The following is a 288358-nucleotide window of genomic DNA, read 5'->3' on the forward strand; positions in this document are numbered from 1 at the left end:
ACTCCACTCAAAATACGGAGTTAGAAAGGTTCCTAAGAAAAGAACTAAGGGAGTTTGAGAACATAACAGGACCCACCAACTTAATAAGACACGAAATAAAATTGAAGAAAAAGTGCGATCCAGTCAAGCAGCCTTACAGGCGGCACAATCCCGCAATGCTACAGATCATCAACCAAGAAGTGGACAAGATGTTAAAAGAAGGAACCATCGAACCCTCCACAAGTGGTTGGAGTTCACCGATTGTACTAGTTAGGAAAAAAGATAACTCGTACAGATTTTGCATTGACTTTAGAAAAGTCAACGAACTATCAGATAAGGACGCATATCCGTTACCCAGAATATCGGAAATTCTGGATAGACTTAAGGAAGCAAATTTTATATCGACCCTCGATTTGAAACAGGGATATTTTCAAATACCCCTAGAAGAAACAAGCCGCCCAGTGACAGCATTCAGCGTACCCGGAAAAGGCCATTTTCAGTTCAAAACCACCCCATTCGGACTGCATTCCGCAGGAGCCACTTTCCAACGCCTACTGGATAAGGTAATACCTCCCGATATGGAATTCGCGTTTGCCTACTTGGATGATATCGTAGTAATATCTAAAACGCTCCAAGAGCATTTAAATCACCTACATGAAGTTTTCCGAAGACTGAAAGAAGCCAGATTACAGCTGAACTTCGAGAAATGCACGTTTTGCCAGTCAGAACTCAGATACTTAGGACATGTGGTTGGAGCAGAAGGAATAAAAACTGACCCGGAGAAAACCAACGCTATAACCGGACTTACAGCACCGAGAAATGTGCGTCAACTCCGCCGGTTCCTAGGAATAACATCATGGTACCGCCGATTCATAGAGAACTATTCGACAATAGCAGGACCGCTAAACATGCTTCTGAAGAAGAAGATAAGATGGAAATGGACCGATAAGCAGGAAAACGCGTTTGAAGAGCTAAAATCAAAACTTACATCGGCCCCAGTATTAGCATGCCCCGATTTTTCGAAAACATTTTACCTGCAAACAGATGCGTCGAACTGTGGACTTGGAGTTGCACTAACACAGAAATACGACGGCCAGGATAAAGTAATTGCATATGCTAGTCGAACCCTCACACCAGCCGAGACAAAATATTCCACAACGGAAAAAGAATGTCTATCCATCGTGTACGGGATAAAGCAAATGAGGCCGTATATAGAAGGATACAATTTTAAGGTCATATCAGACCATCAGTCCCTCAAATGGCTGAAGAACCTTAAAAACCCGTCAGGTCGGTTAGCCAGGTGGAGTTTAGAACTGCAACAGTACGATTTCGAGGTAATATATAGAAAGGGAGTCCTCAACAAGGTAGCAGATGCTTTGTCACGAAAACCACAAGAAAACCAGAGCGAAGAACCAGAGTCGGAATTATTAGCATCAGAAATGGAATCATGCAGTTGGTACGATAATTTATATAGGAATGTACTCCAGAACCCAGACGATTTCCCGGATTTACAAATATCAAACGGGAAATTATATAAACACGTTTGGAGCAGCCGTAATTTAGCCGACCCAGAGTTTAATAACCCATGGAAATTATGCGTACCAAGATATAAAAGGAAAGATATTTTGGAGGAAAATCATGACTCGACCACAGCTGGCCACTTAGGAATTGCAAAAACAATTTGCCGAATAGCGCAAAAGTACTATTGGCCTAAGATGTTTAAACAAATTGCAGACTACGTTAGAGCCTGTACGAAGTGCCTCCAATATAACCCGTCTCAAATGCAACCAGCCGGGAAAATGCAACCGTCCACTGTAGAAAAGCCTTGGCATACTGTCTCAGTTGATTTAATGGGACCATTCCCAAGATCTGCAAAAGGAAACATTTTCTTAATAGTCGTGCAAGACCGATTTACCAAATGGGTCGTCGCTCAGCCAATAAGAGCAGCATCTACGAACTCAATCATCGACACTCTACGATCAAAGGTAGTCATGCAATTCGGTATCCCGAAGAAAATCATCTCGGACAACGGCGCGCAGTTCACAAGCGGAAGTTTTAAGGCGTTCCTAAAATCCTATAACATAAATCACATTCTAACACCGCCGTACTCACCTCAATGCAATCCAGTAGAACGAATGAACAAAGTACTGAAAACGATGATAGCTACTTACGTGGAGGATAACCATAAAGACTGGGACAAATTCATACCAGAATTCTGCTACGCCATAAATTCGTCAAGACACGATTCAACAGGATTTTCACCAGCGCTTCTTAATTTCGGAAGGGAATTAGACATAACAGAGGCGACAAATGGACAAGATATACAGGGGTATGCAGAAAACTTAAACAAGTTAGAAGCGTTAAGAGAACTAGCGAAAGTGCACATGGAACACGCTTTCGAGGACCAAAAGAAACATTACGATCTAAGACGAAGAGACTGGCAGCCGCATCCAGGAGATCGAGTCATGAAAAAGGAACACCATCTATCATCAGCTAGTGCAGCTTTCACCAGCAAACTAGCGCCGAAGTACTCAGGACCATACATAGTAACGTCAGTAATATCACCAGTAATAGTAAAACTGAAATTGGCCGATAGTAGTAGCCGCAAGCAGATGACGGCGCATGTAAAAGATTTAAAACCATGGGAGGGGGGAAATGTTACTACAGAAATCCAATCCCCACCACAACCAAACGGTATTTAAGTGGCAATGCTAGCAAGCAGAATTCAGTTGATCAACATCAAACATGGAAGACATATTAGAGATACCGGAAGAGATGACCCCTCTGGGAACGCCAGAGAGACCCGAACTACCCGTGACACCAGGAAAAGTGGAGAGGATCATGAAGAGGTTCCACGAACTTTTTGGGACACCACCAACCCCACCGAGGAAGAAGAGCGTACCTGATACTAAAACGGGACAAGAAGCCCAATCCGCGTCCACTCCAGGAGAACCGGAACTCGGGAAACACGCCGATCTTATAGAGATCGTCCCAAAACACCTGATCGAGAGGGGGACCAAAAGATACAGGATATGCTGTAACAATGGGAGGAAGATTGTAATAAAGATACCGAGAGGGATAGATGGCATCACGAGGCTGTAGACAACATATACACAAAAAAAAGGTATGTTACTTTTTTTTTTCAAAGAGAAGGGGGTGTAACGATGCTCTGATCGTTTAACAGTTCGAACCGTGGGAGTGTCAATATTTGCGCATCCACTTCTACAACGTGACGGCGTAGTGGGATTCAAACGGCTATTTAAGGCGTGTGAATAGCGGAATTAGACAGTCTTGTAGCTAGCGCTCTAGGCTCCCTGACTCGCCGGTGTAGTGAACCTGCGAGCCATTCTGGACAGAGAGAGTTCCGTATTGAGGATCGTACTCTGTCCTTAACCAAGCGGAACCCATCGGTGTTGCGTATTGAGCATTACCGCGGATCTGCACAGAACCAACCGGGACAGAGAGATTTCCGTATTGAGGATCATATTCTGTCCTTAGCCAAGCGGAACCCGTCGGCATTGTGTATTGAACATTGCCATGGGTCTGCACAGCTAAATATTTTGTTTTGCGAGCATATTCGGAGCTTTCGCTGAATTGAAGCGAAAGCGAGTATAAATCTGCGCGCGATCGATTTCCCCCATTTCGTTTCTTATTAGTAGTACTAATTAATTTCTTTTCTTTTATAGACGTTCGCCGAGGACTTCGTTCATCACGGGATCCAGTAGAATTCGTTTTAGTTTTATTTATTGTATAAGTATACAACGTAGAATTCCTTTTTATTTTTATTTATTGTATATACTAAATTAATAGATTTATTTTTATTTCAAACCTGTGTTTTACTGAGTCTGTCGCCCCGTAAGAAGCTACCCATCACAATATATAGGTCATGTAGAAAAATGTAATGGGGTCACAAGCATATGTTTGATAAAAATTAGAATATGTATTTTGGTAGTATAACAGTACTAAATAAAGCTGATTAATAGAAGGATAAGTGTTTAATTTACAACTACACAATCTACACAAAGTAAATGACTAAATCACAAGATTTATCTATGATTACAACATTCTTTTGCATTAGTTCTTTAAGTATTGAGATGAATGTGGATAGTATTGTGATGGACAGGAACATTTTACTGTGTCAACTAAGAGTAAAGTATGAGTTTAACATGCTTGTACCACGCCAAAGTAAGTAAAGTCCAGAAGATGATAATGCACAGATCACGTGAATAGAATATATCCAAATAGAACTGTAAAATGAGTTTTAAACCAGAGGCCATACCAGAAATAGTAGAACTACTGGTTACTACGCTACGACGTGGTACTTCAGATAAACCAAAGACGAATAACAAAAACAAGACAATCTGTCCTAATTGAAATAGAAAAAAAAATGTATTACTTTTTAGAAGCTATAATGCACATAATATGATCACCCTTTGAATTGCAAAGTACCGTACATGATAGCTACGTAAGTACCTGTTGTCAAAACAAGAAGGATTTAGTAATTTTGTATTACGAAACTTATTATGATATTTTGAGTTTTGTTATTCAATTTTGAAACAAAAGATTTTACAATTATTATTTCGACATACGGTTTGAATTTGCCGAAATAATTTGTGTATTTGTTTTTAAAACTTTCGTCACCAAGCGTCATACAACGATAACAGATGCTTTATCAGATCACCAATCTCTTGTAGCAAATATTAAATTTGACTAAAAATATGAGCTGGAAAAGTCATAATCATCGCATTAACTTTAACAATGTATAATTAAAACCCAAGTTTACTTAATAGAATTTTAATTATAAAACTAAATCAACCATTTATTTGTATTTAACGAAAATAACTATTTAGTGATATTAAAAGAACCAATAAGGTCCAAAGTAAAGATCGAAAACAAAATGGTAGAGTAGTTAATGAAATTTAAATATCTCGAAATTAATTTATCACGTGACAACAATGTCGAGAAAAAGTCAGGGAAAAAGTGGCAAAAGCAAGTGATACAGCTTTACAATTGGGATAAAATAAACTTAGTAGCGAAAACGTATATAATAAATCTATAGTTAGGCTTATTATGATATACACCTCTAAAACGAAACCAGAAGCTATCACAATAAGAAGAAAACTGGAGACACGTAAATTGACAGTTCTAAGAATAAGAACATTAGAGACCCTGATGAATAGAGCAAGATATAATGACATAACGAGCAGAAACATTTAAACGATTGAGAACGTAAATAAATGGGTGCAATTTCGAAATAAATAATAAAATATTTCATTAATATCATTAACCAGCGCTTCTTATTCAGCTGAACATAGACCTCCTCCAATTTCTTCCACATATTCCAATCTTGCTATGTTTATTAATTTGCTTGTTATTCTCTTTATATCGTCGATACATCTGGTTGATAGCCTAACTCTACTTCTTTTATCCTCTCTGGATCTTCATATTATTAGTCTTCTAGTCCAACGGTTGTCGGTCATTCGAACTATGTGACCTCATCTCAATTTAGACTGTGTGATACGTTGTTATAAAATATTAATTATTTACGTCCTCTGTCTTATATCGGTGTTCGGTATTTTCTCCTTTTCAAACAAATAGGAATGTTCGACTTAAATATGTCTCTCAGTTTCCCAAAAGCCGTCCAACCCAGACCTAGACGGTGATATATCTCGCAAATTTGATTATACCTGATTAAACAATTTTTATGAGTATTTATATTCATGGACTTGTTCTATTTCTTCTCCATCTATCCCTAAAATATTAGTCGCTTTTAGATTGGTCAAAGATTTTGTTTTTAAAAATTAATATGCAGGACAACGTTAGTCATTGCTTCTCTCAACTCTGCTAACATTTGTTAAACATCACCTAGGTTGTCAGTGATCATGACAATATCATCAGCAAAGCGGAGATAATTCAAGTATTCACCCTCAATATTTACACCAACACTAGTCCACTTTGAATTTTTAAAAGCCTATTCTAACACTAATAGTTCAGGAAGATATAGTATCTTCTTGTCTTGAGTTTTATGTTTGCGGTCCCATTTTATATATTTGTTCGATCAACCAGGCTTATCTGCAATCCACTCTGCTTTGGTGTATTGATGCTAGTATTGCAGGAAGCTCAAGAGTATTGAAAGCTTTTTGGAAATCGACAAATGTTATTACGAGTGGTCTAGTATATTGCGCTGATCTCTCTAATGGTCTAACAATGTCTTAATTGTTTATAAATGATCATTTGTCCCTAAATCATTTCTAAAACCAGCCTTCTCGCTAACTTGATAGAAGTCTAATTTACTGTCTTGGCGTTTGGATATGATTTTAGTGAATACTTTGTAAGGATGGGAAAGAAGAGAAGTTGGCCTATTATAAGATAATTGTTTTATTATTTATAGTAATCGATTTCTGTTAGTTGTATAAGATACTTGATCGGGTCAAATCAGAGGACGTTATCCACTTATTGTACGCAAGAGAGATACCTTTAGAAATAATGAATACGATCAAAAATATCTGCCAAAACAACACAATAAAAGTAAAAGTAGAAGAAGAACTAAGTGACCCTATTGACCCTGTCTTATCCCCTGGCAATGGGATAAGACAGGGATATTCACTGAATCCTCTATTGTTAAACCTGATTATGGATGAAATAATAAAAAAAGAACTAAAAAACGATACCAAATGGGAGAAAAACAGCTTAAAAACAATCGCCTCTGCATGACCATCTCGTTCGATGGTTGTTAAACTAGCTGGATGAGTAGGAAACAATGACTTACTCAACACTTAGATATATTTGGGATCTACGCTAATTCTAAAACCCAAGCTTTCAGGAGACTGGAAGGGTGCACAATCTTGTAGAAATTCGAAAACCCGAAAGGATAGTAACTACACAGGTGTGCGGAATCAAGGATCCTACAGGGACCAGCCAGAGCTTGAGTATGGCGCATACTTCCAATCGGGTGCACCCTGTACAATTAGCAATCACTATTCGTCAAATCAGAGTACGTGCTCTGAAAAATGCTCGTATTTCTAATCCAACGAATATGGATTCCCAGCTCTACCAACGTGGAGGTCTGTACTAGGACGATTTTTGTGGTAAATGTGAAACACGACGTTCACCCAAACGCAAATATAACTGAAGGTCGCCCACGAAAGATTTGGAAGACTCAAGTTTCGCAAAGCACTTTAGCCAATTACGTCTGCGTCTGGAGAACGACGGACCAAGCAATACCACTTTTCAGACTACGCAATACTACTCTCTCGTGTGAGTATGAGTCGGAGTGAAGATGATTTACAACGTATGCTACACCAATTTAATATGACCGTCAGAAAATTTAACATGTTAATTTCCCCAAAAAAGACAAAATTCATGGTTATAACAGCAAATTTACTAAGATGTAAATTGGAGCTGGAAGGTCATATAATAAAACAAGTGATGGAGTTTAAATATTTAGGCATCACATTATCTAGCTACGGAAAGCTCAGAACAGAAGTGGAAGATCAAGTGAATAGAGCAAACAGAGTCGCAGTTTGCCTGAATGAAACAATATGGAGAAATAAAAATATCGGGAAAGAAATTAAAGGCCGAATTTACAAAACAGTTCTCAGACCAATAATGACATACGCGGCAGAAACACGAACTGACACAGAGATGACAAAAAGGATGTTAGAAACAGCAGAGATGAAAACACTTAGAAAGATTGATAGTAAAACACTACACTACACTAAATTCAAGGTGAAGAACATCAAGGACTGGGTAAGACATAGGAGAGTAGAATGGAACGATCATATAAACCGAATAATAACAAATAGAGTATTAAAGACGACAAGAGACGGTTCCCCAATAAGAAGACGATCAGTAGGAAGACCTCGTAAACGATGGAACGACAACTTATTGGAGGCACATTAAAAAACAGACAGAGTTATGTCTATACAAAAAGAAGAAGAACTTCTATACTTTTAATTTTCTCAATAGTTTGATCTGTTTTCTCTTTTTTGTATGTAGGTCTCTTAGTTCTATTGAATCTCCGTTTTTCTCACATTTTTATTTATTCTCTTTTCAATTAATTTTTTGGCGTTTAAACTTAATTTATTGGCGTTTGTTCCTAGTTTGTTACAGTAGTAATAAACTTCTCATACGAGGCAGCGTTTTTTGGTCAGATAATGGTTAATATTGATAATTGGTTTCTCCCATTTTTTTGGTATTTATTTTAACTGTTCCTCCTACTATTCTATGATCGCTTCTTACTGAAAATTTATTCAGAACTTTGACATTCGTTACATTTCATCTGCATCCGGTATAAAGAAATCTAGTTAAATTTTAGTTCTTTCATCTGGGCTTATCCACGTTCATCTTCTATGACATTTATTTTTGAAAAAGCGGTAATATATCATTGGTCCTATGTCGGTTCTGTCTTGTAGGCCATATTTCCGTGTTGCTATTTCAGTATCGTCAATCTGTGTACCTACTTCTGCATTAAAATTGTCTATAATAAAGCTGTAATGATAACAAGTTTCTGTTAGAGCCAATTCGATGTCTTCATAGAAATTACCTATTTCTTCGTCTTCATGATCCGTTGTAGGGGCATGCACAATTTTTATCTTATAATAAAATGCCACACTATCAGATATGCTTTTTATGTTTACTATGATGTTTTTGTGTTTTTTATTAATGAGAAAACCATATATGCACATTTTACGAGTATACTTTGTTGTTAGATATCCATTTTACTAATTTTAAGAATGGGTATAATACAATCAATAGATCTAATCTGACAGAAGTATTATAGCATTTAAGTTTCCGAAAAAAATCATGCCGCTGACTAAATGCTTAGTTTTGGTATCAGGAAGATCCAGAGTTTATAACTGTATTCAATCTCATCTTGTAAAACGAAAAATATTAGGGAAAATCTACTACTAAAAATCCCAATGTATTGTATATGCGAATTACTTAGTTCTAATAACACGAAGACCGACTGGACTGCAAAACGTATTTTAAGAGATAGACAAAAAAGAATATTGAAGTGTAAGTATTGCCAGCAAGAACAACCATTGCTAAAAGACACAAACTAAGATGGCAGGGTTACAGTCTAAACCTGTTGATAGCCGGGAAAGACGGATACCATGTATTAAATGGCTTTATTCGATGAATGAGAAATGTAAAATTAAACAAAATGAAGAATCACTATTGATGCCTTGTGCTTTTTAAAATCCGTTGTGATAAACAGCAAGAAACAAACAAGATCATTTAAACGAAGAGACTCCGGTGGTTGAGACACATAAAGGCGCGTACACATTTGGCGAACGCATGTGACCGAAGCCTTCCGACCAAACTTCTTCGATAAATGTGTACGCCCCAACAAACGATAGCAAACGTATGTGTTTGCTTTCGCCAGAGTTCGAAAAAAGTGTCGAAAGTTGTCGCAATTTTGTTTTGATTTTCTAATTTGCAATAATGGAGTGGACTAATTCTTCTTGTTTAAAACTTATTTATTTGTATTATATGAGTCACCAGTAGCTAAATATCGTAGGGTTAATATTAACCTTTCTGTTGGCGGTATCGCTTCTCTAAACTTTGTATCTTCTTTCACGATTTTTGGACCAATTTTATTTAATAACCATTCAAAATCAGTAGACTTCATTCTACAACAATTTTGAAAAAGCCCGTATTCCATCTCAGCTTTTAGATCATTAAATAAGTCTATCCCTCGATACCGGCTTCTGCTTTGGGACAATGATGTTCACCTGCGCCGTTTTCGTCGTTTTTTGGGGAGGTCTTGTCTAGACCATATAATATACAACGCACTTGCAATAATTATATCCTCATCCGATGTCATTTTTAACAATTTACATCAAATAAATAACTGCCGCGTCACGAATCGCCAAAATTACCCGCGAAACTGATCGAATGACTGCAAACGAATTCGTTCGCTATAATGTGGACGAAAGACCAAATTTTCCATCGAACGCCAAAAACATCGAACGAATTCGGTCGAAGGGCTTCGGTCACATGCGTATGGCAGATGTGTACGCGTCTTTACAAGAATATTAGAGGTAAAAAATATTTTGCTCTAGGTAGAAAAATAAGACAAAAAGGGTGACCACGAAACAATAATTTATGATGAGTCATGTAAATATGATCTACAAATAACGTGTGTTGAGGAATTAGAACTTAGTTAGAAAATTACGTAGTACTGTCTTGGTCATATAAAATGGAGAAAAGTAGATGAGAAATTCCACGCCATATACACATGAAGCCCGAACTGCTAGTGAATATTAAAAAATATTTGTTTCGTATAATATTTAAGTATAATTTACAAATTAAAACTAAAAATGCCAAGCAATAGAGGAAAGTTGGTACCTAAATTCGAACCCCTTTCCTAAAGGAGACCCTCAGCCTTCCTGATTCTTCAATGTGCTGCACTCTGTTATCAATTCCACTAATTTATGCTTTCGCCGCTATGTATTGAAGCGCTTGCGTTACTCAGTCAAACTGTCGCACAATGAGATGACAACAAAACAATTAAGACCGTTCTACTTTTTGACTGTGCAGGATATTCGAAGGTAAGTGATAATCTCTTCTGTACCTGAGAGCCAGACTAACCCAACTCCATTTTTGTCTAATATAGGATATATACAGTAATGAACTGCTTGTTTCTTATTCTATAAGAGCCATATAAACCTTTCTCCATATACATAAAATTGGGGAAAATGGTTGTTTAAAGAACCCCAAGTTTAACTTATTTTTAGAGCTAAATAGACCTAATTGGTAGATGGGTTACTTTGGTTCAAAAAAGTTTATTTAAATAAACCTATCTTGGAGTTGAGTTTCTATGGTTCTAACTAGTTTTGCTTAGGTACAGCGCTGTTTATGTTGTGTCAAGTTAAATCCTAACCTAACTAAACTATTTAACTCTTTGTGGCCGGAGTTAATTTTTTCTTTTTAATACTGATTTTTTTGGTTGATTTATGAACCGGTACACATAATAAGAGATATTTTTATAGAAAAAAAATTTATTTATATTTGGTTTTTTCAAAAACATGTGGTTCCATAAAGTGACCACTAGGAAACTAGACCAAAATCAGAATCAATTCTTTTGGTGAAATTTATACAAACAATTGTTTTTTTCACTTAAACAGAGTCCAACACGACATGTAGAACAATGCCACCTAGAACGATGTGGTTGCGCACGCGTACTGCAATGGGCACAACGTACCTTATTTCCGTGGATTGGAAGATGGGCATATTTATTATATTTTATTTCAGGGGGAACTATAGTCTTAAATTTATTTGGTACACCTTGAGAACTCCTTCTGCCCTCTTTATCTGGATCTGGTTGTGCTCCAATTAATCCCAACGCTACAGCCAATCTAAAGTCTTTCAGAGAAAAACTTGTTACGTTTTCTGCCCGGTCTCTATATAAAATATAACTATTTACTACAGATAGATCCAGAAAATACCAAAACAACCTATGCCACCATTTCTTAGACTTGCGATTTATTTTGTATAAAGAAATATACATATCTGACTGGCCGACATACCCCATATGCTTGTTATAGTCTTTGACTATTTGAAGACAAGCAATGTCTTGAGAGGTACCATCTTTGTTTTTTCTGGAAACAGTTTCGATAACATTTGGGTTGTGGAAGTTACTGAGAAATAGAACTGGCTTGCTGTCCATCCACTTTAGATATACTTCTTTTTAGATAGACCTTCTTTAGTGATCCTCCATTCTGAAGTTACTCTTGCCATTTTTGTTTTATCGTTGACTAAATTTGTTGGCTGATTCTTACGTTTCTTTCTCATAGTTCCACATGAGTAAATGCCATCTTTCAAAAGGTCACTGGCTAACTGGATAGGATTAAAAAAATTATCAAAATATATTTTATGATGCTTGCCTACGAGTAGACGGGTTAAATCTTTTACTACTCTGGAACCTAAACCTTCTTCGCCAGAGCCAACTTTTCCAGTATAAATCTGGAACTGCGATACAAACCCAGAACTATCTGCTCGTTTCCAAATTTTATACCCCCTTTTTATAGGCTTAAGAGGCATATATTGACGAAAACCTATATTCTCCCTTTATATTTGACCATCAATTCATCGATACTTTGATTTTCACCAGATTTATAGCAGTTTGCAAAAGTAGGTGTTAGCCTGTCAATCATTGGTCGTAGCCCTCGTCACCTTTCTGGGGTTGTACTGTATTATCGTTCAAATGCAAATTTCCCAACATCCATGAAAATCGATCTCTGGACATGACCGATGATATAAAGTGATCCTATACTTGAAATTTAGATGACCAATAGTCTTTATAACTAGGCTTCTTCGTAAGTCCTATCATCAAATTTATTCCAAGGAAACACTTCATTTCGGCAACATTCGTGGGAATAATACGTTCACCAAATTGCTGCGTTGCATACAGATTTGTTTGAAAAACCATGGTTTCAATTAATTCATTCAGAAGTAGACATAAAAACGTATCTATAGGAGTTTCAATTTGCTCAGGTATGCTGGGTCCAAAACTTTCGGTAAAGGGTGCAGTTGTAGTAAAAAAAATTTGCATTACTCGTCCATTTGAATTTTTGATTTGGAGCTGCCTCAATGTCAGCATCCTCCTCATTCTCACTGTCGCTATTATTTGATATGACTTGAAACTCGTCATCCTCAAACTCATCTAATTCATCCTCAGATGGAGCCCCTGATGTAACAGACTCTAAATCTGATGGTGTTTCGTCAATCAAAGCATATGCCTCGTCTGAGGCCAACTTCCTAATGTCCATGACCAACTCCTGAACTAAAACAAAAACAGAGATGTAGGCATATCCCACTGACCTGGTGGTTACATAGGAGAACCACACATTTTATTTTCAAATAGTAAATTTATGCTAAGTTTTACAAACACCAAATTATGAAATATCACAAAAGAACCGCATAACAAACAGAAATAACAAAAAACTTACCGAATAAATTGCCGATTTCAAATAAAATATATTGTTTGTCGTTCATCACTTCACAACACTCGTGACTTATACAAAACAACTGTCGATTAGTATGTGTCTGAACAATAAAATATTACGGCGGCAAGATTTGTATGAAGTGGGGATATACACAGAAATGCACTCCGACAGTGTGGTTCCAAGCAATCACTTCTAGGCCGTTAACAAAAATTATTTTATTTGTGGTATCTTCATGGAACCACTAGGCCCCAAAGGGTTAAATTAAAAAATAGTAGAACCGTTGAACTCTCATAAGCAAACGAGTTTATGTGATTTTATTTGTTTGTACAAGATTCTTTTTATCGTTTGATTGTAATATGGACAAATCAAAAATTATTATGTTTAACAGTAGAACAAGAAGAATGATGGAATGCTTAGTGGAAAATAAAACACATGCAAGGAATAGTGAACTAAATGCACTGCCCAATGAAGGTACAACTTCACTGGTGGAAGAAAACATATTCTCTTGTAATACAGGTAATACTGATGGTTTATCTGAATTACTGGTTGGTAAAGAAGAAAATTACATTGACATGGTTCCTATAGGACGCAGTGAAACAAATGAAGATGATAATTCAGATGCAGATCCGGACTTTATTCCTAGTGATTCTGACTCATAAATTCATGCGGAACCCATTCAACAGCCTACCAAGAATACTCTACCATCATTAGCTCCATACTCGGATACAGATTCTGATGATCAAACTACAGTAGAAAATACTGGTGTACAAAAAGGTAAAAAGCGAGTACGGTGTGAAAAGCAGTGGAAAAAAACCTTAGGGAATCCAAAAATTGTGCTGGAAAAAAATACGTTTCATCATTAAGAAAATCCGTTCAAGCAAAACAAATGAAGCCTGCTTGTCGAAACTGTCGAAACCGATGCTCCACAAAATTGGATGAAACTCAGAAGCGACATATTTTTAATGCCTTTTGGAATGAAGAAACAACTTAGGATTGCAAAAGACAATATTTTGCTTCGCATGTAAAATCCCAGGACATTGCTCGTAGACCGAGCTACCACCGAGAACCAAATCAATGACGGAAAAGAAAAACAAAATACTTTTACATATACACTAACATCTTATAATCAGGATATAAAAGTGTGTAAAACTTTTTTTTAAATACTCTTTCAGTTTCGAATACTTTCATTAAAACAGCTTTAAAAAAGCTCTTAATTCTGGTATTATAACACCAAACTTACGAGGACGACATACCCCATCCAATAAAACATCGGAGGCTACTGTGGAGAGTATAAGAGAACACATTAAAAGGTATCCAACGTACCAGTCACATTATAGTCGAGAACGAACAAAAAAATTTTATTTAGGTGGCCACTTAAACATTTTCAAAATGTACTCTCTATACGTAGAAGAATGTCAATCCTTTCGGCAGATTCCAGCAAAAGATTGGCAGTTTAAGCAAGTATTCAATGAAGAATTTAATTACTCCTTTCATCCACCCAGTAATGATACATGTGACACTTGCGATTCATTTACTGCTAAACTTAGAGAAAAGTACATTGAGCAATGCCAAAAAAGAAAAAGTTCAAACTGATCAAGAAAATCATTCTACCTGGTGTATTTTGTGGGATGAGGTAAGAGGAGGACTTGAAGGTAATGAAATGGCATCATACTTGTTGAAATGGGCTACTAATTTTTTGCATAACTCAGGTGCCAAGGAAATAACAATATGGTCATATAATTGTTCAGGCCAGAATAGGAACATGATGATGGTGATCTTGTACTTCTGGCTGGTGTTTAACATTCCAGGGATTGAAATAAGAAGTCATAAATTTCTACTTCGCGGCCACACACACATGGAGGTTGATGGCGAACACAGCATTATAGAGAGAGGAAAAAACATTTATCATCGTCGGAAATATTTGCTTGTAATGACTGGGCTAATTTTATAAAAACTTGTAGGCCTAAAAACCCATTTAGAGTAAGTGTCATGCAGTTACAGGAATTTAAGTCATTTTCATCTTTGATGAATTCTTCTATGAGTCCATTTACGGTACGAAAAAGAACTGTAGAAAACCAACATTTTCAAATTTCGAATGTCGTTTGGTTGCAAATTCGAAAGCACGACTTTGGTGAAAATTATATTTCAAAAATTCCTTTTCGGATGAACACTTTCAAATTGTTGACTGTAATAGAAATGTTCATTGCTCGGTATGCCAAATTCCTGCGGAATTACCGTTGCTTCGAAACGAGAAGAAAAAATTAAATAATAGTAAGTACAATGATGTGATAAAGATGTTAGACTGGATCCCTGAAGAATACAAGGAATATTATAGAAATCTTCCACATGGGGAAGGTGAAGCTAAAGACTTAAATAAGTAAAATTTAGTATTTTGTAAATTATTATAAATAAAAGTTTATAATTTACGATAGCAATGTTAATACCTTTCTTATTCTTATTGTATGTTGTTGATTTTATTACACCCATGTACTATTCATACTGATCCTATGTTAGAGCTAAACTGACCCAACTCCATTAATTATTAAACTATTTAATTTAAAGCAGTGTCGTTACACAAGATAATACATAAGTTGTATTTATATATATTTTTCAAAACTGCAAATGTATTGGATTAAAATAAATATATTTACTTACAATATAAGCTCGATATTTGTGATTTCGCGCCCTCCTGAAAAATTGCAATAAAGGAGTTGGGTTAGTCTGGCTCTCAGATACAGGTATATACATTCTTTAATGGGAAGTATTGGAGATCATGTCTGTATCCACGTTATTTTATTTCGACGTTTATCGAAAAAGTTATTTTAAATACAAATCTGATAATATGGTTGCTCAAATCGGACCCCACGCTTGTACCTAAATGGGACCCCGCATTTTTAATGTAGAAATATCAGTTTCTATCGCATATAACGAATTTATTAGGTTTTCTGTTTCAGAATGCCTAAGACAAAGTCAAAGCAGAAGGGGTGGAGTCCGTCAAAAATTAAAGAAGCTATAGATGCTATTAGAAGTAAAAAGATTGGATGGAAAAAAGCAAGTAAGCGGCATAATGTACCGAAAACTATAGTAATGAGGTTATCCAACATGAATTAAATGCTATATTTATATGAGAATAAACCACAATTGATTGTAATGACAATTACATTTTACCTAAAAATTTGACGTTTCGATTTCCGGAGTGGAAATCGAAACGTCAAATTTTTAGCATGGACAACTAAATGAAGTATACATGGAATTCTCATAAAGCGAGAATTTCAGAATCTGCCGATTTAAAAAAAAATAAAAACAAAATGGGGGTCCACTTTTGGGTAATTTCCTCTAGTAAAAATTAAAAATAATGCCTGACTTTTATCTAAGAATTTATTAGTTAATAAATTCAGCTACTACAAAGAACAAAAAATGTACAGGCCAAACCTTCAAAATGCTCACGGCCAATAAATTTTTGCTGAATCATAAGGTTGTATATACCTTTTTTATAAATTGTGTCAAATGAAATCTAAAAATAAAACGAAGTACTTAAATATCTATTAGTAACAAATCTGTTCCGCCTTCTTTAATTCTGTTCTAACGAATTAAATTATCAGTGGTACTGCTGGTAGGATTATACTATGTATTAATACCGCTCTAATTTTGATTTCTTGTATTACTACTGAGTTAGCAATACAGAACAAATATGAATTAATGATTTTATAATATACAACAAAACAAAACTACAACGATATAATATACAACCATATACGTGAATCAATACATTGGATTATAGGGCAGTCCTTACAGTAAGGATTCTGGCGTATACCGAAAAGTGTAAGCGGGTTGGATCATAATAATGAAAAGACCTTTTCATCATCGCAAAGGAGCCCTAAAAACTATATGTTGGAACGAGCAGTTATTTTGCGAATAAAATACCAACTTACCAAAATTCTTTTTTTTTTATTTTTTTTTATTGTAAATATGAAATTAACATTTTTTATGATGAATGGAATTATTTTTACAGTTTAATTACATATTTTATATTGATTACCATTTAATTAATTGTTTGATAATAAAAAAATCTGACAACTAAATCTTGTAACAAGGAGTTTTTAACAAATTAATAAAAATTAATAAGGCGTAATGTCGACCTTAGCTTGAATAACAGCATGAACTCTATGAGGCATTGTATCAACTAGTCCGTCACAGAATTCAGGGGTGAAACTATCTCATATTTCTTGCAATTTCGCACATAATTGTGGCAAAGTACGGTGAGGGTTATTTCTTAGGCGTTGTTTCATTTTGGGCCAAAGTGTCTCTATTGGATTAAGATCTGGGCTGCTAGAAGGATGTGAAAAAACTTTAATGTCATGTTCTTCCATCCATTTTTGGTAGATTTAGCCGTATGGCATGAGGCTCCATCCTGCTGAAAGATAAGGATTCGTTTATGGCATAAACGCATCCTTATCTTTGGCTGCGTTTACTATGTCTTTAATAAAATGTAAAGTTTCCAACCCTTTGAATATGCCCTATGGAAAATTTACAGTCCTTTTGAGACAATCCTTAAGAAATGCTTCTGTTTTTCCCGAATCACATGCTTTCGATAATCTCCCACACAGACATCAAATTTGCTTTCGTCGCTATAGATAACTTTTTCCAGTTATGTTTGGTCCACGAAAGTTTTGATTTAGCCCAAATGTAAGGATTTTTTTTTTGAGTTTCCGTCAACAATGGTTTTTCTTTGGCCTACTCGAAAAAAATCAAAAAATGTAAAATTTATATCGTAAAGAAAAACCTATCAAACATACCTTATAAAAACTAAAACAGCTTTTATATTTTGTATTTCTTCTTCCCGACTTACATATTCTAATTAAATGCCTTACACTCCTTTGAGAAACAGATTTTGGTCGACCTGAGCTTTTGCCGCGAACATCAATACTGGCAGTTTCACCATATTTCTTAATTATATTAAACACAGTAGTTGTTGCTACAGTCAATTCACTTAATATTTCACACATTGTTTTCCCTTTATGGTACTGATGAGTAATAATTTCTCGAACTTTTGAATCAGTAGGTTTTCCACGTGCCATTATTATATTTTCCTCGTAATAAAATTGACGGCTGTTAATTATACATACTCAAATGACGCGTTACAATTATTGTTGACAATGCACTACCTAGTCGTATGTTTGATTTCAAAGCCTTCTTTGCGTCAGGCTGATACAATTTAAGGAGGAAAAGCAAAAAATCTTCCAATATTTAGTTGTCAGCAGTTTTCGATTATCAAACAATTAATTAAATAGTAATCAATATAAAATATATAATTAAGCCGCAAAAATAATTTCATATATCATAAAAAATATTTATAATTTCACATTACCAATTAAAAAAAATTAAACAAAAGAATTTGGGTAAATTGGCATTATAAATACGAAAAATAACTGCTTGTTCCAACATATAGTTGTTGGTGCTCGTATTGATATGTAATAAAAAGAAAGAGGAACAACAAATGAATGTGGGGGAAATGAGAATACTTGGATGGATGAGTGGACAGAAAAAAAAATAATGAAATTAAGAATTAGTATATTAGATGAAGTCTTTACGTGTGGCAACGATTGATGCCAAGATGAGAGAAGCATAGGTTAAGTTGGTTCAGGCATGTTCAATGTCAAGACGTTAATCACCCAATATCTCCGTAATTTGGAGGCAATCCGAGACACTTGTGCAGGACATAGGGATAAAGACAAAGGGATTGATGATGATTAGACTTCGGCAAATATGCATATTGCATATTTTGCATATTGTGCATATTTTATGCAAATATTTCATATTTTGGCATATTTGTATAAAAGTTTGCATAAAGTGCATAAAAGTTCAGATTTTTATACTGTATTTGAAAATTTTTAAACATACCAATTTATTTCAATTCTTGTATAAAATTTTGTAGTCATTTTAATCAAGAAATGACCTAAGTACGTAATCTCTACAGGTACAAAACATTTACAATTTCAAAGAAGATCAATTTAAGTAGCCCTCAACATTCTTAGAAAGTCTCGGTCACTGAGGCATTCAGTTATTGGATAATCGCTAAGGGTTCGCTCATTTGCATTTTATGATCTAATCCCCAAATATATCTACAATTTATTGTATCTTAACAGCAGGTAAACGGCTAATAGTTTTGTTCCTAATTTAGGGATTTTCCAAAATCTCCCAGTTTATTGAATTAGGTACCTAAACATTTCTAATTTGATGCTCAGATTTGTAAATCATTTTTGTTTTGATATTCAAAGCGTAAACACTCGTTGTGCGTAACAAAAAGGAAGATTGTGATTTTATAATGCCTAAAACAACCAGTGCTTCAACTTGGATTAAACCTTATAAAGAGCTGTCTATGGATATGGGAAAAATCTACTGTTCAGTCTGTGGCAAAATTGTAAGTATCTAATATTTTCTATTAAATATCTAATATTTCATACATACAGGGTGTTTCCAAATGACACTTACAACGTTTGACTGTAGATACTTCTCGAAAAATTGAACAAAACGATATAGTTAATGAGGGGTCAAACTTATTTACTTTTCGAGATACAGGGTGTTAAAATTAAAAAAAATTAAATTCTTTTAGTTAATAACAACAATAACTTTAAAACCAATAAACGTATTTACTTGAAATTTAGTACTCGTAGGTTGTTTTTAAATGAAAAATAGCTTCCTTTAGTGAGAAAAAATTGTCCATGGTACAATACAATGGTGTGTATTTAGAAAAATTTTTCACCTTTACTTTTTTTTATGAAGTCAGCTATTCTAAAACACAATTATTTTTATTGTAATTGAATTAACAAAAAAAAACTTTTGTTGAATTTTAAAATAAGTTATATGATGTACTAATGGTTAGTAACAAAAACTAATTTGTGGATTAATACTGCATTTAAAACACTTAGCGAGTGTTTTTTTTTCCAAACCAGTTATTTGATTAACCAAAAACACCTTGTATATTTTTATATTTTAAAGGTTGGGTTAAAATAAAGGTTTTTATTTTTATTTATAGATAGCATGTGAGAAGAAATTTCAGATAGACCAACATGTGAGAACTGCTTCACACATTGCAAAAAAAGGAAAAATAGGAGGAAAACATCAAACTTCAATGGCTAAATGTTTCCAATCTACTTCAAAAAAATTAGATGAGCAAGAAACTTTTAATGAAGACTTGTGTCGCGCATTAGTGTCTGCAAACATACCGCTTTCAAAATTAGCAAATGTAAATTTTAGTTCGTTTCTAAAAAAATATTGCAAACTTAATGTTCCAAGTGATCGGTCTCTAAGAAGAAATAATGTGAACGGGCTATACTCGTCGGTGTTAATTAATATTAAGGAAGAAATTGCAGATAATTATTTTTACATATCTGTAGACGAAACCACTGATTCCTCAGGAAAGTATATTGCTCATTTATTGATTGGTGTTCTTAAAGAAGATACCTTACCAAAATCTCATCTTATTTCACGCCAGCAACTTGAGAAAACAAATGCTTTAACAATTTCGCGTTTTATACAAGAAACATTAGCAACTTTTTTTCTTCCGACAACTATTCCTTCTAATAAATTACTGCTTATTTTATCGGATGCTGCTCCTTATATGGTGAAAGCAGGACAAAATTTAAAAATATTTTTCCCAGATTTAATACATGTTACTTGTGTAGCGCATGGATTAAACAGAGTTGCAGAGGAAATACGAAAAAAGTTTCCTCTTGTAAATACCATGATATCCAGTGTCAAAAAAGTATTTCTTAAATCTCCTATAAGAATTCAACTTTATAAAGAAATGCTACCTAACATTCCTCTTCCACCACAACCTATTTTAACGCGATGGGGAACATGGTTAGAAGCAGCTAATTTTTATGCAGATCATTTTGTTAAAATAAAGAACATAATTGATACGTTAACAGATGAAAGTTCCCAATCTCTTTTGGATTCTAAACAAACTTTTCAGAGTAACTTGCTTCAACAAGAACTTTCATTTATAAAATCAAATTTTAGTTTTGTTCAAAAAACAATTACTCAGTTAGAATCCCCAAAACTGTCATTGTTCGAAAGTACAGCATTAATAAAAGAATTTGCGTCATGTTGTCGGAACGTTAGAGGTAATATTGGAAAAGATATTTTAAAAAAATTTGAAGCTACTATGGAAAAAAATAAAGGTTACCATATTCTTTCTGAAGTAGTCAGTGTTCTAGCTGGAAATATTTCGGAAACAATTAATTTAGAACCAAATGTTTTGGTTAGTTTGAAAAATGCTCCCGTTACATCAGTTGATGTTGAACGAAGTTTTTCCATATATAAATATATGTACTCAGACAGAAGCCACAAGTTTTTGCTAGAAAATTTTGAACACCACTTGGTCACTTATTGTTACCATAATTCTAAATAAGTTTATTCATACTTAAAAATGATGTAGTTACTTAAAATAAATGTAAATCTTAATGAATAGTAGGAAATATTTAGTTATGTACACTTTTTTTTTAAATAAAATTGTTACTATTTTACGATTTTTTTATTTATTTGTATGCATATTTTGTAAAATATTTGCATATTTTCGGGTAAACACGTGCATATTTATGCGCATATTTTCTACATTTTTATTTGCATATTTGCCGAAGTCTAATGATGATTAATGAGGAAAACTACTGACATACTGTCATTGCCGATACTGTATAGTAAGTGACCTGACATTAGAGTCAAAAGTTTTTATCTTCGTCGTATCCATTGGCAGGGTCCGATTATGTCCAATTTTTTTCTAATTCTTCCTCTAATTCTAACAATTTGTTATTAGAGGATAACGTTCTTACATTGTATATTAGGATTTTGAATACCTTGGTGTGATTTCTATGTCTGTGGAAGTCTCTGTTTGTCAATGTCCTGTCACCTCCAGAATCCGTGGGCTGCATCCGTGCAAATAGAATAATTACATAAGCAGAATGGCGGAAAATAAAATAATTAGAATCTTCTTCTTCTTCTTTTGGCATCATAACCCTGGATGGGTCTTTGCCTGTCTGGCTATGTCCGTCCATTCAGATCTCTCTTGTGCCCTTCTTCTCCATTGTCTTATGTTTATTGTTTTCAGGTCGTCTTCCACGTCATCCAACCATCTCGTTCTGGGCCTCCCTTTTTTTCGCCTTCCTATGGGCTTCCATTGTAACATTTTCTTTGTTGTTTTTGCATCGTTTTGTCTCTGCACATGTCCCAGCCATGACAGTCTTTGACTTTTCACAAATCTTACAATGTCATAACCTTCATTTAACTCATTAACCTCGTCGTTTCTCCTGATTCTCCATGTGCCATCTTCCTCTTGTACCGGGCCATATACTTTCCTCAGTATTTTTCTCTCGAATGTCATGAGTTGGGCTTCATCTTTTTTCGTCATTACCCAAGTTTCACATCCATAGGTTACTACGGGTCTAATCAGTGTTCTGTAGATAGTCCTTTTGGTTCTTTTGTCTAATAATTTCGATGTCATCAATCTTTTATTAGCATAGTATGTACGATTCCCGCTGGAAATACGTGCATTAATTTCGCTATTAAAATAATTAGAATAGCCCGATATAAATCACCAATCAAAAGAAGAAGTATACGTCGACCTAGAAAGAGATGAAATGACAATATTTCAATAGAATTAAAGGAAATGTTGAAGAAAAACACGTAATATTCCTAGATATAGGTAGAAGATGGGAAATAAGAACAATTGCTTTTTCCTTTCATTAGATCTATCTACACCTTCTTTGGATCTTAGGTTATGCTACCATATTAAAGTTTCTAGTGGCTAGACCATAAACTTTACTAATAGAGACTGTTAGATGTCTATTAGTAGAAAATAACTACATAATAAAAATAGTAAGAGCAAAATAAAGCAGATAAGGTCAATGAAACAACGTAGGAATCAATTTCACAAGTTAATAAAATATTTGTAAATTATTATTAAAACTATTTTTTAATTACTAATTTCTCGGGAGGTGACGAAAAAAAAAATGAAATTAAAAATTTTGATTGCTACATAACAGTGATAAGTACTATTAATATTTATATTATATTAAGTACAGCATTCTCGATAACTCAATAATCTAGCGTAGATACAGTTTTTCAAAATAACAGCTCTTCTTTTGCAAGAAATAAAATAAATTATTCATGGTCAAGGTTATTTGTAGTCGCCTATATCGTATTTATATGTTCGTGTTTGCCAATATATTATATATGAAGCAATCAATATGCTTGTAGTTAATCTCTAATTTCTATTTAAAAAGGGAACGTATTTTTTACAGGACGATACTGTCGCTTTTTCCCATCCTTATAAATATAGGGTGTCAAGGGTTGGTACTGTGTTCCTGTGTATGACAAGTGTGTCAACGAGTCAACAAATTGTTTACATGTTTACATGTAACCAAGCATTATTGTTATAATAAAAACGTTTATTGTAATACTCCATCTAAATAGATTTTTCCCGCCACGCTTCCCTATAGGTTCTGAGCTCAGAGTTGTGTGGAATTAAACATCTAAGCTTAGATAGTGGTAATAAGGAAACAATTTTTTTACAGAAAACGTAGTACGGAACACAAAGACAAAATAGCGGAACCAAATCAAGTTGTAAACATTAAACCCTTTGATGGAAATAAGTTCTCCAACTAGTTATTTAGAATAAAATTGTTACTAGAACAAGCTGGTGTCTTAGTTGTACTATCCCAAGATAAACCTGCAGATGATGCCGCTCGAGTAATTTATAAGAAAAACGATGTGAAAGCCCGGATCTAATTATGCAATGTTTGATGACAGTATACTGGAAATAATTAAATCAAATACCTCAGCAAAATTGATTATAGGTACATTTGAAATACATTGGATAAAATATCATAAAAAGATATGAAATAAATTCAACATTTCAACAACGTTCAAAACAACAAATACACTGAGATCTATTTTATCTAAAACTAAGCCTAACAATGAATAAGAAAGAATAAAGAGTTGTATTTATAAAATACCTTGTGAATGCGATCATTTTTATTTAGGTAAAACATCAAGACCATTAAACGTTGTAATAAGTGAACATCAATCTTATATTAAAAATAGAGAATTTGATAGATCTCAAATATGTGAATACGCATGGGAAAATGAACATAAAATTCAGTGAAAAGATTCAGAGTGAAAGAAACAGATGGTAAAAAGAGAAGAATTAAAGAAGCGGCTTCAATTATGTTAAATGAAACCAATAGCGTCTCAAATTCCAAAAAAAATTAAAAATTTTCGCTGCTCCTGGTACCAATATTTTTATACGGCATTAGGTCGCAGGTCATTATTTTTGTTTTACCTACCTAAGTGATAAATGCCGTACAAATATGTTTGGCCAAAAGGTCCCTCCCCCCTTAAGTGGTTTATCTTAACTGTGGCTCACCTGCACCGATAAAACTTGACGGCAGTTTATAAGTTGTTATTACATATTGTACTATTTTTTATAGGTTATTCATGCTGGGTCAAATGACTCATGAAAAATCCTCATAGACTTGTAGATTAAAAGAGCAAAATTTGATTGAAATATCAGTTGGTAGTTCCGATTTATTTCCAAGGTGGCGCTAGGAGTTATCGTACCGGACAAACAGTGTAAGTTGTCGTCCTAGCCTTTTATTTAGCTTGTTGGATTTTTTTGATTCAGTATGCTATGAGCATGCTACATACTCTCTTATAACCTATAAATCATATTTTAATGCAGAAAGTGGAAAAATTCCTCATGTTTTGTAGTCACATTCTTTGAAACGCGCTGCTTAATAGTGTTTAAAGGTAATAAAAGACGGAAAATCAAGTAAAATCCCCAAAAACACTTGAAAACCGAGTTTTTCGCATATTTTAAGAAATCTCTAGCTTCTGTCTCTAAAAGTCTTTTATTTATTTATAGTTATTTATATTTTGTTGTGAATTCTTTAATTTATAAGGTCTTGTTCTTATCTTAATTTATTAAAAAGCACTATAATTTATATCAATTTATTTAACGAATATACGTATACGTATATACCCACTACCGTTAGACTAGAAACGTCGACGGCCTTCTCGACTAGACAGAGCGGCGAATTGTTCTCAAAACTGGTATGTTTAAATCGGCTTGTCTCCAGAAGGTTCAAATTGTTGTTTTTATAACAAAGGGGGACCCATCGTGTGTCAGGTAGGCATTACCTAGAAAATACGTGAATGAATGAAAATATTAGTAATAAATATATTTACGGTTTTGGGTCAGAATTTATCGTAACATTGCCACCCTCTTAAAAGATTGTTCCTCCTGGAACCTTGTCGGGACTGGAACCGGAACGGTATGCTGGTATCGGCAACTGGACCCTCTTTTACAACTTCCAGTTGTATAAAAATGACAAGGGACGGTTTTCTCTCCGCCCCAGTAACTATGCGGATTGCAACAGACTAACACCTGGACTTCGGTGTCTTTAAAAATCTCTTCCACCATATTTCGAATAACCCTCCAATCTAATTGGCGGCACTCCAACTTTGGCATGGCTAACTTTTGCACGTCGGACTCTAGTACGTGCTCTCTCAATTGAAGTAAGGCTTCCCATACATCTCGGTAGGTAGGTTGGTCACGGGCAGTGTCTTTTGTTACCAGGTAGAAAAGGTAACGTGATACATCTTGGAGTTTCAAGGTTTTACCGGGAGCTGGCACCTGACATTGAAGTTCTGCAACTCGACCAAACTTCTTTCGAAAGACGGATGCCAACCCTGGTGCGTCTTTGATACTGGCCGGGATGGTAAGGGCCAGCGAGTAGTCATCGGGGAGCGCGAGTAGATCTTGCTTTTCTTCAGTGGTAACACCATGTCTTGCTTTACCGGTACCTCCATAGGCACCCATGAATTCCTCAAACGTGAGGTCAGACACGTCTTGGACTTGGTTTACTTCCACTTCTTCATCTACGTCGTGGTCACCTTCGAAAGACGCCAGCCGGTTATGGTGTACTATCATCGGCTTTCCCCTCGGAATCTTGCTTATTCGGTAGATGACATCGTTGATCTTCTCCATAATTGAGTATGGGCCTTCCCAAAACTGCTGCAATTTGGGAGAACAACCTTTTCGCTTCTTGGGATTATACAGCCAGACTTTGTCGTTCTTTTTAAAGCAACCCTTTTCGGCTTGTGTATCGTACCGTTTCTTCATTCGGTCGCTAGCGATCTGAAGGTGGGAACGGACCAACTCATGTACATTGTCCATTCTTCTTCGTAATTCGATTACATAATCTTCACCTGATACATCTTCTCCAGGTCGACACCCAAACTCTAGATCACAAGGTAGTCGCATTTCGCGTCCGAATAGGACTTTGGCTGGTGTCTGGCCTGTTGATTCGTTAACAGCAGATCTGTAGGCCATTGTGAAGAACGGAAGGTATTGGTCCCAGTCTCGCTGATGATCGGACACCATCTTTGTCAAATACTTGCCAACTGTCCTATTCATCCGTTCTACCATACCATCCGATTGCGGATGATACGCGGTAGTTCTTGTTTTCTTCATGCCTAGTCTATCACATATTCCTTGGAATAGATCGCTTTCGAAGTTCCTGCCTTGGTCACTATGGATCTCCAAAGGCACTCCAAATCGGCTGATATATTCTTGGATCAACTTATCTGCAACGGTGGCGGCCTTCTGGTCTGGAAGTGCGTAAATCTCGACCCACTTAGTAAAGTAATCCATTACTACCAACATGTACTTGCCTCCATTTTCACTTTCTGGAAATGGCCCAGCGATATCCAAAGCTATTCTTTCAAACGGGCTTCCAACATTATATTGTCTCATAGGAGCTCTCCTTTTTCGGTAAGGCCCGTTACTCGTAGCACAAATAGTACATTTCTTACACCAGTCTTTTACGTCGTCGGAACTGTTCATCCAATAAAACCGTTCCCGAATTCGCTGAAGGGTTTTCTTTACACCAAAATGCCCTCCTGATGGACTGTCGTGTAACTGACGAAGTACTTCGGCTATTCAGCTCTTTGGAATCACCAACTGTCTTCTCTTCTCTGAACCGTCATCATTTGCCAGGACTCGTTTGAGCAAGCCATCTTCCATGATAAATGAGTCCCACTGGGCCCAATACGTCTTAACTACTGAGCATAGGTTTGATATTTCTTGCCAAGGTGGTCGACGGTTTTCCTCTTTCCATTTTCGGATTTTCTGTATAACTGGATCTCTCTCTTGTTCTTCCCTTATCTTAGTAGGCGTCCAGTCGTCGTTGACCATCGTTGTTCTTAGCACTGCTGCTTCCTTGGATTCCGTTTTGTAGCAGTGGGAACACTCTGCTGGACATGGCCTTCTGGAAAGAGAATCAGCGTTTCTGTGGCTAACTCCGGCCCGATGCTCAATCTTGAAATCGTATTCTTGGAGTCGTTCGATCCACCTGGCTATCTGACCCTCTGGATTCTTAAACTGCATCAACCACTTAAGGGCGGCATGGTCGGTTCGGATTAGAAACTTTCTGCCATAGAGGTATTGATAGAAGTGCTCTACTGATTTCACTACTGCTAGAAGTTCTCTTCTCGTGACACAATAATTCCGCTCAGGTTTTGAAAGAACTTTACTAAAATATCCGAGGACTCGTTCCTGTCCTCCTTGAATCTGAGACAGCACTCCTCCAATTCCCATATTACTTGCATCCGTATCTAAGATGAACTCTCCTTCTGGCAGTGGATACCCTAAAATTGGTGCTGTTATTAAATGCTTTTTCAACGTCTCAAAGGCATTTTGGCAGTCTGTATCCCAGCGGTAATCTCTTGCTTCCTCCGTAAGTCGCGTTAATGGCTTAGCGATATCTGCAAACTTCTTAATAAACCTCCGGTAGTAAGTACATAGTCCAAGAAAACTTCTCACTTGATGTTTGTCAGTTGGTTTTGGCCATTCCTTAAGCCACTCCTTCTTTGCTGACTATATGACCCAGATAATTGACTCTACCTTGAAATAGCTGGCACTTCTTGGGGTTTAGCATCAATTGGGCAGCTTCAAGTCGATAAAAAACGTTTTCTAAATTCCTCAAATGATCTTCGAATGTCTCCCCCAAGATAACCCTCTCAACACATTTTCCATAAGCCTCTCAAATGTCGCAGGAGCATTACAGAGTCCAAATGGCATAACGTTGAATTGCCACAATCCAGATCCTGTGGTGAAGGCTGTCTTTTCTCTATCTACTGGGTCCATTTCTACCTGCCAGTATCCAGACTTTAAATCCAAAGTAGAAAACAATTTACTTCCAGCCAATGTGTCATCGATCCGAGGCAGAGGATAACTATCTTTCTTGGTAACGTTGTTCAGCAAACGGTAATCCACACAGAACCTCGTCGTTCCGTCTTTCTTCTTAACCAGGACCACCGGAGAGACCCATGGGCTCGTAGAAGGTTCTATCACCCCGTCTTTCTTCATTTCCTGAACAATCGTTTCAGCTTCCTCTCTTTTCGCCTGTGGTAATCGTCGAGCTGTTTGACGAATTGGCTTAGCATTACCAGGATCAATTTTATGCTTAACAACGGTAGTTCTTCCCGTCTTTTCTCCTTTCCTTTCCTAATTTCCTTTTCTCCATCTGATTTAGAGACTAGAGTTGGAATTATCAGATGTTGTCGCCTGACGGATTATGGATGTCACAGGTACACAAGTTCCTACTTTTGTCTCTTTCTTGATGGTCACTGGGTAGTCGTTGACATTGATAAGTCTCACAGGAATTTCTTTAGCCGAAGTCACCAATTCCTTTCCAATTATTATTCCACGGCCAACCTCATCGTCGTGGTTCCAAGGCTCCATCATAACAGGTGTCCCTTCGTCTACAATTCCCTGTAGTCGCGCTACTATGATCGTTTCTCTTCTCGCAGGCACGACTGTATCTTCTGTAATGGCTGCTTGCACAGTGTTGTCATTATGTGGATGAAGAAATACCTCCTCGTTGCCAACTTTGATTACCTTATTCTTAAAATCCAATTGAAATCCATGCATATTCATTACGTCCATTCCTAATATAACATCCTCTTCGATGTCAGCAACTATAACAGTATGGACGAACTTTTCTGCTCCAATTCCCAATTGTATCTGGATTTCTCCATGAATGTTGGCATTTTCACCTGTAGCGGTCCGAAGTCGCAACCTCGTTGGTAACAGTTTCTTACGGCTGTTTATAACTGTCGGGCGTATAATGGTTCTGGTCGCTCCGGTATCCACCAACAACGTATGCTTTTTACCATTTATTTCTCCATCTACATATACGCTATCCTCACGACATTTCAAAGAAGCTATTAGTATAAGAGGATCTTTGGAAAAGTTCCGGGTCGAAGCTGCTCCCCTAAAGCCGACTCGTTCTGGTTTTCCTGATGGTGAGTTTCTTGATTTTATAGTCTTCGTTTTCTTGCATGTAATAATTTTCATCATATTAACGAGCTGGTCAAGTTTATCTTCATCTCCTTCCTCTTTTACAGTCCTAACTTTACTGTAACCGCCAGAGGCCTGTGTAGCTGACTCATATTCGAGGGCGACGGATAAGACATCAACCAGCGTCTTGTGACGAGCTAATCGCAGTGTTCTCTGCATTTCATGATCACGAAGACCATCAATAAACGTTTGAACGGCCAACTTTTCCATCATGTCTTCGGGAGCTGTTGGATAAGCATATCGTACTAATCTGGCAATATCTACCTCATATTCTTGAAGAGTCTCATCTTTCTTCTGTCTACGATTTTTAAGCTGCGACTGATATACATGCTCCAAATGTTCGTGGCCATATCGCATATTTAACCTCTTCTTCAGTTGTTCGAAATCATCGGTCTCCTCTACGGCTATGGTCTGAAGCACATCTAAGGCATCTCCTCGAAGAGCGATAGTCAGGTTTACAGCCTTTTCTTTTTCAGACCATCCATTCGCTCTTGCGGCTGATTCGAACTGTTTCATGTAGTTGTTCCATGATGATTTTCCGTCGAAAGTTGGGACTTTAACATGAATAGAACCTCCACTTCCTTCAAATTTCGGCCGTGTCTCCAACTTACATTTCGTCTCGTCTTCTTTTATCTCCACTGTAATCGGATTGTTACCTCTCTCTGCTGTCCCTGTTTCCTCCATCTTCCTTTCCATCTCTTTCATCTTTTCTTCGAAGGCCAACATATCGGCAGCAACTTGATTTTTTAACGAAGATATTCTATCGTCGAGGGCAGACATCTCAGAAGTTACTTTAGAGATGTTAGCAGAAACTTTACTTTCCAGAGACGAAATCTCGTTAGAAACTTTGTTTTCTAATGACGCGATGTCACCAGAAACTTTGGCTACATCACCAGAAACTTTGGCTACATCAGAAGAAACTTTCGAAATATCGTCAGAAACTTTGTTCTCTAATTTCGAAATCGACGAGATGACAGCATCATGTTTATCTTCAAATATATACGTTTCTGGATTAAACCCATCTTCCTCCAGAGCGTTCTTTAGTCGTTGGACTAACTCAGCCTTTGTTCCGGTAGAAGCTAATTCTCTATCCTCGAGATGTCTCCTTAAATTCGTCACTGTGAGCTCATAAATCGTAGCCATTTCCACAATTTCCACTTTTCTTCTGACACCACTGTAAAGTCTTTTATTTATTTATAGTTATTTATATTTTGTTGTGAATTCTTTAATTTATAATGTCTTGTTCTTATCTTCATTTATTATATAATTAATTTATATAGGCGAACGTAACATTTAAATCGCGAGCGCGTCTTCAAAATCAACTAACTGTTTTCTCCAAAAAGTCCTGTTATATACCCACTACCGTTAGACTAGAAACGTCGACGGCCTTCTCGACTAGACAGATCGGCGAATTGTTCTCAAAACTGGTATGTTTAAATCGGCTTGTCCCCAGAAGGTTCGAATTGTTGTTTTTATAACAAAGGGGGACCCATCGTGTGTCAGGTAGGCATTACCTAGAAAATACGTGAATGAATGAAAATATTAGTAATAAATATATTTACGGTTTTGGGTCAGAATTTATCGTAACACTTCTCTGAATATGGGAAATACGTGGTCTCATGTTATTTTATAGAATTTTTGAAAAAATTTTGATGGCCTGCTAAAATTGCCAGATTGACTCACTTAGTCACGAAAGATGCTGAAAGGTTTTTAGATAATATCGAGGATAATAATTAGATAATATAAGAAATAACTTGTATATTGTTAAATTAAGATGTAAACTGTGTCATTCTGCAAAATCAATCATGATTACCATTTCACAGCATTGATCATGAAAGAAAAACAAAAAGAATTTTAGAAGTTGTATCAAAGGATGTCTGTGGTCCTATAGATCCAGTAATTCATGATAATAAAAAGTATTTTGTTACGTTTAGAGACCATTATTCACATTTTTGCATATATTATTTGATTGAAATGAAATCTAAAGTAATAAATAAACTTAAAGAATGCATTGATATGGCCACTGTTTTTTGAGCATATTCTTTTTATTTTAAGTATAAGATAAGCCATCGCTATCTGATATATTCTTCAAAATCTGTACATGTTGTTTAGTCAAAACATAAAGCTAAGCAAATAGGTGTAAAATAAATTCAAGGAGAGTACTTTCTAAATCTGAACCTACGTTATATCAATTTATATTACTACATGATTAAGTTTCAGAATTGATAATTATTAGATATGGAGGATGAAATATTACACCAATTATATAGAGCGTTTCTACGTTTGGCAGTATATTACAAGGTAAGAAAAAGAATTATTCATGTATAATGTACATTTTATTCTTGAAAATACTGAAAATCGACAATTTTGATGTGTATAAACAAAACAAAAAATACGATTGATGTTTATTAATTTTTTTCTGTCTCGCCCTCTCTCTCTCTCTCTCTCTCTCTCTCTCTCTCTCTCTATCTCTCTCTCTTTTGTTCCACATCTGCGTCAATTCTTTCCAAGTTAATACGCTAAATATTTGTCGTGCCGTATATGTACGAGCCCCTTCCCATATCAGTTGGCCCACCTATGGAATTTGAAGTTTAAGTCGATTACCATAAACAAATTATACTCTGCTTGTTTTTATAAGTTCCCATATTAATCAATATGGCATTTTTTTAAATTTTTATTAAAAACATTACCCTTATGATTTTTTATTTATTTTCAACAATAAAAAAAATTCACTAAACCCTGGCTATGCATTCACATGTACACATACGTTGATTTTTTCATAATTACTTTAAATCCAGAGGTAGCTATGGAAAAATGACATCAAAACAATAATATTGTCAGTTAACGTCAAATGTATTTTGTAGTATTGTAAAGCTTTTTGCCGTTTGTGGATTGTACAATTAGTCGAGGTAAAGTTATAGATGAGAAAATTTGGTCAATCATTATTAGATTTTTTAATTCTGGAAAATCCAGTTCAGAAATCGCGAATATGTAGCAACACTATCATCATCATCATCATCATCAATCAGCCCTGAGTTGTCCATTGTTGAACATAGGCCTCCTCTAGACTTTTCCATCTGCTTCTGTTCTGCGCCTCTGCTATCCAATTGGTCACGATTCTTTTGAGGTCGTCGGTCCATCGCGTTGGGGGTCTTCCTCGGCTTCGCTTGTCAGCCCGTGGTCTCCACTCAAGCAATTTTTTTGTCCAACTGTCGTCTTTCATTCTTGCAACATGTCCTGCCCATCTCCATTTTTGCCTTGTAATATGTTCGATAATGTCTTCCACTCCGGTTCGTCTACGAACTTCCTCGTTTCTTATTCTATTTCTTAAGCTTATTCCAAGCATTGATCTCTCCATCTTTCGTTGTGTCCTTCTCAATTTTTCGGCTGATGTTTTTGTGAGAGGTAAGGTTTCTGCTCCGTATGTGAGGACTGGTAGAACGCACTGGTTAAAAGCTTTTCTTTTTAAATGGATCGGTATATTTGTTTTAAATACGTCCCTCATTTTTCCGAATGCAGCCCAACCTAGACTTATTCTTCTGAGTAGCTCGCATGTTTGGTTATCTCGCGTTAACCTTATTTCGTGACCCAAATACACATATTTTTCCACACGTTCTATGGGCGACTTTTCGATTTCTATTAGCTCATTGGGGACGAGATTGGTCATCATTTTTGTTTTTCCATAGTTTATTTTTAAACCGACTTTCTGGGTTACTTGCTGTAGTTGTTGTAGCATAACTCTGGCTTCTCCTAAGTTGTCTGTTATGAGAACAATATTATCGGCATATCTGAGATGATTGAATATCTTTCCATCGATGCTAATACCCTTTGATTCCCACTCTAGCCGTTTAAATGCCTACTCCATAACTGTTATAAATAGTTTTGGCGACAAGGTATCTCCCTGCCGCACCCCTCTGCCAATTTTTATCTTCTCGGTCATGCAATGGAGGTTAACGGTTGTTGTCGCATTTTCGTATATATTTCGAATAATATTTGCAAACCTGTGATCTATTCTGCATTCTGATAGTGCTTTTAAGATAGCAACTGTTTCGACTGTGTCAAATGCTTTGTAGAAGTCGACAAAGATAAGAGCAAGGGGTCTGTTATATTCGATAGACTTTTCAACTAGAGTTTTAAGGCATTGCAAATGGTCGTTTTTGAATACAAATACCCGAATACAAATGGCAAGACAAGCTTTTGTGAAATTCAGACCGCTCCTATGTAATCAAAACCTAAATTTCGAAATACGCTACAGAATGGTCAAGTGCTACATATGGTCCATCTTGCTTTATGGCATGGAAACGTGGACTTTGAAAAAAACATCTATCAACAAACTTGAAGCATTTGAAATGTGGTCATTGAGAAGAATGATGCGCATACCTTGGGTGGATAGAGTTCGAAACGATGACGTCCTTAAGAGAGCCGGCGTGGAAAGAGAACTCTTTGAATTAATTAAAAAACGCAAGATTGGTTACCTTGGGCACATATTGAGAGGAGCAAAATATGAAATACCACAGTTAATCCTACAAGGGAAGATCGAAGGTAGGAGAGGATCCGGCCGCAAACAATTATCCTGGTTAAGGAATATTAAAGAATGCACAGGAATACACAATACAGGCGAGCTGTGTCACGCCGCCAAGAACAGAATTCTAGTAATGAGATAGTCGCCTACGCACTTTGGTGTATGGCATGTTAAGAAGAAGAAATGGTCGTTTGTTTCGTGTCCCGCTCGAAATCCTGCCTGTTCTTCTGATTGATAGAAATCGAGTTTTGCTTCTAATCTGTTTGTCAGTATTCGAGTAAAGAGCTTGTATAGGTGGTTAAGCAAACTAATTGGCCTATAGTTTTCGAGATCTGATTTATCCCCTTTTTTGTGGAGGAGGATTGTAACCGAATTCTTCCATTTACTTGGAATGTTTTCACTATGCAGACATAGATTAAAAAGTGTTTGGATTCGGGACATCAAAAGTGGACCTCCTAGTTTAATTGTCTCAATGACTACACCATTTTCCCCCGGAGCTCTATTATTTTTCATATTTTTGAGGGCATGTTGAATTTCCTCTCGTGATATATCTGGTATATCCTCCGATCCTACATTATGTACCTTTTGTATTGGTTGTTCGATGAGCTCTGGAATAACTTGACTTTTATATAATGTTTCATAGAAACTTTCCACTATATGTAATATCCTTGGTCTATCTGAGATAATATTTCCATTTTTGTCTTTAAGTTGGAAGATTTCTTTTTTGCCATTTTCCATTTTTCTCCTCAATGCTTTCATGCTTTTGTTGTCTTCTATAGTTTTTATAATTTTCTCGTTGTTGTATTTTCTAATATCCCGTCTGATGGCTTTAGAGATTTCTTTATTGATGATGTTTATATCTTGTGGGTCAACATTTCCTTGACTTTTCAGCATTCTACGATCTTCCATTTTTTGTTTCGTTTCTTTACTAATTTTTTGTTCTTTTCCATGTTTAGGGCCAAATTTTTCCTGAGCTTGTGTTAATGTATCTACTATTTCTTCGTTTAGGTTATTTACGTCTTCTCTTGTTGTATTTCTGAGTAAGTTACTGGTGATATATTTTTCAAAGTCAAGTTCATTCGTTGGGCGCATTCAATTGTAACACTATAGTGTAAGAAATATAGTCAGAAGATACAAAACTACAGGTTCGGTCGTCACAAAACCTAGAATTGTCCGAAAAAGTAAAATAACCGAAGCAGATCGAAGGGCATTAAGACGCATTATAGTGAAAAATCGACGAGCAAATGTTACGGAGTTAAGCGTTTTATGGAGTGACGTTATTGGAAGACACGTTTCTAGATCAACATATCACCGAGAGGCTCACAAATTAGGATTTGGTACTTACAAAGTATGTGGTGGAGTGATGAGTCCAGATTTGAAGTGTCTGTTTTCCATCTCGACTGTCTGAAGAGAAAAGTCAAATTTCCTGCATCTGTCATGATCTGGGGCAGCATCTCGTCTAAAGGTGTGGAAAAGTTACATTTTATCGATGAGATTGTAAACACGGACAAATATTTGAATATTTTAGAAGAATCTCTTTTACCGATTATGGAACACCGTTTAACATCAGCCGAAGATTTTGTCTTCCAACAGAACGGTACAGGTTGTCATACCTCAAAAAAGAGTTTAAAATGGATTGAAGATCATCGTATACCATTTCTGGAATGGGTTTCTAACAGTCCCGGCATGTCCCCGATAGAGACTTTGTGGCGCGAAATGAAAAAAACTTTGAGAAAACAGGTCCGTCAACGAATTGAAGGAAAAATTGCAAGAAATATGGGATTCGTTTACATTAGAATTTTGTCAGAACTTGGTAAAAACTATGCTTTGAAGAATTGTGGTTGATATTAAAAATAAAGGGGATGTAACTCAGTGGTAAACGTTCACATTTTTTTTTTGTTAATATTACATATTCTATCTATGCGTTTTTTTAAATTTATTATTATTCTGTTTAATCAATAGATTTCATTGCGCTATAAAATATTTTCTATAATAATTAGGAAATTCAAAAATGTTGTTCGATGCATTAAAGCTTTATTTTTGTTCTCTAAAATTTAATTTTCTTATCCATCTAACGTTGAGGCAACTGATATGGAAAGGGGCTCGTAAACCTTGTAATTTTAGTTTTTAAAAGTACACAGACTCGCGATTATCCGAGTCCTGATTAACCGAGCCTCTGGATTAACCGAGGTAGTAATTGTAAAGAACAAATTATGTAAAAAATTAGCTTGGAGAGTGAGATCAAGTGAAAGCGTGTGCGCTGGCTGTTGGTACGCTGAAGAGATGAGTCACTAGCGAGTGTTATTGTTCGTTGATAGATGCAATTTCGTTGGCTAGCGGTGACATTAAAGCAGTTTTCTTGTCACGTTGTCACCAAACGTTACATCTCTCATTTAACCTCTGGACGAAGGAGTTTTAGACGCTATAAAACGGAACTATCATCGAAGGCTTTTCCGAGTGTTGTTGGCCTGGTTGGATGAGGGAATGGCTGTGACAGAAGCCCTTAAAAAGATCACCGTGAAGGATGTGTCTTAATGAATAGCTTCAGCGTGGGATAATGTGAGAGTAACAACTTGATAGCAAAAGTGATGGTGAAATATTTTTCAAATTAAAGCGTAAAGTGATGGAAAAGATGGCAATAACTGTCTTGCTGAAATAGTAGACCTTGTTAATCAGTTACCAACGGAACTGCCGATAAAGGATGAAAAAGTCAACGAGTGGATTATGCAAGATCAGCAAATGGAACTGACTGATGATGCAGTCGTCGACATGGTTATCAACCCATACAATGTCACTGAGGATGACACAGATGAGATAATCGAGAAAATATCTCACTCCGAAGGATTAACGGCGATTGAAGCTGCCCTCGCCTACATTGAGCAACAGGAAGAGTCAACCCCTACCGATGTCATTTATCTTCAGCGTTGGCGCAACATCGCAGGGTCAAAACGAGGCCAGAAGTTGACGCAGAAATCTATCAAAGACTTTTTAAAACATGATGATGATCCAGTACGTAAATGTTTTCCTATCCATATATTTTAACTATGTACTCTGTATACCGGTTTATATACTTCAATTATACATCATAAACTAATTACATACATCATAACTTTTGAATTTTTCGTTTATTTTAAGCAAATATCCGATCTCCGCGTTATCCGAGTTTTTCGGTATCCGAAGTATGTGCGGTCCCAATTAGCTTGGATAATCGCGAATCTACTGTATTCCTTTTCAATAATTCCATACAAAAAATCTAAATATGAAATCGAGGTAAAGCGATCTCGAAGGCTATCGGAAGGGTCCGTTAGTTTTTCTTTCTTTCAGGATTTTGATGTCTCTCATAACCTGGTCCTCCCATCTCTCTCTTGGTCTTTCCTTGGTCTTCCAGTTTCTGGCTTCCATCTGATGACCTTCCTAACCAGTAGGTAGTTTTTCCTTCTCTCTATGTGTCCCAGCCATCTCAGACTGTGCGCTTTAATAAATCTAGCTATATCTTCTCCCTACATAAAATCTCGTATATTATGGTTTATTCTTCTTCTCATTTCTCCGTTTTCCATTCTTATCGGGCTTATAATTCTTCTAAGGTTTTTCCTTTCGAATATTCTTAATATTTCTTAATCTTTATCTTTGAGGCACATTGTCTCAGCCGCGTATGTAACTACTGATCTGATTGCAACTCTCTATATTTTCAGTTTTGTATTTCTGGATAAGTTCTTGTCCTTCATTAGCCTATGATATCTTCAGTATGTTTTGTTGCCTGCTGGTAATCGCTCCGTTGCCAAAACTCACTCCAAAAAAATCCATTTCGGTTGCATCTAAGGTTTTAATAGTTCTTTCTTTTAGCGGTCACACCTTTCTGCTATATTTTTTATGTTATACTTTTTTTTAAATTGCTGTTAAATAGTCTGTGTTTATTTTTATTTGTTACATACTGATGCTGTTTTCTAAACACAAAACGAAACGTTTCCGCAATATATGGAATAGTTTACACTCTTAGCTTTTTCTTTTTCTCCTCTTATCTAACTGATATCTTACAAGAGTTACAGTGTGAAAGAGATTTCATATTTCCATTGTTCTTCACTGTATTTTCATCTTGATTTCATCGCATCCACTATTTCTTCTTCCTTTCTCATTTCCTTCACCCTAAGTGTGTCGAATCATAAATTTTCTTTGGTCTTCTTTTCCTGTTAGTTAAAACATTAAAACGTTAATTTTGTAAAATAAAAATTTGTATTATCCGTACAAGAATTTGTACAGCAAGCCCAACAATCACTAGAAACTAAAAGTTTTGTTGTTTATTAAAAATTGTAATCGGCAAAAAAATATATTATATTGAATAAGAATTTTCACTGTACGTTTATGTAACAGATGTTATCCAGCTTCGGCTTGGTATATTTATTTTACACAAGTTTACAATCCAAGCCTGGAGATGTATAAGATTCAGCGTAATAAAACATACGTTGGCTAGTTGAATTCAGTAATGGAGACCACTGACAGCAAAAACATGATAAAGACAGGAAGAAGAATTTGAGGTGACAGAAAATAAGAAAATAAATAAATCACTTTGTTATTGCAATTTGAATTTAAATTTAGCAGAAGTTAAAAATAAATCGTTTGAATAGATTCTCAGGAAAAAATGTTGCGAATACCTATACCTAACACGTAATTTGAAGAAATGGACAACGTAGAAAACACAGGCATGGCTACTGAAGACAGAAGATTATGGATTGGAAATTTAGACTCTAGGGTTACTGAGTAAGTTTTCTTATTGTTTTAACTCCAGTCTTAACTTCTGACATAATTTTAGCACATTTATTAATCGATCTGTTTTAAAAGTTAGGTAAAAAATAAAAGGGATGCCTTCTGAACTTGTTGGTTTCGTATTTGATTCATTGGGAACAATAGGAACACTATCTAACCTAAATGTGTTTATATTTTTAATTTCTCATTTTTCTATATCAAACAACTTACATTTTTTAAACCATCTGTTGAACCTTGAACTTCTCCTTTGTTGTCTTTAATTAATTCTCACATTGTATGATTGATTACTAATTCTTCTTTGAAGTGCCTTTTCATACTCTGCTTTCTGTTCTTCCCATTTTTAGTGTCCCATTTTCGTTTTAAATATCTCTTGGATCCTGAATTTTGTCTACTAATACATTCTTGCTACACACAATGCATCAATGGTCTTAATGTTCTAGTTTTTAGTATTTTATTTCTTTATTCTTTAAAATTTCTTAATAGACTTATTATTTCTCTTATTATCACAGTTTATGTTACAAATAATATGAATATTACTGTAGGGTCCAGCACCCATGACACTCTTTTAAAATAACAGTTGCAAACTAGTTTGATCTGCTAGTCGTTTACAAACACTTTAAAACCTAAATAAAACACGAAACAACTGGTTTTGGATCAGCTGAGTTATAATAAAATGTTATCAGCTTATAATATAATGTTAAATGGAGCAAACTGCTGGGTATAAGAAAGGCCAATTTTAAAAATTAGCTTTAAAGTTATTCAGTTTTTCTGAAACAAAAAAAAAACAATGCTTCTGTTCACAAATGTATTTCTCATCTTCCATGGACATTTAAACAAATGACATCATGTTCAGATTTCTCGTTAAATTTCCAATGTGAAAAAGTTATTAGTTATTCTGAAAAATCAATAGATTTATGTTTTATGTAATAGCCTGTTCATTTTTACTTATCTCCAACTGTCAATTTTAATGTGTATATACAAAATTAAAATAAAATCTTAAAATAAAAATATCCCTCATTTTTTTCAATTATTTAGTTAATATAAATTTTTTATCCTATTCAAAGTAGTCTAAATAAGATTTTTTGACCAGTCTTTAATTTCCATATAATATGACTAACCTTAAAGTTTTTATATACCAAAATGTTTATATGTTTATCCAAATACACTGTGCTCCAAAATTAACGCATAATTTTAAAAAGCCTGGTAAATCAAATAATTTTAATGTTTCGATATTTGTGCTAATATATTATTGCCACCCCTGGTATATTGTAAAATTTATCGAAAGAACGGTAAAAAACGCTGATGTTTTTACCATTTTTTGCAAAAAAATTAAAAACATGCTAATTGTGCATCATTTTATTTCGAATTTAGTTGGGTTGGATTACATTGTGCTGAACGTTTAAAGAGGTTTTTCAAGTTTATTAAGTGTTTTCTCTTTGAAATGAACCACCAGCAGCAAGAAAATTGAAATTAGTCAGAAAGTGATTGTTTTAGAATCATTACTCTTCACGAAGAAGGATACACTCAAGTAGAACTCGCTGAACGTTTTAACGTCACCCAGTCAACCATTTCAAGAGTGTTAACACGTTTTTCTGTTACTGAAAGTAACTAGAGAAGACCCAGTCAAGGCCATAGAAGGGTTACAACTCCTAATCAAGACTGGTTTTTGACACTTCGTACACTGAGACAAAGGTTTGTTACCAGTACTTCTCTACAAAATGAATTTTTGGATCGTTATAACTTTAGAATCAGCCAAAATACGATTAGAAGAAGACTTGCCGAAAATGACCTACACCCTGGAAGGGCACCAATTGGCCCATTATTGACCAGAGACCATAGAAGGCAAAGATTGCATTTTGCTAGTGAACATGTTGATTGGAATAATGACGATTGGGGAAGAATATTGTTCACCACTGATGAATCCAGGTACTGTCTTTTTTTTGATGACAGGAGAAATCGAGTGTATAGAAGGCCTGGAGAATGCTACGCACAGTGTAACACCGTAGGGACTGTACAGTATGGCGGCGGCTCGGTAATGGTGTAGGGTGGGATTAATTTAGAGGCTCGTATGGAATTAGTTAGAATAGATCGCGGTCGGCTTACATCGCAGAGGTATATAACAGACATTTTAGAAGAGCATGTCGTGCCATTTGCACCATTTATTGAGGATAATTTCATGCTTATGCAAGATAATGTCAGCATGAAAGAACTAATGAATGATATCATAAAAAGAGCAGAAATACCACAGGACTGGAAGAAAGACATTATACTACCAATACACAAAAAGGGCGACAAGAGAAGCTGTAATAATTACCGAGGTATTACTATATCAAGTATTCCTGGGAAGGTATTCGCAAGAATAATAGAAACAAGAATAAAAACCCAAATAGAGCCAACTATGGAAGATACACAATGTGGATTCAGGCAGGACAGAAGCACGCAAGACCACATATTCACAATAAGACAAATAAGTGAGAAAGTAATCAATAAAAATAGAGAAATACATATATGCTTTATTGATCTGGAAAAGGCGTTTGACAGAATACAAAGAAAGGACGTATGGAGGACATTAAAGGAAAGGAGTTGACAGGATAACAATTGATGTAATAAAGGATATGTACAATAATAATACAAATATGGTGAGAACCAACAACGAGGAATCCGAAGAATTTACTACAAGTCAAGGCGTCAAACAGGGATGCGTGTTGAGCCCACTGCTGTTCTCAGTGGTACTGGATGAAGCAATAAAGAAAGCCAAGAGAAGAATGAGAAAACTAACATTAGGATACTGGCAAATGAAACAGACTCAACTATCAGAGCTTTTATTTGCAGACGACATGGTTTTGATAGCAGAAAACAGAGAAGACCTACAGAACAACCTTGAAATCCTAGAAGAAGAACTGTCAAACATAAATATGAAAATAAATACAGAGAAAACAAAAACAATGATAATTTCAAATAAGAGAAAGACACACGCAATACAATTAAACGGAAAACAACTAAAACAAGTGGAACATTTTAAATACCTAGGAGCAATAATTGAATCAAACGGTAAACAAGACATGGAAATAAATGAGAGAATGGGACGAACAGGAAGCTTATTTAACACTATGAAAACAACATTTTTGGGGGAAAAAGAAATACCGGAGGAGGTAAAAAAGGCAGTCGTTAAATCAGTAGTTAGACCTACAATCATCTATAATAGCGAGTCATGGACATTGACTGAGAGACAAAAATCTCGAGTCAATGCTATGGAAATGAGGTTCCTGAGGAAAATAGCAAACAGAAAGAGGACAGACAAAATACGAAATGAAACAATCAGACAAAACCTAAAACTAGAACCAATAAACGAAAAAATAGTAAGATGGTTCGGGCACGTGTGTAGAATGTCGAATGAAAGATTAACAAAACGAGTGTTTGAAACGAGAATGCAAGGGAAAAACAAACGAGGAAGACCAAGAGTTAGGTGGGTAGACGAAATCAGAAAAGAAGTTGAGAAGAAAGGATTGACATGGGAAAGTGCACGAAATCTAACACAAGACCGGATAGCATGGAGACAACAGTGCAAATCTTAACCCCACCAGCCTTACACCTAACGGTAGAAAGGCTTAGGACTAAGTAAGTATGTCAGGCCACATACAGCAAAAATTGTGCAGCAGTATTGTCAGGGGGTTGGAATTCCTGCCATGGGTTGGCCTGCGAGAAGTCCTGACCTCAACCCAATAGAACATGTTTGAGACATCATAGACAGACAACTACGACAACTACCTAATTCACCAAACACATTAGATGAACTGTTTTTGTGGTTGGTTGAAATTTGGTATCAAATTGAGCAAGAAGAAATTGGAACGATTATTCTTAGTATGAGAGATCGTTGTCAAGCAGTAATAAATACCAGAGAAGGCAATACTCGATACTAGTCTAGTATTTTCTTCAACTTTAAAAATTTCAATTGCGTCATTAATTTATAATGTTAGTTTGTTTAGATCAGTTGTTTGTTTGGATGTTTAGATTTATGATGTTATATTGTTAATTTCAATATATTTTTTGTAAAAAAAGAAAAAATTTTTATTTAAGATGTTCTAAAACAACCATAAAGCAGAAAAGAACAAACAAAATTTTTTTCAGTACAATTCAAAATAAGAATTTTAAAATTATGCGTTAATTTTGGAGCACAGTGTATTTATATAATAATGAGCTACAAAAACTTGCAACACAACTGCAACCAGGGGAGGAAGATCAAACAAAATCAGTTTTAGACTTATTGGAAACCAGTTACATTCAGATCGCCTCCTGCTCTAATCCCTGTGCTTTTATGCTGCTGAGATCACAAAATAGTTAAAACGCAATCAGTTTCAGACCGTAGTTTTAAAATAGTTGCGCCATGGGTGCTGGACCTTATGAAGTAATATTATTAAGATATTGATATTAATTTTTGGCTTCCTACAAAAAGCTAAGAATTGATTTACTATTTAAAGTATTTAAATATTATTTCAACTTATGCATTGTTTTTTGTTTATTGGTATCAACTTTTAAAACTGGTGCAAAAATATGGTGCCATTGAAAAATTTGACCTAATTCTACATCGAAATGGCCCTCTCGCAGGACAGCCAAGAGGATACTCTTTTGTCACCTACAAGAATCAAGCAGATGCTGTATTAGCAAAAGAGGTCCTTCATAATCTACTTGTTGGGCAGAAGAATATCACTGTTACCTGGGCTCATAGTGTTAATAATGTAAGTAAATACTTATGAATTAGTAAATAGTATGAATTTTTACTGCACTCTGGCTTCTCAATATATTTTTTATGTTTCAAATACAACAGTATTGTTGAGATTTCAAAATTATTTTTAAGAAGCTTTATCAAATCATTTATTTTGTTATAACCAAGCATTCTTTAATAGATATAATAATTTTAAGGAGGAACCAGATAAACCTAAAGATGACCTTGTGATACCAGCATTGGCAATGTCTAAAGCAGAGCAAAAAACTGACAGAACCTCACAAATTCAAGCAATTGAAGCTAAATTGAAGATGATGGAAAAAAAGAGGGAAGATGAGTTGAAAATTAATGAAACTGTGGCAAGCAAGCCTCCTGTTATTTCCCAGTACCAGCAAAAAACACAAAATGGTGCCACTAGTGTAAACACTAGTGCCACCAATCATAGATATGTAAGACAACGAGATAGGTATCAAAAACCTTACGCTAAGAGTAAATACAGAAGGTGAATTAAAGGAAGTTGAAGTTTAAATACATCGAAGTAAGATCTGTTATTATGTATCGAAGATATTATTTTTATAAATCATAATGGTTAAGAACAAAAGATTGTTTAGGTAAAATAGTTGTAGCCTAAGATTTTTCAATGACGTTTATTGCATGTCAGTTTTTTTCGAAATAGTAAAAAGTGTAGAAAAATGGAAAAAATATGAAAATGTTAAGTTGTTTTATTATAGTTTTGTGTTCGTAAATTGTGAAATATAAAACTAATGACCATTTGTATTTAAAGTCTTGTAGACTTCAGGTTATTTTACTAATTTTTTAAATGTTCAGCTAAGAATGTTGAATATTGGGATTATTAATTGATCAAAATTTTATTATAAATAAATCCAATGGCATGAAAATGACAATAAAAATATAAATACTTTTATTATTTCTAACGGTGCAATCATATTGAGATTACTGTATTAAGTGATGCCAGAGCTATTCAATAAGCTTAGAAGTCAAACAACTGAACTGTTCTTAAATTTTGTGAAATTGTATAACCTCTCTTACTTCCATGTAACAAGATATTTTGATGCATAATCAAGCACAATATATAAAAACTACTGCTGATCAATATCCTTGAGTGTTAGTCAGAAAGTTGATAATCCCTGGCATAACCAACTTATGTAATAGATATTAAAATCTCTCCCATTTACCTAACCCAGGCTTCTTAAATCATATCTTTTGGGTAGACAGTTTAGAGCAAAATTAAATTATCAGTCTTAGCCAAATTGTATGATCAACTTCCATAGAAGATTGTACTGGATTTGATCTTATATTTATCTCAATTTATTTAGGAACCAAGAGTAGCTCTATTATTGGCCATTGGATCAATGACATCTGTAAAATAATTTTTCAAACCAATGTGAAATCATATTGGTTTTCATCAATTCAACAACAATACTCTTATATGTTTTGCAAATATGATTTAGAATGTTTTTGATTTCATAATGACAGGTAGATTACCTGCACTATAAAAAAGTAATCCTGCCTTTGTTATAAGTAGTTGATAAAAAATTTGTCAGGATAAAACTGTTAAAATATTCTTTGCAAATTTTCATAATTTTTCTTCAACTTTTGGATGAACATATATGTTTGCTCCTGTCACCCTTTTTTGTTGAAGGACTGTAAAAAGCCAACGGGCATTTGAGCACTTTCTGTGATGTCCTATCTTTTTTGACGATTGGATCGGCTGTAGGAAATTCACATTAAAAATGACGATTTGAAATTTCTTTATTTAGTTGCGAAAACAACTTGTATCAGCACCCAATAGCACTAAGCGAACGTAAAATTCGTAAAATGTATTTTTTATCGGCTGGAGTGGCTGGCTCAATCTCTTTTAGCTAACTGGGGTCGCGCCGCGCCTTATTTTCGTTCCAAAACTACTCTTTACCGCGTGAAAATAAAAAACATGTTTTTAAACGAAGGGGAGCCCACTCAAGGTTAAACAAAAGGTTTTATGACATAATAAATAGTATCTTCCAACGAGGGAAGAGAATATTGAGTGCAGGGAAATTAATATTGATAACGAAGAATGTTTTCTACAAATTAGGATCGAACAATATACTCTTTAGTTGTTATCAACTAATAAAAAATGATCACATATATGTTTTTTGTAAGTTCTTTTTTAGTTTGTCCATTATTCACAGCTCCATAGGTAACAGTTCCGTCACATTTAATGGTAGATAGGCTATTCTCAATATACTGTTTATTCATGTTAAAAATACAAAATCTTACACACTCAAATATTTACAAAACCTCAATTAAAATTAAAATTATGTTTTGATTGGTATGCCTCTTCATGAATCTAAGGTTTTCTAGAATGTACTGTGCTGGTACAGTAAGAATTCCCAATCTTTTATAAGCCTGACGGTAGGCTTCCCTAAATCCCAAACCATTAAGGAGCCTCCCTGCCTTTCTCGCAGACCAAATACTCTGAGTCTCAGCTGCATGACACCAGACAAGGCTAGAGTATGAAATATGTGAGTGGAATATGGAGCGGTACATAGTACATATAGTCTCCAGTGAGACACATTTTAAAGATTTCTCAAAATAAAGAGACTTGTTTTTTGCATAAGTTATTAATATGTGGGCTTCTCTGTAATTTTGGGTCCAAGAACTGCTAAAAATCCAATCTCGCCCTCATTGTGAAAATCACTTGTTTAGTTTTTTTGTTGTTCAAAACAAACCTATTTACAGCAAACCATTGCTCAGTCATTTGCCTTGCCACCATAGAACCCTCCAGTTATCACCTCCAAAGGCCACTGTAGGGTCATCTACAAAGAGTGTATATTTAGCCTTATGTTCCATGTTTGGAAGATCATTTATATAAATCAAAAATAAAATAGGGCCCAGTATTGAACCCTTGGGTACTCCAATATTTCACACACTCTCTGATGATAACACCCCACCAACCCTCACAACCTGTACCGTATCTTTCAGATATGATTTTATGAGCTCAATAGTCTTGGAACAAAAGTTATATTTTTCTAATTTCTGCAAGAGGATTTCATGGTTGACCAAGTCAAAAGCCTTGCTCAAGTCACACAAAAAGACTGAGTTAAATTGAAGCTTATGAAATGACTATAATATACAATATGAGGTTTATAATGCCTAAGACTGTATTTTTATTTTTGGGAAAACTAAATTGAGAATTTCAGAAAACATACCTCAAAGAAATCTACTATTTGTAATGTCATGCACTTTTCCACAATTTTCTAAATAATTAACAGTAGTGAGACTGGCCGATAATTATCTCGCAGTCCTCTTTTTTGAATATTGGATAAATGATTGTTTTTTTTAAGGACATATGGAAAAACATGTTGTTTGATGCAGATATTAATTAGATTAGGAAGTGGAATTATTATATTTTTTATTGTTTTGGTGAACTTTAAATTCAGTCCAAGATTGTCACAGCTGTTTTTATTTTTTAAATTATTGATAATATCCCGTACTGTATTGAAAGTGACTTTTGAGAAAAAAATTGATTTTATATATTTATTTGAGTTATATCTATTTGATTCAGATTTAAAACTGGGATATCTTTGATCAAGTAATCTGTGAAAAGTAGTCATTAAAGATATTTGGACTGATATTAGGAGGTTGGCTAGTATTTTTCTTAACACTACGATGTTCATTTATGATTTTTCACATAAACTTTATTGGATTACTGAAATTCCTGATGATTTTGTTATTTGCCATGATTCCATATTGCAAGTTTGAATTGCATTTTAAGGTCTTTATATTATGTCCTCTCAATGTCTAGTGACCGATACTGTTCTTAAGCTGTTCTAAAAAGTACAGTTGATCACACATAGTTTTTAAATCATTGTTAAACCAATTAATTTTATTAGTTTGATTGACACTTACCATATACCTCTTCTCTGGGAAAGGTTAAAAGGCTACTGTTTTTACATCTGGATGTCAGGGAGCATTTTTTTACAAAAAGTGCTTTTTCTATTATATTTCTTTTTTTACTTGTTTACCTTTGGAGATTTAGAAAACCAGCCTATAAAAATGGCAAAAATAATCCACCGACTTTTTTGAGATCTGTAGGTAAGTAGACATTTCACATCTTTAAAATGCCAGCTTCTTTTCTCTTCCTGTCATTACGTTCATGTTAAAGAGTTAATGCATGAATGCCAGTAGCATTGGTAAAAACCATAATTGTTTCTGTCTTAAAATATAAAATCCTAACAATAAAACACTGAAAACTTTTGTTTTCAACACTTCCACAAAATTTATTTTAAATTATCACTACAGCTGTTTCGGCCAGAGTGCTTTTCTCAAGTGATCTATTTTTGGTATGTGTTTACACTTTATAGTCTTTAACTGAATAAGGTGAGGAGGGGAGAACTGTTTGTCTCAAGTTGGTCATTCAGAATTATGTCTGTGTTTTTTAATTTGTTAATTTCCATAGATTCTAATAAAGATAGCTTAGGCCTTTATTTAAGGCCATTCAAAATAAATACCTTAAACTATCTTTATTAGAATCTATGGAAATCAACAAATTAAAAAATACAGACATTATTCTGAATGATCAACTTGAGACAAACAGTTCTCTTCTCCTCAACTTATTCAGTTAAAGACTATAAAGTGTAAACACATACCAAAAATAGATCACTTTAGAAAGGCACATTTGCCGAAACAGCTGTACTAAATTTTGTGCACGTGTTTTCAGTGTTCTATTGTTACATAAAATGAATTTCCATCAAGTAACGGTCGAATCCATCACTTATATAAAATTCTTATGCTGCTCATTTTAATGCTATCGATTTGATTTGTTGCCCAAAACAAATTCAGAGAACAACTTTTATCTTTTGCATAACATTATTGATAAAGTATGTTTTGCATAACACATATTTTATCAATTACTGAACACACACACCTCTGTGTGTTGATCATGCACAGTGTGGGGTTCATAGTATCTAATTCTTTTAAGGAACTGGTAAAGGAAATAAAAACAATGAAAAATAGGAAAAAAAACTTATGTAATTAATTTTTTTAATATAAAAGTTCATTGATTATTAAAATTCCTTAGCGATAATATAGGGTGATTTTTTGGGAGTTCCAATTAGACGTTTTAGAGAGACTTGACATAATTAATGTCTGAAAATTTAGGATGAGGGGTTTTTAGATACGCCCAATTGATCGAAATACTGATAAAAAAATATAGCAAACAAAATGTTTTCAATTTTATTATCTCTTTATAGGTTTCAAATAATCGGAGATTGTTCCAAAATAAAATTGATCATATTCCATGAAACACTCTGTGTAAGGTACCATAACCTTATATTGAGAGAATTCTCAGGAGCTGTCCTATCGAAATATGTAATAATATACGGGGTATTAGATTTAAAATATGGTAGTTTCAGTCAACTTCCGGTGTAGTCGGATGTGGTAGGAGAATATTGTAGATTAATTGGACATATCTAAAACTCTCCATCCTAAATTTTCAGATATTACTTACGTTAAGTTTCTCTATAATGTCTAATTGCAACTCTCTGTATAAATAAATCTAAAATACTGTCAATGAGTAATTAGTTATATATTTCATAAAAAAATTCTAAAACAACTCAGAACAGACATGCAATAGAAGTTTTAGAAGAAATAATAAGGTAATTATCTGGTATGAGGGTACGCCTTAAAAAAGCGAAATTTTTACACTATAAAAAATATCAAATTTTAATGGTTTAAAAGTAGTAAAAACGATAAAAAATGACATTAAATAAAAGATTAAAACAAAGTATTAGAGTATCTAAAATTTTTACCTGAAAAGCCAACAAAAATACCCAATTATTTTAATCATGAAAATTGTATGCAAAGATACACAATGTTTAAAATTTCCAAAATTTATACATCTTCTATAGTTGAGAATCAAATTTGTAGGCAGTAGATTCTCAGAAATGTGAATGTGGTAAAGCGATGACATCGTTGCCAGTTTATGATGATAGATATTCTAGCAATGTATATTTTAATCATTCACATGCAGCAAAATTATCATAGATTAATGATAGTTCTGTATTCGTTAAGGTATCTAATAAAACGTATTTATTAACATCAATATTATGTATAATATTATATTTATATACAATATTTATATATAGAAAACATCTAAAAGTACCATAATATTCTGTATAAAAGTCATACTTGACAACGTCGTGTTCTTAGGACCAGTAGAAAGGAATATTAGATAAACGTTGCCATAAGATAGATAGAGATAAATTTCTCATTGATTTCGTAGTTTAGCATTCAGTACCGTATCGTTCACACTGTTGCAGTGAATTTTAAAAGTTAATCTTAATATATTATATATGATATGAGACCTATGTAACTTTTAAACAAGAGCAAAGTATATTGGAGTTAGAGAAAACGTATTTTAGTTTGAAAAATAATGTTAACAAAATAAACGTACTTATATACGAAAGTAACCTTGATAAAGTAGTTCGACCTTCACAGGAAGTCAAAATATTAATCATCGTATGAAGACAACTCGTCGGATGATGAATAGCTATGTCGATCACTACTATTTACATTCATAATTATTGGTTCAACCAAAATATCCATTCTTGTGTCTAAATCCAACATTCTATCTTCTTTTATAATGTACCTTATACAATTTTTTAAAACTTAAGTGTGACTTTTTTATGGCAGAAGCTAACAAGCTTTTTACCTCCATTTTAAAAGTTTTGTCTTGCCACTTGTTTTTTATTTAAGCCCATTTAAGCTCGATAGGGTTCAGCTCACAATGATATGGAGGGAGGCGATGAACAATTATGTTGTTTCCACGAGCCATTTCATCGACAACATATTTCTTGAATTCGAGTATATGTATCCTCGCAAGATTTAATAATTTTACCTTCAACCTGTTGTCATCGAATGGTATATTTTTTGAGAGAGCCAGTTGATGATGTCACCTTTTCGCAGGCAGTTGTTGGTGTTGGCTCCAACCGTCGACGTCGACTGTGGTATGACGCATTGTCCATAACAACGACAGAATTTGCTTCTAGGTTTCGTAGAATCTTTGAAAACCAAGCTTCGAATCTTAGAGCGTCCATTTCCTCATGGTAATCCTTGGTTTTCTTGGATTCGAATAGTAACAAGCCGTTGTCTAAAAAACCCGAATTTCTGCTTATATCTATTATTATGAGCCTCTGTCACTTACCCACTGGTGTTTGTTTTTAAACCTGTTGAAAGCCCTTCAATGAAGACTTGTTGACGACTTTTAATTTCAAAATCTTGCCACACCTTTGACACAGTATGACCTTCTTCTTCACGACGATAATCTCGGATTTTTTGTAAGTAATGTCTCCGCCACAAGATAATTTCATATTTTTTTATAAGAGCACTGTTCCTGCCTCTTTTCATATATTTGATGTTCATTTGCTCTAATGTTCGCAATAAAACACGTCGTGATATTTTAAGTATTGAATCATCGAAATTTATTTCGACTTCAACTTTCTTTAAGGTTGGAATTTCGTTCCGAAAAATGAAAGCGTGGAATTTCCTCCGAATAGCATATTTGGTGTCATCTTCAAGCTGGATGCGTTTTCTACCTCTGATTTCAATGTTTTTAAGAGATGCATTACCCGATTTGCCTTCATTATGTTTAAAATTTTTTAGAATTATGTATACAGTTCTTGTCGACACTTTAGTCAAAACACCACACAGAGTAACTACATCGTTGATCAACATACTTTTTTTGCTTTTACGGAGTCCAAATTTCACGTTGTATATTTTTTTCCCATCGAAATATTTGGGCATCGTTTACTTTGACTGCTCTCGCCATCCATATTCCTCACAACACTAAAGTTCACTGCTTCGATAATCTAATGAAATAATTAGACCAATTTCAGAATTTTATCTCACACCGAACGATTTAATAAAATTTTACGACTTCCTGTCTTCGCTGTCGAAAAAAACTACTGTGTAAAAAATGTAAAATATTTACAATGTGTTTATGTGAATTATGTCCTGTTTACTTTAATAGGAGAACAACTGTCAATAATAATCATATTCCTACATTAACGTGATATATTTTAAATAGGTATTTCTTTAATACGAGTAGCTTTGTCGTAATTTCTTATGAAATTTTTCGTACACTACAATAGCGTTGAAACGTCACTATTACTTCTAAGAATTTACTGATTACAATTTTGATTCTCGAATATATAACAATATGGCGGATATGCGCATAAAGTTAAATTTTATGTACGTTCCACAGATAGTAGAAATTGGTCTGGAAATACAATATTTATTATCTTAATTTCAGATTTCCGTTTATATTTTATTAATGAAAATGTAAAACTAGGTTTTATAATAAATTTTATAAGAGCTACTAAGTCAATTTATTCAAATACTTGTGTATAACGTACAGATTTTCTACCAATAGTTGAAATGTTATGGTAACCCAGCAGTCATTTTCAAAAGACAACGTATTTTCTATAACTATGGCAACACTGATGAAAATTAGCTTCCTTGGCATATAACAAGGTTTTTATCTTAGACAAGGAAAGAGAGGGGACGCGTAATCGTATGGAATTGACTGAAGCCTAAACCGGCACCAGAAAGGTTGCCAAGTCATATTTTATTTCTTCACTAGATTGGGAATAATGATGGCGGTCACATCGAAACTGGCTTCACTTTTCGAAGGTTTATTAAATGAGTGTTACCTGTCCTCTTTCTTTCCTTGTCTAATGTTTTTATCTTCATCCACTGTTATTGCTTGTCGTTTTATAGTAGTCGCTATGAAAAATAAAACCTATTTTGAATGAAAAATACATAAAAATTAACGTTATGCACCCAATAAAATTCATTGTATCTTAATCACTAACTTAAACAGAATCGATTGATATAAACTACAGATAGCTCGTACCCTTATATTAGAGTTGTAGGTACCAATTGAAAGTTGTACATATTTAAGTAAACACCGACTAAGAAAATCAATGTATCGGGAATACTGCCATTTTCATATTGACATAATATTATCACTAATTATTTATTCCTAGAATAGTAATCTTTTTTTTTACATATTAATAATCATTCTCGTCATCCAGACTTCATAATTTACTAAACACAGATACTAAACAAAAAGTCATTCTTAAATAAAGCATTATTTTTTGTGTGGGAACAGTACTTTGGGTGTCTCTTTTACTCCTAATCACCACATTCTTCTTTGCCACTTTCGTATTATTTTGACAATACGAAAATTATTCTACGAATTGGTGGCTGGTCATAGAGCTCAAGGAAACTGAATTTGTTCCAGACTTATCCGATCTTCCTTTGGACTATGCTTACGCTCACGCTAAAAATACGTGCCAGTAATTTTTGGGCCGTCTGGGCTTCCCAAGCGTTTTCATAAACTTATCGACACAACACTGACTGAAGCTTCTACTGGATGAACTTGAGGATATCTGAAAAGACATTTTCTCGTTGTATATACTTGTTATTCTGTTAAATATTTAAAATATTTCCAATCCGGAAATCTTTTGTAAAAAAATCTTTATAATAGAAATTACATATACCAAAAATTTAACCTGTTAATGTTTACAAATTGGCGTAGTGTGGTAACATCAATTTGACATCTGACTTATTTGGCCTTGATCTTGTAGGCCTTAGACATATTTTTAGTGAATTTTGAGAGGTATTAATATTGGTATTTTTGAAATGCTGATTTTTTTCTTTTAGTATTGGTAACCATATCTTGCTACATTCCACTTAGGTGTTTGCTACAAATTTTTCTTCATTTAGTAAGATGAGGGCTGCTTCTTTGAATTTAGCTGTTTTTACTGTCCGTTATTTTCATTGCTAATGATGCATCTTTTTCTTAAATGAAGTTTCTCCCAGATAAAAGTTTGCGCTTTTACACTTTTCGATTTGGTTTTAAGCCTTTATCCAACCAATTTTCTTGGAAGCGTATTCTTAAATCGTTATCTTTAATTCTGTGAAGATTGTGTTCCTTCCTTCTTTTCTTTTTAATAACTTTTTTTTAACAATATAGTGTCATACGCCTTTTGAAAATCGATCAAGATCACCACTGGAGGCCTATCATTGTACTTAATGGTTTAGTCGTTTAGTATTTGAATCATACAGTAATATAGATTAAAAGTATGTATCTTAAATTTAATGTATTTAATAAGGAAGAACTTAAAAAATATTTTTGATTGAATTTAAAAAATAACAGATAATAATATCAAACATTTTTGAACACATGTTACATTTAACTGTTATAAATGTTAAAACAAACATTTTATTATTATTAAAACTTGATACTGAATAGTTTTTATTCATATTTAAAATTGTCAAAATAAAAATTTACAAACAATATTTTGTGGTTTTTTATGGAAAATGTCTCATTACTAGGGAAGCCTGGGTAATAATGAGCACTTTTTTCTATCAACCAGAAGTCTTGCAAAAGAAATAATCAAATTTGAAAACATATCTGTACAACAAGTACTTATATTTGACATATAATGTCAAGCTGTCATTTGTCTCAGTGTTACTCATGCCTGGGTAACAGTGAGACAGTATAGATTTTTACGTTAAAAAAAACTAAAAAACCAAGTTTATATGAGTATGTGCAAAAATATGCAAAATACTTATCTTTTAGTCCAGTCGTCAGAGAGTTGACCCCTAAAAATCATACGAACAAACTGAATTTTGCCGAGAATATTAATTTTGGGACACCGAAAAAATGCAAAAAAGTTTAATACTTTAAACTCCGGACTTCCCCCTAAAACCCCCCTCGCAGGGGGGTAAAAACGCAAAAAAATCGATTTACTCAAAATCTGTACGCCGCGCCGCAGAAAAAAAGTTTCAAATAAAAAATATAGCTGAGATAATTTTAAACAACAATGTTTATCAGCACTTTTTGTGTAGAATGAACGTTTCTCTCAGAAACAACGCTTAAAGCGATCGTCGATTTTAAATGTCAGTTCCTCGCGCAAAATCAATGTTCAATAAAATTTGTATCAGCTCGACGATAAAAATTCGATATCTTTTGATCCAAGTGTCCTATCGCCAAAATCAAGATGCGTTTTAAAGGCAAATAGAGCACCCTTCGTATGCAGTTTCCGTATTTTGTCGAGAGTAAACTCAGTTTTTATAAAGGTGTTAAATAAATAAACGTGACGCGACTTTTGTCATTTTTTGTGATTCTCGTGAGATCAATAAAACTGATCACTTTCATTGACATAATAATCATCATAAAAATTTCCATTTTTAGGAATCAATCTTTAAAACCTATGACATGAAATTTCAATTTTGATTTATGGCAACAAATATGAGGCATTTGAAAAATGAATAAAAAACGCAGAATTTATTGTTTTACATTCCAAACGATCGCACGTCACGGGAAATGCATCCAAGAAGACGGTTTTGGGTGTAGTTTATAGCAGAAGTTTGATTCTCTTGAAAAACGTACTAGTGTAATTAAAAAAGAAGTTTTAAACATTTTAGATAGTTTGTTATGTGAAAGTTTAAATCCAGCGTTTTTAAATTTTAAATGTCTCACATTGCCAAAACTAAAAACTAAAATTCCATGCTATAAGTTTTAAAGGTTAGGCTCTAGTAATCAAAACTTTATAGTGGCCAGTCAATGATTAGGGATAATAAGGGATAGATTATATTGATCTCATGAGAATCATAAAAAATGGCAAAAATCGCGACACGTTTATTTATTTAACACCTTTATAGAATCTGAGTTTATTTGCGGCAAAATACAAAAATTGCATACGAAAGCTGAACTCTTTACCTTTAAAACGCATCTTAGACTTTTGTTGATAGGACACTTGAATCAAAAGATATCAAATTTTTACCGTCGAGCTGATACACATTTTATTGAACATTGATTTCGCGCGATAACTGACGTTCAAAATAGATTTTCGCTTCAAGAGTTGTTTGTGAGAGAACGGTTAATTCTAAACAAAAAGTGCTAATAAACATTTTTGTTTAAAATTATCTCAGCTACCTCTCAAAGAACGGAGCGGTGTTAACGCATATTCATCAAATTGAGATTTAACTCGAAAAAGAAAAACGAATTTTGTCGTTTGGTATAGCCGTAGTTAATTGGCTTTGGTAATAACCTCTCAAAGACCTTCATTGAAATTGTAGCAATATCTGGAATTGCGGGAAAATAAAATTCGACTTAATTTTCAGACTTTTCCTCATAAAAGTTACCTCTGCCTCATTGGTCTGTGTTGCACAAGAAAGTAGCTTTCCGATGTAGTAAACAGACTATGCTTTTGTATTCTCTGGCTTGAATTCTACCAGAACTTGATCAACGATCTCAAGAGTTCTCGACAAATTCAGGTTTAAATCGGTCAGTTTATGCATCAGAATATCATTCTTCTTCTTGATCATCTTCATCACTATCTTTCGCTTAACACTCTTAGGTTTCTGTTGTTCTATTGTACTTTTATTTTTTTGTTTCTGTCTTACTTCCAGCTTAAGTTTCTCAGGAGTATTAGTAGGTATCATCGTTTTTTCCTTCCTTTGACCTTTGGATATTTCTTTTCGTGGTTCATTAGGATATCTCCTAATTTCTTCAGGACTTACAAACTTGTTAGCTACTTCTTCAGCTTTCTAATTCATTGGATTGCGGGGAAGGGTTTGGTTAGTTAACGGCAACTGGGGTATGTCAGTGACAAAACAAGACAAAAAGTCAATATCTGTGAGTATTTCCCTATTGAAAGGATATATTCCACATTTTTTAAAGACTGAGGAAATATTTGCGGGAGTCATTGCTCGTTAATATGCTTCTGCACAATCTGCATCTTCATAAATCCTAACTGGCTTTCCAGAATGATTCATTAACCAGTTATCTACGGCAGCATTATAAGCTAAGTTGAAAGGCTTAAAAATACCTACATCTAAAGACCGCAGCTTATTTTTTGCGGTGAAAAGGTAACGATAGTAACGCCATTTTCTTTGGCCACATTGATCACTTGGATAGACACGTGGCTTTCATGATTGTCATAGAATAAAACACTTGGGTTTTCTTTTGATCTGGATGTGTTTATAATAAAGTGTTCCATTACTTTTAAAAATAACTCAGCATTCATCCACCCAGACGGGGACGTAAGTCCTAAAGTACCGAATGGAGCACCAACAATCATATGCTCCTTAAAATGAACATGTGGGAAAACCATTACAGGTGGGAGATGATTTCCTGCAGCATTAATTCATCAATCAAAGCATCAATTGAAATTGAAAATTATAATTTTCCGTCGTTAACTCTTTCAGTGCGTTTTATCACGTTGCATACATTATCAAAGAATTTATTTACGTTGTAATTATTAAAGGATGCTAGCCCTTGATAAACTGCATTCTTTAGGAGTTTTCAAGGAAAGGTTTACATTTTTCCTTATAACATTTCTCATCCATTCCTCTCCTGTCGTTTTATTATGGGACCATGTCGGTAGAATTTTCAAATGGTTTATGGATGCCAATTCTTAGACCAGTTTTCTGCAATCTGTAAGAGGTAATCCATAAAAGATCCGGGAGCATTTTATAGGGTAATCTCCTAAGACTTTTTCCTGCTCGGTACTAAATACCTTATTTACAGAATAGTGAGCTGTACACCGAATAGATTCCTCTGCAATTTTTTCTTCACATATCTGAAAAAAATTAATATCGTATGACTATCTGTGAAATATTAATGAGAGCAATTATTACTTCTGGGTAACAGTGAGACATGTCTCATTGTTACCCATTTACCATAAAACTGAAAAAATGTGATACTCTTAAAAATATTAAGAATTGCATCAAGTTACTAATCCACACACACAACATAAAAAATTCTCAAATTTTAAGTCACACAGGCCGGAAGATATTTCAAATGTCTCACTGTTACCCATATCTCATTGTTCCCAGGCTCCCCTATATACCTAACAGAGTTCATACAGACCAGAGCAGGTTTAAAAATCGCCTGCTGGCGAGAACTACAATACCAGTTTTTTTAATATAAGAAAGAATCTAGGGGTTATTGCAGAATAGTCTGCCATTTTTGGGCCTACGGTTATGCAAAACAGGGGTACAGTAGATGGTGCTGTAGACTAGCGCGGAGATTCATACTGTGTTTTCTGTACTTTTACATTTTTTTATAAATTTTACATTTTAAATAAATATTTTTAATTTTTAAAATTTAGTAGTGTAATTTTATTATTTATTTTTGTTTTATTTTACGATTTTTTTACAATCATCGATTTACTTATTTTTCCGTCGACCGTCCATTTATGATCAATTTTAAAACTCTCAAAATCATTGATTAATGACCCCTATTAATGAATGATTTTCTATTAATGAACGATTTTATTATAGGCAACACAACATACATTGCTTGCATAAATTAATTTAACCATATTTAACGCTCTGTGATTGGCAGTTACCTGTGGTGTAGGCAACCAAACATACCTATTTATATTCCCACTAAAAAATTATTTAAAATGAAGTAGCCGCTGTAAGTACTGTCTGTCACTGTATGTCATTATTTATCGTTAAGTAAATAAAAATTTAAACTAAGATATTTTCATTTCTGAAAAGTACGGTCCACGGAAAAGTTTTGTAACGAACTCGTGAATTAAAATGGCGATTAACAATCTCGAACATTAACGCTATATTACGTTACTATTACGTTATTATTACGTTACGAACATTAACGTTAATATATCTCAATTGTTAATTGCCCTTATTAATACACTTGTTGGTTAAATAACTATAAGTTTTTTATTAAGTTAATTATTTATTTTAATAGTTTTCTCTCTTCTCAATTGACTCTCATCGTCGAGTAAATGTACTTTTCCAACTATTTCGTGTCGCTAATTTCTTGACGATAGCATTTTATTGTAGGGAAAAAATGAGTACAACGCCATTATTGAAGCTTCGCTTCAAAAAGATAACAGGATCATTGTTAAGAACTACATATTAGTGCCCAGAGTTTTACTGAAAGTATTTATTTTAGACTTAAACTGAATCAATCCAAAATTTTAGATATATTTTGTAAAAATAATTTTATATTATTGTAAAATGGCTTCCTGATCTCCTAAATTATAATCAAACAGTTTGATCATTTCGTCTACTTGGCCTATATTTCTATGTATGCATATACTTGAATTTACGGTTCACCTAATTCGCTATCGAAGAGAGGTCTCCCGACTTCATGTTGCTTCGTATAGATGTCACTGCTAGCGTACGAGGCTGTTATTTTAATTATAACGGCCAAATACTAGACTGCATTTCATTTCAGCTTCCTCATCTCATTTGAACTTCCACAAGTGTTTCTGATGAGAGTTGATATAACTCGAAACACGTGTAGAGCAATGGTGGAATTCGAATTAAAATGAAATTCACGAAACAGATATGCCTCATTACAAATATAGCGTCGGTGCATGGTCTTTCCGACCTAAAACCTTGTTGTTCTGCTAGTGTTATAATTTCATTCAGTTTATTTGTTATCACTTTGGTTGTTAATTTTAGTGTTGTGTTTAATAAATTAATTCCCCTGTAATTTTTCTGATCCGATTTATCTCCCTTTTTGAAGAGAGGTATTAGAATTTAGAATGCTTGATTATCATTCTTAAGGAATTCTGTTTTGATCTATTATTTTTTGGATTAGTTTTCATAGTTGTTTGGTCAGATCTGGTCCTCGGTACTTTAGGACTTCATTCGGTATTCTGTCCTCTTCTGGTGATTTTCTATTTATTAATTTAGTTAATGCTTTCTTTACCTCTGTTCTGTTCTATATTGTAAAAAGGCATTCTTTTTTTCTTCACATTTTGTCTTCACTTCCTCTCTAAACAATGGTGTTTTCTTTTTTGATATGTTAGTATTCGTTACTTTCCTCTCTCCAAGTGATTCTGTTGCTGCGTTAATTATGTTATTTTTGAGTTTTCTCCAGCTTTCCCCGATGTTATCGCTTTCGAATATTTCATTCCCAGCGATCTTCTCTGATATTATTTTTCTGTATTCGTGGATTCCGTATTGTAATGTATCAGCCACATACCCAAGGGAAACAACCCCACCCCCAAGCGCAATCGTTAATCAGTTAGTCCGGTATGTACCAAGTCAACATAGCAAGAAAATAAAAGAAACAAAATAAGGGGTAGTTAGCCTAGAAAAGAATAATAAGAATTAATAAAATAATTATTATATACTCCAAATTAAATAAAGAATAAAAAAATTCGACATAGTTTAACGTATACATTTCAAATTAAACAAAGAATGACAATTCGACCTAGTTTAACGTGTATTACACAAGTTTCGATATCAGGTCAGCTCCGAATGTTTAAAAATTACGACACCTTAGACCTTCGTTGGAAAATAATACAACAAAGCGACACACCAGCGATAAGAATTGAGCTGAGTTATCAGGGCACACCATCGCATGATCCATTTTAACACGTGGAGCAGATGGCACGATCAGCAAAAACTCTAGGGGAAAACGGTAAGACGCGACGATTTACTTCGGTACTGTGATGGAGTAATTGAGGGTACGCGTTCGCGGGACATAAAACGAAAAAAATTGGTCAACGAGGCAGTAGTGTTCGGGCGACCGAGCCAGTGAGTGCTCGACGATCTAGGGGAGTGCTAGTCGTTCAGCCGTCCCGGTGTGTTCCGCTCAGTTAGCGCGGCATTGTATCCGACGGGAATGGTAGAGAGTATAAGTACCGAATTTTCTTCTCTCTTAAAATCGTGATAGCGTACAGTACTCCCAGAGTTCATTCAGACTGTTCCTGAGTTCCAGTTCGAACTACAAGGCGTATTCTTTAGCTAGGGCCTAAATACGCTAAGGTAACTAAACATAAATACTAACCAATGGGTGAATACAAATAATAGTAGATTGTCCACCTTTTATACTCATTAGTAAAGTCTCTTCTCGTCTCCTTTCGCAAAATTTGATAAAACAATAATTAGCTATCTCGTATATCTTGTTGTCTTAGTTGTAGATTTACGATTTATTAATATATAGTAAGTTTGAAATTTGGCTTTTGTTCTTTCCCGGCCCGTTTCAGATAGAGACTAGAAGAGAACACACTTTTCGCTTTGTACATCTCTCCGGCTTCTAACGTAAGCCAATAACCTCTAACTCTTTACAGGGCCTGCATCTGAACGTCCTTCATCCCCTTATCCAAATTTTTCCTACCCTCTAGTAAAGCCGCGAGGGCGGAATCACGTCCGTTCGGACTAGTTGGACCAGTAAGCCTTGCCTCCGCTCGCAGAGTTAAGTATCCCTTAACATTATAGACGTGGATGTTACATTGGTGACAGCGTTTATTACAGTATTTAGTTCTTCGACTTTGATTTTTATTTGTGTTGGCACCGCTCTCTTGGGTGTTAAGTATTTCAGGATGATTATTATTTTACATAATACTAGGCCTTTTATTTGATTCCTTATAATTAATTGGGAGATATACTATTTTTCGTGTCAGAACAAATGTTTCAGATAACTTGTTTTTAACACTTACAAAAGTTCCCTAGCTTTATTTATTCGTTGTAGTAATCCTAAATTCAACATTCATGCTGCCTAGAGTATTTCAGGATTCGACGAGAAACCACATCGCGAAGGATTCAGGTTTATCACATAGATTCTGAGCTCATAATATTTAGCGTCTATGCTTCCACGCCATAAAGTAATATTGACCATGTGCAATATCTAATAAGTTTTAGTCTTAGACTGAGATTGAGGTGTGAATCGGAAAGAAGCCCCTGTCCTTACTACAGTAATAAAACTATCCCTGGCTTGAGAAACGTTATTATGTCTAACAATGTTATATTGTTGTTAGACATAATAACGCTAAATTCAACATTTGCATCATTGAATAAGATATGTCACATGGCAGCGTACTGGGACTACTAATCATCTTAATATTTTACTTTTTTGCAGAATACCACAATTGCGTCCGTCGCAGATGTAGCTGTATTATTATTATCTAGTAAAACCCAGTAGTTATACCATCTGCAAATCAATCCAATTTTACTTGAAGCACATGGTATAACCAATGGTGAACTAAAGTCTACGTAATGAATTCAGTGCTGATCAATTTTAGAACCCGTCGAAAAATTTACTCTTCGCTGACACTAAACAAAAAAAAATATCCAAACCAAACTCAAGAAGTTGGATCTCAAGTTCAGAAAAAATGTACTGGCTCTTCGGTGGAAAGTCTAAATTGCCACTAAAGAACTGTGCAAGGCCATACTGAAACCAATTTGGTTGTGAGGTGTTCACCTGGGTGATGTGCCAAAATAGTACATTTAACAAAACTATAGGTCCTGCGATTTCAATCGAAAGTTCTTAGAGCAATTATTAACGTACTATAGTATATGAGCAATTTAACGATCCATAATGGCATGAACGGTCCTTTCGTAAGAGGTGAAATAACACTTGAGGCAACCAAACATGAAGACCGAATAAAAACCATGATAACGAAATAATTGAAAATCTACCATAATTAACCAGCAACTGTAGCGAACATGTCCATAAAAATTACTATATACTAAAGTCTTCCAGTGGCGGCTGGTGTGTTAAAATTTTGGGTAGGCCAAGCCAGCAAATTACAAATAGCTATGTGTAATCAGTGGCGGATCCAGAGGGAGGGTACACGGGGTCATAACCCCCCCTAAAAATATTTGAAAACCCACTTATCCTATTGGTGGTAAGACTAAAACTGACCTTGCATCACAGAAAAGTAATTACTCTAGATCCAGGACCTCCCCAAAAAAAATTCTCTAGCCGCCAGTGTGTGTAATACATATATTTTTTTTGTGAGAGTGGAAATCTTTTTTTTTCGAATTTTACGATTTTTTTTAAATTTATTTGGGCAACCGTGCACTTGTTTGAAGTTGTGTTGTTTGTTTAAAAATATGTTACAATTATAGATTATGTTGCATATTTTTTTATCATAATTTAAAAGAAAATTTATATTACAATTCGATAATTACGTTACAAGTGACAAGGATGATCGGCGTAGACCCGATCGTCGGGTGCCTAAACAGCAAGCATAAACACGACAATATAAATCGTTGTCCGGCAAGCTGCTTAACTTCAAACGCTTTTTGTACGGGGATCTTATGTGAGCTGGGTCCGCCAGTTCCGATCGGGCCTATTAATGATATTTAAACTGCCTAAATACGATTCGATGCTGTCTGTGGTAATATAATAACATAGTTGTTTTAACGGACGCTAATGTTTTAAGTGATTTAGTACATTTAAAAGTTATTTACATGCATTACCATAATTTTTGAATATATGTTTTTCAATTTTAAAGCTCTTAAAACTATTGGGTAGGCCCGGCCTATCCTGCCTACCCCCAAAAGCCGCCACTGCAGTCTTCATAGACGAAAATAGTCAATACGAAAAAAACTACACAACTTCAGCTACAAATCCCATCCAATACCGTCTTTGTGGAGGCATTTCCCGTGACGTGCGATCGTTTGTAATCTAAAAATTCTGCAATTTTTAGTCATACTTCAAATATGTTATAGATTTTGAAGATTAGGCTCTAGCAATACAAATTCCACTACGACCGGTCAATTAATGTGATAAATTTTATTGATCTCATGAGAATCGTAAAAGATGGCAGAAATCGCGCAACGTTTATTTATTGAACAGATTTATAGAAACTGGCTTCATTTGCGACAAAATACAAAGATTGTATTCGATAGCTACACTCTTCGCCTTTATAACGCATTTTAATTTTTGTCGATTGGACACCCTCATCAGCAGATATCGAATTTTTACCATCGAGTTTATTTATTTATTTATTTTCAACGGGCTGCTGCCCAATAAGATTAACAATGTTTACAATGTATACAATAAAACAAAATAAAATATAAATATTACAAACTTAATCACGTAATTTATTTTTACATATCAAAATAATGATTACCTATTCCACAGCCACTCAAATAAACACATGCCTGAGACCAGAAAGGAATTCGGCCTTAGGTGCAAAAAAATCTAGATCTGGGTGAATATTTGCTCATTTTAGTGCTAGAGAAAAAAAATTATTATGTGTATAGTAGGTTCTGTGAAGAGGAACATAAAAAGTTTGGTTTAATCGTGTTCTACGGAGAGGTACCTACATGCAGACCAACCTGCTCAAATAGCTGAGGACACAAGACTGTAGAATTAGTTATGTCATAAAGCATCTTCGCATCTTTAATGAATCGTCGGTCATACAATGAGACAATACCAAGTTGGGTTTCAATTTGATCATAATTTACTTGATTTAATTCAAAAAGTATACCCTGTTTATATGCTACATATTTCCAGAACTTGTGTTTAACTGTCTCAATTTTTGATATGTAAATATAAGATGGAGACCATACACAAGAACAATGCTCCAGATGGGGTCTAACTAAAGAACAATATACTAATTTAATCGTTTCAATATTCTGAAAGTCTCTAGTGAATGTTTTTATAAAGCCAAGCATTTCTAAAGACTTGGAAATTATTACGAACATATTATAATGCGATTTAAATAAAATTTTAGAGTCTAAATTAATTCCCAGATCACGAGTTTCGTTAACCCAGTCAACAAGAATGTTTTGTATATTATAATTATATTCCATTGGGTCTCTCGATCGTCTAAAAGAAACAGCATGACACTTGGATGCGTTCAGGGTCATGGCATTCAACACACACTACTCACTCAACCGATCAAGATCGTGTTGAAGATTAACACAATCTTCTGTATTATTGATAATTGTGTAGAACTTTAGATCGTCCGCAAAAAGAAGAGGTCGACTGTGCTATAAGCAGTGGTGTATATCATTGATGAATATGTTAAATAATAGGGGTCCCAAATAAGAACCCTGGGGTACTCCTGAATGATCCTTAATCTCTAAGAAGTAGCCCATCAACACCCATTTTTTTAAGTTTAAGCATTAAAATATTATGGTTTACCCGATCAAATGTCCTGGAGAAATCATTGTATAGTGCATGTACCTTATAGCCCCACTCCATGGCCTTCCTCACGAAGTCCACAAACACTAGTATATTACATTCAGTTGAAAAATTCTTGAGAAAGCTGGGAGGAAATCCATCAGGACTAGGATCCTTATTCACATCCAGTTCTGATCATTTTAAATAAATATCACATATAGCTATGTTGAAACCAGTCGTTGATATAAATTTTATTTAAAATTGATTTCGCGCGGGTAACTGACGCAAAGTGTATACAAAAAGTACTACTAAACATTTTTGTGCAAAATTGTCTCAGCTACATTTTTTATTTGAAACATTTTTTTTTCTACGGCTACAGATTCTTGGTGAATCGAATTTTTCCATTTTCTCCCCATAAGTGGGTGCATTTTAAAGGAAAGCCGGCAGATAGGAGTGGTAAACCTTTTTGCATCCTTTTTGGAGTCCCAAAATTGACATTCTCAGCAAAATTTAGTTTTTTCGTATGATTTTTAGAAGTCAAATCTCTAACGACTGGACTATATACCAATAAAATAAACGTGAAGGCGAAACATCACTGGATGTTTCCCCTTCCAAGTTTAACCACATAATTAATTTAAGTAGGTAAACAAATAAGCAGAAAAAATAATATAGATGCCAATAAATAAGTGAATATTTTGACAGATTTTAGTTTGAAGCCCATTTACGTCTTTTTCAAATCAAGAATATTGGATTGGTCATTAGAATTATTTTTCACTTAATATTCCATTTAAATCAAATCCAAATCTCACAAGAACTTGTCGTCCAATCAAATCATGCCGTTAACTTGAAAGCTTATTGTTATTGGTTGACAGGGCAATGAGTTAAACATATACATGTGGAGAATGAAAGGGAAAGTAAATATTATTATAAATTATAGTCGTTGGTAATGACCTCATTCTTATTTTTTATTTAGAATTAAAATTAACATAATATATAGAAATGGGAGGAAAAGCACAAGGCAAGGCAGTCATCGGGTCTGGTTGGTCAGGCAAGTATCGTAAACTCAGATTTTTATCAATGGATATGATTTAGCATGCTGTGAGACTGTGAACTGTGAGAGAATAGACAAATGTCAAAATATGACAACATCTAGTACTAGTGTTTACGTTTACGCAAAATAACTTCTACTATTATCTATTTACAGAAAATTTACGTCTTTTATTAGTTTTTTAAAATGTGTACCGTAAATAGATCGCATCAAAGACATTTGGTCTCGGATGGTTGTCCAATACCAATTGGAAATAGTGTTTGTGGTGAAACAAAAACGTTAGATATTATTAATGAGTTTAAAAGACTTTATGAAGAGAAAATGAATGAGATTGATAATACTAGTTGTGGAGACTGTTTGCAGGTTCGTATTTTATTTCATTGAAGGTTTCTTTGAATCAGTCACTTATTTCTATATATAGACATAACCTTCAGCCTTCAGGAGTAAAAGATTACTTATTGGTGTCAATAGAAGTTATCTTTGTAATATTGTTGATGTGTCACATTTATTTATTAATTTTATATAATTTTAAGTATAGTTTTATACATATGTTGTCTACTTTTACCAAGTTCAAACACAACAGTTTAGCAATACTTCTTAGTCTTCTTACTCAATAGTAGAATCAAAGAATATAGAGGCTTTGGTAGAATCACTAAAATTATTCAGTTGTCAGTCAGTGAGACAATCAATCTTCCATTAATTATTAGTAATAATTTTCTTTACTTTTTCTCTGATTTACTGCTCTTTACTGCTAGGAATTTGTTTGGTGAATACCTAGTACTTTGGTGATTATTTGTATATGCTTTTGAGCTCTTTTGGATAAAGCAAAAAGATATATTTTGTAGTTGTATCTGTTTTTAATGGAAAATGTTTGACAAAGACAGGTATAAGATGTAGTTGCAGCTGTAGCTTTCCTCTAAGTATCATTGAGTCAGATTTTAACATTGGTAAAGGTTTCCTATCATTGAAATGATATCAGGTATCATTTTAAAATGGTTTCAGGTATCATTTTGAAATGGTTTGAAGGAAATTTAGAAAATTGTTTCCTCCCTATCTTTTGTAATTATCCAGGGGATGTAGATGTTTGATTTTGAGATTTCTGAAGAACATGTTGCCTAAAGATGAATCAATAATTCTCAGACTGAGCAAAGCTTATTATTTTTAGCTAGAAAGTAACCTTTGAAAGGAACTTCTATTCAGATAATTTTTCTCTAATTAATATTTGATATATTTAAAAATCCATAGAACTGTGTCAAAGTACAAGTGTATATTTTATTTGGCAGATCCTCATTTCAACAAGTAAATGAAAAGAAAATATCAAACAGCTAGTTGTTTTATCCATCTACTAGATATAATAGGTTATAGCTATTAGACACTAGAATACATAAGTCCACCATTCAGAAGTTATGAAATTAATTGTTCTAGGATAACACTCAATCATAAAACAAAACAATACTATAGACATATGGTGTGGGATAAAATTAACTATGATTTATTATTAATAATTTCATAATTTATGATTATTACAATTTCAGAATAAAACTTTAATAATTATTTATTTAAAAAATAAAATTGTTTTCATTATTTGTATATTATGCAACCAATAATATGTGGCAACCACCAATTCACTGCTTCATTAATCATTTCAGTTTTTATATACCTTATGATTGTTTCTTGTTAGTTATTAAGAGAGGTTGCTGGCCCTAATCTTCAACACTGGCCAGGTAGGTTGAAAGATTGTTAGAAATTACATTTCCTTAGCCACTTAATGCATTATCCTATGTCTGACACAGCATCTTGCTGTTAAATTTGGGACTTGCAGTGTCTGGCAGTAGTACAGCGCTATTCAAATGTTTTATGGCAGTTTCTGACCCATTCATGACAAAGTTATTATTTAGTTCTAGATTTAGCCATACGACTCCCTTTAAGGGGAAAATTCACTAATCCATACCTATGGTATCAAAAGGTTTGAGCTCTGGTGGGACTCTTTCCATGTTATCGAGCCCTAGGTGACTTGATATGCTGGAGTATCTCCCAAAAATTACATAAACATAAATTATCATTCACCATTTTCATGGGTGTGAATTTATACCTACTGTCAGGAGTTACTTTTTGTTCCACAGCAGGTATTCCTGCTACCCTCTAGGTATTGGTGCTACAAATACTCAGAGAGCATCCCCCACTTAGAGGGGGTCACGCCTGATAGAAGAACTGACAAAAAACTCCCACAGGTTATTTATTTTATTATTTATTTTGTGTACAGCCAGAGGCCTTATTTAAGCCAATAAATCAAAATTTGTCTTATAGTAAATCTATTTGTATTCGCAGTACCCTATGATATCTCGAATGTTTCTATATGTTCATTATTAATGAAGATACTGTGTAGTACCTTTTTTGTAGTCGCCTTGTTTGTTTTTTCTTACCTAATATATTCGTTATTTCCTCCCCTTTTATTTGCTATGTCGCATGTTAAGATTCGTTTAGTTGTTAATTTTGAACTCATCCAGAGGCCGTCTTTAAGTCAATAAATCAAAATTTGTCTTTTAGTTAAACTGTTTTTATCCATAGTGCCCTATGGCATCTCGTATTTGACTATACATTCATTAATAATGAAGACACTGTGTAGTGCCCTTTTGGTAGTCGCCTTGTTTGTTTTTCTCTCTTAATATATTTGTGATATCCTTCTATTTTATTTAACGTATCACACGCTCCAATCGGACCAATAACAAAGGAGATATGATGTAATGCCCTATTAGCAATGCCAGAATGATGCCACAATGGTGTTTTTTCGGTCTCAATATATTTGCTACCCCCTTACCTTTCCAATGATGTATCATACGTCGCGATCCGATGAACTATTATAACCCAGCCGCAAAACTCAAAAAATGAGCAGAATGAACCTTAACATTTCCCTATGGAATTTTACATGGGAAATTAAGCAGAAACGGTATAGAAGCGTCTTTACAGGTATAGCTTTTACTTAATTTTATATAATTGTTATTTAATTTTACGTAATTCTGTTTAACTTGATTTAATTTTATTTAATTCTATTTACCTTTACCTCTCTAAAAAATAGAAAATCACCAGAAGAGGACAGAATACCGAATGAACACCCAAAGTATGGAGGATCAGATCTGACCAAACAACTATTAAAACTAATCCAAAAAATAATAGAACAAAACAGAATTTCCAAGATTGCAGATCAAGCATCCTAATACCTCTCTTCAAAAAGGGAGATAAATCGGACCCGGAAAATTACAGAGGAATTAATTTATTAAACACAACACTAAAATTAACAACCAAAGTGATAACAAATAAACTGAATGAAATTTTAACACCAACAGAAGAACAACAAGGTTTTAGGTGGGGAAGATCGTGCACTGACGCTATATTTATAATCAGGCAAGTGCAAGAAAAATGACTGAGAAGTGCAAGACTGCTATGCAGATGACGCAATACTACTCTCTTAAAGTGAAGATGATTTACAACATATGTTGCACCAATTTCACATGTTAATGTCCCCAAAAGAGACAAAATGCATGGTTATAACAGCAAATTTACTAAGATGTAAATTGGAGCTGGAAGGTCAGATAATAGAACAAGTAATGGATTATAAATATCTAGACATCACATTATCTAGTTACAGAAAGCTCGAAACAGAATTGGAAGATCAAGTGAATAGAGCAAACAGAGACGCAGGTTGCCTGAATGAAATAATATGGAGACATGAAAATATCAGGAAAGAAATGAAAGGCAGAATTTACAAAACAGTTATCAGTCCAATAATGACATACGTGGCAGAAACACGACCTGACAGGAAAGGTCAAAAAGGATTTTAGAAACAGCAGAGATAATAACACTTGGAAAAATTGATGGGAAAACACTATGGGGCAGAGCTAGAAGTACAGATTACCGACATAGATGCCAGGTGGAGAACATCAAACACTGGGTAAGAAATAGAACACTAGTATGGAACAATCATATAAACCGAATGACAACAAATAGACCAGTAAAGACGGCAAGAGACGGTTTCCCAATAGAAAGAGGATCCATAGGAAAACCACGAAAACGATGGAACAACAACTTGCTACAGGCACATTGAAAAACAGACAGAGTCATGTCCACATAAAAAGAAGAAGATATATAACAATAAAACACTGAAAGCTTTGTTTTCAAAACTTCCACAAAATTTATTATAATATTTTATCACTACAGCTGTTTCGGCAGAGTGTCTTTCTCAAGTTTTGGATGTGTTTACAATTTATAGTCTTGAACGAAATAAGTTGAGGAGGGGAGAGCTGTTTATCTCAAGTGGGTCAATCAGAATTATGTCTGTTTTTTAATTTGTTATTTCCATAGATTCTAATAAAGATAGCTTAAGGCCTTTATTTTGGATGTAAAGAATTTGAAATTCGTCATTAAAAGATGATTATGATCTATAAGTTTGAAAACAAAGTTTTCAGTGTTTTATTCTTATATAAAATGAATTTCCATCAAGTAACGGTCGAATCCATCACTTAGAAGAAGATATGTTTCAAGCCTTTTTAGTATAGGCCCCCCAATTCAATATCTTGTTTTTTATGCATTAAAATATAATCCGAGCAGTCCTATGTTTTTGAAAAATTTAGATATACACCTTATAATATACACCTTATAGAATAATTTACCTTCTTAAGATATTCATATATATATTTTATGGGAGTTTTATAGATGGTAGATTTCACCTGCTGATAACTATGTTAAAAAGAATTCAAAAGATTAAAATTTGCTAAGAATTCTGCCAATCTCTTACAAGTAGTAAATCCATTTATTCATAACTTAGAAAAAGATAATTACAAGCTATGGGAATTACATTCAACAAAAGCTGAATTTCAAACCGGGGTGATCGAAAGGTAGCGGTGTTTTTTATGTGCTATAAAGCGGCTTTTTTTAAGATCATTATTTAGAATTTGTCAAAATAAATATATAGGGCTAACGGAATTGTTATTACTGTAAAATTTTGTAGTGGTCACCAAAAATATTTTGAGAAAGGGTCGAAGAGGATTAACTGAATTACGGCATGCCTTACGAATTTAAAAAAATAAATAAATTAGAACATGGAAGCTTTTTATTGCATTAAAATAATAGAAGAAGAAGACATTTTCTTTTTTCTTACATCTTTTAATCAATCAATTTTGTTATTATTTAATCTATTTAATATTTCTTCAGGAGAAATTGCAACTACAGCAAAATTGGATTGGCGATTTGACTGAACAAAATGAGATGCTCGTACGAGCCGTTGAAGATTTAGAACTGGAAGCTACCGAACGTGTTAAAATGTTAGAAGAAAAATTACAAAGAAGTGCTGAATGCATTTGCGAGGTAAATATTGAAGATTTTGTATTTATGTCACATTTCCCCCTTTAAATTTCATATTATTCTTAATTCAGTTCAGAAAATAATGAATGTTTAGTAAAAGATACATAATTTATAAAATTTACTAGAAGAAACAAAGCTGTCAAGATTTGAGCAATGTAAGTTTTCTTAATAATCCCAACTTTTATTTTAATACATACTTTTTTTACCTAGGTAATGAAGAAGTACCGAGAACACGATATAGCTGGAAGTCTTCTGGATGAACCACGGAAAAGGATATTTAATCTAAAAAATGATATGACCAATGTATTAGAATTTTTGCGTAGGATAAGGGAAGAAAAGCGATGGAATACGGAAGGACTTAATTTTATTGAACTAACAGAAGCAGATCTTCTTGGAAGCGGAATTCATGAAGACATAAGTCAGTATGTAGAATTTTTATCCAAGCACACTTTTAGTTAATGCGAGTTTAAAACCTTCAAACTTTTTCATTTTTTAGGTACTTAAATAAAGAAAACGTAAAGGTATGCAAATATTTTACTTTGCTTTGCCTTAAATTTGCTTTATTAACAAAAATGCAGCTTGTTTTCAATTTGTTGTACTGGCTATATTCGGCATATTGTTAAAATATTTACATAAGTGTTCTCAAAGTTATATCAAGTTCAGGCACATATAATTGATATAGATGCTAGTACTAGTGTAAAACTTTCTGTAACCATTATTACTAAGAATTTCCATTGATTTACTCGAGGAGAAGTGCTGATATCCATCAGGTTTCTGGCGTCCGCTGCCACTCCACTATCCCATATTTTCAGTTGCCTCCCGTTTGGTCAACTGTCGCAACATTTTCCTCGTCACAACTTTTTAATAATTCCTTTTTTGTTAATTGATCTACTTCAACAGGTTCAGGGATTTTCAGAGATAACTAGTGTCTTTGTGATCACCACATAATTGTAAGTCGTTGTTTGAGAATGATTCTGATGATCTTGGCAGGGCTACCGCTCTATTTAAGGAACAACGCGACGCGTCTTTTGGCCACCCCTACGCAAGGGGTAAAGGTTATAAGTCAATAAATCGCGTGGGAAATAGTCGAACTCTCAGTTCTCAACCTTATCGAAGTAATAAAAATCAAAATTATTTGCAAGTTTATTGATAAGTTCAAAATACACAATTCGAGGATACAATTAATGATTTTTCCCACACATGTGGTTATCAGATTGCAGCTTTTATAAAACTAGATGTTGCCAAATTTAACGCGAAAAAGTAGTCCTGCAAATGATGTGAAGTTTCAATTATGATCGCTTTATTCGATCCAAAAATGAGTTCCCCTAGCCAATCTTAAGTTTAAAAACAGGACACGGTCACACGGGACTCTTATTGCACGCCAGTTATTGCTGCACTCTTTTTAAAGTAATCAGTGTAAATAATATCCCATCTCCAAAAACAATCCCTATCACACTTCCAGCTGATCAGATGGGCAGTGTTTCATCAATATTCACGTATCGGCTAGAAAATCATCTGAATTCCATTTTATCATTGTCAAAATATTTTCGTAAACCTATACACTTGTCCGTTTTTGTTCGATAGTGCGCAAACGCGGCAACCATCATACGGAAAGCTTTTTCATATCCAAATGTTCTTGTTTGATGTCATATACACTCTCACGTGACATGCCAAGATTCTGTGCTATATCACAAATTATGATTCTACGAAAACGCCTCGATTTTCATGGACTTTATTTCTGGGCAACCTTTTTTTGTCTATCCAGTCTTTTACGTCTGGTATAAGTGTTCTTGTTCATTCAGACCTTTCCCATTTTTCTTGCCATTTTGCTTTGGTGACGCCTGCTTTGTCGTTTTCACTGATGCCATATGTGATTGAGCTTTCCTTTATTGAGCTATCACTTATAAGGCAACTGTCGAAGTCGTCTTATTTGCACAGACGACTCTCAACAGGCCCTTTCTTTTAAGTTTTCTCTAGAATTCTTCTGTATTTTTGTTCACGCATTACCTGCTGTGTATAGTATGGTGGAGTGGACCACTTCCATAAGACTTTTTCTTCTACTTGTCCCTGAACTACCTACGTTTGGCATGATCTTTGTTAGCGATGCTATTCTTTAATCGGCTTTTTTCGCGACATATATTACGTGTTCACCGAAGCTCTATTTGGTGTCCAGTATTACGTCCAGATATTTGACTTTCTTGACAGGTAGGATACTTTGTCCTTGCAAAGTGAAGTAAATGTGCTTTCTCGCTCTTGGACCCATGAAGATTATGGCCTCCGTCTTCTGTGTGACTAACGTCAGTTCTCTGTGTTTGCTCTATCCATTATGAGCCCATTCTCGAAGTGTTCCACTAGTATAACTAGGTCATCTGCGTACGTAATTGCGTGCATTACCGACGCTCCTAGGACCGAGCCCTGTTTTCATTGTGTCGACTTTTAGTTATATTAACGATTCTGTCTGAAATAATCTCTCACCAAGTTTTTCAAGTATGGGGATATTTTCATTTCTTCTAATAAACTGATGATTTTTCCCCAGCTCGCGTTGTTAAATGCATTTTTGATGTCCAAGTAGAGTGCCACCATCCACCTACTTCTTCTACATGCTTCTTTTTCCCTTACTATCCCGTTTATTGCGTCTATGGCAGATCTGCCTTTTCTGAACCCATACATTTGGTCCGCAGACCTTCCTTTTCTTCTATTTCTTTTTCGAGTCTTGACTTTATGAGAATTTCAAATAGCTTGCCTAGTGTATTTAGCAAATATATTGACCTGAAAGACCTGGTTCTTCCATTTCGTTCACAGGTTTAGGGATGAGGATTTTGCCGCTTTCCATACCGTGGGAATTATGTTTTTACGTTCATTATGTTTTTCACCCATTCAGCGTTTTCCTTGATTATGATCTTTATTATTTCCAGCGCAATTCTATCGGATCCGGATGCCCTTCCTGTCTATAGTGCCTTTCCTGCTTCTATTATCTCTTGCATTGTGAAGTCATTTGTGAGTGTATCTGTAATTATTATATGGAAGACTTTCTCCACTCTTTTCGGGATAAGTGCTTCCGCTAGTTCTCTCCTTTAAGGCTTTTAGTCTTTCGTCTTCTTTTACTAGACGGTTTTTTTCCTGTCTCTGGTGAGTTTTCTTCTTAACTCGTTATGAGCAGGTGCTCATTCTTCTTCCCCTTGGGCAATATCTCTGAAGTATAGATCAAAACTACTCCTTTCACAACCTAACCTCAAATGTCTTCAAGCTGAAAACGTGGCCATGCGCATTTAAATCAATCTAGGCTAGACAATAATTTGGCAGATACTGTCACAGTACTGCTACTCATAGTAGTGAAGCAGTAAAAGTTTAGAGAATGCGTTAAAGATTTTGGTGTTGTGTGTCACTTTGTTTTTAGCCCAGAAATGTCTATAATAAAAAATTTTGGATAGGTAATTTATAAAGTCCATTTTGAAATAATTAAGAAAACACTTTATTTGCGCTTTATCTATGCTTTGAAAATACGTGAAAAATGTTTCTCTCTTAATAATATAATCTGCATTCAATGTAAAGTAGGTCTAATCACTTTTGCGTGAATCTAAAAATTATAACCGTAAGCTATCAGACTTTTAGTGAAATTCAGTTAATCAAAATTCTAACATTCAGGAAGTGTTAGTGCAATATTATTAGAAAAAAATGGGTTAATGAAGAAGTAGAGATCGTTCAAAAAACAACAATGATGTTAAACAACAATAATGACAATTTAAACAAAGTATAAAATACCAAAATAAAAAATTAAGAAGAAAATATTTGAACAAATAAATACAATTTTGACATTAACCCAGTTGTTATACCGGAAAGAAACATTTTTCTGCTACATAAATTATTTCTGAACACTATTATCATCTCAACTAAAATGCTTTTTAACTTATTACTCAACTACGTTTGCATTAGCTTAGGCTTGAATGATTAAGAGCTTTATGTGTTATTATGGTGTTCCATGGAAATCCTGATTGAACAATGCGGATTTAACGCAACATTAAGGCGTTTGCGGACCAGCGAGTTAGTTCGGCGGATTCGTAGCCACTGACCAGTCGGCATATACAGTGGTAGTCAATTCGGAGTCACCTATAATGTTTTTATGTTATGCTTAAACCCTAATGTGTAATTTACTACAATTTATCCATAATAAAAACGGTGTAAAGATAGAAAGTTATTTGAGTTCACACACAGGTCTATCAAGATTATGTAGTCAAATAACGGGATAGAATAAAGCTTATTTAGCATTCGAGGGTTTAAGCGCTTTATGCACGTTTCTCCATGTTTTGATGGGGCTTCCTACACTTGTTCTTTTTAGTATGTAATTTAGTATCTGTATGTGTTTTCCATTTTGTTTTTTATTCTTTTATTTTCTCATTGATTGGTGAAACTCACCTTTCACCTGTTATAGTTGCATAGCGTACATCCATGAACGAAATGATCAGCAGGCATTACTCGGAGTTTCATTGAAGACAACAACGTCAAGAAAACTTCTTGTAGTGCCTACCCCTTTCGGATTTTCTCGACCATCATGACAATATGTATTTTGCAAACTGCGCTGCGGCTCTAAAAAGATTTGTGGTTGTTGTGTCGAACCACTAGATTTTTCAGCCAGGAAATCCTTCGTCTTCCTGGTCCACGTTTTCCTTCTACTTTTTCTTGTAAAATTGATTTCAGCATCCCATATCTTTCGCTGCTCCTCATGATGTGACCGAGATATTCGATTTTGGCTACTTTTTTTGTGGTTAATAACTCTTTTCCTTTTTGCATTTTTAATGAAACGTCCTGGTTAGTAACAAGAAAACTTACCATGTTATATTTAAATAGGCATAATATCTCGACTGTATTCAAATCCTGAAATCCCTACTCTATCTAAACTGTATAAATTAATAATGATAAACAATAAACTTAAAACTTACAGTTCTGTTTTCAAAACTTACTATAAACATACGAAAACGTCAACTGTAGCACAAAAGTTGGAGTTAAGTGCAATGCTGAGTATATAGGCAACCAGTCTTGGAACAAGTGAAACGCTGTACAAGTGAAACAAAGTATTGTGTCAGTTGAGAGAAAATGTTAGAGAAACAAAGTATTGCTTCTCACAGTGCACCATTTGAGTTGTTACTTTTAATATAAAATAATAGTTGTTAGCCTGTCAATAACATAATTTTTTTCACATTTAACTAATTTTAATAGTTCTACAAGTTCTTTTTTTGTGTAAGAATTTCATAAAATATATTTCATGTTTTGATAAAAATTCTTGAATTTCAGCTTTGTTTGAATTAGTGTTTGGAATTTTACTCTTTAGTCTACAATGATACAGAGCATTATCCAAAATAATAACGCTATTTCTTTTTAATTGAGGTAGTAATTGCTGCTCAAACCACTTTTCAAACAAAGTACTGTCCATATCTTGATGATCTAAGCGACAATCACTTACACTCTTAGCAGAGAGTAATAAAGCATCTTCTACCCATCCTGATTCTCCCTCACAATGTTAAATACAAATTCTCTTCCCTCTAGAGGGACATTGATGACGCAATTTTTACTACCATCGGTTTAACATTTTTTAACTATATCGTGGGTGTCGAACCAAGTTTCATCCAAATAATACAAGTTCATCCCTTCACTCCTAAAAGACCTTAGACTTTCTAAATAATCGAACCTCCACTTTATTAAACGGCTGGATTCCATAATTGCCTGCCGTTTATTCACTGTTTTAAACATAAAACCATTAGATTTTAAAAACCTTCACAAAGTAGTTTTATAACACTCGGGGATTATTTCTTTGTTTCTTAATTCACTCAAAAGTTTATTTAAAGTTGGTAAGTTATTCACTGAATACATAACGTATGGTCCTAAAGTTTTGGGAACAATTTCAAAAGCATATAACTCTGACCACGATAATCTTATATTTTTATTAAATTATTCAACAATTTAACTTAACTATCCTTATTATAAATCAAAATTCAAGTGACAGACAAGGGACCATTATTTTCGATTTGCCTAATAATTCCCCTGACACGTTGCATCATCCTTTGGACGACCTCGGCGTCAATTTCTCTAATTTTTGTATATATGCGGCGTCTTAACTGTTCCTGATTTTGTGCTTCCCATCCGTTATTATAGACTTTCCGACTTAATATTGCCCAGAACTCTTCAATTGGACGAGCCTGAGGTAGGTTGGGGGATTGTCTGCTTTCGGTACAAAGGTAATGGTTGTTAGTTTCGTACCAGTCCCTTGTGATCCTCGCGTAATGACATGAAGCAAGATATGCACTCGCCTTAACGCGCGGCAACATCTCGGAATTCTCTTTAATTGATCCTCTGTGTATTTTGGAGCTTTCCGGTAGATAATATTGTTACTCGATAGGGTCCTGTATACTGTAGTTTTTCCAACATGAATCTTCTGACCTGTTTTCGCTGTGAGGTCCCAATTTTGTTCTTAGCTGCTTCAATCAGTCTTGCCTCTCTTATATGGTTCAAAATCCGCGATAAATTGTCGATTTGTTTATGTTTTGATCTCGATAAATATTAACAATATCTCGTTTCGACATTCGCCCAACCATATTATAAACACCTCGACGAATATCAATGTTATAAGACATTTTGCAGAGCACAAACCAAAATATTCCGCTTTGTTTATTAAATGTCAATAACTGATGACATTTCAATTCCATGGCCTTCTTTGTTAAATGCATTTTGCTTCTCAATCAGACCAGGTGAAATTTTTCCCAAAACTTTAGGACCATACGTTATACATATGATATATTGCTTACCGTATAGCTGATAAATGAAAATTCGGTCATATTGGATGGGCACCAGAATCCTTTCTTTTTTTTTGCAACACTGGACCGTCTTTTATAAGTTCGTACACAGTGGCTCGTGGCACTTGTGTCAAAAAAACCGTCTTTTTGATCGCTTCTGATTTAACCATCGTCGAAAGAAGACTTAAGACAAAATATGTAATTTTACTTGTTAAGGAATTCTGCTCGGAATTCTGTGTTTTTTATGAATTAATTAATCGGTAAATATGATTAACCTTCCTAATACCGAGTGGGGAGAATTCTCGCCACAGGTCTAACGTTTTTATTAATATCTGTAATTAAGTTTAATCAATCGCTTTGACGGTTTAGGACATTGGTAGTTGATGTATTAAGAGCACAAAGAAGTAGTAAAACCCAAAATACCGCGAACAGAAAATTAAATATTCTCGTCGGGTTGCGCGGAAATGTATGTGATGCGAGAATTGGCCCCACGTGGTATCGAGTGTTTTCACGTTCTACAAATCTGATTTTATCAGTTTAGACAAAAGTTTTGGAAAATGGTTACTAATGACTTTATATATTAGCAGTTGATTGTAATGTGTTTCCTTTATCTTTGAAATTCCATTCGAACTTTTATAATTCCCCTATTAGCATATTTGTGTCTAGATTATCCGAAGCATCCCTTTCTAGTTGGGATTGTCTGATATCTGATAACTGCTAAAATTACCTGTTTATTTGGTGAGTTTCTGAATGTGACTGTCTTCTATCTTTGATTTTTAATTTGTTGAATTGGTATTAAACAAAGTATACAGACAATAAAGAGTTAAAAAATGGTAAGATTAATGAGATACATAGAATCCTTGCGCTTAAAAGTGAACCAAACTACTGGGGCGAAAAGTGGCCCCACCTGGTACTGGTCGTTTTAAAATTCACCCGGTATTAGGAAGGTTAACTAAGGAGTATTTTTAACGAGTACTTACCGTTGTAAACGTTAAGCACGATTTGCTTTGCATCATGTGTGTGATGAATATAACCAGAACGTTTTTCAGGTTCAGACTCGTCTTCACTTCCTGAAATAGTGGCAGAAATGTACAGGACATCGTCACTAATCATTTGTATATCACTCATATTTATAGTTATTACACTGACTTCTGTTCTAAATGAACGACAAAAGAAAAATTAAGTTCTTTTCAAATAAACTTCCTTCTTTAGTGATAAATTGATATTAAGTAAACATTATCCTTTTACCTGAATAAAATTCCAAGAAATTTTCTAATCTCTTCTTTGGTACACAAAATTATACTTAATTTTAAATCGTTAACAACTCAAAATTGAAATACGTACCTGGCTACACCTACTTTGTATCATTTAGTAAAGTACCTTTAAACTTTGGATAGAATTTAAAGTTGAACCTAATGTAATGAAAGATTAAGGGTGACTATTCGTTACAGCATGAAGGGAGTACAGTCATTTTGTGCTTGACATCGGCCCAGTCTCTTAATCAGGGGAATTCCATCCGTATTATCTTGCAACGGATAGTACTGCCGCTTTGAGTCACTTCTTGTCACTAAGGAAGGGTACAGACTAGCGGCCGAGGGCATATTTTTTGCTTATCGCTAAACTTAAAATACCTACAAATATACATGTTGCCAAGTTTCCCTTTAAGAAAATGGAACTTGACGAAATATTTTAAATTATTTCGTACGTTTAAATGAAATTTAAACAAGATTAATTCATCATTCAGATCAATTTTGGCCCGAATTGATCACTTTTTATTACCCTCACTCAAGAATAAATAAGATTAAACATTTCTCGATGCTCGAAAGGTCGATCTTAAAAAGTAGAGCTTGTTAGAAAGGGAAATGTGCTCTGAAAAGTGCCTGCAAAAGTGTATTGGATAATGTCTTTGAACAGCAAATTAACCGTTCGATGATAAATGCTTGCTTTTATTTGGCTCTTTCTAAATTTAACTCGGGTATTTTTGGATGGTTTTGGAGATGGGAGATAGAAGCATAATAAATTTGACAGTGATCAAAAAGACATAAAAATGATATGTTTAAAAGAAAATTCGTATAGCACCAATATTACTATACATTTGCCTTGTTGTTTATATGTTTTTCGTTTTTTAGGCTGAGAGGAGATCTACAGAAAAGGATAGGTAATTGTATACAACGCAACATCGAAAGCAATACAATTAACTAAGTAATTACTTTCAGTACAATCCAGAAGTTAGAAGCAAAAGTTGGCGAACTAAATAGTATGACGAAACAATTCCAAATGAAAAAAGATGAATGTGAAAATCTACAGAAGGTAACGTAAATTTTTTTTTAATGATTTTAGGGATGTATTGTACAGAAAAATCATCGAGATGTTTCTATGCATTGTAACAGTTTACAATTACTGAATATGAAACAGTTCTCCACATAAACTTATAAATATTGCTATTGCGGGGGATACAACTTTATTTCATCAACAATAATTTATTCATCGTCAAAATTGTTTTCATTTTTATCTTCCGCTAGGTTATATATAACTTTACAACCAGTTCCATTGGATAAAATAGTACCTAAACCTTCTCTTACATACATCAAAAGTTCTGTTAAATATATGGTTTTAATATGGAATTCATTATAGAAATTTTCTTCATGGATTTTTTAAGTGGACTCCTTAAAAATGGCTTCACTGTATAATCAGAACGTTGGAGTTTCATGCTCACACACTATCGTCTACGCCCGAGAAGTTTATTCACGCTCACGTTATTTAACGTAACGCACCCAACACTAGTATGATCATTCTCAGAGAGTATGAAGCCAATGTATGGTCAAAATTCTATGTTAATTAAAAACATTAACACTTATAAACGTTTATTATATGTAGTGTACATTTAATAAATATTAACAAGATGGTAACACAAATTGTGTTTAATTTACTAACCGATGATGAACGGCCAGGTAAACGGATTGTAACTGTAGCAAACATTAATCTAATATTTTTATTTTTTAGAATATGATCGACATGAGGCAAGCTTTGACTGAAGAGGTCGCTTCCAAACACGACACGGTACTTAAACTTAAGAGAGAGTGCCAAGAATTGGAGGAGCGATGCATACAGGCCGACAAACAAACGGCGTTTAGAGATGACATTATCAAAGAACTGAGAAAAGAAATTAAGCAGCTTAAGCAACAGGTAGGTCAATAAATCTTTTTTAAAATAAGTCATTTGGAATACTTGGTTTATTTTTGTTTTTATTGGTGGTCTCAATACTATTTTAAAAAGATATTTAAAAGATCTATTTTAGATCATATTGATGCAACAATATTGTTTACCAATCTTCCTATTCTCATTGTTCAATCGCAAATTAAACAGCTTAATTTGTCTTAATTAATCTTAACTTTTTAATTTTACCTATATATTTGTAATAGATCTCTATATTTTAATTTATTTATGAAATTATTTCTCTTCGGGTTAAATGTGGACGAGGATGAAGTGGACGAGGCCATGGAAAGACGAGACCTTAGAGATGGAGAATGGCAGAACAGAAAGGACTGGAGACGTTGACTAAAAGAAGGAAGGCGGCGACAGCTGTAAAAATCCTTATATAGATAGATAGAGGGTTAAATTTCAAAAGAAAGTACATCATAAAAAAAACTTTATGATGTAAAATGGGTCGTGCAAATGATTTCATGGTCGAGGATTTTTAAACATTTATTTTTTCCAAAATCGTCCACGAAAATTAAAAACAGTAACAGACTACATTATAGTAAAGGAAGAGCAGTGTAAATATTAAAAATGTAGGTGCTCGAGGAGCAGCTGGTTAATATGAAACACACCTTCAGGCAAAATGGTTCCTAGCAAAATATTATAAAGAAAGCAAAACAACAGCGACTATAAAAAGAGCGTACATAAAATAGAATAACATTCAAAGACAGCTTGGAACAAAGCTGGCCGTACTAGTGTAAGCGCGACGAAATCAAACACAAAACTAATTGCCTAAAACAGACCAGATCAAGATAAACTGCAGTAATTTAGGGAAGAATAACATTTTTGCTCTAAAATCCAGTTAAAAGATTATTTTCGTATTATTTAATCTACCAGCGTTATGTCAAGTTGGCAAAGCAAGAAAAATTGCTCAAGTTCAACTAAAAAGCGAAGTATGTAATACATGCTATCATATTCCTAGAACTTACTTTCTTTCTCCCCTTCCTTTTACCCTATCAGGGTGTCGGATTTGGGCTAGCTATTTTAATTTCTATTTACCCACCTCTTCCATTCTTTTCTGTTTCCTGCCATTATTTTCAATTTCTCGAGTGATTTTTGTTTAAGTTTTCCCGCCTCTACTACTTGCTGTATCCATTTTTTTCTTGGTCTGCCTCTTTTTCTTTTTCCGATGTTTTTTTGCTTCATAAACTTTTCTTGTTATTCTATTGGATTGCATCCTCATCAGATGCCCATACCAGTTCATTTGTCTCTTTGCTATTTTGTTCATTATCGGTTCCTGGTTGGCCATTCTCCTAATAGTCTCGTTGCTTAATGTATCCCATTTTGTCTTTCCAACTATCCTTCTTAGATGTCCCATCTCCACTGCGTTTATCCTGCTCTTATGTTTTTCCAGAATTGTCCATTTTCATTTGCATAGAGCACAGTCGGTATCACTATTGTGTTATATATTCATATTCTTGTTTATCGTGCAAGTTCTTTATTTCCCATTATTGGGGCTAACGCATAATATAATTTGTTTGATTTCTTTGCTCTATTTGTAATTTCCCAGTCTATTTTTCCGTCATTAGTTATTATACTTCGCAGATATTCGTAAGCTGTTACTATTTACAATTCTGAGTTTTTACATTTTATCTTTATTTGATTATCTTCCTTATCTCCTTTGCCGCTGATTATCATTATCTTACTTTTTTCCTCGTTTATCTCCATTTTTAGTTCTTCTATTTGTTCTACCCATATATCCATTAGTTTCTGCATTTTATTCTCGGAATCTGCTATTAGTACTATGTCGTCTGCATACATTAAGGACTCTATTGTTACCGGTTGTAATCTGCGGTAACCTATTATTGTCTGTAGTTTAATGGTTGTGACTTTGGTGTTTGCTCTATAGTTGTCGCAGTTTACATGTTCTCCTTTTTTGTATATTGGCACGATGATATTGTTCTGCCAGTCTTTAGGGATTGTTTGTTTTTCCCACGCCTCTATATATTTTCCATAGCCAGTTTATTCCTTCTTCTCCCATGTATATTACCATTTCCGGTTCAATTTCATCATCTCCACCTGCCTTGCCTATTTTTATATTTGATAATCCTTCTATTACTTCTTATCTACTTATTTGCTCTGGCTCTGTGTTTTCTTCGCCTTCATTGATTATATTGTCTTCCTTTATCACTTCGGTATCAAATTTTTTCTCATAATATTCTTTTCATACCCTAGTTACTTGTTCTGGGCTTATTTGTATTTGGTTTGAAGTATCTCTTACTGCGTTTATCTCCTTTCGTTTTCCTTGCCTTATGTGTCGTATTGTCGTCCAAAAGTTTCTATTATTTGTCATATATTCTTCCTGAAGTTCTTCTCCAAATTCTTTCCATGTTTTTGCTTTTGCTTGTGTGACTGTCTTTTTTACCAATTGTCTCTGCCTATAGTATTTTTCTTTATCTTCTTCTAATCCCGTTTCGATGTATTTTTTCCATGCTATTTTCTTCTTTTTTATTTCTGTCTTCACTTCTTTATTCCACCATTTTGTCATTTTCAACTGTTTATTATATTTTTTGATTCCACACACTTCAGTTGCTGTTGTCTTTAATACTTCACTGTATGTATTCCATCTTTCTTCCATTGTCCATGTTTCTTTTTGGCACTCTATTTGTCTGTCTTTTGTTAGTTTCCTCCGTGTAAAATTCTCGCACACTTTCTATCTTTAGTTTGTTTACATTTACTTTCTTGTACTCTTTTCTTTCCACTTCCTCCATTTTTTCATCCTCCAGTTTTGCAGTGACCATCCTGTGTTGTGTAGACAGTTCCGGTTCCTTTTCCGTTAAGATGTTTTTTATATTTTGTTCTAGGTTTCTCGTATAGACTATATAGTCGATTAAGCTTTTCGCATTTCTCTCTTCAGCCACAAATGTATATTTGTAGTTAATGGTTTATTCACTGAATGTGTTTCCTATTATCAGGTCATTGGTTTGGCAGAATCCTAGAACTTACAGAATGTTTTAAAAATAATATTCCGTATAATGTCGCCTCGATGACTCGTACGCGAACTAGCATACTCCTTTTGCTTAAGTAGTTTACTCGGTTCATGGTTCAAGTCACAGACTGGTTAAAAAAAATAGACTTCTAACCTCAATAGTTTAACATTAAAAACGGATCTGCGGTGTTGAATTTGAATTCGTCCACTAGAAAACAAATAATATTTCCATACATATTAATGAAGTACCTAATAAAAGTATTAAAAGCAAGAGGAAAGTTAGACTACTTACAGATAATTACGTACTTGCAGACCATACTAGAGTAATATAAATAAATATAAAACAATGGATCATCATTCCGTATGAGGTTTCCCAAAGGCGAATTTACGTCTCCAACTATGGGCAATAGAACAGATTTTTTTACTAAGAATACATCGACATCATATTAATCTGCGTGATGTATGTTTTTCTAGCCCATCAGATCCTTAGTCTTCTGGCTTCTTTTTGTGTTTCCTTGTCCTATCAGAGGTTGATAGGAGATTGGTTGATTGTATTCTTAATTTTTTGTTCCAATTATGTCGTTACAATATTCGGTTCTGTTCTACTAATAATCTATCATCGTCAAACAATCTCGTTATGTATTCTTTCCACATTTAAGTTTATCTTACGTCTCTCTATATCTCTTCAGTCTTCTGAAGCTTGCAGGCATAATTCTGACATTTTGAGTTGATTCCAGTACTTTTTCTTGAACATTTTGAATTTCTTAAGATGTCTTGTCAGAGAAATGATTCATCAATTTGCCTAGTGATCTCCTTTCTCATCTAACTACATTTTGTGTCGTGTGATCCAATTTCTCTAAATTAAAACCTAACGAATTGCTTTTATAATTACCTCTTACATTCATTCATTCATCAATTTTTAAGCGTTTTTCATTGCTTTAATGATGTGTTCGGTTCATGTTTTTTAACGAATATTGAAATTACAACGAAATTGCACTAACAAGGTAGTTATTGTTTTTCTCTTAACCGATTGACACAGTATCGTTGCAACAATTCCAAAATGACAAGAATACCTATTTCACATGCACCACTTATGATTTATTATAGTAAACGTCAACATTTTCTTAAATAATGAAAATATATTGAAAAATCTATGTGGTGCGATAATTATTAACATAATGAAAATATGATAAATAAATATTGCAATAATTTATTATTTGCAAAAAGATAATATATATATATATATATATATATATATATATATATATATATATATATATATATATATAATGTTTTCGCACTTCCGATTAACATAAACTTGTTGATATATATTTTAACATAATATATTGCCTTAGGTTTCCCTTCCCGAAAAACCTTATCCCAAAACTGCAGACGATACCGTACCCCCCAGTACCCCTCAAAGCGAACACATCTTAGTAATAAATCACACAAAAAAAGTTATTCAATCTGGAAAATCTACTGTTATATACGTACATCACGATAACGAGGAAAAAAGCAAATCAAGTGACAAAGAAAAACAAATAGAAGTGCCTATTGAACAGCACACAACGAACTGTTCAAAGTGCAGAGTCAAATTTGAACACAGCAACAACGAATTAAACAAAAAAATTAAGAATCCGAATGAGTTACTCAGTAAATCTGAAAATGATTTGAACAAAAACCAAAATGTAGTAAAACCGATTAAAGGAAGATTAAAATCGACCTGTACCAATTTAAATAGATGGAATACATTTGTTGGGACAACTAGCAACAGTGGCGAGTCGTCAAATATGGATGATTTTTATAAAAGCCCCAACGTTTTTGTTCCAAACCATACCCCTGTAAGAATGCATGTTAATAAGTTTGAGTCTAATAAAAAGAAGTGATATTGTTAATTTTGCTGTTTTATTAAGATGAGCAGTATCGCAAATTTCCAGTCTCCGAATATGTCTAGATTTGGCCAAACGTTGTAATTTATAGACATGTGAAAATATAATAATAATCGAATAAATGGGAATACCTGGTAGAGAAAATGTGTTCTTTCTAAAATCGTAAGTGTAGTGATTTAATACTTATTATTTAGTATTATATGTAAAATCATGTTCCTTTTGAATTCCCTCTTAATTTCTTCTTTTAGTATTGGCAACCAAAGCCTGCTGCATTATACAGCCTGCTACAAATAAAAAGCCTTTTTGTGAAACTCTTTAATATAGGTATCTAACAATTACTTTTGATACATTTAGTGATAACAATAAGTCATGAACAAAATATGCAAAAGATTAAACGTCATGTAAGATCGCTATTTGATTTTAAATACTAAAAGTGAAGACCGGTAAGTTATAAGAAAAAGCTACATAATTTTACTGAAAAAGCAAAGAAAATACTTTAAAATGAAAGTTTGTAAAGTTATTTTTGCTAATTTGTTGCTTAATTCTTACAAAAATTGCTTCAAAAGTCGATTTTTTGAAAATTATTAATTAACTTTTACAAAAATGCACAAAAATCTTTAATTTCGCCTAATAATAGGGACAATATCATATGTATTCAGCTATAAAAAATTCAAGAAGTTTCACTTAACAGATAATGCCAAATTATTTATCCCAGCATTGAAGAATGGCTTATTTTACGAAATTAAAGCATCCAACGATTAAAAATTTATGTTAGATGTTTTAAAATAGCTTTACAAAAAAGTACTGTGATTTTAAGCTTATAAACATTTAAAAAACTCAGACGCATCAACATATAGAAAGTTAATTTTTTTTATTCGAAATGCATTTTTACACGAATTTAAAAAAAAAATACAATGCCCTATGACAAATTTATAAAAATCGGTTCTAATCAAACAAAATTTGTTTTTTTTTTTTAATTTGGGGTACCCTGTTGCATAATACATATTATTAAAATTCAATTATAAAAAAGTAATATAAAGTTATTAGGTACATACCTACTTAGAAAATTATAACCAGGTAGGACGAAGCATCTTACAGGTAGTCTCCGAATGTTCGGACTATCTATAAACGAAAATAAAACAAAATACTTTAAAATGAGAGCAAAGAAAATGGAGCCCGAATATAACCTAAGAATAAGTAGGGGAAGTAGAGAATCTTGTTTCGAAATAGTGGATCAATTCGAATACCGTGGAGTGACGATTACAAATAGAGCCGACGAAGATACTGAAATAGAAAAAAGAATTAATAAAGGAAGTAAAGCTGTAAGAGCACTAAACAGAATGATCAAATCTAAGTTAATATCCAGGAATCCGAAAATTAGGATTTACAAAACGATTGTGCAACGTTCGGTTATGTATGGCAGCGGAACTTGGGTGTTAAGTCAGAAATATACACAGAAATTTAAACGATGGGAAAGAAAAATATTACGCTAGATATACGGAGGGACAAAGGATAATGACGGCGTATGGAGAAAAAGATATGTAAGTGATGAAGCTCTACAACCAACCAACCGTCATACAAAAAGTAAAAGCACAAAGAGCACGTTAGATTGGACATGTTCAAGATGTCCACAAACAGACATGCAAAAGGAGTGGGTGGAAAGCAACAGACGCGGAAGACCAAAAAAGAAGTGGTTAGAAGAGGTTAAAACCGATGTAAAAAAAACTAAGAATACCGAACTGGAAAGGAAAGACGAAAAACAGAGATGAGTGGAAAAAAATAGGCAAGACAATAGAAGCCAGGCCTAAAGAGCTATTATATATATATAATGAACCAGAAGTATTTGCTGACAACGTAAGGAAGTAAACAATAAATATTGGGTTTGCAGCAATAAAAAATGAAACGTGTACTCTTGTAAATTTTTATTACAAGCTTTCGGACATTGGTTATGTCCTTCATCAGGGAGCCACAAATGTGATGAATAAATTGTTAGCGCTGGTACAATTAATTAAAAAATCAACCACTCACAAACTTAATGAGGTTGTACCATCAATGATGTAATGTAATGTTGATAAAATCTATCACAGTCCGCCATCCTTGTTCAATATAAAAAACCCATCTCTATGTTTAAAATTTAAAAATTACTTTGCATCCACAACACTTAATCATTCTAAACACATACATGACATTATTATTGTTAATTTTACTCTATCGCCATTGGTTTTTGTCAAAACAATCCAGTGGTTTTTATTCTTGGTTTTTCAAAAATCTTCGTGTTATAAATTTAAAAATATTAGTATTGACTAGTGAAAATCCCACTCCTCCAATATCAAGCAACTGGCAGTACAGCAAATTATACAGCTTATCATTTCATAACCTTTTCTACTAACAATAATAGGAGAAAAGAAACATTTTGCAAAATAATTTAAACAAATTACTCGGTTAAATAAACAATTTACAAATTAACTAAATTCATTTTTATGATCTATGCCACGAAGTACCCCAAATTAAAAAAAAAACATCAATTTTCGTTTATTAGAACGAGATATTGCGACTTTTATAAATTTGAATTTGTGAATTCAGTTTTTTAAATAGTAAAATCACTTCGCATTTATACCCTTTATCTGTAATGCATCATAAACGGGTCATTTTTTAATGAATCGTTTTTAATTTTTTTTTTTTGCCTAAACTTGAACTTTTAATCTTTCAAATGGTTCTTTTTAAATTGCTTAATGTTTCTAAACAAAGCCTCGGTGAATTTTTGAAAAAAAAACAGGGCTAACTCTGGTTTTAAGTGTCGCAGCAGGGATCATCAAATGGCAGACCGCGGTCCGTATCCGGACCGTGAGCTTGTTTTTTGCGGACCGCCGTTAAATTCAAAATATAGTAATAAAATTATAGTGTAAAATTATAATTAAATATTAATATATAAATATCTTTACACTTTTAAAATGCACAGGCACATGTTTCAACTACGTAACTAGGATGATCTCCTGAGGGGGGTGTTACAACTACTGGAGGGTTTCTGAATAACCCCCCCTCCCGGTTACGCCACTACCTGGTTTAGGAATTATGTTTTTTAAATTCCAGTAAAAATGCCAACATGGCGAATAAAAAAAAATAACTTCATACAGGTTATTGCATCCGAGTTATTTTAATTGTTTATAAGCTTAAAATCACAGTACTTTTGCAAAACTATTTTACAATATTTAATAAACTTTTTAATCATTAAATGATTTAATTTGATAAAATAAGCCTTTTTCTTCAATTTAGTGCTGTGCTTTCAGAATTCATGTATACCCAATATTTTGCGCCTTATAACGTTGTAGATAAAATCTTTTTGGGATAAACAATTTCAATTTTGCAATAACTATTCAGTGAAACTTATTAAATTTTTAATGCCGAATATTTGGAATATTGTCCTTTATCTCATGCGAAATCCAAGTTTTTTGTGCATTTTTTGAAATATTATTAGTAATTTTCAAAAAATCTTTTGAAGCTATTTTTGTAATAATTAAACAACAAATTGATAAAAATAACTTTACAAACTTTCATTTTAAAGGATTTTCCATGCATTTTCAGTAAAATTGTGTCACTTTTTCATATAATTTACAGGTCTTTACTTTTATTATTTAAAATCAAATAGCGATTTGACATTGTTTATAAGTAAAATAATGCAATTTTTTTGTGATAAAAATACATATTTTTATCACCAAATTTATCAAAACCAGTTGTTAGATACCTGTATAGAGTATCATGGGAAAATCGTTAGTTCCCTGGTCTACATCGCTAACTTTCTAGCAACAAAACAAATCTATTAGAAAGGCGGTACTAAAAGTGTCATCCCACCTCACTGTAGTATAAAGTATTCTAGACAAAGCGAAAAGCTCGTGTTTGTGCCGAAAAATATTCCCATGCGATTGTTTTCCATAATCACTTTCATGAGATACCTCAAAATAAGGTTCAAGAGGTTGTTCAAATTTTTAAACAATTTTTTTAAAACAAATTGTAACAATCAATTTTTTTGGGCCCGAATTTTTTTTTTATTTTTTAGATCATTCCGTACAAAATAATTCTCTTGTAGTTTTTTTTTTATAAACTTTTTTGTTATTTGTGTTTAAATAAACATTGTTTTTAATGTTAATGAAGCACTTATGACAGGACGGGCGGTCGAGCTGCGGCATGTATAAGAGAGAGAAACAAGATCTAAGGCACAAATTTTTGCTGGTTTAAATTCTCATTGTACAAATGAGCGTCCTCTCTACCATACGTGCTTCATTATCAATTAAAAACCAATGGTTTGATAGTTATTTATGCACCAAGTGTGTTATTAAGATGATTACTCCTGGAGAGTAACATAATTCAGCCAGAGGGCCTTTGACCCGAAGGATGGATGTTGCTCAATGGGCAGAATCATCCGGTAACACCAGTGGTACATACAAGATTGTATTTTTTACTGTACATAATATAAAAACTAAAATTGAGATGATTTTATTTTTATTTTACTGCACCTACAAAAAATATATGCATTTTTTTTATGTACCACTGTTGTTACCGGATGAGTATGCCAATCGAGCAACATCCATCCCCAGGGCCAGAGGCCCTCTGGCTAGATTATGTTGCTCTCCGGACATATTCATCTTCATAACACCCCTGGTGTATAAATAACTATTAAACCATTGTTTTTAATTGATAATGAAGCGCGTATGGCAGGGCGGGCGCTAATTTGTATAATAGGAATTTAAACCAGCAAAAATGTGTGTCTTAGATATTGTTTCTATCGCTTTGATGTTTTGTTGTATTGAATTTATTTATTTCTGAATATTATAATGTTGAGTTCAAAAACGAAATTATCAATTATCGATTAAATAGTTTGAGAAAAAAAAAAAAGAAAAATTTGAAAAACTACAATTTTTAGAATTTTCATAGTTTGATTGCTTTAGATTATTAATTAAAGACCAAGACCACCGGTCCTGTAAACGCATTATAATGGTAGCAGCATATATCTAAGAATGAAGAAGGAACCGAGACTTGAAGTTCTATACTTACCGTTAGGCGAGGCAATGAAGCACTAAAAACCACTAAATCCTCAAATTTTTCGCATTAAGATAAATCGCTATGTAACGTTTATTCGATTCGGGGGAGTATCAGGAAATTTTTTGAACAAAATTTATATCTGCGAGATAGAAGTTGCATTTTTTGCATAAAGAAAATTCATTTCCAAAGTGCATCTCCAAGTGTATAAAAAATGAAAAATTTGTAACTCGGATAATATAGGCGCTAATGAGTCCAATTTTGCTGCTCGGGGTTTTCGAGGTCGCTGAACACGAAACCATGACGACAATGATCCCCAAGCTCGTCCGCTCCTAAACTTTTTGAAAATGCGAAGCCTCTTTTATGTGACAGATCACTCGATCTGCAAATAAGATACAATTTTGTGAAGTATTTATAAAAACACTGTTATATGGAGTTGAAGCGTGGACGATAAAAGTTGCCAGTTTGAATAGACTTAATGCATTTGAAACCTGGATATATAGGCGAATGTTACGAATATCTTGGACCTTCCACACCACCATCGTGGAAGTTCTCCATCGAATGAGCAGAGAACGTGAGCTTAACTCCGTATCTTAAAAGTAATGGTAAACAACAGATACGATTTTCTACATCTTGTAGTCGAGGATGAGATGTGGAACAGGACGAAGTTAGTGCTCTTAGCTTAAAAACATACGAATTGGACTGACTGGTTCGAACGGTTTGCTGAGAAAGACTCAACATAAAAGAATTGGTCAAAATTTTTGCCGATTTTCGATAGGAGAAAGCACTCGAAGAAGAAAAACTGAAGTTTGTCAGGTTTCTTGGAAACTCTATATATTAATCATGTTTAGTGTATAATTAATTATCTTGTTAAATTTTTCATTGGGATGTGGACAGAGAATTTTTTTTGCAAGTTTTGCTATTTTCCATTAGTCATCTCTTACTTTGCTTTTATTTTTATTGCGGATCAAACTCCTTTTCTGCTCTATTAATTTAGAATCGTTTAGAAATATATAGTAAGTAGCAGCTTTTCTGACTTACGAGTTTGTTGTTCCTGTTATATCCAGTTTATGAAAGCCGATGATTGGTTAACATGTGTGGGATGGACATTTTGTTTTATTTCTCTCAACATTAAATAATAAAATATATTAATTTTCGTGACCAAGTGATGTTTGTTGTTTATTTTAAATACTTTACTCAGGCCCTCGTACAGTATTAGAAATCCATTTGTTTAAGTTTAGTTAAACTAATGAACTAAGTCCGACGCCAAACTCCTCTACGCACAAAAAGGTCTATTAAATTCGAATAAACTCCTTTTACAGCTTACCCATTGTCTGGAAAGGGAAATACAAACACTTCAAACGAAGGTATTGTAAATATTGAATAATTTATTAGCGATCCAACAAATTTATTGTGTTTTTAGAATGATTCTGTAGAAAAAGATAAAGAAAGTGTCGAGGAAGCGAAAAATGTATTAGAAAAACAACTAGATGATACAAAATCTCACATTCAACAGTTGGAAAGCGAGTTTAACAATTTCGTATGTATTTTTATACACCTTATAATAGTAATTTGTGATAAGAATTTTTGATAGACTTTTTAAGTTTTTTTTAAGAATTTTTTTCATATGAAATTCTTTTCGACTATAGAGTACGATATATCAAACTATTTTGAGGCGATATGGTGCGATATTTTCTCTTTTTTATGATTGCTAATCTATTCCAAATCTGTATTTCCTTTTGTCTAAAATTGGACAGGGATGAACCTTAAAAAATTATCAGAACAACGAAAGAGGAAAGTTTGCCACCATGACCGCTAACCTCCAATGCGAAGAACAGCTTCGTTAGTCTTAATACTCTCCTATCTTTCTTTTCGTTTATAAAGTTTCGTATATATATATATATATATATATATATATATATATATATATATATATATAGATAAATTTCCGCGGTCAGGTAAATGAAAATTACTAAGAAGTGTATTCGAGGAGGAAACGGTCTGAGCGGGATGGGTTGGAGCGTCATCGCGCGTGTTTAAGCTGTTAGGCTGTTCTTACTTAATTGGTTTTTAAAGTATCTTTCGACGTTGTCCGATGCTCAATTCACATACCATTCGATCATTCCATTGGTCCTCTCCAAGGTCTCTTCCGCTCATTGTCTTAATTATTCCTTCTGTTCGGGACTTTTGAAGTCTTCCTCATCGTCTACGGTTTGAGGGAAGCCATTCCATAATCTTTTTTCGGGAGTCTTCTATTTTCCATCCTCTGGTCATGTCAGTACCATATCAGTTGCTTTTATCATCGTCTTATCTCATAGTTGCGAATTACTGCTCCTGCAGCGAAGTTCCTGCTCTGTATAACAGTACAGAGTTTCATATATGTTATATTTCTTTCTTTTCCCTATTTCTTGACTCCATGGTTCAAACTGTCTATCATTCTTCTAGCTTGCGTTTTTTTTTATTTCTTGATCATCTTTCTCTGTCGAATCTAACTCCACTCCAAGGCACGTGTATTGCTTACAGGACATAATTATGTCATTATTTTCTAATGTGATGCTTTTGACTTTGCGTAATTTACAGACCCCCGACAGCAAGTACAAGTAAAATGTCGAGTTTTATGTCGTGTCTTCTTACACAGTACTTGATTTTTGTTAACTACTTGTCAAGTGTGGAATATTAGTAGCCACCTTCATTTTAATCCATTAAATCATTGATATTTTTACATTTTTGCATTTCTTTCTCATTTTCCATTACTTAATATTTATAGCTCCAGTGGTTAATTTTCACCAATTTCTTTAGTTTTCCGATAGTTAAATTTTTCTTACGACTCTGTAGACAGCTGGCTTCTATTCCCCTAGTTATATGCTGCTTTGAAATCAACTAAAAGAGTTTTTAGATCATATTTCTTAATTTAACACATTAATGATGTAAATATGTCTGTATTTAGTATCGTTTTGGCCTAATTTATAATTGTTATAGACACTGGTTACCTAGTGTATGTACTCCGTAAAAGCTTTGATTATGACTTCAAAATATTTTCTTTTTATTAGTTAATAGAGAAGGATCGTATGAAAGAGAAATATAAAACTGCAGTTCAACAAGAGCTGTGTATAGCAGAAGAATGTCGTAGAATTGAATTAGAAAATAAAAAGTTGCAAGATGAAAGCAACGAACTTAAAATCGAATTAGACAAATATATCAGAGAAAAGGTAGGAAACCGAATAGATAATAAACACATACAGTTTTATTAAAAATGGCAATATTGTAGACTTTTTTGGATGGCGGAGTTAAACAATTAGGAAAAGATACCAAATGTTTTCTGTGTAAGGTAAGAATCTTACACTTATACATTCACTTCCCTTTTCTCACAAATACCTTTCCAAAAAACTTCTTTCTTCCAGGTTTTGGTTTAAATATTTTTTGATTAATAATTTGTTTCATACTGAAAACATTGTCGTCAGTGCTAGCCCAGACGCATATGAATTGAACCAAAACCAATATGCAATACATCTTTATCATTTAACTATTATAAGTTTCGGTAATTAATCAACAATATCTAATACTTTTATCAAGTACAATAATTATAAAATAAACAAAAAGGCAAAGTAATGTTTGGCGCAATTTAATTGGACCAAACATTTAGTCAGCCCTACCACTGTGTGTAGTCACCTTTATGTTTTAAAACGACATCGTTTATCTTTGTTATAGTGCCTATTAATGTTAAACAGTAATCTGGATGAAAGTTATGGCGAATTTCCTAAACTTTACCCTTTAATTTACGAGTTGTGTGAACTGGTCTAGTTCGATATACTTTTTTTATCTGACTCCAAAGAGTCTCGATAGGAAATAGATCAAGACTGCTTGAAGGCCATTTTAAAACAGGAATATTCGTTTTCTGCAACTATGATCATATGGACTTCGGCATATGGCAGGCTCTGCCATCTTGTTGAAATATAAATCATCCATCTGGCAGTTGAATTTCACTAATAGAAAACAATAATTCTTCTTGTAAAATATTTTTGTACTTCGCAGCATTGGCAGTGCCATCAATAAAAAGATGTCCAACTCCTTAAGGGGACATACAGCCCCAGACCCTCACAAATGCCGGAAACTTAAACCTTTCTTTTGAAGTAATCTTTATATTCTTCTCTTGGTATTCAAATAACTATTTCGTGTCCCATTGATATTGAACTCAGTTTCGGTGCTTTTTTGCCTGTAAAAATCGGTTTCTTTTTGTTTGTTTGTAAGAAGTAGTTTATCCTTTACCTAAAGTGAGATAATAAGTTTGAATGTTTAAGATGAGAGAAGTGGTGCTTGTAAACACTTGTGCTTTGTTTCTTACCCCGTCTAAAGTCACCTTCAACATTCCAGTTGAGAATTTTGGTAAACATTACTCCCAGATAAGTTGCTATTGATCTAAAGGAGAGGCTTTCCCCACTAATTCAAGGAAGTATTGGTTTTCCACGCTGTGAATGATTTTGACGGATAATGTTGGCTTCTGAAGACGATAGCTTGCTATTATAACATTGTAACATAAGACAGCGTCTTATATAATTTCGCATGAATTGAATTAAGTAAAACATTTTTTTGTAGGTAACTCATGAAGAAGTTGAAAAGTTAAACAATACCATTGAAGAACTACGAAATACTCTACAAGAAAGTAAAACCGTCCGGGAGAAAGAGGATCAGGTACGTACTATGTGTTTTAAAAGTGAAAATCCGTTTCTTAGTGTCTCTTATAACATTTTGTTTGTTTAAATGTAACATCTCATTTGCCGTTTTATCTGGTATTTTAAACTGCGGAAATTTTTATATTCTACCTTTCCAAAATTCGAGTTTCGTGATCCTTTTGGGGCATATGTGTCTTATGTATGGACAAGGTAGTGTTATTAGCCCAAGGGCCATTACCTAACCTTGAGGACCAGGCGTTTTCAGGTCCGTCTCTTTAAGTAGAAGTACAGTTATCTAGCCAAACTCCTTCGTCGTCAGAGTCTCGTCTAATACCTATCTAACAAGGGATACCGCGTGCATGATAGGTTGAAATTTGAAGCTAGAAGGGGAAGCTATCTATGCCTCCTAGCACAGTAACTCTCTTATCTATATAGATTCTTGATATTAATGGATACCAAGTGATGATCATAAGTAACGAGCTGGAAAAATAGTACTAGATAGAGGCCAATGGAAGAAAAAACGAGAGATTTATGTTCAAAGGAGGTTAGAGAAGGCATGACATATTCTAAAACCTTTATATTCTTGATTCCAGGATTTAGGCATTTATTTCCTGTTTTGGCAACAACTCTACACTTTTTCCTCTGAGTTTGTAATTCAATATTTTTTATTTAGTTCACTTCCAGTTTTCAGTAAAATCTTATTTTGCTAGTTTAGAGTTATCTCTTTGCTACTGGTTATCTCTAGCGAATTTCCGGCTCCTATGAAATAATTATAACATATCGACGAGATGGAAAACGCTTACAATAAACCAGGCATCGAAGATCCCGAGGTGACATTCCTATCATCCAAATCACCTAGCTATAGATTGGTAATATGTTCTGGGGAAATTGCAAATACTCGGAAGCAACGAACTAAAAGGCCGGACGGATAATTTAAAACTATTTTTCAAATCCCAATAAAACTATCTTTACGTTTTTATTTTTTTTTTTAAGCTTTTTAGCTCTCATACACTATATTTATATGAATATTATTTCTGTCTTTTCAGGAAAAATGTTTACAAATGACCACCCTAAATGAAGAAATACAAAAACTGGATAGTTGCCTATGTGAAGCTAATGAAAAACTAAAGGTAACTAGATTTTGTTTGTTATTTTTATATTAAGAATTTTTTGTAAGGTTGATCAATAATGACTTACTTGCAGGAAAAAGACACTGAGATTTTTACTTTGAACAGAGCGATGAAGGAGTTGGAATACCAGTACGAGCCTACAGCTAAAACCAAGGTAAGAAAGAAATCATTTATCTATCTTAAACCCTTTATTCGTCCAGTACTAGACATAGACCTCTTCCTCCCGTTTCCATTTCTCTCCGGGGTTATGCTCGTCAATTTTGTTTTTACGTATTATCTGATGTCATCTTTATTGCTGTCTTCCGTGTGAAATCTCATGGTCTCCAGTGAATAATTTGTTCTTTTCATCTACCAGATTTCCGTCTACTGTTATAAATTTCCATTTGTTATCCAAGTGTAGGTATTGTTTGTATAGCATATTTTACTTTAGTCCTCATTATCCAAATATTGTTCTTCTTGACCTTTAGTTTTAAATGGAACATCCGTCATTCCATTGCTCTTTCTCCTGTGGCTATTGTTTGGGACGGAGTTGTTTATCTTATATAGTATTCCATGATGCCGTACATGATCGAATGCTTTTTCTACGTCCAAAAATGCTGCGGATCATATTTCTTTTCTTTTTTACTCTATAATTTCGTTTACGATTCTATGATACCGCTCTATAGTAGAATTCTCTTGTTTAAAACCAAATTGATGTTGGGGTATTATGTCGTAGATATTTCGTTAATTTCGTTTTTAAGTGTTTTTAAAAATAGTTTTTTTCATATTTTGGCCAATAGGGATACGACATTTATGGGCCGATAGGAACTGGGTAATTTTGTAGGTTTTCTCGGTTTTTGAATAAGGATAATTTGAGCAAACTTCCAGATAATTTGGAAGTGAGTTAGCCCCAAAATACTGCTATATATCATGGTTATAAGAACAACTGTTTTTTTAGGGAGTTGTTTGAGGACTTGTGCGGTGATGAGGTCGATTCCTGGAACTTTATAGTTGTTGCACAAATCTGTTTCTTTTTTTATTTTTATTGGGTAGAATGCTTTAATGAATAAACTTATTGGGCAAGACTTGTTTCCTAAATAATAACAATTTATCATCAGATCCGTTCTTTAAATAATAAAATCATGTTCATAATGATTTAACATTCTAAATTTTTTAGGATAAAGAAGTTATTGTTCTAAAATATAGAATAGAAGAATTACAGTCTTATTTAATTCAGTTAAAGGGAAAGCTTAAAGTATGTTATAAAGCCACTTTTATTAATATTTAAGTAAAGAACTTACTATTATTTGTAGTTATGCAAGCATTGTAGGCAAAATTTACGAGTAGATTTTTGTGGTAATAGTGAAGTGAGTATTTTGTTTTGATACCATTTTTATTTTGTTAGTTTCGTCAATTTATTTCCGAAAGAAGTATGTTTTCAGTTTGAGTTTTTCTTTCTTTTTGGTTTATGTGAAAATACACATATACCCCATCTAGAAAACATAAGTTACATATAATACCTTGATCATAAGGCTATTATGTGTCTATATAAATGAGCAAAATTTCAAACGCATCGGTTTGTGAGCTATTGTTTAATGCTGTTAAATATTTATCCCAAATATCAAAATTTTAAACACTATACTGGTTCGATCTTTATTTGTCTCCTCAAGAAGAAAAACGCAGGAGAATGTGGCGATTACCGCACCATTAGCTTTATGTCCCATGTGCTAAAATTACTACTAAAAGTCATCCATGACCGAATATATCATAAACTGGACATAAACATTAATGACACACAAATACGCTTAAGATACTGATACGACGGTGATTGGACGTCAATCTAGATATATATATATATCTGTGGCCGAAAGCCATAAGCTGCCATATCAGGTTTTCACCAGAGCAAATAGAAAAATTATAAGCATTTTATTAATTCACATTTTATTTTTGTATCATTGCTACTAGTGTTTAATATTAATCAATAAATACTTAATTGAATTATTCTATCACTGTCTGAAAAGTATTTTGTTTTCCTAATTTATATTGAATTCTTTGACATGTCATGTAATGACAAATAATATTACCGCTCCTAACAGTAACTTTTATAGCAAGTCATAAGATGACATGTTTTATTAGCCAGTACACTGATGGAAAAAACCTTACCTGACGGGTTTAATAAGACTAAGAGTACACAAAACAGTATTTATTTATTTTACAAAATTTTAGTCTTCATCGGTTTCAGTATTATTTTCTGGTCCACTAATTCGGCATAGGCTGCTTGTTTTTAGATTAGTATAGAAACCATGGTAAACAGGATCAAATAGCGGCAGTATGCTTAGTAAGTCTTTCTTCTTTAGTGGGTTAATGGAAACTGGTCCATTATGTGCCAAAAGAACAGTGACTTCACTTGGCCTACCGGCAGAACGACGATTCTTCAACAAATTTAGTTTACGAAACGGTGCATCACGATCAAGTGAATATTTGAATGAAATGACATCTGAATGTTTTGTATACCGAATCCACCTAATATTTAACCAATTTATTTTGTCTCCAACTGTGTCAGATGTTCTTTTAATATAAATGTATTTAATTAACGATGAAAAAGAAAAGAAGTCATTATTCTTCATCTCAACTACACGAGCAGGTATATTGCCACGCACTGTCCGTACAAACTGAAACCAGTCATGTGGAATTGAAATTTTGATGTCACTTGATTTCTTTGCTCTTTCAATGCGAGCGTGATCTGCATCGCATTCTAGATGTGTATGACCGGGCTCTAAAAACTTTTGGTCAATGATTTCCAAGGATGAACGTTTCTTCAATGTTATTAACCTGATGATAGAACAATTTATATTTCAGTTCTGGGCAAAACATTGTCACTGTATGTTGTTAAATGTGTAATACTGTTTGGTATATTTTCTTGTATATATTTATATAAACAAGAAGCTATATCATCTGATCCTCTACCGAATATTGCTTCATGCCACATGTAGCAGTAGGTCATACCATTTGTTGTATCCCGAACCGTTTCATTGAGTGTCCACAGTTGACTTTTGTAATATATTTCATTTGTTGTCAGATCAGGTTTAGGCAAACACTTTTGCAAATCAAACACAATAATTCTTTCATTGGTATTTTCCATTGCCGCTTTTTTGTCTTCTTCTTTTGAACGATATGCTAGTTCATATACAGTTTCGTATTCTAACTTGTTTTTTTCAATATTCATACGTTCATTTGCATTTGAATTTTTCAATTGTGTTTTGCAGATATCACACTTCTTACAAGTGTCAACTTAAGATTTCTTGATAATGTACCCTGTTGTTTTAAATACAAAACAGTACAATCGATAACAAGCTGGCTTTTCACCTTTTGATTTTTTTACGTCTTCATATAACTCACACATTTTGCGTATATTAAGCGTGTTCGATAGGTAATATTTATTTGTATGTCGACGTGAATAGTGACTTTGAAACCTAGGAAAACTTTTAATATGGTTTAGTATATCAAGTCTTTCTTCTAAATATTCACTACGTGGAGGATGTTTGCCACTTCCAGTCGTTGGACAAATGCCAGTTTTTGAAACTATTTTCTTTTGAACAATAACATTGCATTTTTTCCTTGTTAGACCATAAACATTTTGAAAAAAAAATTTACATACTTCTGTTTTACTCTCATTTAAAGTCAGTACATACTTAACTGTAATTACAAGATTATTGAAACGCGTATTATCTGTACCTCTCCCTTTTCTGCATGTTTTTCTCGCATATCGTAACCCCATCCATCAACCTTTGGTCTTGGCAAACAGTATCACCCAACTTGTAGAATTCTTCATGAATTCGCTCTTGCATCTTTACACTTATTTTGTTGTGGCAGTTTATTCGACAACATTTTTCTAAAGGCACAGATTTTTTAACCGCATGCACAATACCTTTCCTTGATGTGTACTCTAGCCCCAACATTTTCTTTTTTTTTATGCACTTTCTCTTACCCCCTTCATAATGTATTTTCTGTGGAACTGTATGCGTTCTTAAATCAGTAAGAGTTTTATTATGCCTATCTTTCTTAAGCTTTTTCTTGACATTTCTTCTGTTAGAATACACAGCTGAGCTACTGCACTTTCAGTATCCGGTATGTAGTCATCTGAACTATGTTCAAATAAATCCTCATCAGATAAATTATTTTCCTGTGGTACTGATTGTCAAGAAGCTTAGGCCGAATCTGAAAGAATTTCCATTGCAGATGTACGTGCACGATGGTTATTACCAATATCCTCACTGACATTAAAATTGGTGGAAGTAACAATATTGTGGTAAAATTGAAGAAGTTTAAGGAGGATTTTCTGAAGGCTGATTCATATCAATATCTGCAATCGTAAATTGTGGTACTGATTGCAAAGAAGGTAAGGCCGAATCTGAAAGAATTTCCATTGCAGATGTACTTGCACCTGTTGCACTTGTTGTAAATCCCCGACATGTCACCTTTTGACCTGCACTGCTCAGACACTATAAAGGTGTATCATATTGTGCCACAAAACATATCAGCTTTTGACGTTCTCTGAACCCATTAAAAATAACATGTCATTAAATGCCAAGGCTTTTTCTCATTCTATGGTCCAATGTAGACATGTCATGTTTTGCCACGATGTGGAAATTAACCACATCTATTCAGGGAACGCATACCCTCAAATTGCGATTTTAGGACATGTCAGCTTATGGCTTTCACCCACAGATATGTGTGTTTTAATGACTATAATAAAGCATTCGATAGAATACGACGTGAACAAATAATCCTGAAATCGAGAAGATAGGCTACAATGACCCCAGGATCATATCGAATTTATACTACAAACAGCGAAATTGAAATTAGACGTAGGGTGAGACCGGGATGCGTATTCTCGCTTCTTCCAAGTACTACTCGGAAGAGATCCTGAAAAAAGCTCTTGAAGGTGGAACAGCTGGAATAAAGGTAAATGGAGTTCCCATTAACAATATTAGATATACGAATAAAACTGTCATCTTTGTCGAATATATTGAAGATTTTCAGAGATTGGTGACCAGAATAGAGGAGTATGGGAAGGAATACGGTATAACAATAAACGTCAAGAAGACAAAATTTATGAAAATATCGGAAACTTAAAAAAAAAGAGAATTTTCGAATCGAATAAACGGAACTGATATCGAACGAGTGGACAAATATACATGTCTTAGAACAATGATTAACTCCACAAATGATTCCTACAAGGAAATCAAAATCAGAATAGAAAAAGCTAGAGCAAATTTCAACAAAACAGAAGAGTGCTCGGCACAAGAGATTTAAAGTTGGAGCTAAGAATTAGGTTGGTGAGATGCTACGTTTACTTGACTTTGTTTTATGGAATGGAAGCTTGGACCTTGAATGCGATATCAATGAAAAAATTGGAATCATTCCAGTTTTGTGTGTATAGAAGAATTTTGAAAATATCGTGGACAGAACACGTCACAAACAAAAAGGTTAGAATACTAAAGAAATGGAAATCTTAAATACAATCAAAACAGGAAAATTGGAATATCTCAGATATATTAAACGTGAATAGAGATACAACTTGCTCCAACTGATTATTTAGGAAAGAAGATAATTATACGGATGTACATCAAACGAACTTTTTAGAGCAGTCGTCTATAAAGTCCGAATAGCTATGGTGATTGCTGACCTCCGTTGCGTAGATGGAACTTGAAGAAGAAGAATGGACTCTTGCATGTTAAAACTATAAAAAGCCGTTAAAAGAGTGATGTTTTTTGCTAATAAACAAATAGAATAACTGATTAAGTTTTCTAGGTTTAAAAATTGTCAGACTTAAAAACAAACATGAGTTCAACAAACTATACACAATTCATTATCCCATCCTACACAACATAAATTGGCAGCCTACCATAGCATGTTACATAGATTAATAGAAATTCCGATGTCAAAAAACAACTTATTAGATAGAATTAAATATCATTAAGCAAAAAAGCAGTAAGCAATGGGTACAACGACCAACATTAAATAAAATTTTAAATCTAAATCTCTAGACTACATAAGAAAGCCCTGAAATTGGTATTTCCACCACGGGAAAAATACCCAGTATCTTCTGCTCGATTAAATATACAGACAAGATATCAGCAAAAATAGCCTAACACGTTAAAAAAGGAATAATACCAGCTTTTAGAACAAACAACAACTTAGGCAAATATATTAAAAACAACAAGCACTTACACAGTAGTGTGTACACACATAAATGTGGCGACTGCCCAAAAACTTATATCGGTGAAACTGGTAGAATTTTTAACAAACGTATAGCAGAACATAAAAGGGCTTTCAATAATAGAAAAACAGATTCTACAAACACACTTCACCTTCTAGACCATCATCATTCTTTTAATGACGAATTTCTAATTCTTCACATCTAAAATAAGCTATCTTTATCAGAGTCTATGGGAATTAATAAATTAAAAAATGCAGACATAATTCTGAATGGCCAACTTGAGACAAATAGTTCTCTCCTCCTCAATCTATTCAGTTAAAGACTATATAGTGTAAACACATACCAAAAATAGATCACTTAAAAGAACTCTGCCGAAACGGCTGTAGTGATAAGATATTATAATAAATTTTGTGGAAGTTTTGAAAACAAAAGTTATCAGTGTTTTATTGTTAAATAAAATTACTTTGTAATTTTTTTATGTACGTCTTTCCAATAAGTTGGACCGAAAAGCTGGTTGAAAAACAGGCACTTAAAAAAAGAACTTTCTACGACCAATAGAAGCTAAGTTAATATTTTTTTTAATGATATCTTTTGTTTATAAATTTTAAGAGTTGAAATTTTCGTAGAGTCAATGGATATCTATATTTTTTTATGCAATTAATAAGTACGCAAATTATGTATTTTGGAATAAGTAGTAGCCTTTTTAAGTGAAGGTTCTCGCGCAGGCTCTGCATCTGTGGAAGAAGAAGCTTGTAGTCCGCCATATTTTGAGATTGGAACTTCAAATTGAGGCGCGATGAAAAATTTGCAATCCGATTCTAGAAAACGTAGAACCTTCAATTTTTTAAAATCGGGGTAATTCTATTTGCTTATTAGAAAAAAAACATCACTTTCTTAAAAAGTTCATGTTTCGCAAAATTCGTACCGTAAGCAGCAATAAATATTTAAATTTTTGAAATCTGGGATAAATATTTAATAACGATTAACAATAAGTAACAAAACGATCTGTTTAAAATTTGGCACACTTTATATAGACATGTTTGTAATGGCCTTATCATTAAAGATTCATATGTTACCTATTGTTGCAAAAGTTATTAACATTTATTAACCCCTTAACGAACCATTTACTTTTCCAAAACGGTCAAAAAAAACCATTTTTAATGCACTTGCTTCTTCACTTCTTGGAGAATTCAAAAATGTTATACAATGTTGATTTTTGCTTTTTTTTTTATTTTTTTACGTTTGAACATATGTATAATAACTATTCCGAGATATCTCGTTGATGGGTTTTTGGTTGGATGAATAAAACCTGCAAGCAAAAGGTTTTGTTGTCTATCTTGCCTAGAGCATTGTATGTTTGTTTTTCATCTAAAAGCCATTCCCAGTAAACTAGACAACAAAAGTTTTTATGCACGCTGTGAATGATGATCAAAAAGTATTTATTCAGAAGAGCTTCCAGTTGCGTCGTACTGTAAAGAACAACACATGCATATATGCTGCTTTTAAAATTTTTATAATAATGAACACAAACAAGAGAAACTAAAAGTTAGTTACCGTATGATACGTCTTGAAGCAGGGCATCACACAAAATCCCACATCGCAATCAGAACAGTATTACCTTGATTCGCGCTTTAACTTCTTTCCGGATACATCCTTCACCTTACTGCACACAACATATACTCTAGTTGGATGAGCTTTTTCCCTGTGACAGGAACAACTTCTGGGAAATGTCGACTGGTAAGTCTAAGTGGGTTTGAAAGCGTTGAAGGTCTTCCTCTTGACACACCTCTATATTTGTAGCAAACCTCAATCAGTTGCGTTATCAAGCCCATTCGAATGTCTAGATGCGTTCCTGCCCTCCGCTTTTCTTGTACAGCACAAAAGCATTCCACAGCATGTTCGACGCCACCCATAGTATTGTTGTAGTCTTAAACAATCCTATGTTTTTTATCTCCTTTCTTTGCCTTTCTTCAGTAACCATTTCGCCATTATGCAGCGTTGACAGCACACAAACCTCACGTTTATCCTTTCACTTCATTACTATTGTTTTTTCTTCAAGAGCAATTGAAAAATGAGATAAGGAAGCAAAGAAAATAGGGCTAGAGATAAACCAGCACAACTGTTTTATCAACTGGTACCAACTAATTAACTGGACACCACTATGGCCCAGGTGTAGAGGAAGGCATAGAAGGATAATGTAGAAGATGATATAAGAACAATGAATGTTAAAGGCTAGAAAGTTCAATGTAAGGACAGGAAGAAATGGAAAAGAGTCACGACAGCAGAAAAGACACAGCAACCTATAAATGACATAGAGAAATAATCCACCATAGCCAAAAATAGGATTTTGAACGCCATTTGTGAAAATTCACATTAATCGTCTCTTCATAACACAATACAAAAATTACTCCTAATATATCAAATAAGGCTACAGATAAAAAACTACATTTTGAGACTTGCATTTGTTTATAAAAAAATAGGGCCGATGTATGAAAGCCTCGATATGTATTTTTCCTTAACTATGTCACCCCAATAACTTAAATCGAATAAATCTTTTTCATTTCTAGACAAAATTTTCATTTTGCTGATTGCATACACATAATTGTTTCGATCTTAACTCCTGTACATACCAAGTTGCCAAATTCGTAATGGCCCTAGTTTTGTTACTTTTAGTCGCCGGCGAGTATTTCATTTCCCCGGTAAAACCCGTGTTAGAAAGCATTCTCGATAATGGTCCCACAGGGCCTAACAACCCCACACGTAGATCTATTTTGATCGGAATTTAGAAGAAAAGAAGAAGAAAAACACACTTTTAAAGTTTATATTTTTTTACAATTAAAACATATAAATTATTTTTGTAAATTTTATTAATATAATAAAATTTTCAAAACTTAATCCTACTTCCAAATAATACTAAATTAAATCTTGCTGACCAAGACATATATTCCCCAACATACATACCATCAATGTTTATAGTATGCAGTTCTAAAAATACCTGTGGAAGTGAAAGATTCTATTTTAAGATTACTGGAATGTACTATTATATGCATTGAATTAGTTTTATTTGATTTTTAGGTACAAACAGATGCGAGTGATCCGGACGAAGAACAATTACAAAAGGTTAGAAAGATAAAAATACTTCGTGGATTTTTATACATTCTTTTGAAATATTTTTAGTTGATACAGAGAGATGAACTAATCAAATTTCAAGCCGATACCTTGAGGATGTTGCAACAAGAGCTGCAGCGTTCGAAAGAAAAAAGTAGAGAATTTGTGTGCGATCGGGATACAAACGAAGAAAACTGTGATGGCATTTGTTACTTAGAACAAGTCGAATTGTTTAAAGGAAAATTAGTGCAAAGCGAAAATAGAGTAGAAGAATTGACGAAAGAGGTAAGTTTTTGTTGATATAACTAATTATTATTGTTTAGTCTTTAGATTTTATTGTAATAATTATTGAACTTTTGTATTTATTAGCTATAGTCTGTTTCCGATCAGTGTACGGTAATAAAATATATCGAATTTTCTTACTGTTGTATATCGGATGTTTTCTCAATCCTACTGTAAAAATTCTCTGAAGGATTTTAATTTTTTTTAATCTCATGTATGTTGCAAACTATAAATTTTCCTCGCTTAACAAATTTTAAGACGCGTTTCTATATACTGACAATATTCACTCAAGTTGACCCTTCGTTAGTAAAGTCGACAGGGAGGTAACCAAGCTCTCGTTCAAGACGCGCATTCGAATCTGGAAGGAGAATTTAAACACCTAATCTTCCTTTTATTGTAGTGCTTATCAGTGTAGGATGTTGACGACTGTCATGGCAATGTGTATTTTGCAAACTGCTGCTCTGAAACGATTTGTGGTTGTTGTGTTGAACCACGTACGTAGATTTTTCAGCCAGGAAATCCTTCGCCTTCCTGGACCTCGTTTTGCTTCTACTTTTCCTTGTAGAATTAATTGCAGCAACCCATAACTTTCGCTGTTTCTCATGATTTGACCGAGGTATTCGATTTTGGTTGTTTTTATTGTGGTTAACAACTATTTTCCGTTTTGCATTCTTAATAAAACGTCCTGGTTAGTTACGTGGTCGGTATAGGATATCTTCAGGATTCGACGATAAAGCCGCATTTTGAAAGCCTCAATTTTCTTACAGGTAGCGTCTGTGAGAGTCCACGACTCAACTCTGTACAACAGTATAGGAAAGATATAACATCATAGTAACCTGATATTTTTATGGTTACTGATAAATCATGGTATTTGAATAGCTTAACCATTTTTTGAAATGCAGATCTTGCTTTCTCTATTCTACGTTTGATTCCTATTGAATGGTTCCAATTTTCATTGACGTTTGTACCTAGTTAGGTGTATGTTTTCCATCCAATGGCGCTACAGCCCAAATCGGGCCTTGTCCTCCTTCAACAGGCTTCTCCAATCATCTCGATTTACCGCTGTTCTTTTCCATGAACGCGTTCCCAGGCAGTTCCTGGCATCCTCATCGACTTCGTGTTCCCATCTCTTTTTAGGTCTTCCAACAGGTCTTTTTCCCTGCATTCTTGCATTTAATAATTTTCTGGGGATTCTATTCTCATGCATGCGGACCACGTGCCCTGCCCACCGTAATCTCTGCAGTTTAGTATGTTGTGCTAGAGTTGGTTCGCTATATTGCTCGTATATTTCTCTATTATATGTTTTTAGGTGTATGTTTTACTCTTTCTATTGGTTGATCATTCACACTGATTCTTTCAGTTTGCTGTTCCTTCTTAGAGATCATCATACATTTTGTTTTCTTAATGTTCTGTGAAAATCCGTATCTCTTACTTACTTCTGTGATTCTATTCATTAACTCCTGGAGGGCTTCATAACTGTCAGCGAATACCACCTTGTCATCCGCGAATTTGATGTTATTGATACATTCTCTATAAATTCGAATTCCGGCTTCAACATCCTCTACTACTTCTTGAAAGATTTCCTCACAGTGCATGTTGAACAGCAAGGGTGATAGTATACATGCCTGTCGGACCTCACATTTGATTTTTATATCATCGGATTCTCCTGTTTCTGTACGGGTAGACGATGTCTGATTCCAGTAAAGGTTGCTAATAATTCTTAGATCACAGGTGTTTATTCCAATATTCGTTAATATCTCCATCAGCTTGTTGTGTTTTCCTCTATCGAATGCTTTATGGTAATCAAAGAAGTATTAATAAATATCGTAATTCACATCTCTACATCGATGAAATAGCACTTGTATGCTAAAGATACCCTCTCTCGTACCCACGTTGTTACGAAAACCAAACTGTGTACGGCTGATTTTTTCTTCGCATAGTCTATATATCCTTTGATTAATGATTTTGGAAATCATTTTAAAATGTGGCTCATTAAGCTGATGGTCCGGAGTCATTGCAGGATACAGATTTTGTTTTCTTTGGTAGAGCTATAAACGTTGACTTCAGCCATGATCTTGGTATTACACCGTTTAAATATATGTCATTGAATATTTTTGTTAGTCGTTGAGTACCTTCGGTGTTAAATAGCTTTATAAAGCCAGCATATACATTGTCAGGTCTAGGAGCTTTGCCATCTTTTAGTTGCGATATTGCTTTTTCCATTTCGTCTGATGTGATTGGTAAGTGGTTATTACATATGTAGGACGAAGATTGTTCGGACCTATTATTCGGACCTGTGTTGGATATTTGAAGACCAGGTGCTTGTTTTACCTTTTAATGCATATTAAATGTATCGTGTTTTTGTTCCATTAACTCCATCTCATCACATTGTGTTTTTAACCAATTTTGTGTTTTATTCTGTTCTAAGGCTATGATTTTGTTGTAAATAAAAACTGTGCACTTCTAATGTGTGTTAAGTGATCTGGTTAAAGAGAGAGTTAACAGCATTGTATTATAAGAGTTTTCTAGTTTATATCTAAAGAGTTATTTTTGGAGTGAATACTTCTTATCGCTCGGTGTAATGTTTTGTACGGGCCCGAAATCGTATTTAGCGTGACTCGAAAAATCGAGACGGGTGTAGTAACCTTGCGGTATACCGTAATATACATATTATGCATATATATATATATATATATATATATATATATATATATATATATATATATATATATTGTCATACTTTTTCTTTCCCAACCAAAGAAAAATAAATAAAATATCCATCGGAATAAAATTTTAAGAAATCATTATAAACAAAAATGTATATATTAATTTAAGATAAGATTTAGTGTAGATAAGAATAGAAATTTGTTTGGCAAACGACCTGTTTCCGTTGCAAACAAAATTATCAAAAAACCTTTGTTTAGAATTAGAAGACATTTTACCTGCAAGTTAATAATCTTTTCATTGTTTGTATAGTCGAGTATTAAATGACCATATTTTAATCTTTTGAAATAGGTATAAATGATGTATTGAAAAAAACCAATTTTAAAGTAAGCTATTTAGTTTTTCTCTGAAACCGAAATTAGGCTTTTCCAAAATCATGATAAACTTAATTTAAGCTTTTTGATTGGACGGTCGTTTTTAAAATGGGAATTTGGTGAATCGATCATGAGAGAGGAGAAGTTAGTCATATTTTGGTCATCGAAAGGAAACAGTCGTGTGTCTCAAGATAGGGTGTGGTTCGTGAGTTTGGATACCGGCGTAACGAAAATAAGTGAATAGTTTGAAGAAGGAGATAACAAGTAGATTAAAAGAGGTCCTTGTATCTACCGTGGGCATTTTTATAAAGTATATGTGAAAGTATTCTTACGGCATCAAGTTGACAAAAGGAGGTCCTGGTGTCATAAATAAGTAGCGGAGTTTGGAGAAGTGAATCAGGTGTTTTTTGTGTAGTCTGCAGGAGGTTTGCAGAGACGTAAAGAAGGAGCCGAGGTGCCAAAAAAGGGAGATCACATCTTTGAGGAGACTGGACTTTTCTGGGTATGTTCCAACATACAACTCAAGAAGAAAATAAACTGTAAGTGTTTGTACAATTGAATTTTATATCTGTGAAGGATCGTTTCGACATCATGGTCATTAGCATTCAAATTTAAGAATTGAGGTTTTGTTAGGCAAATCAAAAGTTTAAAGTTTTGTGGTTTCTTTTTTTCAAGTAAAGAAAACTTTACGTAAAATTGGTTTTTCACGTAATATAAATGTATGTAGCTTTATAATCTTATTATCATAATAATTTGATTTATTTTCTTGTATGCTGATTGATAAGATAACGACAGAATTTAATAATTGTTTTATTCGTTCATATAAAATAAAGAAACGTAAATCTTTGTAATATAATATATTTGTATTATTATCCTTTTTTCTCTATCCCGATAAAAGACAACTAGAAAATCTTTTGAATCCATCGAACACAGGTAATATAAGGATTATTTTACTTTTGATAACAGATAAGTTATAATTTTTTTATTGGCTCAATAAACTAAGTTTGAACTCAAAATAAACAATCATAACAAATGGCCCCCAACGTGTAAGGCGTAGAAAGAATTTCTAGTTAAAATTTAAACGGATAGAGAAAGAAAGCAGATTGATTGAAAATTTATTTGCCGATGGTTAAAGTTTATAATATTTGCTTTTATGACATTACATTTCAAATTTCTCTAGGTACAAATTTTTACATGATATAATTTATGATATTTGATTGATTTTTACAACTGACAAAAGTTTTAAAATTTTATTGCATTTATTTGAATTTATTGCATTTGGGATAAGAGGAAAAGTTTTCGTCTTTGCAACATTACTCGAATTTCATATTTGGCGGGGATATTATTGCACAAATTTCAAAGCTTCATATTTGGCGGGGATAAATAATCTAACGAACATGTCGACCACAAGGAGTCAAAGCAAAACGCAAGAAAGGAAAGAGGATAAGATAGAAGAGGAAACAATTATTGATGAAGGATCGGATAATGAAGGAAATGCTACAATAATGGAGGAAAGAAAAGAAACAGGGATGCTGGAAAAATTATTAGCAATGATGCAAATACAGACACAAACAATAGAGAAAAACCAAATTGAAACATCAAAGAAAATTGATAGAAATCAACTGGAAACAAAACACATAATGGATGAAACAAAACAAACAATGGATAGAAATCAACAAGAAACAAAACAAACAATGGAAGAAAACCAACGGGAAACAAGACAAGCAATAGAACTAAATAACAGGAATATAGAGCAGCGTCTGGAAAACTATGAACAGGAAATTAAAGGATGTGTTGAGGGGATAAAGAAAGAACTGATACAACAGATAGAAGAAATAACCCTAAAGAATGCAAAACAAGAGACAGAGATTAAAGATATCCAAAATACAATGAAGGAGATACAAAATTGCCAGAAAAAGGAACTAGAGATGCAGAGAGAAGAAATAGAAACTAAAATGAAGGATATTAAGACTGTCCAGAAAAAGGAATTAGAAAAATTAGAAACAAAATTTGAAAACGTTTTACAAGAAGACATGCGAGAAATAGAAAGAAAAATGGAGGAAATCAAAAAGGAACAAAATTCCGGGGAAAGAAGGGAAATGGTTATCCATGGAACAAGCGAGGTAAAAATACAGTTTGGCGGGGACGTAAAAAAATTACACCCAGTAATTTTCATCAACAATTTAAAAAAGAAAGTACGACATATCGGTAATTTCGAAACAGCAAAGGAAACGATAAGGAACCATCTTAAAGATGAGGCAAGTTTATGGTTTGATAGCAAAGAAGAAGAATTGCAAACTTGGCAAACATTTGAACAAAAATTTCTGAATTATTTCTGGGGGAAAATACAACAGATAGAGATAAACAAGGAATTACAAAATGGGAGATACCAGGATAGTATAGGTATATCAGAAAAAACATATGCCCTACAACTATACAACAATGCAAGACACTTACATTACAACTATTCGTCCGAACAGCTAGTGGAACTAATAGCCAGACATTTTGAAGATACCTTAGAAGATCACATAACCCTACAAAACTACAAAGATATTGACAGTTTATGTCAATTCTTACAAATACGAGAAGCAAAATTAAGAGAAAGAAAAATGAGGAGAACGCAAGAAAATTATAGACAACGAGAAAATCAAGACTATAGAGATAGAGGACAAAACTTTAGGAGAGAGTACACAAGAAGAGAATTTGTCCCGAGGAGGGAAAACGAAAGTAGAGACAACGGAAGAGTAAATTATGAACAAAGAAATCGGCAATGGAACGAAAACAGATATCGAGAGAACCCGAATAGAAACAACAATCGCACATATCAGGAAAACCGAAATAATAATAGAACGAATGAACCGGAAAATCGCGGAAACCGATACGGGTCCGAGAGACCAAGAGAAAATAGAAGAGCGGTCAACAACACACACATAGAGGAATATGAGGATGAGAGACAAAGCGACAGAAGTAGAAGAGAACAAGAACAGCAAGCGTCTTTTTCACGAAGGCGCTCACTAAAGACAAAGAAACAAACAGTGGAAATGAATTTGGCAACGAAGCGAGGACAAAGAAGAAAAGGAAGAAAACTTAAGAAAAGGATAAAGGAAGTCACTACCGGAGATTCCTCAAAAGAAGGGATAAGCCCCGAAGAAGAAAAAGAAATAGTGTCAACAAAGGAAAATGAAAAGGATATGATTAAAACAGTGGTATTTAAGGAAGAGATTGATGAAAAAGAGGAGGAAAAATGTGCGATAAATATGTGTCAAGAATCTGAGGAAAAAGAAAGAAAATTGATATGTGGAGAAGAAAAAGAAAATGAGGTGAGTCTGATGTTAAAAGAACACGAAACTTTTATAAATGAGGAAAACAGAGTGGAAAAAAACACCAACATTCTTTTGAGGTTAAAAACTTGGGAAACTTTCAATCGAAGACGTACCCGATCCCATATAAATATCGACAACAGGTGAAAGAAGAAATTAAAAAAATGTTGGAAGACTATTCTTTATTGTTTTTGCATAGAGAAAAATCCCTAAATAATTCAGCAATTTTTATCATATGCAAAGGCGGGGATTTGTCATACTTTTTCTTTCCCAACCAAAGAAAAATAAATAAAATATCCATCGGAATAAAATTTTAAGAAATCATTATAAACAAAAATGTATATATTAATTTAAGATAAGATTTAGTGTAGATAAGAATAGAAATTTGTTTGGCAAACGACCTGTTTCCGTTGCAAACAAAATTATCAAAAAACCTTTGTTTAGAATTAGAAGACATTTTACCTGCAAGTTAATAATCTTTTCATTGTTTGTATAGTCGAGTATTAAATGACCATATTTTAATCTTTTGAAATAGGTATAAATGATGTATTGAAAAAAACCAATTTTAAAGTAAGCTATTTAGTTTTTCTCTGAAACCGAAATTAGGCTTTTCCAAAATCATGATAAACTTAATTTAAGCTTTTTGATTGGACGGTCGTTTTTAAAATGGGAATTTGGTGAATCGATCATGAGAGAGGAGAAGTTAGTCATATTTTGGTCATCGAAAGGAAACAGTCGTGTGTCTCAAGATAGGGTGTGGTTCGTGAGTTTGGATACCGGCGTAACGAAAAGAAGTGAATAGTTTGAAGAAGGAGATAACAAGTAGATTAAAAGAGGTCCTTGTATCTACCGTGGGCATTTTTATAAAGTATATGTGAAAGTATTCTTACGGCATCAAGTTGACAAAAGGAGGTCCTGGTGTCATAAATAAGTAGCGGAGTTTGGAGAAGTGAATCAGGTGTTTTTTGTGTAGTCTGCAGGAGGTTTGCAGAGACGTAAAGAAGGAGCCGAGGTGCCAAAAAAGGGAGATCACATCTTTGAGGAGACTGGACTTTTCTGGGTATGTTCCAACATACAACTCAAGAAGAAAATAAACTGTAAGTGTTTGTACAATTGAATTTTATATCTGTGAAGGATCGTTTCGACATCATGGTCATTAGCATTCAAATTTAAGAATTGAGGTTTTGTTAGGCAAATCAAAAGTTTAAAGTTTTGTGGTTTCTTTTTTTCAAGTAAAGAAAACTTTACGTAAAATTGGTTTTTCACGTAATATAAATGTATGTAGCTTTATAATCTTATTATCATAATAATTTGATTTATTTTCTTGTATGCTGATTGATAAGATAACGACAGAATTTAATAATTGTTTTATTCGTTCATATAAAATAAAGAAACGTAAATCTTTGTAATATAATATATTTGTATTATTATCCTTTTTTCTCTATCCCGATAAAAGACAACTAGAAAATCTTTTGAATCCATCGAACACAGGTAATATAAGGATTATTTTACTTTTGATAACAGATAAGTTATAATTTTTTTATTGGCTCAATAAACTAAGTTTGAACTCAAAATAAACAATCATAACAATATGTATATATATATATATATATATATATATATATATATATATATATATACTTATTATAATTTTATACAATATATTTTTTTTATAACAACTCGAGAACGACTGGATCGATTTGGCTAATTTTGATTTTAAAATATTTGTAATTCTGAGAAAACTAATAAGTATTTTTGAAAAATTTAAACGCAGAATGAAAAGTTCCTGAAAACTTCTATATTGTTATTTCAGTACTTTACAGATGTGAAAAAGAAGAGGAAAAAAGAAACTTTTTGTTTATTATAAGGGACTTTCGACCGTCGGTAATAATGTAATCTTTTATTCTGCGTTTAAATGTTTCAAAAAAATTTGTTAGTTTTCTCAGGATTCGAAAAAAATGAATGCATTTAAAAAGCATTTGCACGAAATTTTTCGCTTACGCTCTTAAATAGAATTATAAAAAAATTTAAAAATTAAATAAAATTAAATAAAATTATATGAAATTAAATAAAATTAGATAAAATTCAATCAAATTAAACAAAATTAGGCAAAATTAAGTCAAATTAAGTACAATTAAATAAATTTAAACAAAATTAAATAAATTTAAATAAAATTTAATAGAATTAAATAAAATTTAATCAATTCAAATCAAATCGAATTAAATTTAATCTAATAGAATCGAATCAAATCAGACCACTAACTTCGTGGAGTAGTTAGCGCAGTCCCATGCGTATTGTTTGTTAGATGTTGCAGACATACTGTTTTAAGATATTTAGAAAAAAATTTAATCTCGGACTTTCGTATCTTACTTTAGTTATCATAAACATATTGTATCTTTTTTTTTACAATGTATTCAATAGAATAGAATATATTTTTTATAATAATATTATAACTACTTACTCTTTTTTTAAAAAATAATGTCAGCGTTACGCTAATTTTAATCTGCCTGCCTCTAGCTCCAGTTTGGAACGATTATTGTGTCGCTGAAAAGTTTAAATACCGGAAAAGGACTGTTTAAAGGAGGCGCGATTAAATGTTATGGCTTCGGGAACTGTTGTGATTTGAGCCAGGCTTTTGACGAAGAACCGTCTTTAGTTTCCTGTCAAGCCAGCTTTCGCCTACCAAGACTCAAAACAACGAGACAAGCTCAAGATCAGATTTTATCGCGTGTTGGGACTTATTTGCCAAACCAGGTTTTTGGAAATCGACAACTGTTGCTTTCTCGCAATCTGAGCAAATGTTTGCCCAAAAGCTAATAAAAATTTGTTATTTCTACATGTAGATACAAGTATTAGATTAAATATATATGTAAAATACAGTTGTTTCGTTAGCAAAATTCATGGGAAAAACTTTTTTTCATGGTTTTAATAAACAAAAATATAAGCGATTAACGGTTTCTATTGTCTTTCGCATCGGTTTTAAAATCTCTGGGAAATTTGGAGAAAGTTAATTGTGCAGGTTCCATTGTTGTATTCGGTTATAGAAAACAAAAATGAAAAATTTGAGTAATTTCTTGAGAACTTGGGAAATTTGGTTATTTTTGAAAATACTAAAAGATAAAAGAAGCAGATTTTGGATTGGTGATGGATTTTGAAAGCTGAGAAGAGGCTTATCTGTTACTGAGCGTAGAAGGAAGAACATCGGATCCTGAGATTCCGGTGTAAAAAGTAATTTTTTTATGAGTAAGAGTTTAAAACGTGGTAGCAGTTCTGGTCTATGAATGCTGATTGGGAGAAGTCGCAGTAGTTAAGTTTTGCAGTATTTGTAAATACAAATAAGTTATTATTCATTTGGAGAATCATAGACAAGGAGTTTTTTGCAGCCAAAAGAGATAGGAAGTATTGTTTTATCTAAATTCTGTATAAGCAGAACAAAAGGAATGAGTTTAGCTAGAGAGTTTTTGATAAAGGAATATCAGGGATATTTTAGAACTGAGAGTTAACCGGTTTTATTTTTTTCGTGAACAATATTGCAGAGGCATCAAGTTTTGAAACTAAACAAAAAACAAAATTAATTTGTAAGGCTTTCTTTTGATAATTTTCTGTAAATTAGTATTTTATTATTGTTAAAGCTAATTTAATTTGGACTGACAGTTTAATTTCCCAAGATAGGTAAACATTGATATTTCTAAGTGATTTATTTATACGTGTAATAATTATCCAAGATATTTTTAACATTATATTTAATTGTATTGAACAAATTTGAATTTTATTTTATTTATTTTCTTCTACTACTGTTTATTATTGAATATTTTTGGATTGAATTATAATATAATAATATTATATTTGAATTGAATCAATAATTTCGCGTCTGTAATTAAAATTATCCAGATATATGAATTATTTATTATGTACTCAATAATTTTTTTGTGTATTTGTAATATTGAAATTCATTAAAAAGGAAATTTTATTTAATTTATATCTAATAGATTTTAAAGGAATCTTGTATGTCTTTCTCTCTCTCTCTCTCTCTCTCAAATCTTCATAGTCTGTATGTTGTGCGTTTTTTTCTCCCACCTGGTTTTCATAGATCTCTCTGATTCTTCTGTCACCTCTCCATTCTTCACGGGATGAGAGAACCTTCCTCTGGAGAAGAGCAGCAGGCAGCTCTTCCCCAGAAGTCCATTTCTGTTGCTTGTAGCATTTTTAGATCTTTTTCTTTAAGAGACCGTACTTCTGAGCTATATGTGATTATGCTTTCTACACTGTACCCTGTACTAATGACTTCATCTAATATTCATTGTATGTAAGTTTCATCCACAGCTATTAATATTCAATTTTGAATTTTTATTTTATTATTATGTGGTATGAAATTTCTTTGATGTCCTTTTTAATCTTATTCTGTTTTTTTTAATTGACTTCTATTACCCTTTTTTCGTATTGTTCTACAAGCTTTCTTGTCATATACTCATACTCTGCTGCTGTTATTAAGTGGAAGCCCTATATTTTTTCATTTCTTTTTCCATTCCCTAATGTTTATTTTAAAAATATTTGAAACAGTGTACAATCTTGTTTAAGATCTTTTGTTACTCTGAATGCTTTGCTAACTTTATGTCACTATTTGATTTTTATTGCTGCATATATTGGTTTTTTTTCATCGCTTTCCTTAATCAGGGGGACACTATCACAGGCTTTCTTTAAGTCTATAAATAGGTATGTCTGAGGGGAAAAGGTAGTCTATTGGTTCTTATTAGATCTAATGATTGAAATATATTTCTTGTTTATCTTTCTCTTCTCCTTGTTCTTCTTTAATTTCTACTCTTTTTTCATGTTAAGTTCGAGAATTGCCCGAGTTTATTTGAGCCTAATTTTGAAGTACTGCATTTACGCAATGTCAGGTTTCGTCCAATTAAACATTTTTATTCATTTGTCTATTTACAGTGGATTTTTTAGTTAAAAAGCATTTCATCTCAAAAAATATAAAAATTATAATTTTTTGTTCTTTATTTAATATTTTTTTTTTTTAATTCTTGGTAATTATTTATTAAACTATCGAAAAGGTTGGAAAACTTTAAAATTGTTTGCTCATACTTATACTTAATAGTAGACTATATTTTACTGAATAAGTAGACTGAAAAATGTTTTTAAGAGGTCGCTGAAACGAAGTTTACATTGATATCTAATATATTTAAACGTTAAAAAAATCTTCAAAGTAAATAGCTGTTGTGTAACGTTGTAGATTGATAATAAAGAAGATATTATAAAATCACAAAAGGACACGCTAAACTTCGTAGAAAAGCAACTAGATATTTTAAGAAGTAAGGAATCAGAAATGAGGATTGAGAATGAACATCAATGTCTATGTATCCAACAATTGAAGAGTAGAGTTACGGAACTGGAAACTTCAACGCAGGATGCAGAAAGACGAGCAAACAATTTACAAATGGCTGTGAGTAGATATGCTATTTTTGGTTGAGTTTACCGAAAGTACAAGCTGAATATAGCCGCAAATGTCAACCAAGAATTAAAATATTTCGATGTGGCAGTGTTGGGATGTTTTTAGAATGCATATATTGTATGCTTCAAATATAAAGGAAGAAAGCTTTTAAAAAGTACATATCGATTATTCTATTGTATAAATTCTGCAATTAATTTATATGAAACAATAACGAGTAAATATTTGTCTCCCTCGAGATTAATTGCAAACATCTGTTGCAATCTGGCAACTGCTGATTTGACGATTGCCAAATCTATTCCCTAATCTATCAAAGGGTACTTGCCAAAAAAAAATTTATAATATTTAACTGCAATTAATCTCCACAGAAACAAATATTTACTCATTCTTGTTTTATATAAATCAAAAATTGCAGAATTCATAACATAATATAATTAAACAAAATGTACTTTTCTAAAACTTTATCTTTTTATATTTTAAGCATACAGGATCTACATTATAAAAACATGCCAACACTGCTAAATCGACATTTTTTGTTCCATGTTTAACATTTGCGGCTATAATCAGCTTGTACTTTCGGTAAACTCAACCCTATTTTTATACACATATGTTGCTTTAATTATTACCAAAATCTACTAGCTTTTGCCCGCTTTATACATATATTAATAATCTGCTAATACCTTCAATATATATTGCTTTCCTTAAATATTTTCAGTAGCTAATGCAATCTCAGAATCGTTAAACTTTTTATTAGTAATATAAATAAAATTATGGTTGATCTCTTTTTTTTATTTCGTTGATAAGTATGTTTAATAGAACATTTCCAAGAGCGTAATTTTTTGGTTTATATATAAAATTTTGTGTCTGGCCACATATCAAAACTAGTTTCGCTGTACTTGCAGCTCGTCAGATACTGGTAATCTGTAGATAAACTGAAAGAGAAAATAGGCCTTTCAATGGGCTGAAAAAATACGTTGGCGATACCTCCATAGTGAAAAGCGTGGTTGGGTTAGGTTAGTGACAGTATCTTCCTAGAAGACCTCCTACCTCCTCATATGTAATGGAAGGAGGTCAAGTATGACCACTATGGAGGCGTTGGGGTAGTTAAAAGAATGGGTAAAGGACCTGCCTTTATAATTTCCATTTTATCTTCAGCCTACTATTGTCTGATGAGCTGCAAGTACACCGAAACTGTTCGAAACGATGCTTTTATACCAGCTCGAATATATAGCTTAGGAAACCTTGTTATCAAATTTGTAGATTAATAAGCAGTCAACACATTTTTTAAAAGGAATAAATACTACACTACTTTTATGTACTTATAGTACATTCTTTATTTAATATAGATTCTATTTTATGCAGGTAGACTTATATACCAACACAATTAATGTTTTAGAAGCAAGTGAAGAGAAATTTAAAATGGAGGTAAGGATGTTTAAATGTTTATTTAGATTTAGTTATTGCATATAATTTGAAAATGTTACTGGTGTTCTCGATTTATCTTTGTTTCACCGTTTACATCAGGCATTACAGGAGCTATCGGAACTGACCATAAAAGGGCGCTTGAACTCATGTTAGCTTTCTGCTTCTATATATCATTGTAGAGGACCAAGTTGGCCGTCTACCGGTTAAACTGCTCCGAACAGTGATTGGGGGCGATCGGTCAAGGAAGGGGTGTTATTGTCAGTTAGTTATCTAAGACATTTGTACCGGGGAATACGTTATGAGCTTTTGAGGTTTTTGATGGAAGGGAAAGTTGATGGAAGCAAAGGTCCAGGTAGGAGAAAATGTTTATGTTTAGAAAACGTCAGAGAGTGGGGTTTTTGTCTTCTAAACTTTGGGATAGTTGTTTCCGGCGATCTCATTTTAATTTCTTGTGCAGATGAAATGTATCGTATTTCTTTTCATAGTTTTTAATTTCATAACATTATTTTCTATTAAGTTTTTGTATATTTTATTTTCTGGCTTATTATGGCGTGGAAACTCTTGTATTCACTTTATCTTTATTTCTGACTTCTCTTCTTTGTTCCATGAGTCTCATTATTTCTTGTGTTATCCACCCTTGCTTTCTTCTTGATTTTACTGCACTCAATTTTTTTTCGTGAACGGTCTTTGATATATCTTTTATTCTCGTCCAGTTTTCCTCAGTACTTAACTTTTTGCTTGGTGACAGTTTTTTTATTCTAGTACACTGGTTATTACTTATTTTGCGATAACATTTGACATCATCTTTCTATCAATGGCAACTGTTTGCTTATTTGCTCTTTTAACCCTAGTAGAAAGGGAGCCATTTCACCCCACTTTGACCTTTGACCCCTGACGTCACAAGCACCGTCCGCGCTCCGGTCACGCCCCGTGATGACGTCATGAACGCTAACCCGCGCCCCGTCATGACGCTCAGCCTACGAGGCCAATCGGTCATTTGGTAGGTGTCAATAGGTATAAAAAAAGTATTTATCAAAGGTGTAACGGCCATTTGTCATGGTTAGAACGGGATATACGAAGCAATGTGTCGATATAAAGTGTAAATACAAACCGCAGAGAATAACGCAAAAGCGAATAGTAATGTCAAGGTTGTCGATATGGGTATTGCAAACATATATATTTAAACTTGTGTGTTAAAGAAATCCGCAAACTCAAAGTGCGATAAAGAGAAACTACTTTTAATCAAGTATTTAAAATATGAAAAATTACGAATGTATTTACAAATTAGCAAAGATTACAGATATCACCGATGTAGAAAGCCGCAAAATATTATTTTATTAAAATGCAAATAGCAGAAAAACATGAGAAATTGATAAACTTGTAAGCAGGTGGCGATATCGCCAAAGCCGCAAACTGTTATCTAGGTGTAGAACAACAGCGAAGACTTCATCGTTTCATTTTAAATAATATTTTTCAAAGAAATGTGCGTGTTATGGATTATAGTGTAAAAATCAGAAAAATGTGGCAAAATGTAAAAATTTTGTGAAAAAATATGTAAATATACATTTATATGCCTGTAAGGACCTACCAAGAACAAGGATTAACAGAAGAAAACAGAGGTAAGTAATAAGAACTATTATTATTATTCAATGACTGGTGTCTAAAACGATTCAAAAACGTAAGGAAGGTAAAAGCGCTAGCATGTATTTTGTAAAAAATGTAGATTTAATACACATGTACAAAATGGCGGTTGTACCGGCAAAATATTTCAAAACGTGGTAAAATAATTAAGAGATTAAAACAGTTTTACTTTTGCTTACAGAGTATACCAAAGGGATAAAAAGCCCATAAAGTTCTAAATTGTCAAAAACTAAGGCGTAAAGACCGACAGGAATAGACGAAGTATACAGATACTAAGGTAAGATATTGTTATTCTGCATTAAACATGCCTATTTTTTAACAAATACCATAAATGTGCCTGGTTTTTAACAAGCACGTAAATAAAATGTCTACGAAGGTTTTTTTTTTTGCAAAATGTCCAATATGCAGATGTCCCAAATGTCTAATGAGCATGCGCAACAAAGTCACGCTATTTGCTTAATAAAAAACGTTTTTAAATGTAAAAGAAAGAATACACGAGTACCTAGAAAAAATATTACACAGTACAAGCATTGTACAAATTATGTAAACTTATAATTTTAGATGAGAAGCCGAACATGAAGCATCAGTGCCCACCGTAATTAATATTTGGAAATCAACAACAACAACAATTGACAACGTTAGACGCTGAATAACTAAGGGTAAGCAAATGATTGTAAATTTTTGCTTTAAAGAAAAGAATATAAAAATATGTAAAATTTGATTGTTGTAAGTATCAGAAGTCATAAGTTTGTGCAATACGCGGACAAAATAATAAATTTATCGTTTTCACCGGTTAGATAACAATTTCCTGTTGTTTGTTTGAGAATTGTCGATCTTCTAATAGCATCAATTTATTTTACATAATAATTAAAAGAAATACCAAATGTTTAGTAATTGTTTTTACATTAAGAATAAAGAGATTATAAATAATAGATAAATAACAAAAATTATTATACAGGGCGGATAAAATGAAGATTTTACATATAGGTTTAACCAAAATGTTCTTGTACAGGGTGTTTATAAAACTTAAGTAAATATAATAGCCCTAAGTAATGTTACATCTCTTTCCAAGGCCTACCCAGGAGGCAATACGTCAACATTATATGACATATTCGTGGATATATCAAAGAATATTGAAGTATTGGAGATGCTTACGGCCTCGTTAAGATTCCCCGCCATATGTCTCAATATACAGAGCATAGAAAGACATAAGACAGGCCTACGGTATTTGGGCCCATCCATGCTTTGCTTATGTAGAAATCACATATAAGTAGTGTAAGGCCCAGTAAATATCTTTTAGTGATCTGTGCAGAGTATCTTTTGGGTATCAGGCCGCTAACAAACACATAGCTCCGGAGTTAACCAGACCGGTTCATTAAGTAGCCAGTGACTCATAGCAGATATCTTTTGGTGATTTATCTGAGCATCTTTTAAGATTTTTTATTATACAGAGGTATGGTCAGGGCTTAGTTCAAGGTAAGGCTCAGTAAATATCTTTTAGTGATCTGTGCAGAGTATCTTTTGGGTATCAGGCAGCTAACAAACACATAGCTCCGGAGTTAACCAGACAGGTTCATTAAGTAGCCAGTGACTCATAACAGATATCTTTTGGTGATTTATCTGAGCATCTTTTAAGATTTTTATTATACAGAGGTGTGGTCAGACCTTAGTTCAACGGCTACTACTTTGGGGTAGTCTACCACTGACTAAATAGTACTGACTCTTGGGAAGGTTATCAGGGATTAAAGCTAAAAGGTTTTTACACTTAAATATGTAGATATTCTTCATAAACAAAGCGTGGATAATGTCAAAATATAACCTATGCAAAAAAAGTACAGTAGCTCTTAAATATTTTTTAAAAATGGTAGATAGCATTTTTTAACATTGAAAATAAGATAACATTCTGAAATTTTGAATATTGTTGATGTTTTTTAAATTGAATGATAATTTTCAAAACAAATCATTTTACATAAAAAAGTAATTAGCGAGGCATTTTTAAGATTTGAATGTCGAATTTAGTGTCTTTAAGTTGTATGTAAGCATTGGAACTGGCTACATTTTCAATTTGTTCTAACATTTTTGCCATATTGACATCTGCACTAGTTGTTGTCGAAATAGGATGATTGAAATTGTCATTTAAAGCCACAATACGGATTCTGTCACCCTTTTTGTAGCCAATTTGCTTTTTTATATCGTTAAGAGCAGAGTCTAATTTCTTTTTCAAAGAGTCTTGATTAAGACCACCACCTACATAGTTTTCACAGCATAGTTGGAAAGTGCACTGATGAGCATTGAATTTTTTAATTTCTCGTTGATTTATAATATTTACAGACCACATTTTGATACGTGTGTACTCTATGAGTGTTCAACTGTGAATGAAGAGATTTTGACATGTGACACACTATTAACAGCAATCTAAGAGGCCTTGTAGCCTAGAGGCAATGTATCCATACACTCATCATTATGTACAATTTTTCGTTTTTTTGTAGTCCATCTTGAATGTCTTCGATACCCTTTTTTGCGTCACTATGTCTTTAGTGTGGACATCGCGGCATATTTGGTCATATGTGAGCTTGATTTGTTTGGTGGGATCGTGTATGATATCATTCATCGCTGAGGTATTGAGTACTAGGCTGTTCTCGTAGTTTAGAGTAAAGCCTTTGATTTTAGTCACCTCTTTGCCCTCGACTGTTTTGTAGTAATAACTTTTTGGTCCAGTAGCCTGCCATTCTACAATATAATCATCTGACCCAAGCTCATCGCTCCAATCGCCCAACATTTCACCTGTTTCGACAGTGTTTAGGCCATCATCAATATAAACAACGGAGTCTGTGTCGAAATAAGCTACGGCCTCTCCTAACCTATCAATCATATCGTACAGTCTCAGACGAGCGTTACTTGTCGTAAATAAAGCCACAAAAATATTTGTAGATGTGGGGTCTTCTACAAATACGTCCTTGTAATCATATGAGACTTGGGCTATATGATCGTTAACAAATATCACATTAGTTATGTTAATCTTATCATCCATCAAGAGCTCATACCATCTTTTGAGGTCCACAACATACTCTGTCTGTTTCATATTCATTCTTTGCCCAAACTTGCCCCATAGACTATTCAAGCATAGTTTAGCGACTGCTCGTTTACCAAGATTTGGAGATATCTTCTCCAAGTCTAAGTCTATGTCCATTTGTTCTTTTACAACCCGAGCGTATTCTTCGTTTGAGGCATATGTATGTGGACTAGTTTCTAATTTTATTTTCATAAAATCTTTGACATAGCCCTTAAATAAATCCGTCGAAGTTTGTTCAAAATTCCACACCTCGTACACTTTCAACATTTTATACCCCTTTTCTAGGGCTTTATTGATCTCTAGAGTCGTCCACGTACCTTTTAATGCGCGTTCTGAGTCATCATGATCACAATGTTCGCAATCTTCCAAGGCGCATTGATTACACAAAGGAAACATTAATTTGTCAGTTTTGACAGGTAGGACTGGGTGATATAAGTTGGTAGGTGGTAGTATTTGACAATGTACTAGGCCAAACCATGAGGGGTCGTATGATTCAGGTGCATGTATTTTAACAGGGTGGCCAATGGGGTAGCGGTCATAATACTGTACAGTAGGGTAAAGCGATACAATATCTATATATCTAAGCTTTTTACCAGTCACATTTAGTTTTATGGCGTTTGTTCGTCCTCCAAAGAATGCTTCACGAGGCTTTAAGGATTCAACAATTTGAGGGCTCGGTGCATTTTTACATTCTTTTGATTTTAACCAGTCACATTCCCACATTTCTACTAGTTTGTAACCAGCTTCTTTTATTTGTGCGGTTCTCCTCAGTGTTCGTTCGTACAAGTCGCTCATTGACTCATTGTTGACATGATTAATTGTGTTGGGTGCAAAACACTCGGGGTGGCCATGCCAGAAACAACCGTGGTACTGGTACACAGTATTTGTACAGGCATCATAACCATCCACTTTTGCACCACAGATCGTAATTTCGCCTCCATTAAGAGCATGTTGTACGTCTGGAAACTGACTGAGCCACTTTATGGATGCTTCACTGTACGTATCCTTAAGATCCTGTTTTACAATCCCAATAGTATTTGTTTGCAGATATTTGGACCTATATATAGCCATACAAACACTAGCAATGGTCAGATATTGGAACGGGTCTATGTTAGCGATCCCCAAAAATTCTTTACGAAACTCTAGACACCCTCTTCGTAGAATATCTACATCTGAATCGCAGTAGGTATGTAGCTCCCTCTGAAAATTAAATTCGTCGTTTTTATGGTCCTCATACCATTCGAGGAAAGCTGTACGATGCTTCTCTTTCATGGTATTGGGACCATAATATTTAGAGCTTGGTAAAGTCCCAACATATTGTCGGTTCTCAGGCACATTAAAGAAATGTGGAAAATAACCCTTCTTCAGCTCTGCCAATCCAAACGTTTTGGGGAATTCTGCCAGAGGACCGCTCACGAAATTCGAACTATCAATTATTTTTAATTTAATAGCAGGTACTTCTAGCAGCATCAGTTTTGACCCGTTGTAGATGGTGTACGGTTTTATCGTGTTTTCTACACAGTATTTCAAAATAAAATACGAGTCGTAACTTTTCCCGTTGTGAGCTACTGCTGTATAACCCCTGTGTTTCTCAGAAATTAACCATTTACAGAACTCATCGTTGTCCTTGAAAACAAATTTATTACCATTAAAATCGTGGGCTATCACCAAGTTCGGTATGTGTATACCTGTGTCTTGCATTGCTTCGTAATCGAAAAATAAATATTTTTCTGTATATGTGCAACGATTTATGGGTGTGTTAGAGAGGCCGTTGCATTGACATGGATATTTACATGTAACAGTTGTTTTATAATGCTTCCGACAACCCATATTTTCTTCATTACTACGATTATTACATACACACGGTACTTCGCAAATTCCTCCTTTGGAGGGTTTTTTCATCATATAGCAATGATGCGTAGCTATCTCTACGAATGTGTTACAATTCCTGCACATCGAGTAGCCACACACATGCTCGTTGGCTCTTTTACATACTTTATTGCACTTTTCACATTTAAATACTTCTTTGCACATTGCTTCGTGATTATGCAGGCATTCAACATTAAAGCAGAAGCGGTTACATAATTCGCAAAGGATCTTTGTGTGCGTCGACAAGTCGTGTTCTGGCTGCTTGCAGATTGTACACAGAGGTGCTTTCTTGCACTTGTGCTTGCTTTGATAAGGTGTATCGCACTTTGTACAGTAAAAATGTGTGCCGTACAACCCTTTCAAACTGTTGATTACATCGAAGTGGTTACCGTTTTTATATAGATAAATTTTGTTTGTTTTTTCGGGACCCTCGTATATGATTGTGTTGAAATTTTCAGCGCAGATGATCTTAATTTGCACATTCAACAGTTCTTCGGTCTTCTTAAAATCATCCAAAGTAAAGCCGTCGACATAGCAGCCACCCAATAGACCACAAAGTTTTTCCGCCAAAACAGTCTGTAATGTTCGGCCATCACGTATGCTCTGAGTATCCCTTTTGATCAATTTGTGACCCAAAATCTCGTTTGTGATGTATGTAAGAGCCGTTACGATTGCTCTAGCCCCACAAAGATTATCAGTATTAACAATCCGTGTAATGCTCTTTTTGGTTCGACGATCCTCTGACAAATTTATCATTCTACGACGACCGCTACCCCTAGGCATCTTGAAAATTTGAATATCGAATTTCGTGTCACCCAAAAGAACAGTATCGTTAGATGTTAATATGTTTTCAACTTGTTGTAATAAATTATCCATATTGTCTTCTGTGGTCACTTTTGTCGATATAGGGTGATTGAACTTGTCATTTAAAGCCACAATACGGATTTTATCCCCTTTTTTGTAGCCACCCTGTTTCTTTGCATCATTCAGCGCATCCTCCAACAGAGCTTTCAAGTTCTCTTCGCCGCGGCTAGGAGAACCCCCTGTATGCTGCTCGCAAGAGAGCTGAAAACTATGTAGGTACGCACAAAATGTAGTTATGAATCTACGCGCTAAAACCTTCAATGACCAATTTTGAACCATTTCGAAAATTATCAAAATTAGAAATTTAAAAATCAAAAAACTTTACAATTTTTCAAAAAAACTAAAAATTCAAAATGTAATATCTATTTTTCAAAAAAAAAATGCACACTTACTGTAAAGGCTGATAAGAGCAAGAGCTGATAAGAGAGAGAGCACGTCTTAACGCCAGGGCTGACTGATAAGAAATGAGAGTAAATCATCTTTTGCGGGCCTTTTATACGTTTTCACCCTAGGTCACGTGACACTCTATGATAAGGAAAAGGGTAATACTGTTTGAGAAAAACAGGGGTGTTTATTTTCAATTTTACATAAAAACAGCTGTATAAAGTATTTAAAACATATCAGTTAGTCTTTTTACGAAATCCCGGTTGTAAATTATCTATATTTTCGAGTTGCGGCTTACACGCTATCATATTGTGATAAAGCAATTAAAACCGAGTTTATTCAAATAATAAAAGTATGTACATTTATAATTAATTATTAGAACAAAACAAAAGTTTTTTGCCAAAAACGACGATCATTTTTCCATAAAATGATAATAAAATTTAGGGCGTTGTCCCGCTTTGGGAGAACTCGTAACACTTTGGCTAGGATATTTGTGCGAAATTAACAAGATCTTACCTGTCGACGAGAATTACGTCATCGCTACTTTTAGGCAAAGATAGAGCCGTGTGCAAAACATACACATCTAAGGTGTTGTCTTGTTGTTTTTATCAAGGTATGCCAAAACGATTAAGATAGATGATGTCATCAATATTTTTAGATAATGATGTGTAGCGGTGAATTGTTAGATAATAAAAAGGCATGTTAAATCCCAATATTATTTTATTTGTTAAATTAATACATATTACATGTTATTCTTGAAGGAAGGCGTCGGTTAGTGAGATGATGAATTCTGAAGTATTCCGTTTCCTTAGTAACCGCTAGGTGGAGACAATTAATGAATAAGCTCTAGATAGCGCAATTCACTTATTATTTCTTCTGCTTCTTTTCCATTTAGAGCATCGCTTTTCGAAAGAATTTTGAGGCCTTCTACAAGCGTATTCGGATCGTTATTTTCGTTATAGAGGGTCCATATTTTGTTCAATTCCTCGTACAGCTGTCCCCTTTCAGAACTTGGTCTCTGATTTGTTTTTGACTCGTTTTCTGGTGTGCTGCTTTCCAAATACTGCTTTGTTGTTTTCCCTTCAATGTTTTTATTTGAACTTTTCGTTACCCGTCCCATGCTTTTAGTTGATAAACAATGTCTTGACGAGGGTTTTCTTCTTCTTCTTTCTTTCTCAACATACATGGGTTTGATAATTTTCTTGAATTTTTCTGGGAACGCTTGATGTCTCAAATATCCTCGGGAATCTCGATGAATACCTGTGACTTCTAATATTTTTTTATAGTTAATGCAATCGTTTGGCGTAAAGTCTTGTGGTTTCTTGTAAAATATTAAATTATATAATCCATTAGTAGCTTTATACTGATTATTGTTAACCCATATATGTTTAGGAGTAAATTTTATCTCCTTATCGCCCATTACCCATTTATTAGTTATCCAAACATACTGTGGCCCATAACTTCGGTCGATATCTGTCGAATGATGCCAATATTTTTGAAGGTGTTCGGATCTCTCTTCATCCTTCTGCTGTGTATTATTTTGATGGTCGCTAGTGTCTTCATGCTTCTCCGATTGATGTATAGTTTTTTGATAATTGTCGCTAGTGTCTTCATGTTTATCCAGCTGATGTGTAGTTTTCAGATAATTGTTTATTTCTGTAAGAGGTTCAGTTGTTAAAATTGTTTCGAGATGTTCTTGTTGATCACTCTGCATTCTTTTGAGAGCTTTGTACTTTGTTCCAATAATTTTAGCAAGCTGCTTAATACGTTGTTCTCTGTTCAACATCCTACGACTGAATGTCGATTCTGAAGTTAACAGCTCTATTTATAACCGTTGACTAGACGCTAACTTGACGCTGACTCGACGCTGACTTGACGCTGACTTGCCGCTGACGTGACGCTGACTTGACGCTGACATGATGCCGTACGTAGCATTTGTGTCTGAGTATATGATGATTCGACACTGAGTCAACGCTAACATGACACTGTCTGAGTATATGATGATTCGACACTGAGTCAACGCTAACATGACACTAATGCTACGTACGGCATCATGTCAGCGTCAAGTCAGCGTCACGTCAGCGGCAAGTCAGCGTCAAGTCAGCGTCGAGTCAGCGTCAAGTTAGCGTCTAGTCAACGGTTATAAATAGAGCTGTTAACTTCAGAATCGACATTCAGTCGTAGGATGTTGAACAGAGAACAACGTATTAAGCAGCTTGCTAAAATTATTGGAACAAAGTACAAAGCTCTCAAAAGAATGCAGAGTGATCAACAAGAACATCTCGAAACAATTTTAACAACTGAACCTCTTACAGAAATAAACAATTATCTGAAAACTACACATCAGCTGGATAAACATGAAGACACTAGCGACAATTATCAAAAAACTATACATCAATCGGAGAAGCATGAAGACACTAGCGACCATCAAAATAATACACAGCAGAAGGATGAAGAGAGATCCGAACACCTTCAAAAATATTGGCATCATTCGACAGATATCGACCGAAGTTATGGGCCACAGTATGTTTGGATAACTAATAAATGGGTAATGGGCGATAAGGAGATAAAATTTACTCCTAAACATATATGGGTTAACAATAATCAGTATAAAGCTACTAATGGATTATATAATTTAATATTTTACAAGAAACCACAAGACTTTACGCCAAACGATTGCATTAACTATAAAAAAATATTAGAAGTCACAGGTATTCATCGAGATTCCCGAGGATATTTGAGACATCAAGCGTTCCCAGAAAAATTCAAGAAAATTATCAAACCCATGTATGTTGAGAAAGAAAGAAGAAGAAGAAAACCCTCGTCAAGACATTGTTTATCAACTAAAAGCATGGGACGGGTAACGAAAAGTTCAAATAAAAACATTGAAGGGAAAACAACAAAGCAGTATTTGGAAAGCAGCACACCAGAAAACGAGTCAAAAACAAATCAGAGACCAAGTTCTGAAAGGGGACAGCTGTACGAGGAATTGAACAAAATATGGACCCTCTATAACGAAAATAACGATCCGAATACGCTTGTAGAAGGCCTCAAAATTCTTTCGAAAAGCGATGCTCTAAATGGAAAAGAAGCAGAAGAAATAATAAGTGAATTGCGCTATCTAGAGCTTATTCATTAATTGTCTCCACCTAGCGGTTACTAAGGAAACGGAATACTTCAGAATTCATCATCTCACTAACCGACGCCTTCCTTCAAGAATAACATGTAATATGTATTAATTTAACAAATAAAATAATATTGGGATTTAACATGCCTTTTTATTATCTAACAATTCACCGCTACACATCATTATCTAAAAATATTGATGACATCATCTATCTTAATCGTTTTGGCATACCTTGATAAAAACAACAAGACAACACCTTAGATGTGTATGTTTTGCACACGGCTCTATCTTTGCCTAAAAGTAGCGATGACGTAATTCTCGTCGACAGGTAAGATCTTGTTAATTTCGCACAAATATCCTAGCCAAAGTGTTACGAGTTCTCCCAAAGCGGGACAACGCCCTAAATTTTATTATCATTTTATGGAAAAATGATCGTCGTTTTTGGCAAAATAGCTTTTGTTTTGTTCTAATAATTAATTATAAATGTACATACTTTTATTATTTGAATAAACTCGGTTTTAATTGCTTTATCACAATATGATAGCGTGTAAGCCGCAACTCGAAAATATAGATAATTTACAACCGGGATTTCGTAAAAAGACTAACTGATATGTTTTAAATACTTTATACAGCTGTTTTTATGTAAAATTGAAAATAAACACCCCTGTTTTTCTCAAACAGTATTACCCTTTTCCTTATCATAGAGTGTCACGTGACCTAGGGTGAAAACGTATAAAAGGCCCGCAAAAGATGATTTACTCTCATTTCTTATCAGTCAGCCCTGGCGTTAAGACGTGCTCTCTCTCTTATCAGCTCTTGCTCTTATCAGCCTTTACAGTAAGTGTGCATTTTTTTTTTGAAAAATAGATATTACATTTTGAATTTTTAGTTTTTTTGAAAAATTGTAAAGTTTTTTGATTTTTAAATTTCTAATTTTGATAATTTTCGAAATGGTTCAAAATTGGTCATTGAAGGTTTTAGCGCGTAGATTCATAACTACATTTTGTGCGTACCTACATAGTTTTCAGCTCTCTTGCGAGCAGCATACAGGGGGTTCTCCTAGCCGCGGCGAAGAGAACTTGAAAGCTCTGTTGGAGGATGCGCTGAATGATGCAAAGAAACAGGGTGGCTACAAAAAAGGGGATAAAATCCGTATTGTGGCTTTAAATGACAAGTTCAATCACCCTATATCGACAAAAGTGACCACAGAAGACAATATGGATAATTTATTACAACAAGTTGAAAACATATTAACATCTAACGATACTGTTCTTTTGGGTGACACGAAATTCGATATTCAAATTTTCAAGATGCCTAGGGGTAGCGGTCGTCGTAGAATGATAAATTTGTCAGAGGATCGTCGAACCAAAAAGAGCATTACACGGATTGTTAATACTGATAATCTTTGTGGGGCTAGAGCAATCGTAACGGCTCTTACATACATCACAAACGAGATTTTGGGTCACAAATTGATCAAAAGGGATACTCAGAGCATACGTGATGGCCGAACATTACAGACTGTTTTGGCGGAAAAACTTTGTGGTCTATTGGGTGGCTGCTATGTCGACGGCTTTACTTTGGATGATTTTAAGAAGACCGAAGAACTGTTGAATGTGCAAATTAAGATCATCTGCGCTGAAAATTTCAACACAATCATATACGAGGGTCCCGAAAAAACAAACAAAATTTATCTATATAAAAACGGTAACCACTTCGATGTAATCAACAGTTTGAAAGGGTTGTACGGCACACATTTTTACTGTACAAAGTGCGATACACCTTATCAAAGCAAGCACAAGTGCAAGAAAGCACCTCTGTGTACAATCTGCAAGCAGCCAGAACACGACTTGTCGACGCACACAAAGATCCTTTGCGAATTATGTAACCGCTTCTGCTTTAATGTTGAATGCCTGCATAATCACGAAGCAATGTGCAAAGAAGTATTTAAATGTGAAAAGTGCAATAAAGTATGTAAAAGAGCCAACGAGCATGTGTGTGGCTACTCGATGTGCAGGAATTGTAACACATTCGTAGAGATAGCTACGCATCATTGCTATATGATGAAAAAACCCTCCAAAGGAGGAATTTGCGAAGTACCGTGTGTATGTAATAATCGTAGTAATGAAGAAAATATGGGTTGTCGGAAGCATTATAAAACAACTGTTACATGTAAATATCCATGTCAATGCAACGGCCTCTCTAACACACCCATAAATCGTTGCACATATACAGAAAAATATTTATTTTTCGATTACGAAGCAATGCAAGACACAGGTATACACATACCGAACTTGGTGATAGCCCACGATTTTAATGGTAATAAATTTGTTTTCAAGGACAACGATGAGTTCTGTAAATGGTTAATTTCTGAGAAACACAGGGGTTATACAGCAGTAGCTCACAACGGGAAAAGTTACGACTCGTATTTTATTTTGAAATACTGTGTAGAAAACACGATAAAACCGTACACCATCTACAACGGGTCAAAACTGATGCTGCTAGAAGTACCTGCTATTAAATTAAAAATAATTGATAGTTCGAATTTCGTGAGCGGTCCTCTGGCAGAATTCCCCAAAACGTTTGGATTGGCAGAGCTGAAGAAGGGTTATTTTCCACATTTCTTTAATGTGCCTGAGAACCGACAATATGTTGGGACTTTACCAAGCTCTAAATATTATGGTCCCAATACCATGAAAGAGAAGCATCGTACAGCTTTCCTCGAATGGTATGAGGACCATAAAAACGACGAATTTAATTTTCAGAGGGAGCTACATACCTACTGCGATTCAGATGTAGATATTCTACGAAGAGGGTGTCTAGAGTTTCGTAAAGAATTTTTGGGGATCGCTAACATAGACCCGTTCCAATATCTGACCATTGCTAGTGTTTGTATGGCTATATATAGGTCCAAATATCTGCAAACAAATACTATTGGGATTGTAAAACAGGATCTTAAGGATACGTACAGTGAAGCATCCATAAAGTGGCTCAGTCAGTTTCCAGACGTACAACATGCTCTTAATGGAGGCGAAATTACGATCTGTGGTGCAAAAGTGGATGGTTATGATGCCTGTACAAATACTGTGTACCAGTACCACGGTTGTTTCTGGCATGGCCACCCCGAGTGTTTTGCACCCAACACAATTAATCATGTCAACAATGAGTCAATGAGCGACTTGTACGAACGAACACTGAGGAGAACCGCACAAATAAAAGAAGCTGGTTACAAACTAGTAGAAATGTGGGAATGTGACTGGTTAAAATCAAAAGAATGTAAAAATGCACCGAGCCCTCAAATTGTTGAATCCTTAAAGCCTCGTGAAGCATTCTTTGGAGGACGAACAAACGCCATAAAACTAAATGTGACTGGTAAAAAGCTTAGATATATAGATATTGTATCGCTTTACCCTACTGTACAGTATTATGACCGCTACCCCATTGGCCACCCTGTTAAAATACATGCACCTGAATCATACGACCCCTCATGGTTTGGCCTAGTACATTGTCAAATACTACCACCTACCAACTTATATCACCCAGTCCTACCTGTCAAAACTGACAAATTAATGTTTCCTTTGTGTAATCAATGCGCCTTGGAAGATTGCGAACATTGTGATCATGATGACTCAGAACGCGCATTAAAAGGTACGTGGACGACTCTAGAGATCAATAAAGCCCTAGAAAAGGGGTATAAAATGTTGAAAGTGTACGAGGTGTGGAATTTTGAACAAACTTCGACGGATTTATTTAAGGGCTATGTCAAAGATTTTATGAAAATAAAATTAGAAACTAGTCCACATACATATGCCTCAAACGAAGAATACGCTCGGGTTGTAAAAGAACAAATGGACATAGACTTAGACTTGGAGAAGATATCTCCAAATCTTGGTAAACGAGCAGTCGCTAAACTATGCTTGAATAGTCTATGGGGCAAGTTTGGGCAAAGAATGAATATGAAACAGACAGAGTATGTTGTGGACCTCAAAAGATGGTATGAGCTCTTGATGGATGATAAGATTAACATAACTAATGTGATATTTGTTAACGATCATATAGCCCAAGTCTCATATGATTACAAGGACGTATTTGTAGAAGACCCCACATCTACAAATATTTTTGTGGCTTTATTTACGACAAGTAACGCTCGTCTGAGACTGTACGATATGATTGATAGGTTAGGAGAGGCCGTAGCTTATTTCGACACAGACTCCGTTGTTTATATTGATGATGGCCTAAACACTGTCGAAACAGGTGAAATGTTGGGCGATTGGAGCGATGAGCTTGGGTCAGATGATTATATTGTAGAATGGCAGGCTACTGGACCAAAAAGTTATTACTACAAAACAGTCGAGGGCAAAGAGGTGACTAAAATCAAAGGCTTTACTCTAAACTACGAGAATAGCCTAGTACTCAATACCTCAGCGATGAATGATATCATACACGATCCCACCAAACAAATCAAGCTCACATATGACCAAATATGCCGCGATGTCCACACTAAAGACATAGTGACGCAAAAAAGGGTATCGAAGACATTCAAGATGGACTACAAAAAACGAAAAATTGTACATAATGATGAGTGTATGGATACCCTGCCTCTAGGCTACAAGGCCTCTTAGATTGCTGTTAATAGTGTGTCACATGTCAAAATCTCTTCATTCACAGTTGAACACTCATAGAGTACACACGTATCAAAATGTGGTCTGTAAATATTATAAATCAACGAGAAATTAAAAAATTCAATGCTCATCAGTGCACTTTCCAACTATGCTGTGAAAACTATGTAGGTGGTGGTCTTAATCAAGACTCTTTGAAAAAGAAATTAGACTCTGCTCTTAACGATATAAAAAAGCAAATTGGCTACAAAAAGGGTGACAGAATCCGTATTGTGGCTTTAAATGACAATTTCAATCATCCTATTTCGACAACAACTAGTGCAGATGTCAATATGGCTAAAATGTTAGAACAAATTGAAAATGTAGCCAGTTCCAATGCTTACATACAACTTAAAGACACTAAATTCGACATTCAAATCTTAAAAATGCCTCGTTAATTACTTTTTTTTTATGTAATATGATTTGTTTTGAAAATTATCATTAAATTTAAAAACATCGGTAATATTAAAAATTTCAGAATGTTATCTTATTTTCAATGTTAAAAAATGCTATCTACCATTTTTAAAAAATATTTAAGAGCTACTGTACTTTTTTGCATAGGTTATATTTTGACAACATCCATGCTTTGTTTACGAAGAATATCTACATATTTAAGTGTAAAAACCTTTTAGCTTTAATCCCTGATCACCTTCCCAAGAGTCAGTACTATTTAGTCAGTGGTAGACTACCCCAAAGTAGTAGCCGTTGAACTAAGTCTGACCACACCTCTGTATAATAAAAATCTTAAAAGATGCTCAGATAAATCACCAAAAGATATCTGTTATGAGTCACTGGCTACTTAATGAACCTGTCTGGTTAACTCCGGAGCTATGTGTTTGTTAGCTGCCTGATACCCAAAAGATACTCTGCACAGATCACTAAAAGATATTTACTGAGCCTTACCTTGAACTAGCCCTGACCATACCTCTGTATAATAAAAAATCTTAAAAGATGCTCAGATAAATCACCAAAAGATATCTGCTATGAGTCACTGGCTACTTAATGAACCGGTCTGGTTAACTCCGGAGCTATGTGTTCGTTAGCTGCCTGATACCCAAAAGATACTCTGCACAGATCACTAAAAGATATTTACTGGGCCTTACACTACTTATATGTGATTTCTACATAAGCAAAGCATGGATGGGCCCAAATACCGTAGGCCTGTCTTATGTCTTTCTATGCTCTGTATATTGAGACATATGGCGGGGAATCTTAACGAGGCCGTAAGCATCTCCAATACATCAATATTCTTTGATATATCCACGAATATGTCATATAATGTTGACGTATTGCCTCCTGGGTAGGCCTTGGAAAGAGATGTAACATTACTTAGGGCTATTATATTTACTTAAGTTTTATAAACACCCTGTACAAGAACATTTTGGTTAAACCTATATGTAAAATCTTCATTTTATCCGCCCTGTATAATAATTTTTGTTATTTATCTATTATTTATAATCTCTTTATTCTTAATGTAAAAACAATTACTAAACATTTGGTATTTCTTTTAATTATTATGTAAAATAAATTGATGCTATTAGAAGATCGACAATTCTCAAACAAACAACAGGAAATTGTTATCTAACCGGTGAAAACGATAAATTTATTATTTTGTCCGCATATTGCGCAAACTTATGACTTCTGATACTTACAACAATCAAATTTTACATATTTTTATATTCTTTTCTTTAAAGCAAAAATTTACAATCATTTGCTTACCCTTAGTTATTCAGCGTCTAACGTTGTCAATTGTTGTTGTTGTTGATTTCCAAATATTAATTACGGTGGGCACTGATGCTTCATGTTCGGCTTCTCATCTAAAATTATAAGTTTACATAATTTGTACAATGCTTGTACTGTGTAATATTTTTTCTAGGTACTCGTGTATTCTTTCTTTTACATTTAAAAACGTTTTTTATTAAACAAATAGCGTGACTTTGTTGCGCATGCTCATTAGACATTTGGGACATCTGCGTATTGGACATTTTGCAAAAAAAAAACCTTCGTAGACATTTTATTTACGTGCTTGTTAAAAACCAGGCACATTTATGGTATTTGTTAAAAAATAGGCATGTTTAATGCAGAATAACAATATCTTACCTTAGTATCTGTATACTTCGTCTATTCCTGTCGGTCTTTACGCCTTAGTTTTTGACAATTTAGAACTTTATGGGCTTTTTATCCCTTTGGTATACTCTGTAAGCAAAAGTAAAACTGTTTTAATCTCTTAATTATTTTACCACGTTTTGAAATATTTTGCCGGTACAACCGCCATTTTGTACATGTGTATTAAATCTACATTTTTTACAAAATACATGCTAGCGCTTTTACCTTCCTTACGTTTTTGAATCGTTTTAGACACCAGTCATTGAATAATAATAATAGTTCTTATTACTTACCTCTGTTTTCTTCTGTTAATCCTTGTTCTTGGTAGGTCCTTACAGGCATATAAATGTATATTTACATATTTTTTTTTCACAAAATTTTTACATTTTGCCACATTTTTCTGTTTTTTTTACACTATAATCCATAACACGCACATTTCTTTGAAAAATATTATTTAAAATGAAACGATGAAGTCTTCGCTGTTGTTCTACACCTAGATAACAGTTTGCGGCTTTGGCGATATCGCCACCTGCTTACAAGTTTATCAATTTCTCATGTTTTTCTGCTATTCGCCTTTTAATAAAAATAATATTTTGCGGCTTTCTGTATCGGTGATATCTGTAATCTTTGCTAATTTGTAAATACATTCGTAATTTTTCGTATTTTAAATACTTGATTAAAAGTAGTTTCTCTTTATCGCACTTTGAGTTTGCGGATTTCTTTAACACACAAGTTTAAATATATATGTTTGCAATACCCATATCGACAACCTTGACATTACTATTCGCTTTTGCGTTATTCTCTGCGGTTTGTATTTACACTTTATATCGACACATTGCTTCGTATATCCCGTTCTAACCATGACAAATGGCCGTTACACCTTTGATAAATACTTTTTTTATACCTATTGACACCTACCAAATGACCGATTGGCCTCGTAGGCTGAGCGTCATGACGGGGCGCGGGTTAGCGTTCATGACGTCATCACGGGGCGTGACCGGAGCGCGGACGGTGCTTGTGACGTCAGGGGTCAAAGGTCAAAGTGGGGTGAAATGGCTCCCTTTCTACTAACCCTTTTTAATCTTAGTATTATTTTTTCTACCACAATATTTTGATCTATTGATACATCTGCACTTGGATATGTTTTGACTACTAAAATACTAAATTTCTGTATATATTTTTTAAACATATGAAGTCTATTTGGTTACGAATCACTGGTTCAGCTGGTGATCTCCAGGTGTAAAGAAGACTCTTTGGGGTTGTAAAATTGTGTTTGTTATTACTAGTTGCTTTTCTACACAAAAAGATGCCAACATAATATCTCCTGTTTTATTTCGTATCCACAGACCATATTTTTCTATATCTTCATGCTCTCTTTCTCCAATCTTCGCATTAAAATCTCCCATGATAATATGGCTCGTGTTTCTTTGTAGATGTGTAAGAGTTCAATTTTCTTGAATTTGCTTGAATCCAGACTGGACAGAACTTTGAAAGATATTCGTGATAATCAAAAACATGTTTGGTGGAGCCATGATTCTATGGTTCAGACAGTTTCTTATTTAATAATTATTCCCCAATTAACTGCTGCGGGCAAACTAAACGCATGCCCAGCAGCATCCAATTTGTGGTGGCATTTAAAGACGCTCCAACTGACAAATAACATGCGAGTGTTTTTGCAACAAGATCAAAGCGCAATTGTGTTTTCAAAGCAGTTCTTAGATATTGGAGTAGCTTAGTAAAGTCTCTATTAACACCCCGACTGGATTTATTTCATAACCAACAGATTTATGTTACTTACCAGACTCGAAAGAGGAGCTTATTGAACCAGACAATTCCAATGAATTCAAAAACTCTGTAGGATAGTTGACTACGTCATCCTGATGATTTATAACTGTTTTAACTAATTTGAACCAAAACAACTTTCCTGGAATAAAATTCAGAATAGTCGTATTCAGATCATCGACATCTGTATTTTTTGCCACCGATATTGTTTGCTCAATTATAGTTTTTGAACTAGTGAGCTATATCCGGAAAAATACGCTGAATAACCTCCATCCAGCAAATTAAAATAATAAATTTACTTGACAATTACACTGAGAAGGTAAAATGATAATTGTAAACGTTACCACTACGCTCGATATTTCATTATCATCATTCTGGCCCTACATCAGCCAAGCACGTATTCGCATATTTCTCATATCTTCATCGATGTTATCAAGGAATGTTGTTCTGGGTCTTTCTCTTCTTCTCTGACCAATGGGTCTATCAAATACCGCTTTTCTAGCTGTGTCATTTTGTTCCATCCGCATTACATGCCCTATCCACCTCATACGTCCTATCTTGCTCGCTCGATGCTCGATGCATAAACAGTAATAATGGCAGAAAACTGTGTAGAGCTTTCGGAGTAAGAGATACAGGAGGCCGAATTCGTTCTCATCCCAACTTCTTGCTGTTTACTGGCTGAGAAGTGACACTGGTGGACGCGTGACGGGGATAACTGATCTAGTGATAATTGATCAGTTATCGAAAAGCCTTGAAATAATTAATTTACTAATGTGGCTATTAAAACATAGTTGTTAGTGATAGAAGGGTGAAAATTAAGAGTTGTATTGTTTAATGCCACGCCAAAAAAAATAAACATAAAAAATGTATCGGGTGAATCACCCTTATCACTTAGGGGAATGAAAAATATATTACGACCTATTCTCAGGCCTACCGAATCATCATCATCATCATCATTGGTGCTACAGCCCTACAGAGCCTCGACCTTCTCAAGTCTATTACGCCAGTCAGTTCTATCCATTGCCACCTGTTGCCAGTTTGCTACGCCTATTTTTCTACCATCTTCATCTACATCATCCCTCCATCTGAGTTTTGGCCTACCCCTACTTCTACTTCCCACAGGTTGTGATATAAGGATTCTTCTAGGAGGATTGTTCTGCTGTGGTCTTGCCAGGTGTCGTGCCCATCTTAGTCTTCCTATTTTTATAAGGGATACTACGTCTTTACCACCAAATATATAGTTATATCTGTGATATATCTCGTAGTTGTACCTCCTTCTCCAAACACCATTTTCACAGATGCCACCGAATATTCTTCTCAGGATCCTTCGTTCAAATATAAGCAGGAGGTTTTCATCTGCCTTGGAAATGGTCCATGTCTCCGACCCATATGTCAACACTGGTTGTATAAGGGTTTTATATATGATTATTTTTGTTTTTTGGCTTAAGTTTCTGCTTCTCATATGTCTACTCAGTTCAAAATAGCATTTGTTTGCTAGGATTATTCTTCGATTGATTTATTCCGTCATGACGTTCTACTTGGTGATCAGGGAGCCTAAGTATGTGAATTTGTCCACCACTTCAAATGTAGAGTTATCAAAGGCCGATGTTTCTGGCTCTATTGTTGGGTGTTGATGCCATTATCTTAGTTTCTTCCTCATTTACTTGCAGGTCCATATTTTTTTAGGCGTTTGACAAGATGGTATACATTTCTTCTAACTTGCGTGTTGTGCGGGCAACTAAGTCAACATCATCTGCATATGCCAAAATTTGGGATGATCTATTAAAAATGTTTCCTCTGTTGTCTATTTGGATATCCCTGACCGCCTTTTCCAGAGCGTTATTGAAAAGGAGACACGCCAGCGCATCTCCCTGTCGCAGCCTTTCAAATGCCTGTGATTGTTCGCCCTGTATTTCGACTTTGCAAACAACTTTAGGCATTGTAGCCTTAACCAATCTTATCAGTTTATCGGGGATGTGGAATTCATCCATGACTTCGTACAATTTATTTCTTAGGACACTATCATAGGCCGATTTAAAATCTACGAAAAGATGGCATGTGTCGATATTGAATTCATTGGTTTTTCCCAGTATTTGCCTTAGCACAAAGATCTGGTCTGTTGTTGATCGACTAGGCCTAAAACCACTTTGATATTCGCCAAGAAGCTCCTCTGAATATGCACTCAGGCGACCATATAAAATACTCGAAAATATTTTGTATGCTGTATTAAGGAGGGTTATTCCCCTATAGTTTCTACATTTCAATTGATCACCCTTTTTGTGTAGCGGGCAAACGATCTCAATACACCACTCTTCCGGGATTTCTTCCTCATTCCAGGCTCTCAGTATGATTTTATATATATGATTAGTCAGAGTAGCACCTCCACATTTAATAAGTTCAGCGGGTATACCATCACTTCCTACCGAATATACAAGGCTACCGAATATACCTATAGAATTTCATAAAAATTGGTTAAGCCGTTTCGGAGGAGCATGGCGACTACCTTTGTGACATTATTATTGGTATTAAAAAAAATTGTTTAATGCCACATCATACAAAATAAAAGTAAAAAATTTTGTCCAAAAAAATAAAAAATGTTTGTGTGTTCTAAAAATTAAATTGACAATTCCTTTCAGATTGATCGTCAAAGAACTACCATCAGTAACCTACAAGAAGCACTAGTTGCTGCAAAAAATGAACTCGATAATACCAAACAGAAACACGACGATAATGTGAGTGTTGGATGGGCGTCACGATGGTTTGGCCTGCCTGAAACAAAGCCCACGAACAATAACGAAAAACCAGTGCATGATATTTGACGTCCATTGTTTAATTTAATATGTTTTTTTAATTTATTAACATTTAGTATTAGAAGCAACTCCCAGTTTTTAACTAATAACATTGCAAAGTAAGAGAAACGAATTATTAGTGATTAGTTCAGCATGATTTAGTCTACATAGATTGGCATTTTTATGTTTCAATTCAATTATCAGAAAAATGAGTAACTATAAAAGTTAAAAAATTGTGAAAATTTAAAATTTCACTCATTTTGTTGTTTACTAATCTACCTCTTAATATACAAAAACTATGTTGTTTATTTGTTACCGCTTCTATTAATTATTTTTGAGTTGTCAAATTAGCCGCAAATGTTCCTAGCGATTATTATTTATTTAAACTTATTTGATTTTTAAGTTTTTAACGTATTTTTTAATTTTAATAACACCAATTATAGTGTTCTAAGAAATTGGAATTAGTAAAAATGTTTCTTCTCAGTGTAATCACTTATGTCTCAGAAAGATGGGAGACATAACAATACTGCGAAACCTATTCGAATTATTTTTAACTTTTTCCTAATTTTTCATCATTATCTTTGTTTTTATACTTATGCGAGGTTGACTTCCCTCCTTTTATGATTTTTGTACGATTTTTAGATTGAGTAAAATACCGATAGAAGGCGATAAAAAAATTTAAATATTGTTTAAATTTTTTTTTGTTTCCTGTGATATTTATATGGAATTATGTGCGAGTAAGATTAATATAAACTTAATACAAGTATACGCTCCTACAAGTAACAGTACAGACAACGAAATTAATGAATTTTACCATGTATTAAAGCAAGCACTAAATAACACAAAAAAACACGAAATTTGTGTAATTATGGGAGACTTCAACGCTAAAGTAGGAGAAGACATAACTCCCGGAGTTACTGGAGGATTCGGTCTTGGGGAAAGAAACGAAAGAGGTGATAGATTGGTGGAGTTCTGCCAAGAGGAAAACTTTGTTATCACCAACACATGTTTTAAACAACCAAAAAGACGTCTCTATACATGGATATCACCGAGAGATGGCCATGGTAGTGTAATGCGTAACCAAATAGATTATATCATGATTAACAATAGATTTCGAAACTCATGTAAATGTACTAAGACATATCCAAGTGCCGACGCAGCCACCGATCACAATTTACTGGCATCTAGAATCAACCTAAAATTAAAGACAATCAAAAAGCCTTCCATTACAAAGAAATACGATAGACAAAAACTAAAAGAAGAAGAATTTAAACATCACTTTGAACAGACAATGAATGAAAAAATTCGAGACAACATCACACAAGTATACAATATACCAACAGTCGAAGAAAGATGGGATAACATAAAGAATGGTATCATCGATACAGCAACGCAAAGTGAAACTGTCACCCATTATAAAAAGCAAGCGTGGATGAAAGATGAAATAATCGAAATGATGGACGAAAGAAGACAGCTTAAAAATAGAAATAACTCAGAGTATAAACGAAAGCATAATCTGATTCGAAGAAAAATCAGGGAAGCCAAAGAGTTATGGATGCGAGCAAAATGTGAGGAATTAGAAGAATTGCAACGAAAACATGACGAATCTAACACACATAAGAAAATAAAAGAAGTTACAGTACACAAAAGAAATACACCCATAACATTAACGAATAATGAAGGTCATGCACTATCCCTAGAAGACGAAGTAATGGAGGAATGGGAAAACTACATTAAAGCATTATTTAAGGATGATCGAGGATCACTACCTAACTTAAGTGCAAATACAGGACCATCAATCTTAAACGCTGAAGTGGAAAAAGACATACACCAAGCCAAAAACAACAAAGCCAGTGGACCAGATCAAATATACAGCGAATGGCTAAAATTACTCTCAAATGACAATATAAAAGAACTCACTGTACTTTTCAATCAAATATATGATACCAGTGAAATTCCATCGGACTGGCTAAAATCGATCTTTATTCCTCTACCTAAGAAACCAAACGTTAAGAAATGTAGCGATTGTAGACTCATTAGTTTAATGAGCCATGCCGTTAAAATACTGTTGCATATTCTTCTAAACCGAATTAACAACAAGTGCGAAGAAATAATTAGTCAAGAGCAGTTCGGGTTCCGGAGATGCCTTGGAACTAGAGAAGCACTATTTTCTATGCAAACACTCCTTCAACGATGTTAGGAGGTAAGAAAACCCGTATATATGTGCTTCATTGATTTTGAAAAGGCATTTGATCGCGTCAGCATACCAGACTAATTACCGCCTTGCAGAGCATCCAACTAGATGAGAAAGACATCAAACTTATTGCCAAACTTTACTGGAACCAAACAGCCATTATTAATACCAACAACAGAGAATCAAAGCCAATCAGTATTGAACGAGGCGTAAGACAAGGCTGTATACTATCTCCCACCCTCTTTAACGTGTATTCTGAGAATCGATTTAGGGAAGCTTTAAAAGATCAAAAAGGAATTATCATAGGAGGAGAAATAATTAACAATATACGGTACGCCGACGATACTGTGATTCTAGCTGAAAACATCGACGATCTGCAGGAGCTAATCAATAGAGTTGACAACATGGAATGCACAAATTGGGGACTGTCGATAAATATCGATAAAGCTAAATACATGGTGACCAGTAAAGTGGATATCGGCGCAACCCAACTGATATTAAACCAACAACCGCTGCAGAGAGTTCAGAGATTCAAATACCTTGGATGTTGGATTACCCAAAATCTAGATCCATCCTTCGAAATTCGATGTAGAATTGAACAGGCAAGAAACTAATTTCAAAAATTCAAGCCTCTATTATCCAATAACTCATTAAATTTGGAAATCCGTGAAAAGTTTACAAGATGTTACGTGTGGTCTGTACTTTTGTATGGATGTGAAACTTGGACTTTAAACGCCGATATCATGAATAAAATCCAGGCGTTTGAGATGTGGTTGTATCGAAGGATACTAAAAATTCCATGGATTAGCAGAACTAGAAACGAAGAAGTTCTTCGAAGAATGGGACATCAACGAACTCTATTAAATATTATTAAGAGGCGTAAACTAACTTGAGGGAATGGTACGGATGCACATCAATTGAACTATTCAGAGCAGCAGCATCTAAGATTAGAATAGCCATGATGATTGCCAACCTCCGTCGCGAAGATGGCACGTGAAGAAGAAAAAGAAACTAGAATATCTTGGACATATAATCAGAGGACCAAGATATGAGTTCCTTCGGCTAATTCTCAACGGTAAAATCGAAGGAAAGAAATGGATAGGACGGAAGAAACTCTCTTGGTTGAGGAATTTGCGGCAGTGGACAGGTTTGACAGCGGACCAATTGCTACACGTAGCGCAAGACCGAGATCAGTATAAAAATATTATAAGCATGGTAGTCGCCGACGTTCCGTAGGGATATGGCACTCTAAGAAGAAGATGTGCGAGTGGTTTTAAGTTAGATAATCTCCTGGCCGAAAAATAATCATTTTTATTATACGAGTGTATTTTTAAATCATAATATTACTTTCTCTCCTGTTGTCAATTGTACTATATGAGATTATCTAAATAACAATGAAAATGAAGGTAATGAAATAGAAACTAACATAGATCAGCTTCCGGAAGACTTAAATATTGTGTTGGTAGGAGATAAGAAATCTAAATTAAAATATTGTATTGTTTTTATATATGTGGATTTTTTATTCGGAAAATTGTTTAAAAACTGAAGTGTTTAGATTGTATTCAATGATTATTTAAACTACCTCTTCTTAGAATGAGGTCTCCCTGATAATACCGAGGTTGGCAATCATAATGATTTTTATTTTTGGACTTACTGCTCTAAACAAACCAAAATCCGATCATTTTTATGCTTGTGTTGGGGAATTTAGAAGGTTAGTAGATTTAAAAAATAATGGTGTGTTAGTGATTATCACAACCCGATAATATGCATAGGTGACGATCGCATAAAACGCGTGAAAACTTTTAAATACCTTGGCTCCACAATCAATGACCAATCGGATCTACAACAAGAGATAAAAACCCGAATACAAATGGCAAGACAAGCTTTTGTGAAATTCAGACCGCTCCTATGTAATCAAAACCTAAATTTCGAAATACGCTACAGAATGGTCAAGTGCTACATATGGTCCATCTTGCTTTATGGCATGGAAACGTGGACTTTGAAAAAAACATCTATCAACAAACTTGAAGCATTTGAAATGTGGTCATTGAGAAGAATGATGCGCATACCTTGGGTGGATAGAGTTCGAAACGATGACGTCCTTAAGAGAGCCGGCGTGGAAAGAGAACTCTTTGAATTAATTAAAAAACGCAAGATTGGTTACCTTGGGCACATATTGAGAGGAGCAATATATGAAATACCACAGTTAATCCTATAAGGGAAGATCGAAGGTAGGAGAGGAGCCGGCCGCAAACAATTATCCTGGTTAAGGAATATTAAAGAATGGACAGGAATACACAATACAGGCGAGCTGTGTCACGCCGCCAAGAACAGAATTCTAGTAATGAGATAGTCGCCTACGCACTGTGGTGTATGGCATGTTAAGAAGAAGAAAAAGTGATTATCACAAAAGACACTTTTCACAATGGCATTGTTCTGTCTGTAGTAAATAACCTTCCTTCAGGTAATGTTTTCTCTTTATGTACTGAAGTAGTAGAATTCAGTTGTCACCTTATCAAGCTCATTACGATGGTTAGCCATGAATGCCTTAGGTTTAAGCTTATAAAACTTTAAGTTGATAAAGAAAGTCTCAAACTGCATTATTCCATGATAAAAATCATAAATGAAGCATAAACATAAACGAGATCTTTTTAAATTTTCTTATATGCTGCCAAGTGTAATTTTCAAATACTTGCCCCCTTATTTTTATTCTGTCGAAATAGCGTTAGTCGGCTTCAATTTTGTCTTAATACGATCATAGGGAGTTCGACCTCTAGGTTATTTAATAGAACTTTGTGAAAATGCCAACATTAATCTAAAACCTATTCCTACTTCCTGTTTTGCTTTTGACCCATCCGTATAGAACGTTAGGACAGCTCTTGTGATTTGTACGTTGTTTTTTGTGTCAATTCAGATAACATTTAGTTTCAGTTCGAAATTTTGTTTTCGAGATAAAATGTTTGTGGGAATCTTCGTGAATTGCGCTAGCTTAACTCATTAAGGGCGTAGAACTCATTTTTTTCTTTTTAAGACGAATATTTTTGGACATTATGAAATCAAATACAAGGAAAACCCCGATATTATTTTCAAATTTTTCTTTTATGTTGTGGTAAATATTACTACCAGAATCACCGGTAAAAAAAATTTCTAGCTCTACATCCACACACCTCTTATTGAGCAATGACCAATGAGATTGTTTATCTTCTGATTCTTATTTAAACTACAGTTAGCACATCTACATGGTTCTGGTTATTATATACTTCTGACTCTAAGTCGCTGTCAGATGAATATATGTAAGATTTTGTCTTCTTACTTTGAGGTTGAACTAGTAAGAATAACATTCTTACAACATGCGATTCCTCAATTCATTTATGTATTCACGGGAAATGATTGTCAAGTTTGTAAAAAAATTAGGTTAGATGTGTTGGCAATGTTGAATAGATTAAAATAACTTTTTTATGTTGGCAAAACTTTTTTATACGCGAGTCGTGTGGTGTCTAACTTTACCAAAGATTCTTTGCAACAGTACTGTTCGTGCGACACTTAAACAGTTAAAGGAGCTTCCTAGAGCGGTCCTTCTTACATGTATATCCAAAGTAGGAAGGTCAAGCATTACCTCATAAAACTTACGTGGGGGAGATTACAGTGGCGGCTGGTGTGGTAAAATTTTGGGTAGGCCAAGCCAGCAAATTACATATAGCTATGTGTAATCAGTGACGGATCCAGAGGGAGGGGTCACGGGGTCACGACCCCCCCCCCCTCCCTAACTAATTTTTTAATGATTTCTCTGTTCATTTTAACTTCTGCGTTGTATCTAATTTTTGAGATTTTTGATTTTTCATCTAGCAAATCGCGAATAGAAAACGCCCTCTTCTGTACATCCTTAAAGGACAGGAAATTACTTAAATGTTCCTTGCAACTGGAATATTTTTTTTAAGGAGGCAGACATATTTTTTAAATCAAAGTATCCTTTACAGTTCTATACACATTTCTTATTAGAAAATTTCAAACACGGCCAACAATATAGTCTGTTTTTCGTAATACTTCCAGACAACCATTTGTAGACATCATACCAAGAGAAATTAAAAGTACGCACCTTTTTCCCATCTTTTTGGTCAATACGCAATGTTGGAGTAGACCTTTCATTCATAATAATTTTTTTTCTACCAATTTCAGTTCTTCTAGATAATGGCGATTCCAATAGTGAAATAACAATGTCCAAACACTCACTATAAACATTACTATTACTGCAACCTGTTAAAGCGCCATAAAAACTCATTTTTATGTATCAGTTATAAAACAATCTCATATATAAGTTTCATACACTCAGGCGATATAGAAATCACGCAAATGTGATTTTTTTCTTCGAATTTTACGAATTTTTTAAAATTTATTTGGGCAACCGTGTACTTGTTTGCAATTGTGTTGTTTGTTTAAAAATATGTTACAATTATAGATTATGTTACATATTTTTTTATCATAATTTAAAAGAAAATTTATATTACAATTCGATAATTACGTTACAAGTGACAACGATTGTCGTCGTAGGCCCGATCGTCTGGTGCCTAAACAGCAAGCGTAAACACGACTATATAAATCGTTGTCCGGCAAGCTGCTTACTTCAAACGCTTTTTGTATGGGGATCTTATGTGAGCTAGGTCGGCCAGTTCCGGTCGGGCCTATTAATGATATTTAAAATGCCTACGATTCGATGCTTTCTGTGGTAATATAATAATATAGTTGTTTTATCGGACGCTAATGTATTGAGTGATTTAGTACATTTAAAAGTTATTTACATGTATTAATATAATTTTAAAGCTCTTAAAATTATTGGGTAGGCCCGGCCTATCCTGCCTACCTTCAAAAGCCGCCACTGGGAGATTAATGTAAGACTAATATAGTTCTGAAACTGGAGTATAATGTAAGCCTAGCTGTCATATTTAGCTTAGAGCTATGCCAAGTGAAAGTGGCCTTCGTTGAGATCTTATTTTTTTTTTAACATTTAGAAACATTTTTATAAATTCCGATTCTAGTGCAATAACAATTTTCTTGACAGTTTTTTTTAGAATGTATTTATTTTTTACAAAATATATTTTCGATTTTGATTTTGACTTTTTTGTTATCTACTATTGTCTGCATGTGTCCACCAGAAAGTAGAGAACATAGTAAGTGCATGTAAGTGAAATACTTCGTTGTTTTTACTGCTTTATGTAATGATTTTATTTTAGGTAATTGATCATCAAAAGATGGTAGAAAAACTTCTTCAAGTAATGTCTGAAAACGAATTGGAAAAGGATGATCTAAGGAATCAGGTAATTTTTTATTTTCTAATATTACTTAAGACTTAAAAACTGTAATAATTGTTTTATTTTGCTTTAAGGTGTATATAAATTTATGAAAATTTATTCAATGTTAAGTTAGACTTGTTGCAAACCCTCATGAACGTTGAAAATACGCATTCCCAAAACAAATGAATCCTAAAATCATTGACTCCTAAATGTTAATTTTATTTTGAATATTGAAGTTATATTAAAATTTTAATTTCATACTAAATTACACGACAGGGCGGATCTCCACTTAGTGTAAAGTATAGCTCACATGAACTGCAAAATTTTACGTTTGATTTCTGAATTCGATAGCAAAAATTAATATGATTACATATAAATTATAAATAATTTATGACAAAACCTATTAATAAGATAGTTTATTTTAAAATAGGGAACCTATTTTGTATAAGAAATAGAGAAGAATAATAGTGAAAAGATAACTCTTCACAATAATCTTAATGTAAAACATTTACAATTTATTTAAATATTTACATTGCACAAATTTTTATCGTAATTAAACCTTTGGATGTCCCACCTTGCAACACACACCACAACACCAGCAACCTCAGAATATTGAAGCTCAACCAATTCCCACACAGTATGCAATAAATAATAGCCAACACCACCATAGAAGATCATCAACTAGCGATGAAGAATTCTTAGGATTTGATGAGAGCGAGCAAAATAAAGAAAATCCTTGGCAAGTAGTCAAAAAAACCTTGAAAAGAAGAAAAGTAGATGTTACCAATAGACCATCAGAGACAGTAACAAATAACAAATATAGTTCTCTAATACTCCCAGACCAAGAGGAAGAAGAATCTACTAAAACTAACGAAAACGCAAATAAAACATCAAAACCACCTCCAGTATACGTCTACGGAGTAATTAAATTCATTGAAATGATAAAACAAATAGATCTAATAGCAGAAAACACACAATACATCACAAAATCCTTAGCAGATAACACGGTAAAGATAAGTTGCGATACACAAGACACATATAGGAAAATAATAAAATACATGAGGGACAAAAATGTAGTACACCATACTTATCAACCTAAAGAAGAGTGTGCCTATAGAATAGTCATCAAACACCTACACCATACGACGGACATCGAAGAAATAAAAACTGAATTAGCAAAAAATGGACATAAGGTTAGAAACGCGGTGAATTGCATAAGTAGAACAACGAAACAACCTTTAAATATATTCTTCGTCGACTTAGAACCAGCAGAAAACAACAAAGACATTTACAAACTGACAAATCTTCAAAATAGAGCTATACAAGTGGAACCTCCAAAAATAACAAAAGGGATCACCCAATGCATGAGATGTCAGCAATATGGCCACTCAAGATCATACTGCAACAGACCATTTGTGTGCGTCAAATGTGGTGGAGAATACAATACGTCAGCCTGCAAAAAAAGTAAAGATACCCCTGCTAGATGTGCCTTATGTGATGGTGCTCATCCAGCCAACTACAAAGGATGCCAATTCTATCATAACTTACTTAAGCCAAACAATGCCAACAATCGTACAAATATTCAACAAAACGCTAACAATACAACAACTAGACTTAACAAAACAACAACTCAAAAACATGTTCCAACATTTACTACAACAAAACAGCATGGTCCTAAACATGCTGACAACGCTTATATCTACAATTCAATAGCTTCAATAAAATAGCAGAGTGGAATGCCAATGGACTTCCAAAGCACAAAAATGAGGTTGAGTTATTTCTACTACACAAGGAAATTGACATTCTGTTAATAAGTGAAAGCCATTTCACAAGTCAAACTTACTTCAAGATATCTCACTACACAACCTATTCCTCAAACCACCCAGACAATACAGCCCACGCTGGATCAGCTATTCTGATAAAAAATGCTATTAAACATGCAGAACTACCAAAGTATGCTGAAAATTGCTTGCAAGCTACAGTTATCAAAGTCAGTATGAGGTCTTACAAACTAACAGTCGCAGCAGTCTATTGTCCACCCCGATACAACTTAAAGAAAGAAGACTTCAAACACTTCTTCGAAACTCTAGGACATAAATTTATTGCAGGGTGAGACTTCAACAGCAAACATATATTATTTGGATCTCGTCTCACAACAACTAAAGGCAGAGAACTAGTAAGCTTAATACACGAAAACAACTACCACCCTTTGTCAACAGGCTCTCCTACATACTGGCCAACGGATCCAAACAAAACACTTGATCTGCTGGATCTATTTATCACTCAGGGCATCTCTCCTAGTTACATGGAGGTCATGCCGAACTATGATCTCTCATCTGACCACTCCCCAATTATAGCAACCATCAGCAGCTTTATAGTCTACAAAACGGCCAAACCAAGGCTTCACACTGGGAGAACTAACTGGGAAAAATACCGCAGCAAATTAGAAGAAGATATTAGTCTACAAGTAAGCCTCAAAACAACAAGAGAGATAGACGAACCATTAACGGCTTTAAACAACACTCTTATAGAGGCTGTACAAAATGCTACACCTGCGAACAATACATGTAGCAAAGCCCAATACATCCCAGCTGAAATTAAAAAGTTGGTAGCTAAAAAAAGGAAAGCTATGACTAAATGGCACCAAACCCATGCCCCAGCAAACAAGACTACATTAAACAGGCTAAGCAATCAACTAAAATCCAAACTTAAAGAGGCACAAGAACTGTCATTTACAAACTACATAACAAATCTAAACCGGTACGATAACTCAATATGGAAACCGATCAAAAACTCCAAAAAACCCAAGACTCCGGTACCTCCAATTAGAAACAGAACAGGGACCAACACTAGAGTGGGCCAGAAGTGATGAAGAAAAAACAACGCTATTTGCCGAGCACCTAGCTCAAGTATTTACTCCCAACAACGACGCTCCAGATATTGAAATTGAAAGGGACATTAATAACATTCCAGAGAACATACCAGTAATCAGACCACTAACCAAAAATGAAGTTCAACAAGAAATCCAATATTTAAACATTAGAAAAACTCCTAGGCTGGACAAAATAACACCCAAGATGATGAAGGAACTACCAGATAAAGGAATCATACTGATTACTCTCATCTTCAATGCTATTCTACGATTAAACTACTGGCCAAAGCTCTTTAAAACCGCTGAAATAATACTAATCCTAAAAGCAGGAAAAAATCTAAACGAGGTTTCATCATATAGGCCAATAAACCTACTACCAGTCGTATCCAAAATATTTGAAAGGTTACTGTTACAAAAAATTAACTCAGACCCCAATACGGAAATATGGATACCCAACCACCAATTTGGCTTTCGAAAAAACACTCGACAATATAGCAGGTTCATAGAATAGTACACACCATAAATTCTGCAATGGAAGGCAAACACTGCTGCACAGCTGCTTTTCTAGATGTTAGTCAAGCCTTTGATAAGGTTTGGCACACAGGTCTAATTTTCAAAATCAAGAAATATTTACCCATCACGTACCTGAAACTGTTAAAATCCTATCTGAGTGGGAGAGAATTCCGAACAAGAGTGAATGAAAGTAATTCCAATAATTTTCCTATAAAATCTGGTGTTCCACAGGGCAGCGTTCTTGGACCAATATTATATGTGCTATACACAGCAGATCTACCCTCCACTAATGAAACCATCACTGGCACGTTTGCAGATGATGCTGTCATCCTTGCAGCCGACGAAAATCCAATTATAGCATCTAACATTCTACAGGTACAACTGAATGAAATCGAGACATGGTCTTACAAGTGGAGAATTAAAATGAATGAAACAAAATCAGTCCAAGTGACTTTTACCTTGAGAAGAGACTCGTGTCCTTCAGTTTCACTTAACAATATCCAATTTCCCCAATCCTCTAGCACTAAATACCTAGGAATACATCTTGACTCAAAACTCACCTGGAAAGAATATATTCTTAAGAAGCGGAAACAAATTGACGTAAGAATGAAAAATCTAAACTGGTTAATAGGCAGGAAATCGAAACTGAGCCTTGAAAACAAAATCCTTGTATACAAAACCGTCATAAAACCTATTTGGACGTATGGAATCCAACTCTGGGGATGTGCGACCAAGTCAAACACCATAATTTAAAGATGCCAATCAAAAATACTCCGAACGATAGCTGATGCACCTTGGCATGTGTCAAACCTAGCACTTCATGAAGACCTAAGAATCCCGTTCGTACAGGATGTAATCACTAAATACAGCACGAAGCACCATGAAGCACTGGAATCGCATAGTAACCCCTTACTCCAACCTCTGCTAGAACACCAAGCCAATAGGAGACTCAAAAGGAATTGGCCAGCTGACCTGAAAACCGGTTAAAGTGGTCTTGTCACTGGAGAAGACCTCACCACGCCAACAGGAGCCCCTTGCTCCGCAGCCAGCAAATTAGCTTATAGAACTTTATTTGTGTTTCGATTGCTAAAGATTGTGTCATAATAAAAAAAATTAAACCTTTGAAGAGCTGAAAAAAATCTTAAAGGAGAAATAAATAACAAATCAGCGTGTGATAGAAAAAGAATAGAATGTTGAAATTGATCAAAATATATTTGCATTTATAGGTTGTTGTCGTCATCGTCGTCGCTATTAGATAGTTTTGTTTCAGGCTCGCTATCGTCTTCTAACTTTATGATAAATTCATTCTCTTCATCCATAATGAATTCGCAGCTGAAATACTTATCTTCAGTGTTTTCAATATGCCTACAATTATTTTTTTCATATTGCTGGTGTGATTTAATTTAGCCTGGTGTTTGGAATTGGAAGGTAAATTGAGAAGAAGTTTTTCTTTCAAACATTTCGTATAATTCTGATGATTCATGTCATGATAATCAGTTTTTAGTCGGATTTGAAAATGAGAGCAGCGTTTTCCACAAATCTCTTACCACTACAATGTAAAATAATCAGTCGTTATCGTTTAGATACAGAAGATTTTAAGCTCATGTTTGGTTCATCATCCTAACCTTACGGAACTGTGTGAGAACTATGTATGTAAGTTTCATTATCTATTATTAAATAATTTGAAATTACTTATAATGTTATAATATAAATATCTTACTTTCAGATTTGTATTTTTTGAGTTTCCTTAGAAATTCTGTTTTTTTTTGGCCCTTTTGTCAATTTTCTCCATAAAAGTTTTCTGTTGTCTTTTTTCCACGTAAATGCTAATTTATTCACAATTTTTCTAAGTAGATAGTTTACCAGTTACAATTCCTCTGTTTTTATTACCAGTTACAATTCCTCCGTTTTTAACAGGATTGTAAATAGCATTCATGGTAGGCCTTCTTTTGTAGATATTAGCAAATGTATACATGATTTTTCTTATAATGTATTTCTCGTATGAATTAACCGATAACTTAAGGCTTGCAAATGCTTCTTTTCGGTAAACCAGTTTATGGCTTGTTTTCACTGTTTTCCTTTATTAACCTCTTTACTTTCTGAGACACCAGTTGCTTGGACTACATAAAGAAGTTGTACAATATCCCAAATCTTTTCCCCTTTCATAAATACATAAACGTAAAGATAATTTGCCTCCCTTGGCTATATACCACTTATTTATTACTTGTCCTTTAAAACCACTTAATTTTAGTTTATAGATAAGATATTAAATATCAGTTATGTTTAAGGAAAAACAGTTTACAAATCTTAAAATAAACATAACTTCTTACATATTTAGTATCTCAATATAAAGTCTTACAAACGACTGTTAGCAGAAAAACAATAAATGCTCTATATTTCAATAATTAAAAACCTAATTCGATTCTGTTTGCTGTGAAAATGCTCAGCAGATAATTAAATTATCATAGCAGATAAACAAATTATCATTTCATTTTACGACGAAACAAAATTTAAAAAACAGATATCAAAAGAAAAACTGACATAATAATGCAAATGATAATTACTAAACCATAATTTACACTTTTATTACAGATTAGCATAGTGGCAGAAAAATACCAACAACTTCAAGAACTAAATTTTAACGTAGAAGTTGATCATTACAATAGTCTGCAAGATGTTGAAGGACTAGATCACCAACTATTTAAGTATCAGTGTTTACTAAAGAGTACAGAGGTATTTATAATGCTAATTTTTGTTGCTTGGCTTGTAGTGCTTGCTTAAATTGCAATTTAACGAAACGTATCTTTAAAAACTTGTTAAATTTTGATCTAAAACCACCGGTGTTACTTTTTCTTTCTTCAGTTTTTACACTTTTTACATAAAAGTTTTAATTATATAACATTTTTTATATCGTCACCGAATGTACAAACTTCCAATATGAAATGTCTAATTGGAACAGGGGTTTTTACACTAAAAGGAGCATTCTTGAAGGACGAATCATTGACCTAGTGAAGAAGCTAGGAAATCTGTTTATCTATACAGGGTGAGTCATAACTATTGGGACATAGACTAAGGACAGGTTATTTGGACCAAAATATGGCTATTGGGCCAAATATGCCTTAATAAAATGTTGCTGAGAAAAAAGATACAGGGTGTTAAAGTTAATTTTTGTTTTTCGTTTTTTGCTAATAGTTTCCCTGTATATTTATAAATTGCTATCAAAATTGGCACAGAGGCATAATCTTAGACAAGAAATAGTATTTTATTTACAATTTTACGTTTTGTCATAGAGGGCGCCACGTGGATCAGTCCTAATGATCAAATTGAGTCTAAACTTTTTCTGATGAAACTTTTTAGTAATTTTTATTAGAAAATATGACGTAAACATCATTTTTACGTAAAATTGGTACTCTTGTTTAAACATGATAATTTCAACCGTTTTCTGTAAAAACGCAGTCGAACTGCTTAGAGTCTTAAAAAAGGATTTCAAATATTATTTCATTTATGAAAAGTATGCTTTGGACTGTCAGATAATTGTTGTTGGTAAATGTCATTTGTTCAGAGTAAATTATTTTTGATGTGACAGTGTAGTGTAATGTTGCATTTTTTTAAAGTAATCATTACTTTTTTTGATTGAAATGCCTCGTCACAATCATTTTACTAATGAAGAAATGCGAGATATGATTTGCGTATACGCACAAGAAAATTTTTGCGGTCGCTCGGCAGCCAGAAGGTATGGAATGTTATACGCAAACAGAAGGCAACCAAATCACAAAACTTTTGCGTAGATTATATCGTAGTTTAGGTGAAACTGGGTCATTTCACACTAAAAATCGGGGTTGTCGACCGAAACAAATCACCCCTAATCAAGAAGATGAACTTTTGGTTCGAGTAGATGAAAATCCTGAAATAAGTTCACGACATCTATCAGCAGCAACAGGAGTAAGTCAGTCGTCTATTGTTAGAATTCTAAAAAAGAGAACCTCCATCCTTATCACTTCACTCCTGTTCAAAATTTACTTCCAACAGATCTTCCACGACGGTTACAGTTTTGCCAACGTATTCTGAATAAACATCGCAATGACAGACACTTTATTAAGAATATTATGTTCACCGACGAAGCAACTTTTACCAGACGAGGGGTTTTTAATTGGCGAAATAGTCATTATTGGGAAGAAGAAAACCCGCATGCTATTAAAGCTAGACATTTTCAGCATGAGTTTAAATTGAATATTTGGTGTAGCATTATAGGCGGCCAACTACTAGGGCCTTATGTTCTTCCTCCGAATTTAAATGGAGATTCTTATTTATTATTTTTGGAAAATACTCTTAGTGATATTTTAGATGATCTGTCACTGGATTTAAGAAGAAAAATGTGGTTTATGCAGGATGGAGCGCCACCTCATTTTTCGTTAGCTGTTAGAAATCATCTTAATGACGTATTTCCTCAACGATGGATTGGCAGAGGCAGTGATTTTCAATGGCCACCAAGAAGTCCTGAGTACAACCCGCTAGATTTTTATTTTTGGGGACATATGAAGTCCTTAGTTTATGCCAATGAAATTAATACACGAGACGAACTTTGGAGATACATTCAAAATGCAGCTAATCTTATAAGGGGACAGAATAATATTTTTTTTAACGTCCGAAAATCCTTTATAAAAAGAATTAGAAAAGGCATAGAAATCGGAGGAGACCATGTAGAACATTTAGTTTGAGTTTTTGTGAATTCTTTTAAGTTAAAGTGTGTTTAGTTTTGATTTATCGTCAAAACGGAAACCTTACGTTAGTTGAAACTTTGTTTATTAGTTTGGTATTTGATAGTGGAATTGTAAATAAAATACTATTTCTTGTCTAAGATTATGCCTCTCTGCCAATTTTGATAGCAATTTATAAATATACAGGGAAACTATTAGCAAAAAAGGAAAAACAAAAATTAACTTTAACACCCTGTATCTTTTTTCTCAGCAACATTTTATTAAGTCATATTTGGCCCAATAGCCATATTTTGGTCCAAATAACCTGTCCTTAGTCTATGTCCCAATAGTTATGACTCACCCTGTATAGAGAGCTAATACCGTCAAATGGTACTTTAAAACAAGAAGTAACCAGTGTATTAAAACAAAAAATAAAGTTGACATCAAGCAAATAGGAAATTACTGACGAGAACTGGTCGAGAATTAAAGAAATTAAAGATCGTTCAAGAAACAAAATTGAGTGCAGTAAAAATAGGACAAATCAGACAGAGTTGTGCTATTGAGAATTAACTCAAGTCTAAAACTGACCAAAAAACATCATCATCAGTTGGCGCTACAGCCCTTCGTGAGCCTTGGTCTGCTTCAAAACATTCTTCCATCCTTCCCTATCGAGTGTCTGTCTTCTCCAGCCCCTCACTCCAATCTCCCTCAGATCTTCCTGTACATCGTCCAGATATCTGAGTTTAGGTCGCCCCCTTCTTCTTCTTCCGACCGGCCTGTTTAGCATAGTTGACCAAAAAACATGAACTTACTATTATCATGGGCGATTTCAATGCCAAAATAGGACAAGGTACAGTCGAGAATGTAGTGGGGTCATATGGTCTTGGCATAAGAAACGAAAGAGGAGAAAGACTGATCGGATTCTGCCAAGAGACGGATATGGATGTAACGAATACACTTTTTAAATTACACCCAAGAAGGCTTTACACATGGAAAGTATCCGGTGATACCCCAGGGATAATCATAAGAAACCAAATTGATTTTATAAACACAAATAAAAGGTTTAGAAGTTCTATCACCTCAACAAAAACATATCCAAGCGCAGATGTCTTCTCAGATCATAGTCTATTGGTTGCAACTATCAACATACGACTCTAAATAATTCATAAGAAAATGAGGCCCAAGATAGATATAAGACTACTAAAAGAAAATGGCATCCAGAAAAAAGTAAAAACAGATATTAATAACAGTGGAACGAAATGAAGACATCTATTACCACAAAAGAGCACAAAGAACAAAGTCTCAACGGCGTAGGATTTCTGGTTTCTAAGAAACATGCTAATAAAATAGAACAATATGTGCGAATCTCAGAAAGAATTGCAATGATTGTGATGAATATAAATCACCCTAAAAATCATTCAAGTGTACGCCCCAACTTCAACACACCCCGATGAAGAGATAGATGAGTTCTACGAGAAAATAATAGAAACCAACACGAACTATCACAGCACTTAAACACTTATAATAGGAGATTTCAACGCTAAGATTGGACAACGACTAGAAGAAAGCGAAAACTATATTGGTGAATTCGGCTATGGTGTTAGAAATGAGAGAGGAGAAACCCTGGTTAACTTCCTACATAGCAACAAATATTTCGTAATGAACACATTTTATAAGAAAAAACCGCAAAGAAAGTGGACGTGGTTATCACCAGACGGAAAAACAAGGAACGAAATCGATTACATCATGTGTAACAAGAAAGGTATCGTAGAAGATGTAACAGTAATAAATAATGTCTCTGGGTAGTGATCACAGAATGGTTAGAGCTAAACTAAGGATTAAGTATAGCAAACGTAGAATTAACTTTAATAACACGATACAAATAGACACAGAAAAGCTAAAAGTCGATAAAGAAAAATATGCCAGCAAATTAAAAACCGCCCAAGCACTGAATCTAGAACAACTCAGCGTTAATAAAATTAACTCAGTTATAACAAAAGAACTATTGAATGCTAGCTCAGAAGTAGCAACCCGCCATAACAACAAAAAATCCAAAATAAGTGCAGAATCGAAGAATATGCTGAAACAAGGAAAAGAGCTCCTGTCACTAAACAAAAGAAATACCATAGAATACAAAGAACTTAATCGAGCCATACGAAAACAGATAAAAGACGATATTAAAAAACATCAACAAGAACATGTAGAAAGAGTGATAGAGAAAAATCGAAGTCTGAAATATACCAAACCGAAATTAGTAAAGAAAAATATTATAACTATGAAAAATCAACAAGGCCAACTAGAAACAAGCAAAGCTCAGATATCAAACATAGTTGAAAACTTCTATACTGAGTTATACCGCTCAAGAAACGATCCCCCCGACTCTTCAAATCAAAATCTGAAAAGACAAATAACAAACGTAAATTCTGAAGTAATGCCCGAAATAAGCGAAGTAGAAATAGAAAATGCAATTAAAGAATTGAAAAGAAATAAAGCACCGGGTAGTGATGGAATTCTGGCAGAAATGTTGAAAGAAGGCGGAGAAGAAGACATCAGGTACCTAAAAATACTTTTTAATAAATGCCTATTTGAAGGAAACATACCAAAGGAATGGAATACTGCTAACACAATATTAATACACAAAAAAGGGGACAATACAGATCTGAAAAATTATCGTCCAATATCACTACTATCACAACTTTATAAAACATTCACAAAAATAATTACAAATAGATTGACAACAAAGTTCGATGTATATCAACCAGTAGAGCAAGCCGGATTTAGAAAAGGGTTCAGTACATGTGACCATCTTCACACACTAAAGGTCCTAATAGAAAAAGTTAACGAATACAATTTACCAATCTGTTTAGCATTTATAGACTACGAGAAAGCTTTTGACAGCATAGAATTATGGGCTATTGAGGAAGCACTGGTCAACAGCAGAATATATTCTAGATATAGGATATTAATACATAATATATATCAACACGCTGAAATGGTAGTCACGATGGATAACGGAATGAAAACGAGGCCAATAAAAATCAACCGAGGAGTAAGACAGGGAGACACCATATCTCCAAAACTATTTACTGCCGCACTTGAAGACATCTTTAAATCACTAAATTGGGAAACGAAGGGACTGTCGATAAACGGAAAGTATTTAAACCATCTAAGATATGCAGATGACGTAGTACTAATAGCCGACAGCTGGAAAGAACTGAAGACGATGATCGATGAGCTTCATACGGAATCCATAAAAAAAGGACTGAAAATGAATCTGAGTAAAACTAAGCTAATGTCGAATAAAGATGATCAACCGACGATAACCATCCAAGGAACAAAAGTGGAACATGTAGAAGAATACATATATCTGGGTCAGAATATCAAGGTAAACAAAGAAAACCAAACTACCGAAATAAGCAGACGAGTAAGAATGGGATGGGCCGCATTTGGAAAACTCTCATACATACTGAAAGACAAAAAGATACCCCAAGTGTTCGATTCTTGTATCCTTCCCGTTTTCACTTATGGAGCTCAAACCTGGACATTCACAAAAAAGAACATGGACAAGATTCGAAAAACTCAGTGAGCCATGGAACGACAGATGCTTGGTATCTCACTAATAGATCGGCAAACGAACGAAGCAATCCGGAACAAAACAAAAATAAAGGACGCCGCGAAACAAGCAGCTAAATTAAAATGGAAATGGGCTGGACACAACGAACGTCTCGAAGATGGTAGATGGAACAAAGAAGTCGGAAACTGGTGACCGTACGATGCGAAGAGACCAAGAGGAAAACCTCAAATGCGTTGGAGCGACGATATCAAAAGAGTCGCAGGACCAATGTGGAAACGCCTAGCACACAACAGGGATGAATGGCGAGAAATGGGAGAGGCCTTTCGACAATTCGGATAGAAAAAGGGCTATAAAAAAATTACCACAATTTCGCATGAATATCTAAAATCAAAAAGAGAAAAGAAGCAAGAATGGATAACAGATAAAATATTGCAGATGATAGAAGAGCGAGAAAAATTAAAAGGTAGAAATGACAACGAATACAAAAAGTGGTATAAGACTATACTAAGTGAGATCAAAGGAGCAAAAGAAGCATGGCTGACGGAGAAATATATGGAAATTGAAACACTACAACGCAAACATGACGATTTCCATATGCACAAAAAAATTAAAGAGGTACAGAACACCAGAAAACAACGCAATACAGGCATAGTTGTAGACATTGAAGGCCAGATTTTGACTACCATTGAAGATAAATTACGAAGATGGAAAGAGTATATGCAAGAATTATTTGAAGATGCAGCACGTCTGAAATAAACAATCCCTACGGCCCAAAAATAACAAATGAAGAAATAACTATGGCCATTAAGCGGATTAAAGATGGGAAATCACCAGGACCTGATGAGGTGCATGGTGAAATTTTAAAGCTATTAGAGGCACACCAAATCACAGCTCTTACGAAGCTAGTCAACAACATCTACGAGACTGGTTATTTACCAAAAGACTGGCTACTATCAATATTTATTCCACTTCCTAAAAAAGCCAACGCTAGAAAATGTGAAGAACATAGATTAATTAGTTTGATGAGCCATGTACTTAAAGTACTCCTTCCTTACTATCATTCACTCGCTTATATACACCAAATTAGAACACCTGAGTGAAGTTCAATTTGGATTCAGAGCAGGACTGCACTGCTCTGAGGGAAGCACTTTTTAGTTAGCAAGTTCTAATACAGAGAGCCAGGGATGTCATAGGAAGTATATAAAGTCCCACATAGGAAACTAATCGATATCCTAAAAACATCAAGACTCTGTGGTAAGGATATAAGACTGATCTCAAACTTCCAACAAAAAGCAACAGTCCGATTAGAAAAGCAACAGTGCGAGATCTTCATAGTCGAAAAAGTAGTAGTAGTAGACAGGGTTGCATATTGTCACCGGCATTATTTAACATATATTTTGAAAACATCTTTAGAGAGGCCTTGGACGAATCAGAAGATGAGATTGCTGTAAATGGCCAACTTATAAACAATATTAGATATGCAGACGATACATTGTTGCTGGCAGATAGTGCGCAGGGGCTCCAAAGGATGATGGATAACGTTGTAGAAACATGTAACAAATACGGCCTAAAACTAAATTACAAGAAGACAAAAATAATGATCATTAGTAAGAACACCAACATAAACGCCCAAATTACAATAGGCGATACACCGTTAGAAAGAGTAGAAAAAATATGCTATTTGGGCTGCAATATTAAGGATACTTGGGATCGCAGTTTCGAAATAAAAACTCGTATTGAAAAAGCCAGAAGCTCTTTCAACAGCCTTAGGAAGATTCTCTGCAACCTATCTTTAGTATCAATATGCGCATAAGAATTCTTAGATGTTACGTCTTTAGTGTCCTCCTTTATGGAGTAGAAAGCTGGAGCCTTACAGAAGATGTCATAAAACTATTAGAGGCATTTGAAATGTGGTGCTACCGACGTATGTTGTGGGTCTCATATATACACTACACAAGTAATATAACTATTCTCAAGAGACTAAGAAAAGACAAAGAAATTATTAACAGTGTAAAGAACAGAAAATTGGCTTACTTCGGCCACATCATGCTTAATAATAAATACCGACTTTTACAGTTGATTCTACAAGGCAAGATTGAGGGTAAGAGAGGCCCTGGACGTAGGCTCTTTCTATATCTTGGCTGGCTCATCTTAGGAAGTGGATTGGTCTAACGTCAACTGATTTATTTCTAGCTTCTGTGAATAGAATAAGATGGGGAAATGTGGTCGCCAACATCTCTACAAGATAGGCACATTTAGAAGAAGAAAAACAGGAAGAAAACAAGGGTGAATGCCATAAGAAATACTGAGACTCACGGACTAAAAAACAGAAGTCATAATTAAAGATAAAAACGAATACAAGAGGATTTACGCAATAATTAGGCAGAAGAAAATACATGCGAAAACACAATCTCATAGAAAAGACTAGTAATGAAATTTAACACTATGAAGATAAACACGATACAGTCACATTCAGAAGAAATTAAAAGAAATCACCGGAAATTACTATCCCGAAGTTTAGAAGACAAAAACAGACACCGAATATTAGATATTAATGGACAGTTAAAAGAATGGAAAAACGACATTTCTGAAATATTTGAAGATGAAAGATTACAACACTATAAAACAATTGCCATAACAGGTCCATAATATATAGAAAGTGAGGTTACATGGGCAATCTTCTTATTACTATGCCGTCTTAACGAAGGTTGGCGACCACTTGTTTAAACGCTTATATCGAAATATCTGTTCGACATTAAGGTTAGTCAAATCTCTGATATTCCTCAGCCAAGATTTCTTCTTTCTTCCCAAGCCTGTTCTTCCCTCTACTCTTCCTTGCACGGTACATGGCCAATACAACCGGCAAAAAATGGAAAAACACTTGGCCCCGATTAAGTGAGTGCTGAAATACTGCTGTACTATAGAAAATAAAGTGTTTGGGAGAAAATAGATAAGAAAAAGGTTAATGCAAGATAATAGTAAAATAAAGGTAGAAGGTAGAAAATATAATAAAATATGTGTATAACATGGAAGGCAACCGTATATACGTATTTCTGACTATTGGTCGCCTTCAGTTCAGTGCACAAATTCTAACTTGGCTGCACCGTACTTAAGTAATTCATTATTTTTATTTTAAATATTTTTAGAAAACGATTTCTCTATTGGAAATCGAAAGTCATCAAAGTAAACTACAAATCAATTGTAGTTTAATCCACTAAAAGAGAATATTTAAGTTTTAAAAAATTACTTATGTTGTACGTTATAGTTTTTGTAACGATTTGGGTAAACTCTTTTGTAAATTAAACATATGTTATCTGTTTTTTGTGTTTTACAATTCGTAAATGTTTTAGGATGAACTAAAAGAATGTAAATGTCATCTAAAAAAACTAATAAAACAGAAAAAAAGTTTTGAGGATGTCATTCAATATTTCAAACAAGAGATGGCTATTATGGCGCAACAGCTAGAAAGCTTGCAAGAGTTGCTGGTGAGTGTATTAATACGGTACTTAAATTTTACTGTCTGGTATGAGATTATATCAAAACTTGGCAATTCTGCTTCCCACACATTCAATTTTACACGTAATAACATTTAATCATTCTATCTACAAACCAAATCGATAACACTACACTGCGTATGGTGCTATATCTTTTCTTAGTTCTTATAAAGGGTTGAAACTTTAAAAAATAAAACTAAAACAGGTACATCTTGCCACGCTGCACAGTTTATTTCTTTCCACTCATTATTTTGGTAGAAAAACTGCTGTACTGTTAATATTAGATAGAGAAGAAACAGTTTGGTATTAATTGATGACTTCTAGTTAAACAGAAAATTCCACCAATAAAAGGTAAATTTGGTAAGAGTGGTGGGACCTGTTGTCTCTCCTCTTCTAAATAGATAAAGTATCCTTCCCTCTTATCGCTTTTGAAAGCATAGCATTCAATCCAACATTAAATCAGTTCGCTGATTGCCGACGATGTGTATGTAAAAATATCAGACAGAAACATTTCTGTACTGTTTAGAGATTTATTTATGATAAATAAAGAAAAGTAAGTTTACAATTATGCAATTGTGTTATTTTGTTACATTTATTTGTATAAACAGCAAATGAAGTTTGAACAGAAGGTAGGTAATGTATTATAGAGTAATTTTATTTAAAAAAAAAAATAAAGAATAACGAAAAAGACGACAACATTTGTGTAGTTTTTATAAAAGAACGCATTATAAATATTATTTATCTACCAATATAATCCATCCCTACGCCATAACAATAATAACCAAAATATAAGTATTTCCTTTAAAAAGTTACGATTAGTGACACTTTGAAGACAGTATTATACTTTTAAATCATTTTCTTAGCACATTTATGCTATCAAATATCTTTCGTATGGAATTGATTTTTTAAATATACTAGCTACCCTGGCGAACTTTATACCGCCTGAGAATTAAATAATGTGTCGAAAGTTCTTCTTTCTTCTTCTTCAGCCTTAAGTAATCCAACTTTGGATATAGTCCTCCCCCAAATCTATCCAGTGTTTTCTATTTTGCGCCTCTTGTTCCCAGTTGTGTCCTCCGATCTTGTTAATGTCATCAGACCATCTCATTTGTGGTTTTCCTCTGCTTCTCTTTCCTAACCATGGTCTCCATTTTTGTATTTCGTGATTCCATCTTTTATCCCTGTCGAAAGTTCAATAACCAAAAATTAACATACAACCAAAAAAAAATACTCTAAAATATTATATACGAAAAAAGTTTAATCAATTTGCAATCAATGCTTCCAGATAAACAATGTTTTTGGTCTTTTTTGATGGGCGTAAATATACGATGACGGTTTTCCAACGCGCGGAAACGCATTAGTCCATTGGAATCATAGGTATACGCGGGACCAAGACATGCTCTCGTTTGTATGTTTTTTTCATGATCGTTGCTGCAATGACATTATTGATTAGCTTTTTCATAGCGTTTTTGTCTCGTTCTATTGCACAGTCGAGGTTGATTAGTGTTACGCAGCATAATGACAACTGCTCGTACTTTGAATTGCAATTTTTGAGGTGGGAGTCCAGGAAATTGTCACAAACACAATGCCAACTATCCTGTGGGATAGTTGACATTGTGTTGGGCTCGCTGTTTTTGTATTCTATGTATACGAACTCGTTGTATTCTAAGCATATCTACTTCATTTTCTGTCACTCTAGAACGCAATTCTGACGTGCTAATACGACTATTATCATTTTCTTTATCTCGCTGCTCATAATGCGGTGCACGTGACTTCAAGTCATGTCGTCTTTTCCTTGACATTGTAAATTTAAAAAGGTCTAGCGCACTAACTACTAAACTATTTCAATCATACTACAAAAAAAATGGTTAAAGGCAGTACTTTCAGGGAGTCAGAAAGTTGTTTAGTATCAAATATTAATGGTACGTTCAGAACTGTTCTTAGAAAGATATACCTTATTAATATAATTTTATATTATATATTTTAAATATATATTTTATATATAAAATTTATTTATATTAAAAAATTAACCTCAACCTAAAACCGGACACGTGTGTTAAAGTAAATAGACGTAAAGGTAATCATGGTTTTAGTGACATAAATGCGAAGAGAAAAAAGAAGACTAAAAGAAGTATATACAACTGTTTGTAAGAGAAAATAAAAATTGTTACTTTGACTAATTGTATCAATTTTTTATTTCAATCATTTGATTTCATTTTAATTTTACTGATTGTTTAATCATTTATAAGGTTTAAAATGGTAATAGGTAAAAAATAATGAATTGGCTCCCTCGGGTATGACGGAGATACTCACCATTGCACTATCTAGTATGACATTTGAATTATGGTAACTTTTAAACTGAAAAAATTTAAAGAATCGTTAAGTTTTCCGAAATTTTAAAATTTTTTGTGCAATTTTTTTTTCCTAAGAATCTTCTACAAAGTATTAAAAAAAAAGACGAATGAAATCGGTAAAGTCGTTCTGAAGTTATGGCGGGACATAGCGAAATAGGGATTCATTTTTATACATATAATAGATACCCACGTTTCATTCTACATTAAAATATACTCTATAATATCAAAGAAAAGATGCTTTTACACTAGAAGTTTGATGTATTTGGTAAACAGACGGCTTGATATATTATATGAATATATATGTAGGGTTTTTATAAACGAACTAGGAAATTTTTGGTAACTCTAATTGGTCGTGATACTATTTTTACTATGCACATTCAAATAAATGTATCTTAAATAAACCTTTGGAGGGAGTATTTATTAATCTTGTACCAATAAATCTGCACTGATTTCTTAGATGTGTTCTTCTCTTTCCAATCCGCAATAGTATTTTAGTTCTTAACTATAACTTAAAACTCTTTCAGCTTAAAATATAGCAAATCTCTCCATCCATCCTATGGCTGTACAGCCCAATTCGATCCCTGCCCTCAACAAACCTCTCAATTCATTACGGTCTACGATCGACTGCCAAGTAGATTTCTTGAGTCCTCATCCACATTACCTCCCATCGCTTTCTCGGTCTTCTAGTAGGTCTTTTTCCCTGCATTTTGCATTCAACATTTTTTTTCCTAAATCCTAAATACATGGTCTGGTTTTGAAGATGCTGTAGGCGGACTCTCTTCAATCTTGACCCTCCGGAGGGAGTTTAGTGGTCATCGTGATGTGTATTGTCCATCTCCAAAGATCTGTGTCTCTGGTCATTTCTTTCTTATGCATAGGTCTTTTGCATACTCTTGTAATTTGATTCATGAAAATTGTTGGGGATCTTCCTCGTGATCTTCTACCTTTCCTTGGGTAATAAATTTTTCCATGTTTTTTGTGTCTGCTCTCATAACATGTCCAAAGTATTTTAATTGTTGGAGATGGACTTTGATGAATAGCCACGGAATTCGTAACATTCTTCTCCAACAGAACATGTCAGTGGCGTCTATCTTTCCTCTTTCCGCTTGTCATAGGGTCCAAGATTCACATCCATATGTTAGTATTGGGAATGTTAAGCAGTTGATCAACCTTATTTTTAGAGTTCATGAAATTTGAGAGTCCTTGCGGGTATATCCGAGAGTAGGCGGACATACTGAAATAAAGGTGGTTCTTTATATCTTCTTAGGGTGCCTGTCCGTTTCGAACGTTGGCGATCATTTTGGCTATGATGACTTTGTTGGTTGCTATACGGAAAAGCTGTTTTGAGGTCTTTCTATATCATGTTCTTAGGTTAGCAAGCCAGGATATTCTTCTTCGTCCTGGGGCCCCTTTTCCTTGCAAAATGCATTGGGGTAGCTCATATCTGCCTTGATTTCTCATTATATGTCCCAAGTACTGCAGCTTACGGCCCTTCACGATGTTGACCAAATCCGCGGTTTTGTTCATCCTCCGTAGTACTTCTTCATTGGTGACTTTATCTATCCATGGTATCTTCAGTATTCTTCTGTTTAACCATAGCTCAAAAGCCTGAAGTTTTGATAGAATTTCCGCCTTCAATATCCACGGTTCTACTCCGTATAGAAGCACTGAGTACACGTAACATTTAAGCAGCCTTATTTTTGTTTCTAGGGTGAGGTCATGGCTCTTGAACATATAGCTCATAGTCAAGAACGCTCTTTTTGCCTTTCCGATACGACATTTAACCTCGGGTATTGTCCAACGACTCATTGATTATAGTTCCCAAGTAGTTGTACTGTGAGACACATTCAATTCTCATTTGGTTCACATACAGATTTGCTCCAGTTATGTTTTCCTTGCTGATGATCATTAGCTTGGTTTTCTGGTGTTTATATCCAGTCCATATGTTCTTCTTGTTTCCGTTATTTTGTTCATTAAGTTTCGCAGCCCTTCTATGGTATTGAAAAACACTATTGTATCATCTGCATACCGCAGGTTATTGAGTTTGACTTCATTTATTGAGATGCCTTCATCAATATCTTTTATAACCTCTTCAAAAATGTGCTCCGAGTACAGATTGAATATCAGTGGTGAAATTATGTACCCCTGTCTCACTCCCCTTAAGATTTTGACCTGATCTGTATATTCTCTATCTATTCGGAGCACCTTTGATTGATTCCAATACAGGTTAGCTATTATTTTTATGTCTCTTCCGTCAATCCCTGTACTCTTCAGCACTTCCCTCATTTTTTCATGCCTGACTCTATCGAAAGCCTTCTTGTAGTCAATCAAGCATGCAAAAATATTACAGTTGACATCTCTACATTTCTCAAACAATACCTGCACGCTAAATGAAGCTTTCCTCGTACCAACGGCGTTCACAAATCCAAACTGATTGGGCGCAATTTGTTCCTCGCATTTCCGGTAAATTCTTTTGTGGATGACTTTTAAAAACAGCTTCAGCAGATGGTTCATTAGGCTTATGGTACGATAGTCTTCACAAACTTGTGCTCCTGGTTTTTTGGGCAATGGTGCGAACTCTGACTTGAGCCACTCTACTGGTATTTTTCCTGCCTTGTATATTTCATTAAATATTTCATTTATTATTTTTATTTGTTCTACATCTAATAGCTTCAGCAGTTCTGCAGGAATTTCATCAACACGATGCCTTTACATCCTTCATTTGTTTGACGGCTGCCGTTATTTCTTCTGGTAGGATATCGGGACCTGAATTTTCTTCAATCGTGAGTTCTTGTATTGTTCTAAGGTCGTGGAAAAGTTTCTCTAAGTATTCTACCCATACTTTCTTTTTATCTTTTTTGGTTATGGCAAGATTGCTTTCATCATCTGTTATTTTTCCGCTGTTGCGTTTTTGGAACTTTTCAGCTATTTCCTTCACCTTTCGATGAACAAGGAAGTTATCATATCGACTCTGATACTCCTCTATTTTTTGATATTGTTCTGTTTTTTGTTTCTCTTTGGCTTCTTTTATCTTTCTTCTGACGATGGTATGTATTCTTTTATATTCTTGGATATTTTCTTTGTTTTTTTTCTCTGATCCATAAGTTCAAGTATTTCATCGGTTATCCACGATTTTCGTTTGTCTGTATCTTTCTTCAGGTGTTGTTCTTTTATTTCTCTCACTGTTTTTTGTATGATGTTCAGACTTTCCTCTATAGTTTCTGCATTTTGACACCTTTGTATTGAGGTTTTCACTCACCTTCAGTCGAACATTGGGATCTTTCATTTTTCTAACATCATACTTCTTCATCGACTTACTTGTAACCTTCTTCATTCTGACTTTGAAATTACCTACAACTGGTACCTGATCAGAATTTATGTGTGCCCCAGGTATGTTTTAACAGATATACAACTGTTCCTATACCTCTTTTTATTTACTAGCATGTAATCGATCTGATTTCTTACAATCCTTCCCACAGAATCCTGTGGAGATTTCCATCCTGTGTAAAGTTTCCTTGGGTGTAGCTTAAACCAGGTGTTCATTATTACTAATTGATTTGCTTCCGCAAAAATCTCCAATGTATATCCCCGATCGTTCCGGTTTCCTAGTCCAAATGGTCCAACTGCAGATGACGTTTTGCTGGCCCCAACTTGGGTTGAAGTCACCCATGACAATTGTTATGTCTTGCTTTTTCAACCGTTTCAGGACTTTCGGTCACGTTCCATGTGCCTATTCTGATGTCTTCTTTGCATTTTAATCTTTTTGTTATACTTGTAACTGCTCCTCCCGGAGATCCGATTGAGGAGCTTACTTCGGATTTGAATTTCGCTGCAAGCATAGCCATTTGATTCTACTAGAACTTATCCAATCCGGATCTTTAATGGGCTGTATTGTCCCAATCCCATTTTATATTATATATTTCATAATTGTATCTGATTCGCCACCTGTTCTCATTTATGGACCTAGTATTCGTCTCAAAACCTTACTGTCCTTTCAAATGCGGTTTACAGCTAAAACTGGTGAAAATATACCAAATACTGGTGAAAATTTAAAGTCAAAATGTGTATGGTATTTTAATTCAATCTTTAATCCCATGTAGGATTGAAGTCACTTATTGAGAATAGAAAGTGAACTTTTAGAAATGAAGATCCAAATATTTAAGCGAGTTTTTAAAAAGTCAATAATTAATATATTGCATAAATATGGACCGCACTGTATATTTGTCATCACTAAAGATGTATTTTCTTGTTACAGACTATGTCTAACGACACTGCGCAAGAAGAAAACAGTAAACTTATGTCCGCCTTCGTCCGTGTCCAGGAACTAAATCAACAATTAACTATTCAACTAGCTGCAGCCGAACAAAAAGTTGTCCTCGAGAACCAAATGAACCAATTGAACGAAACCAAAATTTCAGAATTGGAACGGATGGTCTCCAGTAAGGAAATCGATATAGATAAACACAGCGTAACTATTACGAGCATCAAAGAGAATCTCGTCTGCTCATTACAACAAAATGAAGCTTTACAGAAGACCATAACATCATTGTCAGAAACTGTTTACGAATTCCATCAGTGTGTTCAAAAATACGAAAATGACAGCTGCAAATCCCAAGAAGTTACTATCGCTTGTCAAAATCAAATTGAGAGTTGCAAAGAAAAATTAACCGATCTCAAAGATTTACTTGAAAGGAAAACTTCCGATCTGTGTAAGATCGAAATGGCATACAACAACCAACACAGATCTCTTATGTGTTGTCAGATGGAATTAAAAGAAATCAAAGATAGACAAAAAAATAAACAGTATTATTTGAAGTGTGTCATAGAGGAACTTAAAGATAAGTTAAACAAAAGCGAGGAAAACAGAGACAGACAAACAAGGGAGTTAAAATTAATGCAGGAAGATCTAGGTAGTCTTAAACGTAAAAACGAGAAAAAGGATTCGGAAATCGGTCGATATAGGAGGATTATCAGTGATTTGAAAAGAACGGTGAGTAAAATTCATAGATTTTGAAAAAAAAATTTAAATTAATGTCAAGTGGCTATTGATATTTTCATACTGAGATCATGCTGAGGCCGGTCATCACCATCATCGTCAATGACGTTACAACTCTTCGTAAGTTTTTGCTGCGTTTACTATTGTACTAGTGCCTTCCAATCTTGTCGGTCATGTGCCACTATTTCCCATTTTCTCAATTGTTCTAGAGCCTCTCCTCTCTGAGTGCATCTTTCTTTTTTTTTAGCTCGTCCTTCTTCCATCTGGGCTTTTGCAAAACACATTGTTGTCCCTGCTCTAACAAAAATTAGTGGAAATGGGCGTTGTGGTATGGCGCCAATGTAACTAAAATGTGGATTTGATAGTGGCCAATGTAGCAAAAATAGAAGTAAATGTAATAATAATAATAATAAGGGGTATGCTCACAACACAAAATGTGTGACACTTCATGCAGCTTGGCTAGCAGGCTATGCCTGAGAATGACCAATTGACACTCGAGGAATGATTCAGCCAATTTGCGTGCTCGTAAGACAGTTAATCAGAATGAATGTGAAAAACAGATAGAAATAATGATAAATGAACGAGGAAAAGAGTACTGAATTAAGAAACTTACTAAAAGATATTGTGAGCACCAGGAAAGTATCAAAGTTACTTCCTAAAGTATCTTCTATGTTGTAAGAGTTGTCTTAAGTAATTTCTGAAGCTGTAAAAAATGAGGTTCTAATAAAACATATATTAGGTACAACCCACTTTAATCACTTATCAATTATTAGTTGATATACAGAGACAACTTAAATTTAATTCCTTATAATTGGATATCCCTATTAACAAAAATAAAGTGTATACCTCTCACCTATTGTACAGCTTAAAACTAAGTGTAAATAATAATGAAACCCCGAAATACAATAAACGTCCCATCAATAATTATGTATACCCTAACAGTAAATTTGAACAATAATAAAAATTAAATCTATAATGCCAAAACAAAAAAAATCTAATCTACTTGCCTACTAGAAAGATATTTCCGCACTTCGGTTTCGATTAGAATTATTGTTACAAGTGAAATGGGATATATCTATAAAAATGATTTTATTGTTAAATTTGTACACAATTACCTGATGTACGAGAGATTATGGGGGTATTAAAGCTTCCCCTGGTAAATAAAGTACTATTAAATAAAATTACATGTGATGATTATTATAAAAAATTTAAAGCCTTGAGGAGGATATTATGCAAGTAAGTTAAACATGAAGAGGTAGAAAGAAAAATAACTAAATAAATTAAATGCCAGAAATTCTCCTGCCTGTTTCCGGGTGTATGTCTAAATGGATCCCTTGCCTGGATCGACAATGGAAGAACTCCAACTTAACTCCAAGTCTTGGAAAGAAAAAAAAACAGAAACCAGTCCTTGATGGAAATAAAAAAACAAGAATCCCAGCCCAAACGTAAATAAACATTTCTTCTCTCATGTGACTTCTGGTGGATATAATATGTTAAGGGGTCGGCTGAAAAATATAGCCTCCATTATTTTCCGTCCTCGTTATGTAGGGAAAAGGGATGACAAAAAACAAACCAAGGTTTTTAAACTTTTAGAGGAAGATAAAGATTAGGGCAAAAAATTGATTTATGGAATAAAAACCTTAATGAATTATGAAATTAGAATAATTATATGGTTTTCGGAGTCGAAAATAAGAATATAATTAATAGAGAGTAATATATTTTCAATATTTAAAATATACAAAATATTTGTAATCGAAATGGAAGAAAATGTGGCAAAAAAAATATTTTAGAGATTTTTAAAATGGATTTTAACAAAACGGGTGCATATTGCGTAGGTTAAATTTAGACGTACCGGGCCAAATTACGGATTAAATCCAAATTAATAACAAGATCATAACTATAACAGAAGTTGAACTGCTCCATTTGATATGTACTGTTCATCGGCCTATTAGCTTTTCTATACTTCACTAGATTTTTCTTTCCGAACAGAGTATCTAATTCGTTGTTGTATCTACGCCTCCATTCGTTTGTCACGCAATTATTAAAATATTATTATTATATATATATATATATATATATATATATATATATATATATATATATATATATATATATATATATATATAAATTAAGGATCACTCAGAAGAGTGGTGGGTTTTTTCGGTCAAAAGGTGGAGAAAAAAGACAAAGTTGATGGCTACTTCATCTATTTATTGAAGACGTTTCGCTTTCTTAATCAGAAAGCATCATCAGTTCATCTAAAAAGAACAATATGAAAAAACTACACAAGCATGGAAAAGTTGTTACATGTGTTACCTTAAAAAGATATGTAGCAGTCAGTGATATTAAAGTTGTAAAGACACTTAAGTAAATGGACATTATACGATTACGATGTATAAACAATAAATTGAACTAATAAGTTAACAATTTGTTCAAACTAAGCACAGCAAAAAGAACATGTGGTTTTGTTTTTTTATATAAAAAATGTATAAGTAAAAAACATTGAAAAAGAGAATGAAAAACTAAGAAAATCCTAGATGCACTTCCAACAATACAGCAATAGTTATGATTTGATTTTAACTTTAGGTAGCATTATTATATTAATTAATATTGAAATTGAATAATTTAATGTATAATGAAATTACCACTCCTGGCTTCTTGAATGCTGCCGGTAAAATGGTGTTTTATTAAGACAACCACGCCACCAACGCAAAAGACAGTAGAACCTTGAGGTCATTAATTATGACAGAACAGCAAGGTGAAATACCAACCCTAATAATAGAGCGGTTTATTTAAATGATAAGATGAGTTTGGGTGACAACCTGCTTGTAAGGAACCAATAAATGAAAGGAAAGGTGGTTAATAATACCAAATTTCCCTCATTGATCGGCTAAGAAAAAACAAACAAACAAGTGAAGTCAAACCAAAAACTCATATAAAAATCGTCAACGTTGTGTCTGGTTATTCAGCCACATGTGAAGATCAATTATAATTTCCAACAGTCCAAGGTTCATTCACTTGGAGCTGCAAATGGAAAAAGGATTATATGAATCCCTTCAATTATATAACTGTATTGAACTATTTGATTAAAAACAGTTAATACAAATCTGTGTATATGCAACACGAGACTAAGTCAAAAGTAATGCAAGTTGCATAAGTGTAAGATAATATATGTAAGAAGTATTTCCTATATTCTATTTTATATTTAAATTTATTTAATATGTTAATATATATGTGTGAATATGCAACAAGTGACTATGTCAAAAGTTACATAAGTTTAAGTTAATGTAAGTAAGAAATATTTCTTTATTTTTATTTATTTTTTATTTTATTTGAATTTATTTTAATATGTTTATATGTATTTAATTATTTAATAAGGAAATATGGTAAACCTGTACACCTTAAATGACAATGATAAAGTAAATAGCTTATTAAGCCTAATTCTGCAATATTAAAGCATGATATATTTGGCTCAAGTTACTGATATCTGTTCTTTTGTTAAGAGCATTCGGGTGTTTAAGTATTGAACACATTTCCAAAAACTGTCTTTTGACGAGATTACGTTCTGTGCCAAGAATATTAACTTCATTAAAGTCTATCTTATGTTTGGTATCAATAGCATGCTGGGCAAGAGCACAAGTATGTTTAGATAAATTGATGTCACTACGATGTGTAGTAAGGCGCCCTTTCAATGATCTTCCAGTCTGACCGATATAACATGAGTCATACTCAGCACAAGATATGTGATAAATGGTATTAACTTGTTCCAGAAGGGACAAGGGTGTTTTAGTTTTTGAAAACAAATTTCTAACAGTCTTAGCATTCTTAACAGCGATTTTCACAGGTATGTTTTTTTGTTTATAAAGTTTAATAAGTTTCTCAGTAACTTGAGGAAAGTAAGGTAAAGATGAATAATGGGTAGTAGGAGTCCCAAGATCAGTATCAGGCAGAACAATGCTATTAATTGAATTATTAGATATTATTCTAAGTTGGTCACCATTGGGTATGTCATCTAAAGAGGAGCAATAGCTTTGTAAGTAAAGGTATTTGTTAATGAGAGAGGATGGGTAGGAATTCTCAATCAGAATACTTCTTAGTAATTGAAGTGATTCCCTTCGATTAGTCGGATGTGTCAATCTATTTAGCCGATAGCTTAAAGCTTTGATTAAGTTTAGTTTATATTTGAAAGGATGACAAGAATGGTAGTTGAGAAACCTAAAACACCATTTTACCGGCAGCATTCAAGAAGCCAGGAGTGGTAATTTCATTATACATTAAATTATTCAATTTCAATATTAATTAATATAATAATGCTACCTAAAGTTAAAATCAAATCATAACTATTGCTGTATTGTTGGAAGTGCATCTAGGATTTTCTTAGTTTTTCATTCTCTTTTTCAATGTTTTTTACTTATACATTTTTTATATAAAAAAACAAAACCACATGTTCTTTTTGCTGTGCTTAGTTTGAACAAATTGTTAACTTATTAGTTCAATTTATTGTTTATACATCGTAATCGTATAATGTCCATTTACTTAAGTGTCTTTACAACTTTAATATCACTGACTGCTACATATCTTTTTAAGGTAACACATGTAACAACTTTTCCATGCTTGTGTGGTTTTTTCATATTGTTCTTTTTAGATGAACTGATGATGCTTTCTGATTAAGAAAGCGAAATGTCTTAAATAAATAGATGAAGTAGCCATCAAGTTTGTCTTTTTTCTCCACCTTTTGACCGAAAAACCCACCACTCGTCTGAGTGATCCTTAATTTATATTGGATTGACGGTCGTACTCATTTTCTTGATATATATATATATATATATATATATATATATATATATATATATATATATATATATATATATATATATGTAATAAAACGAAATTAAATGAGTGTACATCTTGTACATAATAAGATGGCGCTCGACTTGGCCGGAAAATGTCAATGTATTTTATGTTCCAGCTTACCGAATTAAACAAAAATCTGTCTAAAAAAGAAATTCCGTTTAGAAGCAAATGTAATAGAGAGGAATGTAAAAGATATATCGAACAGTTTAATGAGACAGATGTAGAAGTTTTACAAAATCAAGAAGCAGGAATATGCGTGAGCTGCCCTTGCGAGGTAGACTTTTATAGGAATGTGGTTGAAGCCTTAAAAAGAGCGGTAAGTCATATTAATTTATGGTATTTTTATTTGTCGATTTTATTACTAAAATATTTATTGATGTAGATAGATCTACATGGAAATAAGGAAAGGAACTTCACTATACTAAATTTCAATAAGCGATGCAGGGCGAGTAAACAACGATAAAATTGTATTTTAATTTGTTAAAGATGTTCAAAATTTATCTACTCGTTCCGATAGTAACAATATATTATTAAGATTGCTTTATAAATTTTTCTCATTTCTCGATTATTAGTTTTTATTGCATAGTATATAAATTATTGCAATCACTGAATACATTAATAGGGAAAAAATAATCGTATTAATTAAATTAATGAATAATTTAAACAATTATGCAAGTGATGATTGTCCGAGAATATTCAAAAACTAAACAAAGTAACCATCTCTATTTTGCTGGAAAAATTGCTAATCGACGTCGTCGGCAACTAATACAGGCTCGGACCAGATTTACTATTTTGGTATAGAAAGTGTTTTATTTTGAATGGATTTTTTAGTAATGTTTTTGTCGTTTTGATGGTTAAAGGGCAATTTGTGTTTATGCTGTTAATATTCAACTAGTAATAATTGTTTGTTGTGCGTTTTAAAACTACGTAAGTATTTATTTTTATCTGTATAACGACTTTAAACTCTGTACGTGATTGCTGTTGTTAAAAACAAAAATGTCGTTCACTGATTCTGCTTTTGAATTACAGTCGAACCTCGATTATCCGTCTCTCTATTAACCGTCACCTCTGTTAACCGTCAGGGTCCATACATAAGTTATATTGACAACATAAGTAAAAATTTAATCATCAATTCATTTTGTTTGAGCATTGCGATAAGCCAAACGAAATTCGTTGAAATGTACACGTGAAGTTATGACAACACCGCATTTTTTTATGTAAATAATTATTGTTTTTATTCAGGGCTCTGGATTAAATTTCAATTTAAATAGATACTGATAAATGATACCGTGCTTTTAAAGTTTCATTTTTAAAATCGCAAGTCGAAAATAAAAACGCAGAGCACAATAATTAATACAGTCAATATCTGTATGTCAACATAATTCAGTTTGATTCAAATTCGAACATTGATTTTGTCACTTAGTCGCATTGAGCAAAAAGTATGATGTTCCAAGAACAACAATCAATGATTTAAAGAAAAATGCTGATGGAATTGAAAAAGTATGCTTCGCAAATGGAATCATTGGATGACCGGATGATAAAAAAAAGACACAAATGAATTACTCAACACGGCCCGACACGACACTCTGTATTTGTGGTTAGTTCAAGAAATAAGCGAAGGTGTTCCTTTGTCTGGACCAATTGTTGCCGAAAAAGCGTTGTTTTTCAACATGAAATTGAATGGCGATCCTTCATTCAAAGGAAACAGCGGTTGGTTGGAAAAGTTCAAAAATCGCCACGGTATACGGGAATTGAAAATGGAACGTGAAAAATTGAGAGCTGCAAATATTGAAGTCGTTGACGAATATAAAAAAAGTTTCAAGATATTATCGATGAATATGATTTGACACGCGATCAAGTGTTCAATGCGGATGAAACTGGTTTAAACTACAAAGCATTTCCAACGAAAACACTCGCTGCACTGTCTGAAAAACATAAACCATGATTTAAAACGCAAAGGCAACGAATTACAGCAATGATATGTTTAAATGCAAGTGGTGACCATCGCCTTCGTATATTATTGATTGGGACAGCAGAAAAAACGTTGTTTCAAGGGTATAAATATAAAAGCGCTTTCCGTTAACTACTACGCACAACCTAATGCATGGATGTCCTAGGAAATATTTGCTGACTGGTTCAAAAAGGTAATGTACTGCAAACCAAAATTCGTTTATCTATTTTTCTAACGTCTTGTTTTTTAAGTTTTTATACCGGACGTTCGACAATACTTGAAAGCAAAAAATTTGCCACCAAAGGCGATTCTTATTTTGGACAATGCACCTGCCCATCCTGAAGCCGGTATGCTGCGAACTGACGATGAAAATATTACGTGCTCTTTTCTGCCTGCGAATACAACATCATTGATACAGCCAATGGATCAATCGGTCATTAAAACATTCAAAAGAAGATACAGAAAAAAATTTATTCAAAACCTAGTTATGGAAGAGGAATATTCTTTGCCAGAATACTGGAAAGCATACAATTTAAAACACGCAATCGACAATGCTGTGGATGCTTGGACTGATGTTTCGGAAGTAACGCTGAAATGAGCGTGGAATAAATTATGGCCTGAATTAACTCAAGATGAAAATACCCCTGTGACAGCCGAGTGTGATGCGGTAACAAATGAAGTTATGGCTGAATCAACTGTTTTGTTTTCGTTGTATAAAGATGATATAAACGAATGGTTAATTTGTGACGAGGACGCAAACGGCTATCGATTGCTGACAGATCATGAAATCGTTGAAATGGCAACATAGGCGGACGATACTGATTCAGAAGCTGACAGAGACTTTGATGGTGGCGATTTTGATGATGCTATTGCAACTCACAAAGATTTGCGTAAAGAAAGAGAAGCTGCATCGCACATACAAGAATTCATAAAGTGGTATTATCGGCAAGAAGAAGCAAATAAGGTAGATTTGATGATTTTACGTCGATTAAGAAATTCAGCCGTTACAAAATGTAAAGTAACAATAAAACAAACAAAGATTTCGGAATATTTTAAATCAAATTGATTCAACTGTACTGACATAAATACCTCTTATATTGTCAAAAAAAAACAAATAAAATTTGAGAGTTATACTATGAATTTTTTTTAATGTTCTGTTAACCGTCTTTTCGATTATCAGATTATTTGAGTCATTCTAGAAAACGAACTACAAGAAGTTTTCTTTTCACTGAAGTGAAAAAAATAATTTGAAATGAAAGAATTGAAAATCTCAGGTTAGTGGTTGCAGATATTATAAAAAAATTGGAGAGTAAAGTGGGAGTTTTTGATCGAAGTGTATTTACGGTGATTAAGAAAATTTTTTATGATAAAAGAAAACCTGCCGTGGATAATGTTTTAAAGGAGGTGAACGATGATCCGGATTTGCCAAATTTGACGAAAACAACATTTTATAGAATCTAAAAAAAAATTAATTTTCAATATCGCAGGGAAAACGCCCTTTTATTAGACAGAGACGACATTGTGGTGTGGCGACGAAAATATCTTCAACAAATACGGACTTACAGAGAAGAGAAGTTCAAAACTTATTATCTGGATGACACATGGTTGAACGCTGGGCATACCAAGTCTAAAATATGGGTAGAGTCAAATCACCTAAACAAGCTTTTTTGGATGCATTAACAACGGGATTAAAAAATTCTTCAAGTAATTTATTTCATTCTACATATCTCAAAACTTTAAAATCTCAAATACTTTAAATTTTTAGGAAAAAGTAAAAGAGTTATTATTTGTCACATTGTCCTATGGGTATTTGAGTCGAATAAGTCTGGTGATTACCATGCAGAGATGATCAGATCCAGAAACAGAAACATCTTTTGAAAATACCAATATTAGAAGACAAATCTATCATTGTTCTTGACAACGCACCGTACCACTCGTAAAACGTAAAAAAGTACATCTAAAAAAAGCAATATCCAGAATTGGCTCTGTTCCAAAAATATAAAATTTGATCAACATATGCTTAAAGTACAGCTTCTCTCAATGGTAAAAAAACATAAAAAAATTTGTGATAAATATTGATGACATGGCAAAACCCAGAATAAACTGGTATTGAGACTTCCTCCGCATCAGTGTGAGTTATATCCCATAGAACTCATCTGGACAAATATGTTAAAAATGGTACAGGAAAAAACACCACCTTCAAATTTTCAGATACCATAAATCTATTTTATAATTCAATTTCATCAATTACACCAGATATATGGGAGAACTGCATTTTAAATGTTCAAGGAAATGTGGTGGCTGGAAAATATAATTAAAACACATTTTAAAACACTTGTTATAATCGTTGATAATAGTGACATATTATCCGGTTCATCAAATGTTTAATAAATCATCAAATGAGTTATGTTTGTGTGTGCGTGTGTGTGTGTGTGTGTGTGTGTGTGTTTTATTGGCACTGGTTTTGACAACCAACTGGCCAGTCAATTTGTTTTGAGTTCTCTCTTTGCACAAGATATTGTTAGTATTTAAATTTAAAACTATTGTATTGACAGTTAAGACATGGAATGTTAGAAACTTACTTACTAGTTTACTCTGTTTTTGCTGTTTTATTTTTTGTATCTTTTTTTTTATTTTTTTTTACTTTTTTTTTGTTTTGTTTTATTTATTTTTTTTTATTACTACGCTAAGACATAAACCCGATTCGACACCTCGGAGGTTTAGATCTTCTTAGTAACCATTTTTTTTAAATTAAATTTTTTTTATTTTGTTCTCCATTTTTTTTTATTCTTTATTATTTTTTTTTGTCAGAGCTTTAATTTTAAGAAATTAATATGACCATATAAAATTTTATATACATCTAGATTCTTTGACTCGAAAAGATGTGTTAAATTAGAAGGTAATTGAACATTAACTTGAACTAGCTTGGTAAAAAAATTTGATATTTCAATAAAATGTAAAGGACATTCTAACAGCATATGTTGTAGATCAGCTAGCTCCCCACATTATACATTCATTATTATTTGTCAGTCCTATTTTTCTTTTGTATACTGGAGTCATACAATGATTGCTTCTTATTCTACAAATAGTTTTGATGAAGCCTCTGTTGGAAACTTGTTTAAACCATGTCTTGACGGAAATTGTGGGTTGGATTCTTTTATAAAATTTGCCTTTGTCTGAATTGTTGTAGTGTCCCTGCCATTTTGTGCGTTTAAGAGATCTGATTACAGATATTAAATCACTCATAGGAAGTTGATAGGTTTGCAGAGTGGATTCTTTCATTGTTGCTTTTTTAGCCAGATCATCTACTATTTCGTTGTTTTTTATACCAATAGGTGCTTTTATCCAGCACAATATGATATTTTTGCCCGATTTCAAAGCTTCACTATTCAGTGCTATGATGTCACTGATGATATAATTTTCTTCAAAATTATGTAAATTATATTTCAGTTTATGAACAATGCTTTGGCAGTCTGTAAATATAACATAGTTTAGTTCTTTTTTATTCATACATATTTTGTAGGCTTCTTTGACTGCTACGAGTTTAGCTGTGAAAGTTGTCATTTTGTCAGGTAATCTGTTGTTTATCTTTATACTTTTTTGAGGGTAGAATATAGCATATCCAACTTTGCCGTCCATTTTTGAACCATCTGTATATAATTTTTGATAACTCCCCCAATGATGTTGAACATACTGAAGGTGATCTATTTTAGTAAGAAAATCTGTGGCAAGAATATTACTTAAATGGCAGTTAAATGGAGATAAATAATCTTTATAGTTTAATTTTCGAGATGAGGTTTGTTCCATTTGGTGTATGTCGTCAATGTAACTAGAAACGTTGAGAAAACTTTCCACAACTAAAAGCTGCTTCTTTTTTTCCCAGTAATGATGAGTTAGGTATGTAGTGGTTAGTTGTACAATTTTACTCAACAACAGTTTATTGTTAACTGCCACTTTAACTATAAATTTCTCACTTAAGAATTCTCTGCGTAATGAAAGTGGAGGTTCATTAAGCTCACATTCCATGACCAATATGGGAGTACTACGAAGATAACCAGTGCTTAACCTAAGTGCTTTATTTTTTATACTTTCGATTTTTTGGAGTACAGCGTTTGATGCTGAGCCATAAAATATAGATCCGTAATCTAGAATCGATCTCATTAAATTTCTGTATAGTAATATTGAGATGTTTGGGTCAGCTCCCCAGTTATTGACACTTACAGTCTTGATGATATTCATTGCGTTTTCCGTTCTTCGCAATATATAATAGTTCTGTCCAATTTAATTTTGAGTCTAAGAATACGCCAAGAAATTTTATTGAAGTTTTATAATGAATTTTATAATTATCAAATTGTAGGTGGTTTGGAGGAGAATATCGTTTTCTGGTAAAAGTAACAATGGTTGATTTACTCTCCGAGATTGTTAAATTCTTATCCATCGCCCATTTTTTTATAATATTCAATCCTGATTTAAGGTACTCATTACATTTATCTATTGACTTATTTTCTACATAGATTGCAACATCATCAGCATACTGTAAGATTTTTATATGCTGAGGAAAAGTAATGTTTAAAAGTAGCCGAGATCTCGATCTCTGCCATATATTTACGCCGAACTCAAAAGAATTATGAATCACTTTGTATTTTTATTCCAAAAAATTAACCGTTTTGTAGTATTTAAACTTTTTGGAATCATAAAACCACTATTACAAAAATTATGTGTAATACTGTGTATATACTGTTTTTAAAATTTGTTATCCGTTTTTAAGATAAAAAAAAAATTTCTTGGTTCTTTTCGTCCTGTATAAATGGTTACTGTTGTCAGATATCAACTAAAAACAGTCGTGTTCTTTCCCTCACATTTTTGAAAAATTAAAATATAAATTTCGTATTTTACAAGATAATACTTCTATCCAAACTAAAAGATAATCCTAAATGCAGTCCTGTAGAGGTATATACCTGCTAATGTTTACGTCCCCTGCATAGCTTACTGAATTTTAGTATAGTCTAGTGTAAGGAACGCTCGAGTTATTTCATAAACCATTAAGATCTATTTGGAAAAACGATGTTTCATATATGATCGGAAAAACTATAGATCTGGCAGCAAGCAAATCCCATATGAAGATAGCCTATATCGTTTACACGATACGATTTATTGTATATAACCTAAATTTCAGGTCTGATCCCTATATTTAATGTTCTCCATGCTTCTTTTCGACACAATTAATCTTCTCACAACTTCCTCTCCTCACAACATTTTAAAAAATCACATTTTTCATCTTTCTTTTTAACTTCCAATTTTCTTTTTACTTAAATTTATCAGAGTCATTGCAACCATTCTACTTTTGCAGCTCATACACGTCATGTCTATATACACCAATAGTCTATCAACTTTTTCCACCCACCTCAAGCTCGTGAACTTATAACTTATCCTTTTTTATATTTCTCATGTACCTAGTGTTGCTTTATAACAGATAGGGCCTTTCCTACTTAAGTTATAAGTTGAGTCTACCTATCACAAAAACCACCCACATATCTGTTTAAACAACAAACCTTTTCATCCTTTCCAATCCCTCATATTATTTTACTTATCCATACAGCTCCCTCAGGATTTGGTTTTCGGATCTCTGGAGACTCCAGCCTCCTGTAGAATCTTTCCTCTTCTCAACAACTTTTTAAAATTACTCATTCTCCCCCTTTTTTCACTTAAATTTAACAGAGCCATCTACAAACATTCTACTTTTGCAGTTCTTACATATCTTGACAATATACAGCAACAGTTTATTAACTCTATCTACCCACTTTAAGCTCATGAACTTATAACTTATCCTCTTATATTTTTTATGTACCTAGTGTTGCTTTATAACATATAGGGCCTCTTCTTCTTAAGTTATAAGCCGAGTAACGTCTGATCAACTTATTATAAAACCACGTTTCAACCATCAATTTCTAATCGTCTGATATAGTTGTTAACATAAAACAACTAACCAACTTTATCCAATAACACACAATCAGTTATTTATGTTCGTGAACTTGTAACTTGAGAATTCTTTTATATTTACCAGGTACCAAATGTTGTCTTTTAACATATAGGGCCTTCTATGCTCAAGATATAAGTTATATACCTCATGAACACCACATTACAAAAGTATTTTATTGTATTCACTGAATATAATTTTCAAAAAATATTTTTCCTATTTCACCCATCTACAATAAATTCTCAAGCATCCAACTTCTCACATGTCATTGTCTATTCTGCATTTTCCAGGTACCAAATGTTGCAAATCATAAAGGGCCTTTTATTAGAATCCTGATTTCACACCAATTCATTGGACCTATGTATAGTTGGTTGCCTATCAGTACCCACACTATTCTTCACCACAATTTATTCCACATACATCAATTAATAAAACACTTTTCTCCAGGTTCTTAACATAAATTCAAGACAAATTCACAATTTAATACTACAACATTGATGGTTGTTACTGTTAAATTATTTTAACTTTAACTTATACAAATTTTTAAATATTGATGGCTTCTGTCATATTTAGACACAGGACCAGCAACCTCACGTGGAGTCATACGTTGCCATGTTACCATATCCACTAGTAACTCTAACATCTTAAATATAATACCAAATAATGTAAACCAAATTGTAACAGACAAATTTTAACGGGTTTTTACCCTGATATTTAGTGGCTCAAAACATGTACACCTAGACACTGATGATGGAACATGGTTTCCGAAAACTTTTTGTCTTCATGACATAGCCCGTTTGGGTTTTTAATTTATATACCTTTTATAAAGGATTTTTACTTAAATTTTTTGTGATACATGGTATACAGCCAGCTACAGGAACTTAGTTTCCTTATGGATTTATTGTTGTGTGTAAACAAGTCATTGTAGTGATTTGTTGGAATTGGATTGGATGGTTGGATTGGTTGGTGCCAGTCCTCATCAATTTCTACGAATCATAACGACAACCTGAAACGTGTAAATAGTAGCAGCTATTTATCGATATGATTTGACTCAGTTTGCATTGACTATTCACGAGGCTAGTTTTATTTACGGCCACTCTTTTTTTTTCTTTCGTTGTTTTTATTCAATTTATGAAATAACAATATGGCAGTTCAAAGTCCTCGAGAGTTTTTGAGTAAATTTATTGAACTAAATCGAAGTTTTACCTGATTGTGGCTCATTAAAAGCAAATAATAGTCCGAGAGGAATAACCTCTGGTGGCTCCAATTTCTTTTAGGTCTTCGCGACTTTTAAATTGCATCTCTAAACAAACTATAAAGCGAGATGTGGCACTCCGGGAGCGATCGAGGAGGAGAAGCATAGCTTTCTTATCGTCTACGCACAGAGCGATGGATTTTAATTTATCTTTATTTTATTTTGATTTGATTTAATTTTATTTCAATTTATTTTTAATATTTTTTTTATTTTATTTTAATTTATTTTTATTTCAGTTTAATTTTTTAAAATTTTATTTTATAAAGAAAGACTCATGGGACTGCGTTTACTACTTCACTTAGTGTGTGGTCGCGAGATCTGTCGTTTCATTGCGTTTCTGTCGTTACATTGCATTTCTATCGTTTTTATTAATTCATACCTCTGCTAGATCCATCGCACCGATCAGTGCATTCAGTCCGTAGTTCGCAATAAGAAAGCTGTACTTTCAATAAACCGACCAGAACAGTACGTCCTCCATGACAGAAGCCCCGGTCGACAATGAACATTGGACAAAAAATCGTTGCATGTATAAAATACACTCTCGATTTATTTTAACAATAAATTGTCACAATAACATCGTCGCAACTTATCGTAACACCCTACCACAACAGCTACCAAACAAATCCCATAATTATCCTGTTAGGCGCTTCTCAAATAATTTAATTGTTTCACACATTTGCCTCACATTGTATAGTTAACATGTTTTACAGGTTAACGAAATCAAAATGAGACTTACGAGTACACAAAAGAAGAACAAAGACTTGGAAAAAGAACTACGAGACAAGGAGTTACAAGTTCAAGAAATATCTAGAACACAATTAGAAAAGGACAAGGAATATAGTGAACTGAAACAGAAGTTAATGGAAAGGTTAGTATATAGGAGGACCAAAAGCAAAGTAGTTTGCTAATATTTCAATTCTTTATAGTAATGTTTACTAATGTATACTGTAATTGTGTATTTAAATGTATTTTAAGTCTTCAAACATTAACACTAAAACACAATTAATTTATAACATTTATTTACTTAACCGTACAAATTTATATTTTCGTCTAACCAACTAAAATCTAATTTATCGTTACATATAGTCGAATCATTCTTCCAAACGCACCCAGAGTTTGTAGAATTTTCTTAGTGTCAGACACCTGCCTTCTTATTCACAGCGCCTCTCCGGATGCCGCGAAGGTTCGATCAGGGGCGTAGCAAGGCTAGTGTAACAGTACAAAAAAGTTTTCTCTGAATAAATGAAGTTATCTATATAAGTCAATTGGAAATATACAAGGTGCGTAATTACTCCAAAGCATCTGGTCCGCTCGCTTTTCCATTTTTTATTTTTTTTTTGTGGCTATTTTTTACTGTATTCATTGTTAGTTCTATTAGTTTTCCATTTATTTCTATATTATGTATTTATTAAAGCAATTGAAAAATAATGGAGAATGCTGGTTTTGATACTAAAAGGTGTATATTGCCGGTTTTATAGCTCATAAAAATAAAACAGCAACATTTTATTTTCAAAATTAAGTTAAATATGAAACAAAATATTATATATTATAGTAAAATAGAAGGAAGTTCTTCAAAAAAACTAACAAGTTGCTTCCTTTATTATTTTTTCAGTAACTGTATCAGCACTTCGTTCCTAAACTGCTAGCTGCTCTAGTTAATTATTATTGAAGATGATATCTTCAAAAACTTGAGTTCTTCCATGGCTCTCCAAGTATTTCCAAAGTGCTTGGTAAGAAGTTTATCAACATCTTTAAGCTTAAGTAAATTTACTTTTTGCAGACCATCTTCTATAATAACTTTTTTATAATATTTCCAGTTTTGCATTTTCTTAGGAAAAATTCCATGTACCAGTGGGTCTAAAAACCCTTGAGATTGTTTCTTTCCAATTTTGCCCTAAGTGAGTAATTGTAGCTATTTTTTAAAACAATTCCAAATACGTTTTTGTTGCGATATAACTTCCAATTTTTTTAATATCTTTCTCAATATTACCAAAGACATTATCAGCTGGCAAGAAAGAATGGCCTACCACCGGAAAAATTACCTGGATGTTTTGTCCGTGTTTTGGTACTCTTGATGAAAACCATTTGCAACACATTCCAATTAGCTTAGTGTTCTTATTTTGGCCACTGCAGCCATCTGGCATTATCCTAATGGTGGTTACTTCAGAGTGAAAATCAATTTTGTTAAGCCTGTCAAAAACGGCGACAGAAATTTCGTTGGAACCGTTTTCAAATTCGTCCTCTATACGAAAATACATTTTTTTCAGTAAGTTTTAATTGAGAGGTTCCCTGGACTATGATATAATTATACAAATACAGTTGCCTAGAGTTCTAGGCGCTTTGGTCGGAGACCTTAGGAAGTACAATTTTTGACAATCGAAAGATAGTTTTATCAAATTATCTCGTGACTCTTTAAGCAACTCAAAAAATTCATTAGCCCTTAGCTTGTGAATTTTTCTTTTAATAATCAATTTTGTCTTTTCTTCTTCATCTATAGATCTTTTAATTTTTTCTGCAAACACAGTGCACGGGAACACACATCCGTAGGGAGAGTAGTAAAGTTAAGGTTATACTTAGTATTAAAAATCATTCTAAAGTATGATGTTTTTATTCTCTCCTCTGGAGACCACTGATTAATATACATTTGGAACATCTTTTGTATTGACTAATCGGAAGAAAGGTAGCGCGGACGTGTGGAAGAGCGACAGTAATGCGATTAAATACTTTTAAAAGTATTAATAATTTTTTGAAAAGTACTTACTAGTTACTATATTTACCACAGATTTTTTTTATAATTATTTAACTTTAAACCGACTTAACTTTTTGTCAAAATATACAAACTGTATCATTTAAAAATATGTTGACGTAATGGCATACCCTGTATATTTATGATTTACTTATACAGATAGCTTAATTTATTCAAAAAAAGTTCCATTGGTATAAAACTAAAACACTATAAATGTTATGCTTTACTTTACACTATTATATTATAGGGCAAATTTATAAATCCAAAATTTCAGCCAACATCACCTAAACTACCATTCACATTTCCGTTTTTCCAGATTGCAAATGGTCCAGTGCGAAGAAGCGAAATTTGCCGAAAAATCTAAACAATTCGAAAAAGAAGTTGGCTCTCTGAAGAGAGAGTTAGAATTGAAAACGTTGCAGCTCAACGAGGTTGAAAAAAATACGCAGCAAATTGCTGGTACTAAAAGTATACAACTGGCATGCGCACAGGAAGAAATTAATGTTCTAAAAGAACAGCTAAATAAGCTTCTTAGACAACATTGTGCCGTTAATATGGAGGTAAGCTTTTACGTTTCCGCGAATAATCTTTCGAATTTAACGAAGTAGTAACTTAAGTCTATGACCGATTTAAAAAAAAAATGTGTTTTGTGCATTAATTTTATATTGTTACTTAATTTTATAATGTTTTGACATCAATAAAACTAAGAAAAACATGAATAAACCTTTTTTTACGTTTATATAATTCGTAAAATAAAAAAGACGAATCCACTTAAGTAAAACAAACTGACTGCGGTCCTCGACGTTGATGCTGGTCCACGGAAATAAATGGCGTTCAGATGAGAATAACCATCTTTTTATGGGTATTTCAGGCTGCATTTGTTTGTAATTATTTCCAGTTCTCGTGTTTCAATAATATGTTTGCCATTTTTCTTTTTGATGCCGTTTACTAATTATATCAATGTCTGAAAAGGGGAGTAAGTTCAAGGGAGCTTCTCCGCCTATCTCTAGGGCAGATTTGGCTAGGCTATCTGCTATTTCATTGCCCTTAATGCCCGCGTGTCCCTTTATCCATGATATAATAATGTTTTTTCCTAAATTTGTAATTTTATTGTAAATAGTCATAATTTCTAGTTCTATATGATTTAGTTGTTTGGACCTATGTACGTTTGTTAGTCTTTCGATGACACTCTTACTGTCTGTAAATATTATGCAGCTGTAGCGTTCGTTACTATGTATATGCCTTAATGCTGATATTTCAGCAGTGTATATCGATGATTCAGCTGGCAATTTCCATAATTTTTTAAATCCACTTTGAATATTAATTAATGCACATCCTACTTTGTTTTGTACTTTAGATCCGTCTGTATAGTAAAACTGATAATGTGGCCATTTATGCCGTATAAATGATTGAAATGCGACTGGATCTAAATTACTGCTCATAAAAAAGGTATTAGTATGTTTTGAGAAAAGCTTTTCTAATACATGGGAATACATAGGTGAAACTTGATTTTCATACGTATAGAGAGTATGTCGGTATTGAGATATCCTCAAGTAACTATTTACCAGAAGAGAACATTTTTCCTTTGTCCAATATTTATGAGTTAGATCTAAAATTGATAAAATATGAAGATCCTGTAGATAGTTAGTATATTTCCCTATGGCTCTAGTAATGAATTTATCACTTAAAAACTCCTGTCGAAATTTCAGAGGTGATTCTATCGCCTCAACTTCCATTATATTAACGGGTGTAGAATTCAAATATCCAAGACAAAGCCGAAGGCATTTATTTTTTTGTATTTCTAATTTATTTAAATGTGTGTTTGCGGCAGTTCCATACAAATAACAACTGTAATCGAAAATGGGACAAATCATAGTACGGTAAAATAAAAGTGCTACATTTGGATCAGCGCCCCAGTTAGTTCTACAAAGGGCTCTTAGAATATTCATTGCATTTTCAGACTTTTTTATGACTTGATGGATTTGATCCCTCCATAGAAGTTTTCTGTCTAAATAAGTACCGAGATATTTTATACAATTTTTAATAGGGAATTGAATTTGACCTACTTCCAGATGACCTTGTGGAATTTGATGTTTTCTAGAGAAAATACAAATTTCTGTTTTAGATTCTGATATTTCTAAACCAATATTTTCATAGTGATTAAGAACAGCTTTAATTGAGAGATCAACATTATTTTTACATATACCCAATGATTTGTGGGCTGTGTAAACTACTACATCATCAGCATATTGAATAATTTTTGTTGTGCTATTAATACAACTTTCTAAATCCATATTATATAAAATAAATAGTATTGGGCTTAATATGCTACCCTGTGGAAGTCCTATATTTGTAAGACGTGGTGGAAAGATGGAATGATTGATTTTTAAAAAAGTTGATCTATTAGTGTACAGTGTCCTCAGAAAGCTAGCTATGGTGATGGGTAACTTGATGTGTAATAGATTTTTATGCATAATGTCCAAGTTAACGGTATCGAATGCAGAGGAGACATCAAGAAAAGCAGCCATAGTATACATATTATCAGTAAAGTTTATTAGTATGGATGAGACTAAGACAGTTATGGCATCTTTAGTTGATTTTGATTTTCGAAATCCATACTGAGATTTTGGGAGAATATGTTCTTGCTCTAACCAATGTTTAATTCTATTTTTTATTAATCTTTCTAACGTCTTTAGGAAGCAAGAGGCTAAGGATATTGGTCTATATGATCTGCAATTTTCTGGTTTCCCAGGTTTTTTGATAGGTATTAGAATATATTCTTTCCAGCTGTGTGGAATTTGTGACGTATCATTCCAAATGTCATTAAAAATATTTAATAATGATATTTTATAGTGGTGAGGAATATGGTATATCATGGAATATGAAATATTGTCTTTACCTGGAGCACTGCTATTTTGTTGACTAAGTACTCGATCTAACTCCCACATTTTAAATGGTTCTTCTAAGCCAAACCTATCTCTTGACACTGTTTCGCTGTATTCTGGAAAATGTTGTGAAGGTACCCACTGTGGAGATATTTTCTTATGAAATTCATCTAGCCAGCTGGATTCTGGATCTATTGGAATCTTGTTGGACTGTTTGCGGTTTTTAAAAGTGTTTACTTTCTTCCTTACTTCACTGATTTGTGTTTTTGAATTTAGGCTTTCGCAGTATTCTACCCAATTCTGTTTTTACGTTTGTTCGAAGAGTTTTTTTGCGACAGCGTCAAGACTCTTAAATTCAACTAAATTATTTCTTGTAGCATCTTGTTTATATTTTCCATATGCAATTTTTCGGTTATCAGCGGCGGTTTTGCAACTTTCACACCTCCATTAGTTCGAAATTCGTCTCTTATGTATTTCGTTAGATGAAAACTTTGATATTGCTAAATTGGCTGCTTTATTAATGTTTGCTATTAGAGTTTGATAGTTTCCAGGAGAATTTTCAGCTTCTAGTACAGATATGTATAATTTCCAATCGGCCTTGTTAAGATTCCAGATCTTGTGACATTTTTGAGTTGGAAATGAAGTTATATGATCTGTTTCCATGGTTATGATAATCGGAAGATGATTGGATCCATGAGGGTCTTGTAGGACTCTCCAAGTAAAAAAATTTGAAATATCTTGTGTACAAAAGATTAAGTCAATAGCTGATGGACTCTTACTAGTTGCTAACGTGGGCGATTCATCATTCAGACATATTAAATTACAATTATCAATACATTCTTACAAGTTTTTTACCATAGCTGTCTTCAATTTCACAGCCCCATGCGATACTGTGGGAATTAAAATCCCCACCAATAATAAACTGTTTAGGTATGTCTTTAAAGAATTCCAACCATTGACTTTCAGTAGCTTGGTCTTTGGTTCCATGTAAACTGACACAATATTGATGGGATTTTTACCTCGGAAATTTTAACTGAAATATATTTATGAGTGAAAGGTATTTCACTAGAAATCTATTTCTATTTTTAAGATTTATTTCTTCGCATCTTAAGTTTGATTTTAATATAATGGCAGTTCCACCATATCCGTCTGCCCTATCTGATCTAAAGCAATTGTAACCTTTAAAATTATAATAGTATTTTGATTTAAACGACGTTTCTGAGAGCAATGCTATGGAAATACTATTTTGATATAGCAGATATTCTAGATTTACTTTATTAGCTACTGCTGAACGACAGTTCCATTGCAGCAAATTTATGTTTGCGCTTGTGTCTGCGAATTTGAAGACAAGGTATGGTTTACGTGTTTACTAATTAATTCCACTATTTCAGATTTTGATACATCGGAATTGTTTGTTTTATATTACTTATAATATTGAGAACTACTTCTAAAACTAAACTTATTGTTGCTTTTAATTCCTGTGATTGTAATTTTACTCCAACTGAGTTTTTTAAATAATGTTGACTATTAAAAATTCCCCTTGAGACAAAAGAGGTGTTTGGTTGTGTATTTCTTTTCTTCAAATTTCAATGGGATCAGGGCTGGTTGGCCTGTGTCTTCTCCTTTATACTTTCCTTTCAGTATAGTTGCTTCTATCACGTTGTTCAATATTTTTTTTATCGTTAACCGTGTGCCGTTGCAAAGACGCGGTTGGTTGATATTTCTTAACATTATAACTACCGATCCAACCTTTAATTGAATATTGTGAGGTGGCAATCCTGGTAAATCCAGCGAGTTTAAAAATTCAGGCGGATAGTTGATGACATCATCTTGGTTAGTAGCCGAATCAACTGATTTATATATCCTCAATTCGCCTGTAATTTGTTCTTGAATTTTGAAATTTAATTCATTTACATCTATGTTTTTTGCAGCCAATATAGCCCGTTCGCTAAACCAATCAAGGTTTCTGTAATTTTGAGCAACATCTGCAAACACCTTTTGAATAAGTTCATGTTTTGATCGAGTTAACTGACAAAAACTTTAAAGAGGCAAGTTAATTCAACCAGTCAAGGTGTCTATAGAAAATTTGCCATGTCAATTTGCCATCAATGTCAATGAGTTGTTTAGAGAATATGTCTTCAGATTTGTCATTTTGCAACTCGAGATGCATATTCTTGCTTAAGTGTAATACCTTGACATGTTTCCACAAATTGGAGGGCTTTAAACATGCATTGAGTTCATCAGCTGGCGTTGATCGTGGAATCACTGGGAAAATCTCCTGCTAATAAAATCATTGCACCACCAAATGGATTATGATTGCCACGTAGTCTTGTAAGGTTTGGAGGAATGGTCTCCAAAGATTTTTTATGTGCCATCGTGCATTCATCCCAAACAATCAATTCACACTGCTGCAAAACCTTTGCCATTGCAGAGTTCTTCGAAATGTTGCAGGTGGGAGTTTCGTTGCTTTGCATGTTTAATGGCAATTTTAGTGCTGAATGGGCTGTTCGGCCACATTCAAGTAAAGTTGCTGCGATTCCCGACGAAGCGAGTGCAAGTGCAGTTTTATTTTTATCATTTGTTACTTTCATAAGTGTATCAAATACATACTTCTGTTGTTCATTCGATAGTGGAAGATTTGTTTGAATTAATTCTTTCGAAGTGTTCATCGGACCGAACAGACCATTCCGAAAATATTTGTATTCGAAAAAGAAAAGGGCTGTTTTAGGGTTTTACCGGAAATTATTCGATTTTTTCTCGCCGTAAAAACCATTCTTAGAGTTCAAGGAACATTTTTAAAAAAAAGAATTGTTAAGATTGGTCCATGCGTTGTTGAGTTATGCCCTTATAGTAGGTTCGCTATTCCCAGTCCGAACTGTCTAGTGAATTTAGTAATTATTTTTTGCGAAGTTAGTTATTTTTTGACAGACTAAAAGTGGCTGGAAATTACTACAGAACCAAGCACACGTACTCATAGCAATATTAATAGTAAACAAACTAAATAGTAAATAAAATAGAACTTTACGAATTACCGACAATCAATATTTATTTATCTGCACCATATACTAAATAGTTATGTTAAATTATAACAACTGAAATATACTAATTCTTCTTTTTTTAATGAAAAAAATAATAAAGTAAAAAATAAAAGTAATAAAAGTTTATTTAACCCTTTGAGACCTGACTTTTTTATTTTCAAAAAAAAAAAATCTTATGTGTTATTATATTTCAAAAGTCTTCAATTAGTAAGATAAAATAAAAAAAACTTGTGTACGCTTTTAAAAAAAAAAAATTTTATTGTACATATGTATGTACATATGGTCTTAAATATAAACTCAACACTAAAAATATATTTACTACAAAGTAATTATTATTACATATTTATTGTTCATAAAAAGCTGCAAAACAGTTTCTAGCCTTAATTAAACACAGATGTATTTTACATTTTGTACAGAACACATGACTACGTCCATTACAATCTGTGTTTTTACACCTAGTAGCCTCCTTCTTAGAATCAAACTCCGGTATGTGACCAAAATTGTCCGTTTGTATTTCAAAAAATGGTCTCGTCTCTCCTCGTCTTTTAAATGTTGAAATAGAAGGCTTAGGAGATGAAGATGCTGGTCTTCCTCGTTTTCTACTTACTGAATTGCCCATATTTATTAGGCTTTCGGCAACTCTGACTCTGAAGTCTAGAAATTTCATTCGATCCTTATTGGTTGTATTACATTTGTCGCAGTCCTTCCTGTATTCCAGCCAGCTGTTGGTGAGAGCGAAGTCTATCATGCGCATAATAACACGCAATGTCCACTTTCGCGATCTAATAAATATTCGATAATAAGTAATCATCTGGTTCATTAGATCAACTCCGCCCATTCCATAATTATAATCTTAGACAATTTCAGGTCGGTTAACATCTACGTAACAAGAGCCTTTTTTGTCCCATCTTCTAACTATGTCTAAATTACCTGCACCAACATAATTGGAGGCCAATTTCACAGTCTTTGTATCTAACCATTTGACTAGCATCACATTTTTTTCTTTATTGACGACTTCATCTACGGAACCTCTCGGTAGTTTCAGCATTTCATTGTCTGGTAACACAGGAGGTTTGTAAAATCTATCTATTCGAATAGTCCCTCCAGCATATTTTTTTTTGGCCAATAATATTTCAAGTAGTTCATAGGATGAGAAATAATTGTCATAATATAATTTGTGGCCTTCACTGGTGGAAATTCTTTCGGCTAGTTGAAGAACGATAGATGCCCCTAATCCATGTTTTGTTTTATTATCTGCATTCAGTTCTGTAGATTTACCCTGATAAAAAACAAAATCAAAAGCCTGACCACTTTTTCCGCACAAGACGAATAATTTTATTCCCCAAGGACAGGGCTTCCCCTTCACATATTGTTTTACGGAAAGTTTTTCTGTGTAAGGAATCATTTGCTCGTCAACACTAAGTACTTCCTCAAGTTCAAGCTGTAAACATCTCTTTCTGACAGCGTCGATGATAGGACGAACCTTATAAAATTTATCTGTATCACCTGCTGGTCTTTCCAAATTGTTCACTAGATGTAAACATGTTCTAAGCTGGAAAAATCTGTCCCTAGACATGTTATCTAGGAACATTCTAATACCAAGGCTTCTTTCCCAGTACATCCTAATTTTTGGAAATTTGTTTAAATTTTCAATCATTATATGAAGTGCAAATAAAATTTTAATTTCTCTCTCATTAGTTGGTCTAAAATTTTTTCCGTTCTGTAAGGCATATACATTTGTAAATGTTGCTATATTTTCAAACAAATCATTTGAAATATACTTCGAAAAATACTGAATTGGGTACAGTGGCTCTGTAAGACTTGTATTTGGGGAAGTAGGATGCCATGTAAATGTAGGAGTCTCTATCGATGCCTTAGTCCACTCTACGGTTCTCTTTTTTGTTTTAATTTCTCTTTGTTTTGGTTTTTTATAACAATCCTTTTCTGAGAAACATACTTTACTTCCTAATTTTTGTACCCGAGTAACCTGCAACTTCATCTGGTATATATTCGTCGTCTGAATCATAAGTTCTTTACTTTATACTCATACTTTACTTCCTAATTTTTGTACCCGAGTAACCTGCAACTTCATCTGGTATATATTCGTCGTCTGAATCATAAGTTCTCCCTAACTCCTCATTATCATTTTCGCTGCCATCACCTTCTTCCAGTGTCTCAGTGTCACGTCTGGTCAAAGCATCAACCCCTGGTCTTATAATAGATTTATTCTCACAGTTATCCAGAATTCCATCCTCCTCGTCAGAACTCTCTCCTCCGGGAACTTCCAAATTGTCTATTTCTGATACGTTACCGTCCTCTATCAGGTCAATTAACTCTTGGAGATGTTTTGGGTTGTCGAAATCATATTTTTTTCTTTTGTAATCCATGTTATCTGCAATCAACAACACTAAGTTAAAACCCAAGTTTAGGCCATATGTACATACAGATGTACAATCAGAAATATGCTTTTAGACCACTTGTACATGCTCATGTGCATCTAAAAAATGTTTGTTTATTTCAAAACTATCGTTTTTATGGCAATGTTTTGTACTTTATAAAAAACTACTTACCTTATAAATCACACTTAAAAAGTTGGAACTAAACAGCTGACACTTTACAACAAAATCGCTGACAACTTTACCTGTCGACCACTAGATGGAAGCAGAAGTTAAAAATGTGGATCGTAAATGTATATTTGAGTGACTGAATGCTATTTCGGTATAGATAAGCGAGTAGTTGGTATTTAACAAAACAATAAAAGCTATGTACATACACATGTACACAGGGTCTCAAAGGGTTAAGGTGTTAATACTGTGAGCTAGGAACTTTTGTGTTGTAGGTTTCCAGCTATGAATCTGTCAAAATATGCCCGAGTTGAGCGAATGGACCTTACCAACACATTTTGCGATTCATTTTTATATTATAGATTATTTATATTACTTACTGGATGATCTTGGTTGTAGATGCTATTCTTATTAAGAGGTGTCAGCTCTGCCCCTGGGGAGATATCCATACTTACACATTCACCAAAAACTATATTTTTTTGACGTATATCCGGGGGTTTCCCCCGACTAACTGGTCCATTTTATTTGTTCTTAACTCACTATCTAATTTTATTTTTACACCAAATTTGAAGAATTCTAAAACACAATTTTTAAACGAATACCGTTTAATTTCGTTTCGCTTTGCCGATAAGCACGTCCGATTCGTAGACGAACTAGAACATGACTGAACCTCACTCATAATACTTGCAATATTTGAAAAGTTTCGATAAAATTTTACTCACTTTAACACAAAGGTTGCTGTTCGTATGAACTAATCTTGCAGTCATCGAAGTGTAAAAGTTGGATCGAGTCATGCTAAACACTGTTGCTAACCGCACTACGCTCCATTGCGACGTAGCGTAGCAATTCAAAAGGTTGTGGAACTTATTGACTAGTTCTCATAAGAGTGTCCTCAATTATCTGGTTAGCCAAATATAATTCATTCACAATTTCGCTTATTTTTTACACTCACATTATTTTTGATAATTAATTTACAAATTTACACGTTTTACGAATTACCATCGGAAATGTATCAAAAGAAATATCTTTATAGAGTTGCCCTATTCTTCTAATACTATATTACATGGTTTTTAGAATGAAAAACTACATACTCAAAGTACCAGAATGCAAACTACAGTAACAAATCTCGAAGAAAGAAGCCAGCTCTTAAAAGGTCAAGTCGAACAGTATCTAATGGAACTGCAGATGGTGCAGAAAGAAAAAGACTCGCTCCATATGCGAAATCAGGATTTACTGCGCGAACTTCGAGCACTACAAACTTCTTACGAAGCTGCTTGCGGCCAACAAAGGTATAACGAGGAAACTATTAAATCCCTCGAAAGCGAACTAAGAGATGTAAAAAAGCAACGGGATGATATATGCCTCGAAAGTAGAACCGTTGTGGATTACTTTCGGTTGTGGTTGCAGGAACAGAAAAAAATCAATGAGTTTACAGTTTCCAAAGAGAAAGATTATTTCAAAACTATTGAAATGTTAAAACAACAGAATCAGTATGTTTCTTCAATAATCCAGCATGTCTTAGCTACTAACTCCTAATAGTGCATAGCTGATGAAATGTTTAGAATATTGTATATGTGTCATCAAGTCTTTTTATTCCTAATGAGATGACTGCCGGGGTGTACCGCCAATCGCTCCGTATTTTTGTTTTGCACTTTTAACGGTTTAACTACCATTTTATATATTTTTGTTTTGTTTTCTGGCTTAGGTTCCTATTTCTGAGTAGTTTATTGTATATCCAGTAGCTTTTGTTGCCTTCCAGTTCTTTTATTTCCGCGTTTCTTTCAGTTTTCCGTTTTCTGGTTGAACTGGTTGATGGACCTTTTTCAAATGTATGCTTTTCCATTTTAATTTACTTTATTGTGTTGTACACTTTTCTGAAATATATTAGGTATTTTGTTTTTTTTATCGATTTCTAGCTCCTTTTTCATCGCTTTGATTGCGAGTTCTATTACGACTTTTCTTTTCATTGATACCATATCGTCTAAGCATACTAGTATTTGTGGTTGACAAGGAATCATCTTGTCTCACCCGTTTGCCAGTGATTTCTTTCATCTTTGGTATTCTCTCCATCTTATCATCGTTTACGTGTATTGTGATTGTTCCATGCATCTTCTTACTTTTCGCGAAGGAATTGCTTTCGGCTTCATCCCTATTTATCTTATTACGGTCATCGGTTGACACATGCATTTCCATTTTCCACATTGCACTTTATCACTCCTATAGGAAAAATACTAGCACCCAATCTATTCGTCGAAGACGTTTTTTTTCTGATCTATCCTACCATTCTAAGGAATATCTGTATTCCGACAATACATTTTAGCCATGCAAACCACCACCATTTGTACTCTTTACATAGAGTAGACACGATATATTGTCGTAATAAAGGTATTCCTAACATCTTGTAGCTTTTAATAGGCTCGGTTTTTATAGTTTGCTAAATCGCCATCATCGATGAGAAGTTTCTTCTTAGACAGGGTTCGTTTCTTTTCAACTCGAATCTCACAAGTTCTTCCTTATGATTGGAAATCAATGCTTATAGAGGAATATTTATGATGTGTGTGTACAGTCTAGTGCATGTGCATCATAACGTTCTAACACCTGTTGACTCATATAAGCATACTAACCCAATAATTTACAATTTCTAAATTGCACATACATGTTTTAAAAACGTTTTGCATATTACAGTGGTCCTTCATGTCCGTTTGTGCAAAGTCAATTCACGAGGAATATCAACAATCTTCGAAATCGCCAAGAACATTGTCAGTCTCCATGGAGTTTGGGTTCCCAAGGAACGTCTTCAGTACACGATGGCAGTCCCTGCAGAAGTCCTTGTATAAACGAAGGTTCTGATTGGTATGCCACAAATTTTAGAGTAAGTTTTTATAAATTAAAGCCTGTGTAAACAAATCAAATTTGTAACATGTAAAATATACGTTGTATTATACGAATTGCTCGATCCATTCATCATTTTAAACGGTGATATCCCTGTAAACCTTACAAAAGTTTACTATTAGTAAGTTAGGTAGGGATCTACGGAGGAGTAACACCAAGCAGCAAGGTCGATCCGATTCACCAGCTTACTCCAGTCTAAGTCGCAGATTCATTTAGAATTCTATGCTTCTCCGATTCATATTTATTACGTGATACGTTTCGCTTCCAAGTTGACTTAATATCGTGTATTATTGGCTTTGATCTTAAAGAAACTGTAATTCTGATAACAATACACAAAAAAAGAAACAAACAAAACTGTTCAAACTATAGGGGAATAGCATGATTAGACATTGTATACAAAATATTGGCAAAACAAATACCAATAAATCTTGAACAGTTCTCACAACAAACAATAGGGAAAATCAATACGATAGAAGAAGGGAATAGTAAACAATTTCTTCTGCTCACTGAAGCTTATTATTACCGCACTTCCACTCTTGCATTAACCGGGTAAATGGTGCGTTTTGTTTTGTAGCATCGCAATCGTATATTATATGATTCCTTTCTGAAATTTATTTCAGATATGAAGCACATGTCTTTGCCCTAAATACAGAATCATTTGTAATTCTTCTTAATGTGTTAGAAGCACATTAAAGTTTTGCCGTATTATACAAAATTGTCTGGCCATTTTTCTTTATTGCTCTTTGGTAACGTTTCTCAAGGTTAAGCATCCTATCATCTATCTTATTTAGTCTATTCAAAATAATTACCTCAGTTGTTGGACTTGCTTGTTGTTGTTGTGGATTATTCTTAACGTTAGCAACTTATGTCACCTACTAATATAAATATGTTAAATATCACTTTTCTTATTTTTAGAATGAGTCTGAAGACGATGATGTCGAAGAAGACGACGATGATTGGGTAACGAAAGTAGAAAACTTGGCTGCTCAAGTGAGGAAAACGAATAAAATGTGGAGGCACAAAATGGAAAAGGCTGACTTAACTGTATCCAAAGATACAAAAAAATGAAGAATATTTATTGGGTGTGAAGTTTATTTATAAAGGTCTTTTTTAAATAAATATTTACTTTATTTCTAAGTCAGCTTTCATTTAAACTCCTGCTCTTAACCATTTATTGACAAGATTATATCGTATTCATTTTTATATTTCACGTTTCACGTAAGTAAACTACGGTTTCCTGATGTATGTGTTATTATGATAACTAAAGCTCGGATTATAGGCAAAATGCCTTTTTTGCCTATTTTGCCTATTATAATTGTTTTTTGCACTTTTTGCCTTTTTTCGTAAATTCCGCCTATTTGTGCCCTTTTTAAAATTTCATGGTACTACCCATGATATTATTCTATTACTAAACCATTCTATAATAAAATTTTGGGTCAATAATAAAATATCAATGGTTTGTTTATATAACAGATTTCTAGGAAAATGTACCTGATTGAGACTTGAGGGTTAACTATTTGGAAATCCCTAAGCTTTATTAGTTTATTATCAGTTGTACAGTCGGTTACTGTATCAGAGTTTAGTCACAAATTGCTATATCCTAGTTTAGTTTTGTTGCGTATACCGAAAAGCAAAGAACACGTTTTAAAACGTTTTAGACATTTGTGTGAAAAGATGACATCTAAATTAAGGCTATGGGTCGCACCTAATTCGGAACTTTCTCTAGAAGGAGATGGAGCATTTTGTAAACCATGCGGCAAATCGGTAAGTTTTATTTTTTCTCTTTTTTTCTCGTCCCACAACATAACTAAATTCTAAAGCGGTTTTAGAATTCTAATTATTTTTTTTTAATTCTCAGATTTCAAGTAGAAAAAAGTACTTTATTGACCAGCATTGTGGAACCCCACTTCATAAACGTAATTTGGAAAAATTAAATTCCTCTAAGTTAGCCCAAATATCTCTGCGGGATAGTTTAAGCAGTTCAAAAAAAAAGGAGGAAGACGCATTTAAATTTGATTTATGCCAGATGATGATTCCATCCAACATTCCTCTATATAAAGTTAATAACCCTAGATTTAAATGCTTTTTCGAAAAATATCTTAATAAATCCTTACCGGACGAGAGTACTTTGAGAAAACATACTGTGGAAAAATGTTATGTGGAATGTATTTCAAAAATTAAGCGGGAGTTAGAGGGCAAATTTTTTGTATATTATCGTGGATGAAACGACAGATGTATGCGGCAGGTATATAGCTAATTTAATGATTGGAATTTTGAACGAAAACTTTGCGAGAAAACCTTATTTAGTTGCCGTTAAAGAATTGGAAAAAACAAACAATTTAACAATAAGTCGATTTATACAAGATAGTTTAACAAACCTCTTTTTACCCAACGCTACACCAGTGAATAAAATAGTTTTAATGCTTTCAGATGCTGCGGCATATATGTTAAAAGCTGCTGTTAATTTAAAGATTTTTTATCCTAATTTAATTCATTGCACTTGTGTAGCTCACGGGGTAAATAGAATTGCTGAAGAAATAAGAAATCTGTTTCCGTTGGTAAATAATTTTATGAAAAAAGTTTTTGTAAAGGCGTTGAGGATGCAAATATATAAAGAAAGACTTCCTGGTGTCCCTTTACCACCTAAACCAGTAATTACAAGGTGGGGAACCTGGCTCGAAGCAGTTTTTTTTACTTTGAACACTGCAATGAAATAGAATTAGTTATGTCAGAATTTGATGATGATATTTCCGAAGCCATTCGAGAAGCAAAAAAAAATATTTAAAAATCCCAAATTGAAACAGGAACTTGCTTATATCAATGACAATTATAAATTAATAGTTACCACAATTACCGTATTAGAAAAACAAGAGATAAATTTATGTGTCAGTAAAATTAATAGATAATTTAAAGACGAAAATTAAATCGGCACCTGGAAGTAACGGTCAATTAATTTAAAAAAAAAAATGAAATATGTTTTCGACAAGAATGAAGGTTTTTCGTTTTTATCTAATGTTGCTAAAGTTTTGAATGGGACATTTTCCGAAGAATTTCAAATTATGCCAAATTTATTATCCGCTCTGAAATATGCTCCAATTACATCTGTCGATGTCGAACGTTCGTTTTCAATGTACAAATTAATTTTAAGTGATCGAAGACATAGTTTTACGACCGAAAATATTGAAAAACATTTAGTTGTTTCTATTAATGATAAAATTTTAAGTGGTTACAATGTTTAATTATTAATTTACAGTTATTCAGTTACTAGTTTATTTATACTAATGTTATGATTATGATGTGTAAATATACCTGCCTTAAGTTAATATTACGTTAATTCACTTTGTACAATAAATAATAAGTTATATTCCTTTATTGCCTATATTTTGCCTAAATGTTAATATTCCTGCCTTTTTTAGTAAAAATCTTTGCCTATATAGGCGCCTTTTTCTTCAATTTTTGTTGCCTGTAAATCCGAGCTTTAATGATAACATATAACGAAAGCTGCCCTTTATTGTATATTCGTTGTGGTTTTACCTGACCCGACTCTGGCGCACAAGAAATACCTAAACTGTGATCACTTTGAGCATGTTTACCTTATTACTATCCTTTCAAAATCATAAGTTTATTAATGAGCACTGCACTATCAGCTTGGATTTATTATTATAAAACAAATAGCAGCAGAGAACAGAGCTCCTATTATGCTCAAAAATGAAGAAAAATATAAAACTAATAATACAGTATAGCCCAAAATAAATAGTACTGTAATTATTTTATTGTTTTAAAAGATAGACTTCATACCTCCTCTCAAGATAAACTTCATACCGATATTCCAGATTTCTCGTAATGTTATGGAATAAAGGTTGTCTCAATTCCGCGAAGAAGGCTCTAACGGCATCCTTTAACTCATTGATGGTTTATGGTGCCCGTTTAAAAACGGCAGTTTTAGCCATGCCCCAAATGTATGCGCCTGGAGATGTTAAGTCTGGAGAATGTGCATGATAGGGGAAGTCAATAAATCGTGAAATAAATTTTTTTGGAAAAGGTCCGTGAAGAAATTGACGAACTGCGACAGCAGTACGGCAAGTTGCCCCATCCTGCTGGAAAAATTGGTCTCGAAATGCAAGCTTAAGTGTACGACAAAATTGACGTAGATCAGAACTAAAGCGAGTTAAAATTTGTATGTACCTTTTTTGATTAAGTGTGACTTGCCTACCATTTTCTTCGATAAAGTATGGACCAATGATTCCATGTCCCGAAACTGCACACCAGACACTCACTTTTGCGCTATGTAAAGAAACTTGTGCTATGTGCTTCGTCTGAACACCATACATTTTTCAAAAATTCAGGATTTTCATACTGTAATGCAAGAATTCTGGCACAATATTCCACTCTACTGTGATAATCCCTGGGATGTAATTGTTGATGTACCTGAATTACATACGAAAATGTACCCAGTTCCTTCAGGATTCTTTGCAAGGAAGTTCGTTTTAAGCCAGGATGCAACGCTGTTCTTGTCTGGCTGGCTTTGGAATTTTCCAAGATTCACTCAAAAACACGTTGGTTATGGTTATGGTTGTGGTTATGGTTATCGTTGTTGTCCTGGAACGCCCTGAGTTTCCTTTTCGTTGGCACAATATATTACCCGTATTTCTAAACTTTTCAACAACCTTCAAAATTACAGCATTACTTGGAGAACGTTTATTAAACCGTTGTGTGAATTAATCACACACGTATTGCAGACTTGCACTATTACATCGGCCGATTCCGTATGAGCGAAAATAATGCTCTACAAGAAACACTTTCTCGTCTGTACTTAACACCATTTTTAACAATTAGGTCTTAATAATTTTTTGTTTAAGGAGTACTTGATAGGTCTATACTGGTTAATTTGAAAATGACAGCGCGCACAAAGAGACATCTATGTTTCAGTTTCAGTACTGTTTATTTTGGGCAATACTGTACTTATAAAGTTACACTTAAGTACATCTAACAAAATTGTGAAGCAATAAATAATGCAGTCCTATAAATAAAATATAGAGCTATCAAGTCTATATTTAAAAATGTTAACAGTAGTTACGGATATGGTGTCTTGATCTAAATTATTCCAGATAGTAAATAATAACTTAATTGACATACATTGCAGAACCTCTTTATTCATAAACGTAATTTGGAAACATTAAATTCCTCTAAATTAGTCCAAATATCTCCGCGTGATAGTTTGTTTAAGCAGTTCAACAAAAGGAGGAAAATACAGTTAAATTTGATTTATGCCAGATGATGATTGCATCCAACATTCCTCTTCATAAAGTTAATCACTTTGATTTAAGTTCTTTTAAGACAGTTTAACAAACATCTTTTTCTTCTTCTTTAGGTGCCATGTCCATATTCAGACGTTGGTCATTATCATGTTACCTGAAATCGTTCTCTATCGGCTGCTGGGCTAAAGAATTCTACTTCTTCCTCTTTTTACCCAACCTTATACCAATGAATAAAATAATTTTAATGCTTTCAGATGCTGCAGAATATATGTTAAAAGCTGCTGTTAATTTAAAGATTTTTATCTTAACTTAATTCATCGCACTTGTGTAGCCCAAGGGGTAAATAGAATTGCAGAAGAAATAAGAAATCTTTTTTCCGTTGGTGAATGATTTTATAAATTTTATGAAAAAAGGTTCCGTTGAGGGTGCAGATATATAAAGAAAGACCTTCCGGTGTTAAGATTGAGTCAAGATCGTGTTAAAGCACATGTTGGTTGATAATGGGATTTACATATAATTTCGTACCATCAGCGTAAATGGAAACCTTGTTGGATACGATGAGCGGAAGATCACTAGTGTAGATACAAAAGTGTAGTGGTCCAAGTACTGATCCTTGCGGCACTTCGCTCCTGGAATTCACGTATAATTGGGTATCAACAGCGTAAATGGAAACCTTGCTGGATACAATGAGCGGAAGATCACTAATGTAGATACACAAGAGTAGTGGACCAAGTAGTGATTCTTGTGGCATTCCGCTCTTGACTGGTTTATCTAGTGAATAGACTTCCCCAATACGAATCCGGAGGTACCTGTCGGATAGAAAATTTTAAATCCAAATGTTTAATTTTCCGCCTTTTTAAAGACGAATTACATGCTATGATTTTTTTCTGACGGATATTCTCAAGTTACAGATTTCATGTAATCGAATGAACTATCTTATAAGTAAAGTCGTCCCAGGAGCGCAACTCAACAGTATTGGCAATAACATTTTTAAGTCGTTTACTTTAAAATGTATAATATATGTCTGAATTGTCAATATAAATGAGTCAGATAAAATTAAATTATTAGAAGAATTTTTCACCAAGTAACAAAAAAAATTTTTGTTTAATTTAGTTCTTTGTTGCAGTGTTATATGTATATATTTGTTACCTTGGTCACAATTTGTTACTTAACTCACAAATGTCGCCTTTTATCATTTTAACACAAAATCATTTAGTCGTCGGCCATGCTATTGGCGGATAGGCAGGGCTGTATTGTGAATTTATAAATCATCTATAATTTAGATGATTTATTAAGACGATGAATACAACCTGCTTATCGTCTTGATATGATTTAAAATACAATTTACAAATATATTCTAATAAACTTTTAGTAATTAACACAGAAAAAATTGTTTTTATTTTTTAATATACAAAACAAAAAATAATTTTCATTTAAAATATAGTGTTACAAAAAATATACAGCCTGACCAATAATATGTTAGTGTAATTATTGTAAATTTGGTTATAGTTCGGGTATGGTATGGTTTGGCTAACATTAAAAGAAAGCAGAGAAATGTCAGGATTTAGAGTGATAAGCTGAAGTTTTTCTATTACTTAATGATAATTTATAACTCAAAATTTTTCAAATACTCGAACTGGCTGACATTTTCAATTTTGTTATCCTTTCCTCTAGTTTTAAGTGTGACGAATTTATTGTGTTTTGTTATCTCACCACGCATTTCCATATACTTGTTCTACCTGTTTACTACACAAAATTGTGGAGTAAAGTTGAATAAAATCTTTATGTTGAGTATGAATGTAGATAAAATTGACACATTGATGAAACTGATAAAGTGTGATTAACGTATCTTGGGTAAATATTACCCTCTCAGCAATCTTGCTTATCGATGAAAACTACTGATAGACCTGTAATTTTGGGAGAAAGTGCCATTTTTTTCAGCTTTTAACAAGATGATTACTTGAGCTTCCTTCTATCTCTTTGGAAATTTTCTCAGTCCAATGATCATTTATGATGTGTGTTATATAAAAGTATATCGTTTTTTTTTTTTGACAGATATTTTAGTGCCGTCTTTGTGACTTCGTCTGATCGGAACCTTTTTGTATATTTTATTAATCTTTTGGCTTCTTCTTGGGGAAGTGTAAGCTAATCCAGCATTTCCTAGGTCCTAAGGTAGTCATCTGTGGCTATATTCTACTGCTTCTATGAAGCTTCTTCGTCTTGATGATTGTTCAATCCCAAGTCTGTTTTTAGGGAGTTCTACACAAAGATGTGTATAAGAGCACACAAGATTTGCTTATGTGCTCTTCTACACATCTTTGTTCTTCTCTCAGCAGTTCTCTTAGATTATTACTGTGATTGATTTATGTAAATGTGGATGTGTTTGCTTTTCTTCCGCGGTTGTACTCTCCACTCTACTGATACTTGACTGCTTCATAATAATCACCTATACGACGACGCTATTGGACAAGCCTACAAAATGGCGGAGGCTATCTGCGCGAGCCAGATGCGCATTCTTAAAAATCCTGTGACAATTTGATACACAAAAACGGTTATTTTTCCATTTTATATTGGGTTTTACAGACTCTAAATAAATTATGCTTACCAATTATCACAATTAACTAAAATATATTCCATAATTTATAGTTTTGCTAAAATAGTGAATACATAAACGTTAAGAGTGACTAACAGACAGATCCAGTTTGGTTTTGGTCTGATTTCTTCGGCAAACGAAAGTTGACGATTCACATTGATGAAAGTTGACTTCAACAATCATTTAGGTCAAGAGCTGTAAGGTTTAGATACAATAAAATTCCAAATTAATTTCTCTTATTGACTTCAGACTTTTATGAACACAATTACACGGCTAATGTAGTATATAACTCATAAAACTGAAAATAAAACAATTAACACTTTCTTCTGTTACTCCTTATAGAATCATACACTTTTGTGGCACGCGACTTCGGTTTCTATAGATATATTTATATATTTGTTATTGCTTGCACCTGAATGGTTTGATTATCCACAGTGCTGAAACAATAAAAAGAAATCGTTCAACAGCAGTAAAAATTGAGATATCGTTTTACTTACAAGTATTAAAATAAAAACTAAATTTATAAGAGTTCTAAAAAAATGTGGCAAAAGAAGAAGAATCATTAGTTGTTTATGAAAAACATACGATGTTAATTTAAAGCTATCACAACATCAAGTAGAAATAAAGGTTTAATCATTAACCACATCATCATCATCACGTAGCGCTACAACCCTGGGTGGGTCTTGGCTGACTGTACAACTTTTTTCCAATTTGTTTGGTCTTCCATCAACCTAGGGTCAAATGGAATGTTCATTTTCCGGAGATCTGCTTGGATGTTATCTCTCCATCGCATTCTGGGACGTCCGAGTGGTCTTTTACCTGTGGGAATCTCTTCCCATACCAGTTTTACAAGTCTATCGTTATGCAGTCTGTGCACGTGGCCTGCCCATCTTAGTCGCTGTGATTTAATTTCTTGGACAATATCGGCGTCATTGTAGAGTGCTTTTAATTCGATATTGGTTCTGATCTTATACTGGTTTGTGGTGATGTCATGGCGAGGTCCGAAAATTTTTCTAAGTATTTTTCGTTCAAAGCGTCTGAGCTTTTCTTCGTTTGCTTTGGTCATGGTCCACGTTTCGCATCCGTATGTTATTACAGGTCTGACAATGGATTTATAGATTTTGATCTTTGAACTTCTTGTAAGATTTTTTGATTTTATGAGCTTATCCAGTGCGAATAGACAGCGGTTTGCAGATTGGATTCTGTCTGTTATTTCTTCAGTAACATCGTTGTCAGCTGTGATTACGGCCCCCAGATACTTAAAACGTTGTACTGTTTCAAAATTGAAGGTGTTGATCGTCACATTTTGTCCTATTCTGTCTCTTTGTGTCGTTCTATTTATACACATATATTTCGTCTTCTCTTCATTAATCTTGAGCCCTACTTCACTTGTTGCTCCTTCCACCTTGTTGAAGATATCTTTCGTGGATAGGATGGAGTCTCCAACGAGATCTATGTCATCTGCATATGCGAGTAATAGCTTGGGACCTTGAACCGATAGCAATTCTGTTTTTATTTCGGCCGACCTCATGACTTTCTCTAATACAAGGTTAAAAAGTAGTGGAGATAACGCATCACCCTGTTTGAGTCCACTGTTGATTTCAAAGCTGCCAGATAGTTTATTATTTACACGTACTTTAGATATTCCACCCTCCATACAGACTTTGGTCATCCGAATGAGTTTCTTTGGTATTGAGAGCTCCGCCATGGCATTCCATACTTGGCTTCTTTCTACGCTATCATTAACCACATATTAGACATAATAATTAATCTGATTCCAATAAAAATCATATTAAAATGCCTAATTACATATAAACAATAAATAAAAAATAACCATTAACTCAATAAATACAGGAACGACTACCTCTAAGCTACTAATATAATGATTTAAGACTACCATGGGCTTTGGACATATCTACAGTGTATCGACTATAGAAAAGAAAAGAAAAAAAAATATTTTAGCAGCCCTGGTAATAGATTTCTTTGTTGGTGATTACATTCTTCACCAACCTACTGGATGTCCAGAACTATAAATCCTAAAGGAAGGCAACTTATGCAAAAACAACAATATTAAGCATCTATCTACGGAAATATCCATATTATGTTCCACAGCAGGAATAAAATCTCTGACCTGGTCAACTTCTGTTTAGAAAGAGCAGAGTGATGTTTCGACCTGTCTTCCGACTACTCCCTTGCTTTAATCCCAGTAAACACTTAATCAGTTAAAAGAGGTAATTCTCCCTATATGTTAAATAAACATACCAACTGGGAATATTTAAGAACACTCAAGGAAGAATCAAGTACCAATTTTTTCAATCAGAACTAATTCCCAAATTGCCGCAACAATGGAACATTTTATTCATTCTGTAAATCACGCTGCATCACAATCTAGACGTACACAAATTTGTTCGTATAATAAGTATAATGACTGGTTTTCGTAAATTAAAAATAAAATCGCCAACAACAACAGACTTAGGATAACGAGGAAAATGTTTATGTATCTACTGAAACAAAGTCTCGACACAAAAGAAGCTCTCCGAGATTTAGGATATCCCCAAAAATACCTGAGGTAAAAATGTGGAATATCTATATCTATAAAAAACAGTAAATACAAAAATAAGGTAATATCTTTACTTACATTAATTCCGGTAGCGTTACATGGACCGTTTCCACTTTCAGTTCTGCTTTTTTATGCGATGCTAGATGCTGCTGCAGAGAACTACTCTGAGAATATCTTTTATTGCAAATTTTACAAGTGAATGGTTTATCTCCAGTATGGGACCTCATGTGAACCTTTAGACTGCTGGAACTTGCAAACCTGTAAAGAATTTACATAAAATATTTATATAATAAAACAGTGGGTAACGTGTCTTCTTTGAAGTTCCTCTCCTACTCCTTCCAGGTACTAGGAACTCAGTGATAACCAATAACAACCAATACTTACACATATTTATATAGAAAATACTTACTTTTTATCACAGCACACACAAGCATAGGGTTTCTCTCCAGTATGAGTCCTCATATGGCCAGACAACAATCCAGAACTTGTGAATCCTTTGTTGCACACCACACAGACGTGTGGCTTTTCTCCAGTGTGTGACCTAGTGTGAATAATCAAAGTTTCGTGTCGACTGAATGATTTATTGCAAACTTGGCAAGTGTACGGCTTCTCTCCTGTATGAACGTGCTGGTGGATATTCAGTGTACTAGAACCGGCAAATGCTCTACCGCAAGTACCACAAACATACGGACGGGAACCAGTATGAGTTCGCATATGAATTCCTACATATCCAGATTGAGTGAACCTTGAAAAAGAAAGTATTCTCAAAAATGTAAACCTTTACAGTTATCATCCAAAAAGTATGTATACGTGTTAAGCCATATGTTACCGTGGAAAAGATATAGTGTGAAATACAGTAAAAAAAATTTTTTTTTCGTTTTCTGCTAATAATTGCACTGTATATATAAAATATTAAGCGTTAATATACACAGCAGAGGCATGTCTTTAGATGAGAAAAATTATTGGTTTACATTTTATTATAGAAGGTGCCACGAGAGTGATTCCCGATGAAGATCATACGTTAGCTCTGACTGTAACCGCCGTGAAGGACTTAACATAGAAAAACATAAGTCCACCTAAATCCAAAATTTAGATGGTACACATCTAAATCTTGTGAGTAAAATAAAATAGCGGAGGAGATACTCGACTCGGACTTCATGGTTAGAAAATATCAAGATTATGATATATGTTAACACAGTAATTCAAAATTATAATATAAAAGCATACAATATATATATATATATATATATATATATATATATATATATACCTATATACATGGACAAAAATATCGAATAATTTGTAATTTTCTAATTTTTATTTTTTCAAAATAAATTCTGGTCAATCAAGTCGTTTATTGTGAAATACAGTTTATTTTAACAATGTTTAATGAACAATTTTAAGTTTTTATGCGGAGAATATTGCGAAAAAAATAAATGCTTAATATTCGGTAAATAAAGTTATTTTACTTCAAACTTAAATGCTAATTTAAATTGCTTAAACAAGTCTTTTTAACTAAAAGAAGTACATGATTAGTAACGAGTATTCTCCCCTCTAGCTCTTATTACTGCTTGCATTCTTTTAGGTGTACTTGCAAGTAAATTTTGGACATATTCTTGGGAAATTGCATTCCATTTATCCTGTGCAGCAAACCGAAGCTGCTTTATCGTATTTGGAATGGGATTTCTTTGTCGTATGCGGCATTTTAGGTGATCCCACATGTGCTTATTGGATTTAAATCCAGGCTAAACGGTGGCCAATCCAATCTTCGAATTTGAATCTCATCAAGATAATTACTCACTATGGCAGCGGCATGTGGTCGAGCATTATCGTGCAATAATATGAATCTTTCATATCCAATGTAACCAACATATGGCAAAACATGATCTTGCACGATGTTTTAAACGTAAGAGTCACCAGTCATCCGACCAATCACTTCCACAAGTGCGGTGCGTACCTCTCAACTAATCTAATACCTTTCCAAAGCATTATGCATCCACCTCCAAAACTAACGGTCTGGGCGAGATTGTAGCTGGCGAATCTTTCTCCAACTCTTGGTAGACGTAGTTTTGGCCATCTAGCTTCCATAATAGGATTCTGGTCTCATCCGTGAAAAACATTTTTTCAGTTGTCGATATTCCACTGAATATGTGTTCTTGCAAATTTTAAACGACGAGCTTTATGATTTTGAAGAAGACGTGGAACTTTGGCGGGGCGTCTGAGCTTTAAGTTTGCTTCTTTTAATCTTCGTCTAACTGTTTCTGAACTTACATTAACTTGTCTAACATTTAATAGCTTATTTCTGAGGTGCATCAATGTCAATGAACGATTTGGTGTAGAAATAAGAACCAAAAAACGGTCATCAAGTGCGGCTGTGCACCTTGGGCGTTCCTGAGCAGGCCTTCGTACGAAATTTCCTGTATCGCGGTACGTTTTTAAAGTATTCGAAACTAGATTGACTTCTCCTGAGACGTCGTGCGACATCTTTTTGTGCGTATCCTTCCTCGTACAAAATTGCCATCTGTCCTACTTGGGCTTCATCGCAGTATCGAATTGATGTGTTACTTGTGTTAAACCTAGTTAAATCAAAACAATATTTAATTAAACTCAATAAATTAAACTAAAAATAACCTAGCTAAGAATTAGTATGATTTTTCCTTTACGTGAAGAAGTTTTTTTATGATAAAATGTACGAATGATACTAAACGCTGAATAAACGTCAAAATAAAGGTCAAAATATTTTAAACCAGTTGAGTACATCAGCCTATTACATGAGTGTCGTCAGTAATCTAAAATTTGTTTTGAAACAGTGCTACAGGCCATGTTTCATATATTCGAATTTTTGCTGCCCTACATACATTTTTTGCATTTAATGAGCCCATTACTCTACTTCCTTTTAATAGTTAGTATCTTTTCTATTTTCTTTTTCTTTTTCTTCTTCCCCTTTATTCGTTATTGTTACACCCAAATACTCGAACTGGCTGACATTTTCAATTTTGTTATCCTTTCCTCTAGTTTTAAGTGTGACGAATTTATTGTGTTTTGTTATCTCACCACGCATTTTCATATACTTGTTCTACCTGTTTTCGCTTCATTTATATACAACTCAAATTTTCTTGCTTCATCTTCAAAGTTCTTAAACATGTGTTCAAGTTCTTTTCTGTTCTTGTTAAGACGACTACATCATCTGTGTACGCTATACATTGCTGTTTATAGTGGAAAATGGTACCCGTAGTTTGGATCTTACTTTCTCTCATTATTGCCTCCAAGACAAAGTTAAACAGATCAGTAGAAAGTGGATCCCCTTGTCTTAATCCTCTTGTAACCAAAAACAGATTTGACATTCTTCCTTCTATGACCACTTTATTGTTTGTACTTCTCGATCGATAGAGTTATACGCCTGTTTAAAATCGATGAAGAGCATGTGGAGTCCTAGGCTTTGTTCGTAACTGTTAATTTGTATCAATTTTAAAGTAAATATTTAATCCACTGCCGATGTTCCTGCTCTAAACCCTCCTTGGTATTCACCTACTATGCCATTTTCGTATTTTTTCAATCTATTACGTATGATCTTTGCTAATATTTTGTACACAACATCCAGTAGCGCTATCCCTCTGCAATTTTCACAAAGGGTTCTGTCACTTTTCGTATGTATTGGGCAAATTACGGCATTACTCCATCTCTCTGGTATTTTCTCCTCTCCTCTCCACACTCTCAGTATCAAATTCAATAGCTTTTTCTTTGTAGTGTGACCCCTCCTTTCTTTAAAATTTCAGCCGGGATTCAATTATCCCCTGCGCTTTTACCGTTTTTAAGCCATTTTATTGTTTCCTTTATTTCCTGTTCTGTTGGTTCCTCTACGTACTCCTCATCATTATCCTCTGATTGGCCCATTGCCTCATCTGTTTGCATCTGTTCTTCATTATGTAGCAGTACTTCAAAATACTGCCCATCTGTTTAATTTTCCTGCAGTATTTTCAAGTAGCAGTCCTTCTTTATTCCTACAAAAAATTGTTTGCGTGTTATTTGTTTGTCTATTTCTCTTCACTTCTTGATAGAATTTTCTGTTTTTAATTCTCTTTCAAAATATTCTCTCTTTTTTTGCCTGCAAATTCTTTTAGCTTCTTTCCTTTTCGTCTCATGTTCTGTAATTGTTTCCTGGGTTCTATTATTGTCTTTTTCCAACTTTGCCTTATTTCTTAGCATTAGTGCTCTTTTACATTCCTCGTCGAACCAGTCCACTTCTCTCTTCGCTCCTGTTGGAGTGAAAGTTAGAGTGAAAATTAACTTTAAGATTTCAATGTCTGATCCGATTGTTAATAAGAATGGAATACCAAAGGGCTCCGTATTGGGTATTATTGGGATATTATTTATTTTGTATATTAATGAACTACCATATGTAATGTCTGATGCATTTGTATTAGTTTATGCGGATGACTCAACAATGCTATATCGCGATAAAGACATAATTTTTTTACAAGATAAAATAACAAACTCACTGAAGACCTTCAGTATTTCCATCAATGGTGAGGGTATTTTGAGTTGTAGTGATTTGAAGTTTTTAGGAGTGACTTTCGACTCTCATTTATCTTTTAAGACTCATTGTTGGAATGTATGTAAAAAACTCAATTCTAAATGATATCAATTGAGAAATTTGGGTAGAATACTTAGTCTGCAACACCTTCGTCTTTTTTATTTTGCTGAGGTACAATCGACAATGAGTTACGGTATAACTCTCTGGGGTAGCTCTTCTAGTATAAAGGACGTTTTCAAGGCACAAAAGCGTATTGTCAGAAGTATTGCAGGTGTTCCGTATGGTTGGTCTTGTAAAAACCTATTTAGAGATTTAAATATATTAACAGTGCATTAGAATTTACATTAGATACTAATTCATAAAAATAAAAGAACTTTTTTACGTAACAGTGATATTCACTCACACAACGCAAGAAATAAGAGACAGTTTGTAATACCCTATCGACATTTAGAAATAAGTAGAAAGGCATCTACTGTCTGTGGTTTATTACTGTATAATCAACCTCCTCAATAATTTAAAAACATTAATTCTAGAGTGTATCTGTGAATGTCCAAGCTGCAACATAACCAAATTTAATATTATTTTAATTATATGTCTATATTGTACGTTTTTATGTATTTTAATGTTTTAAATATTTTTAATGTATTGTTTCCATTTTTTTTTGTAATGTTTAATATTTATAATTTTAGTTTTGACTTGCTGTAAACTTTTTGTAACTTACAGTCAAACAAACTATCTATCTATCTAGATATCTATCTATCTGTATTCGATGGTATTGCCTAAGCAAACATTAGCTGCTTCTGTCATAGATGTTTCGATTTTACTCCATTCTTCTTCCAATGTATCAGACATTAAGTTGTCTTCTTCTAATCGTGCGTTATTCTCATTTTCTAACCTCTTTGCCACTTATTGGTCCTTAAGTAAGACCACGTTATATCTCTTTCTGTCTTTTAAAACATTTAGTTTTACAAGTAGATCTTGTTTAATTTTGGCTATTACCAATATATGATCACAACTTGCATTTGCACCTCTATAACTTTTGCAATCTCTGATAGTTCTGGCATGTTTATTTTCTATTAATATGTGATCGACTTGGTTTTTACTCTGCCCATCTGGGGATATCCACGTTACTTTATATATGTCTTTATGATCGAATTGTGTACTGGTTATCTTCATTTTATTCTCCAAACTTTTCTCTCCTGTTATATGCCTGTAAAGTTCTTCCCTAACGACATTCGCATTTAAATCTCCCTTTCTTTTAAATTTAAATCTCCCTTTCTTTTAAATTTAAATCTCTCTTTATCTTCGGGTGAAGCCGATTTGGTTTTCTTGAAATGTCCTTCTACATGTGTATTCTATATCTATATTCGTTGGTATTAACTTCAACGGCTCACAAAGAAAGAGACCCCAAAAAACTTTAGTTGGTTGAAAGTAGTTACCGAATTTTCCCACCATCAAGCAATCCAAAAGTGACATGACATTTCGACTCCAATAAACAAAGCGGTAATTTCAAATTTGAGTGGTATATGACTAGTAATGTCAGTTGATAATAATTATATTATATGTTATACTATTTACCATCCTTTATATGTAATACTCCAGGTGTAACACCTATATCATTAAAATTAAACATCAACAAATCAATACCAAATGAGGGTACAATTTGTGTTAATTGTAAATATAAAAGATTCAAGAAAATAAGCTAATTTGATTGGTTACCTTTTGTTACAAATCGGGCACGAAAACGGCTTTTCCCCAGTATGGACTCTGAGATGTTTTTCTAAGTTGCAAATTTGAGTAAAGCCCTTTTCACAAACTTCACACACGTACGGGCGTTCTCCCGTGTGCGATCTAATATGAATTTTTAAGCTTCTGGCCTGTAAAAATTAGAACCGTTAGCAACTTTCACGTGTTTTGAAGGATACAAATAATATTTTATATGGAATTAACCCACAATTGATTGTAAGGAGAATAATTACAGTTTACATTTATTTGGATGTTTCGATTTGTAATCCGGAAATCATTTTCAAAAATTTTTAAAATAAAAATTATTAATGATCTTAACCTGTAAACGATTATAATTGGTGCTGGGGTAATACTAATTTGACAGTTGACTTACTTGGCCTCGAAAACTTTTAGACGAATCCACAGCAAACTCATCAAAATAAAATATGATAAAACAGAATACAATAAGTTCCGTAGACAGAATACAATAAAACGAAATGAAACTATAACTGAAAAATAAGTTTTAAAGGCAGAGATACTACAGAGTACAATGTAGACGATAAGATGACTATCATCACTGACGGATGTACTTTTAGGAAATAGTGTCAATTTCGATCAGATGGCTAGGCGGGCCAGCGCACCTACATCGATGTGAGCAGTCTAGAGGTTTCATGCAGCGAAAATAAAAAATGTAACATAGTAGTATGTGGATAATACTATATTAAATTTTTATAATTACCCCAATGATTTGAATAAGAGATGGGAAGTTACAGCTCGTTGTTACTCATTCTATTGATCCATATTAGAAGGCGTCTGGCATACTAGAAAACCCGGAATATACGTGTATACGTACATGTTTTGGTTTTTCTAGCGTTACTACTTATCTATTGGCCAACTAAATCAATTTAATTAAAAACTGCAGATCAACTTTGGATTTTATACTGATGCTGGCTATACTGATATTCGAAATTTGTCTCTGCCTGGCATATAGCTGAAACCATCAACCTAGCAAAGTTTTCACTTTGTAGTGCATTTGCCAATCCGCTGACTCTTCGAGCTATATAACACATTTATGGTAAATCCTAGTAATAAATCCACGATCAGCTTCTCCTACGATATCTACAATGTATGTTCCTGTCCACATCTGAGCACTTGAGCTGATGGTGGAGCTCTTCATGTTCTGTTGCGATCGCTAATTGGGTGAGGTGAACACGACCGAGTAGCTGAGGACGACTTAACTCCGGGTATCAGACGACGCCAGGTTTCATTCGTCTTCTCCCTTCTTAAGAGGCTCTGCTGGGAGTAACTATACTTTCGTCGAACAGGAATGGGTTAGGAACGAACAAACACAGCAAATAAGAAAGAGAAAAAATGTAGCCTTAGTATTTCAAAACTATGGAACTGGATCGGCTTACTGAAGATAAAGTGAAATTGCCTGGAAAATAGTCAGGAAAACCGTGACAAAGCTGAGCAAGGACGAAAAAATTTCTAGAGAACCAGCAGTCAAGAAATATGTTAAGTACCTCTTAAAGCAAAAAATTTATCCAAAAAAAGCCGAACAGTACGCGCTAAAATGTATCTTAACGCCACTAAGATGTGGAGTATACACAAAAGATATTTTAGGTGACAGTATGGAAATGTCTATGAACCCAAACTATTCGTATATCTACAATCGACAATATATGTTTCTGTCCAACAAAAAAGATTTGCCCAAACGGCAGTTTTGTCATGTTACCGTTTTTTCTTTGGATTCTTAAGATTCTTTGAATAGTACCTAAAAGAAATCACAAAAAGATAATCTTACCTCAACATATTGTTTTCCACAATATTCGCACGACAACAATTTATGTCCAGTATGGTATTTCATGTGTTTTGACAAACTAGAAGCCCATTTGAACGCCCGACCGCAGACTGAACACAGATGCGGTTTCCCTTTGATGTTCCTTAATTCTCCTGTATGTTTCTTTTTATGTTTAGTGAGGTTGGAACTCTCAGCGAACGACATATCACACTGATCGCACTGATGCGGTTTCTGTTCTAAGTGAATTTTTAGATGTCGTTTTAGGATTCTAGCTTCGCTAAAGGCTTTATCGCATACGTGACATTCGAAGTCGAGGTCTTTTGGATGAGACATCATGTGGACCTAAAAAAAAGTGTGAACATTTCTAATACGAGTAATGACCAATAAAATTAATCAATTATTGTACTAAAATAGTTACTTTCGTCCTTTTGGTTAATTTAACTTAAAATTCGATGCAATATACAGGGTGTAAGAAAACGGTAGGTCATAAATTAAACCAGAAAGTCTGATGAAGTATCCAAATCTGTGTACTAAATAAAAATTTTATGGGGGTTGAGATTAAATATATAAACCCACATATATACATATACAGTGCTAGTCAAAAGTCCGTTCCCCCCTCGTATCTTTTGAACGGTTATACTTATAATAGTGAAAGTTGGAAAAGAGCTAATAAACAGACGTAGGCTTCTTAACTAGTCATAACAAGTGACGTAATAGTGACAAATGACGTTACAGCGCCACTGTGTGAAAGTTCAACCATACTAATTTTATTTGAGGTTAAGCTCATTTTGATGAATAAATTAAATGAATACTAAAATTGTAATTTCGCATTTAATTAATAAATATTAAAACCTGCGCATCTCGTTACTTGTCAAAAAGTTGACGTTTTTTAATTCTCTAATTGTTTTTACGTCAACGTCAACTTTTTTGACAATTAACCAGAGGCAAACGTTAGAATATTTATTAATTAAATGTGAAACTGCAATTATTTTAATATACCTATTTAATCATACTAATTTTGTTTGTTAAAAAAGTTGACGTTTGTCAATTCTCTAGTTGTTTTTAGTTTGCAAAAGCGTTTATAGCTCAATAATTATTTTCTGTTTCTACTTAGTTTAGTCAATTCTCTAGTTATTTTTAGTTTGCAAACGCGTTTATACCTGAATATTTAGTTTCTGTTTCTGCTTAGTTTAGTCAAGTTGTTTTTAGTTAGTTGTTCTTAGTTAATATTTGGTTTAATTATTGTTTAACAAGACCTTTAAATTTTTATATTTAAAGGCAGAATGGTACATACTGTAGCCGACAAAGTAGCAGCTGTGTTAATAATTGGTGAATGTGGAAATAATTTTCATGCAGCGGAACGTCTTTTTAATGAGAGGTACCCCGATCGCCCTACATCGAGAGCTTATTTGAGGAAGCTTCTTCGGAAGTTTAAACAAACAGGTAGTGTTCAAGATGTCAAACGATCTAGTCGACCAACAATTAGTGATGACAAAAAAATTGACATAATTTAAGAAATGGTAGTGAACCCTACTTCTTCTACAGTCCAAGTTGCATCTATCTATGAAATCAGTCAAAACAAATTTCATATATACAAATTTAAAAAATTACAGAGGAGAAAAATACAACTTCCTACGACTTATAATGGAAGGGAAAGTGGAAGGAAGAAGAGGTCCAGGAAGAAGAAAATGCTCCTGGTTGAAGAATGTAAGAGACTGGACAGGCATGGACACACATTCGATACTAAGAACAGTTCAAGATAGAGAGCAATTTGCTGTAGTTATAGCCAATCTTCAGTAATGGAGAAGGCACCTTAAGAAGAAGACAAATTAAAAATTGTGCACCAACTTTCAGATGATGACCCCGCCGAAGACTAGAATTCTGTGAAAATATGTTCAATAAAATTCACCAACAGCCCGACTACATAAAAACAATTTGTTTTAGTGACGAAAGTACTTTTTCTCTCAATGGAAATTTTAACACACACAATGTGAGGTATTGGAGTGATACAAATACTCACGTCTTTCGTGAAATACATAAGTTCTTATTTTCCAAAAAAAAAAAATAAATGTTTGGGCAGGTATTTTGGGAAACCACATAGTTGGGCCTGTTTTTATCAATAGTAACTTAACCGGTGAAGTGTATCTGGAGATGTTACAAAATGCAATTGAACCGTTAATACTTGAAATTCTCGAGGATAATCCAGATGAATTCGGCAACTTGGAAATAACGTTTCAACAAACTGGTGCTCCTGCACACCATTATGGTGAAGTAAGATGATATCTAGATGAGGAATATCGTGGTAGATGGATTGGACGTATGATAGAATGGCCAGCTCGGTCACCGGACCTCACACCATTAGATTTTTTCTGTGGGGATACTTGAAATCTAAAGTTTACGCTATAGCACCCGACAATATTGACATTTTGAAACAATGAATTGTTTAAGAGTGTACGGCAATTTCGCCCGACACATTTGAACGAGTACGGCAAAAGTTTAGAAATAGGATGCATTACTGTCAGGAAGTAGATGGAGCACATTGTGAACACTTACTATTAGAACTGGTTGTTAAATATTTATTAATTAAATGAGAAGCTACAATTTTAGTATTTATTTAATTTATTCATCAAAATGAGCTCAAACTTAAACCAACTCATAATGACGGAATAGGTATTTGCAATACCTTTCAAACGAGTTACTACTTGCCATAACGTCCCATTTAAAATTATCTGTCACAGTGGCGCTGTAACGTCATCTGTCACTATTACATCACCTGTCATGACTAGTTAAGAAGCCTACGTCTGTTTATTATCTTCCTCTAAATTTCACTATTATAACAATAACCGTTCAAAAGATACGAGGGGGGAACGGAGTTTTGACTAGCACTGTATATGGAAACGAACACAATTCGTCAAACTTTCCGTGTATAAATTGGTGTCAATAGACTGTTACAACGGTATTTTTGTATGCCCTACACCTTCAGACAGTCGGTTAGACACAAACCCAAACAGGGAAAGTCAGCGAATGTGTCCTGCTATTTCAACTAGCAAACTTCTCAAGCGTCAACTATATCGGCCCAAAACGTTTGGAAATTTTTTAGAGTTTTACATCCATAGACTTTCGGTTTATCTGATAATCAATAGACTTTCAATTTATCTAAGTTAGTAATATTCCTAAATTTAGTAGATAGGTTCTGTTTTTAAATTTAGTTGTTTTAATTTTGTATGTTTGTTGTTTTGGGATAATTAAACATGTACTTAAACAACTCATCTATTATTTTAGTCTTACTTAAAGGATTAGATAAACTTTTTACCACCTCTTTATGGGTTATATTGAACAGAAGCGTTGGTGAATAATTACAGTCCACAAAGGCCATTGGGGCTATTCTATTTATCAACAAATTGGGCGTTTATATTTGTTTAAAGACTTTTGATTCTGAATATTTTCCTCTTGAGGCTGCTAACAAATGATAATTAGCGAAATATTGAGAAATAAAGACACATATAAAGACATATATAGACATCGCTTCTCACTGATGCTTGAAGTTAACTGCATCAGCGAGAAGAGCTGAATTAACTACCTGACTTGACAATGGCAAGTGCGACCTTGCCGAAACGTCATCAAAATAATGGTTTTTATCAAAACCAAAATTATTCAACGCGGAGTCAAACACGGAAAACTACAGAAAGCACAACCGCGGAAATTTCAAGTGTAACATATATATATATATATATATATATATATATATATATATATATATATATATATATATATATATATATATATATATATATATATATATAGATAGATAAATACATTGAAATAAACCATTGCATTTTCTTTGAATTCGAACACCACCATTATTCTACACGTGTTTTGAGCTATTCAACTCTCATCAGGAACACTTGTGACTTCAGACTGAAATAAAATGCAATCGTTATAGTAAAATGACATGTTTAAATATGTTAGCAGCGACCTCTATACGAAGCAACAAAAAGTCAGGAGACGTCTATTTGGCTATCGAAAAGAACATCGCTAGACTCGATGATGTCTACAGACATCATCGAGTTAAGATTTTACTTTTCTATACCTACTAACTACGTCATACTGAAAAGAATCTAGATTAAAAAAAAAATATGTACCTATCCATGTAAATCCACTACCTCGTAAATGCGGTAATTGGCTTTCCTACCTTTAAAAGTCCATACAAAAAAACAAAAAATTGGAGAAATCGGGCTAATTGACGATTTTTTAGTAGAAAAGAAAAGAACTCTTTTGAAACCTTACCTTTAGATCAACTTTTAATGGAAACGATTGATCACACTTTTTACAAGAATATTTTTGTTTATTGCTGGTATCTTCTGGTTGTTTCTCTTCAAGCTGTAAAACAATACCCTCGCTTAATTCTTCACTGGTTGCTTCTGTTACTGTTGTGGTTTCTATTGTATATAAACCCTCTTTCACCTAAAAAAGACATAACTTACCGACGATCTAGGCAACCAGTAATGCATTAGATAAATACAACAAACGTTAATATTATTATGATGAGGTTTAGCCGGAGCAAAGGTTGTAAACTTGGCATTCATTTAGTGACGTATCTGTAATGGAAGTTACTGCTAAGTATTAAGTCGTGTTATCTGCTGGTCTGACAAATTTGTACTCGTCTCTGTTCATAAAACAGGATCTTTTACAACTTAAGTGAATCAATTTTATCAGAACTTGCGTTTGCTATACCCATTTGAAAGTGTTGTTAACAAATTTGAATAAAACAGTGTCACGATAGAATGTAACCTTTTCTACAGTACATTATTTTTAATCCAAAACAATGACATTTAAAATCCACAAATTAAGTCGTTAATATAAGTGCAAAGTTTACATAAAAAGTAAAAATGAAACCGTTCCAACTTGACTTACCACCACTTGATCGTCATCAGTATATGTAACGAACTCTGGAATATCCTCCTCAATAATGACAGTACCTAGATGTTCAGAAAACTGTAGCTGCTCTTGTAATTCTTGCTTAACTTGTTCCCTCTGTTTCTCGGCAAGTGTATCTGATAGTTGTTTCTATAAATAATATTTTATCAACAATTATTAGATTATTAGTAAGAGCTATTATAATTATTGTCTTGTAATGGGATTATTTATGTTTCCTATTCACTCCTATGGAAGATTAGATATCAATAAAATTTTGTTGAGAGCTTAAGCATAAATAGTTCGTTTGCGTTTAAATGCGGCGTTGTACCGTTTAGTTAAATTTTTTAGTAACGTGTATAGAGTTCCTAAAAATCTGTGTCGTGTCTAACGTGGTTCGAAAGAACAACTTAATCCACATGTATCTGAAACTTTTCTGAGATAAAAAATGAGATTTGTCCTTAAAACACCGATATTTCTGTGTTCTGGAGAACGACTCATAATTCTAGTCTAAATTGAGTTGATTAATGCTTAAACGTTTGCCGTTTGGGAGGTGTGACTTAATGAGAGGATTGAAAAATGTAGAAGAAAAAGAACGGGATTTAGATAGTGGTTCTCGTAGAGATAACACCATCGCTTTCTCACCGGTGAGTAATTAACTAGCTCGACGGTGTACCCAGAATAGTTGATCTGTAAATTCATTGAGGTCGAAGTAGCTCTTGATCACGACTATCCAGTTTGTTGGCTGTTTGCATTTTCAAGGTGCACACTGCTCAACAATCATGTCTTTGCAGAAGCTGTGCTGGGTCGACTATAAGAAAAAACGAAGATCATAAGGATGAGATCAAGTATTCTGTGTTAGTTAAACCAAGAACGTACAATCAATAAATCAAATATTTAATAACGTGACTGTATATCTCAGGAGCGAAAATAAATTACAAAGATGGTTTAAGTATAATGTAGATAATATATTAATTAAGAGAAAATAAAGGGCCAACTCGCGGTCACGATAAACACATTGTTGAACTTGTTTTGATTGTCAAATTCAATTATTTTCTGTATTATTCTGGTGATACTAAAATCTGTCTTAAAACGGAAATTTACGGGATTAAGTAACTTTTTAAGATGGACAACTTACGGAACCTATAGATACAGGCAATGGAATAAGACAGGGATCCCTATGCTAGAACGAAATTAAAAATTTTTGTTACACAGACGATGCAGTGCTGATAGCACAAAATAAAGGTATTCTTCAGAGGCTAGTTCACAGATTGAAATCGAGAATTTATACCGCCAGTATAAGACCAATAATAACGTACGCATTAGAAACAGGAGCCTATACAACCAAAACACAGAAAGTGCTGAAAACAGTAAGAGAGTACTACAGGAAACACATTGAGAGTCCGAATACGGAGTGACGAGATCAGAACAAAATTTAACGTACATGGTATAAACAATTGGGCACTAAAGAGAAAAAAGAATGAAACAATCATATCAGTATATTGGTGGACACAAGAATCATTAAAATAGCTATGGACAAATCACCAAATGGTAGAAGTATCGGGAGACCGCGCAAGAGATGGAGTGGCAATCTTCCATAGAGGCAACAACCCGCCAATATTATGTCTTATTCTGTTGAAACTGAAATCTGTCTTAAAAGTGGCTGTTTGTTAGTGAATATGAGTTCTTATTCTGGTTGTATAGATATTATTGGAGACAATACGAGGGATTCAAATCTCCGTTGTTAATATACACCATCGGACCATTTGCATAAATATACAGGTATCTTTCTCTTATCAAAAGTATTATAAAGGTTAATTGTTCTTTCTTGATGATGGTGGAGACAGATTTTGAATAAACGGAAATAATTATTAACCTTTTCTTGAGGATTAAAGAAATTAACCAAACATTCTGTTTTTTTAAACAATAAAAAGAAGCTTTTTCTTATCAATGTTGTTTAAAAAGATATTGGATAAATTAGTTCTAACAAAAGCCATCGATACCAAAAAAAACTTTTTGATTTAGCTATAGTATATGTATACTTTACCTGAAAGTCTGGTGATAGATATTGTCGTAGAATATTATCTGACTTCTCACACTGCTGTTTGAAAGTGTAAGCTCTGCTACATTGTAGGACACATTGCACACACATAAGATGAGGAAAGCCATCATTTTCTGCCACCTAGAACACAAAATATGGGAAAAATAAGAAGGGTATGGCGCGATAAGTTTTTAAATAAGTAATGGTGGATACAGTTATGTTAAAAATCTGAAAATTCGAATGTGTAGGTTTTGGATGACGCTGAGTTGCAATATAATGTTTTCTTACATGTGCCACTTCCGGTTATACCGGAAATAGAGGTCAACTTTGTTACTTTAAATAGAACCTAATATTTTTTAGTTTATTTTTGAATTCTAATTCAAATCCAATGTGTTCAACTCATTAATTATTTCAATATTAGTAAAGGGTAGACCATGGCTGTCAAAGATTTGACAGTTAAAACGTTAATTGTTTATGCAGTATTATTCTGACAGTCTTCTTTGCCAGTTTCTATAACATAGTATATAATGGCAAATGTAGGATTTACTTAGGATTATTTTTTAAATCTTATTATTATTTACGGCGAGTGTAACAGAATTGTTGAATGAACTTGAATGAAACTCTTCTTCTTTTTATGTAGACATGACTTTTTCTCTGTTTTTCAATGTACCTCCAGTAAGCTGTCGTTCCATCGTTTTCATGGTCTTCCTACTGATCGTCTTTCTCTTGGGGAACCGTCTCTTGCCCTCTTTACTACTCTATTTTTTATCATTCGGCTTATATGATCGTTCCATTCTACTCTTCTATTTCTTACCCAGTTCTTGATGTTCTCCACCTTGCATCTACGTCGTATATCTGTACCTCTAGCTCTGTCCCATAGTGTCTCACCATCAAGTGTTTTCATCTATGCTGTTTCTAACATCCTTTTTATCCTCTCTGTGTAGGTCGTGTTTCTGCCGCGTATGTGATTAATGGTCTGATAACAGTTTTGTAAATTCTGCCGTTAATTTTTTCCCGATATTTTTATTTCTCCATATTGTTTCATTCAGGCAGCCTGCTGCTCTGTTTGCTCTATTCACTTGATCTTCCACTTCAGTTTCGAGTTTTCCGTAGCTAAATAATGTGATGCCTAGGTATTTAAACTCCATCACTTTTTCTCTTATCTCACCTTCCAGCTCCAATTTACATCTTAGTAAATTTGCTGTTGTAACCGTGCATTTTGTCTTTTTTGGGGAAATTAACATGTTAAATTTTGTGGCGGTTATATTAAATTGGTACATCATACGTTGTAAATCGTCTTCACTTTGAGAGAGTAGTATTGCGTCGTCTACATAGCAGATTATTTTCAGTTGTTTCGACCAAATGCAACTGGTGATATTGTAAGAAATTTTCTTAAAAAATGCCGTTAATTTGGCCAATTTAAGACAAAAATTAATAAAAACAAATCACTAGTGGACAATGACATAAACAAAATTAACGTTTAATGATATTTTAGAGTCTGTCCTTAGAGATTGTGAGATCTTACTTTGCCGACGAGAAAAATTCATCGCATTAAAAAAAACACAAACTGAAACCATTTTTATATCATTTCATACAACACTTACAATTATGTGATCTTCCCCGAGGGGTATAATTGTGAATGATTTTTAATAAATACCTAAGAGGATGTCAAGTCAAGTCAAATTTATTGATCACATGCGACATTATACAAAGTACATTTATGAGACAAGTCAAAGTTACAGACATGCATCTTAAAAGTATATAAATTATTAAACACGATAAAACATATTTAAAAGTTATTTTTAGAATATGGCTCTAGCTCACAAATGTATTGATGTACACACCTCCGAAAGTTTGGCTGATGTAAATTCATTCGTGTATCTATTGGTAATTTGTTAAAGTAACTTATGGCTGCATAATGTGTGTTACCTTCCAACAAAACAGAACGATGTTGTGGAAGCATAAAGTGATTGTCTCTGAATCTTGTTGAATAAACATGGTTAAACTGAAATTTATTAAATTCATAAATTTTGCTATGTAAATACATTATACACGAAAATATATACAGACCAGGAATTGTAAGAATATTGTTTTGTCTAAAGATGCCTCTACAAGAATCTCTAAATTTCATTTTAAACATTATCCTAATATCTCTTTTCTGAAGTACGAGTATCTGCTCTAATTCAGAGGTACAACCCCAGACTTCAATGTCATATTTGGCTATTGAGTAAAAATGGGCAAAGTATACTGTTTTTAATATTGATGTATGAAAGAGACGTGAAAGAATTCTCAATGCATAACATGAGCTACTTAATCTGGATTTCAAATTAGAAATGTGGTTTGACCATTTACAATTACTGTCTAGAAGTACCCCCAGCAACTTCGTGCAGTCTGTTTTATCTAATGCTGCTTCTATAGTGGCTTGATGGTTTAATAAATTATTTGACGTGAAAATCATATACTTTGATTTCTCTTCATTCAAAACTAATTTGTTGGATAAGAAATAACTCTTGATGGTGGATAGTATCTGTGTAGTTTTATTTTGCAAATTTTGATCAGACGTTCCTGTGACTAGAATGTTGGTATCATCCGCATAACTGATGATGTTAACCCCAGTCAGTGAATTAGTTACCAAAGCTATATCATTAATAAATACTATAAAAAGTAGAGGACCCAATACACTACCCTGAGAGATACCATAATGGATATCCAATGTGTTTGATTCGTTTACAAGTTCATTAGATGTTATCTTTACTTTTTGTCTTCTATTCTCTAGGTAGGAAGTAAACCATTTTAGAACTACACCAAGAATACCAATCCCCTCAAGTTTTATTAGCAACAAATTATGATCCAAAGTGTCAAAAGCCTTGGACAAATCGAGAAATAAACCACATGCCTTCTCTCGTCTGTCCAAAGCATCCAACACTAAGCTGACGAAATTTGCAAGAGCTGTAGTTGTAGACTTAGAAGATGTAAAACCATGTTGAAAATTATGCAAGACACTATGCTTTTTTAGGAATGCGTTCATTCTAGTATAAACCAGAGTTTACAATTATCTTTGAAAACACAGATAAGAGACTTATGGGACGATACTTGTTAAGGTCATCTTTATCACCACTTTTGAATAAAGGGATTACAATAGATAGTTTAAACATACTAGGAAATATTCCTTGTTGAAAAGAGGCATTACAAATATCCGTCAGTGGATCTGCGAGAGCATGAATGCATTGTTTTAATAACTTAGGGGAAATCTGATCAAAACCACTACTGTGTTTGGATTTAAAACTTTCGACTATACTAGTTATTTCCTGTGGGTTAGTTGGATATAAAAACATAAAACAACTATTACGGTTTTTTGATGCTGATGTAAACCCACCTATTTTAGTAGGATCCAAAGCGGCAAGTAACTTTGGAGCCATTTCAACACAATGGTGGTTAAATTTGTCTGCTAAATTACTGTTATCATCACTAGGTACTTTTGAGTTATTTTGTTTCCCGACTGTTAAGTTTACTAAATGCCAAATACATTTCATTTTATTTGATGATTCGTTTAACTGTCTCATGAAGTAACTACTTTTAGCCGCATTTAATTTAATTGAATATTCTGCCTTTGCCAAATGAAGGACTGGTCTAAGATTACTATTCTGCTGACAGATCGTTTCTAAAAGTTTTAGCTCATCCCTTAAATTGTACAGTTTCTGCGTAAACCAATTCGAACGTGTACATTTTTTAGGTTTACATTTAAGTAGTGGAAAATGGGACCGAAAGTAATTTTGGATAGTATTTAAAAAAGCTGAAAGGATGAAAGCTCTAAAGGATGAAAACTTCATAAAAAAAGTAATATGGTCTGATGAAGCAAAGTTAAGCAAAAATGGATTATTTAATCGACATAATTGATCTAATGAAAATCCACATGTTAGTAGAGAACGTTATTTCCGGAGTTTTAATGTTTTTTGTGCAATAAAAGACGATAAAATTTTAGCATTAAAATTTTATGGTGAAAATTTAAATGGTGAAGAAATAGTATAAGAAATAGAGTGGCGGCTTCAGCTTGGTATGAACAAGATGGGGCACCTCTCATAACTTTGGGCGTATTGCTCAGCATCTTTACACGACATGTTTACGATAGATAAATTGCCAATCAGGGTCCGTTTCGTTGGCCAGCTCGCTCTCCTGACTTGGCTCCTTCAGATTTTGGCATTTAAGGTTGCATTAAAAATCAGGTATTTTCCAAAAGTGTTACGATAAAGGAAGATATGACGCAAAGAGTCTTAATTGCTTTTAATTCTTTAACACCCGACTAAATTTATAGAAATACAAGACAACTTAATGAAAAGGATTAATAAATGTTTATAAGTAGATGGTGCGAATTTTGAACACTTAGTTTAAAACTTTATTTGTTTAATATTACATTTAGTTATTTTAGTAACCGGAAGGTACACAATCGGGACAACATTATATTTCAACTCAGTGTCATCCAAAACCTACACCTTCAAAATTTCAGATTTTTAACACTTTTAAGTGTATCCGTCATTACTTTTAATCAAAAGTTGTCCCACCACACTCTGTATTGGTTATATCCAAACTCTGTGACTCTCTGTATTATGTAAATTTATAACACCTATTTCTATTGGTAATTATAGAACTGTGAACTGTGTAACTGTGAATCTATGAACTATGTAACTACAAAAATTAGTGTTTTTTAGTAGCCTGTGTATGTTTATTTTTATTATGTTTCTTTTATAAAAACAAAAAAACATATAAATACCGGAGAATGCATGTGATATATTGCCCATTTACAGTCTCCTACAAGACACAACAAAGCTACAATTGGGAAAAAAACTAACAGAAGCATCAGGGACCGACAACAGAGAAACGGACCAGACAAAGAACATAAAAAAGAAAAAATATAAAGAGATAAGAATAGCACCTTAGAATATAAGACCGCTACAACAACAAGAAAAATCGAAGAAATTGCAAGAGAAATATACCAAATTCGGATAGCAGCTGTGTACGCGAGGTAAAATGGAAAAACAATGAGTAGATAAGCTAAGAGGAGTACACATTGTCGTATAGCGACAGCATTAAGGGTCAGGAAAGAGGCTTCTAAGTATTTGGAAACATAAGAAAAAAATGAATTTTAAACCAAAAATAAAAAAAATAGCGAGTAACAGACTAAAAGAAGGCAAGCATTCACGCACGCTGAGGTAAGTATATGCATTGACAAAACCTAAAAAAAAAAGAAAAAGAATACTTTTACGAATTGTTATGAAGCGTGAAACAAGATAAAAGAAGAAAAAATAATGTGAGAAAGCTAGAAAGCAAGAAGATGGAGATGAATTAAATCCAAAAACAAGCTAAAACAAATTACAAAATGGCAAGAAACGGAGCAGAAGCTAATTATAACAGAAAACAAAATATATGAATAGAGCAATGGGTAGAGCAAGAGGGAGAAGAACTAAGAATATGAACCGGAAAAAATAAAAGAAATATGGAAGGAATAATTATACTCAATCCTAAGTATGAAGGAGAAAAAAACATAATGAATGTCCTAATCCCAAACGAATTAAACGACGACGAAAATGATGATACTGCATCCAAAGAAAATAATATTGATTTTTATTTATTTTTTACTTCAATTACTTAAATACATGATACCTATAGATTATGCAGTAGTTTAATATATACTTGATAATAAACTATTTAGGGATGTATGTTATACCACAGCCAATTCACCTTCGTGCCGGTGAGTAGTCACTGCCAATTGCAATATTTTTAAAATCTTAAATTTCTGACATTCTTAAATTATTTTATATTAGCTAACAATGAATATTTGAAGTTTTATAATCAGTCATTTTAAATATAGCAATTATGAGTTAAGAATTTAATAAATATGTTCGTGAAAAAGTTACATCTGTAGAAAATAATCACCTGGAGAGATGCAAAAGTATTTAACATTTCATCTAAACATGCTCCAAATAAGGGTCTCATATCTCCTTTTTCGGATAAACAGGCCCTACAAATTTTATCAATATGTAGGGGGGCCGTCAGATACATCGTCATATCCATTATTAATTTAGAAAACACAAACGTTTCAAACTTTGGTAGGACGTAAGTCCATCGTTTTATCACCACTTCACTTTACAAAAGATGGCACCTGAACAATTACTCGAAATATGTCGTTGACGGACTACAATGTCAAACACAATGAAAGAGGTCCAACGTAATGCGCAGCTTGCTTGATGACACGGAAATGTTGCGCGGGAATATTTAAACATTTAAGAATGAAAGTTATTTAGCAAAGTTAGATGACCTACAATACAGAGAGCTTTGAACAATTTCATTACTGGTTTTTTTTATTGTTTTTACTTTCATACGGTCAAAGTTTTCTTATATTGGTTTACAGGCTAAAAACTGAGTTGTTTTATAAAATATTTAATGTGTTATTTTAACGAGGGTTACAACAATACGAAGTTTTATCTACCTCTTGTAATTTAAAATTATTAATTTGATAAAACAAAATATGGACTAGCAAAATATAAACAAATTTTGTAAACATATAGTACGAAATATGCTCTAATAAAATTAGATAAACCATCCATTTTTGGTTTTAAGTCTTGTTAGTTTTGAATCTTTTATATATTGGTAGTATTTATCGCCCTCATAAATAAAATAGCGGCTTCTCTAGGATTGAAAAATATCTCAAATATTCAATCCAACCAGAAATTAAACATTTTGCGGATGTAAATTTCATTGATTCACACAAAACTTAATCGCATTCTTTTCATATATTCTTCGTCTTCTAACGTTTTGTCTTTATTCACTCCTTTTACATTTTCTATCGCTTGTAAATAATTTCAGATCATCTAGTGATTTTTATCTCCCTTTATCTATATGCTTAATTTGACCAATCCAATTTTTCCTTGGTATGTCTGTTTACTTTTTTCTCCATATTCCTAAAACTTGCCTTCCAAATTTCTCTAATTTAAATTAAATTTTTAATTTGTTTTCATTTTTTTTTTTCGTGTGGAGTAGTTTATTGGACCTATATATGAATAGTCTATTAGTAATGAAGACCCTCCACGTGGTCGTTTGCCATTAATTTTACCCCCTACGATCAATTTTTCTAGGCCCTCTCTTCTCCTTACAGTGTGCCCAAAATATCTGAGGTAGGACTGATTTATTCTTGTAGACAACCTTGTATAGACGTTTAGTTGTTTTATAATGGAAAAATTAATGCAATGCTCTGACGATATTTGCAACATTCTTCTGTAAGCCTACATCTCGAAGGTATATATTTTCCAGGTGCCTTCATCAGGAGTCTTTACATATACGAGTTAATTTTATGGTTGCGTTACGTGCTGTCCGTCATGAGAGAACTGAGGTAATTAAATCTGCTGACGAATTCGAAGTCAGTAATCCTTTTGGTTTTAGGTAGATTGCGATCTATCATGATTTGGGTCTTCTTTTTGTTTAGCATAAGATCTTATTCCCTACTGGCGTTGTCCAGCATGCTAATTAGTTAAATTAGTTCATCTTCTGAGCAGGATAATATTAGGGTATTATCGGTATATATAAGATTTGTGATTTTTTTGCCACCTGTTGTTACTCTGGCTCTCCACCCTTAAAATTCCTTTCTCATAATATCTCTCTCTCTCTCCCTCTCTCTCTCTCTCTCTCTCTCTCTCTCTCTCTCTCTCTCTCTCTCTCTCTCTCTTGAATTCGTTGCAGACATGTTGTGGACAGCCTTTTTTTAAATGTCAAGTTGGTTAAGAATGGAAACGTTTGTCCGATAAGCGGTCCAAGGTATGTGCAGCATTCTTCTCCAACACCACATATTAAAGACATAAAACAATACACGTGCATTTATCAATCTTATCTTGATTTTTTGAAAGATAGATCTGTATTTCCAAACTTTAGTTAGGGGTCTCATCGCATTTTTTGACATATCAATGCCTCTCCGAAGTTCTGCTTCGAAGAGATAATTGAAGCAGTCTACTATCTGGTATTCTTGCACGTGGTTACTCAGCTGGATAGTATTGAATTTTTCTATTACCAATATTTCTTCTTGTCTTTAATAATTTTAAGACCAACTTTAATGTTTTCCAATGTAACTATTCGTAGAAGATCTAACATTGCTTATACATTTGCTGCTGTAAGTGTAGTGTTATTAGCAAATTTTAAATTAGAGATTTTTCTACCAGCTACCATTAGTCAATCAATCAATCTGAAAGTTATGACCTTGCTTAAGCTTGTGCTTCTTCAAAGAGGGCTGCTCCTTTTTTTGCAGGAGTTTTTGAGGGAGGTGAGTAACGTTATTTGCGAGTGATTAGTTTTTTGGTGGTATGCTACTATAGAGCGGGGGCTTTCATAATGGTAGTGTAGAAAAGGAGCGTAATGAGGGAGAATTTAGATCTAGCCAACCAAGCCATGAGCAGAAGATATCTCCGGTGTCATCAGTCGTACTAGGAACGGCTCTGAATCAGCGTTTTTGGCTGCAGTTATTTTATCTACGATATTTAAAGGAGGTTGTTTCAAGGGCGTCCTCATCACGAGGTTTGTTATCAGCGAATTGTAGAAGCTTGACTGGAGGGAATGGAACTCTTATTTGGGGGAGCCTGGTGAGTATATGTCCTCGGCGATGGCAAGGAGTCATTAGAGTTTACTTAGCTATGTTGTTGGAGACAACTTAGCTCTGTTGCTGTTGGTATTGTGCGGAGTACGTATCTTTTGCTGCGGGAGCGGACTCTGTCCTTTATTGATAGTAGATTCACAATTTGGTGAATTAATACTGACGGATAATCTGCACGTTTCCTCATGCACTTGCTGATGATTTTCCTTTCTGTTGCCACACTGGTGATGTTTGACGATTATTTAGTGACACGTATACACACTCCTTGTATTCGATGATGTGATTGATGAAAGTGTTATAGGTGTGCGAGAGAGTTTTTCTTACCCTATCTAGGGTGTTGTTAATGTTAATGTCCCAGTTGAAAGTCCTGCTAAAATGAACTCCCAAACCGATGTTCTAAAATAGAGATTTTCCCCCTTGAATAAAATTATTTGAGTTTTAGTAGGAAAATACCAGCCAGAGGTGGTAAATCGACAATTCATCAGATTGCAACCCTAAGACAAATTTTATAAAAAACATTGGAACATGGCATATATACTCATAACATATTTATAGACTACAAAGGAGCCTACACCTCTTTAAATAGAAGAGAAATGTTCAAAGCAATGAAAGAGCTAGGAGTACCAAATCAGTTGGTAAATTTAACAAAACTAACTCTTGAAAAAGTTCAATGTAGAGTATGAATCCAGGGGAAACTGTTTGAACCTTTTAAAACAAATAACGGGCTGCGCCAGGGAGACTCTCTCTTCTATATACTGTTCAATCTGGCTTTGGAAAAAGTCATACGTGTGACTTACATAAATGATATACATAAATCAATGCGTATCATTGCCTAGGCTGATGATATCAACATTGTTGGGAGAACTGTTATAGAAAATTACGTAATCGAAGCAGTAAACGAATTTGTATACCTGGGAACGCTCGTTAACACTGAAAATAATATTACCGCAGAGACAAACCGCAAAATTTGCACGGCTGACTGCTGCTATTTGGGCCCAATCTCCTTTTTAAATCCTCAATTTTATCGAGAAATACAAAGCAAAACTCTACAAAACAATAATACGTTCAGTCCTAACATATTGTTTAGAGAACTGGGCTCTAACAAAAAATAATGAAAACAGTTTCGAAAGAAAAGTATTAAAGCGAATCTATGGATCGATCAATGGAATGTAAAGAAGTCGATACAACTTCTAGCTTTATAGAATATACCAGAAACCAGATATCGTATAATATATTAAAATAGGAGCTTTGAGGTGGATAGGGCATGTAATGCGGATGGAACAAAATGACCCAGCTAGAAAAACGCTCCTCGATAGACCCATTGGCCAGAGAAGAAGAGGAAGACCCAGAACAAGGTTCCTTGATAACATCGATGAAGACATGAAAAATATGGGAATACGTGCTTGGCGGAGAGGTGAAGTGGATATAGTAAATAAAATAAAGAAAGGAAAGACAATAATACGACAATTACACTTGATTATATGGAAAACTGAACACCAAATCTTTAAGAAAATATTGGAAAGCTGCTCACTATATGGAAAAGTATGGAAAACAGAATAAATGCAATGATATTTTGGAGAAAAAACTGTAGATTAACACTAATGAACAAATTAGAAATGAACGAATTGAGAAACTAACGAATGTGAAGGAGACAGTTAATGACAAAATAGAAAAACGGAAATTACTTTGGTATGGACATAATATATGCGAAGGATGGACGAGACAAGAATGCTGCTGCGAATTTGGAAGTAGAAACCAAATAAAAGGAGGAAAAGGAAACGGCCTAGATTACAGTGTAACAGACAAATAAAAATAGTAATGGAAAAATGAGACGTTACTGAAAAAGATAATTATATAGGACAAGAAGAAATGGCGATTGGGATGTGGTAACACAGAATATGCTGTGTAAAACAATGGATAAGTAAGCAATAATCAAAAAAGTTTCTATTATCAATAATAGGAGAAGTCTGAATTTTTATACGTGTCTCCTTATACATATATAAACTTATTTAACAGTTACTTGTTAAACGATTTCTATAAATGAATGTATTGTTATTCCAAGGGTGGGATGAAATTCACAGCTGACTGTATTGTGTTGCAAGAGGAACATATGGGGATGCAAAATGTTCTATTGTATTATAGAGTCACGGAAGTTGCACGAGTACACCTGCACTTTATTGTTTCCTCGTTATAAGCAGGACCGGCTCAACCCGTGGGTGCAAGGGGTGCCAGGAGCCCGGGCGCCAAGTCCAAGGGGAGAAAGCAGAGCGCTTGCTCTTCTTGTGTCCTTAAAATAACTGCAAATAACAAAAATATACAAGTGAACTTTCGGTATTTTTTACAAAGGCGTTAATGCTTACTACACCTAAAATAGACAAATAAATATGAAACCCATTTAAATTAGGAGCAAAGTTCCGATTCTGCTGACAAAAGTATAATTGCCCTTTGCGGAGCTATGTATGTAAAAGCGCCGCATTACTAGTCAGTATTTTTTAAATGTGGGGATAGAATCTTTTATATTAAGAAAATATAAATACTGATTTTCAAAAACCTTAATTTTCTTCATTACGTTTGCGACACGTTTGCGACTTATAGCATTTTTCATATAAAAATGCTTGCACGTCATTCAATATTTACGACGTCAGAACCCCACAGCGTTGCCAAAACATCAGAATAGTTAGTAAGTGAGGAATTTTTAAAATGTCAACTATTTGTCAAACTATTATATTAACAGTAAAAACACTTAGTTTTAAGACTGCTGCAACACACTAAAATCCATTAGAAAACATTTCAATACAAAATTATATATTCTAAATTTTAAACCTCTTTTAGGGCTTTAATAGTAAGAACGTCCCATCATTATTTCTTGGTCAAAATAATCTATCTTATATGAAAGCTTATCAGCTTTCTACATACTATTTATTTATTTTGGCATAGCACACTCACAATACACAACAATAATTAGTTTTTAAAGCTATTATTCTAAATTTAATATGTATTTATAAATACAATTAATAATATATATTATATTATGATCAAATTGTGCAAGAAATCAAAACATAAACAAAATTCTTACTCTAAAAAAGCGGCAACACTTTTGACAAACGCGTAACTGTCAATAAAATTTGAAGTATTCCTGTATCAGTTGCGTACAATTGTCTAATATATTTAATTAAAATTATTATTTTGTGGAATATTAGACTTAAAGACTTATTTCATAAAATTTATATTATTAATAATAACAAATGTTTTTGGTTATTTAATCAATATACTTCTAAAATTTCCAATATAATAATGATTTTATTTTTCAGATTATTATACCATGTTGACGCCTATGAAAGATCGAGCAGTTCCGTATTATTAGCTGTGTTAGGAAAATTTGAACTCTAAGGTTGACGTTCTGGAAATTTTAAATATAAGTGACGTCACTTTATATAAATTGTGACGTACAAGCATTTTTATATGAAAAATGCTATATGTACTTCTATAAAAGAATAGTGAGAAGTTAAAAGTAATGACTAATCTTTTAATTTTCAATTTAAAATAAATAAACTTTACAATAATTGTGTATATAATACATAAAAGGGATTTATATTTAAAAAATGTTTTAGTCAAGGTAAATGAAATTTTTATGTTTTAAATTTTGAAATTGTTTATGTCCAAAACATAACAATATTAAATTCTGTTCCGTAAGTTTTATAAAATTTAGAATATATGAAATATATTTTGTAGTTTAGTCTTTTTTATAATATACTTAGAGATTTAATTCACTCGTAACTTATATCACAATTTGTATTTATTAAATATTCAGTAAATAATTAGAAAAAAAAATAATATTTCTTCAGTAATAATTGATTTATTTTAATGCTTTGTTGTAGATGTTTGAGTTTGTAGATAATAAACAAAGCCGTCGGGTGCTCAATATAGAAAACGAACACTGGATATAGATAAAAAAGTGAAAAAGCTGACTAGGCCTATTAAGATGTTTTTTCAATCTATGGAGTATATTGTAATAAAAATACACGACAATCCTACACTGGATAAGATTATCACCATCATCATCCAGCCTTCTGCATCCAAAGCATTCTAAGTATCCTAAGCATTTATATTTATAAACTAATCCTATTTCGTTGCAGTTGAATTTGGATTTTAGCTTGGTACCAGTTTTGTCATGTAATGTGTCTTTCCAAAATTTATGTTCAAACCAACTTCGTTACAAGCGGTCTTTAAATCAGTAAGCATAGCAAGATCACTTAAAAGAGATTAGAACTATGCTTACTGAATAATATATTTTCATCAAATTTAAACAATTATTTTTTCAGGTTCTACTTCAACACCAGTTGAGTATTTAGAAGAAAGTCCTACCCCAGACACTGCGCATATTTCCGAAATCTACGAAACTGCGTATAATTTCTGTAAAACAATATTTAGATCTAAAAAGACTTACTAGAAAGTCATGCAGTAGATTCTGTCAATCAAGCAGCAGTTGAACGCGAAAGAAAAGGGTGGACGGCGATATTAGAAAGAATTATCGAAATAATAATATTTTTAGTACGACAAAATTTACCATTAAGAGGAACCAGTGAAAGGTTGTATGAATCAGATAACGGTGACTTCTTAGAAATAATAGAATGTATTTCCAATTTTGATAATACGCTATCAGAACACATTGCATGAATTCAAAGTGTTCAGCATCGTATGCCTCAATAGCTTGGACATAATATTCAAAATGAATTGACAAGTATAATGGTGAAAAAAGTAAATGCACAATTGTTGATGTTTTAAAACAATCTAAATATTATTCTATAATTTTAGATTGCATACCTGATACCTCACACAAAGAACAACTTACTACTGTTGTTAGATTCGTTTATCTCTATTTTTACCGATTACTGATACTACCAGTCACCATATCAAATAGAGAAGAACTACTACACATGGTTGAAGACTTTTATCAAGAACTATACACATGTCAAAGAGTAGACCAAACGATCTTGGAAGCCGCCGCATCACGCAAAATCATCAACGAGGGTTCAGAGCTCATACCAAAGATCACACTAAGCGAAATCCAAGACGCAATAAAAAGATGGAAAACAACAAAGTACCAGAATGTTGCATACCGGAAACATGGAACAATGCAGTAACAATTTTACTACATAAGAAAGGAGACAAGGCGCACCTAGAAAACTACAGACCAATCAGCTTATTGAACCACATCTATAAAATGTTTATCCGAATAATTACGACAAGACTAGAAAAAAAGTTGGATTTCTACCAGCCCCGAGAACAAGCTGGCTTCCGCTCAAAATTCGGAACACACGATCACCTACAAACAATAAATAGACCTTAATAGAAAAATCGATAGAATATAACAGATCACTGGTACTTACCTTCGTAGACTTTCATAAAGCCTTCGATACCGTGGAATTAAACAGCATTATAACTGCTCTGAACAATAGTAGAATAGACTACCGGCTTACAAAGTTAGTACAAACATTGTACCAAAACGCCACAATGCGTGTAAAACTACATGATACCATCAGAGAACTTCATATAAAGCGAAGTGTGAAACAGGGCGTCACTCTCTCACCTAAATTATTAACAACGATCCTCGAATACGCCTTTAAAATGGGAAATAGGGGAATAAAAATAGACGGATAAATGCTTAATCATCTGCGTTTTTTCGACAATATAGTACTTATTACCGAAGATCTGCTTGAAGCACAAAAAATGCTACAAGAATTAGAAAACGTATCTTCAACAATATGTTTAAAAATCAACATCAGTAAAACCAAGATGCGCCTATAACACCACATTTCGAAAGCTTCGAGCCGATTCATAGATGCAACAGTCAGTGTCCACGCTTCCATTCCGTAGAGCAGAACTGTGAATATGTAGCAGTTCAATAGCGGCATTTTGTTTTTAATGATATGTCCCGACTATTGAAAATGGTTCTCATTCTAACGAATGCTGCTTTTGCTTTTATTACTCGCTGTTTAATTTCTGTTGAGTGGTCCCATTGGCTATTTAAATTGGTGCCTAGATATTTATATTGCGACTCTTTTGATATTCTGTTGGTTGATTGTAAGTTGAGCGTTTAGTATTGGTTTTTTACTAATTGTCATAAATTTGGTTTTCTTTATGTTAAGAGCTAGTCCGTATCTGTTGCTGACTTCTGTTATGCGATTTGTTAATATCTGTAAGTCATTCAGATTATCGGCAAAAACTATAGTGTCATCTGCATATCTAATGTTATTCAACCATTCACCGTTTATTAGTATTCCTTTCGCACAACCGTCTAAAGCTTCCTTAAATACCCATTCAGAATAAATATTGAACAACAATTGAGACAAAATACAGCCCTGTCGTACTCCACGTTCTATTGCAATTTTATCAGTTAACTGGTCTTCTATTTTGATTTTGGCCGTTTGATTGTAGTAAATGTTTCTGATAATTCTAAGATCTTTGTTGTCAATTCCAATTTCTTGCATTAGAGTCATTAATTTGTCATGTTTTACTCTGTCAAATGCCTTCTGGTAATCTATAAAGCATACGTTTATGTCACAATTCACATCCCTGCATCTCTGAAATAGCACCTGTACAGCAAAAAGGGCCTCCCTTGTTCCCAGAGCATCACGAAATCCGAATTGTGTTCTTGTTAGTTGTTCCTCACATTTTGTATATATTCTTTTGTGAATGACCTTTAGAAATGTTTTAAGTAAATAAAAAAAAAAGAGGTTAGTCTTTGTATGTGGGTATATTTTATTTTATAAAAACCCTTAAAAGGGCAACATTAAAAGCACGAACGTTTTCGGAACAACTGTTCCATCATCAGGTTAAAATACAGGTTACCATGCCTGAGCCACCAAAATATTTGGGTAAAAACCCTTTAAAATGTAATGTGTTACCAAAGATTGTACATGATGTTAATAATATTATATGATGTTTAATATTTTAATTAAATTTTACTTCAGGTAACATACACCCATGCTTAAGTGAGTTCCAGTGTCCGGAGAGTAAACCTCTTCAAACGGCCAGTTACTTCTAACTCAGTTACCAGCCGTAGTCCGTTTGAAGAGGTTTACTCTCCGGACACTGGAACTCACTTAAGCATGGGTGTATGTTACCTGAAGTAAAATTTAATTAAAATAATAAACATCATATAATATTATTAACATCATGTACAATCTTTGGTAACACATTACATTTTAAAGGGTTTTTACCCAAATATTTTGGTGGCTCAGGCATGGTAACCTGTATTTTAACCTGATGATGGAACAGTTGTTCCGAAAACGTTCGTGCTTTTAATGTTGCCCTTTTAAGGGTTTTTATAAAATAAAATATACCCACATACAAAGACTAACCTCTTTTTGTTATACGTGGTATACAGCCAGCTGCAGGAATTATTTTCCTTGTGGATTTTTTTAAGTAAATGGCTCATAAGGCTTATAATTCTATAGTCTTCGCACTTTATGGCATTGGGTTTTTTTGGAAGATTTATAAAAGTTAACACTAACCATTTTTGGGGAATTATGCCTGTATCATATATATTGTTAAATATATTTGTCAACCATTTTATGCCATCATAGTCCATAAGTTTTAAGAATTCTGAGTGAAAATTATCAGGGCCTACTGCTTTACCATCTTTGGGGCTTTTGATGGCATATTTTACTTCTTCGACTGTAAATGGTGGTCCAGATTCGCAATTGGTGTTTGTTGTAATACCAGTGTTACTTCGTATATCTTCAAAAGTTTTTTCCACGTATTTAATCCAAATATTCCTTTTATGCTCTATTTCCAGTACTATGTTTCTCTGATTATCTGTCAGGAATCCAGTGTTTAGTGTTTATATAAGTCTGCTGCTTCTTTAATCTTTTTATGGAGGTTAAATGAATCATGTTTTTGTTGTAATGACTCTATCTCTGTACACTTCGAGCTAAACCAATTTTCTTTTGCTATTTTAATAGCCCGTTTTATTTTGTTATTTATGTTGTTGTAGTAATTCTTATTATCTTTAGCGTTTCTTCTGTCTTCTATCATACATAGAATGACATACGGAGCAGAAACTCTCACTCTCACAAAAACAACAGCACTAAAAATGCGAGTGGCACAAAGGCGCATGGAAAGATCGATTCTCGGCGTGACAAAAAAAGACAAAAATAAGGAACCAAGACTTAAGGAAAAGAACAGGTATCACTGATGTCGTCGAACGTATAGCCAGGCTGAAATGGAATTGGGCAGGTCACATAGCGAGACTAAAAGACCCAAGATGGGCCAGAAAACTAATTGACTGGCGCCCAAGAGAAGACTAACGCAGCAGAGGACGACCACTAACACGCTAGATGAACGACATTAAACAAATATCCAAGAAATGGCAACAAGACGCACAGAAACAGAAAGAGTAGCGAAAAATGGGAGAGACCTATGTCCAGCAGTGGACAGTAGAAATTGCATGATGACGGTGACTGATACTACCGCACAAGGATTAGAAAATTATTTGTTAGAATTTTTGAAATTAACGAATATTGATTTAGATGATTTACGAGATGATAATGGGGCAAATATGAGAGTAAAAAATATTGGCCTTCAAAAAAAAAATTAGACATGAATCGTCGTTCGTTTTATGTTCCTTGTGCAGCTTACAGCCTTAATTTTTTTGTTAAATAATGCTGATAAATAAATGCTCATTGGAAATGTTATACTGGAAGGAAAAGTACAGGGCAAAAGATCAGTAGGAAGACGCCAGAACTCGTGGCTGAAAGACCTGAGGAGATGGTTTGACCGCTCATTCGCAGAAATCTTTCGAGCAGCAGTTTCCAAAATTATAATTTCCATTTGGATCGCCAACTTTCGAAAGGAGACGGCGCCACGAGAAGAAGAATGTTTTTTCGCATCTACATTTCGGTGGAATGTCATAATGAATGACATACCCACGTTTACATTAAAACCGCTCTCAAATAAGCGATGGTAGAGTAGAATTGACTCGTTAAAAATACTTCGTTTTAATATGGGAAAAATTTACAATGCATTATACTCAATTTTTGACAACAACACGTACGACAATGACACGAGAAACATCGCAAGCTCGTTGATGACAAAATTAATAAGTTTATCTGCTCTGCCGTGACATGGTAAACTATTTTAGCAAAGGTTATTATTGTCAACAAAACTTTGAAAACGAGCGATATTATTATTTCGGAAGCGGTCAAGATGCTTGATCAAGATAGTAAAGATTTAGCCAACAACCACATTGGCACTGCGTTTGAGTACATATTAATTGGCTCAGTATCAATTGTTAAAAAACTAGATTGCGAAACTAAATTTTCTGAAACTGTTCGTCTACGTCCCCGAAAAATACATTTCAATTACGAGGCTGCAGACGAACCTCTTTTAGACTCAAAACAAAATTTTAAAGTTAACTTAAAGTTAACTAAAGTTATTATTTATTAGACATTGCCATTGCAAAATTAAGTAAAATATTTGAAATGTTGAGCGAACAAAATTATAATTTTTCTTTCCTGGAAAATATATTGAGTTGGAGAAACTCCGAAGAAAACTTAAAAAATATAATGTTTAAAATTTACAAAAAAAAACTAGCGCATGGAAATAGATCTGATATAGATGGTGAAGGTCTAATCCACGAGTTAGAATTGTTACCAATATTTTTTATAAATAAAAACACAACTGCACTCGATTTAAGTTATATATATTCTAATAATTTTGAGAGAAAAATTATTCTAAGAAAAATATTTGGAGGAATCCAAGAACAGGGTTTGTGGCGTAGGCGCTACAACTTTGAGTTATATAGAAGTTTTGGGGAACCTGACGTTGTAAAATATATTAAATTAGCACGCCTTCGATGGGTAGGACATGTAATTAGGCGAGATGAAGATGCAACGATCAGAAAAATTTTCGACCGAAGAGGACCAGTGGGAAGACGAGCCAGAGGAAGACCAAAACTTAGGTATCAAGATAACATAGAGGATGATCTAAAATCCATCTGAGTTTAAGCATGGAGAAGAGTTGCCAGAGACAGGGGCGAATGGAAGATTGTTCTGAAGAAGGCTTTGGCTCATAACGAGCTGTAATGCCACTGATGATGATGATGATGATGATGATGATATTCTAATAATTTACTCTCCGTTTTCTCAAATCTTTCTTCGTGTCTAAGGATATATTTAACACTTCCAGTAACAGTAGCTGAAGGAGAAAGATCTTTTTTTAAACTTAAATTGATCAAAACTTATCTGCGCTCAACAATGGAGCAAGACAGATTAACAAACCTGGCTTTAATAAGCATAGAAAAGCAAGTTAAAATAGATATCACCAGAGTAATAACAACTTTTGCCAACTTAAAAGCTAGAAAAGTTGACCTTGATATAATATAGTAAAATTGATCTTTTTTGAATGCTGAATCCATTTTTTTTAATATATAAATAAAGAAAGCAAACATAATTAGTTTTAATTTTAGCGTATCTATAACCTATAATATAATCTTCTGACAAAAGGCGGCACAAAGATGAGTCTTGTACCCCGGCGCCGTGTGTGCTTAAGCCGGCCCTGGTTGTAGATATAGAAAGATAATATTCTAAAATATAAGTTTTAACTACCTAGGTACCTTCAAAAATGTTTGCCTTCGTGTACAAGGTCACGTACACAGAATACACTATTCAAATTCAATGCTTTTTGTATTCTTTTAAAAAGCTGTGATATTTAGTTCTTTTTATTAAGTAGGACTAGGGCAACAATTTCGAATAAAATAGTTATAATACAGAAAACAAAAAGGAAAACGCTAAGCATCATTGAAATCCGCCGGTGCTCATTCACGACAGTTTATTATCAATTAAGAGTTATGATTTGAATTATTACAATAATTGGACCAGCCATATTTTTAATTTATTTTTGAAGATATGAATGCCATTTTCTTTTATAACATAGATTTGCAAAATGTATTCACATTGACATATAGATTGTAAAATTAAGAACTTAGGTAGTCGAGGTTCTCAAAAAGGGTTGTGGAATTAGGCGTTATGCAGGCGTTATGGCATTATGCATAGTGTGAAGTTTCCTTTCCTTGTTAGATCATTATAAGTTTTGAGAATTAGTTTTAGCATGGAGTATACTCTTTTAACGTAGTAAAGCTCTGAGGGTAACACCAAAAATTAAATGAATTTTATAATAACCGATAAAAGATATATTATCAAATGTGTCATTATATTGAATAAATTATCCACTATTCTAGCGGCCATCAATTAGTCAGAGCGACAGTAGAAATATCAGTAGGTAACGCACGTAAAATGTTAAACAACAAAAGTAACAGACCATGGACACCACTAAAAGAGATAACCGAATTCGAACAATAAACAATTGATACCCTAGAGTTAAAGCACGTATATCTAACGCTAAAAATGATAAAATTTACGAAATATCTTCTTAAACTTCTATCGTCTATTTTTGAACATAGGCACATAGGTAGGCTTCTCCCAAATCCTTCCATCGATCTCTATCCTGAGCAACATTCTTACAATTTGTTCTGACTATTCTTTTTATGTCATCTACTCATCTCATCTGTGGTCTTCCTCTTGGTCGTCTACTTTTGTAAGGTCTCCAATGTTTTATTGTGGCCTTCCAACGTTGGTCTTTGTGTCTAGCAGTGTGACCTGCGAAGCTACATTTGTTTACTCTTTTTATCTGACAGTCGTATACCCGACATTGCCCTTTCTGTCGTGACTACTTTATTCATATTTGCCTTGGCTAGGGTCCAGGTTTGACATCCATATATCATAATAGGAAGGATGCACTGTTTGAACACTTTGCTCTTTAATTATTGACATATTTTGCGGTTCTTAAGTATCCAACTGCGTTTTCCAAATTCTGCCCATGCCAATCTTGCTCTTTTAGTGATTTCCTCACTTTGGTGCTCTTTGTCAAGTTTCAGAATTTTTCCTAGGTAGATATATTTCTGGACCTCATTGCCATTAATAGTTATACGTCTGTGGTCATCTGCGTTTGTCATTGTTTTTGTTATGTTCATTTTTAGGCCGACGTATTGGGACCTGTTTGCGAGTTCCTCCATCATAATTTGTAATTCCTCTAACGTTGATGCCATATGTTGACCAATTTATAGTTTTGAAGAGGTGTTTTAGGGCTAGATTAAAAAGATTTGGAGATATTACTTCGCCTTATCCAACTCCTCTCTTAATGGGGATGAAATTTGTATTTTCGTCTAGTTGCACTATCATAGTTGCGTTTTCATATAATATATTACATATTAGTTGCCTATATCTCGAATCTATTCTACAATTATTAATAGCTTGTTTTATAGCCCACATTTCGATACTATCAAATGTGTATCTGGACCAGAACAGATCCTTGCTGAGCTACTTAAACTTTTGGACGAGGAAAACATTACGTACTTAACTACCGTCTTTAAAAAAATTTACAAAAAATGAATAATACCAGATGATTGGTTACATTCACGGTTTATAACATTACCAAAGAAAAGCAGGCCCACCAAATACAGCGATTTTAGACTAATCAGTTTGATGAGCTACACACTTAAGATACTTTTACGAATTATACAAAACCGAGTATTCCTTCTGTAGAATGGGTAACAAGCAGTTTGGATTTAGAAGTGGTCTCGGAACTAGGGAGGCACTATTTTGTATGCACGTTCTCTTACAAAAAAGCTGTGAGTTCCTAAAGAACGTTTATGTTTGTTTTATCGACTTCGAGAAGGCATTCGACCGAGTACAACACAATACACTTTTCAGTTGCCTGCGGGTAGCAGGATTTGACTACTACGGTATAATACTGCTAAAATACTTATATTACAATCAAGTAGCCACTATCCAAATTGGAGATAGTCGTACTGAGTAACTACCCATCAAACGTGCATATCTCGGCAGCTGGTTAAATGTAAATTGTGACTCTAATGAAGAGATAATAACCAGGATCGAAATATCACGTAAGGATTTTATGACTTGGAAACTAGTTTCATGCGACAGAAACCTCTTCTTCTTCTTTTTATGGAGACATGACTCTGTCTATTTTTCAATGTGCCTCCAGTAAATTGTCGTTCCATCGTTTACGTAGTCTTCCTACTAATCGTCTTTCTATTGGAGAAAGGTCTCTTGTCGTCTTTACTACTCTATTTTATGTCATTCGGTTTATACGATCGTTCCATTCTACTCTTCTATTTCTTACCCAGTCCTTGATGTTTTCCACCTTGCATCTACGTCGTATATCTGTACTTCTAGCTCTGTCCCATAATGTTTTACTATCAATTTTTCTTGTTTTACTATCAAAGTGTTTTCATCTTTGCTGTTTCTAACATCCTTTTTGTCCTCTCTGTGTCGAGTCGTGTTTCTACCTCGTATGTCATTATTGGTCTGATGACTGTTTTGTAAATTCTGCCTTTCATTTCCTTTCCGATATTTTTATTTCTTCATATTGTTTCATTCAGGCAACCTTTGGATCTGCGATAACAAAAACCTGTCATAACAAATGTTATGTGTGGTCTCTCCAATTATATGGTTGTGAGACATGGACATTAAAAACCACAATGCTTAACAAATTAGAAGCATTCGAATTGTGGTGCTATCGACGGATCCTAAAAATATCATGGGTTTCGCACACTTCCAATAAAGATATTCTTAAAATGATGAATTCACAATGCTTCCTCACGAACATCGTAAAGAGAAGAACAACCGAATACTTCGGCCATATAATTAAGGGACCCAAATACCATTTACTTCGCCTTATAACACAAGAAAAAGTGGAGGAAAAGAGACGGATTGGTCGAAAGAAACTTTCATGACTGCGTATTATTAGACAATGGTGTGGTACCACAGTAGAAGAATTATTTCGCTCAGCAGCCGATAGAGGACGGTTTTAGGAAATTGTAAACATAATGATGGCCAACGTCTGAATACGGACACGACACCTAAAAAAAAGAAGAAGAAGTCTGACTTAATCAAAGAGTTCTTTGGTGTTATTTGTGTCGGCATGTTATTGAATCTCACTGTTTTTTTTTTGGCTATATGCTTGCTCTTGTCTCGTCTACAAGCAGCCTGAATGAATAGTTCTAGAAAGCTGTCGGTACTGGGAATTCCTAAGAGAGTTCTTAATTCCAGCAATTTTAACTTTTCTACGTTTTTCAATGAGGTCAAAAGTATCTGCAGACATCCATATTTTTTTTGGTCCGGTTGAGTCTGCATTAGACTGTGCCTCGCGGTGAGTCGAGATCTGTATCAAGGTATTTTTAAAAGGTAGCTATATATTTTCGGAATCATGAGTGCCGATGTATCGTAACATATTTTTCAATCTTTCAGTACATTGGCTTTTAAATTGTTGTGTATCTTTTATTTGTGATATTCTCTTATTTTGGACCTAATCACATGCTTTAATCGATCTGATTTCGGTGTCGTCCAATAATGAGATCCAAGTGTACAATCTTCTGGGGTGGTGCTTATACAATGCACAAAGTTTATTATTGCCAAATCAATGTCAACGCAGAACTGGATAAGACAGTCGGTCTCCTCTTGAATTACGTTCACCTATTCCATATCTGCCCACAACATTTCGTATATGTTCGTCTGCCACAGCAACACCGATTTTTGAGTTTAATTTGATGATAGCGATTTCTTTATTTGGAATATTTTGGATATATGACTCCAGCTCGTTGAAAAAAGATTCAGATGTATCACCATCAGCAGTTGAGGTAGGCGATATACCTGAACCAAATAAATAATAGAGGGGGATACATTCCGTCTTAAGGAAATAATACGAATAATAGCTCGATAGCCCAGTATATAAAGAGATTTTGAAACCCAAAATCTAACACCATTGATACTTTGATATTGTTGCCGGGAAAACACATGAAATGTCCCAAATTAGGTGTCTAGTGGCCCTCGCTACGGAAGTGAAGTTCGGAGAGCCCGGCAACAGAAATATTGGTTCATTCCAGTTCCTTCTCCAGAATAGTTTGTTTGCCCGGCTGTAAAAGACTACGGACATTCCATGTAGCAATGTTTTGTGGTTTGCGATGATTAAGCTTTTGTTAACAATCATAGAGTATTGCTAAATACTGTTAAAGGTCGGAAAGTGTTTTATCTGGGACATATAGTGAGGGGAAATCGATATAGAATACTACAACTGATTCTTACACTCAAAATAGAAGGCCGTAAAAGAAAACAGTTTTCTTGGTTAAAAAACATTCGTGAACGGACTCAGATATCAAATATAGGACAATTATATTACGTGGCAGAAAATCGAGAAGTCTTCACAATGGTAATCGTCCACGTCGGATATTTCTGATATGAAGAAGATGTAAGATAAAATTAGGGGGAGAAGAAATAGCATAGAAAATAATTTATCTACAACTCATTATGTTGTACGTGTACAGAATGTTTTTTCAACCATAATCTAATTATTGCGCATGCCCCGACAAAGGAAAAAGAAGATGAAGTTAAAGAAGAGTTTTGTGATGAATTAGAGTCCGCATACCAGCCATGCACATAATCAACCCACACTAGGTAAGCACAATCTCCATGGGCAATTAAATCACAATGGCAATGGGTTAATAAACCTAGCAAGATCACAAAACATAGTGATAGCCAGCACATACTTCGTTCGATAAGATATACACAAAGGCACCTGGACATTACCTTACCTTAGACAGACTTACAGCAAATATTATGATAGATCATGTTACGGCAGACGCAAGACACCAATCGAATCGAATATAATAAATGTCCGCACCAGGAGAGAGGCAAATACGGATTCTGATCACTACCTGATCGAAAGTAGGTTAAGGGCCAGAATTTCAAACATAAAAAGGAATAGAGATTCTAAACATGAACGAAAAAATGAAGAAGGACTCAAAGATACGAATAAAAATAGAGAATGTAAAGAAAATAATAAACATCAAACTAGAAAACAGACTAAAACGTGAAAACATAAATGGGGAGTGGGAAGAACGCAGAAACATAAGAGAAGCAGCTGAAGGAGTACTAGGTACGAAAGGTAAACAAAGAAGAACAGGAACGAATGACCAGCTTGATGAAGAATATCAGATTGTACCAGAAAAAAACAGAGCATATTTACTGATACAACAGGGGCACAGAACCCAACAAGCAGAGGAGTAATATAAACAACTACGTAAAGAAGAAAAGAAAATCCGCCGAAGAAAGAAATGAAAAAATATGAACAATGACTTTCAAGAACTACATAACTAAGTAAGCCATTAGAAATAAGAAAGTTTTACCAGAAACTGAACAAAAGCAGACAAGAATCCAAACCAAGAACGATGTGTAGAGATAAGGATGGTAATATATTGATAGAATAGCAAGAAATACTAAGAAGATGGATAGATCATTTTAAGGAAAAACTTGAGGGAGGGAGAAAAAAAGAGTTCACAAAAAATGGCCGAGATTAGAACAGCAGTAGACAAATTAGAGAAGAATAAATCACCGGGATCGGATCAAATATCATCGGAACTACTAAAAGAAGGAAGAGACAGATTACTGAAAATAATACATGAACTGATAATAAAGATACGGTTGAATAAGAAGTTACCAGCGGGGTGGAATAGCGGTATTATTGTACCATTACATAAAAAAGGAGACCAGTTAGAATGTGGAAACTATCGTAAAATTACGCCGTTGAACGCAGCATACAAAATAATATCCAATATTATTTATGAAAGGCTTAGCCCACTCGCTGAAAAAAAGTTGGCAAATACCAATGTGGCTTCTGCGGACTGAAACCGATAGTTGCCGATAGACCCGATATTTGTTCTACGATAGATCCTTGACAAAACAAATGAGTATAACATCGACACACATCATCTCTTCATAGACTTCGAAAACGCATTTGACAATACAAATCGAGAATTCTTACTACAAACACAGAAAGAATTTAATATACCAACACAACGAATAGTATTGATAAAAGAAACTCTAAAAATAGAAAGTAAAATCCGGATATAAAAGGAATTAACCGAAACAATAGATGTGAAAAGGGGACTACGTCAGGGACACGACCTATTATGCATCTTGTTCAACATCATGTTCGAGAAAATAATGAGAGAGGCAACAGTCAATACTCGAGGAACAATAATTAATAAAAGTGTGCAAATACTAGCGTTTGCAGATGATGATGATATAATCGCAAGGTCAAGAAAAGAAATGATAGATACATTCAATCAAATAGAACGAGCTGCATAAAACAAAGGCATTCAAATCAATTATGCCAAAACAAAATATATGCAATCAAGTAAATCACACAAATAAAACAGCTACAAAATTTAACAAAAGACGAATAGAGCATTGAGGGGGTAAAAAACTTTACTTAGGATCTTTGGTTAGGTCTATAACGTTTCAGTTAACGTCACACTTTAAAAGAGTTAAATGATCTGTAGGTAGAGGTAGAGATCCAAAAAAAAAAATCAAAAAACCAAAAAAATGAGCGTATGCTCACCAAAAAAATACCCTTAACTCCCAACCACCACCCCATTTTTATTATGATTTGTCATATTTTAGTTATTTATTTTATTTTCACTAACCAGTTAAAACAAAAAAACAAAAAATCCAAAAAAACATATACACTGGATGTGTGAGAACATTATACACTTGGGAATGCACATCCCACCCACCCTTAACCCTACCCCTATTATTTTCACCCAAAATCCCCACTAACAAACAAACTGTTAACTTTAAAGATATAAAAATAGCTGGACACAGATCCACACGTCATTAAAGCCCATCAGGCAAAGGCCCCTCAGGCATGCCCTTCAGGCAAAACCCTTCAGGACCAATTGCCCTAGGCAAACGCGAAACCTGAGCATAGAGGCCGTGTGCGACAAGCACGGGCTTGATGGCCAGACCCATCGATCAGTCAGCCGGCAAGGAGACCAAAACTAGTTTTTGCCAAATTGGCGACTGTTTGATCGAGCACACAACTTCCGAACAGGGGGCCGTCAGCCTGCTGCCGACCCCCTGATCGAACACACATTTTTTTCCGGGACACAGAGCCCAAAGACATGCAAAAATTAAACTCAGTAAAGTAAATAGGGAGAAAAGCTACACTAAGCTACCCCTATAGTCAGGTGGCCTAACCACAAGTCAAGAAAAACGGAGGGTGTTTTCTTTTCCCAAAATCGCCCGCCGTAATAGTTCATAGCCTCCTCTGCGTATGTCAGACGTAGAGGAGGGGTGGAGGAAAAACCTGGGGGTCAGATAGGTACCGAGCCAAAAAGATTAGCTCTTTTGGAACGTGACCGGTCTGATCTTCGGACATGAGGGTCCCACTGACTAGCAGTGGTACACTCATGTTCCTAGGGGTTGGGATGAACTCATGTGTGTGTAGGTAGAGGGATGTAGAAATAAATGTCACTAAATTCTCACTAAAATAATGAAGAAAAATGTCTTGGATTAAGGGTACAAGAAAAACAGCGACTTGTAAGAGTATATCTTAAAACCAAATTGAACTACTAAGATATTGAAAGGCATGGAAATATATATTTTGCAGCAATATTAAAATATACAACGGGATAAAAATAAGACAAACCTGGTACATTTATAACTCTTTACGAACTTTTGTTAATAAAAATAATACCATATTGAATTTTTCCACTTATATGTAGTGGAGCTGGTATTAGTTGATGAGACTGAGGATAAAGTACAAAAAGCAATACCAAATGAAAATTAAATAAAATAAAACAACGGCTTTTATTGGTACAACCAGTGTGATCAAAATTTTGCTCATAATAAATATTATGTAAACAACTTAACAGTATTGCAACAATTAGATTCTACAAATATTGTGAAGTCCTAAATATTTAAAATACCACAAAATAATTCTATGAGTTATCATGCCAGCGACTTAAATTTTATTGTTCGCAGTGAAAATGGCATTAGAATTAAATAGGAAGTTTAAATTTCAAAAATGTTTAATAGTATGATTTTCAATCAGTAAATTTTATTTAGTCATATACTTAATTTCGATCTTTAAGTCAAATGGATAAAACTACCTTTTTCGTTCAAATGTTTTTAGATGAAAAAAAAAGTACAAAAAAAGATTCTAAATGACCATCAACACTCCAAATGATAATAAATCAGGTACATAATTAAAACAACAAATTTTTATTACTAGTTTTATTAAAAAATTTAGCAAAATGTAAAAATATTTGGTTGAAATCAGTCTTACACATATTTTATAATTTTACATGACCTGCAATATCTTAAAGAATATTGGAAATATCGACACAAAAACAAAAAAAACATTGATAAAATTAACATAAAATCGAGTTCAAATTAATGCGAATAAACGAAAAAAAAAATTTAATATTTTACTTTTTCTCAACAGCTTGCTTTTTTTCTTCTACTGCTTTAACCGGCTTGCCAGTTTGTTCCACAGTAATACTCTTGTGTGGTAAGGATCCATTCGCAACTTTGGGAGCAATAATTGAAAGGACGCCATCTGAAGACAGCTTGGACTCAATTTTACCCATATCGTAATTTTTGGGTAACACATATCTTCTGATGAAGTGTCTGTAAACATGACCATGGTCGTCCTCTTTTTCTTCGTGTTTTCCTTCAATGGTAACCTCTCGCTCTCCTGTTACTTTTACAGAAATTTCTTCGGGTTTGAATTGCTGGACGTCTAGATTGGCTGCGAACTGGTCTTTACCGTAATCTACTGTAGAGCCAGAATCATTTCCAGACGCTGCAGACCTCCAGTTCCTCATGTAACCAGCGGGACATCTGAGGAAATGTCTGGACGCCGGTTGAAACAGATCTTCAGGTTCCAAAGCCATTCCAAAATGTTGATCAAAAAGCCTTGATGGTCTGTTGTAGGATACATCGCCAAACAAATATGGTAGAAGAGACATTTTTACACTTTACTGTTTTTTACAAAAAAAACTCAAAACTTTTTGTAATCAAAATTCGCTTTGCACTTTCGCGTAAAATATATATATTATACTTAAATTTCTTGGTGAGATTTGAACTGATTCTAATTCTCCGCGCTAGAGGAGCACCTTTTATAACCCGTGTACACTGTCACTAGAATAGTCCTGAACCACAGTATATTGCTTAAAAAGAATCAGTAAGTTCACTCTCGCATTTTCACGGTTCCAATTTCGAATCCACTCCTGGAAGATATGCGCAATAGATTTGGCGAAAAATGCCGCTGTTGCAAGATTTAAAATATTCCATCAGTTTCAAAGAATATTTCAAATTTATAATAAACTAATTATTATAGAAGTTCTTCAAAAAGAGGAAAATAAATTTCATAAATGGTAAAATTCTTTACATAGCCACTATACACACTTCTAAAGTTTGAAAAATCATATTGCCTAATTGACTTAATATATTCTCAAATAATTAATCATAAGTATCTATCCATTGATTGATTACATTTGGCAACATTGATTTTACCCAAACACGTGTTTGTGTTTATGCTGTGAAACTAGAAATTACAGTTATTTCAGTAATTTATATATAAATTTCATTTATTTGTTGTTATTTAGTTGGTTTTATAAGTTTATTTCGTTTTTAATACATATTACTGTGATATTTCTCCAGTTTTCTAAGTGGTTTTATTATTTTAAACGACGGATTATGATGAATTCAGCTAAAACAAGTGTTTATTATTGCTGTGTATGTAGAAAAAATTCCAGGGACCATAACAACTTGAACTTGAGTTTCTTCAGGTTTCCCAAGGATGAAAATCGGTAAGAACTAAATTCTCTATTTAATATAATTGACCTCATCGGTAATGTATTTTTAGGTTTGCAGAATGGAAGAAAATTGTTCAATGTGAAAAACTTGCCATGTACAGTGCTCAATATTGTTATGATCACTTTAGAATATGCAGTTTACATTTTGAGGAACCTGCCTTTGCAGGAATGCTTAAAAGCAGGTTGAAAAAAAAACGCAAAACCATCTATTCATCTTGTGAGATTAAACATTCCAGTTCAAGGTATGTTCTTTCTTTCAGGTGAATAATGAGAGAACTCATTTTTGTAATTTTGTAGGCACACCTGTGGAGAAGTTACAAACATTTGCGAGTACTCCGGAATCATTGACATATAGAATTGAAGGTATGCATATATTTTTAAAACTAATTGTTGGATATTTGTGGGAAATTGTAAGTTTTGGCCATGAATTTGGTAGATAACTGTCTAAATCTAAACTCTAGAAATAATTCATCTATTTTGGCTAATAGAGCATTTGTCTGGGTAGATTTTATACAGCCTCTTCCTAAGCTTAATGCTTGAAATTGGAGTCTAACGTTTTAATTGTTTATGTGCTGGTTTTATGAAGTTACTTCAAAAATCTAGATGGGTCTTACTAAGCTGTAATGGCAAATTTGTCATATGGTAAATCTATTTTTATTCATAGTACCCTATCATATCTCGTATGTCGTTATACGTTCATTAATATTGAAGATACTGCGTAGTGCCCTTTTAATAGTCGCCTTGTTTATTTTTTCTATCTGAATATATTCATTATATCCTCCCCTTTCATTTGCCATGTCGCATGTTAGGATTCAATCAGTTGTTTATTTTGTACTGAACCTGAGGCCTTCTTTAAGTCAAAAAATCAAAATTTGTCATATGGTAAATCTATTTTTATTCATAGTACCCTATCATATCTCGTATGTCGTTATACGTTCATTAATATTGAATTTACTGTGTAGTGCCCTTTTAATAGTCGCCTTGTTTATTTTTTCTATCTGAATATATTCGTTATATCCTCCCCTTTCATTTGCCATGTCGCATGTTAGGATTCAATCAGTTGTTTATTTTGTACCTAACCTGAGGCCTTCTTTAAGTCAAAAAATCAAAATTTGTCATATGGTAAATCTATTTTTATTCATAGTACCCTATCATATCTCGTATGTCGTTATACGTTCATTAATATTGAAGATACTGCGTAGTGCCCTTTTAATAGTCGCCTTGTTTATTTTTTCTATCTGAATATATTCATTATATCCTCCCCTTTCATTTGCCATGTCGCATGTTAGGATTCAATCAGTTGTTTATTTTGTACTGAACCTGAGGCCTTCTTTAAGTCAAAAAATCAAAATTTGTCTTATGGTAAATCTATTTTTATTCATAGTACCCTATCATATCTCGTATGTCGCTATACGTTCATTAATATTGAAGATACTGTGTAGTGCCCTTTCATTTAACGTATCACACGCTCCAATGTCGAAAGTGTATTTTTTCTGCCTCAACAGCGTTTTTACAGCTTTTAATTAATTACATTTAATTTTGGTAGATGTTGGTAGTTCAGATTTCTTTTCTAGGTGGCGTAGTTACCTTACTGAATAAACAGTGTGACTTTTCATCCTAGCCTTTTATATAGATAGATTCTTCCAATTTTAAATGTACGTAAAAATATGAGTTTGACTAACTACGTTATGAACGTAGTGATCCTACAGTGGGATCTTTAGGCTATATGACTTTTTTCATTTCATTATTTTGTTATTAATAAGTTGTGATTGTGAAACTACATATATATTCTATTCTAACTTGTATTCATAGTTCGCTACTTGTGTTTTTATAATCCTATTTTTATTATAACTGGTATTGTAAAATTCAAATTTTCAAAATATAATTTATAATTCGAATGTATTATTATTTTTTCATCTATAGAAATTAGTTTCCTCATTAGCTCTTCGTTTTATGAGATTTCTCACCAGTAACAGTGAATACAGTGTGATTTTCTAATGAATACAAAAAATTAATATTCGATTAATCAAAACTGATGGATTCAACATAATACATTTTGAAGGACAAACAGTAATAATTATTTTGGGAAACTATTGATAATTGTCGAAAACGCTAAATTTAGGAAAGTATTCATTATTCCGAAAATCTAATTAAATTTTATTTCGCCACAAGTCACTTTTTTCCTATTTATTTTCGAGCAGTGTATTAAAAATTATATTGAGCAGTGTATCAAAAACTGGAATTTATCTGCGCGTGGAAGTAATGCGCGTGAAAAAAATGGAACATGAAGAACAAAGGACTGGCGGCAGAGTGAACCTACTGATTCTTTATAAGCAATATACTGTGCCTGAACATTCGATAATCTTCGTTCTGTATTCGGTCGTAATAGGGTTCGCTGGTAACTGGTACTGGCTACTACTCCGCCGAATCGGACGGCAAGAAATATATAAAAACAAAATATTACTGTAGAAACATGTAAAAATACCAGCACTTTTTAAAAATACCAAATTTGTATCTGTATGTTTGTATTTGTATTAGTAGTATATTCGGTCCATTTTGTATGTGTTTTCTACTACCTATTGTTTCTTTTATTTGTTTTAAATATACAATTTATGTCACATGTTTCGAGAAAATCAATGTTTTTATTTCTTTTGCTATTACTGCCAGTACATTTTTGACTTTACAATTTCCTAAATATATACAGTGATGAGTGCCTTAAGAACCGGCAGAATAACGCAAAAGATAGAGAACATAATACGTTGTGAAATAAAAAGAGATGAAAGTAGTAGAGGTGGGAAATTATCGATAGAAACCTCTAATTTACATTAAATTACATAAGGACTATCGATAGTTTCCCACCTTTAGACGTTAGCTTATGAGCTAGTTGACTTCAGTCATAATATTACAAGTATGACGTCGAACATTAACATTTTTTAAATTTCGCATAAAGTAAAAACTGATTGAAGGCAATAAAGCAAATGTAAGTAAACAGTTTAATTAGTAGTAATTTGATAAATACAGAATAACAAGCTATGATAATTCTGTATTGAGTGTATGCGACGTCTCAAATCACAGTTTATTATTGATCAATACTTTAATTTTGGATAAAAACATACTCGTACTTGAACTATTTTTACTTATATTACGTGATACGTATTACTATGACTGAAGTCAACCAGCTCATAAGCTAACGTCTAAAGGTGGGAAACTTTCGATAGTAGTAATGTAATGTAATGTAAATTAGAGGTTTCTATCGATAATTTCCCACCTCTACTACTTTCATCTCTTTTTATTTCACAACTTATTATGTTTTCTATCTTTTGCGTTATTTTGCCGGTTCTTAAGGCACTCATCCCTGTATATTCCAAACTATTTAGCTACGTCTAACCGCTGTCATTTTCCTATCATTTGAGTTCTTTCTTCCAGAATTATAAATATTTTGTAATTACTATAGAATGGAAATTACTCGCAACTGTATAGTTGGAACTACTTTAATTGATTAATACTATCTGAAAACAAAATAAAACGACCTACTTAAAAACCGAAACGTCAAATAAAGTAGTCAAACTTTTTCCAATTTATGTTTAATCACTACTTTATAGTAACTACATAACTAAAATACCATGCGTAGGTACCTACTTCGTATTATAACGAAAAAATTGAGAATTTTTTTTAAGAATAGTGAAATACTAATAAAAGGATATCCGTAGTATATTTCTAGAATACATGATAGCAATATAAAATAATAGACGAAAGGGATATAGAAATTCAAAAATGTATGTACTTATATTTAAAACAAAATGCCGAGAACTTTTAATACTACTTTGACTGATAAAGATATCAATTTGGAAATATTCATAATAAAAAAGTAAAAGAAACGCAATATACTTCTAAAATGAAAACTGTATCATATAGGTATATTACTGTTTTCCAGTATTTCAATTTAATTATGGACAGAGTAGCCAGGGGCGGCTGTGACAGGGAGGAGCTGATGGCACTACCCTCCCGGCCTCTAACTCACTCAATGTAGTAAATATCTCCTACAATTTATTTTGAATGAATTTTTCTTTATTAAAAATGCTAATAAATGTATTTTGAATGAATTTTTCTTTATTTAAAAAGTTAATAAATGTTTATTCTTTATCTCTTGTGCACTTAGAACTTTGTTTTCATTTACGCAATGCACGAACGTACTACTGACCTAGCCGACGATGCTCCAAAACCTATACCAAAGAATATATTCTTTGTCTATACATTCACACGATGCAATAGGCAATTACTCCTTCCAGCAACCGTTAGTTAGAAATTAGAAAATTATCGGGCGGTAGATGATGAATTGCCATGTCCTAAATAAGAAATATCCTTAGATGCAGGTAGTAACTGGCAACGTTGCGATATTTCCATTAACAATCTTATGTAGGTAAGAGTGGTACACAATGACACATTTTTTAGGAAATGTGCTCTAACATCGGAATGCAATCTTCGAAAAAATCTCCATTTAGAGTTTTGTTATCTGGGTACATTTGTCTATCAAATTTGATAGTTATTATAAGTAAAATATAAATAGTAACTTAGAAATTTTCATAAATATGAAATACTGAATTTGTTTCAATGTGTACCACCGGTGGTACAGTTTGAAACATAAGGTAGTACACAATGAAACGTATTAAAACAACTATTAAATACAAAAAAATGTTTAATATTTCTTCAAGTTACCGTACAATAAAATTGTTAAACTCCAAACCAAATCTATAATAGCAAGATAGTCGTTTGTTTTTTGTATATAAACTTCCGGAGTCTGTTTCTGAATCACTTTCACCTGACTTGGTCTTTTTTCTGGGAGAGTCCTTTTTACAGGCTTTTGTGCTTAAAGCTTTACTGATATTTCGTTTCACTTTATTAACTGCTGCTGTTGTCGGAGTTTTCTTACCTTCCGTTTTATAAGAAAGGTCTTTCATTTCTGGTGTATTAGTTAAAATGACACTTTTCCTTGATTTCCGTCTACGATTTGAATTTTTTCTAGGTGCGGCCTTAGGAAAACCCCGTATGTCGAATGGGGTAATAAAATAACTTTTTGATGTCGAAGGTATTTCAAGAGTTGAGTTCGGTTCAGTTTCTTGGGTTGTATTAGATGAAGTAGAAGCTGTATTAACTGAAGATGAAGATACAAATGCATTTTCTTCGTGATTGGTAGAATCTCTTAGTACAACCATAGCTTTTTGTCCGTCATACTTTTCAAAATCATTAATCGGTCTGTCAGTAACTGACGATAATAGAAAATCAGTTTCACTAAAAATATGTCTATTAACAGGGTAGATACCTGTAGATTTAAAGCCGTTCATAATATTTTCAGGTGTTATTGATTTTGAGTGGGCAATACCAGCACATTCTGCTATTTGGTACAGTGTCATAGGAACGCCGGGGTGGTTACGAAGCCATGAATCAATCGCACTATTGTAATAGTTTTTGAAGGAAAAATAAACTGATTTGTCCAAAGGCTGTATCTTGTATTGCTTGTATGTGGGGGCAAAGTTAAAACTATTATGCCATTAGCTTTTGCTTTTTCTGCTATTTCCAGAGACGTATGGGATTCGTGATTGTCATATATTAATAAACACGGGTTTTCTTTTCTAGCACCAGTATGCTTAATAAAATGATCTAGTACTTGTGTGAATAGTTCGGCGGTCATCCATCCACTTGGATTAGCTAGTCCTAATGTTCCTGGTGGAGCACCATTTAGCATAATCGTATTAAACTTTTTACGAGGAAAAACAATGACCGGAGGTAGAAATATTCCATTTGCTCGAATTATTGCACAAGTAGTAGCGAGTAATCCTCTTTCGGCGCTTGTGCACTGGTTCAGCTGTTTAACACCTTTTTGTGCCACAACTTTAAGTGGTCGTTGGACAGTCGTAGTAGCAGTTTCGTCTAAATTGTAGATGCGAATATCTTCAACAATTGATGGATATTTTACGTATATTTACTCCAAATTTACGAAAAACCGCTCAACATTGGGTTTTGTAAATGAAGTAAGCCTTGACAGTGAACATCCTTCTGGCTTTCTGAGGCTTAATGATGAATTTCTTTTTATAAATGCCCTTAACCAATCTTTGCTTGCACATTTGTTGGCCTTCCAAGAGTCTGGCATAGTGATATTGTTTTTAGCAGCCATGTCATTCTCTAACTTTTAGAGTATTCAACCCAAAAGCCATTTTGCTACAGTTCTTAATATAATCACACATCGACGTCTCATGCTCTGTGTTAAATACTAATCTAACAGCATAATTTGGCTCCATTTTTGCATTTGGATCATTTTTTTCTTTTAGAACGTATCGCCTTAATGTGCTAAAATTTACGCCAAACATATCTGCCGCAACGCGAAGTGCAGTTCCATTTTTTTTAACATCTGTGACTGCTGCCGCCATTTGTTCACTTGTAAATTTGGCTCTGGATCTTTCTTTCTTCCTCCTTACCATGGTACACCTGCAATAAAATGCCATTGTTATAGAATGATTCAGTATGGTACACAATGAAACATGTGTCATTGTGTACCACCACTATATGTTTCAATGTGTACTACCACAGGTTTAAAGTTTTAGTTGGATGTAAACAGAAAACCCGGCAATTATTGGCAACGATATTTATAAGTTAAAAGGCATTCATCACAAGTATTGTAACGACATATATATGAAAATGAAAACTATTTATTTATAGGCAACATACCTTTTTATAAACGCTTCAGTTTTTAAATCTCAGGCACACAAAACAATAAAACACGTCGTATAATGTATACTACTCCGAATATCAAAGCGAACTACTGTCGGCAGACACAATGCATTATGGAGTATCCGTTGAAGCGCTAGTGGCAATGTGGCGGCAAATTTGATTTAGTTAATAACAGTGTTTCATTGTGTACTATGTGTAAATGTGTACTATTCTTCCCTACTTAGGGATACCACCCGAGATATTTAGTTTTCGATCTGTAAGTGTACAATTCTCAATTCTGAAATTATTATTATAGATATCCGATATCGCAACAATTATTAATAGTGTAAGCTTTATTAAGACAAGTACTTTGAACTTTAAAAAACGTTTAAATATAAAATAATTAGGACCTCTTAGTTATATTAAATATTACATAATTAGGAATCGCAGTTAGATTCGGCTTTTAGAAGATCAATAAAGGAACATAACGAGATAGTGACCAAAAACATTTATATTTTAAAATAGAATACTCGAGTGCATTAAATTTTGCGGAACGTTTGAATTAGCTTTAAGAGGTCACGAAGAAAGTTTGACATCTACTAATCCTGGAGTATTTAGGGAACTTATCAACTTAATAGGAGAAGTTGACACTATATTGCAAAAGCATTTAACCGAAAATAATACAACCTTTTTGGAAACTTCAAAAACTATTCAAAACCAACTGCTGGATTCAATGTTATATGTCGCTCGGGGATTAATAAACAAAGAGGTAGAAATGGCTCCTTATGTAGCAATCGAGGCTGATAATACTACGTATGCTTCTATTCAAGATAAAATTGTTATAATTTTGAGATAATATCTTATATTATAACATCCTAACCTAGATTACAAAAATGACCACACTAGCCTTGCCATTTAAATATCATTTTTGCGTGGCACTCTTCGCCCAATACTCCCACTCCTTTTTTATCCGTAGCTTGTCTAAGATCAGAATTTGAATTCATTTTCGAGTTGGTTCCTGTGGCAAGCGGTTTGCCTCCATCAAACGGCGGTAAGTGTATTTCCATTTCACCCTTATCTATATATCTTCACACAGTGATTCCTATATTAACTATTTTCTCTTTTGTCAAACAAACGTCTTCCAATTCGAAGAAACGAAGTCACTTCTTCGTCGAAGTCTTCATTCGTCTCTTCATTTATCTCTACTGTTCACTACTACCTGCATTACTACTGTGTGCTGTTCCTGTTCGGCTGCTTAAATCAATTTGAGAGATTGCGGGTTGAAGATCGTAATTCGTTACCGTACCTGCAGTCTCAAGTACCTGTTGCGAGGACAACGTGTCAAGTGCTTTTATTGTGAGCGTTCTATAAACGAACATCACTACCTGGGCCTACCTGTTGCCTGTTGTATTGTGAGTACCTATATTTTTATTGACTAAAGCTCATCTTCGCTACCTAAATCGTAAGAAGTTGATTTACGACTTCAGTTTAGTGACTTTGCTATTTATGGTTAACTCTAACCGAATGAACTATACGAGTATAAACTTACCATATAATATATACGTATAAATTACGAACCATTTGTTTTATATTAATGTAGGTTATATTTATGATAAATTGTATGCATAGATTTGAGGTGATCACGTTCAAAAACTTACTAAATGTTATTCTCAAGGCATAATAATCACTTATTTGACGAATATTGACAATTATAATCTTCCTTGTTTTTTTTTCTATTCTTGAGACTACTACATTATTCAGAATTATTTTTCAAAAAGATATTTTTCGTTGTATTCAATAATAAATTGTGCAATAACTTACCTCGTGCTAACTGTTCAGTAAAAATTGTTATAGTGCATTTACTTTAACTACTATACCTCAATATAACTTTGTTGACGAACTATTTGCCTTTTATTTTTTTTATTATGATATAGATTTATATTTTTGTGCATGGTGTATCTCTTTCAGGCATTGTTATTGATTTATATTACTATTTGTTTTATAATATAATAAGTGTATATGTGTCGAAGTACTTTCTTGTTCTATATGTCTTAAGGTTTCCCTGTTCCTCTAAAAATAGGGTGGTGCCCAAATATTTTCCTTCTCTTATCTTCTAACATCTTTTCTCTTTATCTTCTAACTTCTCTTCTCTTTATCTTCTAACTTCTCGTCCCTGTATCTTCAGTACTTCTCTAACTGATTCTTTATATTTGAGCTGTAATAAGAGCCCCGACCAAGAGACCTCTACCAGACTGAAGCCCGAGCCTAGTACCGTTCTTTGTGTAACCTCTAATCTGTCATTAAAGAGGGTACAAGAAGAGGATGACTATAGAACGGTGGATGATTCTAACTACGATGATTTTGATAATAGAGATGACCCGGATGAAACAGATGATGACATTCCATTGTCCAAACGAATAAAATCATCAAAGAGGGAACTGACAGATAACAAACTTTCAAAAAAGAACTTATTGAGGAAGCCCGGAGATCTCAAATGGTGTTCGTAAAACAGGGAATACGACCATGAATGGTGCCAATGGAAGCTATAAACGAATGGAAAAGGTAAAACCTGAGCTTGCAGAACTAACTACGTAACAAGTTTTTGAAAAGTTATTTGATGATGAATTTGTAAATCATATTGTAGAGCAAACCAATCTATACGCAACAGCCTCTAATAATCATCATTTTATAATTACAAAAGATAAGATCAAAATTTTTGTTGGAATTCTTCTTTTTACCGGCTACCATAAATTACCCCGTGAAAGGATGTATTGGAATTTGGATAAAGATCTGAATGTTCCATTTATTTCCAACGCAATGAGCAGAAATAGGTTTACAGAAATTAAAAAGTATTATACATTTGGCAGACAATATTAAACTCAACAAAATTGATAAAATGTCTAAACTACGACCGCTCATGGAGTTACTGAATGCTAAATTTCAACAATGGGGCATTTTTCATGAAAATTTATCCATCGATGAGGCAATGGTCAAATACTTTGGCCACCATTCGGCGAAGCAATTCATCAAATCAAAGCCCGTACGTTTTGGCTACAATGATTAGATGTTCTGCACTTCTACTGGCTACTGTTATGCTTTTGATACGTACTGCGGAGCTAAGCCTTTAGCTAACGAACAACAGATGAAACCGAAAAAGTCTAAACTGCCACTAGGATCATAAGTTGTTTTAAACCTCCTGAGTATTACTACAGTTCCAACTGATCACATAATATTTTTCGATAACTATTTTGCGAGTTATGAACTTTTAGTGACATTGAAACAAAAAAGTATCAGAGCTACGGGCACAGTTCGTGATAATTGTATCAAAAAATGTCCTCTTATATAAGGCAAAGAGATGAAGAGAAAAGATCGTGGATATTATGATCAATGCTACGATGAAGAAAGTGCTATATTATTTGTAAGATGGAAGGACAACAGTGCTGTAACCATGGGTACCTACCAATTACGATACCACAGAGCCCCTTGCACAAGTGAAGCGTTGGTGTTCAAAACAAAAAGAAAAAGTAGCAGTGTCACAACCTCAGTTATTCAAATCCTACAATTTACCAATGGGGGGTGTGGACTTACTCGATCAAGGGGTAAATAATTACAGAATCGGCATACATGGAAAAAAATAGTGGTAGGTACTCTTTACCCATATGATAAATGTGACAGTTGTCAATGCGTGGAAACTATATAGGATTACAAATGAAAATGACAAAATAGATTTGCTACTATTTCAAAGAAATATTGTCCGCCATTACTGCAGAGCTTTCAACAAAGCCATACAAAGACGATCCACATCTATTAAACCATCTGGTTCGCTGCCAAAGAGTATACTGGATACTCCTGATGGCCATTTTCCTAAAAGAACCACGAACCCTAGAAGATGTCGCCAATGCCACATGAGATCACACCTTAAACCAAATTTAAAAAATATACAAAATATTTTTTTATATAATTATGATCATAATTAAAAGCAACTCCTAAAGGATTTAGGTATTTTTAGTTTCTCTTTTGGCGGTGGGCATTAATGGGTTAAAAAAGAGAATATAGGAAGCTACTCAAACCTATTTGAATATCTGATGCCAAATTGCCAAAACTAATAAATTCAGAATTTGATAAAATATAACCGTATGTATTTTTCAAAGACAAATTTTTTATCATGTGTTTTTTATTTACTAACATTAAATAAGTACTGTTAAATAGTGTATTCAATGTATGTATATCAATTTTATTCTAAATAACATTATTTATTATATCTAACATCCTTTAATATAGACAACCCACAATTCGACGATTCTCGAAAAACATCAACAGATGATTCTCGAATATTGTTTAATACGTTAACCGTTAACCAATCAGCCATCATGTTGGAAACAAATGACATTGACATTCTATAATTTAAAACAATTGTATTTAATCATATCGATACAACGATACATCAGTATCAGAGTGCACCAACTCAAAATTCATCAATATTGAGATAAGGTTTATTTATCAGTTTCAAATTGCACCATTTAAAAATTACAACACCATTGTAAAAATTTTGACTTAACATACAGAATCGTATATTTTGTTTACAATGTCGTAGTTTCATAGGGCATCATTTTGAATTAGTGCATAATGATATAATGAAACTTGATCGGTAGAACTGTTGTCAGCTACTCATCGAACTCGATGCAGCTACTTACAGTGCTGTCAGGTGACATGAACCGTTTTGCCACAGCCACCTAAAGCTTACAAGCCGTGAAGTGAGAAAATTGGCAACGTTGGAGGTAGTCCGATAGCCCTGTGTTTACTTGGAGAGATTATGCTAATTTTGTTTGTATTTCTTGTATTATTGGTAAATTATTCGATTAAAAAAAAGGTATGTATTTTTTACGTATATTGTAATAATTGTATGAAGCATTTAGATATATATTATTCAGACAAATAATACGTACAAACTGTTAAATTCACAAATTCAGACACTGCTTTAGTAATTACAAACCCCAAGTCGATGTTAATTTATTGGTACAGGGAGTAGTAATATGATATTCTAACATATTTTTTTAATTACAGATGCCGAGACACTGCAGTGTACCAAATTGCAAATCAAATTATGCAACTACTTTAAAGTATGAAAAGGCCCAAAGTACATTCTTTTTTCCCAAAAACGATCACCTTCGTACTCAGTGGGTTAGATCTATTAACCGTGAAGATTTCACAGTAACTTCTAGTTCGGTAGTATGTAAAAAACATTTTGATGCAACGGATATTATTGAAAGTGAGTCATTCATTGATAAAAATGGTAGGGTTCTTCAACGAAATTTGGTTTTTCCCAAGTTAAAAGAGAATGCGATACCAAGAATTTTTGAAAACCAACCGTCATATTTATCTAACCCAAAACCACCAACAAGAAAAAATCCTGAAACTAGACGAGCAGAAATAAGTCTCCGGGAAGAAAATAATATAAAAGAACTCGAAAACAAAGACCTTATCGTGGATTTCAAGAAATTTTTACAAAGTGTTAGTGAGAGGGTTGAGTTAAAAAACTGGCAAATAAAAGTTGTAGAAGAAAGGATTTGTTTTTATTTATTAAATATTGACAATCAGTGCAGTGATGAGTGTATAAAAGTTATTTCAAACATTAACATTACGAAGGAATTACTTGTATCTGTTTATGTGAAGGACATAAACAGATGTTTGTGGAACAGCTGTTAGAGATTTATATTTTAAAATTTCTGTGATTTTCTCCAATACTTTGTTAAATAACTTCACAAAAAACAAGAATAATGAAATTATGACAAAGAAACTAACTAAAAGTTTATCTAAAAAGCGCAAGCTTTCAACTTTAAAAAAATAAATACCTGGAATTTCAATAACATTTTTTTAAGCCACTCTTAATAAATATAATATTCGCTCAAGGGATACTAGAATTCAATAAACTGCAAGTTGTTTACAAAAATATTAAAAGATTATTTTCTTTTTTTTAACATAAATTATGTAAATAATGTAAGCTGAATGCACTTTTTATGCGCTGTATTACTTTTAAATTCTATTAATATTACACCTCATTGTATTCAATGTTTTGCAGTTTTACTATATGTGATATATATGTACCTTATCAGACTATTTTGTACGATTTTTTTACTTAATTCTAACTTTATAGCGAATATTATGATGTTCCTCTTTTATTTATTATTTTGTTGGGCTCTTTAAAGTCGGACTACTTCTAACAGCTGATGCGGCGTTGCCATTTTTATTTCACGGCTTGTAAGCTTTAGGTGGCTGTGGTTTTGCAGTAGGGCGAACTTGAAAAATACAGTAGAAAACGGTAGAAATGCCATCTGGATGACAAATTTGTTGTTTTTTATATTATCTAATGCCAATGGTCTATTTAAAAGCCTTTTTATAACAGTACGTAAAAGAATAATAGTACTTTATTCAATTTTAAAATTTAAAAATACAGAAAACATGGTATGAAGATTCATGCTAGTCTACATTACAGCTTATTGTACCACTTTTTTTCCAACTATCATCTGTATCTTTCTCCTGTTAGAAAGAATAGAAGATACAAACAATACCTAATATTACTTGTGATAACTCATTTATATTTGTAGAACTATATAAAAACACTAAATGTGATAATTTTGATAGTTGTTATAGTTAGGCACCTAACAAAAAAAAACAAAATTCTTCCAGAGTTCAAGAAAAATAGAAAATGAGAAATATAATCTTATGTACACAACATAATGAAAATGTTACTCATCTCTTCTTATGCACTCAAGACAAATCAGGTTGTAGTATTGCTATCAATGATGCATTGAGACTAGAAATTGGATGAGGTAACAAATAACCCTGATATCATTATGTATTTTGATAAATATAAACATAAGTAAGTACCTACAAGTTAAATATTGCATATTATACTATGGTATTACTTAACTTCAATAAAAAATCAAGTATGAAGACAATATAGCACAATGAAATATGTTTAAAAACCTGAGTATCTTTAGAGAAACTGCATATTGAATGACAGTATGCTAGACCACATAGTTCTGAATTAAAAGATAACACTCGGTGGTACTTCACTTCCTGAACTGAAATCCTTAAGGAAACCCAAATGTCCCAATTACCTTAAGAAATGCTGGTAAAAAAATCAAAGCACCTTACAAACACAGTTTGTAATCCTAAATATTTTGTTAAACGATTTTAATTGTTTTCTTTAACATATGTTTTATACTGTTGTCTTTGGAGACTTTCCTATACCTTTGACCTAACTTTATTTCACTATACCAGTTCAAGATTAATACAATATAGAACAATCCTTGTTCATTTTTATTTATACTGAATTTAATCAGAGCTGTCTTGTCAAATAACCTGTTAAGAACAATAAACAAGGATCTAAATATTGAAAAGTAAATAAAAAATCAAAATTCTATTAATTCAAAAATTTATTATTTAAATAAAAAAAATATGATACAATATAAAAAATGGAATTATTAATACATTCAAAAATCAGTCTTTAAATTAAAGAATATTTACTGTAATATATTTTAAATAATATTAACCTACTCTTCAATCTGACTTCTGTTCAACAGATTGTTCTGCTGCCTTAATTGGCTTCCCAGTTTGAATAATAGGAATGGTTCTATGACTGGAAGATTTCTGTCCAAAGATAGGAGCTGTAATACTTAAGACACCATCTGATGACAATTTTGAATTTACCTGTTCTATGTCGCAATTTTCTGGCAACTTATACTTTCTAACAAAATGCCTGTAAACTGCACCATGCTCATCTTGTTTCTCTTCATGTTCAGCTTCAATAGTAATGGATCTGTCACCATTTACCTTGACAGTAATTTCTTCAGGTTTGAAATGCTGTACATCGAAATTGGCTTGGAATTTATTTTCATCAATTGTAACAGATGATCTGGGTTGATTGAGTATTTTAGAATTCTGTCTCATTACATTTCTATCTAGTCTATCTTGTTCTGGGCCAAATAACGCCTGGGCCAAAGCAATGGAATTCATGACGTCTTGGGTGATGTCTTCAACAAATTTTCGATTAGGCACTGCAACTTGACGACGAGGGCAATGTGGAGCCCAATGGTTTTCACGACACACTATCGGGATAAATGCCATTTTGAATAAGTTTAGACTTTAAAATATTTTAATAACACTAAACTCTTTACTTTAAGGAGCAGCTTACAACTTACGACTGTTGTGGTGGTCACCAGTTTACTAAACTAAACCTTAACTCAAATCACCCGTATATATACAAACTTGTTTTGAAAATAGACAAGTCAGGAATTTACTAGAACGTCTAGAACATTATTCGCTTTTTGAACTCGTGCTGATTAGTTAATGACGTTGACGTTAATGTATTAAACGATATTCGAGAATCATCTGTTGGTATATTCGAGAACAATGATGAATTGAAACGATTAATCGAATATTTCGAATTGTGGGTGGCCTGTATCACAGGATGGTACAAAATATTATACACACGATTTTATTTCATGTTCGTAAAAAATCGAATAATTACCTAAAAAACTCAATAAAATATGTCTTTCTAAAAATAACGACTTACATACTTATATTTTATTCGAAATGTATATATATTTTATTTTGTTCGAAATACTCAAAAATACATAAAACTGCAAAACTTTTTAGATATTTATATTTAAAAATCAATAACGCCTTTTTTACAATAACAAAAATTTTAAATCGATTTAGTCTAATAAAGAAATAACAAACTAATACAACACAAATTTTAATTACAAAACTCTTTACCAGTAAAAACGATTGTAACCTAAAGTTGAACTTTTTTTGCCTAATTTTGGCTTAGACACCTCGTACAACAGGCTGTAATATGCTCCATACAGTTGTGTATATTAACAAAAGTTACATAAACGGACGGGTAAGGCCTGTCGGTCTATTTAGCGGTATGATATCTGCATATATACATATTTTTTTAATAAAAAATGTGTATACAATATGCAGATTCTTAACCTTTAAAGCTACCAGTACACGCATGGGATAATAAACATAGGGTTCAATGGAATGATTCAAATATAGTCCTAAAAGAAACGGATGGTAAAAAGAGAAAAATCAAAGAAGCGGCTCTAATTATGCTAAATGAGACCAATTGTGTCGCAAATTCCTTGGCAGAATGTAGTAGGATCTGGTTACCCATATTAATAGAGGAAGTTATTAAAAGGAAAATACCAGTTTTAATGTAAAGTCAGTAACATATAGAGGATACATCATTTATGTTTTTTAAATAACAAACATATTAAATCAGAATTTGGTGTTTATTGAAAGTAAATTACATGTACGACCAAATACTTACCATGTCGGGATAGTATTATGAGGTTTTTTTCTGGGTTTTCCCTCATAATTTACTATGGAATCACTAACAGGAGAATTTTACTGTCATTGTGGCATGTTTTTGTCTTTTTAAAGACGAATTACATGCTATGATTCTTTTTGACGGTTATTTTCAAGTTAAAGTTGATTTCATGTAATCGAATGAACTATCTTACAAGTAAAGTCATCGCAGAAACGCAACTCAACAATATTGGCAATATCATTTTAGAGTCGTATACTTTAAAATGTATAATGTATGTCTGAATTGTCAATATAAATGAGTCAGATAAAATTAAATTATTAGAAGATTTTTTCACCAAGTAACAAAAAACAAAATTTGTTTAATTTACTAAAGTTTGTATTTTAAGAACGATTTCCGAAGTGGAAATTGAAACGTCAATAAACGTACTTTAACCTTTAATTGTGGCTTACTCCCATTTAAATAGTAATTATTTATTTATTACACTCCGTTTGTAGTAGTAGCCACTACCAGACTTATATCCGAATCCGAATAGTATTCAACTGTATTCTAGATCATTCTCGGGCGAATTCCGTTATCGATTTATCGATTTTCTTGAACATTCGCGAGAATATTCGGTGTCGTAGGAACTCGGATATAAATCGCTTGTTGCCGGTTGTCCTGTTAACAGTCAGACAGTTAGTGTCAGTGAGTTTAAAACTGAAAAATACATTGGTAGGGCGAAAAATAAGTAATTTTGTTATTTACAAAGTATTAGTGAAGTGAAACATGTCTCTACTTCCATATTTGTTTGGCGATAGCTACTATACAAGACCATCAAGACTATTTGATCAACATTTTGGACTAGTTTTGGAGCCAGAAGATTTGGTACAACCTGTCTCCAGACAATTCCTCAGATGCCCTGCGGGTTACCTCAGAAATTGGCAGTCTGCATCGTCTGGAAATGATTCCGGCTCTACAGTAAATTATGGAAAAGACCAATTCTCGGCCAACCTGGATGTCCAACAATTTAAACCCGAAGAAATATCGGTGAAAGTAACAGGAGATCGAGAGGTTACTATTGAAGGAAAACACGAAGAAAAAGAGGATGAGCATGGGCATATTTACAGACATTTCATCAGAAGATATGTTTTGCCTAAAAATTACGATATGGGTAAAATCGAGTCGAAGTTGTCTTCAGATGGTGTTCTTTCCATCACCGCCCCGAAAGTAGCTGGTGGGGAAATAGAACATAAGAACATTGCTATCGAACAAACAGGCCAACCTGCAAAATCGGTAGAAGGAGGAAAGGGAGCTGGTGAGAAGTAAAATTTGCCAGATTTTTAAATTATCAATCATCAGTGACTTTCATTTTGGTTATTTTGTCATTTCATTTCTTTTTGTAGTTCATAGTTTTGTGTACAATTTACAGATACTATTTAGTATAAATTCATCCATTTATTGACAGATCCTGTTAATTTGTATTATAAGACTGATTTCATTGTATGTTTTTTATATGTTCAATATAAAATAATAGCAATAAATATGGTGTTTTTATTTTAATAGCACTAGATTTCTGAATTTTTAAAGAACAATGAATGAAAACTTTAAAATGAAACCATGTAAATAAAGTATAGGAACAATTAATTATATACATACAGTTATAATAAATCTTAATGAGTTTGAGTTTTTAATATTTTGCTGTGTTGTTTTATACAATTCTGTGTTCAATGGTTTGTACAGAATTGAAACTTTGCAAATAAATCTAATCTTTGAGATAAACCATCTCATATGTGCAATAATTCTTTTTGATTTCTTATCTCTGAAAAGTTTTTTTTAGCTTAATGTCCTTTTAATCTTCTTATCTTTTTTTACTAAATATGTGACTAAAGACAAATTGTCTTTTATGATAATGTTCTGTTCATTCTTGTTACTGTTATCATGTTATCTTAGTTATTAGAAAAAATATAGATGGTCACATTTTTTTAGATATAATCTGCATTTCTGGGTTATTCTGTTGACCCAGCATATTTGTAGCAAACAGGAAAATATCCTCATTTCAATTTTTTTTTATTATGACACAATATTTAGCAATTAAAACACAAATAAAGTTCTATAAGCTAATTTGCTGGCTGTGGAGCAAGGGGCTCCTGTTGGCGTGGTGAGGTCTTCTCCAGTGACAAGACCACTTTAACCAGTTTTCAGGTCAGCTGGCCAGTTCATTTTGAGTCTCCTATTGGCTTGGTGTTCTAGCAGAGGTTGGAGGAAGGGCTATGCGATTCCAGTGCTTCATGCTGTATTTAGTGATTACATTCTGTACAAACGGTCTTAGGTCTTCATGAAGTGTTAGGTTTGACACATACCAAGGTGCATCAGCTATCGTTCGGAGTATTTTTGATTGGCATCTTTGAATTATGGCTGTGTTTGACTTGCTCGCACATCCCCAGAGTTGGATTCCATATGTGCAGATAGGTTTTATGACGGTTTTGTATACAAGGATTTTGTTTCCAAGGCTGTTTCGATTTCCTGCCTACTAACCAGTTTAGATCTTTCATTCTTAGGTCAATTTGTTTCCGCTTCTTAAGAATATGTTCTTTCTAGGTGAGTTTTGAGTCAAGATGTATTCCTAGTTATTTAGTGCTAGAGGATTGGGGAAGTTGGATATTGTTAAGTGAAACTGGGGGAGTCTCTTCTCAAGGTAAAAGTCACTTGGACTGATTTTGTTTCATTCATTTTAATTATCCACTTATAAGACCATGTCTCGATTTCATTCAGTTGAACCTGTAGAATGTTAGATGCTATAATTGGATTTTCGTCAGTTGCAAGGATTTGCATATAACATAAGGATAACACCAGATTTTATAGGAAAATTATTGGAATTACTTTCATCCACTCTTGTTCAGAATTCTCTCCCACTCAGATAGGATTTTAACAGTTACAGGTAGGTGATAGGTAAATATTTCTTAATTTTGAAAATCAGGCCTGTGTGCCAAACCTTATCAAAGGCTTGACTAACATCTAGAAAAGCAGCTGTGCAGTAGTGTTTGTTTTCCATTGCAGAATTTATGGGGTGTACTATTCTATGAACCTGCTGTATTGTCGAGTGTTTTTTTCGAAAGCCAAATTGATGGTTTGGTATCCATTCCTCCTTATTGGGGTCTGAGTTAATTTTTTGTAACAGTAACCTTTTAAGTATTTTGGATACGACTGGTAGTAGGCTTATTGGCCTATATGATGAAACCTCGTTTGGATTTTTTCCTGCTTTTGGGATTAGTATTATTTCAGCGGCCTTAAAGAGCTTTGGCCAGTAGTGTAATCATAGAATAGCATTGAAGATGAGAGTAATCAGTTCTTCTTCTTCTTCTAATGGCGCTACAACCCTTTGTGAGTCTTGGCTTGCTTAACAATGTTCTTCCATTCTGCCCTGTCGGATACTTTCCTTCGCCACTGCCTGATGTTCATGGTTTTAAGATCCCTCTCTACGTCGTCTATCCATCTTTTACGGGGCCTTCCTCTTGTTCTGTTTCCTTGTGGCTTCCATCTCTGGATTACTTTTACAGCTCGATTATCTGACATCCATATGTGACCACTGGTCTAATTACTGTTTTGTAGATTCTCAGCTTAGACTCACGATTCAGTAACTTACTTTTCATTAAGTCTTTGTATGCATAAAAGCACTTATTACCGCTAAGAATCCGTGCTTGTATTTCTTGACTGATGTTGTTGTCATTTATTATTGAGCCTAGGTAGGGAAAAGTGGAGGCATATTTGTAGGTATGGTTGTCTACCTTCAGATTCTCATGTTCATTCGATTTTGTGCACTCCATATATTTTGTTTTGCTTTCATTTATATATAGACCAAACGTAGCAGCTTCTCGTTTAATTTCTGGTGGAGCTTCATTTTTGGTCAGTGGTCTGATTACTGGTATGTTCTCTGGAATGTTATTTATGTCCCTTTCAATTTCAATATCTGGAGCGTCGTTGTTGGGAGTAAATACTTGAGCTAGGTGCTCGGCAAATAGCGTTGTTTTTTCTTCATCACTTCTGACCCACTCTAGTGATGGTCCCTGTTCGTTTCTAATTGGAGGTACCGGAGTCTTGGGTTTTTTGGAGTTTTTGATCGGTTTCCATATTGAGTTATCGTAGCGGTTTAGATTTGTTATGTAGTTTGTAAATGACAGTTCTTGTGCCTCTTTAAGTTTGGATTTTAGTTGATTGCTTAGCCTGTTTAATGTAGTCTTGTCTGCTGGGGCATTCGTTTGGTGCCATTTGGTCCTAGCTTTCCTTTTTTGAGCTACCAACTTTTTAATTTCAGCTGGGATGTATTGGGCTTTGCTACCTGTATTGTTCGCAGGTGTAGCATTTTGTACAGCCTCTATAAGAGTGTTCTTTAAAGCCGTTAATGTTTCGTCTATCTCTCTTGTTGTTTTGAGGCTTACTTGTAGACTAATTCTTCTTCTTCTTGTGCCACTCCTATCGAAGATTGGAAATCATCAGGGCTATCCTGACCTTGTTTACAGCTGACCTAAAGAGTTGTTCATTAGTGGTACAGCCAAACCACTCTCTCAAATTACGCAGCCATTTTTCCTTGCATTATATATGAAGTAATGCGTATTTATATGTCCTCTCATCACGTGACCCAAATATTGTAGACTAATATCTTCTTCTAATTTGCTGCGGTATTTTTTCCAGTTAGTTGTCCCAGTGTGTAGCCTTGGTGTGGCCGTTTTGTAGACTATAAAGCTGCTGATGGTTGCTATAATTGGGGAGTGGTCAGATAAGAGATCATAGTTCGGCATGACCTCCATGTAACTAGGAGAGATGCCCTGAGTGATAAATAGTTTTGTTTGGATCCGTTGGCTCATTTCAAATAAGTCTAATTTTCTTATTTCATGTCTTCAAGGTCCAACCTTCCTTACAGTAGAGAAAAGAAATGGAAAACAAATTATATGTCTCATAATTACTTATTGGAATGTTTAATGTTCTTTAAATAAGTTTAGTGAGGAATTTTTAAAATGTCAACTATTTGTCAAACTATTATATTAACAGTAACTAATAACTAAGTTTTTTGTATATACATATTTTACTGTTTCATTATTAGATTTAGTGATACTTCCCTATTTGCCCGAGTATGTGATAGGTATAACTGGGATTAGCTGCCAGATATTTTATTAAACTCTGATGGGCTTTTATATCAAGATGACAATATGGAACTTGATATAAATTTCCTAATTTTTCTTTATAAATGTGTTAACGGTATATTTTCAACTTATTTTGTTTATTTATAGCAAAACATACAATCGTTTGGTAAGGCATAATGAAAATTATGGATCTGCATTCTAATAAACTCATTTTTTGTTTGTCTGGATGTCTAACATGACATCATAATGTATTTTTCGAAAAAGATCACAGATCATATTTTTACACTGTGGCAAATAGAGAGAATTTGCTATAGGTATACTATTCCCTATCCACACTGTCTTTATCTATTTCAAACAATGCTCTATTATAGATCCTTACATCCAAAGAATATGTCTAGACAAGCCAAAAATACATAGGTACATATATACAAAAAAGTATAAAGACAGTCATCTATGAAAAGGACACAGGGGTGCTCTGCTAAACCAAACACAAGAAGAAAAAATAAATATGTATGGGAATGGAAAATATTGAGAAGAATTTGTGGAGGTATTAAAGATGAAGAGGCTTATAGAAGAAGAACCAATGCCGAGATCGTGAGTCTTTTTCAAGAGCGGCTATATCAGAAGTAGTAAAAGCATCAATATTGAGTGTTGTGACATTTAGAACGAATATATTAAAAAATAATGTCTTGCAATAAAAAAAAAATTGGAGACCTATACAGTAACAGACGAAGGAAATGTAACAAAAATCAAGCAAATGGTGCAGAAATATCAAATTAATGGTCCAACAATGCAAAATAATAAAAGTAGTTCAAAATTTCCAATAAAAATAAAATAAATAATTATTTCAAATACTATTTATTTATAAAATATAATTACATTTTTAATAATGTTAAAAATAGATATAAAATGTATATAACTTTAATTTTCTATTACATCTTTATTTATTATTTTCTCCTTCACTTCTTGTGTAGAGTTTACTTGGGATAGAACTGGCACTCCTGTATTTGTAATTGGGATGGTTCGTTGTACTCCTAGATTCTCACTGATTGCAGCTGCAGTGATTGTCAATACTCCATCAGTGGATAATTTTGATTCTACCCTCTCAATATCACAATTTTCTGGCAATACATACTTTCTAATTAGATGTCTATAAATTGCACCATACTCGTCTGGTTTTTCTTCATGTTTGGCTTCTACAGTGACAGATTTATCATCATTTACCTTGACAGTGATTTCTTCAGGTCTAAAATGCTGTACATCGAAGTTGGCTTCAAATTTATTTTTGTTAACAGTAACAGAGGAACTATGTTGTTGCACTTCAGAATTCACATTCACATCTTTATTGTTGTTAACATATTCTGGACAGAACATTGCTTTAGCTATTGCGATGGAATTTAAGACATTTTCTGTAATATTGTCCCCTAGATTGTTTTCGTAATTATTTTTGTCAATTGTAACAGAGGAACTAGGTTGTTGCCCTTCAGAATTCTTATTTACCTCTTGAAAGTTGTTCTCATATTCTGGACATAACATTGCTTTAGCTATTGTGATGGAATTTAAGAAATCTTCTGTAATATTTTCCACTAAATTGTTTTCGTAATTATTTTTGTCAATCGTCACAGAGGAACTAGGTTGTTGCACTTCAGAATTCCTATTCACATCTTGATTGCTGTTGTCATATTCCGGACAGAACATTGCTTTAGCTATTGCAATGGAATTTAAGATATCTTCTGTAATATTTTCCACTAGATTGGTTTCGTAATTATTTTTGTCAATCGTCACAGAGGAACTAGGTTGTTGCACTTTAGAATTCCTATTCACATCTTGATTGCTGTTGTCATATTCCGGACAGAACATTGCTTTAGCTATTGCGATGGAATTTAATATATCTTCTGTAATATTTTCCACTAGATTGGTTTCGTAATTATTTTCGTCAATCGTCACAGAGGAACTAGGTTGTTTCACTTCAGAATTCCTATTCACATCTTGATTGCTGTTGTCATATTCCGGACAGAACATTGCTTTAGCTATTGCGATGGAATTTAAGATATCTTCTGTAATATTTTCCACTAGATGTCCGGGATCTGCCCCACGCCCAGGACAGTTGAGTGCCCAAAAGTGGTCTTGAAATATGTGTGGAAAAAAATCCATATTTTATACTTGCTGATTTAAAATGTTTTAAATACAAAAAGTACCAAAATGAAAATTCAGCAAAACTTTTTACTAATAACTCACTCGGTCGCACTTGAATAATATAGTCGAACTGATAATTGTAATAATCAGGCATTGTATTTATATCAAATTGTTTAAAAACAAGAAGTGTCTAGAATAAAAATTTAAACAGATGATTCAATATTGTTATTAATTAGATGACATTTATGATGACTTTTAAATTTTGACCGTTCGAGAATCGTTAAGAATCGAACTCTAGTATCGATCGTTTTTTTTTCTGTTTGTTTTACTCCTCTATTTACTACTGTTTAAACATGTTATACATATAATAACGTTACACATATATTAAACAAATGATTTATTTTAATAAAATTATATGATAATTTGTTAAACCATTTCTTGCGCCAAGAAAAAAATTAATAGTCTACAAAAAAAAGGGGCCTAAAACTAGGCAACTTTTTTTACGTTATCACACAATCTTGAATTTTTCCTTTCGATTCTTGAAAGATTAAAATTAAAAATATTTTTGATTTATTATTTTGTGAACTGATACACAAAAGCGATTGGAAATGAAAATTAGAAACTTAATTTTTTATTACGGGTTTATTTGTGTAATTAAAAAATAAGAAAAATAAACAAAACGGAGACATTAAATTAGGGGGAAGAATATTAAAAGAGACGGCGCGATAAACAAAAGATAATTAGATTATAAAATTTATACAAAATAGATTTGTGAAAAAACACGTGATAAAGGTATATAAATGACTCAAGAAATTACATACAAAAATAAACAGTAAATACACTGGGTACTAATAAAAAGGTTTACAAAAGATTGTATCAAGATAAAGATATAATATGTAAGTACTAAGGACTTCACGTACATGCTTCTTATTATGTGTAAAATATATTATTTCACTTCAGATGTACTGATGGTAGATAACGAAAAATCTGTTATTTTCTTTTATCCGGTTATTCCATAATATGTAGATCAGTTAGCTAATGACAGATCATATTTTGCACCAATCATTTACTGTAATGATAGCTCGTGATCTTTAAATCATTTCTTGCGTTCTGAACTACATAATCTCTGGTTCTGAAAAATAAAATTGATATCAACTACGGCAACTTGTTTAACCTTCCCGCAGTATCGATATCAATATTCGATTTGTCACAGTTCTCGAAAGATTCAAATTTAAAAGTCATTGTACATATGTACATTGCTCATATTTTTGTTTTTGAATAAATAAAAGAAGTATAATCTTGTATTAAATATAATTTTTCAGGTTATCTGAAGTTTTATACCACAGTATAGACAACAACCACAACACACAGTATAGTTGTTATCTATACTGTGTTTATACTCTTAAGGGTTGAAGACACATAGTAGTTATAAGGGATCAATCATTGGTCCATAAAATATAGTGGGAGGAATATAATTTTCAGGATATTAAAAAAAATTAACATTAAACTGTGATTTCATCTAAAATCTTAATACTGAGATGCAAAAAACTATTGACAGTGAAAATTAAATCTGACATTTTTTGTGTTTGATTCAGGTTTAATGGCCTAAATAAGCCACGAAATAAACAAAACGGAGAAATTAGAGTAAGAATATTAAATGAAACTGCAAAATAAGCTCGGAACCAAAATTTAAAATAATTTGAATAAAAAGAATAAAGTTACAAAGAATAATCAGAAAAGTAAGACAAAGAGATACAATGACGCGAACAAATTTAATATTTACTTAAACAAAAATAAACATTATATTCTGGGGAATATAGGTAAATCTTTGTTTAAATAATTTATAGAAATGAATATCGAGATGCAAGTGTAATATTATAAGTTTTGAGGACTTCATGTACACATTTTTCCAGTATAACTTACAATCTTTACGTGTTCATTGTATTTGTAACGTGATCATTGTATTTATAAAGCAGCAAAAGAGTGTCAGTTGGAGCAAACTTTTCTCAAAAAAATATTATTTCTTGGTTATTTCCATAGTTTTTATGTGTGCTTTTATAATAATACTTTTAAAAATATCTGACATTTTTTATTTATTTTTATTAGAATTAGTTAAACAAAAATAGTAAGAGTTAACACACTTTAACCAAAGAATAAAAGAACTTAGGAATCCATTTTATGTTAGCTAATGTTAGGCAACATTTATAAGGCAATTATTAATAATTACAAAAAGATATTTTACGATTATTTATATTTGAAATATAAATTTATGATCTTTGCCTAACAAAAAATTCAAACTATAAAGTAGACAAGCAATTACCTTGCCTAAGGTAGGGACTAATTTGATCTTAGTACCAAAGAATATAGACGCTTAGCGTCTATATTCTTTGTTACTAAGATCGATATCACCAATCGAAATCATCATTTCGCCGCGGTCATCGAAGATTATCTGGTGTTCAAAATAATTCAAAGTCATCATATTTTTTTCAATAACAGTAACAGTGTTAAATTAAAATGCTATCTATTTTATATGTTGTTGGCTATGTAAATAACAAATCCAATGAAGACAATAAATCAGAAATATTAAAATTAAAAAATAATATGCCGATAAATACGTGGTGTGAAATAAACAAAAAATATAAGGAAACAAAAGTGTAGAACGAACGATAGAAAATTTTGTTTAATTGATAATTTTCGGTTTTCAGTAGTTCTAATTTGTTAATAGCTAAAAATGGAATATTTTGACCGATATTGCGCTGATATTGACTATTGACTGATATTGCGAAACAAAAATTAATAGCGAGGAAAAGAAATTTTAAAGCCATCTTAAACCATCTCCTAATTAATAATACCGATACCGAATAGACAAATAAAATAAGGACTTTCGGATTTAGCCAATCAAAGTATTCGATTGATCATCGATAGCACTGTTCGATTAGTCGCGGTTCTCGAAAGATTTAAATTTAAAAGTCATCGTAGGTAGGTGCCATTCAATTAACAACAAACAATATTGAATCATCTTTTTATTCTAGTAAATTCTAGACACCTCGTTTGGAATCAGTTTAATATAAATACAATGCCAGCTTCTTACAATTATCAGTTCAACTATTGTATTCCAGTGAGAAGTGTATTCGTAAAAAGTTTGAAGTTTAATTTTCATTATTGTAATTGTACTTCTAAAGAAATTTCTAAATCAGCAAGTAGATATGGCTTTTATTCCACGTATATTTCATGACAACTTTTTGGCACCTAACTGTCCTGGAGGTAGCGCATATTCCGGAAATGTAGTGAGAAACATTACAGAAGATGTCTTAAATTCCATCGCAATAGCACAAGCCATGTTTGGTCCAGAATATGACAAAAACAATCAAGAAGTAAATACAAATTCTGAAGGGCAACGACAAAGATCCTCTGTCACTGTTGACAAAAATAAATTCCAAGCCAACTTCGATGTACAGCATTTTAGACCTGAAGAAATCACTGTTAAGGTAAATGATGATAAATCTATTACTATAGAAGCCAAACATGAAGAAAAACCAGATGAGCATGGTGCAATTTACAGACATTTCATCAGAAAGTATGTATTACCAGAAAATTGTGATATTGACAGGGTAGAATCCAGATTGTCCAGTGATGGAGTATTGACTATCACAGCTCCCACAATTACTGAGAATGCAGCAGAACATAGAACCATTCCAATTATAAGGACAGGGAAATCAGTTAGACCCCAAGAAAACTTGACACACAAAAGGAAGGAGCCAGTAGAAGATAAAGATGTAATGGAAAGTTAAAAGTAGAATTTTTACATATTTTTTAAGCACATAACCACATTATAAACTATTAGGGTATGGAGTTTTATATTTATTTTTTATATACTTATTATTAAAACTGTAATAGTTTTTAGAGTAATCATTTAAATAAAGTTTTATAACTTAGATTATTTATTTATTTTGTGTGTGAATCTAGAAAACATTGAATTTTCAGTTTTATATCATAATGCATTTGTTTTTGGAGGCATTGTATACTTTCCAAATACATAGTTACACTTACAGATCTTGATAATGAAATACTATCTTCTGTACTTTTTTGTCTCTATTTGTTCATTTGTTTTTTGTTACTTAGTGAAAAATTCTTCAAATAATTTAATTTTATCTGACTCATCTATATTGACAATTCAGACATACCTTATACATTTTAAAGTAGATGACTTTAAAATGATATTGCCAATATTGTTGAGTTGCGTTCCTGAGACGACTTTACTTATAAGATGGTTCATTCAATTACATGAAATCAACTTGAGAATATCCGTCAGAAAAGATCATAACATGTAATTCGTCTTTAAAAAGACAAATACATGCCATGATGACAGTAAAATTCTCCTGTTAGTGATTCCATAGTAAATTATGAGGGAAAAACCAGGAAAAAAACCTCATAATACTATCCCGACAAATACTTACCATGTGGGGATAGTATTATGAGGTTTTTTTCCTGGTTTTTCCCTCATAATTTACTATGGAATCACTAACAGGAGAATTTTACTGTCATCATGGCATGTATTTGTCTTTTTAAAGACGAATTACATGTTATGATCTTTTCTGACGGATATTCTCAAGTTAAAGTTGATTTCATGTAATTGAATGAACCATCTTATAAGTAAAGTCGTCTCAGGAACGCAACTCAACAATATTGGCAATATCATTTTAAAGTCATCTACTTTAAAATGTATAAGGTATGTCTGAATTGTCAATATAGATGAGTCAGATAAAATTAAATTATTTGAAGAATTTTTCACTAAGTAACAAAAAACAAAATTTGTTTAATTGTTCATTTGTTGCTAGTGATTATTTGAATTCGTCCTCTCATTGGTCTCTTGAGCTTCCTATTTCTTTTTATATCAGTTTTATTTAATATTCTTTTTTGTTTTATATAGTTTTACTGTTATCACTGATTATCCAAAAGATTATCTTATATGTTTCTCAGTATTTCTGTTTCCATGATTATGTAACACAAATATGAAATAAAGGCAAATCCGAACTTATTGAGAACTGTTAAAACAAACGGTTTTAATATATTATTTCACTGTAATTCCACATAATAATAAGTCCACAAATCACTGATGATATAAAGCAAAATTTGAAAAGAAAAGTTCTCCTAATCATCCTTGCAAATTACAAAAGCAGATAGGAAGAACAGTCTTTTTTGTCATAAATCAAAATGTGTCCTCTACTATACTTAAACATAGAAAAACAAATCATAAGCACCAAATATATACCTAGTAACACACCTTCAGGAAGAAATGTGACAAAACACATCTGAATGAATTTTTAAAAATCCAAATCAAAAGATGCTGTGTTAATGGTAGAAAATATATGTTACAACTGCAAAGAATAGTTCGAACAGTTTATACAGCGTTATACATGTTATAAATACTTACACATCAACAAGAATGAAATGAAGTTTTTAATTTGTGGAGATGTCGTAATTGAAATTGAAAAACAAATAACTGGAAAATCAATGGAGTAAAATAAACTGGACTTTAATTAAAATATGTCATTGCGAGGACAAGTGCTGAGAATTACTAGAGCTAAGTCACCAGTAGGATATTGAAGCGTAAACCATCTTGAGACAGGAAAAGGAAAAATTATTATTCATGGAGGAAGCACATATATCAAGACAAAATGGGCAAATAGCCCAAAATCAAGAAGCAAGTAGAAGCAGATTATTCAAAAAACGTTAATCCAAGATTCCTTGTTTAACTAACTCTTCATCCTAGTGTATGAAGTGTCTCGAATTGATATCTGTTGTCCAGTTCACCAGTCATTTAGGAATTGTTCTTTCTTTGTTTCCACTACTTGTAGAATAGATAATATTTTCAATTTGTTTATTTCTTCCACTTTACACAATGTTTATGCACACTTCTTCAACCCCCTGTAAAATACAGATGATCTAGCAATTTTCTCTGAAGGTAAAACCACAAAATCCACTTGCTCCTTAACTCAAACTGCTTTAAATGATATTCACAGCTGGTCAAAAGCAACAGGATTTAAATTTTCATAAAAAAAAATCGAAAATAGTTTATTTTGGTAAAAACATCATCCCAATCTTTAAACAGTAGTACAAGTAGTACATCAACAAAAATTTTTAGGTGTAAGCTTTGACAAAAAATTATCTTGGAAATATCTATCCAAGAACTAAAAGATATCTTTCCCAAAAGAGTAAATATCTTAAAATCATTAGCGCACTATCAATGGGGAACAGACGAAGATATGTTGCTGATAATTTACTGATCTTTAACATTCAAAAATAGATTATGATAGTATATTATACATCTCAGCTCCCAACTAAATTCCCTCAATGTTATTCAGAACACCGCTTTTTGAATATGTCTTCGTGTGTTTAGGTCTAGTCCCACAGAAAGTACATAAGTCGAAGCTAACGAACCACCTATCAATATTCGTCGACTGATGGAACTTTGTCTGATCTCCACCAATTATTGGGGGAAAGCTTATTAAATTCCTTTCCCCAGCGTGTACAGTACCAAATATTTAAGTACCATGGACTGTTAAAGAGTTTCCTTCAATATCTGTAAGCAGACTTCACGGCGATGATTCCTTATGTGTTTGGTTTGATAGGGTTGTACTTAGAGAAAAATAAAGCGTAATTAATCGATACTACACATTTAATAACTAAAGAATATTTACAACAGCACTATTACTAATTAAAAAGTTCGCTTTAGCACATTGTTCATATATACCGGCGTTTTAGGGGACCGCGAATATAGCGGAAACTAAGGCACATCATGATATAATAAACGACAAAAGGACACATTTTTAACTCAATTTTTATAATGACACTTATGACACACTTATAATGACATTTATGACAAAAATATTTTTAGGCAAGAAGTACAGTCTGTCACATAAGATTCAAGCCAATATTGTTGTGAAAACGAAAAATAAATTAATTTTAATATAACTATGTTGTCGACAATGACTTCTTTTGTCCTAGTTTGTCAAAGTATAAGCTAATCCAAATAATCCAGTCAACGGGTTATTTAACTTTATCTAACTAATAACAGTAAACAAACCCAGAGCAGTAAACCCAGTTTCACAAATTCTTAAAGAACTAATACTTAATATATATGTAGGTAGATTTACAAAGTATTAGTTCAATCTCATACTATAATACTCCACCATGGACAATAACATTACCCACTATAAACACCAGTCTTTCAACATTACCTATAACAAAAAAAAACTTCTAGTTCCGTCCTAAAGTCATTCTTACCGGAATTCATTCACACCAAACAGTATGATCAATTATCTACACAGACGCTTCTAAAGTTGAAGACCAAGTTGGTTCGTCGGTCACTACCACCAACGAAGTTATAGTTACCTATCGTCTTTCATACATACACAGCCAAAGTATATGCCAGAGTATATATTTGTGGTATATACTGTGCTATATGCTGTCATGAAAGCACTCAGTTGTCCAACCAACAAAAAAATCCTTGTAATCTGCACTGACTCACTATCCTCCATCCTATTTTGAAATTTGAAACCAAAAAACCAAACAAGATTTAAATTTTCATAAAAAAAAAATCGAAAATAGTTCATTTTAGTAAAAAGCATCATCCCAATCTTTAAGCAGTAGTACATCAACAAAAATTTTTAGGTGTAAGCTTTGACAAAAAATTATCTTGGAGACACCTATCCAAAAATTAAAAGGTATCTTTCTCAAAAGCATAAATACATCATTAGCGCACCATCAATGGGGAACAGACCAAGATATGTTGCTGATAATTTACGATCTTTAACTCTGTAAAGATAAAAGTCAAACCTTAGATAAGGAAAGAGAGTCTTTTTCCTTGTCTAAGAGTCAAACAAACAGAAAAATAAAAGATCGAGATTACAATTCGATTGGTAACAATTCTTGAAAGGTCCAAATTTAAAAGTCGTCATAGGTGTCATCAAATTAATAAGAATAACAATATTAAATTATCTGTTTAATTTTTATACTAGACACTTCTAGTTTTAAAATAATTTCATATAAATACAATGCCGGATTTTTACAATTGAGTCGTCGAGTTTCAAAACCCGACAAATCCACTTTTTATGAATTTTGAGCTATTCATGACAAAAGATTTGTAATCTTGCCATCTACAAGTTTATAGTGAATTTCGGATGCAAAACCATCCTAATCTAATCTTAATTTGCATTTGAAATATTGGGTTGGTTTCAAAATCCAGCAAATCCAAGCACACGTTGAAATCAAATGCCAGCAAATCCGAGGCAACCAATCACAGTCAGGTAAGAAAGTGACGTCAGTGAAAATGTTTTTTAGTGTTGTTAAAACCGTTAAAACGTTTGGGTGTAATAGAAGTTTGCCTTGCAAAATTTGTGTTTGAATAAAATTAAAATAGTTTTATAGATAAAATTAGTTGTTAAAACGTTTTAAAATCAAAATAGTTATGGAAAATTTCATGGTTCCTCAAGAACTGATGTTTGTTCTACGTGCCTTCAGCTAACAGAAAAGATAAAGGTTGAAAAAAATAATGAACTTAAAAATACATTATTAACCGAAAAACGCATACATAAGTTCCGAGCAAAAGCTTTTTTTAGTTTACTCCAAGAAGAAAAGCAAGGCCTTAAAACCATATCCTTTGATTATCAAAAGAATCAGGCTATGCCGAAGATTCCTGATCAGTCTGTTTATTACAGTCGGCAGTTATATACGTACTATTTTGCGGCTGTAACAGGTTCATCCCATTCGCCGTTGACTAAGGAAAATGTGTTTTTGTATACATGGACAGAAGATCAACATTTAAAAGGAGCAAATGAAATAGTCAGTGCCGTTTATCACAAGCTTTGCCATACAAACTTCGATGACGATATACGCACTGTACGACTTGTTGCAGATGGGTGCGGAGGACAAAATAAAAATTCCATCATGATAACTATGTGCACTAAATGGCTTAGTGTAGATATGTATTTATAAAACACTTGGAGATTATATTCCCTGTGGCTGGACACTCATTTATTCCCCCAGACAGAGTATTTGCAAAGATCAAAAAGTTATTAAAAAAAAAGACGCCATCGTTTCTCCAGAAGAGTTCGTTGAAATTTTTAAAGACCATGGAACTCTCTATATCTTGGGCCAATATGTGACAGCGTATGACTGGAAAACGGATTGCCAAACTGCACTTAAACCTCCTGCACAGTGGCACTTTCGATTTATTATGAGCAAAAGATTTCTATTAAGACGTGGAAAAAGCAAAGTTGTAACTATTAGAGGGGAACAATCTTATAAATGTGATCTAGGAAATATAAGTCTGTATTTAAAAAAGGAAAATCCGTTAAAAGTATGTTTCAATTTACAGTCACAGGTGGTGTACGTCCTAAAAAAGAAAAACTTGAGGATGTAAAGAGCTTATTGGAAAAACATTGGGGAGAAAAGTGGCAACAACTTGAAACTCTAAAACACTTTGATGATATTTACAAAAAATATGATAATGTTGAAGACAACGAGATTCCAGAGATAACCAACAATGACCATTTGTGTGAATCAGTCGACGAAGTTCCGGATTTAATAGTTTAATTTAATGTTTTTTGTCAAAATAAAACCAATTATATGATTAAACAATAATGTTTGTTTTTGTGTTTCACTAGATATAATTCATACCCATAAACTTAACTTTCATACCAAAATAGTTTTTTTGAATTTCCGCACATTTGACCTAAGTGGATTTGTCGGGTTTTGATACTAGACGACACAATTATCGGTTCGACTATAGTATTCAAGTGCGAACATGTGAATTATTAGTAAAAAATTTTAAGGTGAATTTTCATTTTTGTATTTACGAAAAATTTTTAAATAAACAAGTATAAAATATGGATTTTTTCCACACATATTTCAAGACAACTTTTGGGCACTCAACTGTCCTGAGCGTGGGGGTGATTTCGGAAAACTAGTAGAAAATATTACAGAGGATGTCGTAAATTCCATTGCAATAGCTAAAGCAATGTTCTGACCGGAATATGACAACAGCAATCTAGATGTGAATAGGAATGTGAAGTGCCACAACCTAGTTCCTCAGTTAAGATTGACAAAAATAATTACGAAACCAATCTAGTGAAAAATATTAAAAAAGATACCTTAAATTCCATCACAGTAGCTAAAGCAATGTTCTGTTCAAAATATGAGAACAAAATTCATGATGTAAATAAGAATTCTGAAGTGCAACAACATAGTTCCTCTGTTATACTTTTGACAAAAATAATTTTGAAGCTAACTTTGATGTACAGCATTTTAAACCTGAAGACGTTATTGTCAAGGTAAATGATGATAAATATGTTACTATAGAAGCCAAACATGAAGAAAACCTAGACAAGCATGGTGCAATATATAGACATTTAATTAGAAAGTATGGATTACCAGACAACTGTGATATTGAGAGAATCAAGGTTATCCAGTGATGGGTATTAACAATCACTGCAACTGTAATCAGTGAGAAACTAGGAGAACAACGAATCATCCGAATTAAAAGGATAGCGTTGCCAGCTCAATCCCAAGTAAACTCAATGGGTACATTATGATGTCATGATAGACATCCATCC

The 288358-nt window shown here is 33.6% G+C and overlaps 8 protein-coding genes and 3 long non-coding RNA genes across 23 annotated transcripts; 6 read left to right on the top strand and 5 right to left on the bottom strand.

Annotated features, from left to right (window-relative positions):
• The first annotated feature begins 36598 nt into the window (after window positions 1-36598).
• On the top strand, window positions 36599-53723 carry LOC140446364 (uncharacterized). The gene is made up of 3 exons (XM_072538907.1): window positions 36599-36887; window positions 43094-43371; window positions 43556-53723. Exons 1-3 carry the CDS (start codon window positions 36599-36601, stop codon window positions 43862-43864), a joined length of 876 nt encoding a protein of 291 aa, XP_072395008.1. The 3' UTR covers window positions 43865-53723.
• Window positions 38392-200774, top strand: LOC140445304 (uncharacterized). Of its 13 annotated transcripts, none has more exons than XM_072537262.1 (31): window positions 38392-38629; window positions 70535-70687; window positions 70895-71106; window positions 71181-71205; window positions 79599-79627; window positions 79686-79779; window positions 80473-80655; window positions 91902-91946; window positions 92003-92119; window positions 93630-93788; window positions 93848-93907; window positions 95173-95268; window positions 96296-96379; window positions 96453-96533; window positions 97536-97613; window positions 97672-97725; window positions 105657-105701; window positions 105759-105974; window positions 117569-117778; window positions 119147-119209; window positions 141347-141442; window positions 148922-149005; window positions 154959-155099; window positions 163988-164122; window positions 170741-171475; window positions 176451-176651; window positions 186229-186386; window positions 188581-188824; window positions 197826-198241; window positions 199437-199623; window positions 200559-200774. In XM_072537262.1, the coding sequence occupies exons 2-31, from the start codon at window positions 70589-70591 to the stop codon at window positions 200709-200711; spliced, it is 4500 nt and encodes a 1499-aa protein (XP_072393363.1). In that variant the 5' UTR covers window positions 38392-38629; window positions 70535-70588; the 3' UTR covers window positions 200712-200774. The 13 variants fall into 13 exon arrangements, with proteins under 13 accessions (XP_072393363.1, XP_072393362.1, XP_072393360.1 ...); XM_072537261.1 differs by lacking the exon at window positions 38392-38629 and adding an exon at window positions 65180-65326; XM_072537259.1 differs by lacking the exon at window positions 38392-38629 and adding an exon at window positions 65335-65689 and having other exon boundaries at window positions 197826-198040.
• Window positions 120730-121565, top strand: LOC140446716 (uncharacterized). The gene is made up of 3 exons (XR_011951487.1): window positions 120730-120828; window positions 121032-121127; window positions 121412-121565. It is a non-coding gene; the product is annotated as an uncharacterized lncRNA (long non-coding RNA).
• On the bottom strand, window positions 136486-137535 carry LOC140446717 (uncharacterized). Its single transcript, XR_011951488.1, has 3 exons — window positions 137222-137535; window positions 136923-137018; window positions 136486-136639 (listed from the first exon to the last, which is right to left on the bottom strand). It is a non-coding gene; the product is annotated as an uncharacterized lncRNA (long non-coding RNA).
• Window positions 200775-207720: 6946 nt separating the features above from the next.
• Window positions 207721-231391, bottom strand: LOC140445305 (uncharacterized). The gene is made up of 9 exons (XM_072537270.1): window positions 231001-231391; window positions 225076-225210; window positions 223029-223181; window positions 222402-222578; window positions 218118-218456; window positions 216308-216465; window positions 210464-210799; window positions 210133-210312; window positions 207721-207931 (listed from the first exon to the last, which is right to left on the bottom strand). The coding sequence occupies exons 1-9, from the start codon at window positions 231136-231138 to the stop codon at window positions 207883-207885; spliced, it is 1665 nt and encodes a 554-aa protein (XP_072393371.1). The 5' UTR covers window positions 231139-231391; the 3' UTR covers window positions 207721-207882.
• A 21452-nt stretch (window positions 231392-252843) lies between these two features.
• LOC140445306 (protein lethal(2)essential for life-like) lies at window positions 252844-253726 on the bottom strand. Its single transcript, XM_072537271.1, has one exon. It carries the CDS (start codon window positions 253593-253595, stop codon window positions 253053-253055), a length of 543 nt encoding a protein of 180 aa, XP_072393372.1. The 5' UTR covers window positions 253596-253726; the 3' UTR covers window positions 252844-253052.
• A 289-nt stretch (window positions 253727-254015) lies between these two features.
• On the top strand, window positions 254016-256217 carry LOC140446718 (uncharacterized). Its single transcript, XR_011951489.1, has 3 exons — window positions 254016-254438; window positions 254495-254686; window positions 254742-256217. It is a non-coding gene; the product is annotated as an uncharacterized lncRNA (long non-coding RNA).
• Window positions 256218-268570: 12353 nt separating this feature from the next.
• Window positions 268571-269475, bottom strand: LOC140446719 (alpha-crystallin A chain-like). The gene has a single exon (XM_072539312.1). The coding sequence runs from the start codon at window positions 269277-269279 to the stop codon at window positions 268713-268715; it is 567 nt and encodes a 188-aa protein (XP_072395413.1). The 5' UTR covers window positions 269280-269475; the 3' UTR covers window positions 268571-268712.
• A 1628-nt stretch (window positions 269476-271103) lies between these two features.
• LOC140445307 (protein lethal(2)essential for life-like) lies at window positions 271104-272149 on the top strand. Its single transcript, XM_072537272.1, has one exon. It carries the CDS (start codon window positions 271255-271257, stop codon window positions 271792-271794), a length of 540 nt encoding a protein of 179 aa, XP_072393373.1. The 5' UTR covers window positions 271104-271254; the 3' UTR covers window positions 271795-272149.
• A 4299-nt stretch (window positions 272150-276448) lies between these two features.
• On the bottom strand, window positions 276449-277970 carry LOC140445308 (uncharacterized). Its single transcript, XM_072537273.1, has one exon. The coding sequence runs from the start codon at window positions 277758-277760 to the stop codon at window positions 276528-276530; it is 1233 nt and encodes a 410-aa protein (XP_072393374.1). The 5' UTR covers window positions 277761-277970; the 3' UTR covers window positions 276449-276527.
• Window positions 277971-280733: 2763 nt separating this feature from the next.
• Window positions 280734-281677, top strand: LOC140445310 (alpha-crystallin A chain-like). Its single transcript, XM_072537275.1, has one exon. The coding sequence runs from the start codon at window positions 280949-280951 to the stop codon at window positions 281531-281533; it is 585 nt and encodes a 194-aa protein (XP_072393376.1). The 5' UTR covers window positions 280734-280948; the 3' UTR covers window positions 281534-281677.
• The last annotated feature ends 6681 nt before the right edge of the window (window positions 281678-288358 follow it).

Source organism: Diabrotica undecimpunctata, chromosome 7 (genome assembly GCF_040954645.1).
Source record: "Diabrotica undecimpunctata isolate CICGRU chromosome 7, icDiaUnde3, whole genome shotgun sequence".
Classification (NCBI taxonomy): domain Eukaryota; kingdom Metazoa; phylum Arthropoda; class Insecta; order Coleoptera; family Chrysomelidae; genus Diabrotica; species Diabrotica undecimpunctata.

Bases quoted from the DNA above. Each gene is read 5' to 3' on its own strand.
- LOC140446364 (XM_072538907.1), top strand. From the start codon at position 36,599: ATGCAAGATCAGCAAATGGAACTGACTGATGATGCAGTCGTCGACATG. The intron at 36,888-43,093 runs GTAAATGTTTTC...CAAAAAGCTAAG, and splicing joins ACATGATGATGATCCAGTAC to AATTGATTTACTATTTAAAG. The intron at 43,372-43,555 runs GTAAGTAAATAC...AATAATTTTAAG, and splicing joins GGGCTCATAGTGTTAATAAT to GAGGAACCAGATAAACCTAA.
- LOC140445304 (XM_072537255.1), top strand. From the start codon at position 65,513: ATGTGTACCGTAAATAGATCGCATCAAAGACATTTGGTCTCGGATGGT. The intron at 65,690-70,534 runs GTTCGTATTTTA...ATATTTCTTCAG, and splicing joins GTTGTGGAGACTGTTTGCAG to GAGAAATTGCAACTACAGCA. The intron at 79,628-79,685 runs GTAATTGTATAC...AATTACTTTCAG, and splicing joins AGATCTACAGAAAAGGATAG to TACAATCCAGAAGTTAGAAG.
- LOC140445305 (XM_072537270.1), bottom strand. From the start codon at position 231,138: ATGGATATGACGATGTATCTGACGGCCCCCCTACATATTGATAAAATT. The intron at 225,211-231,000 runs GTGATTATTTTC...TTTGTGTTCTAG, and splicing joins ATACTTTTGCATCTCTCCAG to GTGGCAGAAAATGATGGCTT. The intron at 207,932-210,132 runs GTAAGTAAAGAT...TTATTGTTTCAG, and splicing joins GTAACGCTACCGGAATTAAT to CACTGTGGATAATCAAACCA.
- LOC140445306 (XM_072537271.1), bottom strand. From the start codon at position 253,595: ATGTCTCTTCTACCATATTTGTTTGGCGATGTATCCTACAACAGACCA.
- LOC140446719 (XM_072539312.1), bottom strand. From the start codon at position 269,279: ATGGCATTTATCCCGATAGTGTGTCGTGAAAACCATTGGGCTCCACAT.
- LOC140445307 (XM_072537272.1), top strand. From the start codon at position 271,255: ATGTCTCTACTTCCATATTTGTTTGGCGATAGCTACTATACAAGACCA.
- LOC140445308 (XM_072537273.1), bottom strand. From the start codon at position 277,760: ATGGATTTTTTTCCACACATATTTCAAGACCACTTTTGGGCACTCAAC.
- LOC140445310 (XM_072537275.1), top strand. From the start codon at position 280,949: ATGGCTTTTATTCCACGTATATTTCATGACAACTTTTTGGCACCTAAC.